Here is a 288,358-nt window from a genome sequence, read left to right as displayed (position 1 = left end):
AAAGACCTGGTAACTGGGAAATGGTTTTCTCAGCTGTGCTTGAGGTTTACAGAATGGGTGGAATATTTTGAGGCTGCTTTCTCTGTGAATGCAGGGTGGTGGTGGTGGTGGACTCTTGGGACCATGTGCACCACCATCATGTTTCTCTCTACTCTGGCTTTTGTACTGCGCCAGCATTTCTTCAGCCGAAGTAAGACGTAAGTTATTAATTTTTTGTTCATCTGAGTTGATGGTTTTTGTCTTTGTTTGGAGCAGCAGTCATGCAGTACAAGTACGTTAATTTTGGTATAATAAATCTGCTACATCTTAAACTCATGTTTACCTGCACTGGAGATTTGACTTTGGTTTGACTACTGAAAACACGACTGAAAAAAAATTAATTCTTGAAGGTACAACAGGTGACTGAAGAAGTATTTTGGCAATCAAACTCTGTATTTTAGGATTCATTTAATTAATTTTTTTTCAATTTAACAATGTTTTTTTTCTACTTGTGGAGCTTAATATCACTTAATATCATTTAAGTGGACCTGTTTATACCACTGCTGTAATCTGCAGTGTTATAATATTATATGCCCATCATGGTCAAAGTAAGTGCTTGAATGTTTGGAAGCAATCCCCAAACATTCAATTTCAGATATATATATATATATCCTGATCCTGTGGGACTCCCAGATACAGGCGGACAAAATGGTGGTGGCTAACCAACCGGACATAGTGGTGGTAGACAAACAGAAGAAGACGGCCGTAGTGATCGATGTAGCGGTTCCGAATGACAGCAATATCAGGAAGAAGGAACACGAGAAGTTGGAGAAATACCAAGGGCTCAGAGAAGAGCTCGAGAGGATGTGGAGGGTGAAGGTAACGGTGGTCCCCGTGGTAATCGGAGCACTAGGTGCGGTGACTCCCAAGCTAGGCGAGTGGCTCCAGCAGATCCCGGGAACAACATCGGAGATCTCTGTCCAGAAGAGCGCAGTCCTGGGAAAAGCTAAGATACTGCGCAGGACCCTCAAGCTCCCAGGCCTCTGGTAGAGGACCCGAGCTTGAAGGATAAACCGCCCGCAGGGGCGTGCTGGGTGTTTTTATATATATATATATATATATATATATATATATATTAGGGGTGCAACGATATTCGTATCGATATTGAACCGTTCGATACAGTGCTTTCGGTTCGGTACGCATATGTATCGAACAATACAAAATTAGTAATTTATTTTATCAACTTTCCTTCTGACGATGCTGTCTGTGTTGAGCGCTCAGTGAATCTGCGTTCGACTACTCCGCCTAGGGTCGACAGTGCAGCCTAGGCGGAGTAGTCCAACGCAGATTCACTGAGCGCTCAACACAGACAGCATCGTCAGAAGGAAGAGCGCAGGGCAAGCTAGCGAGACAGAAGTTAAGCTCTCCTTACAACATGGACCTCCCCCACCCTCATTCAGATCTGGCGTTTGGAATTATTTTGGTTTTCATGTGACGTATGAAACAATTTGCCGTGTTGTGGCGTTAAGGTCATTTCAACGAGATTAACCTGAAAGCACTAGTGGGAACACAACGAATATGACTGCACATTTACGCCGACATCATCCTAGTGCAAAGACAAGTGGAAGCAGAAAAAAAACAAGCAAGCATGCTACTAACTTTAGCCGAGTCATTTAGACAGCTGTTTAATATGCTGCTGAGAATATAGCCCAGAAGAAGCGGATAGTATAGCTTTTATTTTGGAAAGAGACATTTCTCTGTAATAAACTCTCTTTTCCAAAGATGAGTGATTCCTCAATCAGATACAGGGCTCGCAAAATTTTTTCCAGTCGGGCTACCAAAATCTCTCTCTGCCCTGCCCGTCGGGCTATCGCAGGAAGGAAAAATATGTCAATGCTTTTGCATTCTTTCGGAAATGTAGCTGGGTAATGATGTCATTGGCATCGGTGAGCCACTGTCAATATGTGACATATTGAAATCGCGTTTGAATTTGCGCTTGTTTTTTTGCTTTCACTTTGCAATCGCGCGAACTGTGTATAGAGAGCGACAGCACTGATCTGTGAGTGATGAAAATTTGCGCACCAATTCCTCTGACATCGTCTTATTAATTGTTAGCTTACTATGCAAACATGACAAGTGAAATCTCCCGCAGCTTAAACATGTGAGAGGTTGATCGCGCAGAGAATCGCTGAGCTTATGTGAGTACGTGTGTAAAAGCAGCAGGATTTATATTTGACTACGATGACCTGGATGACTGAGAACCTTCACAGACAGATATATATTTTAGTTCTGCTGAGCCAAATAAGACAGGTCAGGGTGAAGAAGTGACAGCCAAAGAAAAGCTTTCCACAAAACGGAGAAGTTATGACAAATCAGACTATAAGGCAAAAAGAAAGTGCAGCTTTATGGTTTCATGGACAAAAGAATTTCTGTGGCTGCAATATGACGAGCTAAATAACCAGGGGTGCACATAAGTGGTCCGCAGGTGCGCATTCGCTGTCAAAATAAAAAACACGCACAAGGGTTAGGGTTAAATTTAAAAACTGTACTTTTGAGTTATATATAATTATATATTTATAATTTTAATAAATGCCAAATTAAAAAGGCATGAACTTTTTTTTTGTATCGAAAAAATATCGAACCGTGACACCAAAGTATCGAACCGAACCGAACCGAGAATTTTGTGTATCGTTGCACCCCTAATATATATATATATATATATATATATATATATATATATATATATATATATATATATATATAATTATTATTATTATTATTATTATTATTATTATTATTATTATTATTATTTTTTTTTTTTTTTTTTACTCCTGGTTCAATATGATGTCAGAGTGAGTGGATATCCCCAATATGGTGATCTCAAGCACATGGCTTTATCTGTGAACACAACAGCTCTGCCCACCTGCTCTTCACACCTTTTTACAAGGGGAAGCCAATCATCAGTAAGTTGCCTTTGAGTGGGACGAGCTAACACAGCAGCAGCAAATGGAGAATGAACTGAAGAGGCTCACCAAGGTTCAGCAGTTTATAGAATGGAAGAATATAAACACAAAGCTGAGTGACAGCTTAATATACTGCCTTTAAAGTGATGCTCATTAACAGTCAAATTCATTCTTAAATGCTCCAGAAAATAATGTTTAATCGTTTATGCAAATGTAGAGTATAAGATTTTGTTCATGTATTCATTGTAGTCGTTAGTGGTATTTACACCAATTTTTTGTTGCCCTTTCACAGAGACAAAGGCATACACACACATATTTGTGATGCAGTTTTAATGACTGTAAGTGCGCATTTGCTGTCACTAACATGCTTCTTGGTTTAAATCCTGACTTCTGGTTTATTTTCAGCACTCTCTAGGAAACCATCCCTTCTAAGTAGTGATCTAATGGGAAAAAAAAAGCACAAAATGTCTTTACTCTCTGACCTTGCTCAACAATACAATCATAAGCATCATGCGACTTCTATGTGATCCCATATCTCAGAATCTTTGAGAATCAGGTAACTTTTTAAAAAGCAATGGAATATATTTTGCTTTCATCACCTGCCCTCGATGAGAAGGGGTCTTTTTTTAGGAATCATTGCTTCAGATGTGCTCATTCTCAGGTTGGCACATACTGATTTGTCCACACGGTTATGTATAATGTGGTGCGGCACCTCGGTTGAAGATTTATGCCTACTGCCAGAGTATGAGAAAGCACGGACAGCAACGTGAGTTCTTCTTGCCTTCAAATGTGCAGTCCCTGGGCTTGGTCTGTCTCTGTATCTTTACCTCATAATGATGTTCATCACTTACAGATGAACATAGCAATTATTTAGTGTGAACAACAGTTCAGTTTAGGACTTGTTCAGAGGTGACTGTGTGCTGGAAAACAAGCAATGATTACTGTGAAATGTTGTTGACTTTCACCATTAGTCAGCTTCATAGTGGTTTCTTTCACTGAAGGGAATTTCTGAGAACTGGATGCTATTTATAGCTAGAAAGAAGTAAAAGCTGACTGGAAATACCAAAATTATGGTGAGAGCTGCTAAAAGACTACTAACCAAAAGACTACAATTGCAAAGATAATCTCATCCATAATTCAGTAACACATTATGTATAGATTCAGGATCTATACATGATAGTTGTTGTTGTTGTTGTTGTTGTTGTTGTTGTTGTTTTTTTTTTTTTTTTTAAACTCTATATTAATGTATCTAGATCCATATATTTATTTGTCTGTATCTATATTTATCTAGACTTTCGGGTTTATCTAATTTTACTGAGCAGAATTTGCGTGTTTGGAGATGTTGGTTCAAGCATTTGAAATTACTGCCAATGAAAATTGGAAAATAAATAAAAATCTGTTTCTGCTAACTCCGCTATCATAGGCTAGCTAGCTCCAACCACAACTTTATTGACATTTGCACCATGAACACATCACAGTAATAGGAAGGAAGAAGGACGTGTTGAGACTTTAAGCTGTGGGATGTCATTATTCTCTTGAGACGGCATCTCCATGTCACCACTACAATCAATGCCAGGCTGCACATGAAAAATCACCTCATTTAACATTACCAGGCATTGACCTGCCAATCAGATTCAAGTTCTGTTAACTGGAAGTACCTGAATGTCATTTGGGGTTGTTCAGGCACGCTTTAATCACTGTGTTCTAGTTTAAGAGGGTTACTGCTGTGCTTCCCATCACCCTCAGTCACGTCAGATTGCTTTGCACTTCCTGAGCCTGGTTCTGCTTAAGATCTCTTCCTGTTAGAAATGAGTTTTTCCTCCCCACTGCTGTCATGTGCTTGCTCATATGGGGTTGCTGGGTATCTCTCTGTAAGACATATATTTTTTAAAAGTACCTTGAGCTCCCTTTTGTTGAGGACTGGTGCTACATATATTAAAACTGATCTGAAATGTGGCCTCCTGACTATTAACACCAGTCAGAGTTCTAAATACAGTCTCATAATAACGCAGATATTATCTCAAGTATGATATCTGAATAGGAGTTTAATATGAGCCTGTTAATATATCCTGTGATGGATTTAGGCCTTTTTCTGAGGAGCACTATTTTGCTCAGTAATTGCCTTGGATTTAAACTGTCAGTTTTCTCAGTAATGCCGGCACATCCAGTAATACGCATCCTTTTGTTCTGGCGTTAAATAAATACAGAACAAACACCCCAATTACACCGTACTCTATTTCCTGTGAGGTTAAATTGAATGTGGGTTAATGGAAAAGGTTTTCTAAGTTTTGAGAGCTGATTTTTAAATGAATTGGTAATTATATGAAACAAATTCACACAAGCTAAAAAATTCCTATGATACAATATTAAACATACTGCCACTGAGACGTGTATCGATCCATTTTCACACAAACATACCTATATCCAGAGTTTATGCACATTTCACATCATGCCAGTACCAAACCAAACTCCCTTTTGTAGAGTCTGTTTGATTTGTACATTTTCACACACTTTTAATTGAACCCATTATGCTAATTTACAAAAGAATATTTTTTGTTCTTGCACTCTACTAAACATTTGCAATAGTTGCAGTTCAAAATTATCTATATCTTGTTTCAAGGTGGTACACTGTTCCTTAGTCTTAAACAGACTGTTATCCCCCTGCTCTCTTATCATAAGCCAACTTTCTTCTGATTGGCTGCACCATGCAAACAGAAGGTTTTAACAGCAGGTGATAGAGCCTTATGGATTATTTTCTGGTTCTCTGATGCTTTGTTGATTATTATTATTATTATAAATCTATGTTTCAGTTATTCATGGTGAGGTATTAGTGCTTAGGTTGTCTCGTGCTTAGTATAGGTTTAGTTCAATGTCAAGTCTGCGTCTCTGTTTCTTGTTTCCTGTTTTATTGTGACGGTTTGTCTCATGTCAGCGTGTCTAGCTTTGCTCCCCCTGTCTCGTTAGCCCTAATCTCTCCCAGCTGTGTCTCCCTCCTTTTTCCCATCCTTGATGACTTCCTCAGTGTATTTAAGCCCCGTGTTTCTTTGTGTCAGTGTCGCGTCGTACCTTCAGAGTTGCCTGTGTTTCTGTGCTCAGTGTCATTGTTCAGTTCACGTTTTGTTCATCGCTAGCAATAAAGCGGAGGTTTTTCAGTTGCAATTCAGTCTCAGAGTCCTGCGTTTGGATCCTTGTCTCCGCCTGCCCGCACACCGAGCCCTGACAGAAACAGTGGACCGCCATGTCTAATACACATTTACTGTGATACTCAGTTGGTCAAAAACATTTTATTTAGAGCAATCTGAAGCCAGAGCTTTTAGCTCATAGAGAATATTTGTACTTTCATCCACCATAGTTACTATTATGTCACAGAAAATAAACAAAAGCATAATATGTTCACTTTGATCAGCTGTTTCTACCCAATGATCTGCAAAGAAGATTGAATCAAAGGGTTGGGAGCCTCAGCGTAAGATTGTTTCTCATAGAAGTTCATGTTGGAATTTGAGGTCTGCTTAGGGAAAATGAAGACAATGAGCCCAAAGTGTAAAGCCATCTTACCCTAACCCTAAGAATTATAGTTTTGCAGTATAATTCATTGTTATATTTAACCATTTTAGGCTTTTTGGGGACCATTTTCATCCGGGGTTGGGGGTTTTGGCACCGTAGACCTGATATGTGAAAATTTGATACTGGTTAGCCTGTAAAACATCCTTTGTATGGCATATAAGCCATATTATGATGGGTTATGTTATATCAGCATAATATATTCTCTGTGCTGTTCACATCAATAGCTCCTGCTCCTGCTGCTCCTTATCCGCTCGATCCAGCAGCATCATCACCCAAACCATATACAATGTTTTGGTGGTGCGAGCACATCTGAAGCAGCCTGTTTCCTGCTGTGGGAGAAGGGGGGGGAAAGTGATCTATGTTTTCTAAAACAATCCAAAGTTAGTTGTGAAAATTTCCTATGAAGACCCTAATAGCTGTTTTCCAAGTGTAATGCACTGATTTTGTCCTCGAAGGGATTGAACAGTCATCATTAGGGTGTTGAGCGTGTTTTCTGTGTGGTCTCTGAGCAATTCCTTCAGTTAACAACGCGTCTTTAAAAACTGCAGCAAAACCATGGTTGTTGTTCCAGAAACTTATTGTGCAGAGAAAATTACATCAAAGCGGGAACATTTCACTTCCCATTTAGGTTCGCATCATAAAAGATCCTTCTCATTATAAGAAAACAAACAAGTGCAAGCTGACCAGCAAAACAGAACTTTTTTTTTCTTCTTCCCAGAATGCTGATCTTATACCTCCATTATCTCATCACTTATCACCTTCACAAGTACTTTTTTCATTGCCGTATCCTCTCTCTGACCCCCCTGTCCCCCACTCTCCCACTCCCTCTTCCTTCACAGCTTTCCAAAAGGCTCGCGGGAGAAGGAGTCACCATCGGTGGAGAGCAAAGACACTGACAAGTGACACTCACTTAATGGACATCCAACTCAGGTAAGCATTAATGGATTTTGGTGCCACAGATCATTTCCATTAAATAATCACAGATAAAAGCTTCTGTTGTGGCATTTATCGGTGAACCCTTTTGTAAAACAACTTTTTGATGTAAGAAGCACAACTTCTTTTCAGAAAGTGCTGTTTTCCTGTTTTGTTTTGTTTTTCTCTCCGATTCACCTGCACCAGTAGTCTTAGTTTGCTCATATAGTTTTTACTACTTTTGATATTGTTCCTGGGCAGACATCTAATTAATGAGTTAAGGCTTGAATGGTGATTCTAAATTGGTTAATTTGAGAATGGTTGCCTTTCCCTCTGTGTTAGCCTTTATTTCAGCCACCAATTCATATTCATATTCCTGTCAAAAATATTTTGAGGAACATCCAGCTCCTATATTCAGTGCCCTGTTTGTTTAAATGTGTTTTATTTGTCCATAGCTTCCAGTATGAATAGTTTGAATGTTCAGACGCAATAGGAGCATGCTGGAAAGGTGAGACCTGCATTATTCTGCAAAACCCTCATACCGCACCCCAGCCTTCTCTAATGATCACAGCCCAAAGCCAGCTGAAGCATCTTCCATTATTTAGAAACGCTGCACTGAAAGGCAATCTATCATTAAAAGATGTGCATTCTCTCAGCTTTTGTTGGACTGATAATGGGACCGTAACAAGGCAGCACCTTATAACGTCCAAAAACAATGACTACCACCGACAGTTTGGCTCTGTGTTAACAGAGATCAGTTTCCAGACTCGTGTTACACTTTGTGAAAACTGTGTTGGCCCTTTGAGGAGCTGGTTGTGGTCAGTGCTGTGATCCAGCACACTGCGTGGAGGCGACATCATGGCTAAGAGAGGAGACAGCAGGGCAGCCGATGCATTGTTTCCAGGGCACTGGAGGGATCTGAGCGAGTGGAGCATAGAGAAGAGACAAAGCCACAGAGTAAGACTGTTTTTCCACAAGCTGTCCTGAGCATGTTCTAGTCTTGTTTTCTAGGTACAGAACAAACTGAGAGCATCTGCACATTGCTGACTACTGCCAGCACAGTCAATACTCAGTAATTTAGACGGCATGCTCTCTATTTTGGTCAATTCAATAACACACTGATTATCGATCAGAAGATCAGTCAGTGTCACTGCTCCTTTATTATGTCTGCAAATTATATGAATAATTTGCATATGGCTTTTCTCGTGCTGCTTCTTTCAAGGATACAGCAGTTAATGAATTTAAGGCTCATCATCACAAGTACTAATGCATTGAGCTTGTTAGTGTTTGTCAGATTGAACTGACTAAGCTAACCATTACAAACCATCATGAGACAGGTTAGTTTTACTAATATTTTTTACATTATACATGCTTCCCTTAGGCAATATTATTAGAAAACACTGTATACATTTTTATTGCTATGCAGATTTTACCCAGCGTTATCTATCTATTAAGCCCAATGACAAAAATCAACTAGTTAACCTAGAGGAATGTCTTAAAGAAATAAAGGCCTGGATGACTTCTAATTTCTAAATTTAGTTAAAATTTAGGTACGCAGTTTGTAGAAACTGGTGTATAACCAGATGCTTTTGTTATATGACGTTACCATGGCCACCGGTGAGGAATCTCGTAGTCATTTGTGATCAGGATATGTCCCTCAATGTGCACATTAAACAAATACGGAGAACTGCCTTCATTCATCTGCTCTGTACTGTTAAAATGGGAAGCATCCTGTCTCAGACTAAAGCTAAAAAGCTAGTTCATGCATTTATTACTTCCCGGATTATTGTAATTAATTTTTGTCATGTTGTTCCTTTAAGTTCCTTAAAAAGCTTTCAGCAGATCCAAAATGCCTCCACAAGAGTACTGACAAGGACTGGAAAGAGAGCATATTTCTTCCATAGAGGGTTCTCTTCATTTATTACCTGTTAAATCTACAATTTTAATTTTATTTTAAATCCTGAAAAATCTGGCTCTGTCATAACTTAAAGATCTTATAATACCTTACTATTCTACTTCATTAAAGCCTGCAGAAGGTTTCTTCCATGTTAGTTTTTTCTTCCTACTGTTGGCTAGTGCTTGCTCATAGGAGGGTGTTTGATTGTTGCATTTTATTTTTAATATTGAAGGGTCTTTATCTTGCAATATAAAGCACTTTGAGTCAACTGATGTTGTGAATTAGCACTTTATGAATAAAATTGAGGAGAATTTGATCTTACTGATGAGGCCTTGTTGCAGTAGTAATTCTGGTTAGTTACAACAGGAACTGCAGGTTCAGACATTCGGTTTGAGTGCTTGATGGACGAGAAAATGGCTGAATGCTCCAAATCAAAATATTGTAGTTCTGTGGATAGCAAACCCACCTGAACCAGTGAAGGAGAACAGGATAGTTTGGATGTATCCATAGATTAGGTATGCCATATCTGAAAAATAACTCGTAACAAAAACTGTTTCTCAGAATAAACGACTCTCTCATTTTCATCCTGGTAGTTTCCATCATTTATATTCCTTAAAATCTGCAAAGCTTGTGACTTTTTGGTAACTTGTTACTGTCCTTGATGAGTAAGGCATTACACAGGCCAACCTACTTGCTATAAAATTTTTTTTAAAGCCTTCCCTTCATGTACATTGGGTAAAAGCCAGACTTCAGAAATGTTTGTTTTCTACAGAACCAGTAAAAATGTGGGAGAAAAGAGTCTTTCAACACACATTCGTTCACTTGGTGATGAAGAATGGTGTCAATTATATCAGTACAAATCTGCCATAGGTGTTTAACTGGTGACATTTAAGGCCATAGCATATAATTCTCATCTTTTTCATACTCATCTATTCGTTCAGTTGGCCCATGTGCCCTTTTGGCATTGTTAGATTTAAAGACATCACTTCAAATAGGATAAAAATGTTTCACCATAGGTGAACACTCAGAATAACTGTGTACTGTTTTTCATGGACCCTTTCCTCCAAAAGCATAAAATGGACACAAAACATGTCCAGCCCTTACGTCATACTGGGCTCTTTTTGTGCCACTTTTTTCATTCGTATGAACGCCATTTCCGCTGTGTTGGGTGTAACATAGCCAAACTTGCCACCCGGTTTCGTTTTTGTAAAAAATTCAAATTTTCAGTCTGATTTTCTTACATCAGCCTAACACGGCTTAGCAGCAAAAATACTCACACTCATCACCCTAGGGACCGTTTTGTGCCCCATTGAAACCCATTATAAACGCTATTTTTCACGGCAAAAAAATTACGGTCAAATCGATCGTGATCGGTTATGTTTCCGTTTCCGTTTGCAGTACTGGCCTTAGAGTTGTAATTTTTTTATTTGTCCACCGGGTGGCGCCCTTGCTCCACATTTGACCCCGGGCTGGAAAACAGCGGGCTGCTTAAACAGGCCTGCGGGAAACGAAGCCTCATTTCCGGCGTGCAGCAGCGGCTTCGCCCGCTGATCGGGCGGGACCATTTTCGGCCCCTAGGACCGTTTGAGGGTGCAGTTTTTTTTTTTTTAATCGACAGGAAATGACGTATTTGTTGTGACGTGGTACCGGACGTGTGTGTTGGAAAAAGGGGTCCGACGCAACATGCCCCGGTCATCGTCGGGAGTTAACCCAGGAGGATGCACTGATTTCGGCCTAGAGGAGGAGCATTTGCCGCCTGGAGACCATTTTCTGGTCCTGAAAAAAAAAAAAAAAGGCGATCGAAATGAAGGTTGGTGCCAATCTTTAGTCCATCTAAAGGCCTAATTATAATAACAATCAAATATTACTTCAAATGTTGTTTTTTTTTAAATATTTCGTTTTGTTTTGGGGGGCTAAAAAAAACGGTGCGCTCATGTAATTAAACTGCGATTAAAAGGGTTAAAACCCCCGAAATATAATTAAAACTTTACATGGATAGTTCAGGGAGAAGTAGTTTTAAAAGACTGGATAATTTAAAGTGGAAAAAAATATGAATATATAATCTTTTTATAGCATTTTTCGGGCGTGGCAGAAAACGGTCCCTAGGGTGATGAACGTAAGTTTTTTAAAGGATGACGTGAGGGCCAGCAAATCACCTGACAGCAGGAGTCAAGTGCTCAAGATCGTCCTTTAAATGATGTCTTGTCTATACATGCTTATATATATGTTTACCAATACAGGATAAAACACTGCCTTACAATCAGGCAAGTTCTTAAAGCCCACCTACATTTTTTGTGTTTTTTGACTGAGCTGATATTAAAAAATGTACCAATTAAAGTATTAATTAGTTTGGTTAATGAAGCTGTGAACACAAGTAAATTACCTCACAGTGACCATGAAGCAGAACTGCACCATGCTGTGCTCACAGCAAATATTAAGAGAGACGAGGACGAATCAGCCCATCGGCACAGATCTGTCTCCAGCTGTGTGTGAACTTTTAATTTAAGTGGAAATTAAATACCTTAACCCCTTTCACCCGGGAGGCTGTGTCAATTATAAAAGCACCATTTTTCCCAAGTTGCCATGGGCGACTCATTCACTAAACTACTACCGATGACAAAGATTCTGCTTCAACGAATTGAGTACAGCTGCAGTGCTGACACATTGGTATTACAGACTCTAATTTATCCTTTTTATTTATAAAAGTCACTGGTCATGGCCGGTCTGAGTATTTCTGCTGGGTTTTTTGCACATATCCTTGTCTGGGGTTTGCAGAGAATGATCTGAAATTAGAAACTTTTCAGTTCTCAGGGTGAGAATACTTTGATGCAAGAAGTCAAAGGAGTAACCAGACTACTTCAAGCTAAAGACAACAGTAACTCATTAGAATCACAGTTTGCAGAAGAGCATCTCTGAACTTGCACAGCCTCACTAAAACTGGAACACTGTTAAAATGTTGGCTGGTCTAATGAGACTCAATTTCTGCTGCAACACTCAAATCGTAGGGTCGGAATTTGCCTTCAACAACATGAAAGCAGGGATCCATCCTGCCCTGTGTCAAAAGTTTAGGCTGGTGGTGTAATGTTTTGTGGCACACTTTGGGCCTCTTTGCACCAACTGGACATAAGTTATGCCTATCTGAGTGTTGTTGATGACCAGGTCCATCACTTTATGACAACAGTTGACTCATGGCTGCTTCCAGCAGGACAACGTATCAAATCACGAAGCTCAAATTCTCTCAAACTGGTTTCTTGAACATCACAATGAGCTTACTGCACTCAAATGGCCTCCACAGCCACCAGATCTGAGTTCAGCACAGCACCTTTGGGATGTGGTGAAACAGGAGTTTCACATCATGGATGTGCAGCCAACAAATCTGCAATGATTGTGTGATGTTGTCACGTCAACATGGACCAAAAACTCTGAATATTTCCAGCATCTTGTTGAGTCTGTGTTACAAAGAATTAACACCCCTCTGAAGGAAACAAAACAGGGTCCAGTCTGGTGTTATATATACTGTATAAAAGAATAGTAATGATGCATAAATCAGACTTTCTTCCTGATGACCAACTAAAACAACAATTACTTAAAAAAAATAACTAATGAGTAACTTTGTGTCCCTCGTTGTAAAGGTTTACTCCAAATCAATGAGACAAGAGACAAAAACCAGAAAACATTTGTAATTGCTGAAAAACTGTGCTTATGCTGGACCTCCTTACACACTTAACATGACCTTGAGACAAATGTAGAGCATCTTCAAACAGAAAACGTGTCCTGTAAAGTGAGGTATGTTGTTTAAATTGGTTACACTGAAGGCTGCCCTTTCCATCTAAACTGAAGCAGACCACCTGTGTGCATTAGAGGTGCAGTAAGGTTGCTGCCTCCCGGAGCCTCTTTAATATTTTATCAACCAAAATGTGAAAGCTCTCTGTATGCTCAGATCTGTGTCTGCTGTGATCAAAAGGCGCATGAGCCAATTTCGTTTGCAACATCTTTCTTTAAATGATGAAATACTTCATTTTGTTGCTTTCCCTGTGTCCCCTTTGACAACCCGCACCCACCTCCTGCTCCACACAGAGCTGGGTTTTAGATGTGGAAGCTGTGCTCAGGTCCATGGAAAGACAGCTGGTAAGTTGATCCAAGTCTGTTTTAATAAACGTTAATAGATATTACTATATAATAAATCTAAATCAAAATGGTAAACTCCTAAAAAATTTTAATTTAGGGCATCGTCTGAAGTTTTTCTTTCTTGCACGCTTTTCTCACTTTTGGTTCAAACCTCTCCGTGTGAAGTTTTGTTTGTTTGTTAGCTAAACTGGTGTTTCTAAACTGTTGGTAGGTGTGGATATAATTGTGAATGGATGGTAATAAACTCCAGAAAATGTAGGTGGAATTGGGTCAGGAGAAACTGCCCTGCAGCAGGAGGCATTTTACATCAGTTATATTCTGATTGCTGCCTCTCACTACAGTGTGTGGATTATTTGCATCGAGTGTGCATTCAGGCATCACGCAGGTTAGAGGCCATTTAATGACCAATCTATTCCAACTGCAGAGCCTATTTGTATTCCCACAGCACATCCATCGAGGCTGCAGTGCCAGTCGCGGTCACGGATGCATAAGAGAAGCAGTCTGAGCGAAACCAAGCCTGAAAATGTCCTTTAGTACACCAGCGGTCCCCAACCCCCGGGCCTCGGAACGGTACCGGGCCGCGAGAGTTGAGGCTCAGGTGTGAAATGTATGGTTTTCAGGGTTTTTAGCGTTATTTTGTTATCGTTAACTCTGTTTTCCTGGGTCTTTTCACGCGTGTTATGAATAAATCTTCCTTTTTTCGGTACTAGTTTTATTTTGTTGTATTTATCCACGACACATTAAAGGCCGGTCCGTGAAAATATTGTCGGGCATAAACTGGTCCGTGGCGCAAAAAAGGTTGGGGACCGCTGCATTACACTGTAAATGGACTGAATCTGTGAATCGAATTGGATATTTAGATCTGGATTTATTTGTGATATTTTCTTGAAAACTCCAAGACAACATCTCCCAACATTACAAATTCAGTTTCACATGTCTTTGTGAAAGGGGGCAGAATGTCACAGCTGTTAGTGCTGTCACTCTGCAGCAAGATGGTTCTTGCTTTTAGTGATGTGTCGGTCGCGAACGAAATGGCTCTTAGAGCCGGATCTTTGACGTGAACGACGCGAGCCGGCTCCTTATCGCGAGCCGTGGGGGTTTTTTTTCCCAAAAAAAGCAACAAAAAACCTGAAGAGCCAGTTCGGAGCTGAAAAGAGCCGGCTCTTTTTAGTGAGTCGAGCCATAAGAGCCGGTTCTCTAAAAAGAGCCGGAAATCCCATCACTACTTGTTTTGAACCTCCTGGTCAGATAGATGGAGACTCCAAATACATGTCCAAGGAAGTGTTTCTTAGGTTAGCTACTTTATTCCAAGTTGGCCTTAGGTATGGATGTTAGCAGCTGTTGAGCTGCTGAATAGGGGTGGGTTTTTATAATCGATTCATCGATTAAAATCGATTCTGGCTTGGATAACGTAAAATCGATTCATTAAAATCCTGAATCGATTTTTTAATATAAATTTATTTTGTCCGAAATGCCAGAATCTCTGGTGACATCTCACAAAATTTCAAGAACCACCAAACAGTAAATGAGAGCAGGTACAGGGATTCTGCACATAGACTTAAACACACAGCGCGACCCGCGGATCAGAATCAGTTAGATGTCGCCTTTCTCACAGTCGGGGCTGAAAGCCGACAGCTCGCTGATCCGGGTCCGCGCTTTGTGTTCACGCCCTTTATGCGCTGATTCTAAAGCTGTTAGTTTGATCTCTCTCCAAACAATATTGACCGAACCAGCAGCTAAAGAAGATCCAAACGCTTCACATAAACATCGTCATGAATTCACTCTTTTACTGTTTTGCTTCCATTGCGATGCGCAGCTCTCTCTCTCTCCCTCTCTCCCTCCCCCTCTCTCCCTCCCCCCCTCTCTCGAACAGTTTCGCTTTCTTCATTATTCGCTTGCTTGTTACGCACAAGTCTACTGTTGTTTACAGCGCTGTCAGCCGCTGTTTTTTTCCCTTTTACATTCTTCCGAAAAGAAAACCTCATTTCTGCTGTTCAATACTGAACAAATTTAAACTTTTTAATATTATTCAAAATGCAAAATGCTTAGCCGTGTCTCTAATAAAACCGCTGTAACGTCAGAGGTAATGTTCATTAATTAATGGTTTTCTTTCGTTTTTGATGTACTGCAGAATATTTTTATAAAATCCCAGGCCAGGAAAATCACCTTCATGTTTTTCTGTGTTTTATCCTCAGCTACTTTGACACAAAGGCATCTGCTGTGATGCTCACACCTTGGATAAAGTCTTGCGAGTGTCAGCTTCCTTTTTATAGATACAAAAATATGTAAATGTTCTGATCTGAATTATACTTCTGACTGTCAAAATTTCCCAGATTTAAATCGAATCGAATCGAATTAAATCAAATCGTGGATCGAATCGATTTGGGACCTTGTGAATCGGAATTGAATCGATTCTAGAAATCAGTGACGATACCCAGCCCTACTGCTGAATCTATCCCAAACCCCTAATATTACCATATATCTTGTGAGAAAAAGGATGGATCAGTGATAATAGAACTTGCTCTTATGTAGCGCTGTTCTACCTTACCGGATGTGGGGTATGTTTAACATTTACACTCCAATAAATGACGAGAAACTCAGGGGTCTTGCCCAAGGGTACTTTGGCATGTAGACTCATGGATTAAATCACCAAGATGACCTGCTCTACCTCCTGAATCACAGCCAGGAGGTAGAGCAGGTCAAGGACATCGTTCAGATTCTGGTTGACTTTATCACTTTGAAGTTGGGCAAACCTTCAGCTCTGGTAAATTTTCCAAAACTTTGAGTAACCTGCTAACAAACTGAACCAGTCATACAGTCTCCTCAGCAGAAGTAACGACTGTGTATTTTCAGTTGTGTTTAAATGTTTTTTTCAAATGTTGTATACCCTAATGTTGGCAGTGAAGCATCAAACTAAAGTTTCTTCTTTTTTTCCTCAGAATTCTCTTTTGGAGAAATGTCCTCAGTCGAAATGTGGAAACAGCCCAGTGGGTCCTCTATCTCCTTTAAGCCACAGCAGGTCTCGCTCCAGTCAACAAGCTGATCCGTAAAGTCAACTTTAGATGCTTTTCAACTTTCTGAGCAAAACAAATCCCATATTTTTGCCCCAAACAGTCACTTGGAGTAGACAGACTTTGAGCACTTCTTGTTGCCGGTTTTCCTTTATTCCAGCAACAAAGAGCCCACAGAAGTGTACGCTCTGTGCCACGAGCACCAAACCTGCTGTGATTGGCAGCTTTGTTGGAGGGGTTTTTTTTTGGCTTGCTAAAATCCCTGTGCAACAATCTCACCTCTTAAGTAGTTGTTTGACATTACAGGGAGGAAAGCAATTTCACACCCGGTTGTATCATTACTCAACTGTTCCATAAGCGATGAAAACCTGACGGTCTCTGGAATGACTGAAAAACTTTCTGTCATTACCGAGCTGCCAGACCAGAAATAAACAAGTGTTTTCTGTGATGTACACGCACAGTCTGCTGCATCTTTATTTGAAGGGAAATCCACACCCACACTCCCAGCAGCACAAAAAAATCAAAGCTCCCTGGCTTATTCGTTTCTATAATTGAGCCTTTTGCTCTGCACATGGATTCACAAGCATGTCGAATTACGAATAAATCATATAGCGTGACAATGGGCCCCCTATGCACAGGATCTTGGCAATTAATACTGTTTTTCATCTTTTTATGGGCTGCATCATTTCCCTTGCCGACAAATGAGATCTTATTTCCTGCCTGATTACATAAGTGATTGGATCCTTATTGATATTAAGGTTGTGCGCTGCCCCAGAGATACCAGTGTGCGTTTAATGATACGTTCCAGTGGGAGCGACAGACCGCTAAGTTATTTTCAAAAAGGGACCAAAACCGCCTCTGTGGCGGGAATATGGCCGACTGTTATGCATCTACTCTATTAAGAACTCCATTATTGTGAATATCCCTGTTTGTCACTCTGACAACTGTGTACAACAAATCCCTCCGGCTGAAGTACTCCACTGGCAGAAGCCCGGGGAACTAATGAGCCTAATATGTCCCCAGGAACGTCGCCTCGGCCAAGTGTGCACTCTAAATCCTCCTGTGTAATCAAGGCGGTGCAGGACATGGATATCTGCAGATAGTGGCAGTAGTACTTCCATATCTCACTGTTGTCTCCTGCCCTGATGAGTCTGTCTGACTCAAATTACTAGGTGAAAGCGGGGTTTTTGTGCTGCCGGTAACGTGGAGTAGCTCGGGTAATGACTATGGTCTTCCTGAACACTCTGGTAGACCATGGGAGATAATCTAATGAAGGGGAGAGAGCCATGGTTCATAATTGCCTGAGAGAGAAGCTGGAAGAAAGGTACACATGGAGACTCAAACCTGTTTTTCCTGCGCGCTCCAAACTCAGATGCTGCTGCAAAAGCAGGAGAGGAATCAAGAGATGCTGATGATAGTCGTGCATGTTAAGGACACAGAGCATTTAAGCAATCAGACCTGTTCAGAGTCGTTCTGCACTGATACTGTTTTAAGTGTTAATGTTTTAGCTGATTTTGAAATGGGATGTTACAGCCTGCTGCTGCAGACTCTTGGAGTTTGAGGTGAGGACCCAAACGCAGACAAAACGAGGTGTGGAAACAAACTTAAATTTGTGAACCTTTTTAGGTTTTACACTAAGACACAAAATAACGAAAAAAACAGAATGTAACCCAAACCTGTAACATAAACTGGGAAAACTACTAAGAACCTAAGAAACCATGAATCCTGGACACACAAGGAGAGGTGCGCAGACAACCTGATGATGAACACAGGGAAACTCACGCAATAAATGCACATGAGGGTGACGAGGGAAGTGGAAACACACGAGGAACGCAGCTGGGATGAATAGGCCTAATGACACAAGAGGAAGCAAAACTGAACACGAGATAAGAGACCATCAAAATAAAACAGGAATCGCGCAGACTAAGACACACAGACTTGACACTGGGACCGGGAAAGAACAGGAGAACATGGAAACGGAGGGAGATGAAGGGCTGGGGAGACATGACATGAAACATGGGAACAGAAAAGCGAGCGGAGACACGGAGGGAGACACAGACATAACGAACATATACATACACATCAACAAGAAAACATGGATCATAATTCTAATTAAACTTACAACCTAACCAGGTCTAAACTCTATGCAAACTGTAAACACTAGAAGTTAAACATTTCCCCAAAATAGCAAAAAGGGATCAAAAATACAAAATGCACTCAAAATGCTGAGTCAACGGCCCAGCACGCTGACATCGGAGAGGTTATAAAGACTGATGGTTGTGTTTCGTATTCACGTCGGTTGTCCTGTTTCACTAATTTGTGCCTCCTCCTGTGTGTGACCTGGAAATCAATCTCAGTACACCATGTTGTTAGACGTGTCTCAGCTCCTAAAAATACATCTGCAGGTCGGAGCAGAGCGGCGGCTTCGCTAGAAGAACGATAACGGAGGATACACACGTGTATCCTTTTACAGAAGGATTTTCTGTCGATTACTGTTTCTATGTATTTTTAATTTAATTAAAATTGTCCATAAATATAAAAAAGACATTAAAGGGTTGACTTAATGATGTGTTTCGGATAATTGTCCTGGCACATAACCTGACTGAGCTTGAACTTCAGGGCATGAGCTGATGGAGAGACGTCCTCCTTCAGGTCTTTCTGGTAGAGAGAATTGATGTTTCCATCAGTTACAGTAAGTCGTCCTGAAGCAGCAAAGCAACCCCAGACCATCACATTACCACCACCATGTTTGACTGTTGGTCTTTGTTGTTGTTGTTTTTTAAATGAAATGCTGTGTTAATTTATAACACGTGTAACAACACTCAAAACATCCAAAAAAGTTCATCCTTTGTCTCATCAGTCCACTGAATATTTTCTGAAAAGTCTTGAGGATCATCAAGATTGTCGAGATGTTCTTATCTTTCTCTCTTGCCAAATGTGAGACGAGTCTTGGTGTTCTTTTTGGTCAGCAGTGGTTTTCTCCTTGGATCTCCCATGGATGCTGTTTTTGCCCAGTCTCATGAACTCTGACCTTAACCAAGACAAGGAACAGAGTTCCTTAGACGTTGTTCTGGGTTCTGACCTCCTGGATCAGTCGTTGATCTCCTGTGAACATTCACCACTGTTCCAAGTTGTTTCCATTTGTGGATAATGGCTCTCACTTTGGTTCACTGGAGTCCCAAAGCCTTAAAAATGTCTTTGTAACCCTTTTCAGAATGATAGACGATAGATGTTTCTGTGGATCATGACATGCTCTGTTTATTTTTGAGATATTTTAGCCTGCTTCACTTTGTCAGACAGATTTTTATTTTGTGATTCAACAGGCCTGGCAGTAAGCCGGCCTAGGAATGGCCAGTGAAAGTGAACTCAGCCACAAAGAAATGTGGTTAATCGCAGTTATAATATTAATTAACTTTTTCCACAAAGGATAAACTTTGTCTTAAAAAAAATCCAATCAGCATTTAAAAACTGCATTTTACATTTAGTATGGTTATTCTTATCTAATATAAAAGTTTTTGGAAGATGTTATACGTGCAAGTGTGAAACATTTTCCACAGTTGTAACTTTAAAGCAAGGTGAGGAGGATCATTTTGTTAAATACCCCTTTTCCTCACCTCCTCTGCTCTGGGACTGCAATGTGAGGAGAGGAGTCATGGATGTGCAGTGGAAATGAGAAGGGGAGTGTGTCTATGGCTAACGTGTGGAGTGCAGCGGTTGAGATGCATTGTCCATAATATCGAGTAGTTTCTTAAACATCCTCCTATTCACCACAAGGTCAGACATCACAAAGATGGACTTTCACATCGATTCATCTGCTGCACAAAGAAGTTTAGTCTTAGACATGTTAGGCAGGACAAGTTTAGACACTTTTTTTCAAATAACAAGAACACGGCTGAGTGACAGTATCTAAACACCCAGCTCTATTTACCGTGGTCGAAAATGTTTGTATTTGGGAAGAATTCAACGGTTATGATGACGTTTTACTGGGAAACAAATGCAGTGACAGAAAGCAGTAGCTGTGCAAACCCACAGCAGGGCCTGGATGCTCCGGCTTCTTAACGTGACTTGTTAATTTTTCATGCGGGTGCTTACCTCCGGCAAACATGGCTGACGATGACCTCACTGCTCTTCATTTTCAATGGGTTCTCTAAAAACTGCATCTCATTGCTTCCTTAATAATAAAAAAAACCTCAAATTACAAGCCACCATTTCCTCTTTTTTGTGTTGTTGTTGTCGAGTGTCACAAGTCGAAGCAGGTGTCACATATTGCTACCATGGCAACATCAGTTTTTGGTCTTCAGTTAGCCTGAGAGTAAGGTGTCTATGAATTAATCGGTCTTTATTCTTGTGAGGCTGGCAAAATAACTGCAAATGTATGCAAAGAGGTATGCACCGAACGTTCGAACAGTTAAGAATGCAAACTGTAAGAAAAAGCAAAAAACCTTTGACATGTGGTGGATTACTGAATCAGTACATTACTTTTTTAGTGGGTTAAAAACTTTCTGGTTATTATTGACTGTTTGGTTGGTATAGGAGGCAAAATGAACGTGAATCTGCACTGGTATCAGGTGACAGTACCGCGAGGATGTGGCTGCAGTGGATAGATGCAGTTTTCACCTCACGTCCTCTTGTCCAGGCTGACCAAGGACATCGTTCATGCTTCTATTCAGATGATCCTAGGTTTTCCTTCTCTTTTTTTTTCTTTTTCAGTTCAGTTTTGAACCTCTGAGCTAAAGTCGCTAAACTTTACCAGGTGATAGAAAACACTCTAAACCCACAAAAGGGCAAAGAAGACAAAACTGGATCCAAGAGAGAGAGAGAAAAAGCAGTAGGAAGAATTTTTCTTGTATCAACTATTTTTCTTCCTCTGTAGCATTCGTCACTCTTCTACCAGTTTATTTATCCATTGTTGTGATTGGGCAGATACTGCTAATGTTGCCCCTTTAATGCAAACATGCAGGTGAATACCTGGGTTACCTTAACAATATGCTGATATCGCTCCGTGCGACTGTTATCCTGAGTACTGATGATAGGTTAAGTGAATCCAGATTTAAAAAAAAAAAGTTTGGGTATGTTGAACCTGTCAGAGGTCAGGGCCTTGATGAGTGAAGACAGAACATTGTCTATAGCTTGTTCATTGGAAATGAGACACAGGTGGAAACAATTTAATGCTGGTGAAACTAATGAGACATTAGAAAACTGTATCGTAACATACAGACTAAACAGGGGAACACATATATAGCAGGGGCAAAATAACAAACGTAACAAAACAAGGGGCCATGACATGAGTTTGACTGCTCGGTCTGCCTACAGTCACAGGTATAGGGAAAAAACATGGATGGGTTTAAGCAGAAAAAGTACTCCTTCGGTTTTAGAAAAAGCTCTTTCCGCAGTCTTACTGCATGCTAAGAAGCCTGCATCTCCAGTTGTCTTCACAGGGGCATTCTCAGTGATTATGTGCCATCGTAGAGGATAATCCACTGCAATCAAAATGATGTCCACACAGAATAAAAGAAGAATCTCAAATAAAACAGCAGTGCAATTTTTTTCTTGCTCACATTTGCTCCTGTAATCCTCACCTGATAACCAGCCACAGGTGGAGACTGTAAAATAAAAGTCTGATCAAATGTCATTCAGACACAATTAGCACAGAACAGCAGCAATAACCGCCCTTCAAACTCTCATCGAAACACCTGCATGCAAACACTCTTTCGCTGTTCCTCTGGGGTTGTATAGGTTGTGGTTTTGTCACAGGGGGGTTTGAGTGGGATGGAGAGGTTATGAGAATAGCATGATGTCTGCTCAACCAGCATGCTTTCTTCTCTCAGCACCACCGAGGTACCACTTCAGACCATGAGGGGCAATATACAGGAGAGCTACTTCCAAAGGGTCGCATCTAAGCATCATGAGAGCTGACCCTGTGGCAGGAGGAAGAGAGGTGACAGGGAACCACAGCAGTGGGCTGGCTGCCTCATACTCATCAAAGCCAGAAAAAAGCAATATAGCCTGTTAAAGACTCAGACCACGAACAAAACTTTGCAAGAAATAATGAAAAACATGTAGCCTATAACCCTTAATAATAGTTTAATGAAACTAACCAAAATCCCATAAACCACTGTCAAAGGCAGAGCTCCACACGACTGATTAAATCTACTTTTTGGAGCCCGTTTGTGGGATTTGCATCAGTAGTCGTGTTGAGGCTTGTGTCATAGATCATCCCAGTGGTTTCGGATGGTGTGAGGTCAGGGCTCTTCGTAAGCCACTCAGCTGTGTGTATGTGGGCATTGTCATGGTGACCTTCTTTAAACTGTGTCTAGAGAATATAACTATCTAAAAGCATTAAAATATTCTGTAGGCTAAAAATCTAAGGTTGAACACTGAAAATGGCGAAAATGTTTGCAGAGCTTCTGTCTTTGAATCACTCAGAATATCACCACAGTAAATGACTTTCTCAGAGCTATGGGAGTTTTCTCCTGCACCACGAAATCAGCGAATGCTTAGAAACAGGTAAATTTCCAAAAACATCAGGAGCGTGAGCTCTGATTCTGGAGACTCTGTCAGCAACGCACACACCACCCTAACCTGTGCCATAGGCAGTGTATGTCATGTGTGACAATCCATAAATTAAACATAAGTGAAAACCTAAGTCCACATATGACCCCAAATCTGATACAAAATGTGAATAAAAAAAAAAAAATCACGAGGCAGTTCACACTCTGGGCAGGATTTACTTTCAAGAGAATAGTTTGTATTTTGTGTGTATTTATTTTATTTGTCCTTTTAAAGAATAATTTTATAAGTTTGTAGTGCAGTAAAAACAAGTGCAATGTTTGGCTTTTATTATTTGCCCCGTTGGCAGATATGAAATATAAAAGTGAGGTCAGAGGTCAAATCTGACATGCCAATTATAATGCGATATTTATAATACCCATATACCATGCATTGCGGGCCAATACAAACAAAGGCATGAGAATTTTAGGCAAAGTTTTAAAAATAAAAGGCATTTTATGAAAGTTTGACCTTATTTGAACTTATAGAAGAAGTTAGAGGTCTAAGGTCAAACTTGCTATTTGATATAAAAAAAAAAATCAATCAAACACAAAACATAGGGAAAACAAAATAATCCTAATAAATCATAACTCGTCATGTTCAAAAAAGATTAGGAAGAAGCTTATTTAGCCCCACCCCTTTCTTCTGTTTCTACCACACTGAGATTTTCAAATCATTATATTCTGTTTTATTTACATTTTACACAGCCCAACTTTTTTGGAATTGGGATTGTATAAAATATAAGTAACTAAAAGAATAACGCACCACAGTTGGATTCATGTGTGCTCCCTATGGTTTGAAATATGAAGTAACTTTAATTGTTGTAATTTCAATGTGTTTGTCTGAAAAGGGTCTTTTGTAAATAAGACATTTAGTCTCAATGGGACAACTTGTATAAATAAAAGTTAGATAACATAAATATGCCCAGCTGTTCCTGGGGACAGGAAATATGATGGTGTGTCAATAATCTTTCCCTAAACTGAGCTGCTTGTAGGTTTCTAAACCACAAATTTCAAAGTGGAAAACATCAAGATACCAGCAGGAAGTCGACCACCACTGTCTCCTGGATCATAAACCTACAACTTACATCACCTCCACTCACTTAACCTACACTTGCGGATGCTGTAGGTGGCTAAAACTCTAAAATGATAGCTAATATTGATGCAGCAAGTGTTTCAAGGATGGGTGAAAAAGTGCACCTTGAGCAGAATGGTGAGGTTCGGTGGCAACTGACAATATTATGTAACACCTAAGAATGAGACTGGATTGCACATGGATGGCTTTAAAAGAAGAAGCCGAGGACAAAACTGGAAAATTAAAGAAAAAAAAAACAACAACAACCACAAGACACGATCGTGGCAAAGGAGCTGGAGAGAGCTGAGGTCAGACATACTTTCAAATAAGCTAAAAATAAATAAAAAACAGAATTTTGATCCATGACTGATTTTTTTTTTTTAGAAACATGAGCATAAATATGGCGTGCCTTTGATTTGTACACCTACAGCGGGACTGACGTAAGCTTTATGCTTTAATCTGAAGATTTGACTCCTGCCAGCCATCACATTTCGCCCTCTGCAGCCCACATCACATCTCAGTAAACACCCCCCCAGGGCTTGTCAGTAATGCCCACTGGCCAAGATATTCACTGAATCTGAAGAGCTCCCTCTGATAACCCCAGACAAATAGATTCAGTCATTTTGCAAGCCTGCATTTCACCCCTGAGACACAAAATGTATCAGTGCTTGGAGCATCATGCTAATCCAGCTGCCTCTGCTCAAATCTGCATGACCATGCTCCACTAATCAGGCCACGAGAATGGAGGTGACCCAATAAACCACGTCCACATTTAACAAGGAGTGATTCCCCCACTGCAGAGGAAGAGGCCTGGGCTTTCCCCCTGTCTGCTCCTCTTGGCATAACTTCAGTTCACCGAGTGACTCAGCCCTCTGGATGCCCCGTGGCAGCCGGGAGGCAGCTCAAGCTGAGCTAAACTCAATTTGTTGCTGGTTGTGTTGTAAGTCAAACAAACCTCTGAGAAGAAATAACACAAGCATCTCCCACATGAGAGCTACTTGATATATTTAAACCCATTAAAACATAAAATGGTATTAGAGAAACGAATTACTTGTCATTTTGACATAACAAATAGATTTAATTTGGACTTTGAGAGATTGCGAGAAGCATTGCTATTGTTTGACATTTTATTGAATAAGAAATAATAGAGTGCATCATTGGCTGATTAATTAGTCTATTATTAGTGCAGGCAAGCATAATGAAGCAGCAGCAGCGTTTCCACAGATTTAACGTTGAATTGTCAGCCAAACAGCAACAAACACTCACTGTTAGCGGACAATGAGAGCCTTTTTATTTGTGCAGTTAAGTGAAAACAATACATGTGTAAAACAATGAAAAGAAAAGTGGATGGTAGGACGGATGAGGTAACAATAATTAATCATAATCAAGACAAAGAGAAACAAGAAAGGAAAACAAGACAGCAAAACCAGTCAGACAGAGAGAGAAATTAAACTTTGCCGGTTTTAGCGTTGTGCAGGTTGTGCTGTCGCTGTCTGCTCGCTGCAGTTGCTTGTTGGTTTTCTGCCATGCTTGAGGGGAAAGCAGTGTCTGCCTGATCCACAACTGCGGTTCAGACTGAAGTATCAAAAACTGAGTTTATATATATATTTAATGATGTAATATGCACTCACCAGACATTAGATACTGTAAACCTTGCTGGTACCAGGTTGGACCCCCTTTTGCCTTCCTGACAGTGTCACACAGCTCCTCTTCCATGATGTGAATGTCCTGTTTCACCACATCTGGATAACCTTGGATGCTATGCTCAAGAAACCACTTTGAGAAGACTTGAACTTTGTGATATGGAGCAGCTGGAAAGAGCCATCAATAGGTGGGTACACTGTGGTCATAAAGGGATGGACATGGCCAATAGCAATATTCAGGTAGGCTCTGATGTTTAAAAGATGTTCATTTGGTACTTAGGGACCCAATGTGTGCTGAGAAAATATCCCCCACACGTCAAAGCACCACCAGCCTTAACCATTAATATAAGCAGTGTTGGGTAAGTTACTTTAAAATAGTAATTTAGTTACATTACTAGTTACTTCTCTCAAAAGTAACTCAGTTACTTCAAGTTACTCGTTACTTTCAAAGTAACTAGTTACTAGGGAAAGTAACTTTGGTTTTACTCAGAATTCTCTTGTTAATGTGTTGCTTCCATAACTTTGCCAGTCTTCTAGCTTGCTTACTTGCCACAAGTGCACTGTGCCACCTACCAATAGAAAGGAAAAGATAATGTGCACATTTCCACGAGAGAAATCCCACGCCTGGACCGTCATTGACTGCTGCCATGATTCTAGCCTACGTCACAGCGTCATGTGCGCCTTTTACATCCAACACAAAAACTGCAGTCGTGGTGCTTTCGATTGTACTCAGAACTCGGAAATTCTGCCTTCTGAATAGGAAGATGTAGGCAACACCAGACTGCAGATGAGCTGCATACAGGGCTGGACTGGGACAGAAAATCGTCCCGGGCATTTTTACTAGAGACCAGCCCACCATTATAGGAAAAATCATAAAGCCTTTGAATGAAAATAAACACTGTTGTGACAGTGATGTTCACTGTTTTGATGGTATATATGCATCAATCTATCAATCGTTTGTTGTAAGATTCAGATAATAATTTTTTTAAAAGCTAGACATTTTAAATGAGAATAAGAAAGAAAAGTATTTCTTTGTGCCCCCCATTCCCCGTTAATGCCCTATGTAACAGAGTTAATAATACATATGAAAAACATGCACTTACCTGTTCTTAATTATCATTTTAAGTGTGAATTTTATCTTTATTTTGAAAACCCAGAAACCGGATCTCACCCTAACGTTTAGAAGCTGCTAAGGCTTCCGCTCCTCACAGCGCGCGCTTGCACTGTGAGGGTAAGTCCGGTAATGAAAGGCTCTGGCATTTTTATGGTTTCTGGTGTGAATGTTGTTACATAAGTTATATATGTCGATGTATATAGGTTCATATTGATATTAGAAAGTTTCTGTGTAACTGAAACAAAGGCGGGTTGCTGTTAAATAGTGTTTCTGCCGTATTTATGCTCTTTGGCAGTTAGTCTTTGTCAGCCCCCTAGTGGTTGCTGCGCATAGCAGGAAATGTGTTTGGATTTACCGTTTTTCTGTGCTTTTTGTGATGTTGCTTTACATTGTAGGAGCTACAATTGCCGGTACCACCAGAAGACACCTGTTGAATGTGTTTTATGTCTTCTGCAGGTATGTGAGCTTGTTAACAGCCATTTTGTCTGTAAAGCACAAGCAAGTGAAGATGTAATGCGCTATTGTTAATTTGTCCACTAGAGGGAAATGTTTAGTCGGTGGTATTTATGTTTATCCTGTTATTTTGTTTTATACGATTGTGGAATGTATTTTATTAGTCATAAGATTTCTTTTGTATACAAGCTCAGTATGACAGACTGTAAAATGGGAGAAATTATTATTTTCCACCTTTTCTTTATTAAAAAGTTAATTGTAAGTCTGTTAAGACAGCGCGCGCTTGCACTGTGAGGGAGCTACAATTGCCGGTACCACCAGAAGACACCTGTTGAATGTGTTTTATGTCTTCTGCAGTAAACTGTGAAAAGCCAACCCTTCTGAGCGTCTGTGATTCTTGAAGAGCTGGAAGTGTTACACTGGTGCCGTGACCATTCGGATCTTCAGATCAGCTTGATGCTCATCGCCGTGGCTGCTGTTCTGCTCCCCTGCTGTTCACAAGTTGAATGTGGGTTGTTGTAACCAAGTGAGTTTAGACAAAAGAAAAACCCAAACAAGCGAAACCCCCCCCCCCAAAAAAAACAAACAAACAAAAAGGTGAGGGGTGTGACTGAAATAAGACAAGGGTGAAAGTGTCTGTGTTTTGATATACAACGTGTGGTTATACACTCAAATTATTTGGACATTATTATTATAATTTTTTTTTCTTTCCCTCGTTTTGCTACTGTTATACTGTTATTTTTCTTATTTTTATCTCTGGGTTTGTTTGTTTTTCTCTCCCTAACGGAGTGCACATGCAGTTATTATCTTAAGTGTGTGATTTGACGATGGATAAATTTGTCACTCCAGTACTACCTAAGGGTAGAGGTGCCGGACTAGTTCATGCAGTTGACGCCAGTAATGTCACACAGTTTGGTCCTGTGAGCAGTGACACTGGGCTAGGCCAAAGCCCGAGTTTTATTCCCATCGATAGGGGTGTGGGTGATATGCCCCAGGTTTCCACTCCAATTAGAGACAGTGATACTGTACACAGTTTTACTGACATGGTTGAGCAAATAGGAGCCCAGATTGGTGAATCCATTGTTACTAAACTGTTGTCAGCTGGCGTTGTGAACCTGATTGGTGACTCTAAGACTCAAACTGAGCAATGTAACAGTACCGCTCGAGATGTACCACATGTAACTGTCCATGTTAAGCCCAATAGGGAGCTTCAAATTTTTAGGGGTGATGGCACAGACAGATGTTCTGTTCAGGACTGGATTGACATGGCAACAACCTACCTGTGGAAGCAAGAGGTCCCCATTCATGGCCAGGCTGACGAAATTATTAGCCACTTAATGGGGAAGGCCAGAGATGTGGTCAGAGTGGCTCTTCGTAGTGACCCAGGTCTTGATGTCAAACAGAAACCTGATCTGGTCTTTGGTGTCCTTCGCCATTACTTCAGTGATTCTTCATCGTGCCTCCCTCTTGCTGACTTTTATGCAACGCTCCCTACCAGGGGTGAAAACCCGGTAGATTATTGGATAAGACTGAACAAGGCTGCTGAACTAGCCATAGAGGGGCTACGCAGACAGGGGCAGACAGCGACCCCTTTAACTCATGAAGTAGCATGTATGTTTGTGAAACATTGTCCTGACCCCGAGTTGTCTTATGTCTTCAAGTGCAAGCCTGTCCATGAGTGGACTGCTCGAGACGTACAACAAAGGATTGATGATTATCAAAGGGAGGTGAGTGCTAATGGTAGAGCCAGCGGCGCTGCACAGTTGAAGAGCTATAATTCTACGATCACCACCGTACACCCGAACGCCTCACCTGCAGCTGCTGTGCCGGAGGGACGCTCCCGAAGCTTCTCGCCCCCATCCTCAGGTTTTCAGGGGTTAGTGGACTCGTTCCCCTCCACCACTGCAACACGAGATCCCCTCGTCGGAAGTCTGAGTTTCTCCCCTTCGACTGCGGTGAGTCAAAATCTTCAACAGTCAGAGGAAAGGCTCATGGGTCAGATGGTGGATATGTTTCAGGCCATGATGGAGAGAATGCAGCACCACAACACTCAGACACCAAGGAGAGGGGCGTTTAATCAGTTCTCGCGAAATAGACGGAGGAGGGAGGATGCCTGCAAAGTCTGCAGTGATCCAAGACATACCACAGTATCACACTGCCTATCTGACAAACTGTGCTTTTCATGCTTTGCTCCTGGCCATGTTCGGTTGTCTTGCCCGGCTAGTACGTCTACCCAGGTCCAGCCGGAGGGAAACTAACCGACCTGTATTCGGTGGGAGGCAGTGCAGGTCTTACAGGAAACTCCCAAACTGCTGATACCTGTGATGCGGAGTCAGTGTATGAGGAGGCAAGACAAAAATGCAAAGATTCTGAAGTTATCTTCCAAAACGTTCACAAAGTCGGCAATAGTGACAGTCTTTTCTACACTCCCGTCACTTTCGGTGGGCTTTTGAAAATGGGTGGTATGCTGGACAGTGGATCCATGGCCTGCAGCATGAATGAAGCAGCCGAGGTGACTCTGCGTGAGTCTGGACTGATATCTGATCAAGATGTTATCAAAGTGGATGTGACCCTTGTTGGGTGTGGAGGACTACGTGTGAAGCCTAAGTATGCCCTCAATGTGGAAATGGAGGTGTATGGCTGCAGAATGATAGTTCCCATCCTGGTGGTTCAAGGGCAGCTTGATGACCTGATACTGGGGACGAACGTCATTAAGCACATATTACACCAGTCTAAACGTTGTGAGCCCTACTGGAACACGGTCTTCAGTAATTGCTCTAAGACCAACCTTGAGACTGAAAACTTTCTGTCTATGCTTTCTGGTTTGACCCCATGGAAAGATTCGGACGTCCCGGACAAAGTGGGCACGGTTAGGTGTAACTCAGCTGTGTCCCTTGAACCGGGTCGCGAATATCTGGTATGGGGAAAACTACCAAAGAACATCAATGTCTCCCCTGGCAGTACAGTGATGACAGAGCCCTCGTCATCCCGCTCAGCACCCAGAGGGATTTTGGTTGCTAGATTGGTTACTCCCTTGTGGGGTGATAGATGGGTCCCATTGAAACTGATCAATATGTCTGAGCAGCCTGTACATCTGCGACGTAACGCCAAACTAGCAGATGTGTACTCCTGTGTGGCGCTCGAGGACTTTGATGCTTCAGCGCTCCAGGAGACAACTCTGGCTAGCAGCCATCAGTCGGCCATGTCGCCACAAGTCACGCCCACCTCCATGACGGAGAAACTCAAACTTGTTGGGCTTGGTGATGTTGACATAGAGTCCTGTGAGACATCGGGACAGTGTAAAGAGAGGATGGCTGACCTGGTTTTGCAGTACGAGGATGTCTTTTCCCGCCATCATCTCGACTGTGGGGAAGCCAAAAACTTTGTGCATCGCATCCGCCTCTCAGATAACAGACCTTTCAGACTTCCCTACAGGCGTGTGCCCCCAAGCCAGTACCAGAAGCTGAGACAAGTGTTGACTGAGATGGAGGAGAGGGATATCATCAGGAAATCGACCAGTGAGTATGCATCACCATTGGTGCTCGTGTGGAAGAAGAATGGCGATCTACGCATTTGCAACGATTTCCGGTGGCTCAACAAGAGAACCCTGAAGGATGCCCATCCTCTTCCACATCAAGCAGATTGTCTGGCTGCTTTGGGGGGAAACAGCCTGTTCAGTACCATGGACTTGACATCTGGCTTCTACAACATGACGCTGCATGAAGATGATAGGAAATATTCTGCCTTCACCACGCCCATGGGTCTATATGAGTATAATCGGCTGCCGCAGGGTCTGTGCAACAGCCCTGCAAGCTTCATGCGCATGATGACCAGCATCTTTGGTGACCAGAATTATTTGAGCCTGTTGTGTTACCTGGACGATCTCCTGGTGTTTGCTCCAGACGAGGACACTGCCTTGCAGCGCCTGGAAATGGTGTTTGAGAGGCTGCGCGGGCATAACTTGAAGCTGGCCCCCAGAAAGTGCTTCTTCCTGAGGAAATCCGTGAAGTTCCTCGGTCACATCATCGATCAAAATGGGGTATCAACAGACCCATCCAAAGTCGAAGTTATCGCAAACATGAGGAGCGTGGACCTCATGGACACTGATGGAGTGACTCCTTCCCAACGAAAGGTCAGATCATTTTTGGGGATGATTAATTACTACCAACACTTTGTCCCCATGTACTCTGCTGTTGCCAGACCTCTGTTTGAGCTCCTGAGAGGTGCTGTGAAGAAGGGCAAGGGAACAACTAAGGTGAGGCGGCCATGCAGGAAGTTGAGTGCTTCGGATTGGACATCCAGAGAAGAGGAGGCTTTTGAGAAGCTCAAGAGCTTGATGTTAAATACAGTCGTTTTGGCTCACCCAGACTTCTCTCGCCCCTTCTTGCTTTCGACAGACGCATCACTGGATGGCATTGGAGCAGTGTTGGCTCAAATCCAGGACGGTGGAACCAAGCCCAGACCGATTGCTTTTGCCAGCAAATCCCTGTCTCAGTCTCAAAGAAACTATCCAGCACACAGGTTGGAGTTTCTGGCGTTAAAGTGGTCGGTCTGCGACAAGTTCAGTCATTGGCTCAAAGGTCACAAGTTCACCGTCTGGACTGATAACAACCCCTTGACCCACATTTTAACCAAGCCAAAGCTGGACTGTTGTGAGCAACGCTGGGTGGCTAAACTTGCAAGCTATGACTTTGACATTAAATATGTCCCAGGCCGTCAGAACATTGTGGCAGATGCCCTGAGCCGATTGCCTTTTGTGAAGGATAATGTAAGTGACAGACTGCTGGCTGAGAGATATGCAGACTTCCTTAATGAGGCAAAAGATGTTTCACATGCATCAATCCAGGGGGCGTTTCGGTGGTCCACCGACTGCAAGGTGAATGGTGGATCCGGTGGTGGAGCTTCCATCATGTCCCAAGGCACGCAGAGTCTGCATCCCTTGGTTCTGGCTGAAGATGCTGTCACAGCTGTTTTGCAGTCACATGTCGAGTGGGATGTCGGCCCAAGAGGGAGAGCAATAGAGGCTTTACATCACCTGCCACAGATGGTGTCCCCCGGTCTGGAGGCCTTACCTGCCCATTCAGAGAGAGAACTTAGGGACGCACAGCTGCAGGATGCAGTGCTTTCCCGCGTCGTCTTCTACGTTGAGAGACACAGGAGACCCTCGAGGAGAGAGCGGGTAGGGGACCTAATCCTTGTTAAAAGATACCTGAGCCACTGGGAGAAGCTGGTCCTCAACAACGGCGTGTTGTACAGAGTTTCCAGAGACCAGATATCAGGTAACAGACGACTGCAGTTCGTGGTTCCTGACTCGTTGAAGGCTGAGGTCCTCCGAGGAATCCATGATGATGCCGGTCACCAGGGCCAGTTCAGGAGTTTAGACCTGGCTAGAAAGAGATTTTTCTGGTTGAACCTTGGGCGTGATGTGAGAGACCATGTACGGGGATGCCAGCGCTGTGTAGTCAGTAAAACTATCGAACCGGAGGGACGTGCTCCTTTGGTCAGCGTGTCCTCGTCCAGACCGTTGGAGTTGGTCTGCATCGACTTTTGGTCGGCTGAGGCCTCACACAACAAGTCCGTCGACGTCTTGGTCATCACAGACCACTTCACTGGCTGGGCGCAGGCCTTCCCATGCAAGGACCAGTCGGCCAAACAGGTTGCAAGGCTTCTCTGGGACAGGTACTTCTGTGTGTTCGGGTTTCCGGAAAGGATACACAGCGACCAGGGTGCTAATTTTGAGAGCCAATTGATAAGTGAGCTCCTCAGGGTCTCTGGTGTGAAGAAGACACACACGACACCTTACCACCCGATGGGGAACGGCAGTGTGGAGCGCTTCAACCGGACTCTGGGTGGAATGATTCGTGCCCTACCACCAGACTCGAAAGTGGACTGGCCACGTCGGCTACAGACTCTGACGTTCATGTACAACTGCACCGCACATGAGACAACTGGATTCGCACCCTTTTACCTAATGTTTGGTCGCACGCCCCGGTTGCCTGTTGACATTCTGTTCCGCTCTGTCCTGAGCGATCCTGCTGTTACCTGTTATGACAGGTATGTGGTTTCCCTCAGGGAAGATGTGAAGGAAGCAATGGTCATTGCACGCACCCGAGCTACGCAGGAGAAGCGTCGTCACTCGCAACTCTATAACAGGAGAGTGAAGGGTTCCAGGATTGAGGTTGGTGACAGAGTCCTGGTTGCTAACAAGAAAGAGAGGGGAAAGAAGAAGGTTGCTGATCGGTGGGAGTCAACGGTCTACACCGTGATCAATGTGAACCATGATACTCACACTTTCAAGATCCGTGATTCTGTTTCCGGACGAGAGAGAGTGGTCCACCGGAATCTGCTGTTGGTGGCGAATTTCCTGCCCCTGGAGGATGATGCTGGAACCTCGGATCACGTCTCCTCTACGTGGGATGTAAACACGGCGCCTGAAGATGATGATGGGGCTGCGTCTGGGGAGGGGGATTTGAATGCCCCTGCTGTGAGCTGTGTTGGTGCTCATGGTAACCGCTCACCCAATGCCATGGGTGGGACAGCTGACCTGGAGGTTATCTCTGAACCTCTGGACCCTGGAGAGAGGACAGTTGCATGGGTGTCGCAGTTGACGGAGTCCAGCCGGTCTCAGGGAGATGTTACTGATGTTTCAAGCGTGGATTCAGTCTTGCCAGCCGCATCGGCCTTGTCTGTTGAAGTGAACTTTGACCAAACCGGTTCTAGCATGGCGTCCCAGGAGGTCAATATTGCTACGAGCTGTGGGGAGGGTGTACAAGTATGCTCTACTACACCTGACGTAGTGGTGGATGTAGTTGCTCCTGCCATTGCTGCTCAGTCCCCAATGGTTGACTATAGCCAAACCGGGAATGGTTCCCAGATCAGAACCAGACTTGGGCGACTTGTCAAACCTGTGAATAGACTGATCCAGACAATGTCAAATCAAGTCGTGGTTCGTGACAGGTTTGACGTGAAGTCAGTTTGTAAGTCCTTGATCCCGTCCTTCTCTAACTAAATGTTCTGTTTATATGCCTACCTGAATGATGGGATTTGTACTTGCTGTTATGTACTCTACATTTTTTTTTTTTCTCTTTCTGTTGAGCCATGGTACACACCTTGTAAGGGGTTATTAGTAGGGTGTATTTCGGGCACCCTGCTGCCAGTTGCTGGGTTGGGAGTTTGGCGCTGCTCCCACCCCACTTCATCCTTAGGGATACGTTTAGTTGGTGTTTGTGATTTTTGACCTCTGGTTGGTTGGTGCATACTAGTGTGGGTACCTGGGGCTCAAATTTGATAAAATTCAGTGGGGGTGAGTGTAACAGAGTTAATAATACATATGAAAAACATGCACTTACCTGTTCTTAATTATCATTTTAAGTGTGAATTTTATCATTTTTTTTAAAATTGTATTTTATTTTGAAAACCCAGAAACCGGATCTCACCCTAACGTTTAGAAGCTGCTAAGGCTTCCGCTCCTCACAGCGCGCGCTTGCACTGTGAGGGTAAGTCCGGTAATGAAAGGCTCTGGCATTTTTATGGTTTCTGGTGTGAATGTTGTTACATAAGTTATATATGTCGATGTATATAGGTTCATATTGATATTAGAAAGTTTCTGTGTAACTGAAACAAAGGCGGGTTGCTGTTAAATAGTGTTTCTGCCGTATTTATGCTCTTTGGCAGTTAGTCTTTGTCAGCCCCCTAGTGGTTGCTGCGCATAGCAGGAAATGTGTTTGGATTTACCGTTTTTCTGTGCTTTTTGTGATGTTGCTTTACATTGTAGGAGCTACAATTGCCGGTACCACCAGAAGACACCTGTTGAATGTGTTTTATGTCTTCTGCAGGTATGTGAGCTTGTTAACAGCCATTTTGTCTGTAAAGCACAAGCAAGTGAAGATGTAATGCGCTATTGTTAATTTGTCCACTAGAGGGAAATGTTTAGTCGGTGGTATTTATGTTTATCCTGTTATTTTGTTTTATACGATTGTGGAATGTATTTTATTAGTCATAAGATTTCTTTTGTATACAAGCTCAGTATGACAGACTGTAAAATGGGAGAAATTATTATTTTCCACCTTTTCTTTATTAAAAAGTTAATTGTAAGTCTGTTAAGACAGCGCGCGCTTGCACTGTGAGGGAGCTACAATTGCCGGTACCACCAGAAGACACCTGTTGAATGTGTTTTATGTCTTCTGCAGTAAACTGTGAAAAGCCAACCCTTCTGAGCGTCTGTGATTCTTGAAGAGCTGGAAGTGTTACACCTACATGCCCCCCTGGCAACACTTTGCTAGATCCGCCCCTGCACAGTTACCAGCTGTCAGCTACTTAGAAAAGGATCCTGGTGTTATTTGTCTCTCAGAAACAGTTCATAACTTCCCTTCAACTCATTCATGTCACCTAAAAGGTAAACCTGTTTCTCCATCACAGCTCTGATGATCCAGTAAGGACATCTCCTGGTTTCATCTTCATGTTTCCCTCTCACCAGATAACCAAACCATATCATGACCAGCAGCTTTTTTGCAGCTGTGGCTCCAGCAAACATCAGCTGACACTAGAAATTAATATTAAATAAATTCTAACAATAGCTGATCAAGCTTAAACGTGCTGCTGTTGTTTAGCGCGACATCCGCTGATTTCTGGAAACCAGCGGTGAGTGAGCGATAAACAAACAAGAGAGCCGATCAGCTGATCATTGATCAGTTTTCATGACTGAAGTAGAAACGGGAGAGGGAGGGGGGAGAATGAAAGAAGAAGAGGCGGCTGTGCAGCAAAGACACAGAATAACTCCAGCTTTGTGCCTTTTTCATTGTAGCTGAATTACGGGACAAACTGTTCCCTTTCACCTCAATAAGAAACGCGTAATATTTTCTCTGAATACCAGACGGGACGGTTGGCAACTCTAATAACTTATGAACAAAATAAAGTTCAACATCAGTAACTTCATAGCACCACCCAGCTGTATAGAAACTCCGTCATGCTAGCTAGCACGCAGTATGGAAAAAGTCAGAATAACGAAAATAAACTCCACCTAAACTTGGTTCATATCTGACCCAAAGAGACTGCAGGTCATAACTTCTTACCTGAAGTTCAGTTCACACTTGGCCCGGCGGCCGCCTCGGGTCTCTTTTCCTTCTGCGTCCCTTTTCCTTCATCCACCTGCTACTGCTGCTGCCTCCACCACCTGCTAATGTTACTGAATCTGTGGAAGCTCCGCGATAGCCACCACACGAAGTAACGAATAACGAGCCTATCTAAATCCCAGTAACGAGTAACGCGTTCCTGATTTTGGCATAATAACTAGTTACTGTGCTCGTTACCACAATAATAACGTAGTTACTGTAACGCGTTACTTAATAACGCGTTAGTCCCAACACTGAATATAAGGCAGGATGAAACCATCCTCTGCTAATTTCTGACTGTGCCATTTGAATGTTGCAGCAGAAAGACTCAAGACTGATCAGACCACGCAACATTTTTCCAAACTTCTACTGTTCAATTTTACTGAACCTGTGTAGCTTCGATTTCCTGTCCTTGGCTGACAGATGTGGTCTTCTGCTACTGGAGCCCATCTGCTTCGTTTGTTGGTTGGAACAAGGGATTATTTCATTTACAGTTGTGCTATCAGCTTGAAGCAGTCTGGCCATTCTCCTCTGACCTCTGACATTTCTCCCAGAGAACTGCCGCCCACTGGATATTTTCTCTTTGTTGGACCCCACCTTCATAAAGCCTAGAGATGGTTCAGTGGAAAAATCCCAGCAGATCAGCACATAAATATTCTGAAGTACGCAGAGTAGCTGATATGGCACCAGCAACCATACCACATTCAGAATCACTCAAGTCACCTTTTTTCTAAGTTTTGACCCTTTGTTTAGAACTTCAGCAGCTCATCTTGACCATGTCTCCTAATTGACTGGGCTAATGCAATATGATTAGCATAATTAGCATCTTCTATTTCTAATACAGTTTGAAACCATAAAATATGCATTATTTTTTGGTATAGCAGAAATATGTATCAGCACAGACAGACAAAGAGCTCAACCATGTACCCCAGTGTTGCAGCCATGTCATCTTGCATACTTGCTGACATTAGAATTTAAACACATGAAAAATTCCGAGAGGAGGGAAAAAAAACTGTCAATCTAATAATTAAAACACTTTAAAAGACTTCTGAAATCTCCCACGGTAAAAATGATCCTGCTGCTGCTCCACAGGCAGCGACAGAGTGCAACTGAGCATGTGCAGAGTAATTGTCACCACTCTACTTCGTTTCTATTAAGGGTGTCACAGCAGCCTCCACTGCAACTGCCCCCTTATGTTAACATGCTGGCATCAAAGCACAACAGAGTCCCTGCAGCTTCACTGAGCTGCTAACACTACACAGGCATATATATTTAACTTTCCATGAAGCACACAGCCAATGACAACTTTATTAGTTTTAAATGATACATTTCACAATGCGTGGGTGTACATTTCTCATGGTTATCACCATTAAACCTATGATTTCAGAGCTAGAAATATTTCATTGTTTGCCAGCAAGCGACAGCTTTACATAAGTCTTACATAATTATGGCATCTCCTTGACAAAGGGGAGGGTGGGCATCCGAAGAAACAGAGCAGAATTAAGGGGCAACTGAAGGAGAGTCAGGCAGACAGGCAAAACCTTTCTGCGAGCCATCAGTGCTAAGCGACCCAGACAGGGAATCTGTCATGTTGGATGCCAATGCAAACTAAATTCTGAGGTATATGACATTCCTTCCTCCCACTCAGTTATCTGTCACTGTGTTTGTGTGCGCGTCAAGGGTGTGGGGTGGTGGTAGGGCAGAGTAGCTCTCTGAGTTGCACGTTATATAAGCAATAATGAGGGTAATGTATTGACTGTATTGATATGCACTAAGCTGACATCTGCACCGAGTTGCCCTAACAACAGATAATGGCTGCTTATCAGTTATTAAGCTTGTGCCAATGGGTTCATGCTCAGGAGATGAAACCAGATGGTGTGGATAGCTAGTGATGGCAATTACATCAAACCAGGACACGTGGAAGCATACAGCGAAGACACGGTCGTGTTCATTGGCCTTTTTGAAAGGAAACCTCTCGAAACTATATGCTCAATCTCTTGTGGGAGTGACAGCAGTGTCTCACAAGTGGCATGAAAAACACCGTGTGCAGGGACGGCCCTCTTCCCCTCCTTCAATACCAAGCGGCAATAGTGCTCACAGCTGGAGAAGGCTGGAAGTGAGACTCTACTGTCTCCATTCACGGCTCCTGTGCCGCTCCTCAGCTGTGCCATTTTCAATCAATAGCTTTTAGGAAATAAGCATCTACCCTGCAGTTTGGATTGAAAAGGCTCTTTTGTTGTGAAGCCCAGAGTGTGAGTAATGATTTTGCGTTGTACGTTTTTCAGAGGCATTTTCTTTTCCCCTTGCAGTAAATTACATAATATGTTCATGTTCATAGTGAACCCTGAATGTCAGCAGAGAGGGAAAAAAAAATTATTCACAGCTAAAGCAGCAATAAAGGTGATGCCTGCCTATCTTCTGGTGTGAAGTGGATGAAAAGCTGTGCAATTTTAGCAGCACAAGACTTGCATGTGAATAAGATCATCTCATTTCCCCTCTGGCTCCAGGTGTTTACTGGGACCACTAACTCCCATCTGTATAGCTATATGTTTACCTCCTCCTCCTCCCACTCCCCTCCTTCCCTCTGTGGATGATGTGCCAGTGCCGGGAGCAAAATGTGAGAACGACTTTGATTTGACCAAGGAGAAATCAGGCAACTTCTTATTATCTTCTCATCTTTCTCCTGCAATAATAAGACATAACATATGTTGACAGAAATGTATTATAGCAGCGCCGATGAAAAAATACATTATGCACTGCACACTGAAAAGTAATAAACTCATGTACTGAAAGTGATCTTTTGCACAACAAATGCACCTCGTATGATGCATTTGTTGTGCACAACAAATGCATCATACGAGGTGCATTTGTTGTGTGGAAGGTAATCAGGTAAACCGCCAGTGCTAGAAAACATACCTGAAACAACTGCCTTTGAGGTTTCCAGATATCATTTGTGAAAAACGAAATAAAAAATATGTTCATTTGCACAGCTCAGAAATTTTGTTCAGTTTTTCATGTTGCTTGGTGATAGTCACATTTAAAAGTCTGTGTACTTTAAACTATCTTTTGTGGCCATCAACTGTCTTTTTCTAAGGCTAACACTGCCATCTGTTGGCCATCTGAAGCAGCTGCTGTATTCATATGATAAGAAAGATTGAATACAACATTTTTATTGTACCTGCAGAGATGAAAAGAAAGGAGACTAAAGATAATAATGCAAATTAATCCACAGGTGTTGCATTCAAGAAAGAAATGGCACCTGTTGAGCAGCCGTTCTTAAGGAAGGGAAACAGGACTGAAACTGGACTGAAAATTAGTGGAAACAAGTCTGATGGAAATATGAGGAGAAGGTCAACAGAGAGGCACCAGAGTGAGTGTCTACAGCCATCTGTAAAACTCTGTGGAGGCTGTGTTGAGTTTTTTTCTGGGCTTCATTTAAGCCGGTAGTGATGGAGATCTTGTTCAAATTGATGGAGTTATGAACACAAAAAAGTACCACCATGCAATATTACCTGGAAAGCGTCTGATTGGTGTACTCTTCAGCATGACCATGATCCCAAACACACTTACAAAACTGTGCAAACTCTGGTTTTTCTTTTCATGCTGCATTTCCATGCATGTTTGCACGTTTCAGTAAATACAGCTAAAATAGAAGCACACTTCTGTATATTTGCTACTAGCCTCATCAAGTAAAAGCCAAACGTTTAGAGTTCTTTATATTTTTTTAAATGGACAGCCTATCATTACACCAGCCATTATGCTGTAAATGAGAAGATAATGTAATCCCCAAATGACACAGTTCAAAACTTTTGGGTCTCTGGTACATGTTTATGCAATATTCTATTCTAATTCCTTTTTGTTACATTTTTATTTCATGCTCGTTTAACTATTCATGTTTTAGAATAGTTTGTTGCACTACTCTGCCTGGTTTACACTCAATGTCATTTACCCTTACCTGAATATTGTATATTGTATATTGCATAGCTTTTTTGCTAATTTGTATTGTATTTATTTAAATTTTTACTTTTTAATTATTTTATTTGCATTTTTTTAATCACTCTCTTATATTTAAATGTTCATTTGCTATTTCATCTAGGGTTTGAGAGTAACGAAATTTCTATTCTCTGTATGTCCTGTACATGTGGCAGAATTGACAAATAAAGTTGACTTTGACTTTGACTTTGACTTTTGTTGTTATACATGTATAACAAGAACTTTTCCAATTCATTAACACCGTGGGTCATTAAAAAGAATAAGTATAGTTAGTTGAGCTGTGACAGGCTGGCGACCAAAAGCGAACACATACAAAAGTGTGGACTCATAAAAGCACAAAGTATCTCTAACTACAGTAGAAAGAGAAGAGGAAGCCCATAGTACAAAACAGACAAACAAGTGCATCTCCAGTTAAAGAAACAGGTGACCTAACAAGTTCTCAGCCAAAAGCTTCAATACATAAAATACCCATCAAAGTGTCATGATTCTGGGATTTGAATCTGAGGTTTTATTCGTTTTAGAAATGTATGAATCCAAAAACAGAATTATTGTCTGTTTTTGGATTTCAGGGTGTCTTGTCCTTAATGTTGTTTATTGTGTAAGTGTGATTTCAAGCTTTTTCACTTGTATTCTCTTACTTTTATGTTCTGGGTGTTTTTTCTCTGTTAGCAGTTTGAGTTTATTCGTTCTTTCAGTCCTTCATCTGTTGCATTGAGGAAATCAATGACTGGTTGTGCCACAATTTTCTCCAGCTAAACAAAAACAAAACTGAGGTAATAGTCTTTGGCGCCAAAGAAAAACGATTACAGGTCACCAGAGAACTTCAATCTATACATCTAAAAACCACAAACCAGGCGAGAAATTTGGGTGTAGTGATGGATGCAGACCTAAACTTAGAAAAACACATTAAGACAATAACAAAGTCAGCTTACTATCACCTCAAGAATATATCAAGGATAAAAGATCTGATGTCTCAACAGGACCTGGAAAAACTAGTCCATGCATTCATCTTTAGTAGGCTTGATTACTGTAACAGCATCTTTACAGGTCTACCTAAAAAATCAGTCAGACAACTACAGCTCATTCAGAACTCTGCTGCTCGAGTCCTCACTAAGACCAAAAAAGTGGACCACATCAGTCCAGCTCTGAGGTCCTTACACTGGCTGCCTGTCCGTCAGAGGATAGACTTTAAAGTTCTGATGCTGGTCTATAAAGCTCTGAATGGTTTAGGACCAAAATACATCAATGACCTCCTGACCCAGTATGAACCTTCCAGATCCCTCAGGTCATCTGGATCCGGTCTTTTATCAGTTCCCAGAGTCAGAACCAGACACGGAGAAGCTGCATTCAGCTTTTATGCTCCTTATATCTGGAACAAACTCCCAGAAAGCCTCAGATCATCTGAAACACTCAGTTTATTTAAATCCAGGTTGAAGACTCACCTGTTCTCAGCTGCATTTGAATAAAGCACCAAATCCACACTTTAAGCTTAAATTTCAAAACTTACATTTAACTACTGATTTTATCTACTGTTCTGATTTTATCTGTTTTGATTTTATATACTGTTTGTTTGTTTGTTTGTTAATTAGTTAGTTAGTTTATTTGCTTGTTTTAATCAATTTTAAATCATGCTTTTTATTTGTTCTTGTTTCTAATGTCTCTGTAAAGCACTTTGAATCACCTTGTTGTTGAATTGTGCTATACAAATAAACTTGCCTTGCCTTGCCTTGCCTTGCCTTGTAGTCATCCATTCTGTAAAGTCTCTGTGAACACCTGTTTCAGTTTTTGTTTCTTATTTCCTGTTTTATTTTGGTAGTCGTGTATCTCCTGTGTTTTGCACTTATTTTTACTTCCTCTGTGCCGTTATCCTCATTAGTTTCACCTTTGTCTTGTTTCCTCAGCATCTCATTCTATTGATTAGCCCTCAGTGTGAGCGAGTGAGTGAGTGAGTGAGTGAGTGTCACAGTCATGTCATTCCCTTGTGGACTTTTACAAGCCGTCTCATCAAACTCACAGTTTGCTCACTTTTTGTTAATTCTACTTGTCTCCAGAGTCTTCTTTTGTGTCCTTGTCCTGTGAATGATGACTCAAAGTCAGCACTGATGAAATGGGTTCTGGATGCTGGACTTGTAACGTTGCAAAATGGGCCATATCTGAGATTGGAAAGAATTAAGCTAGTTAAAGAACACAGACACTGGAGAGAGGATCTTTGATAAAAGTTGGAGGTGTTTGGGTCAAAATGTGGAAAAACATAAACGGATACTGGACGAGTGCTGGACTCCATTTGATGAGGGTGATGGAGGAAATGTTTGGTGGTAAAGTGCGAGTTATGCACAGGATAAAATTGATCTTGAACAATAAAGTCTGTCATTCCATTTTGCAAACCTTTGCCAAAACACTGTGGCTGCCACTTTGTTGGAGACAGTTTTCTCAAACAACAGGACAATGACCCAAAGCACAGCTCCAAACTATGCAGGAACTATTTAGAGAAGAAGCAGTGAGCTGTTATTCTGTCATGCAGTGGCCTGTGCGGTCGCCGGATCACACACTGGTGGAGGCAAGCTACAGTAGTAGCCACAGCTGCCCTGGGGCAGACTGGCAAAAGCGAGGCTGCCATATCGTGCCATCGGCCCCTCTGGCCAACACCAGTAGGCGGTAGGGTAAAGTGTCTTGCCCAAGGACAATAAAAAAAAATACTATGATCGTAGCTTTTTCTTCATGTTGGGAATCCACTCTCAGGTTTTCTCTTAACGTTTTTACAAATGTGCATTCCCCAGAAGGTTTCAGTAGATCTATGGACTGCCTGCTTCTCACTGACCATAAAACAGACACAAAGACAGGCAGTTTAAAAGGGTGCAGCAGCAAAAGAGACAAATATTTCCCTTTTGAGTATGTAGAGCGCAGAAAACAAACAAACAAAAACAACAACAAATGAAACGATGTGTGTAAAGCATCACACACATCACGTGAGACCCACTTTCAACAGGTCTGTGGTCACAACAAAATTTTGCTTGGCCCAAATGGCCCCACAAGCGATTATCAGAAAAGGGCATCCTTAATCCACAATAATTATTCATCGTTTTTCTTAACAAGTGGTCTCAGATGAAATTAGACTCCTCCTCTCTGTTTCTGTTTTCCAGCCCACAAAGAGATATTTGAGCTAAACTCGTTTTTTTTAATCCATCCATTCATTTCCATTTCAGATAAGAAAACAAAGTGGGAATGCTGTTTAAACAGCGCCATGTTAGGTAAACCAAACACAGCATATCAGCACAAACACACACCAAGCACGGTGGTATAAAGGTAAGGATTTGGGCTTGTTTTGCATCCACGGGATCTGGACACCTTGCAGTCATGGAGATCATGAACTTATCTACATACTAAAGTATTCTACGGGTCAATTGTGAGGCCAAAACTGGGTCAGGTAAAGGAAACAATTGCAATCACAACAGCAAAATTACAACAGACTGGCTAAAATACCTCAAGGTGTTTAAATGGCCCAGTGAAAGTAAAGACTTTAATCTGACTGAAATGCTGTGGCAGGACCGTAAGAGAACTGTGCATGAATGAATGTCCGCAAACATCAATGAAATAAGCCAGGTTGTAAGAAAGATGTATTTTTTAAAATGTAGGTATTTTACAAGCTGCCACTTAAAGCAGTGATGTCCTTAACTATTTTATTGGCAAGCTATATGATGTTTATATTTATTTATTGTTTTGGGTTTTTTTTTACATCCTGGAAAGGTGTAAAATAAAGTAATAATACTATATATTAAAATTCAGTAGAAATACTATAAATGTTTTACAGTAACTTGATATAAAATTTGTAGACGATTTTTTACAGTGCACAGCCGCCTCCAAAGGAAACATAAAAAACATGTTAAACATTTCTCTATAGGTGTGTTCAGGACAAGTAAGTTGTGCAGGTAGTTTCTTTTTTAACTCTTAAGTTATTCTTCATGTGCTTGTTTAAAAACCTGCATTACTGAATGCCTCAGTGGTCAGTGGTTTTCTGCTGTGATGACAGTGATGACAGGCGCGCATCTGTTCTATGTTTGTGTTTTGTTCGTAATTGTTACTCAGTTCAGTTTTATTTGTTCAGGGACTTTTTTTTTTTTTTTTTAAATTTTACACAGTTACTCCACTCTCATAAACACTAGGGGGCAGCATACTGCGACTTTTGCAGCCGGAGAAAACTACTGCACAGCAAAGTTCAGTGAAAACTGAATATGAAGCCAGCGACAGACAAAGAAAAACACCGACAAATGTGGGGATGAATTAAAAATAAAAGCTGGATTTTGCGTAATACAAATCACATACAGCGGATGATGAGGGTATATCTGTAAATAAATAAATAAATGTGCATGTTTCACGGACCTGAATAAAGCTAAAGGAAAACAGGTTTTGATTTCACCAGGACTGTAAATGCCATTATCTATGAAATCGCATAAATAAAAACTCGGTAAACACAAAACAAAAAATATAAGGTTTTTGATTTAAGTCGATTAAGCAATGTTAAGTTGACTGATTCTCCTATAGCAGAAACTTGTTTTTAGCTGGCAATAAAGGAAAAAGAAATAACATTTTATTGGAATATCTTACTTTTTAGAGATATTTAATTGTTTTTTTCTTAATTAAACTTTCAGTCATCAATTAGTTATTTTATCTTTATCCTGTTAGTAGTTTGAAAATACTTTTAAAATTTGGATTTCATTTAGTCATATGATCCATGAAATACCAGAAATGGCTCCACAACAAAACAACAAACTTACATTTTTGTAGTGTTAAATAATTTTATTTATATTAATATTGTGACTGCGTGAAATATCTACGTTTTTATTTTCTGACTATAAGCCATTGACTAAACCCTGGCAATTCCTAAATAACTATAACTTGAAACCTTAGGCAGCGTCCCACAAGGAGCTGCAACGCTTTCAGTGTTGGGGCTCTTATTTTGAAATGTCACCGGATATGTAGCGTTTGATTCCGTCAGCCTTCACAGCGGTCCGGAGCAGCCTGTCAGTCCTCCGGTCTACTTTGCTCGCATCATTCACGTTAGCTATGTGACTGTGTGGCTGCTTCTTCTGCTTCCCGGATCCCCTCTGCGTCCCGGTCTCTCCGGTCCGGCGTCTGTTCAGGATGGATCAATGCAGAGCTAAACTGGAGTCCACCAGTCTGGTGAAGCTGTACGGGGAATTTACGGGGACCAGTAACCGAAAAGGCAGGTGTGCCGTCATCCTGACCGAGAAGGACCTCGTCGTCCAGAGGCTCACGTCGGCACCTGTCGGACGGAACAAGGTGGTGCTCAGTCTGAAGGACTGTGTCGGCTGCCGGGCTTACCGGGGAAATGACAGTGCGAATAAGGCAGCGTACTTAGTCGCCTACTTTTACCCGCTCAAACGGCGGTGGATGAGTTCCAAGGTATCGCGGCAGAGAGTGGAGCAGGGCTTTCGGCTCGCCTCGCTCCAGGACCCGCAAGCTAACCTGGAGGAGGCAGAGAAGTGGGCTCGCGCTGTCCGAGAGCGCTCTGCCCGGCAACAGTTCCCTAGAAACGGTGAGTGTTGGATAGCAACGACAGCGGAAAGTTTGCAGGTAGTGATAGAAGCAGGATCCCACGCTGCAATTACATTCATCTCTGAATGAGTATACCACTGTGATACTGAGGCAAATATGAGTTTCAGTCGTCACCAAATGACTGTTAACCCACACCTTTGCTCACTGGTGAAAGAGAAAGGTTAGTGAAACGAGAAAGGTGCCGCCTTTTTTATGTATATTTTATCAAAAAGTAGGCAGTTTGCGTATAAGCAAAATGCTAACATGTTAAAAGCTAGGCTTAATCTAAAATCAGTATGCTCAGTTGTCCTCGCCTCGTTTTGCTGATATAATTTAAAAAAAAAGACTAAAACAAGACACTTTTTAATATTTTATTCTCTTTTACTTCGTTTCTTCGTTTTGTAAGTGCAAAACATCGTGTAAGTCACCTTCTATTTCTATTTCTTCTATTTCAGTTAATTACCCCCCCCCCCCCCCCCCCCCCCCCACACACACACACACACACACACACACACTCACACTATTTAACCTACTTCAAAATCTATGTAGGTGTTGACCTACATCTTCTTTTAATCCAGCATATAAAGGCTTTTAGTGGCACACAGTGCACTGTGTTTAAAGGTAAGCTCAAACATATTTGTGGTCTGTAAAATGTTAAACAGTCCAAAAAGTTAGAAGTTTGCTGTCATATAAAAAAGAAAAGCGGTGCATCCTCACAAGCTGGAAGCTTTGACCTTAAAATGTTGAACATTTTTGAAAATTAATTGATTTAAAATTAATTTTACTCAGAGTAGCTTATTATCTTGTTACAGTCATACTGTGTTATTTATGGTCATGGATTGTAGTGGGAGGAGCTTTAACTGCTTTTACCCTATGATTAAAAAAGGTGATGAATCACTAAGTCTGTTCTTTGTTGTTGTTGTTTTTTTTTTTAAGACAATTACACAAATACCAGAAGCATGATTAAATATAAGGTGGCTTTTATTTCTGTTCAGTTTCTGTTAGATTGTTAAAGCCTTAAGTGGTTATTAAAAGCAATGCAATGTACCATTGATGAGTCATCACCTTAAAACTTCACCTTTGTCTTCCTTTTTTTAAAATGCATTTCTCACTTTTCAGGTTCTATGAAATTGTAAAGTACAATTGCACTTAATGTTTACTATACAGGGCCCACTGGTTTTTCTTTCTTGGCTTATTCTTGTATCACTAAATTTTTCCCCGAAGCACCACTGTTACTTAGCTGTTAGTATCCTTATTCATTTCCTATACCAAACAGGTTTCTTGGCACTTTGTCAGATCTCTCCCGAATACCTTTAAACTGCTCCTTGGATTAATAAAACAAAAGAGCCAGTCTAAACAGAGTCGTGTTTCAGGATCTTTTAAGAAACCTGAAAAAAACCACAAGGGATTATTGCTGCTATTGAGTTAAGGTCCAGTGAAGAGGTATGTCTTGTACAGAGTCCTTACTATCAGTTCTGCTTCATCATATTTAACCTCCTGCTTACATGGATAAAACAATTGTCCTGGTGTGTTATGGAGAGTCACTTTTCAGTTCAGTATTTTCAGCCTCCTGCAAACAAACCCACTTGACATAAAAACACACCTGAGAAACATGAGACAATATTGATTGCTTCTTTTGTTAACGTAATGCTGAGACGTATGATCATTCCAGTGGGAGCTATTCTATAACCCACGATTATACTAAAGATAAGTAAAGAAATTATTTGTCCTTAAAAAACAAAAATCCAAAACACTTTTTCCATTTTCTGTCATACATATTATTTCCTTCACACAGAGCACTGTGACCCAGTTAGCATTTTCCACAAAATTTATTTTTAACAAGACAAAATATACTGCAATTCTGCTCTGCCTGTCATTGCCAGAAGAGAAGAGAGTAGATTCTTAGTAGCTCTGGAAAGTTTCATTTGCTTTGAAATGTCTTGTAATATAAGTGCACGGGTTGTAATCCGATACAGTGACTGAATGAGTGTCCCAGGTTGGGACAGCAACCCAAATAAAAGAGGCTCAATGACTTCACCTGATCTAGCTCTGCCTCTCTTATTACTGGTTTATTCAGACCAATGCTTTGTTTTTGGCCTAGTTTTTGCTTCTCACGCTGTATACTACTGACTAATTTAACACATCAAGTGTCATTGTTGCAATGATGGTTGCTCAGTTTCAAGCAAAAGTAAAGAAAAGGAGATAAATCATTTTGAAGTTCCACTGAATGCTATTTCTTTTTGGTTGTAGTACTTGTAGTTTTTTTTTTTTTTTTCATGTTTGCATGAGGTGTTTTGTGAAACAATAGGTTTGATTTATAATATAATAATGATAATAATAATGATGATGATGATAATAATAACTTAGATCTGTATTGTGCCTTTCAAGAAACCTAAGGATGTTTTACATAATAATACAAAAGAGATGGGAAAAGCTTTGTTAGATAAAGAGTTTTTTGATAAAGATTAAATTTATCTCACATGTTTGTAAGAGGCGTTGATGTGTAAACCAGATAAAGAGTTGCTGAGTTTTTTCTAATCTCTTACACTTACCTTGACTACCAAATACATAGGTTTTACATAGTCAAAAACTTTCCTATTTTTGGAATTCTTCTTCTTTTATTGTTGTTGTTGTTATTGTTATTATTATTGTTCAGTAATTGTTCAGTAGCACCATCACCTCACAGCTGGGGCCTCTCTGTGTGGAGTTAGCATGGTCTCCACTTCTCCACAGTCCAAAGACATGCATGTTAGGTTAATTATTAGGATAATTGCGTGTTTGGTTTACTGTAAATTGGCCATAGGTGTGAGCGTGAATAAATCTGTGTTAGCCCTGTGACAGACTGGCAACCTGTCTCACAGGTGGGGTAGACTCCAGCTCCATTGAAGATGGATGAAGTTAAGATAACAAACACTGAATATTGTTCTTGATTCTTATACATTTTCCAGTTGATCTTGATTGCCTCTTTCCTTGGCTGTTTTTGCGTGCAGTTGGGATTCTCGGTCTGCGTCCATGGCCAGCTTTTCTGCTGCATTATGTATGCTTACTAGGGATATACTCCCTGCTGAGGTTAGATCTGGATGCTATGCTTTGGTTGCTACTGTTGGTTGCAAACTAGTTAGCTGGAGCTGTTACAGACTTACAGTATGTATATTCCTTTCTTACTTTCTGTGTGAGTTGGAAACTGTTCATTACACTGACAAGCAGTAAAAAATAGTATGCACGAAGTATTGTTTTTACATTCACACCACTTCAAATGTGGAAAAATAGACAGGTTGATTGTGGCAAACTGTGTTTATGCTATATATGATTTGCTGGGGTAATTTTTTAGTCAGTTGGTTTATTGGTACCTTATATTATAATAAATTGTTGATATTTTAATTTTAGTTGCTAGTTACTGATTTGGGGGTCTAGAAACATTGGAGTGAGGAAGTGTTCCTCTTATATTTGATAGTTGTAGTAATAATAAAAGATTAATGACTCCTCGATGAAATCACCTGAATGCTGATTTTCAATTATTGTCACCTGTCTGGGTTTTGTAGGATAAAGAATCAAATAGAGGTACTGAGAATAAAATATCAGCTGAAAATGAGTCTATTTCAGCGCTACCTGCTGATGTGTTAGATTTCTGAACATTTTCACAGTCAGTTGTGGTAATTTCAAACCTCATTGTAGCTGCAGGGTCTTTGGTATCTTTGGAACAGGCTAATATGATTGCAGCCTGAAAGGGTGTCTCCAGTTAGTTACTCATTGTGCCCGAGGCCTCATGAACCATACTAAATCATGTTCAGGAGCTCTGCATCCAAACCATTACTCTAAATGAGGTCAATGCAATCCTTTCTGACCTCTCCATCAGTATTGATGCTTGTGTCATTGGCTTAATGTCAGGTGTGCTCAAAGAGTTATTCAGAAAACATCTATTTTCTATACACTCATTTTCCTTGTGTTTGTTTCCTTGTGAGATAGCTTATATAGGCATATTTCATGTCTGCTCAACTTGTCCAGTATTGCTTCTCTGCTCTAATGGTTGACACTGAGTCAGCTGCACTTTAGATCACACATACTAGTTTGCATGATAATGATCATTTATCCAAACATCTGTTAGAGGCATGACTGAAACCACCACTTGGTGCTTTTTTTGTGGCTTAGAGAATTGGTTAGGTCACAGGCTGATCATGATACCGCTGTAATTATGCAATGAAATAGTCTGTCGTACTTATTCTCACTGTTGTATTCCAATTAAAGTATTTTCATTGAGAGACATTGAACACAGCGTTGCTTGCTCAGAAAAAGGAAGTGAACAATACATTGCAGGTCATTACCAGCTGTTGGTTAGCTCTGTGGTGTGATGATGTGAAACCTTTGAAAAAATGACACGAGGTGACAGATGAGTCAACAACTCGCCACGATGGCGCCAAAAAAGACTGATACATTCCTTCTTTGGAAATTACAACTGACACCTCAGCTGCATTACCTGTGTTTTTTTTCTTAATGGTATTGTCCTGAGGTTACAAACATAAAATTTGAATGAAAAGACTGAATTCACTTGTTGACAGCATTATGATCATAAGGAAGGCGATGGTATCAGACAGAGAGGTTACAAGTATTGATTAAACCCGACAGAATATATTGTCATCTCGCTCGAGCATGTGGTTGCTGATGTCAAATGATAATGAACTGCAGCACTGCAGTGCAGTGTATATAGTGGAAGTGTAATCAGCAGTTATTGTAATTCCATTTAATCTGTGAACGAAAATGTTACTGGTGGCTACACAAATTTCCAAAAATGGCATAAAAACCTGAAGATTGTGTGACACAACAACACACATCTATGAGAGCTTTAAAATTAGACAAAAATGATGAAACACAAAGAAATGACAATGAAAACAGGCTATTTCTCAGAAAAAATGGGCCCGTGAAAGAGAACAGTGTGCTATTCAAAAATGCTGCTTAAGGATACAAAAACCTTAGCTCAGCAAACTGACCCAATCAAATTACAGAGATCTCAACCAGGTGGTGTAGCTGTAGCCCTGTGGTTGCTCCAGTCTACATGCCCATGTATCTTGCGTTATATAAAAACAAGTTCATTTACCATTGCCATTTATATTAGCAGAGCAAATCATAATAATGGTAAACAGGGAAATTAAAGGGACAATAGCTAAACTCAAAGAAACTCTATTCCCCTCCGTATTGTCACAGCAGATGGTTCTGTCCATTTGTTTGGCATCTTTAGTGAGATTTTGCAGACATAAGTCACTTTGTTCACACAGGTTGAGAGACCTGTACGCAATCATTTAGTAACTATCAGTCATGAGGGGAAAAATGATCATTCCCCAACTGGCTGTGTGTAATTGGTGGAGGTTAATGGCAGTCTTTGGCAAAAGGATCGCTAAAGTCATGCATGACTGCGACTTGAACCACCAGCTACCACCAGTTGCTAGGAAAAAATATATATTCCAATTGGTTGGGAAAAACTTCCTTGTGTGTTTGGTCCCAAGTATATTGCTGTGGACATAGTTTGAATGGCTGTAACAGTATAATATAGTGTAGTGTGATAAAGGGTTTTGGAACAAATCGACCATATTAGCAAAACCAAACAAGCAAACTGTTTATTCACAGGGATGACTGAATGGGGCACATTGTAAACCTGAATAGTGTGTCCTTGAGGAACAAACAAAAAAATGAAAACGTGATGATACTAGATGGATGATAATATGGGAGCAGCTTGTTTTTCGTGATGTTGGTGGCTCAGTGTCAACTGTAGAATGATGTGCTGTTTGTGTAGAAAGAGACACTTTTTGCTTAGCATCATGCAGTCACTAAGATTGTCACTAGGATTTTGCACTAATTTGTAGAACAACAACATCAGCCATTGAATTTTTCTAACATTTAGTTTAGAGTTGCAGTCCTACCACTACTACATTTATTTTAATTAATTAATATAATATATATATTTTTTTAGTATGGGTTTTGTAGTCAGTCAACATCAGTGCAGAGTTGAACTCCAGGGCAGAGCGGTGTCATTGTTTGGCCTCTTGAGACAATGTCATTGTCACTTGTAGTTCCTCATTGTCTGGATGATTTTGCTTGTGTGTGTTTTTACCATCAGACGTTTTTGAATTTCAGCATCTGCTACAGCCATGACCCCAATTTCTAGTTTTCCTTTACAGCCTTCGTTATTTGGACGATAATTTAGGTATTGTGTGTATAGAACAAACAACACTGCTGTGACTGTTATTATTTATCTCTGTAACTGAAATCATGAGTAAGGGTTTTGTTCAGGTAGTACTGTAGTGATACACTGAAGGTAATGTTTTGAGTCACTACAGGGATAATGATTTGTGCTAATGCAGTGTAACTGAATATGAGTGTGAAACAATGCAAATGGCTCTGAAGGATCTTATCTGACGTTCTCGAGGGGACTGGCATGGCTTCTTTTAGCTGCAAAATCCAGGCCTCTCTCAGCCAGTCGATGCCGTTACTAACACGTTACCTCAGGCTGAGAAAGTTGAAGCTGGGACACTGGTTTTTGTCCTGCTGCAATAGTTTATAAGTGCAAAGTAGAGTTCTATGTTATATGAACAAGTGATCAATCTTTAGAAGCGACCATTTGTTCTTATTAGCAAACTCAATGTTTTTATTCTTGGACTGTACCAGAGATTCACATCTGTAAATAATGCTTATTTGTCTTAAACTGGGTCTTGGTGCTGCACTCCCGTTCAATCACTGTATGAAATAAGCAGTATTAACTCCTCTCCATTTAAGCCAGCTTTCTTCTAATTGGCTGCCCATTACAAACAGAAGGTTTGAACAGCAGGTGGGTGGAGCTGTGTATTTGAGATGACTGCATTAAGGAAAAGAGAAGAGTAGAAACCATCTGTCAGAAACCAAACGTTTAGAGGTATTTGACTACCAGGGAGTGCTCACAGGATACTTTTCATAGTTAAAATCACGTACAGCATTGTGCTACTGTAAAATCTTGAGTCACCTCTCATTTCTTTATGATTTGGTAGGAAAATGGGACATGGGTAGTAGTTTATTAAAATGTGCAAACATACATGGAATGACTGTATAAAAGGCAGAAACAGAGTTTGAACAATGCTAAGAAGCTTGAAAGTCTATATTTAGTATGATCACCTTTATTCTTCAACATAGTCTGAACTCTCTCACCCAAGCTTTCTTGTAAATTCTTAGTCAGTTTATCGTCATTTTTGGCAAGATCTGCAACACCACTTGCTGAAATGGAGGCTCAAACTCTGACAGAGGCTGGATCCATCGTTGTTGTTGTTGTTTTTTTTGGTTTTTTTTTACAATTGGCTGTAGACATTCACTGCTGTACTTCTCCTGCATACCAAAATTTTCAAATTTGGGTTCATTACATCATAAGACCTGTATTTTAAAAATACATATTTTAAAACGCAGATCTTTTTTATAATGTAGTAAATACGTACACAGTAAACACAAAGTACAAAAAGTGTGGGTGCATATGCAAACACAATAAGTACATTTGATAATTAGACACAAAAAAGAGCAGGTGCCATTATTTTACAAATACATGTATTTGTATTTCAAGAAATTTATGTTTTCATCTGATTTTTGCCTTTGTCAACTTTGGTTTGTCTATTGCAAGTCGTTTGAGAAAGTGCACTCATTTCTTTGACTTTTTTTTTTTTTTTTTTTTGGGATGGTCATATTTGAACTAAAAGTTATGTACTGTAACCAGTCTTTCCCCTAAATTAACCACTACCTTCTCCACCCTGTTTGTGGAGGGGAAGCATACCTAGACACACAGGCTAGGCAGGCTTTTTGGTGACACTAATTTAATGCATCATTTTCAAGCATGTCACCCCTAAATATGATGTTCTCAGCATAACCCTAACACCAAGTCTTAACCCTTAAAAAGGCATATTTGCATTACTTTATAGGAATGTAGTTACACGCGTTCTATGTTTGTCTTTGGTTTCCTGTGACAAATGAGTTCAGTCATTCATTCATTTTTAGATGAGCGGTTCTCGAGAAAGCTGCAGACTGCAGTCTGCCCATCCTGCACGTCTACGTTTTGAACAGATGCAGTCACACATCGAACACACACACACACACACACACACACATCGAACACGAACACACACACACACACACACACACACACACATTCAGCAAGTTTATCGTTATAGCTGTCCTATATTTAGAACAGTAACTCTGTGTTTTCTTGTATGTTTAATGGGCATCTGTAAATTGTAGCTACAAAAAATAAGATAAGTTACGCTCACTAAATAAGCTCTGCATTATTATTGTCGTAGCCACAGTCTCCACTGTAATTCATCCCAAAGATTATCTGTTCTTTTTGGCCAGCCAAATTCTTCCACATCAATCTCACTCATCCGTGTCTTTATGGACCTGGTGTGCAGTCATGTTGGAATAATGACAAATTGTTCAAATAAAGAGGGGAGCGTGAAATTGTCCAAATTGTTTTGATATGCTTAAGCATTCAGGTGCTTGACTTTATAAACCCGTGGCCATGGAAGCGATTTGAGCACCTGATTTAGATTGATGAGTGAATAGTTTGGGCAGTATAGTGCAGTTTTACTGTTCTTCAATCGTGGCATTTGTTTAGTCAGATTGAAGAAGTTCAGAACAACAACCCGGGTGTGGTTTTTCTCACATTTAGAAGCATGTTTAATTTAGGTTCACACTCTTCTGATGAATCGGTCGTGAACTGTCAGTAGTAATTAGGGCTGAACGATTATGGAAAATAATCTAATTGCGATTTTTTTTTTTGCCCCAATATTGCGATTGCGATGCGATATGCGATTATTTTTTTAAGGTATTTGTCTTCTGTATTATTAAACAAAGACAAGCAATACATCATATAGTATGGCCAATACTATATTACATTAATTTTAAACTGTTCTTTCCTGGAAGACAGACCTCTGTTATGATGACATGAGGTGATGCATGAATTGATGACTGACATTTTTATTTAACTTCTTCAATCACAACAGTATATTTGAACATACACAATAGTTTATTTTTAGCTTACAAACATCTGAGCATAAAGTGCTGACAAGGAACCCTGGTGTAAACATTAAAATGAAAGTCAGTGCAATGTGCAGATTGCAGAAATATACATAAAAAAAAAATCAGTGGCTTTACCACACTCAGTTTTTCGACATCTGTGAACTACTAGACAGTCATTCAATTAAAAAATAATATTAAATAAATAAAACTAATAAATAAAAAATACACACATCTTACTGATCTCTGCAGTCAGTAACATTACACATAAAGTGCAAACATAATAGCAATTGTATAAACACACACACAAACACGCCTTTAAAATTTAAAGGCGTGAAATTGGACGGTCTAGCCTGCTGATTAGCGTCACCGCTGTCTCGGTGGAGTTTAATAAACTCGGCCGTCTGCTTCTTGCTATCTAAAATATAACCAGACACTGGTGTAAATTCTCGACTGTCTCATACTTCTGTTTAATAAGTTTTCTGTTTGACGTTTAGTCAGCTGTGTGAAAACCAAGGAGGAACCCACCCGGGGGATTAATAAAGTTTTATTTTATCTAATCTAATAACTTTAATCTCAGCCAAACCGATTTACTCACGAACAAACAAAACACTGAAAAAAGCCCAACAATAACATTTTTAGGTTGTCTAAGTGACTTATATATTACGTTTAACCCGAGCAGCGAAACTCCGCGGTGATCTGAAAATGATGTGCCGGGAGTTGTGCCGTTCTCGGCCGCATCAGTAACCCTCGAGCTCCCGGCTAGCTGTCGAGCTGGTGGGTAGCAGACGCCTCTGAAAACGTCGAAGCACTTTTGCAAATATGGGATATCTTGATAAACCGAGCAGATATTTGATGTTTACACAACTACTTTCTCGCCTGAAAATATGTTAAAAGTTTATTTTGTGACCCAGAAAGATTAGTATGAGTAATTTTAAAACTTAGTAGCGGCCGCCATTGCTGGAAACTGGAGTTTGGCTGGGCCGCGCTATGAATTCTGGGATATGGTAGTAATTTGGACAGCCTTCGGCGCGTCGCTGTGACGTAATCGGTCTACAAATGCGGCCTCAGGAGGATGCAGCCCATGAATTTGGACATGTCCAGAGTATAATCGCAGCCTTTGCGGTTAGAAAATTGCACTTGATCATGTCGCGATATTATCGCAAATACGATATATCGTTCAGCCCTAGTAGTAATAACGCTTCTCAATTCTTGGAAGTGAACCTACATATTTTATTCATAGCAGGTTGTCTGTGTTGTACAGGATCAAAAGAGAAGTCTACAATAAGCAGAGCTTCATGAGTTCTCACTGCAGCGTTGGAGGCATTGGTGTGTGCAGTCAGACAGCAGTGGCAGCAGCAGTTTTCTCCCAGTGGACCTTACCCAACATACGCAGCAATAGAACTTGATGTGCTGTCTGTAGCTCGAGTTCAGTGTCTCGTTCTCTCACCGGAGCTCACTGTAGGTACTGAGGCTCGCTGCAGCTTTGTGTCCGTAATGCCCCTCTCTGTCTAACTATGAAAAAATGCAAACAGTACAATACATTTCAAAGAAACCCTGTGAGACTTGGATATAGATGCAGGAGCTGAATACAAAACAAGAAGATGACTCTCTGTACATTATAGCAGTGAGTGCAGAAAGTTTTCTGTGCTTCGCCAGATTTCTATTCTCAGAAAAGGCTTCTCAAGTCATTCTTTGATACGCCGACAGCAGCAACCACAGTCCATTCAGGCTACAGCAGAGCAGCTGCTACACCTAAGAGTAAGTCAGTCTTTCCTAGTTTAAAAAAAAAATGTGGTTATGGGTTTTTTTTAAGGTGGAAAACATTTACATTTCTTCCAAACAGCAGCAGTGTACACTTTTTCTTGTATATTGCTGCATTTTAGTTTTGTTTTTTGTGCTCTTGTCTTGTGACTTTACGTAAAAAAAAATAAAAAAAAATAAATAAATTTGAACTAAAGGCCAGTTTGGATAACGTTAAGTATCTTACTTGTTGGTTGTTTTCTAACCTCCCTTCCCCAATCTCACTCTAGGGCCTAAAATACACAGACAGACAGCTATTAAATCCTCTTTCTCCTTTCACAACCTTTCCATTTATCTCTTAGCTCAGGATACAGTAAGGGCAACTGCGTAATATACATGCAGGGTGATTTCAATTCAAACCTCAGTGTCGTAAACTCTCTGCCTTACTTAATATAGATTTACAGAAGGCTAACCACTGCCACCTCCTCCTGCTCCTCAGCCTTCCACACCCTTTGTGGTTCTGGCTCAGCAGAAATTTGCTTGTGAGCTTGAGGAGCTTCCACTCTTTGATTTACAAACCGCTTGAAGAGTTATCACCTCAGTGCAGCTAAGTGCTCCTGCAGTTAGCTCCAGTCAGACGAGATGTGGTTTCTTTAAAGGCAGAGCCTATGATTCAGTTTCAAAAGGAAAGTCTTAACCTAAAATATCACTTTAAAATATTCTGTCAGGGCCTTTAATGGACACTTTGTTTTCTGAAGCATGGTAAGTTTCATTTATTTAAATTGGTAAACACAGATGGTAAAGCTGAGTATACACTGTGCTGATGAAAGATGACTAGCGTGAAAGATACTGTTTGTCGTGGCTTCGAAACTCACACAGTCTCCTGTATGAGGTCGATCTTTCTACAAAAAGAATTTTAAACAATGGCAGAAATTTGGGATGATCAACTCACAATGTGACTGCCACTATGACCTACAGCTGCTAACCAGCCAATAGGAAAGCAGCAGCAAGCATGCAATAGTGTGATCAATGTCACAAAGACACAAACAATAACAAACTCAAATGGAATGTATTGTAGTAAAATATGCAAAACCAAGTGTTTGGAATTCCAACAAAGAAGAAAATCTAGTTTAGGTTTGGTATCGGAAGCTCGTCTGCACGATATGTCATTTAACACTTATCCAAAGTTAACTTTCTAAAGAAGACAAATAGTTGAGGAACTGTTCCCACGATGGAGCCCACAGTTCAGCTGGGATTATAAACCATACCATATACATGCAACAAACTCAATGTCCTAACAGTTTATTAGCTTATTATGCTCCACAGTTTGTCTTGTAATGAATTTATAGGATCCTAATAAGTATACTTAAAGGATTTTGCACGTTGATTTGACTGCAAAAACATAATTAATGGCAACATGGAAAATATGGTGATTTTTGCACCCTTTTCATTAAGGCTCTCATTTTGTTCAGTATTGAGATCACGTTTATTTATCATGACTATTTATTGATTTTAATGACATCTCATGTAAACAGAACACTGCTCTCACGTCTTCACATCTAAATTTTGTATTTAAAAAAATGGTCATCTTTATTCACATAGCTTCTTAGGTAGGTAGATGGATAGATATTTTGGCGAAGGTATGTGTTTGTTGGAAAACACATCTCTTGGGCAAATGGGTGCGATTGGTTGGCGGATTCAGTGCATCTTTGCGATCTGGATGGATACACGGATGCACTGCTCTGGTTTGCCAGTCAGTTGAGTCTGTTCACCTGCAGGTAGCGTTTTCAGTGGGAGAAACATTTTGTCACTCGTCCTTGTGATGACTTCAGTGACCAGAATAAACTTTCTGGGATTTCCTTACCTGGATGATTGAGCATGTATTTTCAAAACCTACACAGGCTTATTTTGATGGATGTCTGAGGTGATGGTAGTTGATTAATGGTAGCAACCACTTCATTGTTTTTCTTGGGCTTCATGCATTAATTACAGTGCAGTTTGTGGTATGTTTTCAGGTGGTTCTATCTAATCTGAAGTATTTCCAAACAAGCTTGTCAAGCCCTGTTGTTCTGTTTGTATATCTGTCTTTTAATTTGTTCTTACTTATCTAGACTAGTCCAGGAACAGCTGTGATTGTCACATTCTGATTTAGAAAACGCTTGAGTTTCTATTGCTTTGCGTTTCATGTAGAAGTAGGTGCATTTTAAATTTCGCTCCATCATGCTCATTTAATTGTGGGAAGCCAAAATCATGAATGAGATTAAAATTCAATTAGTTGTAGAACCCTAGAAACATTTCTCTCAGATGTAATCACTAAAGTGGCTTCCACTATTTATTTAATTTTTGTTTCACCTCATGTTTTTGGTAGGCTACGTTAAAATAAAAAACCCATTAGAGCGACATAAGAGAATTACTGATTTTGAAATAGTTTAACTCATTGAATCTGTCACATTGCGCAGAGCTGGAAGAGCACGTATTGTGTCAAATACAGTACGAAATAGATGTTAATCCAATAATCTCTTAAATGTGGAAACTGGATTCCTTCCTAATGGGTGTTGTCAAGGCTTAGAGTGCAAATCTGCACTGAGCAACAGGCAGAAGTGTGAGCACAGCCTGTGGTGTATCTGTCTTTCCTTCTACATGTTCTTTAGGTGAATTTTATGCAATAATATTAGCTACCAAAAAAGGTCATGTAATGTTGTCTGGGATTTCATAGACTCTTCTGTGGGTTAATTTAACACAAATATATGTAAATATATGTAGTTACCTATCTCTTAGTTTTGAATTATAATGTTTTTTTTTTACTTCTTGGCTAGTTGTAATCATTGTCTGAATCATGGTCATCTTTTCCTATATGTGAAACGGACATTAAGACTTAGAGCAAAATATAACCCGATGTCTCATCTCTCTCTTTAAATCCCCAGTTTTCACTGAGTTTTGACAGTTTGACTGGTCCCATCTGCAGATTTATGCTGGCCGAGATGCGGGCTCAGCAAAGCGTAATGAAAAGCTCGGAATTTTTCATCAAAAATTGCAACATTATAATTTCCTAATCACAGACGGTTGATGCTTTGTCATACTTCACTGCTGAAGGGGAACTGAGATACCGGAACTACTGACTGATGAGTGCAAGTCATCACTGTTAGTCAGACTGAGTCGTAGAGCAGTGATCACACTTCAAACAGAAACAGTGACCATGTAAGGTCATAGAAATAATGAAGATGCAGCTTGATGAATATCCCTGTGTCCCTTCCTAAATACAAACACTGAATTTATATAACTTCAATTAAAAAGAGTATTAAAAAGACTGGAGAAGTTTTCACAAAAAAATTGGAATAAGTGCATTTGAAGTTTACCATGAGACATTCATGTCTGTGTCTGGTTTATACAAGCAGATACAGCAGGAAAAAGAAAAAGGAAGCTGTCTGTTCTCACACTATATATGCACCCAGAAAGCTACTATAAGAAACCTTCCCAGAAAATGTGTTTTTTTTTTTTTTTTTTAATGTTTTTTCTTTTCTTTTTTTACTGCTCCTGGGTTTTCCCTTTCATTTAGGTTGTTATTTCCTGTGGCGAATAGCTCAGTAGTGATTATTCCATTAAGATCTGGAACGGTTCCAATGCTGTTGGTTTGAAGAGAGGAGATGAGACGTCCGTAATCACAGATCAAGTAAACGTAGTTGAGGCGCAGAGCATAGCTTTGTTGTTGGAAGTTTCCTGTCATTTTGTATCTTGATTGTTGTTTGTGAGGTTACTTTTTAATTTACACAGTTCCCTTAATCGCCTCATCCAAGATGCTGAGTTTCTTGTTTTCACCAATTTTCACCAATTGTGTGAAGATGTTCCAGTTTGACTTCTGCTGCAATTGTTATTTTTTTTTTTTTTATGCTTTATTTTTTTATGATAAATTGATTGGCATTTGCGTCAGCAGGGCTTTCATCAGGACTATACAGATCATCAGCAAATAAACAAACACGACGCTTATCTGCTGTCATAAAACTCCAACCAGTAGACTGTTTAGAAAAAAAAAAAAATATATATATATATTTGCTACAGTCTTTTGCATCTTATATTAGATGTTTTGGCTCAGTGCCATGTTGCTGCTGCAGCAGAGTTAATGATAGAGGAGGAAACCCAGAGCGTGGACAGACAGACGAGAAGATAGTGTCCTCTGGAATGTTTGTAGAAAAGCGCTATATAAATACAGGCCATTTACCATTTACCATTTAGAAGAGGAGGGGTGCCACACAGGAAGTGGCATAGGACTGGGTTTAGCCAGCAAGAACTGCTGTGTGGGTGTTGGGATGCACACACACACACACACACACACACACACACACACACACACACACACACACACACACACACACACACACACACAGACCAAGGTCAGGGCGTTCGGTGCCAGCTGTCGTGCAGCTGATTCATGAGGGCACTTTCTTGTCTTTCCCTCAGGAGTCCAGTCGCTATGATTTTGAGATTACTGCATCTGAATGATACAAGGAAATGTGACGTTAACGCTCTGCATTTATAAAAAGACATAACCAGCCTTTCTTGAATGCCAGTTTATAGACTAATGTGATTATTGTGTACCGTTACATACAGGTTTTACCTGCCATTACCGTTACCCGAAGGACCTTCTGCTAACCCGAAAAAGAAAAAAGAAAAGTGTAAATGTTTTTTTTTGTTTTTTTTTAATTTATATGCTCTCATTTTATATGAGCTCAGAGTGATAGGCTGATACGTTTTGCTTTCATTTAGTCACAATAGTTTCCCTCCCTGTATGTGTGTCTGCATATGTAAACCCTCTTCTCAGATACATGAAGCAGAGCCCAGTGAAGTGAAGATAACCTTAATTACTTTAGGTTATGTTACTGTGAAGGTAATAAAACAACGGAGAGAGTAAGAAAAAAGTATTCCTGTTTCCTGGATCCATCCATCCCACAAAGCATCAGCTCAGGGGAAACCCTGCACTTAATTGTGCACAGTTCACTTGTTCAGGCTCGGCCTTGGCCACTGGAGCGCCTTGAGGCGACTGTTGTTGTGATTTGGCGCTATATAAATTGAATTGAATTGAGTTGGAGCTTATTGTACCAATGCTTTGGTGGAATTGCAAGCATTATCTTGCAATTCCACCAAAATGTGGTGTGGCTCATTTCTGAAGTGACACAGAAACTGCTCTCACACCGGTCAGAGTAGTCCTGGGTGTATTTTCAGCAGAAGCCTCGTCAGTTTGCACAGAGAGGACGAGGAGTCAGCAGGTCAGAGGAAGGATAGAGAGTCTGGTCGATTAACAAAATAGAGGAACCTGTGCATGTATTCCTGGAATTACTACAATCAAGGACACGGGTATTGAGTAATACTTACCAGTTCTTCTGCTTTACTGAAATAAAAGGAAAAAATTGAATTCTTGGGAAAAATGAGAAGTAATTAAAATGAAATTGCATACTTGAAGTGAAAATATACAGAAAACCACGTCATATTACTTCTTAAATCAAGTCCCCAACCTCTCCTTAGTGTCTAGAGCACTGATGACCTTATACAGGAAAATAATAGTGGGGATAGTGTGGGTTGTCCTCTATTAATGGATAAAGTTTTATTTGTCACTAAAATACTTTAATATATTTAAAATTACTCACTTTGGGGATTCTGATTCATGTTGATTTATTATACTGTGATTTAAATGTAGCTGAGCATTGTGACACTTGTATTTTTCCTTTATTTGCTGTTCCCTTCTGAGTTATTCCAGCAAACTAATAATGAGATAACAAATGAGAATAAATTAAACAAGCAAATATACTCAGGTGTGTCTATTGGCTCTAAAGCACGAGCAAAGATCGAGCTTTGCACCACATAGTCCAGATTCCAGAATTACCGGTTTAATCCACAGATGCTGCAATATTACTTAGATAGTGCTAATAAAGTGGCAGCAGTGTGTATAAAGTTATGGCAATGGTTCAGTTCAGGATTACTGAAAAAAGACTTAACGCCTGAAGAGTTCACCTCAGGTCAAACTGTTAAGGTGCCGTAACGTGTAAACCTCTTTCCGACCGGTTTCTCTGCATTCCAGCGGTATCACTGTCAATTAGGTTTTTAACCAGTTAGACACACTCATCACTAAAGCATTTCAGTTGTTCAGCTGTCAGACGTGCTAGGATGAAAATCCAATCAACTGCAAGAATCAACTGTGAGAATTCTCAGGAATATCACTGTAGGGTTTTTGGATATTGAGTTGAAACAATATAGCATGACACCCAGACTTTTTTTATTGGATCACACTATTTTTAGAAGAGTTTATTCCCCCCCCTGTACCTGTTTGTAAAATGATCCCTTAGCTGCAGCTTGTCAAATGTAGCAGATAACTTCACCAGAGCTTTTTTTTTGCCTTTTATTTTAAATATTTCCCATCTGACCTCCAACAAAAACACACTGAAAGGGAGAGGAGGAATGAGATGGAAAATTCATGAAGTAGTTTGCTTATAGGTTTTGTGTGGGGAGGCAAGAAATGTTCTTTCTATAACTTTCTAAAACATTTGAGATATCACCATGATATCATCTTTCGTTTCTCTCTCAGAGCTCGTATCGTACTTTGCATATTAAGTAATAATTTTTCAGATAAAATGGACCTTTTAGGCTAATGTGTAATTTTTATATTAAAATGAGCACTTATTTACCTTATACTGGTAAATACAAAATCCAGTCAGTCAGTTCTTTCCCTTTAAGTCAGCGTTCCTTTAACTGGGCGCCCCTTCATAAGAACTGCAGGTGGATGCTGCTGCTCTGATTAGAGTCAGAGCTCTTCAAAAGGACGTCCCCTCTCACTTCCATCACGAGGATTCGAGTTTTAAAAACTGACTGAAAGAGCACTCTGAAAAGATTGCATTCAGGATTGCTGTACCTAATTAGTCCTCCTCAGAGGAACAGAAGGCCAGCAGCAGTTCTTCTCTGTTTTTTTTAAGCCCCCACACCCAGTCTTCTTCACTGTGTTAAAAAGATCACTGTGAGATCTTTGTAACCCTCTGATAACTGTTTCAATCCCTAATTTGCATCAACCCCGCAGTTAAAAATTTAGCAAAGAGCTCAGAGCTGTGCACATTCATCTTGAGATGCAAGCTGTGTCATTGGACTACGTTAGTGTGTGCCACTGACCTTTGTTTCTGCTTGCGTCCACAAATTTTTCTGTCAGGTCTGTGCACAAAGTCTCCTTATCAGTGGGTTCTTAAGTAAATGAGCTGTATTTCATAGCAGCTGCAGGTACATTACAGGTAATATCACAAAATTAAATTCAGATTAAATAAAGTACATTTATCACATTAAAAGAATGCACAAAATTTGCAAAAGATCAGCTGATGCAGAAAAAATACCAAAAACAGTGGGTCAACACATGCATGCATCAGCCAAAAATCAGTTCACATTAATGTGCAGAACATTCAAGGCTCTAGTTCATGCTGGAAGTGTTTCTGTGTATGGCCCATGTTTCTGTCGCTGAAGGCATTCATTATCATGACCTTTTATCCCGCTGGGTCTATGCAGGCGATTCAGGCTTGCACTCCATCGGTTCCTTCCTGTTGCGGTATTAATGAAATATTTTAGCAGTAACAATCGTTTTGCACCTCCATCCTCTCCTTTACACGAGGCCAAAGCTGGTTAGGAGAGATAAGGCTACTGTTTGTGCATGCATCTCCAAATATACCAGTGTGCAGATTCCCAGGTGTCCTGGCTTCTGGCTTTTCTTATGTAGGAACATTTAGTGCTGTGTCTTTTGTGTTTAATATTTTATGACATTTCAACAAAAACTACTTCCTTTCTTGGTACAATGTGTGTACCCTTACTGAAATGTCTAAATGCTAGGGGGTGACCTTATTATTAGCCAACTCAATGCAAATTTGCATTTCAGCTTGGCACAGTGGATGTAAACACATTACCCTGATTAACCTTGCATCGTGTGTGAATAAAAAAATAAAAATAAAACAAAAACTATTCATCTCTCCATCTCTGTTTTTTCATTTTATTCACAAGCATTTTTTTTATGGCACTACAGAACACATACATCATCCTGCCAGGCCGTCCTCCCACTGGTGCTGAAGGGGCACAAAACACTAAAGAAAACAAGGCGAGAATTATGATGGTCTATCAAAGATATAGTATAACACAGAGACGTGTGCAGTATGAAAAATATCCGATATAATATATAATATATATATTTTCTTTAAATCATTTCTCAAAGAAGCAGTCAAGTTTCAGTTTCCCAGTATACAATTTGTGGTGTATCTTCAAACCCGTCGTACTTATTCTGATCATATTTGTGGATTCCTTTAGTTACATTTTCTTTCCTCTGCATTGTAGGGGTGTTGATGAGCCAAATGTCCCGCCCGTGCCAGATGATGCTGCTGGTGAACCCACAGAGTGGGAAAGGACAAGCACTCACGCTGTACAACAACCACATCCAACGAATGCTGAATGAAGCCGGCATTAAACACACTCTGGTTATCACGGGTGAGTCGCAGGCACATATTCTACGCTCATTTTGGTTTGATTTTTAATAGATGTTTATTAAAAAGAACTTCACATGTGCACTTTGAGAGCAGAGCTGCAAACAAACAAAACAAATCAGTCAAGCTTTTTATTCCCAGAGAATTCAATAACTGTAACTAATTCATTCAAGTCTGAAAAAGACTTGAAAATGTAAATTAATATTCACTCTATTTTTGTCTGATTTACCCTCATTTGAAAAACGAGACAGACACTTGATTTGTGCCTGATGGATTGATGAGTATCTGACTTTTAAGATAAATTGGTAATATTTAATGAATCCATCCAAGGAGGAAAAAGTCCTTGAGTAAGATCTCTGTTTGCTCCACAGGACTGAAAGAAATCATCTATTATACATGAATCAAATCATCTTCTGGGATATTTGAATTGCTGGCTCAGTTGACTGAGTGCTTAATAAAATAACGGAATAAAAAGACACTGAATTGGGAACGTTTATGTGGTTAGCTTAAAGATTCACAGTCAGCTGGTGGCTTTCTGCACAGAGTTTACATGTTCTTCCTCCCACAGTTAAAAAGATGTTGTGTATGAGGATTATTGGCGAGTCTAAATTGGCGAGCTTTTTGTTCTTTTTGGTCAGCCGTGGCTTGGATGCCATCTTTGCCCAGATCGTTCTTGCTGTTGAATCATGAACTCTGACCTTAACCGAGGCAAGTGAGGCCTGCAGTTTTTAGATGTTGTCCTGGGTTCTTTTGTAACCTCCTGGATAAGTCATTGATGCGGGCATGCAGTCTTAGAGTAATTTTGGAAGGCCAGCCCCCCCGGGAAGGTTCATCACTGTTCCATTTGTGGATAATGGCTCTCACCATGGTTCGCTGGAGTCCCAAAGCCTTAGAAATTGCTTTGTAGACCTTTCCAGACTGATTCCAATGACTTTGTTTCTCAGCTGTTTCTTTGCATGATGTGTTGCTCTTTGTCAGATGTGTCGCTCTTTGAAGTGATTTCTTGAATCTGGCACTAATCAGACCTGAATTTGACTACTGAAAATGAATCAGCTTTCCTAAAAACTGCGTTAATCACAGTTAATTCCTGATTTAAGAGTGGCAAATACTTTTTCACAGCACTGTACAAGGGGGTTATCAGGTGTGGGTTTTGATGTTTATGGGCTGATAATATTATTTTATATGTTTGGACCACCTTCAGATCTGGTGGGTTTTTTAAAAGGAAGTTCCATTCTCTTCCCTTGACCCTGTGCCTCTTCTCCAGTGTGTCAGAACCGTTATTCTTTAGCTTAATTTTCAGTAAGTGGATAAAGTTACAGGGAGACACAGCTGGTGATTAGGCAGGTAGTGAGCAGCAATGATGTTGGTGTGGCCAGAAAAGTTACAGTGACACGCTAAATGTTCATCCTCAGCACCTTAAAGAAACTGCAGTGAATTGGAGGACTAATTCATGGAGCAAAACATAGTCAGTGTATTAAAAAAATGATAAGCAGATTTGTCTTGGCATCTCTTTTTAGCTGAGACGCTGAATTTATGCTTAGGCCTTAGACGTGGGTTTGATCATTTTAAAAGAGAAGTGGATGCTTAAAGTTTGTGGTGAAATCACATTGCGAGGGAACATTGCGAGTGGTCATAATAGGATTTCCAGGGAGGAATCTAAAAATAGCAGATGCACTGATATCGGTCCGGAGGAGGGTGAGTCAATGATCTTAAACAGGCCAGGTTTGTAATTTTTATGGATGTATTGCTGTAATATTTTAATCACACCTCATATTGTAGCAGTGCATACTTACAAGTCAACCTCCCACTAGCAGGATGAGTCAATGATGACACCAACCAACACACACAGCTCAGCAAAGGCCACACCTCCATTCATGGATCTGCTTTTCTTTCCCTCTCTCTGTCTCTCTATCTACTGCTGCCCAAATCCTCTTGTTTTCATGCTGCTGCCACCATTATGTTGACCAACTGCCTCTGAACCGTAAGCATGCTGTGCTGTTATGTAATAACTTTGTGTGCACACACTCAAATACACATATGGATAAAAACAGGTCCATCATAAACACACACACATTCACACAAAATCCCCTTTAGCTGTAATGTGCTTTGATATAATCTCACGGGCCCCAATTCTGACATGTTCACCGTTGACTCTGTAATCTACTCTGGATAGTAATGATCTTATAGTGCGTTGTTAGAAACTCATCTAAAACTGTATCATGGCAGACAGATAATTCATCAAATCAGTGGAGTTTTTTTTTTCTTTGAGTGTCTGTGTTTGTTCGTGAATCAGTGTCGTGTAGGTTAACAGGCAAAAAAAAGTGGTTTTCATCACAGTCGGCGGTGCACCAAGAAAGAAAGGAGGGCAGAGGGAGAACAAATCACAGTCAGGAAGAAAGAAGAAGAAATCCTCTTACGGTGCCGTGCAGAGAATGTCGAAAAGACAAAAGACTTTTTATGATTTCAGAGATGTACTTTTAGACAAGTTAATCCCGGAGAACGAATAAGAATAGATTAATCCTCAAATCTACATCTATGTAACAGCATGGCCACTGACAGGAGAACTTGATTACAACAGCGATGGACAATCTGATCAACTTCTGAAATAAATGTTTCTCTCTAATCTCTCTCAAATAGCCTAGAATTATGTCTCAGTACTAAATATCTCCACCAGGCATGTTCAGAGACCAGAGGTCAGGTGGTTAAAGACAAAACGTCATTAAACAGGGCAAAATAGTGTGTGAGCACGATCCCCAAATAGCACTGTGGGTAGTTTTACAGGTGATTTACAAACGTGATGCTTTCCTAACCAAGGTGTAGTCAGTCCAGTTTAAAGTGCAAAAAGTAGCACAAGCCTTTTTTCTGCTTTAAAGATCTGCATTCCTGTTGTAGTATCTGTACACTGGCATTCACAGTTTTTTGTGTACTTTGTGAACCTTTTATGATTTTTCTGCAGGTGAACGTAAAATCAGTGTTTTCAAACTCTGAACATACTTAATTTTGCACACTCAAGGTGGAACATCACAGTGAACGAGCAGTGACCGAAACTCATGTTTGAGTTACTTTAACTTTAAGTTCAAAGTAAGGGGGCACGATATGACCTCAATATTAGATCGTAATATCCCTTAAAGCCATCCTTTACGACCATGTAACCACGTCAGTAATACGGACTTACTGCTTGCCTTTCCTCTCATATGGAATGCAACTACTGACGCTCAGTTGAGTCATTTATTTACATTTGGTCCACACCTTACCTGTGCCTGACGTGTGATTCTTGCTCATTCCTGGGTGTGTCTCTTTGTTTGTCTGACATTTTTACATTATTCATATATTTATGCCTCTTTGCGATATGATATGGCACAGTCCTAGTTCAAAGATCACTGGAATACAACAACTGCTAATCTGCTGTTTTTTTGTTTTGTTTTTTTAAAAAAGAAAGAAAGAAAAACAGAAAAAGAGTGTTAACTAAGGTGCAGCGTCCGAGTCGAAAGATGAAACCAAAACAAAAGTGCCAAAAACTGCAGCTCCTCTTGTGGCAACTTGAGGCTGGTTTCAAAAGAGTCGATCACCACAGATTCCCATGTTAAAATATCCCACTCTGCTGCATTAAAAAGCATGATGACAGCCTGGTGCGAAATACTGTACTGGCCTCTGGACTCTGCTAAGCCTCATCCACTAGTTCCAGTCATTACATTAGAGCTCCTCCACTACCTGTGACTATTTTGTATTATTATGTTTTCCTGTCATTTGAGAAGGAATTAAAAAGTGGTCAATTTAAGTTGTTTATACCCATGTGTTAGCTCATTGCCTGTGAAAAATATGCTTTATAATGTGTTTTTTGGCACCCTTACTTTGTAACAGCATGTTTGTCTGCTCCTGTGTGTTCGTGGCATCTGTATGAAGCATACGGCTGGAAGCGTTTGTGGATGCTCTTGTAAGCGGATATTAACAAAAGTGGACAGAGTCATTATTGAATCTTGCTGTGTGGCAGCTGCGGGCACTGCCAGGGGTGGAGGATGGATGAAGGATGACTGCACTGCTGTGGGGGTCCAGTGTAGAGGAGAGAGTGTGTTGTTCTGTCTGTGGTTGTGTTCTTGTTAGTGCACATGTGAAGAAGGCCTGCTGATTCCTCACAGGCACTCTGAGATGACTGTCAGACAGTATTAATTAAACAATGTCATGCTTTTCTGCTCCGGCTCATAAACTCAATACAGACTACAAATATTTACCAGAAGAGATGGCTATTCCCTGAAACTGCTCTGTTGCTGTCTTTCTTGTTCAGTCTTTTGTTCTTTCATTTATGACAGCACTCGTCATGCTCTTTTGAAATCTGCTGTACATCTCGGAGCTCTTATTCTCTGTTGTGACCCACGTGAGGATGTTAAAACATTTATTGCATGAACACTAGAAGAAAGGGCAACGAGAGAGCAGGAATTTTCCTAGATCTCACAAAATGTTGAAAGGAAACTGTTTAAAAATCTATCGCAGCCTCCTGTTAAGCAGGAATCCAGGAAATCACACTGGAGCTGTGCAATAAAGCTGCACAAAGCGAGTGACATTTTGACAGCTGCTGTAGACAAGTAAAAGGCTCAAAATAGTAAGGAGACATTGATCTCAAATGCCAGAAATCCTGGGAGATAACACAGCATACCCGGGTACAAAATTGGCTGGGCAGTGATGCTTAAAGGGGAGTGCTGCCAATTTTACACATGAAGATACATATTACAGTGTTTGACAGTCCATATTTTGTGGCGACTCTCAGGAGGGACCAGAAATGAACCCTTTAAAGCCTGAACGATGAAATAACTGACAGAAAAGTAGTTTGTCTGACAAATTTAAAAATATTCATTTGCTTGTTTCTTCTTCTTTTTGGTCTTAAAAATGTCTTGTGCAATTTATTTAGGTTTTTACTGCTTTACTCATGTCTCCTAAACCACAACCAATCTAATATTATCAGACTGTTAATCTGGAATACTGAAATACTCTGAAAATCAGTTAAGAAAACTATACTTTGTCTATGTCGATACTTTATCCTCTATACTCTAGCGTTCATGGAGGCACTCATTTTTAGGCTTTGAGAGCTGCGTAGCCAGTGTAGATAACAATTGTGGGAATACTTGTTTGATATGGAGGTTTCCACTTAACCACCACATAGTTTGTGTTAAGCTGCAACTAACTTGTAAAGTTGGTCCACGGCTTTACTGTCACTGAGTCGAGGTACGTTTTCCTCGGACACACGGAGAAGAGGGCGGTGGTGTTTAAACTCCTGTTGGCTGATCTTGCTTGAGGCCGAACTGAGGGCGGGAAATGTCTGTCAGCCCATCTGTGTCTCCATGGATCTGCGATGAGATGTTTTTCTGTTACTGTTACTACAACCTCAGAAGTGCTGGGTCAGTGGAGTGAAAGCCAAGAATTAAACAGAGTGTGCGTGTGTGTGTGTGAGAGAGAGGGGGGGGGATATAATTTTTACAATTGTGTGTGTACAAACTTTGGGTGGCTTCACCGTCAGGCCGCTCCCGGCAGCTGAGAAAGCTGTCGCAGTGTTTAGTGTTTCCTGCTCTATACACACGCACGCGCGCACACACACACACACACACACACACACACACACACACACACACACACACACACACACACTCGGTATGTTGTGCTGTTTAACTGTCATCACCTGCTGTCATGTTGCTGGAGGAGTGCAGCTGCTTAAAGATTGCTGCGGGCAGGAAACGTAAAAAGCAAGGTGGAGGTTTATTAAGCTGCCTTTAGCTGGAAGATTAAGGTCGACAGGAGGACGAGGCTTTCTGTTACCTTACATGCACTTAAACCATCACAACAGAGGAATTTGATATGTGGAGAACTGTAATGTCATTTGTGAGGCTGTCATCTCAAGAAGAATGGCATTTAAGGAAGTGCACCCAAACAGGATTTGTTTATTTTCAAGTGACACTGTGCTCTTGCAGCTGTTCAAGCCCTTGCAGGAGCTGATGCTTCAGTGCCACAGATGGGCCGGTCAGTCAGCTGGTGGCAGGATTTTACTGTAAGCCAGTAGGCTGAGATTGATGATAAAGTCTTTATAAAAGTAAGTCTTACCACTTCTCAGCCATTATAGTAATGCCTGCAGGCCCATTTGTAAATGAATGTGGAGTCTCTCAACTCTAATTTCAATATTCAAAGGGACCTAAAAACTGCATATATCATATCACTGACCATCGGGTTTTAACAAACAATTGAAAAGTTTGTGGTTTGGTGACAGCATGCAGTGCAGAAAAGAAAATCACACAGGATGTTGACTTTTACTACAATGTTTTCTGTGAAACAGCATGTATTTGATTATGGGCTGGAATCTGTCTTCATCGTGATCCTCTCACAGTGGCCTGTAATCTTCTGTTGTAGCCATCTGCTGCCCTCGTTTTCACAGCTCTGCCAATCTGTGCCAATCAGTTCCAGAGTCAGTCAAATGTTGCTCAACATGAAATTGCAGTCGGTACATTGCTGTTAAGTACCTGTTCAAAGCTAGAAACACAAAAGTTCAACAGCACTTGATTTTGTCTCCTCTCCACTGCAGCAACTACTATAAAAACCATAACAAGCAGTTCCACCATCCCCTAATGGTTTGACCGATGTGAGGAGCTATCCTTCAGCCACACCGCAGTGTTGCTGCTCTGCAGCTTTGTTGCTGATTGGAGGCCTTTTAAACCTTTTCAGTGTTCAGACTCTGCGCAAATAACTAAATGTGATGTGACTGGACTGATGAGGAGGAATTGATCCCTTCATTCTGTGGGTTTCAGGGAAGAGGAAGTAGAAAGAAAGGAAGAAAAAAATAGATCCGTCACTAGAGAGAAGTGCATGTGTGTCTGTGTGCTGGGTTAATTAATGCATGGAATCTGCATGTATCTTTGCATTAAAATCAGAACTTTAGGCATTTTTACAGAAGTAACCCAGTATTGAATTACTTCATATTTCTTCATATTTCACGTTCTGCTATTTATGGTATGTAATGATCGGTTCTCAGAGCTGTGAAAATGTGGTCTGGTCCGAAAAGACACCAGGACCAAACTGGCTCGCAACGGCACTGGAGGCGTATTAGTGTATTAGCGCAACTAACAGGCTGCTGAATGAGAGCAGTGTCTGGTTTCTGTGTTCCTATTTAAAAAAACAAACAAACCCATCTTCAACAAAGCAGTGCGTGGTGGTATTAAAAAAAAAAAAAAGTTGTTCTTAATAGCTTCTTAATAGCTTTTGTAAGTATGAAATATAAGCACCATGTTGAATATGTAATACTAAATGTCTAAATACTTGATACTTTTAGTGGGGATACAGTGAGAAATCCAGTGATTCCATTATTTCAACAACCTAAAGTCCAACTTTACTGAAATGCTTCATCGTTACCTTAATTTTTTTTCTTATCTAATCAAATGAGAGAATGATTGCTGCTTTGTAAAGAAAAAATAAGAAATATGAAACACAGAAACACAAACCAGTGGTGCTGCTGTGTGTGTGAGTGTGTGTTTTACACCTCAGAGCACTTCTTCTGCCCTTTAACCTTGAAACTGTTGAGAAGGAGACTCTGACAGTGAAAGAGCGATACAGAGGATTCCTACAAGAGCAGACAAACGCGAATGGAATATTCAAAAACCTGATTAAGAAAACTCACGAGGCTTGTGCAATAAAATGTTCAGATGTGACACGCGTGTGTAGGGCTGTTCGATATAACGATATATATCGGATGACGATATAAAAACGTCTATGTTTTATTTTACGTTATCGTTTGTTTCGTGGTGTCGCAAAATAAACTTTTTACGGCAATATTTTTCCATCGTTAATTTCTTAAAGTTCTCTCTTTCTCTTATATTTTATATAACCACACTAAGGACGGACAAGCGCCTGTTTTTATGTGTTGTGGTTAGCAACAACGACGGTAAAACCATTGCGTGTCCGCTTGTTTATGTTCCACATAAACCTTTCACAATAAAGCTCAAGATCCTGTTGAGACTTTTCAAAATAAACTGAATCACGTGAAAGAGCAGATTATTTACGGATGAGAAGTAAAAAAAGAGCCGCCAGGTGCTAAAAAATAGACCTTAGACTCAAACGTTAGGACAGGCTTTTCCCCGCAGCACGCTGTGTAATATGTAATGTGGGCAATCGTGGCTCAAGAGTTGGGACTTCGCCTTGTAATCGGAAGGTTGCCGGTTTGAGCCCCGGCTTGGACAGTCCGGTCGTTGTGTCCTTGGGCAAGACACTTCACCCGTTGCCTACTGGTGGTGGTCAGAGGGCCCGGTGGCGCCAGTGTCCGGCAGCCTCGCCTCTGTCAGTGCGCCCCAGGGTGGCTGTGGCTACAATGTAGCTTGCCATCACCAGTGTGTGAATGTGTGTGTGAATGGGTGAATGACTGGATATGTAAAGCGCTTTGGGGTCCTTAGGGACTAGTAAAGCGCTATATAAATACAGGCCATTTACCATTTAATAAATACTCACAAAGAAAACGGTGGCCGTTACAACTTATGTCTAAAAATGTAAAGTTTCATACATTGGTTAAAACACTGGACTCCAGCTACATGACGCGCAGCTGGAAACACTTCCCGCAAGTCGAGCTGCCCGAGATTCACAGAATTTACAGAAAATGTTACATTTTTGTGATTTATATCGTTATCGGGACGATAGAATTCTTATATTGGGATATGAGATTTTGGTCATGTCGCACAGCCCTACACGTGTGACAGCCTTACAAACACAAAACCTTCTAAATACTCGTGGTTTTGATGTTGTGGTTTGTTGGTATGTCCACAATAATTAGTTTTTGGGGGGATTTGTCACCCTTTTTCTGAACTTTTGTACACGTGTACCTGCTTTGTACCCATCTGGATTTTTTTCTCTTCATTTTAAAGTCTAAGCTTTAATCATGAACACCAAAAAGTAGAAAAGTTTACTCCTGTACCTTCCAAGCAGCTGGCCCATTAGCGACAGACGCGCATCAGATTATTCATTCTCGGAGTAATTTGACAGAGTGCTCCTGAGTAATTTAGCTCTCTCAATCTAATTGGCGGTGTGACAGGCGCTTCATTTAAGAGCATATATCAACTTTCCCTCCCACGGTGATACTTTAATTTGGAATCTGAAGGGAAGGAAGACTAAAACTACAGGAGGAGCAGGGATCTACTCAGACTGCCTCAGATGTTCGTGTTTGTGTCATGTTGCTGTCTTTTGGCCGTCCTCGCACAGCTATGCTATTCAGCTGTAACACAAGTAGCTACACCTCTGAGGGCCAACCATGACCTTCCTCTGAGGAGGAATGAAGCTGACATTTTGAGAAGGTGTCCCCCTTTTCAGATTTCTCTTCCAGGAAAGACAAACCTGCATGAGTCAACATACTTTACATATTTTCTCTGTTTGTCTTGCAGAGCGGCAGAATCACGCTCGGGAGATGGTGAAAGAGGCCGACCTGTCGCAGTGGGACGCTTTAGTCATCATGTCAGGAGACGGACTTCTGTATGAGGTAAAGACACACACGTGCACTATGTTCATAACCAAAAACACCACCGTAATCTCAAAACCAATCCAGCTGGAATATATGAACTCAGCTGTTTATTTATTCAAATATACTTTTTATAAACTGTATGTATGACAGTCAAGTATGTTTCATTTGGCCAGATTCTATTAAAAATAATGTTTTACATCGTTTTATATTTACATAAAAGCAAATTATGTGAAATCAGCATTTTTGGGCATAAATGTTTTGATTGTATGGTCATTTTTTAAAGACATGGGCAATTTCTGACATTTATTAGACAAATAACTAAAAATGTAGCCTGCCAATCAAAAAAGAGCAGGCCAGTAGAAACAGCAGTCAGCTACTCAACCCACCAAATTCACCTCACAGTCATCCATCACACAGACAGTGTTAGGTTAAATGTACATAGGCTCTGCCTGGGTTATTTCGGTCTAAAATGGTTAAAATTGCATTCCTAAAAGGTAAAATGAGTGAGTACAATGGCGTAAACACACTAGTTTTCTATTCTCTCTGTGAGCACATGAATATTAGCACTCCACAGTACTACAAAAGATTGTGCTACCAGGCTGGATGCTGACTGTTGGAGCCTGACCAATACCGGACTTTTGGAGCTGATGACAATGACGTGTTAGAGTTGAAATGGGAAAAATCATGGGTTATTGTTTCTCCCCACCACAGTATTTCATACAATACTTGCTACATAGAATATATACATATGTACAATGCTAGAAATTTCAGCAACACAGTGTAGCATTGGTTAGCGTTGTCAGCCCACACAGAGGTTTCCTAGTTTGAACATTTCAGCCAGCAGGAGCTTTTCTGTGTTTTCTCCCCTGCCTGCATGGATTTTGTTCAGGTCTTTGGTTTCTTCCCACGGTCCAAAGACGTGCGTATTCGGTTGATTGGTGATTAATTTATGTTAACCCTGTGATAAACTGGCATCATGTCTCAGGTGTACCCTTCCTTTTCTCCTATGACAACTGGGATAGGCTCTAGGCCCCCACGACCCTGAATTGGACAAGCAGTTAAAAAAGTGTATGGATGGATTGGTGGTTGGAAACTTGCTGTGCAGATGCCATTCGACTCTGCTGCACTGCTGCATGCACTGCAGGTGTTTCTAAGAGTATCATAAACTGTTGATATGATATCAATATTTACAACCTGCATTACTGTACTTTCAGCAAAAAATACATTGTAAATGCAAGTAAACTATGGACAAAATTGGGCCACACTTTCTCTTGATATCTGAATGTAGCTGCTTTCATCAAACACCTTGTGAAAAGAATCATTCTAAAGAGCTCACTGAAGTCAAGCGTGTGACTGTAACAGGATACCGCTGCTGCAGCAAGTCAGTTTATGAAATTTCTTCCCTCCTAAATATTCTATGATCAGCTCTAAGTGCTATTATTGCAAAGTGGAAGTGTGTGGGGACCACAGAACCTCAGCCTTACAGTTCCAAACCTCCTCTTGCATTAACATCAGCGCAAAATCTTAATTGCATGGCTTTCCACGGTCACCAGCTCCTGCTGGTTTGATGTGCAGGTGGCCCCGTACTTTGGTCCATACAGTGTATATCTGTCACTGGCTAGCTGACACAGTAAATTTTTCAGGCCACCTTACTGAGGCTGTATTTTCTGTGTGCGTCAGGTGATAAATGGTCTGCTAGAGAGGCCAGATTGGGAGGAGGCCATCCGGACACCGCTGGGTATCCTTCCTGGTGGATCAGGCAACGCCTTGGCTGCATCCATACATCATTACTCTGGGTGAGGCACGCACACACATGCACAAATCAGTCATCAGCACTCTGTAGAAACCTCAAAACCTTGAACCTTTTTTTTTCCAGTTTTGGACTGTTGGATAGATAAAGTAAAACATCATCTTAAAAATAAAGATCTTTTGGTTTTGCAATTTTAAAATTACGCTAATAATTAATGAGCAGATTAATCTGTAGTAAAAAATGATTCGTTTCTCATGATGAACCCCTGGTGTAGAGCTCCACCGAAACCAGTCCAGCCAGTCTGTGAACATACCAGCCTGAGCCACACCATTACACGAGCAGCATGCACATACCTGTGGTTAAGTGATTTAAATCACATGCAGTGTGTAGTTTCAACCAAACAGTAGCTGTCATTAGTAATTACTTTCTTAGCAAGTGATTGTAGCAGGAGGAGGTCTGTCTATTTTTATTCTCACGTAAGAACAAAGATCTGCAGACAAGGACTCTGAATCGTGGCTCTGATCCCTTTAAGTGTGGTTCAGTGGGGCCTGTTGAACCTTCTGTTTCTCATCAGTCATATAACAACAGCTTTTTCTGTAAAATGTTGTGGACATGTTACAGAAATCAATAGGACGTATTTATGTGCAGCGTTGCTGTAGATACAGCATCTTTTGCACAGCTGAACCTCAGACACACATGGTCCTGACTCCTTTTGGTGCTTTTCGTTGTAAAATGCACTCCTCTCATCTGAATTAATTATTCATGACTCATTCAAATGGGTTATTGTTTGGAGATCATTCAGCCTGAACACAGGACAGAAAGAAGAAGTCAGAGGGACAGAAGATAAAGGAACTCGTTTACTCTATACATGCAGTGACATTTATTATAACACAAATACATACAAGCAGCTTATTCGCGTATCACACACTATCCCTGCAGTGACACAGTTTGGTCTGTAGTTAGTGGGAAACTCAAACACTCAGAACACAGTTGATGGGAGGAGTTTAAAAATCAGTTAACCACATATCACCTAATAATAAAGCTCTCCTCAGCTGATATCAGCATATGTATCAGACCACGTTTATCTGTAAATGTTCATGTAGCATAAACTGTTACTAACTACTGTCTAAAAAGAAAAAGACCAGTGGCGTTGTTTATGAAGTACAGTGTCATCGGTTTGAGTCTGAAACCTGCAGTACATCAGGGGTCAAGGACATCGTAATGATCCCTGAGGGCTACAATCAGCAGAAGTCACTCAACCATCAACCAAACAGTTAAATGCAATAAATATAACATCATAACACGGAAACATCTGGAATAAAATATTAACATCAGCACTCTGTAGCTGTTATTTAAAAGGTCAGTGGCAGCAGATGTTATGTTTTCCTTTTTTTAATTATCTGTGCAATAATAATGATGATGATGATGATGATGATGAGAAGAAGAAGCATACCTTGTTTTTTGTTGTATTTTTTTCCAGTTTGCAGTAAATACTGAACCATTTATTGGTTACATGACATAATTTACTCATTGCCTTCATATGCTGGGCCAGTGACTCCTAAATCATCTTCTTGATGTGTCAGGACTCTTTATGCACTCATACTTCCTTGTAATTACCAGAAGCATAAAACAGGACTGTCACTCTTAGCAGGGCACGATGCCAAATCATCACTTTGTGCGGCCGTTTCTGTTGCATCTTAACATGATGCTGCAGTCACATTAGAGAAAACAGTGGATGGACACTGGGGCACGTCCAAATTATTGCATTTGTGTGCAGTGAACGAAACAGTCTTGACAACAATCTTTTAAATGGTCAAGTCAAAGAAAGAACCAGGTATGGGCGACTCGCAGTCAGTTGCCATCTTCAAAGCAACTGGATTTGAAGATTTGAAACATGATTAACAAACACAGCCTTGATTTTATGTAGGAATATAACAAGAGTGCAACCAGTTGCAAACCAGTCGAGGCCCCAATTGCAAAGAGATGTTTTACAGACAAGTTGCACAAATCAACACAGACTGATTGATTGATTGCAACATGTTGCCCTCAGGGTGTTGCTGGTTAAGTTGACCAGTTGGTCACTGTAGCTACTTGCAGTTGGTCTCCAACAGCCATTGCCTACAATTGTTTCTTGGTTAAGGACTTGCATCTCTGTTTAAGTGGCTCGTGTCAGGTGTTCTCAGTTCTTCTTACTGGTATTTATTTCCACTAATAGGCAGCTCACACCACTGGAGAGTGTACGTGCCTAAATCATCCCTTCGTTTGGTACCAAAACATGTGACACGCAGTTAATTTTCTTACAGGTGGTTGGTTTGTTTCATAAAGATGTGGCTTCTTGGTCCATTTCTATACAAATTTGCGTCCCTCTATGTAAACAGCTTTTGAACTGTGGCTTCTATTTGTGTGTTTAGATATTCTGCTCTTTATACTCTAAAGTCACCATGTGGGAAATGGGGAAAAAAAGCTTGTTTAAGTGCTTTGAGGCGCTTCCTTTTCAAGCTGCTTCTTTTTTTGTAGGTCACATGAGCTTTATCTGAGCGCCTCGCTGTTTTATTTAATTAAATAATTTTTCACTCAAGTGTTGTTTTTTTCGGCGGGTGTTTTTTGTAGTCAAGCAGTTTTTTGTCCTGCTGTCTTGGATTTAAAAAAATAATAATGGGGGGGGATTCCAGACTGAATAAAAGTTAAAGTGAATATAGTCAAACTGAAGAAAACACCTCTCACTGGTGGTTTATTCTTTCATCTGCCAATCAGCTTCTCATCTCAAACAATAGTCTTCCAGTGAGAGCGGCAGCAACAATGGGAGGAAGGGACCAGATTCTGCATTGTTTACTCTCCTCTCACAGTCCCGGGGCATCCAGAAAATCTCTCCCTCTCTGTCCTGCAGTAGCCCTGGCCAGATTGTATTTGGTATTATTCCCAGCTGAATGTCGGGTTCACCGAGGCTACGTGGCTCAAACGAGCGACAGCTAGAATGTATTTGGTGTTATGCAAAACACTGGCAGTGTGCAGGTTTGCTGGCTGAGGGTCTAATTTGCTTCTGAGCAGGAGCTACAACGTCATCCAACCATCAATGGCAAGCCATACAGTTCTATATCGCTTGTCACAACGGTACCACCCCCACCACATCCGTCATCCCATCAGGAGAGCAACAGATTTATTGCCCACTCAGACAGGAATAACAAGGAAATGACAGAGAGCAAAGCCCACAGCGCCAGGCGCACCACTGATGCTGTGGACACATGACAGAAGACTCCGCGGAAGCGGCAGGCCCTGACAGGAGTCCTGGATGGGTGCAGCAAGGCTTCGCCGCTTAACTAACACCAGCAGCTTCAATATGTGTCTGTCACAGGCTGTAGTCTCCCAATGCTTCAAAGCTACCACCATTATTCCAGTTTGAAAGAGACCAACCACTTCAGTGAGCTACACTAACATTCAGACCTACTGACTGTAAATAAAAGATGGATAGATATGGAAAACGGCCCATTGGCTCCCTCTATCCATGACTTAATTTCACACTTTCCTGATGAGTTAGTTGTTGAATACAGTGGGATGTTTGTGTTGTAAAATGTGAATAAATATGTAAGTCAAAGTCTAAGAGGATAAAGCACATTTTTAGTGCAGTTGTACTTTTATCCTTCTTTTGGACTCTAATCTAATCTATTAGTTGTAATCAATGAGATTTTAAACTAGTGATTGAGAACCTAAAGCAATTAGAAAATGTTTACACAGGTCAAGTGATCCAGGAGGTCATTTTTATATGTTCTTATCCATGAGTGAGACCCACAAATAGACCTTGATGCATCATCAGTGAGCAGAAGAGTGTGTGTTATAGTTAATGTCACTGCATGTTTAATATAGGAGAGAAATTAGTGCATTGAAATGTGGACAATAAATGCAGTTTAACCTCGGTGTTCCTCAAGGCTGCATACTGGGACCCCCTCTGTTCTCATTCATGTTCCTGTCCACTTCACACACAGTGAATACGGCTGCGCACGACACCACAGAAACAGTAGTTCTCAGATTAAACTCAAGCGATGACTTATGTGCTAAACACCTTTAAGACACTTTGCTTTTCATCGGTGGACATCAGTCAAAGGAAGATGGCTGCCGTTCTTGAGCCTCCATCTGAAGCTTTTTTCTGTTAACACCGAGCTTCTCCTCCACATTGTTGCTGTGCACTTACTCTATACTTTAAGGTATTGTACAATGAAGAGCTACTTTTGGCTGGTTCCCTATTCACAAGGTAGGCAGGTAGCTCCACATGTTCTGTTTTTGGTTTTTTGACATCAGATGGCCTTTCTGGCGCAACCCCAAAGGGATTTGTGTCTCCTCCTGGGATCAAACCGGTGAGCTTTCTTTTGTTAGGTAAATCACTAAACTTAAGATCGTGTACCATGATTGGCCAAATATTTGACTATTCAATATTTGTTCGTTGGGTAGGCATTCAGTTTTTCATTTTGGGTATTTGAATCTCTCTTGTTAACCTGCTTTATTTCACCTCATTGTTGCTAACATGTTGCTAAATGTTTGACATTTTTATGCCACAAACAGCATCCTGCTGCTCTCTGATCGCGTCTTGCTCTTTCTTCTGACATTGACAGAACTATCTCTCTGAAAGTAAATGTTGCTGAAATCTGCACACAGTTGCACGCTGCTCACAAAGGTTTATTTCTTTGCTCTTTATTACCCCAAACAATCCAAGAGCACGTCTATAAATCATGTTGTGGTTCGGTGCTCTATAAATTGAATTAATACCTTTAACACATAAAACTGAGAGGCAAAGCAGGATGAGCTGGAAATCGCCTTATAATCAGATTATTTCTTGACCTTTTTACCAGAGCGTGATTATACAGTAACAGAGCTGTGAAAATGTAGATGAGTTTGTTTGGAAAGCTAGACTGATGAATAAATTCAGGATGTTGAATATGGAGATATCTGAGCTCCGCTGAGACGTCCATTCCTCGCTGTAATTGGCCGTTGGCTGTAACAGCCGGCAAATCTGTGGGTGCGTGTTAACGTGACCTTCCACCTCTGTATCCGTTCTCCCAGATGGGGTCGTCTTTGTTATCTGAAGGCCCACACTGTCCTTCGCCTACACCCCCACCCTCTGAGCTTTGTAGGGGCTCCACCTCTTCTCTCCCCCACCTCAGTGATTTCAGATAGCACAACAAGGTCACTGTTAGCCCTGTATTGTATAACGCCACTTTTTAAAGTTCACTTACAAAAACACAAGGATGCCTTGACCCACTTCCTAAAAATACAGAAGGAGCCTTTCTGTTATATTTTGGTGTCTTTATCTTGTGTTTGAAACCAGATTTTTTAACTGCCTCCTCCTGCCAGACTGATGAGGGGAAACTCTGTCTGCAGAGTCTCAAATGATTTGTTGTTGATATTTTATGAACTGAAACATAAATCAACACTGAAAATCAGCTTTAGTTTAGTTGAGGGTCTAGATATGTTTCCAGTTTGGATCAGACGCCTCTGCTTTACATTACAAAAGCCCGTCGCTCACATTTAAATAGATTTCATTGCAAATAATGATTAAATGGAACCAGAATGGAAGCTGTTCTGAGGTGGATGTTTCTCTTTTTATAAATAAAGCTTGGATTGTGGATCAGGAGGTAGAGCAGGTCATTTCGCAGTAAGTCTGTGGAGGAGATCTCCACCTCCACAGTTTGCATGTTGACGTGTCCTTGGGCAAAATGCTGAACCCTTAAACCTGCTCCCCTCCCATGTGACTGAGTGTGCAGCAGGAAATGCATAAATGTGCTTGTACAGAACAAAAAACACAAGGAGAATGTGGCCTGTAGAGGTGATTTCTAAATTAAGCTGTAGCAATAAAATAAATATAAGTGGTCTTTGGGTTTTTAAATGTCTAACTTGCATATTTACATGTCAACGTTTCAAAATCTTGTCGTATATTTACTTTAAGGCTGAATATTCTGATTATTTAATAATATGCACACTGCTTTCTTGATTAACTGATATATTGTTGTGAGTTGTTGTTTTTAAAAATCACATTTATCCAACAGCTGAAGATGTACAGTTAACAACGACATTAATTAATCACCACAATACATCCTAAATAATTTACTTGCAAATCACTTATAATTTATTCATGTGGTTGTTTCAGCCTAACTGTGGTCGTGTCTGAAAGCAGGAGCTGCCATGAAGTGTTTAGCTGCCATGAAGTGTTTAAATGTCCCCTCTCCTCCTGCAGAGCCTCTCCTGTGACCAGCGAGGAGCTCCTGGTCAGCTGTGGCTTCCTGCTCTGCAAAGGTCTGGTGTCCCACATGGATATGGTCTCCGTCCATCTCTGCTCCAGCCCCCGTCTCTTCTCCTTCCTGTCTCTGGCCTGGGGCTTTGTAGCGGACGTCGATATAGAGAGCGAGAAGTACCGTCACTTTGGCGCCGTCCGCTTCACCATTGGCACGCTGGTGCGGCTGGCCTCTCTCCGTGTCTATAAGGGCAGGCTGGCTTACCTGCCCGCCACCAAGGACCACAACAGCGAGGAGGCTTTGAGGAGTAACACAATGCTCTGCAAGGATCGGGTCCCCCCCGTGACACTACCTGCTGTAAGAGACTCCTCCTTCCACAACTCCTGCCACTCCAACAACTCCCTCAAAGTGAGGCGGGTGGAGAGCACGCCTTCCCGAAGCGTCACCAAAGCCCTCCCCGGCCCACACGATTCCCTGCTGCCACCTCTGGATCAGCCGCTGCCCGACGACTGGGTGGTGGTGCCGGAGGAAGACTTTGTCCTCATGCTGGCCATGTACCAATCCCACCTGGCGGAGGATCTCCTGGCGGCACCAGAGGCCACCCCGGACGACGGCGTCATTCATCTTTTTTACGTTAGAGCGGGGATATCGCCCACCGCGCTGCTGAGGCTGTTCCTAGCTATGGAGAAGGGTGCACATCTGACTACTAACTGCCAACATCTGGTGTACACTAAGGTGCGGGCGCTCAGGCTGGAGCCGTACTCGCCCAAAGGAATAATTACAGTAGACGGAGAGGTGGTGGAGTACGGCCCAGTACAGGCCGAGGTGCACAGAGGCCTGTCGAGGTTAATCACTGGATGAGACTGAACAATCTCGACTGCCCGCTTTCATCTCTGCTCTGTGACGGCGTTTAACAATAAATGTGTTTCACCTGTCGCATCAGGAGCTGTGCAGCTGCAGGAGCAAAGCAGCGGATTCAAGCCTCCTGATGTTATTACATTAAAATAAGCGGAGTGTTCAGTATTAGACAAATAATGAAACAAACTCCAAATAATGCCATCAATTACACTAAAAATGACTTTTTTTCAAGCTTAGGTTGATATTTTATTATTAAACATTCTTTTCACAATAAGAGATTTTAGCACAGATATTTTGACCTGTAAATCAACACAAACTGAGTCCGTTCAAAGTTGATGCAATTGGCTCATTTCAAGCTCCATACTAGAGTAACATCAGTGGCTCCACAGTGTAGTGGTTTACACGCCCCAGTTCTAATTCCAGGAAGAGACACAAATCTCTAAACTGACGGCAGTCCTGCCTCATTTGAGCTAAAACACAAACACATAAAGACCCACACGTTTCATCATCCATTCATCAAACGTTCAGCCTCCGGAGAACGAAAATCCATCACCATCTTTTTCCCGGCGTCTCGTTTCATCGCGGCTGCACGGACAGCGACGTTTGTCTGCGTCGCAGCAAACACATCAGCCAGAATTACAGCATCTTATGCAACGACGGGGGATTAGTTTTCTCTGGCCTTTACACTCCTCTGCAGTGCAGCGTGTTTGTGTCTGTTTGTGTGAGAGAGGCTGAAACTCGTAAATGAAAGCCTTTATGGACCTGACCTTCAGGAGGGAAGGTGCTCGTCTGTGTCACGGGCGACGCCAAGGCAGGAAAACGTCTGTTTCTTCATGGTATCTTAAAGTGAACCGCAGCTAAGCACATTGTATAAATAATCATTAGATATAAGTATTTATATTTAATTTATTTATATTTATTTTATCATGTATCAGAGCTTCGTGGGGCGCTCCTGCACCAGCGTTCCTGGTTTCTGATCAGAGGCCGTCACGTTGTTTCGCTCTCTGAAGAGTTTCTCATTGTTGCCTTAAACTCGTTAACTTGATCCTGTTTCTTAAAAGCACTAAAGGGTATTTCACACATTCAGTAGCGCCTCCCCAGTTCCCGATTTTTAAACCAGCCACGTTAACTTGTCCAAGCAGAATTGCGTTCAACATATCTTCATCCAGCCTAGAGGCTGTGTGGGCCTCAGCAAGTGAATCACACCAAAATTTAAGTAGAAGTCCTACTGGAACGTTGGGAAATTGAGTTTCAGCTGTGGAAGCTGCTGCCTGGCATCAGTGGATCCAGACTTGTCTGGGCGAGAGAGGTTCCCTGATTGCCAAATTTAATAGATTACAAATACGAATATGTATTCCATCGTTTAAGTGAATCACGGGTTAGAGTTGGGGTCACTGATGGCGACGGGTGAGAGTGAATGTAAAGAAGCAATCCACCTTAAAACACAGTAAACAAGCGGTCACACCCACAGAAATCTCACACAGCTTTGGCACCGTTTTCACGTTCATATTTCCCTCGTGACTCAGACTTTCTTTTGGCACGAGATTTTCATAAAGCGGCAGGAAAACATCAGAGGAGGAAAATTCGTTAGAGGTTTTGTTGACATAAACAGGGTGTGAAATCTGCGAGGCGATTGCTGCGCTTCCATCTTCACTTGCGACAGTTTTCAGTTTTTGTGTCTGTTTTTTTTGGTTTCGCAGGATGAAACCGCTCCAGTGAAAAATGTTCACAGGCACATTTTGTGTGGATGTGAATTCTGATTAAGCCCGATTTGTTTTTACACTCGCAACAAACAAAACTCCCTCAGCCGTGTCGTCGTGCTGCATGCCGGACCTTAAAAGCTGCAGAGCTCTTTGCCCGTTTAGAAAAACCACTACACCTCCAGCAAGTGTTTAAGTGCTCGCGGGTGGAGTTTCTCCCTCAAACAGCTGTGGCTCTGCTCCTCCTCACTTACGTGATGCTTCAGTTTGTATTTTTTTTTTCCTTGCCTCGCTCTCTGCCATCCCGTCATTCTCACCATAGCACCCATCATCTTCTTCTGCTTTCAGCCATCTATTTGTTGCTTTTGGTGCCACTGCAGAGCAGTCACAGCGCGCACACACAGTGGCAGATTTATCATCACCGAGGTGTCCTTAGCATTGAGCTTTAAATCACAGAAAAATGGCTGCAGATTTCAAAATGTTTGTGAACACTGAGGAGCCTTAAACAGGGGTTTTGGGTGGAGCTGGTTACACAGAGTGTGAGGGAGTGGACATGGAGGAGGAGAAGGGGGAGATATTGACTTGTTAAATGCTGCATGAGGTGGGCGGTGTTGTGTTCCTTCCCCCTCACCCCGGGAAATCATTGGGGAACATTAGTAGACTGTCCAGATGCAGTGAGTCAGAGGAGGACGTGTTTCACTTCAAGCTGAGCAGTAAAATGAGGGAGGGGAGAGGCGACGGTGATCTTTAAGTCCACATACGAAGGAAAGTTGTGGAGCTTCGATGTGCCTACAGAGTCGCAGTAAACATGCTGATGTTTCCATGTTTTATTCAACACGCCAACGACTGTTTGAATCTGCAAAGGCTCAATCGTTAGAGACCAAAATTTGTTCCCTCTTCCGTGTTTTTTGCACAATGTACGCTTGTTGCCAACGCCACGTTAAAGCCTTCGTGGGACGTCGAGGTTGTGCTTCCATAGTATAAGTGAATCACGGGCCCTAATTTAAGTTTGTGCAATCGTGCTGGAAACCTGCTCGGTCCAGCTGGGGGATGAAGCAGGATCAACCTGCTATGATGATGTTCAATTATCTGGAAATTTGACTAAATTTAGAAGAAAAATAAACCTGCTCTTAAGCAGCAGCAGGTTTTCTGCTCTGTCTGAAAAAGCAAACATTATGTAACATTTAATTTTTTTTTCTAATGCAGAGTCCATTAGAGCACTTACATCTTTTATTTTTAATTTTTTTTTCAGTGCAGTCAAATGTTTTATGTCCTGTGGTAGTGTGCCTTGATTGTGCTGCCCCCCGGTGGTTTAAGTGTGGCAGTGCAGTTAACTTGCTGCTTTTGGGTCAACTGAAGAAATGCTCATTTGTTTTTTTGGACACATTTAGAGACACCGATGAAAATATTTTATTATGAAAATTAAAAATATGCGAGAAATGGATTAGCTCTGACACGTGCTGACATCAAGTCTGCTGAATAATCTTATTGACCGATCTCTGATCTGTGCGGGGGAAACCATGGATATGGGCTCAAATTGTGGTCATAAATATTTTGTACTTATAAATCAGGATTTGTATGTGTAAAAAGAATTTGTGTTTGTGTAAAAAAGATTTGAAACTGTGAAACTCTGCACTCAAGTTTCAAGTTACAAGTACGAATTTTGACCCCATTTTTCTTCCTTTCATCTGATTGGCCAATGTCACGTCAATCACAAATTTAACAATCCAATCAGAGAACAGATGGGTTTGGCTGTCATACAAAGTATGTACAAAATATTTATGATCACAATTTGAGCCCATACATGGAGAGTCAGACCAGTTTTCCTCTGTAGGTCGATGTGACTGAAAATCCGAGTGATAGGGCGATGAAGGACCTGACAATTTGCTGTTTGTCTTTATCTGCTGCTTCTGAACCGCTGTCATCTTCTGTGTTTCAAAGTTTACGGTGAAGGGAAGACGAGTTGTTTTTATTTTATTTTATTTTTCAGTCATGCTGATTATTGAATGATTGATTCTTTATTCTAAGAGAGATCTATTTTTCCATTTAGATGAATGTAAGTTTTCTAAACTAATCAAATCACTCTACTGACGTGCTTTTGACTGAAACAAATAAATTGAATTATGACAAAAAAGACAAACTAGTGTTTGGTTTGTGAAACGCTGGCTGTGTCCTCCTCCTTCCTGCTGTCAGGATGAACTTCTCCAAAAATCAGATGTTCACTGAAAGGTTTGCCTGCACAGCTTATCTTATATGTAGGTCAGGGACACAGTAATTGCGTCTACGTGGCCTGAATACAAAGGAGGAAGATATCATCATCATCATCATCATCATCATCACCTGCACAAGGACAGAAAACTCAAAGGAGAAAAGTTTAAGTCATGACTGGGTCATGCATCCTGCATCTAGCCGCATCACAGGGTGATTTTGCAGGTTTACTCTCAGGTGTGTTACTGCTTCAAAACTACACCTGAAGACATAATCTATCACTGACAGGAAACCTGCAACGCAGTTCTTTAAGATTAAATGTTCAAGTTGCTTTACAATTTCTGACATTGGACCAAAATGAGTGGGTAGGTATGCAGCGCTGCAAACCTCTGATCTGGTGTGTTAATGAGGGATGTGTCCAACTCAAATCCACCCTAGGGAGGATTATTGAGGACAAATGTTCCACATTCAGGGCTTTTGATAAAAAGTTATATTAATCTTGAGTAAATATGATAATTAAATAGTTGTTGAAATTGTGGAGCTCATGTCTCCACTTTACCAAGATCTGGAAGAAGACCTGGACTGCCATCCTCAGATGAGAGGAAGCTGGTTTGGTTGTTCAGGAACAACCCAGGAGCCACTGAAGCTCAAGGAGTTATTAGAGGGTGCCAACCAAGAAAGAAGCCCCTACTCCAAAATCATCATCTTCAAGCTCGACTCGGCTGCCCACACAAGCCAAACGCCTTCAGGAGAAAAGACTGAGCTTTTTGGTTAGAGGAGTAAATGTGAGGCTTTCAAAGAACACTGTACCAGTTGTCAAGCATGGTGGTGGTAGAATCATGCTTTTGGGCCGTTTTGCTGCCTGTGGTACTGGTACATGACACAAAGTGGTGGAATAATAAAGAAAGACTACCCCTCCAAATTCTTCAGCTTCCCCTCAAATCAAGAGCTAGACAGTTGAAACGTGGACACAGATCTTCCAACACACTAATGATGCCGAACACACAATTATTATTATTTTTTTAAAGTAGATAAAGGCGGATACATTTTAGCCCTGGGTGGATTAGAGAAAATCCAACAAATTCAAACTAGCACACCTAATTCTTGTTTTTTAAAATGATTAAAGATGCTGTACAATCATCCCAACCCTAGAAAAAAGAACTCAAGAGCCCAAAATTATGACATTCATGCCCATGATGTTCATATGACAATCTCAGCTGATGGGCTGCAGGAAAATCAATTTGTTTTATTAAATTTTCTGCCTCTGCTGACTCGAAATCTCAGTTTCACAGATACGGATTTATTTTGGTTTAAACACCTGGAGACGCTGGCGCCTTCATTTTGACCTCGACCCGGTCTGAGAGCATTTCAGCTTCATCATCTGGAGGGAAAAACAAAAAAAAAACTACAACACAGCATCTCTCAATGTTTCAAACCATTCGTGTGTTTGAGGCAGTGTAGCTGAACTAGCCCCGAGGCTTTGCCATATTCATCTCTACAGCAGCCATAACTCTTTAATTCAACCCAATGAAAAGGGACCAATTTCTTAAACAGTCAGACCAGTGCATTCAACCACCAACTTCCTAATCACCTGTCCAAGTAGGATAACAGGTGAGGCTGGAGCTCATCCAAACAATGGACAAGAAGCAAAGTTCCCTCCGGACAGGTTGATAATCCAGCGTTAAGAAAACGATCATCCGTGCTCATGTGCCGCTCCGTACACCTGCATACTTTGTTTTTCTTTCCCGTTCACAGCTGCATCAGGGTTTGGATACACAGGTAATTGAACCTGTTCATTTCCAGCATGTCCTCCACTACAGCAGCAGGCTTGATTCACACTGGACCTTTTAGCTCCTCCCCCTTTAACCCAACTTTTTTCTGATTGACTGCAACTTGCAAACAGAAGGTTTGAACAGCAGGTGGGTGGAGCTTCTGTGCCTAAGATAATGATATTCAGGACCTCCCTTCTTTCTGACATCATACAGGTACAAAAAAAATAAAAAGTCACTGTAAGAGCTTGTATCTGACAGAGAAACAGGTTAAAAGTGGAGCAGGTCGCCTTTAATAACATTCATTCATTACCGAGTTTGTACTTTTCAGGTGATTTCCTTCTTATTATTTTTGTATCCGGCACAAATAAAGCCACAAAGCTTCTATGGTAATGCTTGCAAAGTTTAATACATCACTGTACAGTCGTCTTAAAGCAACAAAAGTAAACCATTAAAAAGATGAAACAATAAGTACAATACACACTCAGCATTTTGTACATACTCTACGCCCCGACTCATCACAACTCAAGTTTGTGTTAAATATATACTGTATGTATTCATATATTTCAATATAGTCATGATGTCTGTACAGAGGGAATCAGGCTACAAATTATAACTGAGTTCCTTTTTTTTGTTTGTTTTTTTAAATATTATATCAATAACAGGCCACTGTGGAAATGTAGACATCGTACAGTCAAGTCTTGTGTGTAGCCCATTCGAAAGGCTTAAAGCAACAATGTTACATGCTTTGGCTGTAAAACAAACCTCTCGCATTATTATTAATAATAATAATAATAATAATAATAATAATAATGGTTTCAATCTGAAGAATATACACACATACACAGAAAATTATACAAAGCGTCATGGGCTTGATATCCTGTCGGACTTTTATTTTGAGATCTAGAGATGGATTCACATTTTCTGTTAATGCTTCTGTTGATAAATGAGGACGAGGGCGAAAGATGAAGATGGCGGGAGTAATGTCACCTCCTGGTTCTCGGTGGAGCCGGGGAGGGAAACACGCTCCTCTTGAGATGTGCGACAATTTACGAACAGCAGCATGATGACAGGAGGTAAAAAAAAGAAAAAAAAAAAAAAAAAAAAAAAAAAAAGAAGAGGGAAACGATGCTAGAGGCAGCAGTAAAGGCAGTGAAATCATGAAAAAAGTAAAATCTGAGAAGAGGAAAACAAATCACGGATGCCTGATTTCCACATCTGATACAGGGGGAAGAAAAGTAAAAAAAAAGGGGGGGGGGGGGGGGTAAAAAAAAAAAAGGAAGACAATACAAAACAAAAAATACCCTCATGTTTATTCGTTTATTAATTATTATAAGTCTCTAAACGCAGCGGCTCTTGGCTTGTTGTTTCTATACTTTCATACTCTTCTGTTACTGCTTTCTCATCCACAAACACTTCTCAGCATCACAGATCAGCACAGGCAGCGCTATTAAAGCATCACAGGGCATGTCTGACCTGTCCAATAATAATAATTACTAATAATATTTAGTAGAATAAGAATAACGAATGCAATTCTTTCAAAAGTTGTAAACACAGAATGCAGATTTTCCTCAGGAAGCACGATTGGACCCAAAGGTTTGAGTTTCACAGCTTTGTGGAAACTTTGTAGCTAAAACCCCTTTTTTTTCTCCTTTCATCCAAATGTAAGATATTTACTGTAGAGGCGTCATCCCATTGGCCACTTGAATCAGAAAACTAACTAAAAATGAACAATTAGGCAGATTAATTATATCATCAACATTCATACTCGACTGCAGTTTACGTTCTGATCTAATTCAACTGGGCACGTGCAGTTTGGAGGGGGAACGAATCAGAACACGGCAGCGGTGGGAAGGGGAATGAGAGAAGGGAAAAAAACAAAAAACACTGGAGCAGGATTTTAGTGGTTTTTAATGCGTGTCCAGGCCTGCGTGGGTTAATGAGTAAAGCAAGACACAAGCAGCTCTGTACACAAGAGATCATTAAGAACAATTCAAGTAAGGCAACATGTTGACATGAGATGGCGGAATGGATGCCGTGTGGATTTTTTTTGTTGTCGTTTTTCATTGTTTAAGTTGTGTCATCTGCAGTGATGTGGGGTTGACTACAGTTCAGTGAGTAAAACCACCTGAAATGGATCAAAAGTTCGACGTTGGCGTACGAACCGCCTTGATAAATCCTCCGACTAAACTGCGCCACATACACTCGCCCGACTGGCCGCACCGCCTGCTCCTCTGCACGCACACCAAACAGCTCCAAACCTCCGGAGGTTGATTCGTATGTAAACTTTGCCACTCGATGTTCGCCGCGTGCTCCGGTGATGAGCGAAGGAAGATGCCAGCGAGCGTGTGGTGGTAGAAGTGGTCTGTGGTTGGCAGTTTTACTGACGTTCGGCCTGTTCTTCTGTGAAGATTCGCGTGAGTGTGTGAACAGAGAGAATTTGGCAGAAAGCGTAACAACCGGTGAGAAAAAGTGGTTTTATGCGCGTCGCCTCTCCCAAACTTGATTGTCCTTTCGTTCGTTCGCTCGTTGTAGTGCAGGATGGTACAGTGATAACATCAGTAGTGCTACAGATAGCTGCAGTCGACCCGTCGCTGACCGGGAGCTGGGCTGTGCAGTTTTTCCAGTGGTACCCAGTTACTTCTTCATCCGGCAAATCCCCCCCCCCCCCCCCCCCCCCCCATACGGCAGAGGATGCTGGAGGCTAGTGGGATCATGAGAGGGGGTGTAGGAGAGGACATGGCACTGATTCCTCATCTCACTCTTTTTTTTTTTTTCTTCTTTTTGCATCCACGCCACCACAGTTCTTACTGGCGCCACTTTTTTTCCCCCTTTTCTGTTTTTTTTTTTTTTTTTTTTTTAACCTGCGTCCATGAAAAGATGACAGTGTGTGAATGACGAGGCAGCTCCCTCAGGTGTGTGTGCAGGTGGGTGAGTCGCTCTTTATGCTTCGCACTCGTCTGCAGGGACACTGAAGGAAACAAAAACATGATCAAATCGTCGTCCCGAGCAGAGCCCGCTCACGCTCCCGATCAAAGGTGCGGCTCTCTTGCAATCGTGGTTCGATTATGGGGGCAAGAAAAGGCAGAATGTTGTGGAGTTCAGGGCAGCAGGAGCAGTAAAGACTAAGAAATGGAGGTAAAGGTTAAAAATGTGGGCAGTGCTGGGGGCTTAGTGCAGCTCTGGACAGGGGTACAGCAGACAGAAAGCTGTAGCCCCCCTCTCCCAGACAACAAGTAATGGATCCTCCTCGACGGCTTGAGGCGGATGAAAAGGTAGAAGAAGAGGAGGAAAAGGAGCAGGGAACAGTGCAGTGGCATACTGGGAAAGGATGAGGAGGCACTTACTTGTCCTCTGTGTGCTCGGGGATGCCTGCGGCTGCCAGCGCAGCTCGGTACTGCTGCAGCACGCCTCGGACGCTCTTCACGAATCCCTTTGAAAGCGGGAAGAGCGGGAAGCCGATGTCGGGGTAACCGCTGCCCTCCGGGAGGAAGCTTCGGTAGCTCTTTCTCCTTTTCTTTGGTCTCACCACTGGCTGGCTCCCCGAGGAGCCCGCCCCTCCTGCGCTCGCTGCGGCAGAACCCAACTCGGACGTCCCGGTGCGGCTTACGGAACCGGGCCCCGCAGCGCTGCCCCTGTTTTCACTGCCCAGAGAGCTGTTCCCCAGGTTGCTGTCGCAGTCTGAGTTGTTGCCCAGCTCCTGCTGAGAGGCTGCTGTGGTGGAGGGACTCAGTCCTGAATCCTCCAGCTCCTCCTCCATAATACTGGTGACGCCTGCTCCCGTGTATCCCTCCTCCCCCGCCTTACCGGGGCTGCTGTGGGCCACCGCCACGGGCCCCGATCCCAGGGCCAGCTGCTCATCCAGAGGCTCCACAGATGAAGGTCGGTCCTTGGAGTGCTGAGCCCTGGAGTACGGGTGTGCGGCCTGCCCTCGCTCCGCAGAGTCGTGCAGCTCCAGCCACGACTCCAGCCGGTGGACGAGCCGCCAGCCATTAGAAACAAAGTGCTCCTGGATCTCCTGCTTGAAGACCTCAATGGGATTCTGGAGGAGTTGCGTCATAGACTGCACCATCTTGATCAGAGCCATCTCATTGTAGCAGCGACTGTTCTCGTATCCCTCCTGGAGGCCTCGGTCACTGTCGAAGCCGGCCTCGTTGTAGTAAGGCTCATTGACGAGGATAAGGCCTGCAGGCACACATCGAATCAGGATTTGTGAAAAACAGAAAAATAGCTCAAGACTGTGAAATCTGCTAATTCAACTGCAACATTTGAAGCTAAAAGATATCCGAGATTTAAAACCTGGATTCTGTTAGTCTGGCAGGCTGCAGATGTTGTATGGACATGGTGTCATGTCTGTGTGTGAGGCAGATATATTTAGTTGAGTAACTTCTGAGCAAATGAAAACATGAATAAAACATTTTCAGCTGCAGAGAAGAGAAGCAGCAGTGTGTGTGTGTGTGTGTGCTTGGTATTACAGCAATCTGGGGACCTACATCAGTTTCATGTTCACATTGTGGGGACGTGTCTTCCTTGTGAGGACAATGTACTTTGTTAAGTTAGGAATGCAAGCTTTAGAGGTCAGAGTAAGTAAAGGTTAGACCAGGGTGAGAGAAAATCTGCAGGAAATGAAAGTGAGTCAGTGTGAGGTCCTCTGTAGTGATGGATGCACAATCTGTGTGTGTGGGTGTGTGATTGCACTAACCTTGTATCGAGATGAGGACTTGCAACAGGCTGGACTTGCTGGTCCATCTCTCAGTGCCCTGCAGATCACAGCAGCATTAAAACAGCTCAGCACTGACGTCTCTGACTAGTGAACAGTTCACTTAACGCTACAATAAGCTAAAGTAAAGTCGTCCCCAGATTACACTTTTCTCACATTAGATTACAATAAAACATCCAAAGGTACTGTGTATGTGCAGCCCGGACACTTTAAACCCCAAAACATTCAGCAGTTATACAATTCGTACTTTAGGTTCATATGTTGAGAGTTTAACTGTAACTATAACCTGGTTGGTTACAGTTACAGTGCTGTTTCTAAGTTAGTCCTCTATTCTTTTCATTAAAGGTGAAAGAAATGTGTGTTATTCTCCGTGTCTCCAGCTATCTTGTCTCCCTCTTCTCTTCCCTGAGCCTGGTTCTGTAGGAGGTTTCTTCCTGTTAAAAGGGAGTTTTTCCTTCCCCCTCTTGCCAAGAGTCATATATCCACCCTGAAATCCACACCACTCTAATCATCCATAGTGGTTGAATCAGCCACACTGAAGCAACAGTGGAAAAAAACAAAACAAAAAACCAACCTACTACAATCAGGAAAATCTGAAATGTGACACCTCGTACATCAGACACACCAGAAAGACTCTACTGACTGCCAAGTCCAATTAATTTAAAAGTTTAAACTGGTTTAACAAAAACACTTCAGGGTGATCAACTGAATCTTTCAGGCTGAAGTTTGGAGAAACACACTTCACTGATGTTGTTTATGATTGGGTGATGAAGAAGAGGGACAGATTGGTGAACACCGTACTGCAGTGACCTGATAAAAGTCCACTGAGAATACTCTGAATCATGTGCTCGGGCTACAAAGACCATCTTGAGGCTGTCCACACCTCCGGCACTCACCTTGCCTATCCAGGTGCCCAGCAGGCTGACGCAGACCTTGCCGTTGTCGTAGAGGTTGGGATTGAGGCGGCCGCTGCACTGGGACAGGTATCGAAACAGAGGCGGCACAGCTGGGTAGATGTTAGGCAGCTGGATGTCAAACAGGAACACACCGTCCTCGTAGGGCGTACGAGTCGGCCCTTTGATCAGAGCCGAGAACAGGTCCTGTGGTGGAGCGACAAAAGAAAAGTACAACATGTTTGATGTTGTAATCTAAAGGAGGTCGATGTTCAGGCGTCTGCAGGAGAATACGTATGAGATAGCAGAACAAAGTACAGCGCAGCAGACGTAAGAGTAAAGCCTGGCTGCTTCTACCTTTCATTCCCTGTAATTTTTTAAATATTTATTCTTTTATTAATACTTTTAAACCTCATGCTGGCATTTGGGTTTGAAAAAGGCCCATTAGTGATCATGAGGCTTTTAAGAACTAGCAATTTAATTTTATGCTGTCAAAACGACTTTTTCCAACTTAAAAATGTAAGTTGTGTAAAAGGAATGAAAATATTTTCTGCACATTTGTGGCCTTGAATCTCTGCTGAAGGCATTTTTTTAATACAGCGGAGAAAAACAAAGGCTTTTGAATTACTACATATCTACAAATGGTTGATTTCACCTAAATATGAAGGTGGTGGTAAATGTGTGTCCTTGTTTAGTGTCTTTTAGTAAATCTACAGATTTTCCAGCATTAAATGAAACCGTCCAAATTTGGAGCATATTACTAAAGAAGAATAATCTGTTTAATGATTGGGATCATTTCCTGCTCCATATTTTTACTCTTTGACTCCACTACACTAGCTTTGCATAACCTACAGTTCAAAATAATCCTCAGCTTTTACGCAACCTTCAACTCAGCTCTTCAATTAATCTACACTGTAAACAAGACAATTTAGCTCCTCCCCTTTTAAGCCTTCAGACACGCTCACAAACTTTCTGTTTCCGAGAAGAAACCAAAGGTGGAAAATCAGGAAAAGCAGAAAAGTTTAATTCTGAAAAATGACAATAAAAGCATGCACTGCTTTACTTTCCCGGCATTAATAACAGGAAACCCACCATGCGGTCCTCAAAGGTTTTGACCATGATGCCATCAGGCAGCGATGTCGCTAGCAGAGCCATTTCCTTCCTCACCGTGCTGAAGAACTTCTTCGCCTCCGCAGGCTGGAACTCCATTTTCTTAAACGAGTGAGTTTCTGTGAGAGACAGAAAGGAGGACGGCGACGAATGATGACTGAACACGACCACAGTAAGAAAGAAATCTACACAATTAACTGAGCATTCAGTACACAAAACGATGCGTTCACAGGTGCGACTGTGTTAGTGAAAACCATGCAGGGAAAAAATAAATCCTAAAGCAGCAGATCAGGCTGATGGTGATCTGACCCACTTCTGACACGACGTGTATATTTATTGTATTTGCCGTTCATCCTCTGTCCTCCTGAACGATCTGCAGGTCTCTACTGGACTTACAGGTTCAGCTACACCGATGATGTAAACCACCCGATTGTGCCCATAAACCATATAAAGCAAACATGGACTCAACATCTGTGTTTTGGCCGCAGCTGTGTTTGTGTTTTGGAGCCAAAATTGACCATATTTGGATGAGGGGGCGGGGTGTTTAGTTATCAGCTACGGCGAGTTTGGGAAACCATCCGCAGAGGCCATAACGGTTTTCCTGCAGGCTGTAAATAAACTTCTGTTGTCTCTATTTTTGAAGCCAGCTTAAAGGAAGTGCACTTTTTTAACATTTCAAGTTTACTTCATTTTTCAGCTCTGGAGAAAAACCAACAGCAACATCTCAGCGCATTTATGTGGTTTGTCAGTACTTTTTCTTTGTAAAGTTAACAGACAGAAATTCCTGCCTCAGACAGTCGAGCAAGGTTCAGTAAAGATCAAGACACTGGAAAAATAAAACCAAAGGAGATCTGGAGGAGGATAGATGGTGTAAAACAAAGACAACAAGCGTGGGGGGGGAAGAGAGTCACAGGTTACACATCTGAATGTCTTACCTGGTGCCCACTCTAGCACCGAGAACACCTCCCCCTTGGCACTGGTAAATGTCACACCGGGTTTGCCGCCGCTCTGCTGGCACAGTACCGGCGTGTCACTGAGAATCTCACTGGGCCACTCCTGCTGACCTACGGGTGTCTGCGCCTCCTGCTGGGGCTTTTCATCTCCAGCTCTCTCTGCCTGTAACGCAGCGACAGGTAAGACGCGGTCTAATGAGCGGAGATATCTAAACGAGGTAAGAGCAAAATGATTGTACACACCTGTTTAACACCCGCCTCCATCCCTGCTCCCACACTCCCCACTGCCTCCACCACAGCTTCCATCTTCTCCTCCTCCACGATGGCCACGTTGTCCAGAGTCTTCCTCAGGTTTTCCTGGAGCTTCTTGATATCGTCTAGGAAGCGTTTCTCCTTGGTCGGTTTTTCTTGGGTCGTCGGCGTCACCGAACTCGCCACGTTAGTCATGGAAGCGGGTTCGACGGAGGTCGGGGAGGTTGGGGAGCCACCGGTCCAGAGCTGCTCCACAGTCATATTCTTCAAGCTCTCCAGGATCTTCAGCGCCTCTTTCAACTCCCTGAAGCCCCGAGAGGCTCCATCCTTACCGGGTTTCTCCGCTCCGTTCACAGCTCCTCCTGCAGCGGTTCAGACACAAGCCGACAAAATGACCACAAAAGCAGTTTACAGCAAAAGACAGAAACTGTTTCTTTGATGCGAAAGCACCGTGTGATTTTGATTATTGACTGCATCAAATTTTTTTTATTGTTTTTGCTCCATTTGACTTATTTTTATTTTTTTATAAGGGGTTTAAATATACTGTTTTATATACACAAACTAGTCAAAATAAATGCAAATAAATCCATAAAATGTGGTCAACAAATTCCACCAAAATACCAGAAACGACGTCACATTATATATTTTTTAATATCTTCACTCTTTGCATGAAAAACATCCACGAGTCTTCAGTTTATAGGTTAATTTCATTTTTTTTTTAAACAGCCAGGTATCATAGTTTTTAGCATCCAGTATTCAAAAAAGAAGAAAATTTGAACATGTTGAGGGTTATTTTCAGATTAATAAACAAACATGCTGATCTAACAAGTATTTAAGGCAGCAGGACGGTGGATGAGTCATAGTGAACTACAACTAGAGGCGAGAAATATAATATAGGAAAATGCCATCAAGATAAATACTGAGATGTTTTGCAGAATTTTAGAGCAGCGTGTGACTGGAATACATAATACTTGCCTAAAGACATGAACTGCACTATAAAGTTTGATGGCAGATGTATCTGAGAGCTCATAAACCAACATCTGTTGGTTTCTTGTTTCTCTGTGGTTCGTCACATGGTCCATTTAATGGCTGACTGGTTACAGCTCCATCCAGCTGCAACCAGCAGCTTTTTTCTGCAGCTGTTGATGACAGCTGTCTGAAATAAGCTCGTAAGACCAGACTAATATTTTTTTTGTGTGGATGAAACTTCTTCCAATGAGTTCCTACCTCCACCAGAAGCAGGACTCGCCATAGACGCTTCGCCCTCCTCTCCTGAGACTCCTTTGGTGGGGCTGGTAACCCCGGCTTTGCTGCCCTCCTGCGGTGGGATGATGAATGTCGTGGAGCCAGTGGGCGTCGGGGTCGGCGTTGCAGTATCCGTGGCATCCGCGTTGTTCACGTGGCTGTCGTCCTCTGGGGTCAGACCGTTGTCTGTCTCCCAGCTGTCGCTCTCGTCCTCCCACTCCTCGGTCGACAGAACGCTGCTCGTTTCTTCCACCGAGTCGTAGTCCGTCTCCTCGATCTCCGATTCCACGTTGTAGAGGTGCTGCAAGAGCGATCGGGGGTCAGAAACAAACGTTTCACCTGCGATTACGCAGACATCACAATGAGCTTCAATTGCTTACCTGTGGCAGGACAATGGTCCTCGAATTGTCTGCCCACACCACCTCTACTTTGCTGCTTACATCCACCCTGTACACCTGACCGACTGACGTCTGAAAGGAGGCAAATATAGGGACGATTATCAGCAACAATACAATATGAAGACTAAGAGGGACAAAAGTGCAGCAGCTAGTGTGTGAAGTACTGCCTAAAAAGCCTTTTTAGGATTTGATATTGACTTTTCCCCACGGAGAGGTGCAAAAGAAGCAAACTGTTTCGAGGCTGGGAATCAGTAGAGGTTCACTCCATGTAAAAATCACCCAAATCTGAAAAGAAATTTCCACCTGACCTCCTCAGAATCAGCCGTTACGATTTTTCTGTATAACAACTTGATGAATGAAGCCCTGAAGGCCCTCACCTTACAAAGAAGGTGGGCTTAACATGTGGACTTGATTTGTCTGGATTTGAGTTCTCATAACCTTTACAGTCCAGGAAAAAGACACGCGTCATTTTCATGACTCTTAAAAAAAACAAAAAAAACAAAACAAAACTGAGTGTTTCGTGTGTTGGGCGGTCGGTCGCATCACTTTACCTCATTTTCACAGTCGTTCTGTCCGTTTTCCGAGTTCCATATTCTGATGACGATGTCGGTCGTGCGGAAGTGAAAGTCCGGATGATCAGCGATGTCGTAGACACTGACATCCTCCTCCAAACCGATGACCTAAACAACACAGAAACAAACGTTTATGGCCTGTTTCTCCTCGTACCTCTGTCGCCCACAAACATTCAAACATTAAAGCTTGTGATTTTCACAAGCTTTAAATCACAATCGCTGTTTTTCCTCCTGACTGACCTCCACGTCGTCACTGGTGGAGTTCAGTTTGATCCATTTCACCACACACGTTCTGCCTTTGTGATCGCCAGACTGGATCATGCCGTACACCCCGGGGTCCTGCAGCGCTTGGGCTGAGGTGAGCACACATGCATAGCTTAGAGATCAAAGTAAACTCTGTAAAACACAAATATCTGTACTTTTTGGATTCCCGTTTTAAAGAATATTATGATGTGAAGTTAACCTCTATGGATTCTACATAAAAACATTTTCATTTGCCGAATGGCACTACCGTACATGACTGTAACATCACCATTGTGATGTAAATCCCGGTGTATTCAGTCCATTTTACAGAGACGCTTTGGCACAGTTACAGAAAATGACCTACATACTGCAGGTACTAAGTGGCAGAGAGGCCCATACACAAAAATACCCACCAATCTGAGATCAAATCTGAGATAAAAGCTTTTCCTTACGTCGTTTATCTACTACAAAGTCGCCGGGGCAAAACTCGTGGCTGTCCAGGTGCTGGATGGGGTAGAGGTCGTTCGATCGGATCCCCTTCTCCACCCGGCCGTCCTTCCACATCACATCAGCCGTGGTATTCGTGGATACGACTTCCACTGCCACTCTGCAAAAAAAAAAAAAAAAAAAAAAAAAAAAAAAAAGAAGAAAAAGACAGCAGATGACTTTTATCCTGCTTCACTGCCATCCGTCTGGTCCTGCTGCATCCATTGTGATAACAGTGTGCAGTACAAAAGTGGAACACTCTTACACTTAACCTCAAATGCAGCGTGTGAGCAGAGTATGAGTGTGTCTGTGTGGTTGAGGAAATGACACCATTACTGAAAGACTTGACGAATCGAGTCGCAAACCCTTAGACAAATGAGAGCTGGATGGACAGACATGCAGTCAAAGCGAGAGATGGCAGGTCTTTCCGAGAAAGCAGCTGCAAATTTAACAGGAACAGGTGTCATTCCCACTCTTACAGACAACTCTAAAAACATAAACAGTGGACTGCTAACTCTGGTGACAAACAGAAGAAACTAGATGGAATTTACTCTCGTGTGCCGGCGTTTGTGATTTTAACCCACCGGTCTCCGGGCTTGAATTCGCGGGAGAACTTTGTCCTCTTCTTCTTGTGCTTCCTCTTCAGGTTGCGGATGGAGAGCGGGATGCTCTTCTTGCGGTTGGTTCCCAGACCGCCGCTCTGAGAGGAGGCTGTGGAGCTCGCTGATGACGTTAAAGAGCTGCAGCGAGGGAAACAAGTTCTTTATGCAAATGCAATTTTCTGTGTATTAAGCATGCAAAAACTCATTTTTCCCCTCAGTCAGGCTGTGCAGTATTAGGTTTACTGAGTGATGTCTTTGGTCTGAACTGTAATAAAATGATGAGAAACAAAGTGGGTCCAGTGTTGAACAATAAATTTATGCGCTCAACACATACAGGAAACATTTTAGACACAACTGTGCAACAGATCTGCAATAAATCCCACATTTATGAAGCTTTTAAGCTCCACGTGATGTTGAAGTCACATTTAGAGCAGTTTTTCCTGCTCAAATTTCCACTTTGGACTGTTTACTCACACGCGCATACAGCACTTTATTTTGTGCACTCTAAGCATTTAGTCTTCATGTCCATGACCAATTTAGAGTCACCAATTAACCCAACATGCATGTCCTGGGACCGTCTTTGGTTCGAGACACGATGATTCAGCTGAACTGTTACTTTCTCTAAACCAGGCTTTAGTCTCTCTGGTTTCCAACAAAACACATTTACATCCCTTTCAGTTTAATATAATACCGAGTTAAAATGTGTAGAGCTGTCCGATATCTCACTTTCCCCAGAATCTCACACTTACGCTGTGTTTTCATATCTTTGTGGGGACATAATTGACATAATGCTTTTTCTAGCCACTTAGCCTAAACCTACCCATAACCTTATTGCAACCCTGACACTGAAACCACATTTTGAGTCTCAAAATGCCTTCAAACTCGTGGGACCTGGATTTTGTCCCCATAAGGGCTGTTGGTCCCACAAGCATAGTAAACTTACAATTTTTGGTCCCCACAAAGATATGTAAACACACACACACACACACACACGACTGATTTTAATTAACAAGCAGCTCAGCTGTATTAATGATGTACACTGAACCTAAACATCTGCCGGGCATCTCAGCTGATTAATTACAATAAGCAGAATAATTAGCAGCAACTCTGACATAACAGAAAGCTGACTTTTTATTTCCTAATGCAAAAAAAACCCCCTCTGTAACCTCCGTAATCTAACTGAACCACTCACGAGGATCATCACAAATATATATTAAAAGCGTTTCCTACTGTCAACCTAATTCTCCTCCATTTAGTTTTAGACCAAAATGGTAAGCCCTCACTTATGTTTTCAAAAAAAAATTAAATATCACACGAATTAACTATGAATTTTAAAATTATTTACATCTACAAAGAAGCGGTTTGTATAGATGTTTGTTTTAAAAGCACAGAAATAAAAGATGAAAAAAAAAAAAAAAGACATCGTTGAGATTCTACCAAACCATAACACAGAATTCATTCAAACATGCCTTACATTATAAATGATACTTTTCTTATTATTAAAGGAAACTGACAAGGATTGTGTCAAGTTTTTAATTTCTTAAATTTGAATAAAAATGACTCAAAGCTATAATAAATTATATTAGAGCATTTTAGAATTGCTTATAGATAAATTAGACAGCATAAATGTTTTTGTAAAGGGTAATAACTAGGACCCTGACCTGGTGTCGTCGGTTTCCTCTGCAGCCTCGTCATCAGCGTCCTGCTCGCCGTGTTCAGCCGAGGCGTCGTTCTGCGAGTCCGGAGCGTTCTGAACGGGAACCGCGGGACCGTTGTTGTTGTTGGGATGATTCGAGTCGGTCTGTTCAGATCTGTGCTCGCCTACAGGGAGAAACAAAGTAAAAAAATAAATAAATTTAAAAAAGGATTATTTACATTCATCCAGTCAAAAGGAAAAATCATCAAAATTCTATTTGAGAAAGAATTTAATTAGCAACAAAGAAGTTATGGTTCTGTAAACCAGGTGAGGCTCTATAGTACAAAACCTGGTTATTTATATACGCTAGAATTGTATATAAGAGCCACTGGAAATAAACAATATAAGGAGGTGGGGAGATTATAGACTCAAGAATATTCTCCTTAAAAAAATGTTTTTTTAAATTAAAAGGGACTGAATCCTTCCACCTCTTAAAGTTCTCTGAATCTGATCTCTTTTTGATACATGCTGTATTACTGGGTGTGTGTTTTATGATCTTCTGGATGTTTTGGCACCTTGTAATTCGGCGTTCTCTGTCTTCTTCCCAGAATCCTTCTTGAACATCCTTTTCAACTGCGCACACGCACACACACACACACACACACACACACACACACACACACACACACACACACACACACACACACAAGCAGTGAGATAGAGCAAAGGCTTGAAGATGATCAAAGAGTGTTTTTAGGTGCTATCAGTCCTTCTAACACTGAGTGTTAACAAACATTCGAGAGCAACACTCTGAAAATACACCAGCATCAGAGATCGTCCCCGCTCTTGTGTAAAGCAGCTGGTTTAAGGTGCTAATGTGCTCCTCTGGGGAAAAAAATAGCTCTTTACAGAAGGAAACAACCAATTAAGAACACATGAAAAGACCAGTGCAAGTTTATCCACACCTTTCTGGCAACAGGGTCTTCAGGCAAAACAGGGGCGCCCTCAGGTCCATCACAGGTGATGCGTGTGGCATCACCTTTGGCCGGGAATACGTAGAGGGCCCTCTCTCCCAGCTGCCTCTGGGTGTGGTCGTAGTAGCCCAGACGCCTCACCCTAAATCCAAACGGGAGAATGACTTTAACTTAAAATCTAAACGATATCAATACACGATGCAAACTGCACCCAATAAGCAACGGTAACAAGAGCAGCTTGTGTACGGAGGCAGACGTAGCTGCAGTGGGCACGTGTGGATGAGTCACTGCACTGACCTGCAGAGGTTTTCCTGTGTGATGGTGGAGGCAGGCGGATAAACGCTGTCAGAACCTTTGGGCGAGTAGCTCTTGGTGATCCACGTCACTTTCAGCTCCACCACCTTCACCTGAAGGAAGCAAGATGACATCCAAGTGAGTGTTTACATTCATGAAGAAGTACATTTACACATAGACTCCAATTCATTAAAAACAACTGAACGTGTTAATTAAAAGAATATTGTTCCATCTGCCTGAATTCATCTCTCGAGTGATCGCTAGCTTTCGCTGTAAAAGTAAATAAACATTTTAATTACAAAAAAATCCCCAAAAGGCTTAAATTAAGATAAATAATTCACTTAATGGTTTTACTGTTTCTTCCCATTTTTTTAGAAAGGGCCCCAGGTGGTCCAACAGCTGTTGGTGTGATTAAAATCAAAGAGCATTTTCTTATTTTATACAGAAGGGAAGAATTCAAAATGTTCATCCAAAGATTTTAATTTAAATTCAGTCGCTTATTATTCAAAGGAGAAAAGTTTCAAGGCATAACAAACTTATATAATAACCAACGAACCCTAAACGAGTTGCTTTCCATCTCACATAATGTGGCTGCTGCATAAAAGAAAAGATTGCGTACCTCTTCTACCACCACCCTGAACTTGCACTTCCTGCTGAGCACAGGTTTGACCCCTGACAGCCACTGGACATTGGAGAAAACTTTGGCGGGACCAATCAGGACCTGTCCCGGGTAAAAGCCGTACGCCTCGTCAAAGAACAGACCCTGGATCCCAAAAACAACAAGAACGTCACAAAACCAAGAAGTGAGAGCGCAACATAACAAAGATACAAGTACATGTATGAAGCTTCATCAATGTAACTTTTATTAAACACACAATGCCAAGTACATTTTTAATTTGTTTTTCTTGAAGCTGCACAAAACCGTGAGGAAAGAAAAAAAGTCAGCAATGGGATGAATGATCTATACTTCATAATGATGCTCATCAGGGAAAGACTAAAACTTTGGGCCTCTGAAAGCGCAGACCCTCTCATCCTCATCATCTTTCCTGGAAATGCCAGCATTAGTACAGTGGGGCAAAAAAGTATTTAGTCAGCCACCGATTGTGCAAGTTCCCCCACCTAAAATGATGACAGAGGTCAGTAATTTGCACCAGAGGTACACTTCAACTGTGAGAGACAGAATGTGAAAAACAAAATCCATGAATCCACATGGTAGGATTTGTAAATAATTTATTCGTAAATCAGGGTGGAAAATAAGTATTTGGTCAATAACAAAAATACAACTCAGTACTTTGTAACATAACCTTTGTTGGCAATAACAGAGGTCAAATGTTTACTATAGGTCTTTACCAGGTTTGCACACACAGTAGCTGGTATTTTGGCCCATTCCTCCATGCAGATCTTCTCGAGAGCAGTGATGTTTTGGGGCTGTCGCCGAGCAACACGAACTTTCAACTCCCGCCACAGATTTTCTATGGGGTTGAGGTCTGGAGACTGGCTAGGCCACTCCAGGACTTTCAAATGCTTCTTACGGAGCCACTCCTTTGTTGCCCGGGCGGTGTGTTTTGGATCATTGTCATGTTGGAAGACCCAGCCTCGTTTCATCTTCAAAGTTCTCACTGATGGAAGGAGGTTTTGGCTCAAAATCTCACGATACATGGCCTCATTCATTCTGTCCTTAACACGGATCAGTCGTCCTGTCCCCTTGGCAGAAAAACAGCCCCATAGCATGATGTGTCCACCCCCATGCTTCACAGTAGGTATGGTGTTCTTGGGATGCAACTCAGTATTCTTCTTCCTCCAAACACGACGAGTTGAGTTTATACCAAAAAGTTCTACTTTGGTTTCATCTGACCACATGACATTCTCCCAATCCTCTGCTGTATCATCCATGTGCTCTCTGGCAAACTTCAGACGGGCCTGGACATGCACTGGCTTCAGCAGCGGAGCACGTCTGGCACTGTGGGATTTGATTCCCTGCCGTTGTAGTGTGTTACTGATGGTGACCTTTGTTACTTTGGTCCCAGCTCTCTGCAGGTCATTCACCAGGTCCCCCCGTGTGGTTCTGGGATCTTTGCTCACCGTTCTCATGATCATTTTGACCCCACGGGATGAGATCTTGCGTGGAGCCCCAGATCGAGGGAGATTATCAGTGGTCTTGTATGTCTTCCATTTTCTGATGATTGCTCCCACAGTTGATTTTTTCACACCAAGCTGCTTGCCTATTGTAGATTCACTCTTCCCAGTCTGGTGCAGGTCTACAATACTTTTCCTGGTGTCCTTCGAAAGCTCTTTGGTCTTGGCCATGGCGGAGTTTGGAGTCTGACTGTTTGAGGCTGTGGACAGGTGTCTTTTATACAGATGATGAGTTCAAACAGGTGCCATTCATACAGGTAACGAGTGGGGGACAGAAAAGCTTCTTACAGAAGACGTTACAGGTCTGTGAGAGCCAGAGATTTTCCTTGTTTGAGGTGACCAAATACTTATTTTCCACCCTAATTTATGAATAAATTCTTTACAAATCCTACCATGTGGATTCATGGATTTTGTTTTTCACATTCTGTCTCTCACAGTTGAAGTGTACCTCTGGTGCAAATTACTGACCTCTGTCATCATTTTAAGTGGGGGAACTTGCACAATCGGTGGCTGACTAAATACTTTTTTGCCCCACTGTATGTGCTGCTTTTATGTGTGCTTCTTTTATCTCAAACATAACCCTCCACAGAGCAGTTTGGACCTGCGGCACCTTCGTGTCAGGGTAAGCCCGGGATTAAATCTGAAGTTATCTACTAAGCCTAAAATTCTGCTCCATAGTACAGGCTCCTGGACACCTGAAGCTGAGGACTGATCCTCAAATAACAGCGAGCACCAGAAGAAATAAAATACAAAGACGGGAGCAGCACGAGTGGAGAGGGACAGCATTATCAGAGCATGTTCAAACTTAATTTTAACAATTTCACACACAAAAAAAAAATAAATGGTGAACAGACAGCTGTCACTTAAATTTCAGCCTCTGTGGGGGCTATGACCTCTGAGCAGCAGCCGGGACAACACACGAACAAAGCGAATGTACCTGAAGTGACAGATCAGAGCCGGTGGCTACGTACCGAATCACTGACGTGTGGACAGACATCATAAAGCTTGGCACCGTCTTCCACGCTCATGGAGCACCTGGAGGGAGCGAGACGAGACATTCACTGGATGTGGCACCGATCGACGTACGTTCACGCGATCCAACAGACCGTCACATGGTCACAGTACACACTGCCTGCACACGCACGCACGCTTGCTTTACCTGGCTCCATTGGACAGCTTGAGGATGATGTGATTGGTCAGGTCGTACACTTTCCCCAGCCAGAAGTCGTAGGCGATGTAGTCGCCGTACATGAAAGACTGAAAGCAACAACAGCAGGAGCACATCAGCTTCACACTGTGTCAGAGAATTAACTTATGAAGGGCTTTTGCTTCTCGACTCGACTACATTCTGCTCCTCGGTGTAACCTGACTGCTTAAGAGAAACTGAATATAGTAAATGTATCTAAAATCCAACAATATGAGGACAACTTTGGATAACAACATCCAATTACATCATTTTGTGTCCATCGTTTACTCAAACGTAACAAAAGGTGCATTTAATCCTCTTAATGACTGATGCCAGAAATGATCTTTAGAGTAGTTTCCATCCACATTTGTTGATATTCATCTGGGTTTTCCTGCACATACAAACATTTGTCTTCCACCAAAGATGTTCTGGCCTTTCAATAAAGGAAAAATCACTTTTAAAATGTGCTTTCAATCCCTTTAAATTTCCTTAAGATAGGGTTTAATTTACTCAACAATTACTCATAAAAACAAGAAAAACATTCTTTTAAATCAATGAAAACCTCTGGGCAGCTGTGGCATAAACCTTACATTGGTTAGTGGTCTTATAAGCTTGAAAAACACTGTATATTTGGACCAATCAGAGTTAAATGTATGGTCACCCCCTCAAAGGCACAGTTTGAGGTAACGAAATCTGATTTAAATGTCAAAGTATTAGAATTTATTTCTGCACTTCAGTGCTTAAATTTCTGCAATGTGCGCGGACGGTGACCTTTTTAAGAAGATCGCCTCGTTAGCACTTGTTGTGGGAAGTGAGTGACTCTCTGCTGTCCCTGTGAAGTGCAGCTGACAGGACAGCAGTGATTATGTTACTGAAATCAGCTGTAAGGTTTGTAGACGAATCCAACAGTCGGTAAAACAGCTACAGGAGTGCTGTGCACCGCATTTGATCTCAGAAAAGGAAATAAAGACTAAACCCATGCAGTGCTGTGAAAGCATCTGTGTGTGAGAGCAAAGGCTAGTTAGCAGCTATGAGCCAGACTCACACTGTGAGTTCCAGCTTAGCGTTTTCCATTCAGTTTAACATCAGTTTGTTTCCAGAGCTGGTTTGCTCCTGTCGGCCTGTTTAAAAATGTTTCCTTTTAATGCCGTTTCTATTCATGTGTGTGTTTTCTTATTAATATGTTACAGGTCCTATTAGGAAGATGCTTAGAACAGCAGAGATACTGGAGAGATACTCCACTCTAAGAAGGTCAAATGTCAAACTTTTGCACCACTGTTTCCATCAGGTCGGACGTGTGGATGAATCTGACTGAAGACTAAAACTAAACACACTTCCTGCATTTTTATTATAAAAAGATTTGTAGGTGCATAAAATGCTTTTAATAATAATAATAATAATAATAATAATAACAACACACACATACCGGTTAGTGTGAAAAAGAGCTTTTTTCTTACTCCTCAAATGCGGCTGATGTAAAACACATTTAAGGTGGTCGTGCATGCTTTATATCTTTATGTGTTACATAATTCAAAGGTGTGTAAACATCACGCGAGAGGTCTCAAACAGGACTTTTATTTCACTGGTCTCAGCATTTCCACTTTCACTGTTGTAAATAAATTCAGTCCGATTTCTACTTCCTGAGACTCGAGCTCTTGCTCTTTTTAATTTCTCCCAGCTAACTGGGATTAGTCAAACCTGGTAAGTATCGTTTCTGAAAGTAATTATTTTTAGTTTGTTATAGGCTTGCTTAAGAGCCTAACACAGCAGAGGCAAGTATAAAGTGCAGAAAAGCCAAAATGCAATGTCCCCATATGAAGCTACAGAGTCTCTAGAGGTCAATTTAGGAAAGTTGTTCTGACCAGGACCACCTTCCCTGTTATTAGAAGCCTTTGCTTGCAGTAAGAAAAGCAGTTAACTTGAGTAAAGTATAGATTATTTATATAGGACTGTTTAAGGCAAGAACGTGTCACTGAGTGCTTAAGTTGAATTCTCCTCACGTCAAACATCCACAAACGTTAAAAGAAAGCAAAGCAGAGAAACTAATTTAGCTTAAAGCAAAGCAGGGCAGAGGTTCTCACGCTGAACTGAATCTTAGTAAATTTGGTCTTTCGGCTCATCTTCTTACCCAGATGTGCTGCAGGTCTTTGCTGTTGACTGGATACAGAACGCAGTTGGTTCCAACTAATTTCACTGCACACTCGATGTTCATGTTGGTCACGGAGCCACACTGGTTATCCTGAAACACAACAGAGGCGCACATCAGCCTGTTAGCACCTCAGACCTTTTAGGAGTTTTTTGCATGCACAAGACCTCGCACTGTGAAGAAAACCTCAGAGCTTAATGTTTCATTTGTATTCAGACTGCGTGTTACACGAGGTAAGAGTCTCCTTTCAGTCCTCTACACGAGCAGACCTGCAGTAATATTCGGGTCATGCCTGATGCAGCAAATGAAACAGAGTGATGAACAGTGACGTGACTATCAGAGGGAAAACGAGAGAGCGGCGCAGACAGAGAGAAGGTGAAAGAGTTCCAAACAGGCGGAGGGCCGCACTCACATTAGAGTTGTTTCTTCGCACGAAGTCTCTGATGACGATCGATCGATCTTCAAGTTTTAACTGCAAGAGAAAGAGCAAACGGTTTGAGAAAATGGTGGCTAACGCAGCTGAGTGACTTCATGGTTAAGACATCTCAATGCTCACAGAAGCTGCTGAGTGTGTGACACTGAAATTGGATCATCATCTTCTTATAATAACCCTTACAGCAGAGGAGAACGCTGCACATCAATAACTCTAATGGAGCCTGGACACAGAGCTGGAAATTAACCAGCAATGAAATCTATTTGCACTCGGACCATAAGAGCGCTACTTATGCAATTTGTCACACGGGCATCCCGTCCTCACCCACACGACCACTCAGCAGAGCTGCAACGCCCTCTGAGAGCAGATAAACGACTCTGCTGTCCAAACAAAGAGACGCATTTCACTGAGCCGGCCAGCAGGAGTGTTTATTCAGCACCGGACGAGTCAGCAAACACAATTTCACTTTCAATTGCTAATCAAAACACTGAAATAAAAGAATACAGATCCAGTAAAACTGAAATGGTTTGTGGATAGTCTGAGGGGCGGACAAAGTCACAGCTTGCAGCGATCGGAGAGGGCAGAAAACAGAAGCTGTTGGACTAAACTTGGCATCGGATCAACTCTCAGAGGGAAACATTGTTCCTGTGAACTGAATTCTGCTGTGTCACGCCATGCCTGTGCGCAGGAATCCAGACTGAAAACAGGCCTGCAGTAAATTAATTAAAAAACTAAACAAAAACATGCCTGCTGTAATGAACAATGGCTGAGCAGCAGCTATAGAGAGTTTCAATGCTTTTTGGATGCCAACACACAGATGGTTTATAATTAATGCTTAGAGAACAACATTAAAAAACGATCAGCAGGTAAACGGCATAAAACGCACTCCTCATGTTCTACCAGGAGTGTGAGCTCCCCGTTATCAGACTGATTTACAGCCCGCGTCCAAATTCAGTTTCCATGATAGATATACACCTTCTCTGTTCACACATGGGTTTTTCTTTAGAGAGGATACGTTTTAAAACGTTTTTAAAAATCCATTAACTGCTGGCCTGATCTCCAAATATGACTAGATCATGTACACAAACTACATAAAGGATGTCAAATTAATTTGACATCATGGGCAACATGAGCTGAAGTGGCCTGGACTACTGAAGACTGCCCTTTCTGCCCATGTAAAGAAGTTTTGCTGCGTATTTAACCCCTGAGATGTCTTAATGATGTCTTCATTTCAACTGTACATCGCAGTTTTTCTCCTTGATAAAGGAATAGACCCTGCCCTTTACTGTGGATTTTATTTCACTTATATGGATATCTTGGTTTCTCCTTTAAAAAAAAAAAAAAAACCCAAAAAAACAAACAAACACCAAAAACAACTCCGGCTCACATCCTTGCTGTGCATTTCCTTCACCTTTAAACCACAGCATGCAGGACTTCATGGGTTCATACATGAAACAGATGAAACACCAGTGAACAGCTAGTTTAGTTCAAGGTCATACAGGGAGTGCAGAATTATTAGGCAAATGAGTATTTTGTCCACATCATCCTCTTCATGCATGTTGTCTTACTCCAAGCTGTGTAGCTCGAAAGCCTACTACCAATTAAGCATATTAGGTGATGTGCATCTCTGTAATGAGAAGGGGTGTGGTCTAATGACATCAACACCCTATATCAGGTGTGCATAATTATTAGGCAACGTCCTTTCCTTTAGCAAAATGGGTCAAAAGAAGGACTTGACAGGCTCAGAAAAGTCTAAAATAGTGAGATATCTTGCAGAGGGATGCAGCAGTCTCAAAATTGCAAAGCTTCTGAAGCGTGATCATCGAGCAATCAAGCGTTTCATTCAAAATAGTCAACAGGGTCGCAAGAAGCGTGTGGAAAAACCAAGGCGCAAAATAACTGCCCATGAACTGAGAAAAGTCAAGCGTGCAGCTGCCAAGATGCCACTTGCCACCAGTTTGGCCATATTTCAGAGCTGCAACATCACTGGAGTGCCCAAAAGCACAAGGTGTGCAATACTCAGAGACATGGCCAAGGTAAGAAAGGCTGAAAGACGACCACCACTGAACAAGACACACAAGCTGAAACGTCAAGACTGGGCCAAGAAATATCTCAACACTGGTTTTTCTAAGGTTTTATGGACTGATGAAATGAGAGTGAGTCTTGATGGGCCAGATGGATGGGCCCGTGGCTGGATTGGTAAAGGGCAGAGAGCTCCAGTCCGACTCAGACGCCAGCAAGGTGGAGGTGGAGTACTGGTTTGGGCTGGTATCATCAAAGATGAGCTTGTGGGGCCTTTTCGGGTTGAGGATGGAGTCAAGCTCGACTCCCAGTCCTACTGCCAGTTTCTGGAAGACACCTTCTTCAAGCAGTGGTACAGGAAGAAGTCTGCATCCTTCAAGAAAAACATGATTTTCATGCAGGACAATGCTCCATCACACGCGTCCAAGTACTCCACAGCGTGGCTGGCAAGACAGGGTATAAAAGAAGAAAAACTAATGACATGGCCACCTTGTTCACCTGATCTGAACCCCATTGAGAACCTGTGGTCCATCATCAAATGTGAGATTTACAAGGAGGGAAAACAGTACACCTCTCTGAACAGTGTCTGGGAGGCTGTGGTTGCTGCTGCACGCAATGTTGATGGTGAACAGATCAAAACACTGACAGAATCCATGGATGGCAGGCTTTTGAGTGTCCTTGCAAAGAAAGGTGGCTATATTGGTCGCTGATTTGTTTTTGTTTTGTTTTTGAATGTCAGAAATGTATATTTGTGAATGTGGAGATGTTATATTGGTTTCACTGGTAAAAATAAATAATTGAAATGGGTATATATTTGTTTTTTGTTAAGTTGCCTAATAATTATGCACAGTAATAGTCACCTGCACACACAGATATCCCCCTAAAATAGCTAAAACTAAAAACAAACTAAAAACTACTTCCAAAAACATTCAGCTTTGATATTAATGAGTTTTTTGGGTTCATTGAGAACATGGTTGTTGTTCAATAATAAAATTATTCCTCAAAAATACAACTTGCCTAATAATTCTGCACTCCCTGTATTTGTGCTTTTCATATGTATACCGCTTCCTTTAAGATACGATTCATTTATCCCAAACTTGGGAAATTCCTTTAATTTCTTATTTGACAGATACGGTAAAACGCTTTACTGCAGCGGTCTCCAACCTTTTTTGCACCACGGACCGGTTTATGCCCGACAATATTTTCATGGACCGGCCTTTAATGTGTCACGGAGAAATACAACAAAATAAAACTAGTACCGGTACCGAAAAAAAGAAGATTTATTCATAACACACGTGAAAAGACCCAGGAAAACCGAGTTAATGATCAAAACAATAACAAAATAACGCTGAAAACCGATAAAAACCCTGAAACTCATACATTTCACACCTGAGCCTCAACTCTCGCGACCCGGTACCAAACGACTCATGGACCGGTACCGGTCCGAGGCCCGGGGGTTGGGGACCGCTGCTTTACTGTACTTAAATGTTAAGTTTACTCTACTTTTAATCATTAAAAGTAGAATAATCACAATTAGAAGTATTTTTGTTACCTCCATAGTGCCAGTAGTTATGCTTGACTAAATGGTATAATGCTAGCTAACTCAGTTGTTGTTGGGCTGTTGATGCCTTTACATGGAACAAACTGCAAAAATAAACAAAAACAAAACTTTGAATCCCACGGAGGCAGGCGCTGTTCAGTTTGTGCATAAACACCACGCACTACACCCGAGAGGACAAAAACACCACCTGCTGTTACCAAAAATTCATCTACAAAAATACTGGCGGTGACCAGTAGTACCCTTTAGCCTCCTAGTAGAGACACCTACAGCATGAATTTCAAAATGCTACGTGACTGTGTTCTGAAGTTTTCACATTCATAAGATTTTTAGAAAACTTGACCTTTGACTTCTAACCTTGAGGTCAAGGTCACTGAGACTCAAACTTATTTGAGATTTTTAGTAGAGTCGAGGTGTCACATTCACAAACTTGTGAATGTGACACCTCGACTCTGTGATCTGTGATTGTGAATGTGACTTTGTGATCACATTCACAAGTTTGTGAATGTGATCATGTCGCTTGCGTGCCCGGCAGGGTCAAAACAATACCCCATCAGACTTTTATGGCTGAGGGGGGAAAACGTTCAGGGTCCAAAATCACCAAAATGTGCAAGAGCGAGGTTTTAATGCCTCAGATTGCTACATTAGGTGTTAAGAGTCCAGTCAGGGCAGAAACACAAAAGTGCACCAACGTGAGACTGTAAGACGTGGACCGTTGCTGAAGACACAGGACTCTAAATGGGGGAAGTGACCCAGAAGTAGCTCTTCAGATTCTCTAAATATGAAAAGAAGGTGTTTGAGTGCTTCTTTCATTCTCCTTTAGGACGAAATACACTGAACCACCCTTGAAAGGAACAAGGATAACACAGCCCCCACAAGGGGTTCATTACCTGGGACTTTCCATCAGTTCTAGACCCAAAGAAGCATCTTGAGAGGTGAAACATCTTCAAATAAACCTAAAAAAGCCTATTTGCCTTCTTTTAAACTCTAAAGATGACACACAATTCACAGAGACACACAAATAGTACAGCTCATGTAAATGTTAACCGAGCGTTATGAGAGATGAACTCTGAACGGTACACTGCTGTGATAAAAATCGGACTTTCATGAAGTCGTTCACCTGAATGAAGAAGCTCTAAACAACAACAATGAGCTGCGTGAAAATAAAAAAGTGAATTTCAGGCTTAAAGCAAATTCACTTTGCATTTGTTAGGTCCTCAGTTTGATCGCTGCCATCTTGTAGCCTCATTTTTTAATTTTACAGCCTTAATGAAAGGCGGGAGTTACCCTGGATAACGATAGGCATGGACAGGATGAGCAACTAATTTCAAGACAACCACCTCCTCTGTTCCTAGACAACTAAACCGTGTGTCCAAAAACATACAAGCGAGAAAAGTGACTGAATGAAATGAAGAAACACCAGCACTAAATACCACCACCCTCGCAACAGAGTTTAACATTCCTATGCAGCACTCAATCAGGTGCTGGCTCCCAAACTGGCACTCAGTGATGAAAACTTTGAAAACCCCTGCTGTAAAAAGGTGACCTGTGGGAGGGCCTATTTTCACTATAGGCGAGTGGAAAAGATGGCTTTACTGGCAGGAAGAGAAGTGGCAGCGAACCAAAAAACCAGAGTTTGGACAGACGCAGATGGAAGTAGAGGAGAGAGTAGAAATCGAATAAAATGAGAATAAGAAGAGCGAAAGTTGATCGTTAACTGAAACGGATGAACCAGAATTGGTTTGTAAAAATGCTGCAACTTCAGTGGTGTGGAACTGGTTTGGCTTTCGTCCGTCAGACACACAACAAAGCACTATTTTTGGTAGAGCATGCTAGCGGGCCGTCGTTATTGCAGTGTTTTTTTGAAAATACGGCACACTTAGATCAATCCTTTGATTTTTCTGAAAATTGACAGTGCCCCTTATAATCCCGTGTGCCTTGTATGAATTCTGGTTGTGTTTACTGACCTCGAAACGATTTATGTGGTACACGGCGCTTGAAAATCTGTCAAATGTTTTAGTGCGACTTTGCTAAGCTACGAACCCGGATTGTTGGAGCATTACGGCTATCGTAGGCAGGCGCCTCGCGGAGTGATACGTACTGTGCTTCAACATAATATTACCGTGTTGTGTGTGTATAACCTCTTTGTAAGTTTTGTGGATATTATACATGGTTATGCTGAGGATATGTCGGCCAATTGCCACTGGAAATGCCTTTTGGTTAAACTGTCAGCAACGAATTTGCATTTGCACTGTTGAATTTTTATATAACTTTAAACAAGCAGCTTTTTTAAAGTGCATTAAGTGCAAATACATTGATGGTTTTTTGTTTGCACTAATAAAGTTGAGTTGTAAAGAATTTTGTCTAGTGTCAATTATATCGTCAGTTATATCGTTATCGCAAATTTTCAAATGTATATCGTGATAAATATTTTGGGTCATATCGCCCTGCTCTAATGGGGATGGAGAAAAACAGGAATATATACTTATATCAGACTCATGTGTAGGTAAGCAGGTAATACTGCTATTATTAGAGCTGAAACAATCAGCTGATGAGCTGACTGATCAGAATACTAATCAACACAATCCATCCATTTAGTTTGTTAACTGCTTATCCACTTCAGGGTCATAGCGAGGCCAGACCCTGGACAGGTCGCCACTGTTGGGCTAACACAGAGAGAAGGCCACTCACACCTGCAGCCAGAGTCACTAATTAACAAAACATCACTCCTGTCTTTGGACTGAGAGGAAGCTCGAGTACCTGCAGAGAACCCACACATCTACAGGGAGAACAGGGAATACAGCCGGCTGACTAGAACCCAGGACCCCACAGGACCACTGTGCTGCCCAAATAAAATAAAAATGGGGGAAAAAAAAAAAAAGTAATACATTCCACAGTAAAGCATAGCAGCATGTTTTAATTGGCTGAAAGATAATTTCAGCCAATTAAAACAATAATTAGTTAAACGAGGAACTAAATGGTACCAGGCTTTCCCGGCTCCTAAACTTACTATACATGTGACAACGAGCTCAACTACATTATTATTTAGTATTATGCATCTCTCTTGACCTAAAGGAAAATTCAAGCATTTCAATAATGTTAAACGTTTCTGATAAGTGTGGACCTTCTGGGTCATTTTATGCCTGCACAGCAGAGATTCAGAAACAGGGCTAAACTCTGCATCAGGACAATCAGCACACAACTCTTCAATGTTTGGAAATACATTTTTCATTTTACTGCAAAGAGTTGGACTAGAAATGAGCACAGCAACAAGAAGGTGCTGGAGATAACAGTGAAGACTGTATGGCTGCAGTTTGTATGAGTAAAGATGCCCAAACATCCTGTTGAGGACAGTATGAAAAGCGCCTGCAAGCACGCACACACACACACACACACACACACACACACACACACACACACACACACACACACACACACACACACACAAGCTCTTCAGCTTTATCTTACACTGTAACCCAACTCCTCTGGTTTCTGGGAGAGGAGCCACTGAGTGTGTGTGTGACTGTGTGGAGGGGATATAATCGATGGGTCGCCATGTTCCCTTGTACTCGATTAAACATCAGCTTGTCATCTCCTCATTTCTCTGCAGCTCAGGATTAGAGCATGTACACACACCAACTTCTGTCCCTACTTATCTGAAGCTTTTAGCCAAGAGAAGAGCTTTTTTTGGACAGACCCACAAATGCAGCTCTTCTTCATTAATATTCTTTCAGTGCTTTGTGCTGCAGTGCGCTGCTGTAGTCAGAAACGCTGCGTTTAAAGCACAGGTACAGAAACATAACCACCGAGTGCGAACGCGCTGGTCAGGCAGCTGTTAAAAGTGTCCTGTTGGTATCAAAGTATAATCCACTTAACATGTGTAACTGTAATTTTAATCCACCGTACACCTTGTAACTGGATTATGTCATTTACACTCTGTTCCTTAATTCTGCTAGGGAGCTGCATGCCCCCGCGGTGGTAGCGACGACTCTCCAGGAAGAGGTGAAGTTGAGGAGGAGGGACGGCGCTGCCATCCCATCGAGCAACGCGTTACAAAAGTGATAAAGCAAAAACATTTTCCCCTCCTGATACTGTTATCTCTCAGCAGAGAGGATCGCCTGGGCTTACAGCTCTGGTAGAAGCTGCTTTAACCACCAATGAGCTACATGCACCCAGTTTTGTCTTACCCTTGATTTAACTGTATGTTTGTGTTCAGCATCAACACACATGAAACATTAGAAACCTAAACCTTCGAGTTCCTTTTTTTATTTAAAATGCGTGAGTTGTACTGATGTCTAAAAATACAAATGGTCACCATCTTACAGTCTACGTCTCTTACTGCCTAAATGAGTGATTTAGGCAGTAATTGAGGAACTAAAGGGAGATAAAAAATAAAAAACCATATATTACACCTTTTTTTGGCTGATCTTAAGTGCTCTTGTTTCATCCAGCAGTGTCTTGGTTGACCTTTGCATTACTTACTCTCTTTTACCATGTGTGTAAGAAAGAGAAAGACTTAAAGGGAGGTAGGGGAAGGGGCAAAACAGCGAGGACAGAGAAAGAGAAAAGACGAGGAGAATCATATACAGTAAACACTGGACAGCCTGGTATCCCCGCTCCAAGTATCTAGATTTTGTCTTCACAGTTATTTGAGCCATACCTGGCCTAGCCCCTTACCTTTCCTTGGAAAACCCTACATAGACCAAGCAACCCCTAACAACACAGCTACTGGGGCCAGTAGATGAGGTGTTTTGGGTGTGTCCTGGAGGGGATCTGGGGACAGAGCCAAAACACGATGGAAGGACTTTGTCTCTCAGAGAGCTTGGGATCGCATCAGTGTCCTGCAGGAAAGGTCAGGACGTCACTGCTCAGACTAACAGCAGAAACTGAAATCAGTGGAATCAGAGGAGTTTGTGTGTTATGTATCTGTGTGATAAATAGTGAAGCTAAATGAAAATAAAACTGAAGTTGTCATTTTTGGCAACTTCAATCACATCGATAGCACTCTGGGCCCCCTTTCCTCCTATTGTAAAACACATGTAAAAAACCTCGGTGTCTACATTGATGGTTCTTTTAAATTGAATAAGCAGGTGAGTGCAGTAGTTCAGTCCTGCTTCTTTCAGTTAAGACAGCTAGCCAAGGTAAAGCCATACCTCCCGGCTAACGTCTTTGAACGTGTTATTCACCTTTTCCTTACTTGCAGATTGGACTACTGCAATTCATTGTATTTTGGTCTAGACCAGGCCATCATCCATCGTCTTCAGATGGTCCAAAATGCTTTTAGCTTCTTTACACTGGCTTCCTGTCTCCTACAATTTAAACTTTTACTTTTTGTTTTTAAGTCACTTAACGCCCGAGCCCCTCCTTACCTGTCTGAGCTCCTCTCTGCTTATGCTCCAGGAAAAACCATGAGGTCTAGCTCAAAATTGATGCTGTCTATCCCACAGACTAATCTCAAATCTCGTGGTGATAGAGCCTTCTCCGTGGCAGGTCCCAGACTTTGGAATAGTCTCCCCCTAAATATTAGATCTGCACAAACACTTGAGCAATTTAAATCACAATCGCTGTTTGAAATGTGCTATATAAATAAACTTGACCTTGACCTTAAAATAAGTCAGAAGCCAAGTACTAATGAAAGGTCACAGCTACTAAACTAATGATGCAGAATTAAGATGATTCCAGTGCACAGTAGCTTGAAAAACAACATTATTAAACTTGGATGTTGATAGAAAAACGTGACCCTTGCAGAAATACTGATGTTCGCAAAAAAGTAAAAGACAACTTTTAAGTTTTAAGCACAATTTGCTCAGGTTTGTGAATTTACTCTCACATCTGATTTTTCTGCAGAGCAATCTGGTGAGCATTAATTTAGCACAAAAAACAAACAAACGAACAAAAAAAAAAAAAAAAAAAAAACCTTAAAGAAATCCTCCACATTAGCAGTGAAGCGATGATATCTCCTTAAGGAGCAGAAAGAGTTTGACAGCTTTAAGGTTTGTTTGGAGGTCAAATTAAAATGAGGCAGCGCTGTGACTTTGTGAAATCTGAATCTGAAAGCAGATGAAGGAGGAAGGTTCCTCCTCGTTACTCACATGATGCACACAACTCCTCGAGGCACCTTGAAATCAAAGCTGTGTCTCTGCACCACTGCTGCTGTGGTGATTTATGCATTTCTTCCAAAGCCACAGGTTCACACACACATGCGCACTAATTAAAACTGGACTTTGACACGCTGAGTGAATCGCATATCTCTTGACATTACCGGTAACACACACACACACACACACGCACACACACACGGCTGATTACCCTGCTACACCGATGGGTCACAGCAAAGCACTTGACTGTTGCTATGGCTCATATAGAGATGAGGAGGAGGGAGGCGGTATGATGAGGTGGTGGGCACAGACTCCGACAACAAAAAGGGAAAAAAATAAATAAATAAATAAAAAATGTTTGTGTGTGGTACTTGCCTCGGAAAAAAGAAGAGCAGCAACCTTGGTTGTCTCTTCATCCATGCTTTTAGGGCAGAAGTGGCCAGATTGATAACAAGAATCGATGGAGGCTTTGATTTTCCAGCCTGATTTGCACGAGTCATTATTCAGGTGCGGCACAAAGATGGAGAGGAAGATGGATGCTGCAGAGAACTGCAGCTTGGGGGCCACGCCTGCTCTCTGACAGACAGCTTTCTATACCGGGCTCACTTCTCCTTCACTCTGTTGTCCATACAAAGAAGACACCCGAGCCACAAACACGGGCGCATTCAGTAGTAACAGGTAACATTTCTCTCCACACACGGCTAACTTCACTGAATATGAAGCCAGAAGGTGAAATTCCACCCACAGATGCTGCTAAAAATCTGTGATAATGAAGGTGCGACGTAGCACAGCTACATCCTGCACCTCCGCCTTCAGCCACAGGCAAACTATGCTTCAGCTCAGTGGCGTTTGGGAGAAAAATCGAAAAAAGTAATTTGCAGTTTTGAAAGAAGAGACAAACAAACTGTAAAAGAGCAAGTGAGGCCTTCTGGGTTACGTGGATCCTGTGAGAACTGCGCTCTGGGTGGCTGCCGAGTTGTTTTTATGTGAATGACTTCAATGATTTGTAAGTGCACAAAGAGTTGGCTGAAACTGGTTTAAAAGCAGTGTGTTAGCATACTCAGTAACTGAGTAAGCCAAGTTCTACAATTCAGGTAATCTGTTGCAGAGCTACTATAGGTTCACATTTCATAGTTCCTGCTTGTTCTGAGCTAGATAGGTACAAGGTACAAGACTGTGTGAAGAACTACTTTTTTTTTTTTTTCCACAGTTAAAAACTGCTCATCCCAGAATGCATTGCAATTCTAGACATACGCAGACACTCACTCTGGATGAACTTCTTGAATTTGAACCTATTAATCATCCCGTTGTTGTATAATTTTTTTGTATATATTTTATCCTTGTTATCAATGTAGCACAGTGCTTCATGCTCTACAGCAATCACCACTCTCGCCATTTCTGAAGTTTACCGTTTATTAAGCTACCTGTCTTCACAGGTAGAAACATTTCCATGGTAACAGAGACTTCCACCAATCACAGATGTGGTTTCAATTTAGGACTGTGGGCACGGTAGTTCTTTTCCGCGACTTTTCCGGGGGGTGAGGGGGAGTCTGCTTTGGATGCTTAAAATATTATGGCTCGTAATCAGAATCCCTATGTGGAATCTCAATGGGATTATTACCTCACTGCATGCTGGACTATTTGTGAGCAGCAAGATTTCAGAAGTCCAGAAGAGGTATTAACTTTTCTCAATCATGTAGACATCCAAGTATCAAACAAACCAGATACACCAAAACCTCACGTAAAGGTTGGGATGACCATTGAGAAAGACTAAGCTCGTTCACATCAAACACGACGTGAACTAAAGAGGTGAACTGATGCAAATCCACATCCATGCAAGTTAAAAACGTTTCAGGTAAAGCCAGTACACTCAGATGCAAATGTACAGTAGGTCCGTCAGGACGATGTAAATTACATGTGCAAGCTAATTTAAAAAAAAAAAAAAAAAAATGTATTGAAAGTTTTATTTATTTGTGACTCAAAAATACTTAAATGACTTTGCTAAGCAGGTCGCCCTGATAATAACAGACCTACATGCACGGGCAGAGCTTCGCCCCATGCAGTAGCTGAATCAAAAGCTAAATTAGCTCATATATCAAAAGTTTTACAATTCAATCAAAAATTAAATGCATAAAAACACGAGCTGTGTTGTGAGTAGTTTCATGATGTTGAGCTGACTCATCACAGTCAGTCTTTGAGTGGTGCTGCAGTCTTTTCTCACTTGTTGCATTTAACAGTGCACCAACAGCATTTGTCCACTTTCAAAAACTGATCGTTAGTTTATATAATTTATTAATTAATTAGTAATTAATTAAGACTTCACAGTAGAATGGAACAATGTCAGACTCTGCACTGTGGGTCTGCTGAAGCTGATTATGGATAAAACTGAAACGTGTCCGTGTTGAGTTAATGTGAACAGCCTCTGGATCAGATATGTGTGGTGTAGAAGCGACTGATGTAACCGTCTCAAAGGAAGCAGGGTCATATAAAACATTTTAGATGTTGTTTGTAGCATCTTTTCAGAGCCTGATGGTTTATGTTCATAATTAGGGCTGAGCATTTAATCTGTTTTCACCTTCAATTACAACTTTGGTTCCCAATGACTTACAGATTACTGTGATCCCAATGATTTACTGATCATCAAACCTGTTGCCATAACAACAAGCCAATGTTTGTATACACTACGGTTTTGTGACTGTAACCATTGCGTTACACTGACAGTTTTCCTACCATTTTTGTGTCTTTTAAAAGCCAATTTCATTCTGTGCTGTTATAACAGTCACCAAATTCTATTTGTTTTTATCTTTCAGCAAAGACAAAGTACCTTAATCTTTGACACAGTTTGCCAGTTCTTCTGCCAAGCGCGTCTCTATTAAGCATCTAAACATAATGACACGATGAGTCAGCGTGGGATCACTGGTTTCATTTTCATCAACGCCACTGATTAAAATCTCATAGGACTCAGAAAAAACATTATGATAAATTTCCACTCATTTTACATTTATGTAAATATTTTGTGATGTCCTCCTAATGAAGTAGCCACAGACATAGCATTAGCTAATGTCCTGCTCCAACACGTTGTCTACTAATCAAAAGGTTGATAGTTTAATCCCCATGTCGAAGTATCCTTGGGTAAGATGCTGAACCCCGAGTTGCCCCTGATGCATCCATCAGAGTGTGGGTATGTGAATCTTAGGCTTGTATGAATGCATGCGATTGTGCGTGAATGAGGCTTATAATAACTTTGCGAATGTGTTAAAAGTTAAAACAGCTCTGCAGACATTAACTTGACAGCTGGCGTATGTAAAGGGGCTATGAAAAGAATTCTAATAATAACTGTTGTTACGTTTCGGTGTGTCAGTGTTTTGTTTTTGCATGACTTATGTATTTCCTGCTTTACTTTGAAAGTCTGTGTTATCTTAGTGTGTTCAGTTTACATTTTCCCTGTCTCGTCAGTTCTAATTTGCCCCAGCTGTGTTTCCCTCCTGTGGTCCATTTCCTGATTGCTCCCTCTATGTATTTAAACCCTGTGTTTCAGTGTGTCATGGTCGCGATCTCCCCCGTGTTGTAAATAGTTTGGTGTTTTGTTGTAAATAAATAGTCTGTTGTAAATAGTTGTGAATGGGTTTGTCAATACTTTCGTCATGGGATATTTTTGTTTTGGGATTTTGGTGGAGAGCCTTCGTGGTTTTATTTTCCTTATCTTTGTTTTTCTACGTTGCACCCCGGTTGCCTAGGCCGGGGTGTAACACTGTGATACACACCAACTAACTGCTAAACACTACACAGGCTGCTACTAATTCAGCACTAATTACAATACCGTTAGGAGACCCTTTGAACTTGTGTGGGTTGGTTTGTACACATTAAAGCCTCTCGCTCTCACACTAGTCTGAAGAACTGCTGTCACAGCTTTGTGATTGGCTGTCTGATGCTGCACAATGAGGTTCTCACATCAGACACTGATTCTGCAAGGATGGTGATCTTAAAATAAAGTAAATACAGTAATCCTGAGTTTATTTAAAAGTGATGAAGCAAAAAAACAAAACAAAACAAAAAACAGATCAATGATTAGTCTTTGCAGTTTTGTTTATAAGGCAATAAACTGCATCACCAATAAATCCTCACACCCTGATAACCCTTCTTGCTGCTGCAGGACAGCCTAGCTGAAGCCTATTGATTTGGACACAGGAAGGGTGCACGGCTCTATTAAAAACAGAGAAGGCACAAATCCTTTTACCGATGAAGACCACAGGGGATCGACAGAAGGACTAATAGCACAGTATCTATTATAGAGCAATCTCCTTGCTGTGTAATTTGAGAGATGAAACAAAAAAAAACCCAACAAGGAGCACTAAGAGCCGCAAGACAGCACTGTACTGTATATCAGCAGGGAAATGAGTAGCAAAAAGAAAAAGAAGAAAATGCAGTCACAAAAAGGTGGAGAATAGAAGATGGAGACAGGAAGAGGGTGGTGGAGGATACTCGAGAGTCAATCATTAAGACAAAGAAATGGATGTGGGGAAAAAGAAAAGAAAAAAACGTCAGGAGAGAAGATGCCGAAGGGGAGGAGGGCGCAAGGAGCTGGAGACAGGGTGTGACGGGGAGAAAATGAGGATGAGCTGTGAACGTGGTACAGACGAGAAAGCAGCCAGCCCAACAAGTGGGAGATCGAGACAAGTCCCAGGAGAGAGACAGAGAGTGAGGAAACCAGAAAAAGCAGGAGCCAGAAATAGACAAGAGTGCAGCAAAAACAGCAGATAGTAAAATGGAAATACAAAGGGGAAGAGCGAGCGGGAGAAAGTAGACTGTCTCCCCACTGGGCAGGACCAACACTGCAGAGGAAAACAGAGAGGATGGGAAGATGAAGGAGGGAGAGAGAGTGAGGAGGAAAGGAGGCTGGCTCCTTAAGCAAGGCAAGTCACCTCAGAGTGCAGCTATTCCTGTGTGTGTGTGTGTGTGTGTGTGTGTGTGTGTGTGTGTGTGTGTGTGTGTGTGTGTGTGTGTGTTCCATTATCCCATCCAGTCAGCACCACATTACATCAACAGTCTCTAACACGTCTCTGTCAGGACGCTGGCTACGGCTGTATGAAGGAAAAGAAATATCGATACAAAATTTAAACAAAAATAATAAAGAGCGAACAGGTCCAAAACATATTAAAAATGTAAAGAAACTAGTGTGGTAGTCTAAAAACTAGACTAAAATTACTCTGACTTTTATTACAAACCCTTGAAGTGGACCTTTGGTGTATATTTCCAGGGGGTTTCTTGGACTCAGTAAGAGTAGCTTTGCATGATTCACAAATCAAAATACTCCTCATTTGTCTTATTTTGAGCCTTTTAGAACAAACCCTTTTAGCTTCTCTGCCTTTACAGTCAGTCTCCATAATCAGCCCTCACTGATTGGCTGCCCCTAATGAAACAGAACGTTTGGTGGGTATGAGGACATCCACTCTTGACATCATACATATAAAAAAAAAAAAAAAGAATTTAAAAAGTCTGAGCTTTTAGCGCATAGTTGAACACGCACTAATAATTAAACTACTTCGTATCAATATGAGTAACCATACAAGTGAGGCTGAAATCAGAGAGAAGCACATTAGCTCTACCTTAAAAAAAATGAAAGAAATGAGTCACAATAACAAGCGCTGCAGTGAACATGACGTTATTCTGTCCATTTAACTGCGTCAGAGCATGTAAACACCAGATTATATGAAAATCACATCCCACAACAGCTGATTTTATTCAGAATGAAAAAGCTGTGAATGCAGCTGCTGTTAATGAGAAGGTGGAGAAGGTGGAGAAGGTGAAGGAGGTGGTGGGAGGTGGGGGAGATGAGGAGAACGCAGGGGAGCGAGAGAAATGAAGAAGGGTGGGATGGAGATAAAGACACGTTTGAAAAAAGAAAAAGAAAACAAAAAAAAAAACAACTCTCAGACACAACAGGCACCTTTTATCCTTTAAAATCATCAGAACTGATGATTTTATGTCTAAATGAACACTTTAGTCACTTTTCTGTAAAAGCTTGAACGACAAGTCTGACAAGTCGTGATGAGGAACACGCATGTTTCACTTTCAAGTTTGAACGCGGTGCTGACAACAGTGGAATTAATGCAGGGATTAAGGTTCCTGTCTGCGCTCGTCTCTCGTGCAAGCATGTCTGCTCACTGTAGACACGGCAGACAGGAAACAAAATTCATCTCCCGGGTTACAGTAAGAAAACCGTGACCTCATACATTACACATCAGTTGGTGTTCTATGCATCTGTTAACCAAGCAGCAGAGAAGGCTAACGTTAGCCCCACTCAAACTAATCTGAGATCAGACTTCAGTTAAAACCGAATGTAACCAACGGCTTAAACGGTTCTTTGATTTACACCATATTAGTACAGACAGTGTTTAACCTCATCCATTAGACTACTCAGGTTTGACTGTTTCATGACTTTAGACTAGTGAGCTAGTCTGATTTTACTCCCTGTCCTGGTCGTGGGCAGGTCTGAATACCTGCTGGACATCTAGTTTAACCAGCTCGGTCTGACAACATCTCAGTGAAAATGAAGTTTAATGTAGGCTGTGTCAGAATAAACTGGCACTGCACCAGAGCAATGTGTAACCAAATTCCCAACAGGCAACATGGACTTTAACCAGCAGGAACAGATGGCTGCTGGTGCCACGATTAGCCAAAGTCTGCAAATTAACACAGCACCAATGTTTACCCACATTTTAAAAGGTCGATTTAAAAAAAAACAAAAAACTAAATTGCCCAAACCCTCATACAGTCTGTAACAACTTGGATGTAGCTTAAATGGAAGGAGGATAACAGAGCAAGATGATCCACGAGGCCTGAAGTCTTCAGAGAGCACAGCAGATTCACAGCTTGTCCCGTCCATTTCACACTTTAACAACAAACTGGTTGCACTCTAAAAGCCATGACCCCCGAGGAGGAGGTCTAAAAGGTGAAAAAGAAAAACATCAGACATATCCTTCCTTTACCTGCTGAGCAGCTTCATCACAACCTACCTAGACATCCTCCATGTCTGTCTGCGTTTTCATGATTGCTCTGATGGATAAGACAACAAAGCAAAGTCACCGCGCATTTAGCAGCATTGTAGTCGTGTGCCGTCTAGAGCACCATCAAATGCTGTCAAATCAATAAACTATCACACACTCAGTACAGCATGAGCTGCACTCGCTGCTCGTGTGTTTATGGGTAATTGATGGTTGAAAACAGCAGCCGAGGAGTCCTCAAAGTTATTGCTTCGTGTCTATTTATTTTTGACGTTTCGACGCAATAGTACACGGACTGATTTGCATTTTATTTAAAACTGGTTAGAAGTTTTTCCCCATTTTCTTCCCCCTGTTATCATACAGTTAAGTTGTCTTTCCTTCAGCATGCACAGCACTTTGTTCATTTTAAAATGTGCTTGTGAATAAACGTAATAAACTTGAACTACTTTAGTGTAACAGTAACGCACAAAATGACAGTTTCAAAGAAAAAAAATGAGAAGTTTCTGATTTATTTTTCCCCGAACAATTCAAACAAGACAGCAAGTTGACTAAACATGATTTAATGTTGACGAGCAACATTTTCAGATTTTCTCCTGATCCAATAAAAATAGGTCTAAACACTGCATAACTGTTCTAGTCGTGAAGCTTGTGTTTTACCAGTCAGAAACCATCTCCAAGAAGACAAATAAATAACTTTAACCTGAACATTTTCTTGAGGGATGAACACAAAACAGATGTTTGCATCCACTATTCACAGACTTTTGCAGCTACCTGCTGCAGCATGTACAGTCAGCATTAAAGAAAAAGAACTTCATGCAATTTTAGGAGGATTGCTTCACTGTTCTTCGAGGAAGCGTACAGTACGGTGGCTGGTGCCCTGCCCCTCGTCTGTTTGTTTCCCTGCCTGGCACCTGCACAAACCATAACCAAGGCTCTGGGCTCCAAAGCTCCGTTGGGCGGGCCTTGGCAACAGCTTCGTGTCCCAGATTACGCCAACGTCTGCCAGCCTACCACGAGCACCTGCGGGAGGCTTCTGAGCAAACTCCACTGACGGATGCATACAGTCATCTGATGGGTATTAGTGCTGAGCAGTGTGCGACATCCGAGTAGCTGTTTTGACAATCGGCAACACTCAGGTGACCTTTAAAAGACATAAGACCACAGCTCTGAAGGACTTAATCAAATTCTACTGATCCTACTTTTTTAATTTTTAAAAACAAAAACGTTTGATTAAATCCAACTTGAATTGCGGCAGGTTAAACACAGAGGAACTGGCAGAATAAATGATTTAGGTTTTAAACAAGCTGAGCAGACTAAACAAGTGGAGATAAGCAATGTGATTAATATCATCCGCTCAGTCCAGACAGTAACTGTGTTTGCTGCTTTATCAACTAATCAAGCTTAATCAATAAGGACGACACACGCAGTCTGACACCACAGCGAAGTGAATGAACACTCAATTTTTCCTTTGTGTGTACTGTGATGTATTGCGCGATCATCCTGCAGTCAGACTGGACTTAAAATATTTGTGTAATCCAACACAGTGTCATTTTCGGCTATGTAAGAAACAAACAGGGAGGCATCCACACAAACCCCTTCCTGCAACCACAGGAGTCGTTGTCTGCTGGCCTGCTTAGGAAAAATGCAAATGTAAGACACTTTGCACCATCTCCACTTTTCAGACCCTTTAGTTAGAGCCATCCTTTATATACAGTCTATGAATGCAAGCCATGTTATCGTTAGATAACTGAGCTAAAAATGCACCACAAGTTTGGTAACTTGAATAAGCAGAGGTGAAGCCAAACACACACAGGCTGTCCATCGACCTGTCAGTCAGAGCAGCCACACCCCAGGAATAAAATTTCAAGCCTCTTCGTACAGCTGTTATAAAGTGATAGAACTGTGGTAAAGACTAGAACATGGACCCTCTCATTCAGACCTCCACCACTGGCGTCATTTTTAGCCACAAACATTACTGCTTGCTTGCCATGTAATGAGTGTTTGTATAATTTGTATCATTACATTGCTAATTCCCACCCCTAAAGCTAATCACACCTATTCTACTCGGTCAGATTACTCTGTGCATTTCTTGAAATACTGTCCTCGGTGATCGATTTACAGTCACTTTGTTTAGCCTCCACGTGTTTAACAGAAGAACCAGAAATAAAAAAAATAAAAATACAGCCCGACCTCGTGTTTTAAACGCATTTCAGCAGTAAGATGATCTCTTCAAGTGCTCGGCAGCGCTGCAGCTAAAATGCTTTTGAAGAGGCGAGGGCTCGATGGGACTAAAAGCAATGTATGTGATCATGACCAGAAGATGGATAAGAGGTGAAAGAAAACCGTGTGGTGCAGTGGCCCGAGTGTAAATCAGCAGTCAGCCCACACAGTGAAAGACATGTTTCTATTGTGTAGGTCAGCTGGGGGGGTTGACCACACTTGTGTAGCTGGATGGATGGGGGCAGGGTGGAGGGCCAGGTTGACAGATGGGAGTCACCCTGCGGTTACAGCATTCAGCTCTTCCTCCCACTTGAAATTTTGATGGATTTTCCCCCCATTTGCTGCAAACAAGAGCAATAAACCTGTTGTTCACACAAGAATTTAAACTAATTAAACTACAAGCCTGAGAGACAAACAGACTGATGGCTGCCATCACGGTTTCCATGCTAAGGATAGCATACAGTGAATATAACCCCCGCCCATGTAGGGGTGTTCATGATTTCCTAATAACAAAATAGTCATCTTATTATCAAAAAAACAAAACAAAAAACAAATAGCTTATGTAACTATGATTTCTCTTATACATTTGCATTTTCTTCCATCCAGCAACTAGTATGACGTAACACAAATCTGCTATAAACTAGCAGGAGTCAGATCAGCAGATCTTTTCCAGTGAGATCCAAAATTTTTAATTTTATTAATTACAAACTAAGCTCTACATTATCAGGCTTGAACCCATGCTAAACATGCTTGAATGTACTGTATGTTGGGATATGTACACTTATTCCTTTTCATGTACTTTGTTAAAAATTGCTATTCACTCAGGACCTGCACGATTTTTCAAAATTCCAGGTTTCACCAGACTGGCGTGTTTTAACAGCACCACATAGTGACTGTGGTACAGGAAAATTGGAGTTGTGGTACAAAACTGCAGAACTGTTCCCCCCGTAGACCAAACAGAAGAAACCTGCACAGACGGACTGCTACAGCTGCCAAAAGGTTCTGTGTGCAAGTCACAAGTCTACCAAAACTATTCAGTAATTTGAGAGCACTTTGAGTTGAAGGACAATCCAAAGAAAAGGTTCCCATATAAACGCAGCATCAAGCTTCCCTAAATAACTTGCTCAGCAGTGCCTTTAAAACAAACAGAAAAAAAGAAAAACCTTCCAGCACGATGAAAAGGCAAAAATAAATGCAGTAAGACCTGGAGTCTCCCTATTCACCGGGATTTATTTATGTCTATTGATCCAGAACTTCCTGTTTCAGTTGCAACATAACGATAATGGCTTAGCATAAGCGACAAAATGCTAATGTTTTATTTCCTCATTTCACCGTGGGGTCAAGCACTGCGAGCAGCCGAGTGGAATTTATTAATCACAAATCAGATCAGTCTGATTTGTATTCAGAGCAGTGAACCTTAATGAATGCATAATGCTGCTAACTCGAGGGCATTGTAACGGGCAAGAGCAGCGAAAGTGGGAGCTCATCATATGACAGCACGCCAAGAAAGCCCTGACAATTCAACTGACTCTGAGAGCAGAAGGTGGGATGAAACCATTCCCAGGGTACAGAAAAAGCCTGCACATTACCATAACAGCCACCTGGGACTAAACTGTCAGCATGTCTCATTTCCAGTCAACATTTTTATTTTTTTTAAAATTCACTTTCTCATGGTGTAATTCACTATTTCAGTGAGGTTGGTCTGAGCATGATGGGCTGATGTTAATTAATGACCCATGACAAAAATTCAGCACGCTGTCTGAAAGTGGAAGCAGACTCCATCGTATGAAGTTTTAGCGCCACGAAAAGGGAAATGCCATTTCCTTCCTCAGAGAGAACAATTCCACCTACCTGAATTAAAAGTCACCAAAGATCAGAAAGCACAAGTTTTGGTTGGTGCTCTTGGATGGATACATCATATCCATTGCTTACATTTCCCAGAGCTGCTGGACTGCAGTTTGTTGGAATTTCCTGCTGATTTTCAGATTCAAGCACGTTCCTGAACATCCCGGCTCTGTTTGAATGGTCAGGAGACCAAAAACTGTAATCGCCAGTAGAGTTTGTGTCTTCCGACATGTCCAGAGAGACGGTCTTGGCGGAAACACTCAAAAAGCACCACCTGGTGGTGGTGATGTGGTCAGGTATGTATAGTTGGTATATGGTGTCATAGGTTTGACAACACGGAAGATGAGGTCATCCATTATTTAAGTCAGTTATTGCTATTGTTATGTTTTAGGACATAGGGTATTTTCTGCACTATGAGGCACTTAAAATCCTTTAATTTTCCTTATGTATGAATTCTGGTTGTGCTTACTGACCTCGAACCGATTTTATGTGGTACAAAAATCTGTCAGCAAATGTTTTAGTGCGACTTTGGTAAGATAGGAAGCCGCACCGCTTGATGGATTGTCGGAGCTACCGTAATCAGGAGCCTCGCAGAGTAATCAGGGTCCAAAACTCCATCCGCTTCAGGACCTGAAGTCGAACGAACACTGCCGCATCTTTGAAAGTTAAAAACTGTCTAAATTCTTTCATCTGTAATAAAATGATCAGTGTTGCTGCTTTACCAGGTGTAACAATTAAGTTTAACATCCAGGCATCCATGAAAACAGAATTTATTAAATTTAACGGAGTTAAAAGTTAGCAGGAAGTTAGCTCGCTAGTTTCCACCTAAACATGATATACCATGTCCTGACAGAGATTTCTGAAAAAATTAAAACGTACAGCTCTGCTATCACTTCCAACATAAATGAAGACCGAAAACTAAACAGCAGTGGCTTTTTAGGGTTACTGAAGTTGGGCTAGCTGGTATATAATGATGTGCTACGTGATTACCAGCGTCACAGCTATGTTAGCATAACAAACACAGTGAAGCTAGAAGATGAACGCTAACTTTTTTCCACTCGATCCAATGGTTGGGGACAAATGCAATCGCATGGCAGGATGCTGTAAACTTCAGTCAGGAGAACAACTGAGATAATCCATCCACAATACGAGGTTAGTGATTAATATACTGCAACAACATGGGAATAGAGCAGCTGCGAGAGAATTCCACATTAATTAATCAATGGTACGGAAGTGGAGGAAGCAAGAAGAATGAGTTTCGTAAAGTTTGACTTATCTGACCATTTTGTTTCACTTAATGCCCCTTATAATCCTGTGCGCCTTATGGCCCGAAAAATACGGTACCGGTAATTTAACATCTGTGAGTGATACATAAACTGACAATCACATAAAAGTAATCATAAATTAAATCATATAACAACAGTTGTTTTTCTTGTGCAATTGAATGGTTTTATTGGCTTGACATTGCACAACAACTCAAAGTTTATGGCGTCGAGAGCTGCTAACGCTCTGACCGCGACAACCTCTTTAACATCAGCAGCACAGCTTCTCATATTGTCCCCACCCTTCACCATATTAGATATTGGGCAGGCTTAAAAGTAAACACGGATGTTCTCAGATGTTTAGCGCACCGCCAAATAGCTATTTAAATGTACACTGATGTCGCTGGTGCATTTTTAAATAAACAAAGTAACACCGAACATGTCGTACACGATGCATGTTCACACCACAAGCTCAGCAAGCTTGCCGTTTCATTTTCACTGTTCCTTCCTCGATGTGCGTTATACTAAAAATCAATGGGACCGTGTTGTAACGTCAGTCAGGAGGGTGACCACAAAGCCCAGATAGAGTTTTTAAAGAGTCTGCAACATGCAGATAAGCTCATAGTCGTTGATAGTTTTTTATATCAAAAGTAATACCAGTGGCGTACGAGGCTGCTCGATGGGGCACCACGCCTGCTGGCAGATCTTCATTAAACTGACCACTTTGTTTAATCTCATACTGTTTCTGGCAACACTACGTTTGTGTACATTTTAAATCTTTGCGAGGCTTCCTCGTTGTGCAAGCAGAGATTTTAGCATTTCAATCATTTTAACTTTGAACGGTTTCACTTTCATGCGCTAAAATGAAGCAACAAAGAAACTACATTAGACTGATCGCCTTGTATCATTTAGAGTTTGCACATAATGGTCGCAATGTCCAAAATCTTATTTCGCTGTGAAAATGTCTGCTTTATGAAACCCGAGAGTAACTCTAAGCATCACTTTTCTCTCCACTGATCGCTCCTGAGAGAAAACGTGAAGTGAAAATGAGGTGCAGCCTGCAGAAAAAAATAAATAAATAAAAAGTTGAAATTTTGTGCAAACAGCACCTTGAAGATGTGCAACTTTGCATACTGCAGGATGTGATCATGAATGATTGATTAGGATGTAAAACTGTACTCTCAGGATTTATGCAAAATGAGCTTGCTGAGACTGGGCGTGCAGATAAGCACAGGAGAAATCACGAATACGACACACAATGAAACCCATACATGTGCACATCGACACAGAGGACATGGTGCTGCGTAAACATCAGCGTCATTGTTTAAGGGGCGCGTCGTTCTGCCTTTGTTCTGACTGAGGTCTGAATGACACTCAGACCAGAACTTTTCTCATTTAACTGGAAAGACAAAGCAAGGCAGCGCTGGGCTCTAAAATAGGCTTCTTCTGGTCGCATCCTGTCTCTGAAATGAGTCTGTGTGAGCTTGTTCCAGGCCTGTCCTCCTTTAAACTCTGTGACCCTTTTCCACAAAGCCCAGGAGAACCCCAGAGAAGCTTAGAGGATGCACAGAACAACAGGTTTGCAAAGTCTGCACCTGCTAAAACGTCTTCATTATCTGGTGGTAAAATGGTAAAACTACACAAAGATGTACGCAGCAATTTACATGTCTAACTGAACTGAAGCTGACAAGAGGTTTTAGAAGGCTGAGACTGTAGTTTATACCGATGCAGGTTAGCGACTTTCTGTACCAACATCACATATGTGCTGTCCAGATTCGACTGAATTCAAGGTCTGATGCTGAAGCGCTCCACACTGCTGTTCCTCGAGGCTGGCTCCAAAATCCAGTCACTACAGACTTCCATGTTAAAATGTTCAAATGTACAGCATTAAAAAGCATGTTAACTGCCCAGGAGAAAAATGGTTTTAATCTCTGATTTTTTTTTATAATTCATCCAGGGTGGAGTGGGTGGAGACGAGTGTCGCAGGTGATTTGTGACAGAAGAATAGTGGCTAAAGCAAAAGGGAAGGTTTCAAAGATGGCTGTGAGGAGAGAAATAAAGGGAGTCAACCTGGAGGTGGCAGAGTTGAAGATGCTCAGAAGAAATAAGGCTATCAGAGGGACGGCTCTGGTTACGGTTTTGGAGAAGAGGTTAGAGAGGCAGGGCTGAGATGGTTGGACCATGTGCAGAGGAGGGATAGTGGATATATATGACAAAGGATGTTGAGGAGGTTTCATGGATGTAGTGAAGGAGGACATGCAGAGGGCTGATGAGACAGAAGAGGATGCTAGGGATAGAGTGTGATGGAGGCAGATGTGAAGACCCATATAGGGAGCAGCTGAAAGTAGAAGAAGAAAGGATGCTAGAGTTCAGGGCGTGGCCACTTAGACAAATACAGGCAGCAGCTGACTGCACCAGACAGTCAAAGTGTTACGGACCATTTAGATTCCTCTGGTCAATTTTTGTAGAGCTTAAAATCTGAGTGTCTGGCACTGTTACCAGCATTCATGCTTTTGTGTGGTACTCTGTTAATTATTATGAGTGAGAAAAAGGAAAAAAAAGAAAAAAATCAATACAGCATAGTGTCAGTGTATTTTTGCATTGTTATATTGTTTCGATACAGGGGCGCCAAATATGAATATTTCGTTAAATAAATACATTAAATACAAATACTTTGGGAATATTACGACCCAGGGGGTTCAACCTACCTGATGGGTGGCAATCTTTCTACAAGCTGTTGCAGTCTGATTTGGACTGACTGCAATCACTCAGAGAAATCGCCAGAGGTTTGCAAATATTTGCTGTCTACTTTATAAATGCAGACTTTAAACTTCAAAACAAATGAATGGCGTCCAGGAGTCTAAATCTATATTTCATACCTCAATAGCCTTCAGAATTTTAATCAATCACCTTGATATCTCAGTTAAAAGGTATTGATTCATATTGGTTGCACTCCACATAATCGCCCCAGTGTTGAACATACTGGTAGTATCAACAAACTACTGATCAACAATGACAGCTGAATTTTTAACATACAGGTTCACAGTGTCCAACCACCACCAACGAGTGATGTAATTAATTAAAGTTAAAATAATGTCAACTGTACTATTTGGGATGCAAGAGTCTAAATTCTTGGGTGCTGGTTTAGCTCATGGGTAAAGCACCTGACCCATATCAAATCTGCCTGAGGACATTTGCACAGTCTTCCCTGATCTTTGTACCCTTTTTGTACCCTCTTCACTTAACAGCCCCTCCCAAAAAATATAACCTACACTAGGTTTAGTGTCCTTAAGGATGATCTGAAACTATGAATAACCGAATCTCCAGGCGCTGATGCCCAGACAGGGTGCTGCACCAAAAAGCTCTTTGTGATTGCTGTGGTCACTCGTCCTTTGCAGAGAAGACTGACTTCTTTATTCGCCAAGTGGCAGTGAAACTGAAGAGTGCAACACTTGTGTGTTAATAGCTAATGTTTGCCTTCAAAGTAAAGAGTTACGCCTTTTGAAACATGGTGGTTTCAGCAGTAAGGTACAACTCTTACATTAAAGGTGAGCAGTGTAAATTTCACTAGTGCTCAATGGTTTGTTGGCAAATACGGGCAAGTTGACACCTTCCATGCAAACTACAGGTGACTGCAGCAACCACAAGGAGGTTATTGGCGCAGCATACAGTTTGCAAAAGACAGCAACCTCCAGCAACCACTCTCCATCCAGTCTCTAGGTCTGTGTGAACTAATGCAAAAAACTAATTCAAATCTTCTTGGTAATGTTCCCGACATTTGAAACGACAGAGAAAATACAAAGCACAGTAATCAACAAGATTTGGATTCAAATGACTAAAAGGACACTACAGAACCCCAAGGCATGGAGGTAGATCGAGCAGATAATTGGGTGGAAGCAATTATTGTTAGTGTTAGATATGTAAAACCCTGCTATAGAGGAGCATTAGAAATTATCAGCCATAGACTATAAATTCTCAGTTCAGCATATCTGCACTATCAAAATTATATTAAAATATTAAAATGACCAGCAGCCATAAAAAAAAAACTAAAAAAAAAAAACTGCAAAAATATGCTCACAATGATGCAAAAGAAGCAGCACGAGTTTGGTTTCAATGTTCTGAACTAATTAAGGTAAATAATAAACGCAATGAAAAGTAAATGTGCTCTAAAGAAATTAAAAATTTCAAATTAAATCCCTGCTGTTCAACTAACTCATTCATTGTGACTGAGCTGGAAAACATCTGCAGCTGATAGAGGGGACAGGGCAACGATTACAGCCTCGTTCTCCTGGTCTGACCTCGGTGCTTGGGATCAGGTTCAACTCAGATATGTATGTTTATATAATAATAAGAGATCTTCTATCACACACAAAGCTTGGTCTCAGGCCAGGTCACACCCAGCTGAGGATCTACACTGAGTCAAGGATGAGCTAATCAATAGGTGTAAGGTGTCTAAGCAGGGAGGTGCACCTGACAGGACCTGTGCAAGACCCTACCTGTCCGGTCAGTGGTGTGTGTGTGTGTTTGGTGTACTAGCAGCGAGCTGGCTGCAGTCAGGTGGATCAACCCTGCTCAACCTGCCGGGACCAGCTGAAATACATGAGGCTACGAGCTAAACTGCTAGCTAGCTTGTGTGCTTGAATGCTAGCCAATTAGCGAGCTAGGCTGCAGGTTTTAGTCTGATGGATCAGGTGAAGCTGATGACTGCTTGGGTAACAAGTCCGCCGATCACCCCCCTCTCCAAAAAACCACAACAGGCAGGTGAAACAAAGCAGTCCTGACGTCAGGCTGAGATAACCACCGACTGCCGGGGTAAACAGTAAGCACGTTAGCAGCTGTGTGGTACCTTTGTCTCCCTGATGTCCTGCTTCGCACCTTCGGGGTACCACTGGACGCGGACAAATCCCCTCCCGAGAGGCCGACTTGGGGTGTCCACGGCGCTCTCAGTGTCCGAACCGCACGGTACTCGTCCGCCTCCTCCACCGCCGCCGCCGTCTCCGCCTCTCCCTCCGCCATCGTCGAGGTCCGAGTCTGAGTTAAAATCCTCCTCGCCGTGGATCATCCGTACGAGGCCAAACCGGACTGAGCCGCGATATCGTCCGGAGACCAGGTCATGGGAGAAGAGCAGCCGCTGTGAGCCGTCCGCGGTGGGGGAGAGAGCCATGGAAGGAGGCTCGGAGCCCGGGCTGGCTACGGGAGAGGGGCCCGGTGTGGGTGATGATGCCGCTGCTGCTGCGTCTGTCTTGGCCGCTGCATCCGATGCTACGGGCTCCGCCATCGCCGCTGTTGTCAGGGAGCGATGCTGGAGCGCGAGGATGACGGTGGAATAAAAAAAACTGTAACCTGGAAGCAGCGAAGCGCACGTGTTTACGTAGCTACGCGGGCTACGTATGAAGCGCAGTGTGGCAGCGTCATCACGCAGTACCCGCTGTCACCACTGAGGGGCGCCGAGAGCCAGAAACAGGAGCCACCGAGAAAGACCGCAGGCTGTACGTAAAGTATGATTCGTAATCTGCTGATGGGAGACTCTCTAACTTACTCTAATTGTGTACATTTTTATTTTACGCCAATATTTTAATGGTTACATTTCGTTTTCTGCTGTAAATTACTAATATTTATTATTAGAAATTTCATCATATTTAGCTATGTTCCCTTTTAAATTATATTTTCCTAAGTAACGATAGTTAAAAAAGACATCTCTGTGTGTGTGTGTGTGTGTGTGTGTGTGTGTGTGTGTGTGTGTGTGTGTGTGTGTGTGTGTGTGTGTGTGTGTGTGAATGAGATCTATGATCCTTTGTGGATCTTACCTAAATGATTTAATATTGTTGCACAGTGAACGCTATACAAATAAACATGCAGCTCAGTTAACAATAAAAAAAGTTTTCCTTTATTTATTATTTAACATCTTTCCACAAATATACATCTGAAGTAGCCTGAGTTTATTAATTTTCAGTGCCCCATAATTAAACATCAGTTGTTTGCTTTAAGGATATATCTGTTTTGTTTTAGATTTGGTTTTTGTGGGGATTTTTATGATAATCTTCTCAGTTTCCAAGTTCTCAAAGACATTTACAAAGTAAACCCCATTAGTGTACAGGAGACAGAATATGTGACAGTTTAATCTGTTTTTAAAGGAACAGGTCTATAAATTTGTGAAGACTGAAAACCAGGAAATATTCTTGATGTGACTTGAATATTCCATCCTCTTCTACTTATCTGATTCAGGGTTACCTATCTCAGACAGATTGAGAGGCAGGGAATACTTTGAACAGGTTACTAGATTATCACAAGATTCACACGTAGAGAAAGACAACCATTGACACCTACAGCCACCAAATAACCCAACCCAGGCATGTCTTTGTGACGAAGACATTGTATCCAAAAACAAGCTACAAAAACACAGGGGGGAAAAAACACGGCATTAACAATATTTAAAACCGTCTCATACCTAAAGACACAGGAGAAAACACAGATAACAGATTATTTATATTTCCTTTGCTGAACAGCACTGTTGCGACTGTCTCAACATCTTCAGCACAGTTGCAGTTTTGCAAACAAGAACATGTAAAATTTGTCTTTTAGGAAGAACGTGGGGATAGAAGTGTTTAGTGTCAGAAAAGGAGGTGTCCCCATTACATTTATTACATCACCTGACCTATAAACATGAGCACAAAAGTCAACCACTGAAACTAATTTTTCTGTTCAGCACTGCAAATAAATAGCTTTCATTTGTTATCTTAATAAAAAGCTTTTTTTGTAAATTCAAGGATGACAACAATAATTATCGTTTCGCATTAAATAAGCACACTGGTGAATTTACTATTAGACAAACATAAGTCATTTTGCTAATCATCAGTATTGTTAATTTAGTGTAACTGTGGCATAAACCTCACATTTAGGTGGTGTTTTAATAAATTTGTTAAGCATTGTATATCCTGCTCTCGGTGTCAGTTTGCATTAATTTGTTGGGAAATGCCCTCTAAAAGCGATAAAATGCAGTAAATTATTTTATGATTTCATCTCATGAGGGTAAAAGTTTGTTTGGAGAGGATAAATTCTTCAGGGAGCTTAAAACCCCACCAGGTGACAAACAAGCTCCTACACATCCTGTAGCCTAATCCTCTTACAGAACTGGAAAAATAACCCATGGAAAAATCGTGAACTCTGCTTAAAGCGGCTATGGATAGACAAGTCTCCTTCAGAGAAATCACATGAAGAGTGGTAAGTCGAGCCCTTAAGTTGGTCCAGTTAAGAAACACGCAATCTCCTCAGTGTGACAATTAATCATCACTGACGTTCTGATGATTAACCAGCCAGAAAATAATTTTCCAAATATCTATACCTACGTTATTGTGTTTATTCCAACCAGTCCAACTTCCAACTTTATGAAACTTAAACCTGACTTTACAGCAGGCGAACACGAGTTTGGTGTAGGAACTAAGCAAATCCAAATCGGTTGGTCTGATGGAGGCAAGACGATTATCCCTCCTGTAAATATGTTTATGGTTCAGTTTACTCACGGGGAGTAAAGGGTTTATCCATACAGCTCACTTCAGGATTACAAACGGTATAAATACTGGAAGCGCTCCACTCTGTTCAGTCTGCGCCAGTTCTCGCTGTACAGTTACGCGCGGATCACGGACAGCCAGACAAGTTTCATCTCGTTGTTTAAAAAGAGACTGACACGAAATCAGACAGGAAATTGTCAGCGCAGCACTCTTAGTTTTCCTGCGAAACTTTCTGGGAATAATCAGGACTATGTCTGTGGTGAGCGCAGTGCCTTTCCTGAAGCCTCTCCCCATGCGCTCTCCGGTGCCTCAGGGCCGCCGCCACACGCTGCCGGCCAGCGAGTTCCGCTCCCTCAGCCCGGAAGATGCCATCAGTGTATTCGAGATTGAAAGAGAAGGTAAGCAGACTCTTTGAACTTACGTTACAGAGCAACGGTGCTTTTAAATACCTGCCTGAATTTCTTCAGAGGACGCGCGTATTTATGCAGATTTACGCACGCCAAGCGTCTTTTAAGAAAACTGCGGGGAGAGATTCTCAGCTAAAAACACAGATTTTATTTATGTTCTCCGACTGAATAGAAAGCTCTCTACAAACCTGAGCCATCACTGATTTTATTCACGGGCAGATTCTCTTCAGTTAACTGTCCTGTACACTTTCCTTGTGCTTAGCAGTCAGTACATTTGGGAACATTACGCTCAGCTTCTTTAACATCCTGCACAACTAATAAAACTGTCTGATTGTGGCAACCGTGACCCTTATCTTCTTCCTCCTCCTCCTCCTCCTCCTCCTCACACAGCTTTCATCTCTGTCTCCGGTGAGTGTCCTCTCCACCTGGACGAGGTGCGTCACTTCCTTACTCTGTGTCCTGAGCTGTCTCTTGGCTGGTTCGAGGAGGGACGGCTGGTGGCTTTTATCATCGGCTCACTGTGGGACCAGGAGAGGCTTACCACGGTAAGACGGAGCGGAAGACACCTGGACAGTGATTTATCTCCGGTTGAGAGTCGAGCAAAGATTCAACAGATTAAGAGAGGCGCTTCAAGTGCATAAAATTCAGTGTATGGTGATAAATCTTGCCGACATACGAGTTTAGTGCCAACCGAAGAGAGAACAACAATAATCATGGAAGCTGCCTGACAATTTCTTTTAAGCCTGCAGCTGTACGAGTTTTAAGTTTCCACCTAGCAGAAACAATAAAAAAAAAAATCAGATCTTAAATTTCTTCATGATGACGCAGTTATGCGAATCCAACCAAGAATGAAAGACTGTTTGCTATAAACATTTAATATTCGAGGACTGCAGGCTGGAGTCAACATGTAGCTGATATATTTTCAAAATATGCAGCTTTTAATCCCAAATACAATCATCATTATCATTCAAGAGTTTATTCACCATCTTTTAATTCTCATACTTTTCATTCAACTAAAAGTTATGATGATGAATCCTGCTGACGTCATTTTAACTCCAATATGAAATTATTTTTAATGAAACCAGAGTCATTTAAACTTGAGCCCTTCATTTAGCTTTAATTATTAAAGATGGTTTTTGGGGGTCTTTTAAGCTTTAAATATTTCTGTGGGTACCCAGCAGGATGTTTTACTTCTACTGACAGCTCTCCTCTTCCTCTCCAGGACGCCCTTACGCTACACAAGCCTCACGGGACCACCGTTCACATCCACGTTTTGGCCGTCCACCGGACCTTCCGCCAGCAGGGAAAAGGCTCCATCCTGATGTGGCGTTACCTGCAGTACCTCCGCTGCCTGCCCTACGTCCGCCGTGCCGTGCTCATGTGTGAGGACTTCTTGGTCCCCTTCTACCAGAAGTCAGGCTTTAAAATGCTAGGCCCCAGCAACATCACGGTGGGGCCCCTTAACTTCACAGAAATGTTCTACCCCGTGAGGGGCCACGCCTTCATGCGGCGCAACAGTGGCTGCTGAAGACACAGACTTGATGTGGATTCTCTATAGCTGTGAAAGGAGGTGAAGACCCCTGAGAAACGGGGTACAGGGAGCACGTGATGAGCGGTGCAGTGAGTGTTTGTGATCATCGCTGTCTGTGAGTGAAGCCTGTTTGTTTGGCAGGAAGTGACGTGTGAATTCTGACCCGGAGTCTGCAGAGAGCCAAAAACCGAGAGATGTCGACAGCAGTGGTTTGCAAAAGTGTCCTGAAAGCAAGATTTGATTTGCATTGTAGTGAGTTCGTTACACAAAAACCAAAATCCCAAATCTTTATTTTGATAAACGCTGGACATTTGTGTCCAACAGAACTGCTGCCTTCTTTATTTCTTTTATTTTTTTAAACAGTGAGGACACGTTTAAATAAAACTAATTCCTTTAGTAATTCTCCAATAATATGTAACAGCAGTTAAAATGACAAAGGAGGGATATCAGCAAGGCTAAATATTAACATTTAACTTCTATTAAGACTTCAGTGATCCCGTGACTGACCGTTTATAAATCGGACGTGTGGCACTTTAAAAGTCTGTCTTCTTTATGGTCTTGTCAACTTTTTCTTGTAGACAGCCTCCATTTTTGCCTCGGAGTCTTAAATCAAGACAAACTCATTTTTACACTGTTTTGTTCTAATAAAAATTTTATTTTCTAACCTCTCTGTCTTCATATGTTATTTACATTTTTAATTACTGCTGAACATGAAAGGGGGATGTTCATTTTGACATTTTTCTATTTTTCTGGGCTTGCTGAGGACCGAAGAAAACAGCAACCGAGGAAACATATCTGAAGCTTTCAGCCTTCAATAAATGTCAAACTCATTTTACGACAAAGGCCATATACAACCAAGTGACGACTGAAACTCCGCTTTGTCAGTGTAAAGATACTTAACTACACATTTAATCTCTGTGATATCTTAAACAACCGGAACTTTCTCTTATTTAATTGTTAATCTATTACTTAGTTGTAGTTTAAATGGCTGTGGGGGAGGTCTATCAGTAGAAAAAGATGTAAAATGTATAAAAATTACAGTTAAAAAAGGTCCAAAAATGTACACTCTCCTTCATATTTTCCAAAGCTGTCCTGCAGGCCGGATTGGAGTCTTTGCCAGGCCAATACTGTCCCCCTGCACTAATATATAAAAATAAAAAAATCAAGTGATCTCTATAAGTCTTCCTTTTCTCCACATCTACAGCAGTTCATCATATGATGGGTGTATTGCTGGGGAGTAAGTGCAGTCAGGTTTGGGAAAACATGAAATCAAACTACTCACAAACGTATTGTTGACAGTGTAATGTATTTTCACATGGTTGCTTCAATACACATAATTTCACATATAACAGTACCGTGAACATCTCCTCTAATTAATTTTAGCATTCCCCTTTTGTTCCAGTAAATAGGGGGGGGGGGTGACATTATTTGGTCCCGATGCACATGCAGCTGGCCGTACAGCTGCTGCATACAGACATGATGGTGGAAATGGCTTGTTGTGTTTCATGTTAAACATTCAGATGCGCACACGTCAAAAGGCACAGTAAAGGTTTCCTTAACAAAAAGAAGAAGAAGAAGAAAGAAGAGAGGTGGATGTCTTTGTTCACACTTTACCCGCCAAATGCACGAGGGCACGTCTGTAACTAAACTCACATAATCCTCCACACAACGGTCAATATTGTGGTTCTAACAGTCCGGGTCAACTCAAACAACAACCCCGAACAACAACAACACCCGTGATGGGGAATCAGTTTCACTTCAGGCTGTCGGGCCTCTGAAACATGTCGTTTCCAAATCTGCTTGTATGTGTGCAGAGAAGTTTGTCCAGGTTTGAAATCATTTCAGAACATTACCGAGTGAAAATGGAGAGGGCGACGCATTTTACGGTGCATTTCACCAACATTTCAGTACCTGGGCGAAACATGGAGGTGATCCCGTGAGTCTGACTGTTTCACAGAGTTGGAAATGTAGTACAAATCTTAATTTGATCTGAGAAAAGCAGCCCGTGAGATCACTGCTAAACAAATACCGTTTTCTTGTGTCCATTTTTTTTCACAGATTAAATTAAAAAACAAAACAAAAAACAAAACAAAAAACCCCCCCAAAAAAACATACAGTTTAGGCACCGCTGTGTTACCAGACACATACGATCAAATAGTGATTAAAAAGTAGAGCTCAAGTAAAAATTTGTTCGTGGCATTGGCATACGGAGAAGTGGCTGTAAAAAGATCATGCATACACGAGCTCATAAAAGCAGCATGACAACTTGCTTTGGTAGCTGAGGGTCAAAAAATGTCTCATTATTTACAAAGTTGATTACAAGCAGTATTCAAAGTATAACAAATGCCTCTGTTTAAGGCAACTAGGTGCTGTAGACTGAACCGTGCCTTAACTGCTGTTAGTACTTGGATCACATCATTAACTTTAGCATAACATTTCACTGCTCCGGAGACTATCGACATGCCAAGTGCATACGCGCAATGGGCAAATACAAAAACAAAAAAAAAAATACAGCAGCAGACGGCGTCTGTAGTGTTAATCCAGTGTTACCGAAAACAAGGAAGCATCTGAAATGGGCTACAAGATGCTTGATGACCCGCTGTGGTATCGTCGTCCACAGAGTTAAAGGGAAACGACTGTCAGACAGAGTCGTTCAAACCTCCTTCTTTGACTCGGCTTCTTTACTTCAACACGACTCTTCATATACACTGAAGGAGTCTCTCACTCCGTAGATCTTTTGGATCCATCAGCTCTTTGCAGTTTTAATGTCCTGAGTGCCTTTTCCTTTTTCAGTTAGCAAATTAACATTGCAGGTCGTACCAGACACAGAGGACTAAAAAAGGACTGGATATGTTTTATGGAAGGAGGAAAGTCACCTGACTTTTGAGGAGGAAGTGATCCAGTTCTGGTTGCATGGAGTTTGAGTAGAAAACAATAAAAAAATAAAAATAAAAAAAGAGAGAGAGATTTAAAAGTTCCCACCCAAATGACTGATCACATCATTGCTAGTAGGCCGTCAGCACAGGCAGTTTGATAATTTAGATGTCATCTGTGGCCTCCAGACTAGTTCACCACATGTTCGATGTCGTGGTCTATGTCGTATTTTTCACAAAACTTGTTTGTGATCGGTAAGCAGGTCAGATGCTCCAGCCAGTGCAAGTTAATTCGGCGAATATAAAACCAAACGATGAGGGAAGCGAACAGTCCAACGTAGGCCAATAGCGAGACGGCGATGAGGATACGTTTCCGGTACTTGTCGAATGTCCCGAAGGTGACGTAGGGCAAGAAGGCAAACGAGAGCAGCAGGCCGCTGAGGAAACCGAAGATGTGGGCGATGTTGTCGATCCACGGCAGAAGGCCGCACAGGAAAAGGAAGAGCATGATGCACGACAGTTTAGAAAAGGCTTTCCAGGGCTTCTCCAGCATCTGCCAACCCTGAAACAGCTCAACAAAGAGGCAAGCGAGGAGCCCAAACTGAGACCCCGCTGGACCCACCTGTCAGGAGAGAGAGAGAGAGAAAAAAAGCCAAGTTACACAGGAACTAAAGAGGATTCCTGCAGCATGCACGCTGCTTCACACAGTGTGCACAGAAAACCTAAACGCCTGACGCACTGGACCAACGCATGATAAGCATCAGGTGCTTTTAGTGTGTCCTGTTAGGGGGCAAACAGGATGTCAGGGTGACTCTAACTGCTCCACTTAATTGGCACATTACACAGGCTCACACATGGTGGTAGTAGTGGTGGTGATGGGTGGGAGAGGGGGGACAACTCCTGGAACAACTTTCCAGGAGTTGTCAGAACTGTAAAATTTAATTTATTTTTTAAAAAATAAAAACACATTTTAATAAGATGATTTGTCGAACTGTGTTATTTGCAGAGGAAACCATTAAAGTGAACTGTGTTTGTTTAAATGCGAACCAGGTCTCTGAATTAATCAGTGATTTAACAACAGCAAATAAAGTGCAACAACCAGTTAGCTCGCTGACAGACAGACCAGGCAGACGCGCCGTTTAGGCCCAGAGGAGCAAAGATTTAACCTGATTACCGAATCCTGGCAGCAAGTACCAGGATAGTATTTTAAGTAACAATTATTTAAATCGACTCATTATGAGTGACACTAAGAGGCTTAATGCAGTGTAAACTGTAGTTACTGCAAGTAAGGTAAGGATAAAAACTCACCAGCATCTCTCATAAATTATTCTTTAAAGCAAAGCAGACAGAGGTTCAGAGAAGTTTCTAAGCGACTCTCAGTGCATCCATACTGAAGCTTTCTAACCGTAATGCAGGTTTAGTTGTGCACAGATTATCTTATGTTAAAGATCCAGTTCTGGGGAAGATGTGCAGTATGAGCCCAGGGTCACGCAGTAAAGGTGAGCAGATTAAGGTGACGTCAAAGCTTGGCCTGGTGAGAGGCAGATGGCTAATCGGCAAAGACATTAAACACCCACAAACATTTTTAAAAAAAAGAAAAAAAAAGTGCACGGCAGTCCACCCACACACCCCACACACGCAGGCTGACACGCTCCTCACACGAGTCGTCGTCACTATTAAACCCCTCATTCAGAAGTAACCTGCTCACTGCTCTCAAACTGAATCAGAAGCTTTGTGTGTTCCCGTATGACTCTCTCATAATCACCTAAATGTTTTTGTACAAATAATCTAATGAATTATATTAAGAAGTGTTCTGACAGACAGACACTCCTCTCCAATTTCTCCTTGAAAGTAACGTATATAATCTCCAGGTATCCCTTTATATTTCTCCAGAAACCACTCTTCAAATTCTTTCACTCAAATACCAAGATAAAGAAGAAAACTCACCGACGTCTCACTGTCAACACGCTGACTTTTGCACTGTTTGGATTGTTTTTCCTGTTGTTTAAAGCTTTTAGGTTTCACATTCTCACAGTGTCAGGATTTAATTAATTCTAAAATGTCAAGTCTATTAAAGTCTCTGAGCGTGAACAGCTTTAATCTAACTGAAGGCAGGTAAATGTGTTGTAATAACTCCACAGTGAATTACTTCTATACTGTTAAGCAGCAGGACAGGAAGCACCTAAAACGGAGCCAAACAAAAGTTTAAAACTGAAACAAAAACTCAAGATAATATATAAACAGTGGACATAATATTAGTCAAGCTGACTCTATTTGTTACAGTAAAAGCAATAAAAACATCGTTTTAAAAAGTTATCCGTTTTAAAGACACCAAACCCCAAAACATGAAAGTCGGGTCGAGAACTGATTTTTTAAAGCATCCAACCTGAGCAGGTGCACCTCCTGAAGTATATCAAAGCCTTTTAATGTAACTTAAACTGCTTGAAGATGTTTTCTGGCTCCTAAGAAAAAAAATGTTGTGGTTGTAAATGTGAAAGGAGGAGGAAGGTATGGTCAGCATACTTTATGTTGTATGCAGCACTTTTACATTTAGCGTACCCTGCACTGGTGGTTAGCAAAGAGACGTTTGACTGACATTATCAAATAATAAATATTCATGCTTGCTCGTCTCTCGGCAGAGCTTAATGAACTGAAACTAAAGTTGTTCCTTCACAAATCCGTAGAGCTCCTTTACTTGTGAAAACTATTATTTCCAGCCACAGCTGCTGTTTGAGCCATTTTTGCTAAAGCCACAGGGGCTCCTTAATTCAACAGTAAAGGGATAATCCACTTAAATCGCCTCCTTAAGTGGCCTCACTGCATGTGCTTCCTCTGGTTATTCCTGGTGCGTGAAGACATGTGAGCTGGTCACTGATATTTAGAACTACAGTAATTGTCAGGTAAAAACAACTGGAGCTCGCTTATAAAATCAAGCCATCGTGTACGTAAATGTGTTACATGTTGGTCTCTTTATACATTAAAACTGTCCCCTCTATCAGTGAGGAACTGTTTCGTGTGTGTGTGTGTGTGTGTGTGTGTGTGTGTGTGTGTGTGTGTGTGTGTGTGTGTGTGTGTGTGTGTGTGTGGGCGCGCGCGTGTGTGTCTGTCTGTCTGTCAGGATGGACCTGTTCAGGAACGTGTGGACCAGGTCTGGTCTCTGCAACAATCGTCTTTGTTTAAAAGGAAAAACATGAAATCCCATTCACTAAGTACCACAGCAGTGGCCTTTGTTAACCCGCACAATGGCATTAGGCTAATCTCTTAAAGGGGAAACTGGACTATATAGATACATTCAGAAGAAAGCAGGCTTGCTGGTAAAAAGCCCCCCCCCCAACGTTTATTCATTTGTTGTTGGGGTTTGTTTTTGCAAAAATGACAATGAATCACTTAAAGTAGTGATCATAGTAGTGTTACTCTTTAAAAAAAAAAAAAGAAAAAAAGAAAAAGAGTGAAACACTACTGCTTCAGGCGAGATCTGCTTTCCTCCTTGTAAATATTTACGTATATGAAATTCAACCACATCGGCTGATTTAATCTAATATTTTCTGGTGAGTTTTTTTTTTTTTTTTTTTGTTGTTTTTTTACAAACAATAATGCAGACAAGGCAGACAACAAAGGAACAGCATCAACTATTTAGAGCCTTTTAAAACGACATACAGACATCAGTTAACATAGCATGTAGCTGCAGCTGATTCAGCAACTATTTTCTATCTCACACTTGATCTTGTGTGAGGATTGCCTCAACTTTCCTTCAGCACATCCAGCAGTACGGTTATATGCAACAGAACTGTGAATAACAGGTCACCTTTCTTTCTTTATCCCTGCACAGTCATAACTGATTACCCTGCTGGTTGCTGTGCTGTTACCGGTCACTGAAATGTTGGGAGCGCTGTGACACGTCTTTCTTGGATGCTTTACGCTCGGTTTGGTGGGGCTGCTGCTTTCGCAGTAAAGTTGTCTCATGTGCTGTTAACCCAAGTTCGGTTTCTCCAGGCACTTCCACAGTTAATACCACAAGTGTTTCCTGCACCCCTCTAAACCTCTAGACTAAGATGGTCAATTCTGCTCCAATAATCCCCAACAGGAGAAACCCTCGTCCAGTGAGTGAACTCAACTAAGCTGAGCTAAGCCACAGAGTTTAGACAGCAGGCACAGAAACTGCAATTCAAATAAGAATGTAACACAAAACTAACGAGAGCTGGAGCTCACACAGGTGACATTTAGACCTGAACTCAGATTATAGTGTAGCGAGAAATACATGAAGTGAAACAGCATGACGGTTTCTCCCTTTAGATAATTTAGGGGGTAAATGAGGAAGAAAGCACATAAGTATATACAATGTCTGATTTTACATCGCAGAAATTTGACAGTGTGAAAGTACCTGTGTGTGTCAAGTGTGAGTGCTTAATCAACAGAAGTACATCCAATCCTGTCAAAAGTCACTGCAACTAAGATATGTTGGTGTTTAGAACAAAGTGTGTGAAAAGCTGTTTTTTCTTTCTTCAGCATCGTGTCCAAGGACACACTGGCATGTGGGCTGGATCGAACCGCGAGCGATTTGCTCCTGAGCCCCAAGTCCCCCACATATACAGACTTAACAGATTAAACAGAGTTTCCTTATAGCGGATGCGACTGGAATATTCACTTACCAAGGACACTTAACTGAAGGTTTAACATAAACTTTCAGACAAATGAATTTAAAAAGCTTAAGTGCACAAAACTTCACATCCTGTGTGCCTTGAAACTTTCAGAGAAAAAAAAAAGTGTATTAATGTGTATTTACATATATGTGACGAACTCACCTCGGCTCTGTAGGGCAGGAAGAGGGCAGAGGCGAGGTTACCAGTGATCCCACTCAACATGTAAATGATGGAGATGCGAAGCCAACCTGCCAGCTTCTCCAGGTCCCTCAGTATGGTCATCTGGAACACTACGGACACCACGCAGTGTAAAAGCCTACACACACACACACACACACACACAAACAAAGGTTATCACTGGTAACTAAAACTCCTTTCCACCACTGCATTATCACAAATATGCATTTAGGATTTTTTTTTTTCCCCCATTAAGCTCCTTTGGCTTGTTTGCTCGCCTGCTTTTAAAGGGTTACATCTGAGGGAAATCCCTTGTGCCTGCCTGGTATTAGTATTACAGTTCTCATGTGAGCGAACGTCTCACGAGCACTGGGTCCTCAATTAGAAATGTTTCATTACTTTTGAATCCTCAAGGATGCTGACACAGTGAAACTGCATTAAGTAATCACTCATAGCAAATTAATGAAACAGTTCATTGACTGTGTAAAAGGCTTTGTCATGGCATATTACACAGTCTCACAATATATCATCAATGCTACATTCAGCTGAAATAGCTCATTCATAGATAGACGTGTCAGAAATTAAAAGATCTGTGCAACATAGCCATAAAACATGACCACAGGAAAAATAAATCTTTGTCTTAGGACGTTGCTGCAGGGGGAAGTGCGTACCCAGCATGTAGGAAGAGAGAGAGCCAGAGACGGTAGACTTGATCGGGAACGTCAGGATTAAGGAAGGGCAGCAAGCCGCACACATCATCCAGACAGTGGACCTGTGTAACAACACTGCAGTCAGAAACATACTAAAGAAAAAGACACACACACTCATCATCATGCACACACAATACCTGTGAGCAGAGGGTGGCTTCCTCGTGGAAGTAACCATGCATGAAAGTGCAATACTCTCTGGTTGCGATTTCACATCTACAAATAAATACATAAATAAATAAAATTTTATTTATTTATTTAAAACAGATGACCTCAGAGTAGCAAAGCGCTTTAGCAAACACATGTTTCGCACCTGCCCTTAGTTCCTATGCAGCAGGGCCGTCCTTTGATGTTACAGTCCATGTGTCTGTAGCCTGTGTGACTCCACTTCTTTGGATATGTACAGATCTGACAGCAGCACAGGTAAAACCAAAAAAAAAGGAAAAAAAAAGAAAAAGGAAAATTAATATAAAATGTGGTTCAGATGCAAGTGAACACAGAGTAGCAACAGAAAAATGAAGAATGAACGAGGCAGCGGTGGCCCCTCACCGGCCACGTGGTGATGTCATCCTTCCATAAATGAGGCTCTGCAGAGGCAGGCTCCTCACATATTCTGTTCACAACAAGAAAAGCATCAAAGTGGTGAAACGCTGCTGAGTCTTTAATGACACACTTTAATTAAGCTTCATATCCTCACCTGGGGTCCTGGTGACAGACAGAACCGGACGACCTACTGATGTTTTCCATTTGTTCATTGTCCCATTTAATAAAGGTGGCCAGCGTCTCCTGCATGAAGTTATTATACATTTATATTATTATAAATATTTAAGACACAGTTTTCTTTCTCATTTACCAAGCACAGCAAAGAAATGAAAAACGGATTATGTTTCTTTTTTACTGCACACCCAAAATCTGCATCTAAAGGGGAAAAGTTCAAGAGTACAGCAAAGACACTGTGAATGATTAGCACGAGCGTTTAAGTGATTATATGCTTAAAGATTATAAACTCATGTGCACAGGTATGTGTATATTATCACGTACAGAGCAGCCGGAGCTGAGGGTCTGCACACATCCGGAGTTGTCATTCTGAACGCAGCAGCCAGAATCTTTCTCGAGCTCTCTGGCCTTCTCGATCAGGCTGACGATTTGTGCATCCCGACGGATGCAGGGGGAGAATTTTGCCCCCAGGTGGATGAGGTCTTCCTAAAAATTGATGGAAATGATTTTAAAGATCAAAAAAAATGTGGTAACACACATGCTAAACACAGATTAAGATGATAAAGAAATAAACTGGTGCCTGTCTATCTTTTAAATACACAATTTTCCCCAAAGGTATTTACTCCTGTATCCAAATGTTGATGTTGGCTCTGTTCATCTGGACGTAGCGTTTTTAGTGGGGGAGACGTTTCATCACTCATCCAAGTGACTTTTTCAGTCTCAGCTGACTGCAGGTTCCCTCAACCTTATAAACAGCAAATTTGCACAATGACTGAACGTAGCACCACTGAGGGAACAATGGGCTGTGAGGTCAGTTCCTTGATCATTAATATGCAAATTGTCATGACCATTGATCAACAACCACTGATCAAATCCTGTTGATCAAAGACCACTGATCATTGATCAAGGACCACTGATCAAAGGCCATGAGTACCATTCACAGAAAGTTGGGAAATGGCTGCAATCACAGCATTGTAAGAAGGTGAAGATGCCCCCCTCCTCGATTCAGAGATGGTCTTTCCCTTTTTACGTAAATGGCCTCCTTGACTCAAACCTCCATAATGACATCTCTCACTTTCTCAACAAAATCCAAGGTGTTCTGGATGTGGTGTTCAGAGCTGTCTACAAGCGGGTTGAGGAGATCAAAGCCAGAAACTTTGAGATGTTATAGGTGACCGAGTTGATCATACAGACAATTAGTCTTAAAGGTAAACCCTGTTTATTTATCTTGGGTAAACCATACAGACTTTGTGTAGATTCGCCTGGGTAAAACCTGTGGTATGAGGTCCCGTCAATACCATTGTCTCATTCTAACTGCATCAGACAATCTATCACCCTCTTCCTGTAACCACTTCCTGGGTCTCGTTTCAGGGGTTTGTAAGTATTTACAAATTACATATCACGATGTCATAAGTCACTGGACACTGTGAACATCCACGGTCACCACTTCATGCATAATGGACCTTCCATGTATATGGACATGTGCAGGTATATATGTCTGTATATGTATACATATGTATATTTAGTGTGTACGTGTCTATAAATAGGAATAGCAGTGGTACAATAGCTATATCAAGCTATATAGTTTATGTCTTCCATATTTCCAACTATATCCATAATCACATACTGTGTATGCTACCATTGTATATAGTGTATTATCTTACTTTTTTTCATTGATTGCACTTATTTGTATTTTTGCATTTCCTTCTGATATCTGTACCTGAGCTGAGGTGACGCAATAATTTCCCCGTTGTGGGATCAATAAAGTCTTATCTTATCTTATTTTTGTCACTGAGCAGTGACAAAATTTTTCTCATGATATTCTTCCTTGCACTTATCCTTGTCTGTTGGAAGGATGATAATGTTATTGTCATTACTAAGAAAGGTCCATAAAGTCATGGATGAGCAAGTGTAGAAGAGACTGACTGTCTTAATCTCAACCCAAGTTCATAAGGGTGTGAAGGCAGACGAGTGGATACTTTTGGCAACATAGTGTATGTGCTCATGCATTCAAACATAGAAGTTCCGTTATTTTTCTTAATAAATTACTAAAACCGGTCAGCTCAGCCTCCATTTAAACAATTTACTCTCACAACTGAAACGATCAATTTTAAATGCAGAAAATAAATTGACATTTTTAGGCTTGTAACTTAATAAATGCAGTAAATCATCACTGATAAAACATGAAGTGAGAAAATAAAGTAAATGCACTGGAGGAGGGCAGAAGTGTCCCACCTGAAAACACAGCAAACCTAAACTTCACACCAAATGTGAGCTCCCTTTAGCTGTGCTAGTATCATACATTCTGGCTGTGTTCATTTTACCATATCGACCATTTTTGGGAGCTGTTCCCTTAGGTTTTGCACATCTAGACAAACATCCAAAGCCGTTCTAAGCACATTAATAATACAGCTAAACTTACAGAGCTTGGACCAATCCAGAAGTTCTGTTGTTGGACATACTTAACACTCTCATAAATGCCTTTGTTCTTCAGCACCTACAGAGGGCAGCAGAGCATCACAGTTTACAAATGAGTCTGATCAAGGACTTGTGAGTATTAGCTTGCACAGTAATACACATCTCTTTCTGTGAGTTTTAGGACACAAATACAGCTACTAAAAAGTTGGTAATATATTTACATTGAGTGTTCAAGAGCAAAAAAAGGAATTCTAATTTCAATACTGAGTTACACTACGAAATGTTAACCTTCAATTTTCACACTGATATGAAACCTGTCATGTCAAAAAGTATATTTTCTATTTTTAAATATTGCTCCAAATTAATCTGTGAGATATATACTTACCAGCTCAGTTGTCGAATGTTGTGCAAACCCAACAGGGGCAAACCCATACGTGCAGCAGGCCAGCAATGTGATAACGATGTGGACAAATGTAATCCAGTAGGTAAAGTAGGGTCTGAAATCATGCACACCACAAAACAGTGCTGTGAATCGAGTAACAGCTAAAACAAAGACTAACCAATAAATACTTTCAGCACTTTGTCAGCCTAATTAATTATCTCTCTCTGAATTGTGTTATGTTGATTTAAATCAAGCAAATAATTCACTTGTATATATGCACAGTGCTCATTCCCAACCTGTGGCTGTGGAAGTCGTCCAGCTGCTTCTGGACGTTGCTGCTAATGCTTCGTCGATACTGTCGGTTTAGCCATTTCCCCACAACTCCCAAACCATACTGACGTTTTTGCTTGTCAAACGCAAAGTGCTTCACTTGGGAGGCAATGCGACGTCCGCGACGTGGTTGAGCCATTTCGTGGAATAGTGTTGGCATTTTAGGAGCCTGTGATAAATCCTTACTGGGACTGAGAGGAAGACAGGTATGCAAGACAGAGAAAGAATTAGGGTTAAAAAGGAAAAAAAACAAAACACAATGTGTGCAATTCAGAGACTTTGGTTGAGTATTTATATTTACTCACAGGCTGGAAGGTTGCTCGCAGGGAGCAAAAGAGGCAGACAAGGGAGGCGACTCAAAGACATCATCGGCCATGGAATATAACTCATCACGGACATCACCCTGTACAGAGGTAATGCAGGACACAGAGGACAAAAAGAGAGGGCAGTAATTAACGTGTAGTCACATGTTATGTGTTGCTGTATGGGACACACAAACAGCGAGGAAGACAGGAGGACAAAAAAAGAAAAATACAGTCACAGAAAAAAATGGAGGCTGAGAGAAGAAGCAGGTAAACAATGACAATCGAATGAAAACATAGAATTTTGTCAAACAGAGTAAAAGCAAGGAAAGAAACTGCTGCAAAGATCCGGGTGCCAAACGGGTGGCTGCGAGAGCTGCTGCTGACCTTACTGAAGAAGAGCGACTCGAATGCATCTGCAGAATCCACAGTGTCCTCGTCCATCCAGCTGGGCCTGACAAAGCTCTTCCTGGGGAAACTGCGACCAGCCTGTGGGCCTGCCAAGCTGCTGCGACCCTGAACAACAAACACGCCACATGACATGCGGTTCTTCAAGTGCATAAAAAAGGAGAGATTTTAATGATGCTAATAATGATAAAAACAATAAATGCTGGCATTTACTGTCATTTTATTCAAAGGGATGGCTAAAAAGCATGCAAACACAGAGGAAACATTAAAGGCCGGGATTCGAACCAGTGCTCTTGCCACTCTGCTTTTCATTTCCACCCACCCTCAACAGGTTGGACGCAGCTCTGATGCTCATGCGCGCGACGGACTCTCGCTTTCGTTTGGGGAAGCGACTGTACCCGGAGCGCTGGCTGGTGAAGGAGATGAGTGAAGCGACGCCTGGTGTGACCGGACCCCCTTGAGCTGTTTGAGGTGTTCTTGGAGAGCGGCTGTCCAACTCATCCTGGCAGCGGAAGGCTCGCCCTCGTGCCAGGGGGTCCACAATCTAGCAGAAAGAGAGATTAGGGTCAGCCTGATAAAAATACTTCACTGTGACAGTCACGTGAATTTGAACTGGTAAGCATCTTTACATATTCCTACTGTGCCGACGTTGAAGAAGAAGCACTCTGTGGGTGAGCATGACAGGATCATATTTATAACTTACAAACTTCACAGTGCTGACACTGGGAGAGAGAGAACTGCTTTATGTGTTTGTGTAAACGTACATATATGTAGCAAAGAGGGAATGATGGTAGGTGTGTGTAGATGAGGACAGAGAACAAAAAGATGAACAAAATATTGGATGAGTGGAGCAGAACTGTCTGGCACAGACTGAAAGAGAGACATGATTCGTCTGCAGCACAGATGGTCCACGTCTGTAACTATGCAGCACTTTAATACAGTGTCTTCTTGAGAAATCTCTCCACTTCATCAAGTGAAAAAATGCAGGTGGAGAACAAAGAAAAAAAGTTGAGCTTCTTGGCAGTTTAGAAATGGAAAGTCTTAGTAGCTACACATGGAGCCTGCTGTGTGTCATTCTGTTTAGTTTCCTTCAGAACAAAAAGTTTTTCTTTTCTTACAAAAGTATCAGAATATTAAACAGAAAGTGCATCATGTTTCCTGGATGATGTTCTCCACTCAAGTTAAAATTACCGATAAGGTAGACATTTAAATAAAACTGTAGCATCCTAACAGTAGGATAAAACACTAAGTGACGCTGTCTTTGTATGACGGTATTATACCCTGGGCATCCTGTGGGCAGCTGGTGAATCCAGGCTCTGGTCGATGCTGGTGGCCGTCTCGGGCTCTCTGTACTGGGGCTTCAGCTTGCCATAGCGCTGGCTGCAGTGGCGCAGGCTCTTCCGGTGCCAGACCTGCTGATTAGTCTCACAGTCTTCGCCCACACCGAACCACTGGGCTGTACTCCTGGAGGGACAGAAAGATTGTTCAGCTAAAAGAAGATATTCACAAAAATGACCTGAAATGTTTAGCATATACCTATTCTTAAAAGCTACATAAACAAGAAATGAAACGAAACATCCGAGTCTTGTTTTTCACCTTATATGAAGAGAGTAGATACTACCACAAAAGAAAAAAATAAACAGTTACATTTTGACACCAAATTACACAATGCAGCTTTGTTCAAGCTGATGTAGCTTGGATAACTTTCATATAAGGGAAGTCAAAAGTCACGTACTGTGCACTCTTAAAGACATTAGTGCACTTTATTACCAAACATTAAATGTCTTGACGCTTGCTGCACGCTCAATGACTGGACTATTAGGACATGTAGTTGATAAATGGGAGTAATTAAATGACTGCAATTAGGATTAGGATTATGAAGAGGAGATTTCTGGATGAATGAATTGTGTGTGCTTGATAGTTTTAGGTGAATGAACTGCAGGGAACAACACCCAGACTTCTTTGAAATACACTTTAGGGGAGAATGCTTACATACATTTGATTTTTTTCTGTCTCCCAAAGCTACTTATGCCTCCACTGTAGGTGGAGTCACACTTGACTCTGAGACAAAAACAACAGCAGAAGCAGCAGCAGAGCTTACTTTCGGATGCTTTGTGAGAGCGATGTTTGTCTGCTAAACTTCTCCCGTCTTTCTCTTGCTGAAAATTCTCCATCTCTATGTCCATCGACGCTCTCTGACACAGAACCGGTCGCTTGAGCACTTGGGGTTTTTTTCAGGGATTGTCGTGGTGGCTGACCAGAAGAAAGGAAGCGAAGAAAATGTTGTCATCAGAAATCTTTGCTGCTATAAAATATATAAGCTATAAAAACTAAATAATATTGCCTGTGCAGGGGGAAAGCCTGTCAAACGATCAGGTTGCAAGTACCTTCATAATTAGGCCATGCTCAATCTCCTTCCAGAGGAGTGAGGACAAATGCCCTCTTTTACACCAGTGGCTCTTAAATGTTATTCAGTTCAATGCTCCAAAAATGTTTGTGCCCCACGTGACAATTTTTAACATCAACAATTTAAAAAGGCATTAAACTCCCCGTTTCTAGCTCCAATAACCCCCCCCCCCCCCCCCCCCAAAAAAAAACAAACAAACAAACAAAAAAAAAAAAAACAAAAAAAAAACACACACCTTCTGAAACAAAGCCTTGTTGAGCAGGCTCCAATGGTAACATTGACTGACTCCAATGACAAAAACGTATAAGACTTCCTCTGTAATCATTTTTTCTTAAGATCTAGTTGTTATTACTCTACTTAACTAAAATGCTTTTCATATGTAGTTTTTGTTTTCAGTTTTAGTTCAGAATAATAACACTGCCTCACACATCCTGATTAAGTATTAACTATGGCACATGATGCAGCAAATCAGTACCAAATTTAGGATGATCTAAAATTGTCTTTGTAATGGAAAAGCTAGTAGCATAAATACCTGCAGTGCAAAGCCACAGCACAAATTTACATGTTTATTACACTGCTTGCCTTTTAGAACAGTTTAAATGTGACATGCTCAGTTGAACTCTGAGCACCAACTAATTTGTGTAGCTAAAATGCCTTTGTTTGTGTTGCTAGCATGAGGCCCGCCGTTACAAATATATGGGCTACACAAACTGCCAGATAGTTGTGCCAACAGCCTGCTTGCGAGAGCAAGTGGCAATTACAGAGGCATCGAGGAACACTGTGCTGCTTTAATGTGTTGTAAACTCTTAAAAGTAAAGTACTGCCCATAATCGTTTATTTTCTTCTACTGTGCATCCTGAGTCAAATGATTATTACAAACCATTTATGAAGTAGTCCATCAGCCCATTAATCCATCCATTAATTTTCATAATCGCACAGTGAGTGAAACCGAAAATTGATCTGAACCTTCATGTGAGCTACCCACAAAATATCCAGACATGTTTTTTGGACCATGTTTATGAAGCAGATTGAGAGGAATGTGCTCTTTACTAACACAAAATGAATAAAAAGCCTTTCTTTGAAGAAATTTGTTCAGTAACAATCACAACACTCGGGCTTTTTTTGGCTCTGTTTTAATTCTGTGTTCATTGAGCTGATCTTTGCTTATCTCCGTTTAAATGAAGAACTTTGTGCTATACGCAGGAGTGAGTGATTCACAATGAGTTATTTTACAGGTCACTTTTTAGATTTCGCTACATTACATGTGATGTGAGAGAGTATGGAGCTTGACAGGCCACTAGTAGTAGTAGCACAAGAAAACAAAAGCTAAATAATGGTAGAGTAGAGAAGACATTTGTAAATATTTTCACACATTTTTCTGGGGAGAAAAAACAAGTTATTTTAAAATTGTATAATTGAGAGAAAAAAAACCCTTTTAAACCCTTTGACAACATAAAGAGTATATCAGTATTATGTTTGCCAGTCTGTGCTAATAAGAAAATCACCACACTTTGTGGGTAGTTTGCAGTATTGTAGACCATGTTAACCTAGTGCAGGACAGACTGTAGTGTCCGTGATCAACGTCAGCTCAGATGTAGTAGTCATCAATTTGGATTTCAGCCAGTAACGCTCTTCAGTATCACTTAGCAAATTACACTTTTACTTCGGTTTTTTAGTGGCTAGCCACCGGAAGGCATCCATGATAGTTCATTTAGCATGTACTAATATCTTGTAGAATTCATTGTGTTAAATCCACAGAGAGCAGCAAACTTCAGAGACAACAGAAGCACAGACCTGCTCATGAGTCAGTCTATATTTTCAGAGTTAGGGTCCATGTCAACCCTACGTGTTATGTGACAACACATTTAAATAACTGTTGCATGATACCAAGCAGTGAAGGACAGGGTCAGGTAAAAAAAAAAACACAACCAGCCTACCTGGGACATCACTGCTTCTGGTGGAGGGATGGCTATTACAAGGCTGGGTGGCTTCTTGCTCTTTAAACGACTATCTGTTCGGCCCTGGTACGGAGGAGGCTCCTCCCCTTCGTGTGATGCCATCCTGTCAGAGTGCTGGAGCTGAAAAAATCATGACAAAACAAAGTTTGTATTATTATTTGATAATCTGCATATATGCATGTCTACGGTGAGTCTCCATACATCAAACCTCCAGTAGGTGCAGAGATTTACTGGCAGGTTAAAACATAAATGGAAATACAGTGTAAGACAAACACGTTGAAGTCCGGACTCTGGGAGAGGCTAATCCATGACTGATACTGCTCCACTGTTTTTGTCTGTCCAGGTCTGCTTTTACTGCATTGGCAGTGTGTTTGGGATCATTGTCATGTTGAAAAATGAAGGTGTTCATAATTCCATCAATTTTGACAACATCCACAACACCACTGGCTGAAATGTAGCCACAAACCATGCCAGAGTATCCACCATGTTTTACAGATAGCTGCAGACATTAATGGTTAGCCTCTCTCCTTACCTCCTCAGCATATTCATTTTTTATGTTTGAATTATTCATAGGTCAGTGTTAAGTAGTGCAATTAAAAAAACAAACCCAGGTTGCTCCAAAAATAGTACAAGACTGGACTGACAATGAATGTAAAAGCAGCCAAAGTCCACAGAAAATCTCTGAAAACTTCAAGAAAGTCTGGGGAACACTTCAAAAATAAAAAATAAAATAAAAATAATTAGAAAGTCAGGCTCCTTGGAAGTAAAATATAAAATAATGAGGTGTGGCACAGTACTGTAGGCTTCAGTATTACGGTTCATAAATATAGTGATTAATGCTTACTTACAAAATGTTGTACTGAAATATATCGAAAGAATATTGAATGCTCTAGCAGAGTCTTTATTTAAACTGGATTTATGAGCATGCATAATATATATTTATTTATTTTTTTATTTTTTTCCCTCCCAGGTAAGGTCAAGAAGAAAAAGAAAGAAGAAGGACACATAAAGAAAGAGAATAAAAATGTCATATTTAGAAAATGAAATGCTTTTGTTTGCATTTATATCAGGTCTCTGCTGTGGCAGTGGACCTAATGCCTTCCTTCCTACAGCCAACAATAACCGAAAAAAGGAAACCATTACAGTCTATCCAAACAATCAGCCTCTAACAGCAACTGGCTCCCTTCCAGTTCCATCTGCTACTAAAAGGGGAAAAAAAACACTGCCAACTTTCTTTGCTTTTGCTTTCCTTGCTTTTTGATTCAAGGCAATTTCTTAAGTGATTCTTTAAGGCTTTGCACAGAAATTGTGCTGTATTAAGAAGAGAAACCTTCTCTTACATCAAAGTGTTCAGGTCACTTATGCTTATGTAATTTTAAAGGATGAGGAAAACAGGGCAGAATGATACATCTCCCGAGTGTTTCAATTACATGTATTTAGCCAAAACATCAAATAAAGCAATATATTTGTTTAAGTTTATAGTTATAAATATTCATTTTATTAGTAAAATCTCTTTGTAAGAAGGTGATACATGTGATACTACACTCAACAAAAATATAAACGCAACACCTTTGTTACTGCTCCCATTCCCCATGGGATGGACGTAGAGACCTAAAATTCATTCCAGATACACAATATAACCATCCCTCCCAAACAGTGGTCACAAATCAGTCCAAATGTGTGGTAGTGGGCACATCTGCTATATTGAGATAATCCATCCCACCTCACAGGTGTGCCACATCAGGATGCTGATCTGACATCATGAGTAGTGCACAGGTGTACCTCAGACTGCCCACAACAAAAGGCCACCCTGGAATGTGCAGTTTTGTCTCACAGCAAAATGCCACAGATGCCACAAGCAATGAGGGAGCGTGCAATTGGCATGCTGACAGCAGGAATGTCAACCAGATCTGTCGCCCGTGCATTGAATGTTCATTTCTCAACCATAAGCCGTCTCCACAGGCGTTTCAGAGAATATGGCAGCACATCCAACCGGCCTCACAACCGCAGACCTCGTGTAACCACACCAGCCCAGGACCTCCACATCCAGCAGGTTCACCTCCAAGATCGTCTGAGACCAGCCACCCAGACAGCTGCTGGAACAATTGGTTTGCACAACCAAACAATTTCTGCACAAACTGTCAGAAACCGTCTCAGGGACGCTCAACTGCATGCCCGTCGTCCTCATCGGGGTCTTGACCTGACTCCAGCTCGTCGCCGTAACAGACTTGTGTGGGCAAATGCTCACATCCGATGGCGTCTGGCACGTTGGAGAGGTGTGCGCTTCACGGATGAATCATGGTTCACATTGTTCAGGGCAGATGGCAGCTGAGAATGTCCCAGTTCTTGCATGGCCAGCATACTCACCGGACATGTCACCCATTGAGCATGTTCGGGATGTGCTTGACCGGCGTATACGACAGCGTGTACCAGTTCCCACGAATATCCAACAACCTTGCACAGCCATTGAAGTGGAGTGGACCAACATTCCACAGGCCACAATTGACAATCTGATAGACTCCATGCGACGATGTGTTGCACTGCATGAGGCAAATGGTGGTCGCACCAGATACTGACCGGTTCTGGGTCCCCAGACCCCCAATAGCGCAAAAAACTGCACATTCCAGGGTGGCCTTTTGTTGTGGGCAGTCTGAGGTACACCTGTGCACTACTCATGATGTCAGATCAGCATCCTGATGTGGCACACCTGTGAGGTGGGATGGATTATCTCAATATAGCAGATGTGCCCACTACCACACATTTGGACTGATTTGTGACCACTGTTTGGGAGGGATGGTTATATTGTGTATCTGGAATGAATTTTAGGTCTCTACGTCCATCCCATGGGGAATGGGAGCAAAAACAAAAGTGTTGCGTTTATATTTTTGTTGAGTGTATATCTTTTCTGGAAATATACAACATCATGAATGAGTTATTTATCAAAAACAACTGAATGCGAAAAAAGAAATGGAAATACAGCACTAGTGAAAAGTTTGGACAATTAAATACCTAAATATTTTAACTAAGTGATGCAAAAATGATGTAATTATGAGACCACAGGCAGCCCTGCTCATTGATTTTTAAACAGTTAGAGGGATAGCTCCACCACACAAGAAAATCAGTCATACTGTGACTCTGCTCAATAAGGAGACTCTAAAAGAATTAAAGATCTTTGACTTCGAATGAAAAAGCAGCTGATAAACAATGATGTCACATAACGGTGATCAATAGTCTCCGTTAATCATGATACATTCGAGGTGGTGAGTAATCGCTATTGTTTTCTCAGCTTATTTTATTGATTGAATGTAATAATGGTGATCTAATAGCTTAAGCTTCTCCTACTAATGCATGCATTAAAGAATAAAACAAATACCTGTATTTATATTTTTATAATGCAATTGCAATTTTGTCAGTTGTAAGAGCAGCACACACAGCTAAATAATTAGAAACTTGATATTTTCAAATCAATGCACTTTAGTTAATTTTCAAGTTCTAAAATGTCAATCTCAGTTTTATATGTAAAAACAAACAAAACAAACTACAATTAACACTTTTTTACAATTTAAATAATGTGAATTAAGACTAAGCAATAGCAATATAAAGTTTTCAATCATGCAGTGCTGTTTCTGCCAGTCTCAAAGTGAATCATTTCTGATTTCTGACTTTAGTTCAGACAAAAACAAACAAACGTGAAAGTCACTTTGAGCTGCCGCTTCAACCATTTACACTACTTACAGTTTCTGTTAATGTAAGCTGTGGAGATTATGTGCTTATATGGTAAATGGTAAATGGTAAATGGCCTGTATTTGTATAGCGCTTTTCTAGTCCCTAAGGACCCCAAAGCGCTTTACACAACCTGTCATCCACCCATTCACACACACATTCACACACTGGTGATGGCAAGCTACAATGTAGCCACAGCCACCCTGGGGCGCACTGACAGAGGCGAGGCTGCCGGACACTGGCGCCACCGGGCCCTCTGACCACCACCAGTAGGCAACGGGTGAAGTGTCTTGCCCAAGGACACAACGACCAAGACTGTCCAAGCCGGGGCTCGAACCGGCAACCTTCCGATTACAAGGCGAACTCCCAACTCTTGAGCCACGATCGCCTATCAATAAAGCTCCACACCACACTGTAGAAAAATACTCAAAGGACCAACAGGATGACTCCTTTTAATATCACTTTGTCTCACTGTCAGTGTTTACTAACAACAAATCGTATTTATTGAATTGCATTGCGCGGATGACACAAATGACATATCCTCAACTTCGTTAGCCAAGTTGATGGAACGGAGCTGGTGAAATAGGACTCATTATTGTCTACACAGGGACTGAATTATACCGTCAAACTTACTTATCTTTGTCTCCCTGTCTTTACAAATCTCAGTTAATGGTGTAGCAAGCAGCCAGTCTATTCCTGGAGCTCAGAGTGTTTCACATAGCATTACACAGTGCATTTCCAGAGAAATTCAAGGCATTGCAGACATAAAACACCACACTGAACATAATGTCATTTTGCTTGGCTTGGCCAAAACATCCATTATGTCATTATGGTGTTCAGAGCCCTGAATGCTGTCCTGGAGTTGTGGTTTATAAAATCAATGCGAGTCCCTGAGTGTCTGGGACAGGAACGGCTGCAACATGGAAACCTGACACCAGCTCGGCCTAGTTTCCACTACAGAGCTGAGGAATGGCTGCGCAGGGCTAACCATAGTGTAGGCAACACTTACTCTGTCCACATACAAACAAAAAACACCATTTCTAAAATACCTTTATGTTATTACGAGTGTACATTTCAACACGGATCTCAATTAGGTGTGCTAAATATTTGAAGCTTAGACAGAATGCCTGGTTCAGCCCTCCAGAGACAGAAGAGGTTACTGGCAATCCAGCCTCTGGTTCAGTAGAGTAGTGGGCAGGGGCTGGAAATCACTCAGATAATGAAATAGCTAGGAATTTAGCTAATGGATGGAGTACTCGGGTCTAACCAAGTTTATCAATGTATGCAGGCAGTTGTTAGGGTCCATACTAGAAAACATATGGGTACAGATTGTAGAAGGATAACAGCGACATATAAAGAATAGAAACACAAGAATTGTATTAATTTTTGCAATGTTTCCCCCCCACATACACTTTACTTGCTGCCAAGGTAATAATAACTGTTATCCAATTAATTTGTGTGTTTATTTTTACTCCATTTGTATTTTTTTAAATCTGAAACTATCACTCACCCTTCACACTCATTTTGAAAGCTCACTTGACAACATTTTTTGAACCCTGGACCTTTCACACAGAGAGAGCAGATTTACTTGAACTTCAATTATAATGATGTGTCTCTGTGATATAAAAATAGTGATATAAAAACAAACAAATACACAAAAAACCAAAATGAAAAAACGAAACAGAAACCAAGGATTTGTTTCCTAAGCGTCCTTTAAGCCACTTCAGTGGGACTTTAAGCCACGTCAGCCTTAGACTAGTCTAACTCTAATACAAGTATAATGCAATATCCACCACTTTATGTTGCAACTCTACATGCATTATTTTACAATTGAGCATCATTTTAAGCTAATTTAACAAAGATGTATTTTAGCTTCTGTTATGATAACAGAACATAACACAGCCGTGTCAATTGTTAAGAAATGTTGGTATGACAGCTGAAATCAACAGCAAGAAAAGGATCCTGGCATCCAACTTTTCAAGTTGGTCAAAATTTTTTTTTTTTTAAAGAAATTTGGAAAACAAAGAAAACAAGTCCGGATCCTGTTCAACAAAATGTCAAAAGGCATTCTTGTTTGTTCTTCTGTAACTTCATGCAAATGCAAACAGATTGCCAGCATGTTGTCATCAGTCTGAATGAGTCTTTGTCAATGAGCACAACTCGAGGGGACTTGACCCAACTGGCTGCCAGCTGGTTCTATTCTGCCTTTATTCCCATAGAAAAGGAAGGTTAATGAGCATGAAAGTAAAAGTCAAATGTGAAGATCTATCTATGAAGACTGTTTTGGAGGAAGGAAGGTTCAGGGTTTCAGTAGTCATCATCATGGGCTCATCGGATTAGAATGAGAATAAGCAGTCATCATTTGCAGGTTTTGTCGTTTTATTGTATAACAGGTAAAGGAAAGGAAGACACACATGGACTGCTCTCTCTCAGCTGCCGCCCCATGTGGGAGTGAAGAAAGAGTGAGGGGTAGGTGAGTGCAGTCCTTATATAACAAGTGACAGGTGAGTGCAATTAAGGCCAAGCACCACACCCAATCAAAGGTGAGGAAAAGAAACAAGGTGCATCTGGTGAAGTGAATGTGTTGAAAGGTGAGCCTTTACAACAGCCGCCCCCATATTTCTACTGAGAAATATGTTCAAAGGATCAGAGATGCTCCTTTTCACAAAGCGGGAGCAGAGGAATCAGACATGCTACAGGTCTAATATAGGTTCAGGGGGTCGACAATGCAGGCCAGACAGTTCAGGGGGCCGACCATGTAGCCAGCGGTGGCGGCAAAGCAGGTCCAAATGCCAACCGCATGGGATGCAGCGGCAGGCCCAGACCTGCAGACCGTTGGGCAGTTTTGCAGGTGCTGGGGGCAATATACGGGGCTTGGCAGAGGCAGGACCAGGTGATGCAAGAGCAGGCAGCGCCCTGACCACTGGCGGAATGGCAGCCACAGGCGGTGGAACTGGTGATAGTGGCACTGCCGGTGACGACATAGGTACTGCTGATGGTAGAGTATGATGTGGCTGAATGAATTCAGAGCCATCAGCGGACACAAGGATGTGCTGGAGCGGTTCTCCTGAACCTGAACTGGAAGATGTGAATAAACATTGGGCATGCGTGGAACTGCTCTGGGGTTGGAAGTCTGTGATTGGACCTTGGAGTGTCCATCCTAAGCGGGTTTTGACTGCTGCAGGAGATCCAAATGGTCCATGTCTAACTGGTGCAATAGGCGTAATAAGGTGGGTATGATCAGAGCCTATGAGCAGTAGTGGAGCTGCTTTGTTAATGAAGGTTAATGGGATACCTTGAAGATGCTTGTATCTCCGTTGAAGAGGGGATACGGGGTAGGTGTGGTCTGAAAGTGCTAAGTGACTTGTAGCGAAGGCATTATTAATTGTGTATGTTTTCTCTGGATGTGCGATGGGTGAGATCTGGAAACTTACACAAGAACCTTGAATGGTTTCAACTTCTTGATGGACAGTTCTGAGTGATAATTTTTCAGCTTTCCCGGTTAGGTGGAGATGCTTAGCTGCAGATGTCAGAAGCATGGTACGTTGGGAGCCATCGTCAAGTATTGCATATGTTTCCAGGGTTCTTTTGCCATTACGCAGGAGCACTTTCACAACCTTTAATAGTACACTAGGGCGATCGCTAGGTCTATCAAAGTACAGTGTCCTCACTACAGGATTAGTTTCAGTTCTAGGTCTCTGATTCACCTCACATAGGATCTGTAGATGTCTTTCCATGCAGGTGGCACATGCTTTCCTCAGATCACACTTCGCAGCCTGATGAGTTCTAGCACAACGCCAGCACCGTTTGTTTCTCTTTATCCACTTTATTTTCTCATCCTTTGTCTTGTTAATGAACTCAGGGCACTTGCTAATGTGGTGTTTAGGTGAGCAGCAATATGCACATCTAGCCTTAGTCATTATGATGGGTTGTGCTGCCTGTACAGGATCGGATGCATTTGTTCCATGTAATATTGTTGTGAGTGGAGAGGTGTACTTATGGGCAGGTCGTGGCTGGTTAAAGGATGAAACAGGACTGTCCTTTCTTGGTTGACACTTGCACTCTATTTGCAACCAGGATGAGAACAAAGGTAAGTCATACATCATATCTCCTTGTTCCCTGTAAATGTGCCGTTTGAAGCGACTGGAATGCTCTGCGGGCAACTTTTCAAGTAGGCGATCGACATGGGAGCCACAATTTAGTTCTGTCTGTCCTTGATCACCCATAGTGCTAAGCAAACCAACTAAAGCTTGCACACGAAGAGCAAAGTTATCCAGAGTCCGACCATCACCTGCTCTGATAGGAGGAAGCTCCAGTATATTCCGTAGCTCTTTCAATGCTAGCTGTCTTGGTTGCCCATAACGCTCATCAAGAGCTTTGATGGCTTGAGTGTATGGGTCAGGAGCATAGGAAAAGGAAATAGCTAACCGTTTAGCTTGGTCTACTTTCAGGTGATCAAGAAGGACATGATATTTGAAATGCTCTGTGTCATGAGGGTCAAGCAGGTTAGTAAGGGCCATTCGTAACAGCCTATACTGGATCTCATCTTCTCTGGTAAGGTCTGGGAAAGAAGGACCCTCAAGCTTATACACATGTGTTCTAGTGCTAACAGGGTGACTAGAACTAGCAGTGATGGGTACTGAAGGGTTTTGTGCATGCAAACCATCAGATGTAGCTGGTTGCTGCTGCCTTGGTTCCGGAATGCAGACGAGAGGTTGAGCGGGGTCTTCATCTAGAGGAACAGCAGGTTGAACACATGAAATCTGGTGGGGACCTTGCAGTGGCGTGGCCAGGAAATTAAAAGGAGTCTCATCTGGTGTCTGAAAAACTGGTCTAGGCAAACCACTTGAAGGAACTGCAGCATCTAATATTGTTGAATTAGGGAAAGGAGGGCTAGCAGCCAGAACTGCACCAGAGTGACGGCTAACCTGGGGGGGCTGAGAGGGTGATTGACATGTTGCTGGATCAATCACTGGGAACTGCTCATGTTGCTGATGTGTTTGGGGAATGGCTTGTAAACCGCAAACAGAGGATTTGCTCTCATCAGAGACAGTGTGAATTGAAGATCTGGAGGAACTGCGAGAATGGGGAGGAGATAACTGAATCATGAGTTGCCTAATCTCCCTCATTGTCATCAGGAGTTCCCTCATCACCTCATCTTGATTGGTGGGTAAAGGAGCAGGGGATGTCTCTGGTTGTCTTTCTGACTCTCCGACAGGATCCTGCGGCCCATGTGTGTCTTTGTCACTATGCTGGCATTCAGTTTGGCTCTCTGTCTCACATGTAGCTCTTCTAGCTCCAGGATACTGAACGTCATACTGCTGCAGGTAGGCAGGAGGTCGACTATCACGACTGGATCTTCTCAAACCTTCAGTCAATGGCTGCTTTGAATCCATGACGCTAACGCTACTCCGGCTCGGAGGACCATGTTTTGGAGGAAGGAAGGTTCAGGGTTTCAGTAGTCATCATCATGGGCTCATCGGATTAGAATGAGAATAAGCAGTCATCATTTGCAGGTTTTGTCGTTTTATTGTATAACAGGTAAAGGAAAGGAAGACACACATGGACTGCTCTCTCTCAGCTGCCGCCCCATGTGGGAGTGAAGAAAGAGTGAGGGGTAGGTGAGTGCAGTCCTTATATAACAAGTGACAGGTGAGTGCAATTAAGGCCAAGCACCACACCCAATCAAAGGTGAGGAAAAGAAACAAGGTGCATCTGGTGAAGTGAATGTGTTGAAAGGTGAGCCTTTACAACAAAGACATCAACCAATATGCCATTTTTGATGATTTATCAAAATTTATTTTAACTGGTGTATTACTAGAAACAGATTGGTTAACACCATGGTTATTGTGCTCTCTGCCTGTCAGAGAGCACCAGGAACGCTAACAAAGTCATATGAATGTGACCATGTGAGAAAAAAAAAGATCATATATGAAACTAATTTAGTCACGTTATGAAACCCTATGATCTTCTCTAGCTGTGTGAAAGCCTTTACCTCAACCAGAAGCAATGACATCAGAGCATATTTTCTAAAGCACCGAGAAGCCTCCCTTTCAAATCCATGTGCATTCCTTCTTTCATGTTGCAGATATGTTTCTATAAAAACTGAAACAGTGATACAAATCAAAAGCCAGCTGTTCAGGTTGGAACTGAATAAGAAACAAGTAAGATGTAAGATAAAACTGTTTGCTTCCACAGAACAACAAGAATAAACCACAAGAAAGACAACTGGAGGGGGAGTAGATTCGCTGAGGAAAGGACAATGACCACAATGACATAATCAGCAGTTTGTCACATGATATGGAAAGTACTGACACATCTTTGCCTCTCTAGGGTCTAATAATTCAATGCCTCACCTAACTGCTCCCTACTTGACCATTGACCAGCAGGGATGAATGTGCATGTGAGTGATGTCACATGGTCCTCTGAAGGGGTGTCATCATGGTTCAGTTTCCCCCAGTGTAAGGCCTGTCCTCCGCGTATTCTTGCTACACTGTCTAGTTTTAGCAACATGTATGGGCTGCAGACGCACACAAGGCACACTCTCTCTACCTGTTAAACCTCATTCACAGCATCTTAATGCATGTGCAATCATCCAGGTAAGTAAATCCCAAAAGGATGATTCTCTTCATCTGGACGTAGCGTTTTCAGTGGGAGAAACATTTTGTCAGTCATCCAAGTGACTTCTTCATTCTCAGCTGACTGCAGGTTTCCCCAACCTTATAAACACTACATTTGCACAATGACTGAACGTAGCCCACTGAGTAAACAATAGGCTGTGAGGTCAGTTTCTTGATCATTAATATGCAAATTGTCACGACCATTGATCAACATCCACTGATCAAACCCACTGATCTCATTCATGGTCCACATGAGGAAAGATGATGAGTTTCATTTTATGCCACACTCGCTTTGCACAGCAACTTAGCGATTCCACTGATCTCAGTGATCAACAATGGTCACCAATCAGCAATAGCTGGCAAGTCAAATTGATATTTAACCAGAGTTCCCCACCAATGATCAGAACAAACAAACAAAATCAAAAAAACTAAACAGAAACCAAGGATTGGTTTCCTAAGCGTCCAATGGGACTTTAAGCCACTTGACTCTTAGACTAGTCTAATACTAATAAGTCATACTGGTTATTACTTAAATAAATAAAAAATATAATTCATCATCTACCAATTTATGTTGCAACTCTATCAGTACTAGATTTATATTCATTTGAATTAACCTCACTATGGTTTCATGTTGACATCCATGGCACATATGCATGCAAAGACTCTTGCAACACAGAACTGTCTGGCCACACACGCAAGTTTATGTCATTACCTCTGCACTGAAAATGAAATGCATGAGTCATCTATTATCATGACCATCATAAGAAAACCGAAAGAGCCAGTATCTGTCTGTTATTCTGATTACAAATTAGACCTTAATAGAACTGGTGAAGGTGAAAGTGGGATGGAAGGCGAGCATTTTTTTAATATAGGAGGGGACTGAAAAATAACTACAGGACAAAAGACAGAAGTTAAGAGTCAGGTTAAATATTATTAATGAATGCCATTTTAGCTGCTCAGGCTATATCTGTCCACTTATAGTTACTATTACACAACGCTCTCACGTGGAGTCTACGTTCTCTCTCTGGAAGTGAGAAATAAACTCCCACTGTGTGCTCTCTCACCAGTGTTGTGTTTTCTGTATTTGGGCCATGCAGCATCCACCTCAGTCCCATTCTCTGACCTGGCAGCAATTCTGTAGTATCATTTACTGGAAATCGCACAGGGGGGTTGACAGGATGATCGGACTATGGCAAAGACCCAAAAACCTAGACTGCACTACTGGTACAGATAAGAGAGGGAGAAAGAGAGCAAACTGCTGACCTTCTAGTTAAGGCATTGCCCACGCTGGATCCAGTGTCTCAAATTACTATGCATCACAAAGGCTGTGGTTCCCACCACACTAAAGTCAGCCTCAGGAGATTTTCAGGTACTTCTTCCTGATTTTGAGGTTTGGAGGTGACCCAAAAGTCAAATCCGAAACCCATGCTTGCAAACCTGTTAGCATTCTCAATGTGCTGTAAGTAGGAGTTAGTTCAACTTCATCTGCTCCTGTGAGTCTATTGCTGTAATTTGGGAGCTCATCAGCTAGTCTGCTGACTTCGAATGGAATTATACTTGGTTTTGGATGTGCAACAGGACAGCTGTGCATAATAGTCCTTCCAATTACACTATTTCAAGTCTGCTCAAGTCTCCCTGAAAGATGCATGTGTGTGCATGCACTTACATCCCCTGATGACTGTGAACATATGGAAACACGTTTTAACAAGCTAATAAAAACCCAAATTATTGCAAGATGGAAAATGCAACATTGCTATTGCTCTCTATGAAGATTGTGTACTTATATAAAAATTATGTTTAGGTAACTGCACTTGGCCAACAAGAGGACAACAAAAGGGAAACATTAGTCTATGTATAATATAAAATATAAAACCACAAAAACAAAATATCTACTACGTGTTTTGGCAGCAACTCAGTGTGTATTTTTGGCATATCTGAAGCAGGGGAATGGTTGGAAAAACAAAATCGATTCTGTGTGCCTCCACAGCAGTAAAAACAATGTTCTTGGTGTTTACTGTGTGGAGAAAAAGCAGAAGCTTGCTGAACTGGGTTGACTTCAATGTTGCAAGTACCAAGCCCAGAATTTTTTTTCTACATTTCCATTTTAAGCATTCTAACCAGAGGAACTTAGTAGTAGTTGCACAAGCCTTACATTTGCTTCATGGATGCACATAGTGAGTACTGACAGCAGCAGGAGTTACCAGAGTGCCATGCCACTACATCCAATCAAGTAGTGGAGCTATGAGCTAAAGACAAATGTGAAATCTGAGTTGACTGCTGGCTCCTGACTGCAGACAGCTTGATAATGTTATCTGCACAATAGGCAGACTGTAATGAATATGTGTCATCACTGCTCAGATCGACTGTGCAAGGCATATATCATTTGACTGAATTGTATTCCACTCAAAGACTCAGCCTTGTGAGTTATTGGCCAATAAATCCTCCAAATGTCTCTGATCATACAGTTCAGTGATATCTACCAGGTGTGCAAAATGGTTTTAAAAGGCGTGTCATAGTCTCCATGTCCACAGGTCTGCTCAAGTCCATTTGGGTCCAAGAAACAAACAGAACAGAACAAAGATCGTAAAGCTTCATCCTGACCTCTATGTGTCTGATTTTTTATTTTATTTTTTTTTTTGCAACCATGTGGACTTGTGTGTAGAGATAATTCAATACAGACAATGCACCAGCAATTAAACCTGACTTTACTTGAATATAACAGGACTGATTACTCAGCCGCAGTAGCTGACTTTTGTTAAGTAAGGTAACCAAGCATAAGAGCATGGCAATAATCAGAAGACGGCTTTCAATCACCAATTCCTCCAAGTGTTCTTGGTTGCCCCCAGAATAAGGAATAAAGCACCGTATGAATGTGTGAATGTAGCCTGAACTAAAGAAGAATAGAACAGAATTCAACTTTATTGTCATTGCACATGCACAGGTACAGGGCAACGAAATGCAGTTTGCATCCATCCAGAAGTGCTTAGTGATATAGATATATTACAATATATATTAGCAATAATATAGATATGTAAGTATATTACAGAAATGGGTCTATTATGTTATAATGTACACGGTATGAAGTATGTTGTGAATATTCTATAACTATAAGTATGTACAGGCTGTAGTGAGTACAAGCTATGTACAGGATATGAACAGGATATAAATATGAAAAACTATACAGAATATGAAATAAATAACTTTACAGGAATCTGAGATATACAGCTATACAGAAATGGGAACTATGCAAGTTGTAAACAGTTGTAGGGTTAAAAATTATCGTATGTACAGAATGATTGTTTACACAGGGCTATACAGTAGTGCAGTTAAGGTAAGTGAGGGTGTGGATAATTTCTACAGAGGCTATATAAAGTGCTAGTGGTTGTGAGTGGTGGTTCACTCCATGTTATTATTGTGTGTTTGAGGGTACAGTTGTCCATTGTGTGTGTGTGTGTATGTTCAGTCCATGAGTTAACGTGGGTCAGATGTCAGGAGGCAGAGTTCAGGAGTCTGACAGCTGTGGGGAAGAAGCTGTTCCGGTACCTGGTGGTCTTAGTCCGGAGGCTCCTGTAGCGCCTCCCAGAGGGCAGGAGGGTGAAGAGTCCATGTGATGGGTGACTGGGGTCTCTGATGATTTTCCCAGCCCTTTTCAGACACCGCTTCCTGTAGATGTCTTTTATGGCAGGAAGTGGTGCTCCGGCGATGCGCTGGGCAGTTTTCACGACCCTCTGCAACGCCTTCCGGTCCGAGGCAGAGCAGTTCCCGTACCAGACTGTTATACAGTTGGTCAGGATGCTCTCGATGGTGCAGCGATAGAAGTTCACCAGGATGTCTGAGGACAGGTGGTTCTTCCTCAGAGTCCTCAAGAAGAAGAGGCGCTGGTGAGCCTTCTCGAAGGCTCGAAGTACTAACTATACTACTAGTCTTTTTCCCCATCTCTGCCTTCACTATATTTGGACTAATGGTGCTTACACGGCAAGTTCCAATTTAAGGCAGGAAAAACTCTAAGCACGATAGTGGAGGAGTGATTATTCTCAGAAAAGTATTTAACTTTTAGCTAACTTTTAACTCTTAAAAAAAAAAAATCTTGATAATAGCCTTGAGTGAGCCAGTGATCATGTCACATGGTTGAGCTTCCAACATGAGTTAAGACCTAAGATGCACAATTACGCTTTACTTTTTGTCATAAAGACTTGTGAATTTACTTCTCTGTTACTTCTATTATATAAAGACACTGTTTTTTTTTAAATTACAAACCCTACTCCAAAACTGCCTTATATGCTTTACATTGAGTCATTTTATGATTTGCACTTATATTGTCAAATTAGCATGCAGAAGAAACAGCTGCTGTTCCCAGCACTGACTTGGAGGCTAAATGAGGAACTAACCCACATTACTGCCTCATAAGTTCTTTTTTAACATCAAGCCTTACACATGCACGTAAAACTTGACAGGCACGCATGCAAAAAGCAATTCTACTGTTCTACTTAAACACATTTGTCTTCAGAATACTTGCAAATAAACAGGAGTGCACTGGTGCAAAACTGTTCCCTGAAATGTGAGCTCTTACAGTTTGCTAATGAACAGTCCTTAACCTCTGCAACATGCCACACACATCAGAAAAGAATAAATATGCATGGACACAAATCTAAAATCCATAATTTCACACATGCAAGAACTAAAAGGCTTAGAACAAGTGTGAATCATATTATGAGACATCGGTACAATGAGGAGTGAGAAATGAATAATAACGCAAACTGTAATTTATTTCATTATTAAGCTGAGAACAGCTTTGAGGGTTGAACTCAAAGAAGAAAAAAAGAAAAAAGTTCACACCCTCGCACAGACTACGTCTCACATCATCATTAAGAGCGTGGACAACTCTGCCAAGTGCCAATTTGTATGTGGGACTTGTCTACACCAACACTGCAAGCCTGGACTGTAACATTAACATTGTGTATTTATGCTGGCTGTAGCTCTAAATGAAAACAGGGTAAAAAAGATAATTACATGCCGATAGAAAACGACGCACACTACATCTGAATCTTATGTTATTACATTAGCTGATATGGTGCAATCAGACATCATCCAACATTTCTACATACACATTGACAGCGCAAAAGAACAACTGTTTGCCTGGTGGTAGCTGCAATTAGGCGTCGGGCTGGTTTGTTTCAGCACAATTTCATGTTTTTCATTGGTAAAAACCAGCAACTGGGGTTGTCATGACTGAGCTGAATAAAGTTAAGGCACAGGGTCTCTGTTGCCTTACTTAACAGAAGTATAAACATTTTTCTGTCATTTCTAGGCTTTTTTATTTATTTATTTTAGGTTTTAGCAAATTAAACCTCAATTTTAAAGTTTAGACATCTGGTGAATGTCCATTGGGGCATGGCCAAAACCTCTTTTGGGTTTAACCTGGGGTTCAGCATCTTGCCTAATGATAATTCAACACATGGACAGGAGGAGCCAAGGATCAATCCACTGATTGGTATATGACCCGCTTGACCACCTGAGCCATATGTGATGGCTCAGACAGAACAGTGTGTATGAAATCAGTTAACTAGAATATGTGGCTAGATAGTTAGAAAAACATTCATGTGCTGTCCAAGTGTTACCTCAGGCCTGGTGTCTAAACCAGACAATAATCTGACCGTCAAGAAATGGTACAGTGGTATATATATTCATCATCTGTTATTATTAGTATTATTTCATCAGGTCAGAACAGTTCTTCACTTCTCAGAAAGAGACTGACTCACTGGCTGACCTTTATCAGTCCAAACTTTGCCTTCTAATTCTCACATTTAATGGTTTCCATTCAACATTTTATGGCAAATACAGGGGTGTTATTACTTCAGCCCTTTAACTTCTGAAAGCTGAGGCAACTGGAAGGAGAAATGGGACAAAGTTTTGTCTGTTAAAGGTGCTGAACATCAACGGCAGCAGTCATATTCTTTACTCCACTCAGTTACACAATCAGCACATCTATACTGCTGGGCAGATGTATGCAAACATGACTCTAAACAACACGCTATTTGGGATTAGATTCCTAAATTCACAGCCACATATTTATATAGACTTGTTATAGTCTATATAGAGTGTTTTTAAATATTCTTCCAAACAATCAAGAATCCAAAGTAAAGGACTCATAAAAAAAAGAACATGCTGCTTATGAAAATATATTTCCATCCTATCTAGGCTTGTTAATGGAGGCTTTGTGTCTGGTCAAACAGAGATGGCAAAGAAACACCGTGCTGTAAACGAATGACTAGACACGATAACGAAAGGACTGTGAAAAAGACTCACAACAACCTGGCAAGCAGCCAGCAGCATACCTTAAAGCAGCGGTCTCCAACCCCCGGGCCTCGGACCGGTCCGTGAGTCGTTTGGTACCGGGCCGCGAGAGTTGAGGCTCAGGTGTGAAATGTATAGTTTTCAGGGTTTTTAATCGGTTTTCAGCGTTATTTTGTTATCGTTTTTATCGTTAACTCGGTTTTCCTGGGTCTTTTCACGTGTGTTATGAATAAATCTTTTTTTTCGGTACCGGTACTAGTTTTATTTTGTTGTATTTATCCGCGACACCTTAAAGGCCGGTCCGTGAAAATATTGTCGGGCATAAACCGGTCCGTGGCCCAAAAAAGGTTGGGGACCGCTGCCTTAAAGGTTTTATAATATGTGACAGCGTGAATATTAATATAGAAACAAACAACTACATGCTAGAAGGAATATAGTAGATTACAGCATCCTTAGCAAAGAATGAAGTCATAATCTTGCAGTGCATGCTGCAATCTATCCTCATCATTATCGAGTTTTGTTTATGTCCCGCAGCACGTACATGTCTGTGGATGGGAGAAGATATAAATGTAGCAAGAGAGTGACCTCCCAAACTCCACTGTTAAAGCCAGAATCCAGTCCAGAGTATTCAGTCATGTGGAATAAGACAGGGAAAAGTGCAGTCTGTGCAAAACCCTTAAAAAAAATTTAAATAAAAATAAATAATGTGGGAAAGAAAATTAAGTAGAACAAAATAAAAGGGACCTCAGTAAATCACTTAATGGAATGAAGACAAATAAAATAAGCTTACTAAATGTAACCAAAAAAGGAGAAGCACCGAAAGAGTCAGATGGCATTAAAGTGGCTCAGCATAGTGGATGGTGCACACCCAGTGCTTCTGAATGTCTAATAAATGCACCTGTCAAAATAAAAAGGAGTACTCTGCTTTAACAAAAACCTTTAATGTAATGTTAAAGCAGAGGACTCTTTTGAAGTGAGATTCTCTTGGCTTTTTTTTATAGAAGAGGTCTGATTGTTACTGTTGCTAGGTGTGTAGGGTTAAAACTCATCATGACTGAGCCGACAGTCATTATGCCAGCAGGCACAACAGTTGAGTGCTACTAAGGCGTAGGAGAGTGTGCGAGTTTCAGTGGTGTCTGTACGTCTCCAAAGAGTGAGAGCAACAATCAAAACTGCCCCCTCATTCTTCGCTTCCAACCACAATACCTCTTGATGATGACTGGCTCTAAACAAAACCTTAAATCTTTACTAATACCATTACATTTCTTTGGCTGACGATGATAGCACTTTGGTGGCTAAAACAGATCAATCGTTCCATTTCAGATCCATTAGAAGATGATAAGCACGTTTGAGAAGCACCTTGACTGTGACCTAACCCATCTAAAACACTGCACCTTTTCCAAGAGTCTTCATGCCCAAACTTGCATACCAGCAAGCTTTGCAATGCTGCAGCTACAGCCTTGGCCCACGCCATGAGTTCCTTACAATCCTTAACATGAATAGCTAATCTTACACAAAACAACACATGACACATGTGAATGTTGAAACGCGACACTCAGAAAACTGCTAGCGTAAGGCTTTTGCCAGATAAATTCCTCTCAGCTAGCCCAGCTTGCCTTTTTTTTTTAAAAAAAGCGAAACAGATGAAGCAGTCGCAAATCTGCTGCTGCAGTGCCAGAGACAGAATATGAGTGAGGACATTTTGTATCCCCTCCGAAACTGGCATGAAATGTGGAAGGAAATTAGCTTTTCAATGCCGCAATAAATATGCAAAGTGGACATGGACTCCTCTGCACTTTGAAGACTTCTACATTATCAACAAAAAGCTTTTTTGCAGATTTACGCGTCTTTGGATTTCAAAGCATTCCTAGAATGTTCCCATATTTTCAGATAAAATGTCATGCATTGTGGAATGAGGTTTGGCATGGAGAAAAAAAATCCCAGCATATGAGCCAGTAGCTTGATACTCCCGTAACTTAAGTGGGTGGGTTTTTTTTGTTTGTTTGGGTTTTTTTTTTTTTTTTAAAGGGGCTTACCATTTTCTGGGTGTGTTCTTAGCTGAAAACAGATAACATCATGGAAGACCCCCAAAAAACAAAAGGACAAGCTGAGGGCTTTCCATACTTACCACTATAAATGCATGGAAATGAATGGTATCTTTTCCAGCCTTTGTTGTTGAGAGAAAAAGAGGACTGTGGTTTGACAAATGGGGAAGTAACAAAAAATGAAAACTTAAACCTCTGAGCAGATGTATCTGACAATCACAGTTTCACATGAAAAGAAACCCCGTAAGGTTCAACGGAGGTAGAACCTAACAGCTTGTTTCCATCTAAAGACGATATCTCATTTTCTAACTGAACTATTTCTAAAAGTTAAAACTTCCGACACTGCTCAGTCACGCTAAAAGAAGAAGTTACTTTTCATTGCTCCCTTGTCACAAAGAAGTTAATTTGGCAGAGCTGGCAGAGTTTTTGTGTCTCTGGCTGAAACCAAACAGACAAAACTGAACCAAGAAAACTTTTGAGATTAGACCATCCACAACACGAGGACAGTTATTAAAATGCCACTGCGTAGTTTGGATTACTCGCTGTGGAAACAGGTTAAGGTTAGTTGGTTTGACAGTGATCCTTGTCTGAAGTGTTAAAACATGTTATTTTCAGGGCTGGAGTATATGCCACCCAACATAGGATCAATACGTCATCAATTAAGAACCTTTAAAATCAGTTTGACAAACAAGTAAAAGCAGAACACGCAGATAACGCATATCCCATAACGTCCAACAAAACTGTGTACTTTTTGAGAAGTAAAGCTAAGCAGATTAATGGCATGACTTCTGAAGGTAAAATAAACGAATTTGCTGACCTTTGACTTGTTAAACTTGAGCTTAGATCCTTTTGTGTTATTGCTGATTGATAAAAACGGGGACATGTGACATTTTTGGCTTTTTTCTGTGGGAGGCTGTCAAACAAGTAAGATGAACTTTCTGAATGAAACTAGGCTACAGTTTTCTTTTGTAAAGAGGTGACAAATGTGAAACTGGTGCAAACATCACATGACTCCAACCACACAGAAACAGCTGTTTGCTAGCCATTACATGGAAACACCGTGCCTTCTGTGCCTGTTTATGTGCCAGTGAATTTCCTCTTTTTTCTGAATTTCCTTCATGATTGCATAAAGTTAGTAGAAAGTTAATGTAATAAGCATATACCGCAATAATTCTCTTTTTATTTCATGTTGTACACAGAGATGCAGAGATAATACAGGTTTCAGTTTCATCCTGTGATGTCAGTGAGGCTGGGGTGAGCAATATAACATAATGATTTCATTACATGACTTTAAAGTCAAACTGTGTGATGATGTGATACTTATTGCAGTGATCATTTTGATCATATCACCCACCTCCCTCCCACATATCAGGGGTGGGTGACAATGACGCTACACTAAATTTCAATTTTAAAATTAGCTCCTGAAGTAACCGTGATGCTTCGAACTACTTGCAAACCATCATTAAACAAATATGCAGTAAGAGGCGGTGAAAGAGAAGACCTCCACTGAGTATAACTAAAGTATATCTGCAACACTTTTTTGTCTCGACATTAATCAACATGTGCTTGATATGTGTTTGCGTCTACACGGCTTTCTGCCTCCAACCAGTGAATCAGAGAAGGTTCAATGCTCTTTTTAGTAACAAAAACAGAGTAGACAACTCTCTACAAGAGCGATGTCAAACACGTAGCCCTCCAGAAGGTCCAGTTCAGCACCATGGATGGCTCTGCATTGTGTTCAGTCATTAATTATGTCATGTTTTTCAGTAAAACTGATATTTCTGTCGTAGTGTTGGTGCCTGGATTACTATAAAGAAGTAACAAAGTATTTTTGGATCTAGACACATTATTTGAAACATAAAGACATAAAATGCTATTGTTCTATATTTACAAATCCACTATATGTGAAGATTTTGTGCCTGTATAGCTCCACTGTGTACATATCATAGTAAAAATGTATTGACAGTAAATGAATGTGTCAAAACCTGAGATCTATTATTTAAAGCTGCCTCTTTTTTCCCCCCATTGATGTTCCTGTACTTCTTTACAATGTTCTCAAAGAAATTTAGAGGGATATGTTTCCTCCCCCCCCCCATATAGGTTATTAAATTATAGCTTTAGCCCACTTGAGATCACACTGAGCTTTGTGTGTCCTATGATAACCCAGGACTTAATTCCAGGAAGTAGGTTTAACAAACAACTCTGAATTTGTTAACCATAAGTTAATGGAAAACCCACGTTTTCTGTTCTAGAGAGTTAACTTAAACTCTGAGTTAGTAACCAAGGTAACAGACTCTGCGAACTAAATCTGCTCACTGGCAGATTTTTGTCAACATAGTCTAAGTTTCTCTCTGACTCCTCCCCTCCTGCTGCACCCGAATCAGCTGACTGACCCTCCGATTCATTTTCTCATTCGTAACGTTCTTTAAAATATTTAACTGATCGCTTTTACAATACTTCAGTTGTCAGTCTATATGGACAGAGAAAGCAATTACATAGCAGATTTATGATCAGCTCAGAATAAATTGCCTCCATGTTTCTAAGTATGTGACTCTATGGACAGTACTGCAGCTGTCAGCCAGTTTCCCTCCACTGTAAATATTTTTGGACTGTAACAATCACTCTTTAAAAACAACCTTATCTGTCAAAGCTTTAGAATAACTTACTGGTTAAGGATTATTTATTTGTTGTGCTGTTTTTGGTCACACGGATGGAAAAAAATGTTTGTCATACTCAAAGATGATTGATCTGTGATTAGCCTTTCTGAAAGTTCTCAAAGGTTCTCAAGTATATTCTTAAAAGGTTTTTTGAACATGCTTCCTGTAATACGACCCTGCTCTACAGTGCATAAGGAGGAAAACAAACAAAACACAGGAAGTCCTAAAAACTGTGGTTCCTTTAATGGGCACATCCAGCTGGCTCCAGAAGAGCGTCCCAAAAGACTCCCACATTAACATGTCCAACTGTACAGCATTAAAAACCATGCTTACTGCGAGGTATAAAGCCTGTTTTGGCCTCTACTGACAGTTTCCCACCTAAACACAAAACCATAGTGTTTTTTTTTTCTCTTTTAAACATGTCCAACTGAATGCTGGAGTTAAAGGTGTAGCCACTTTAAATGACAGGTGTCCCAACACAGGAAACTGAAGCTGGCTGCTGTCTGGCAGGCTTTGGGTCAACAAACTGAACCTCTGAGTGTTTGTGCAAACTGTCCAGAAAGTTTCTGCTTCTCTGTGCGTGAAATTGTAGAGTTTTGTTAGTCTGGCGGCAGCAGATTTGCAAGTCTGTGGTACAGTTAATAGATGCAGATTGCTAACCAAGCCCGCTAGCTAGAGGATACCGCAACATGCCACTATCTCTCCCAAATATGGTCACATGTGGCTTCAAAAGATTAACACAGCTTAATGCTGAGCCTTCAAAAAGACTCCAAACCAGTGTGCAACGTCTTTTATATACAGTCTTTGGTTTTAACTTTAAGTACACTGACACTTGAACGCAACTATTCCTACCTGTTGTGACTTGGTTAACTTCTAATCAGCATTTCAATAACTCACCGCCCTGCCTCTGTTTTGGTAAAAACTAACAAATGGAAACACACATTTTCAAAATCAGCAGTGACACACAAATGGTTTCACGTTAGTTGTGTCATACTTTCATGTGAAACCGTCCGTTCCTGTCATTCCGGGGAAACATGGTGTGTCAAACCCACCTCTTACCTTCCACCAAAAATAAATGGGAGGGGTGTAAGGCTTACGGCAAATTCAATTTTTCGGCACACGGCGACTACGATTAACTTTAGAGGGAGAACGAGAAAATCCAAGAGGATTAATTGCATTCATATGCACTTGTCCCAACAGGCAGAGCAACAAAGGGCTTGCCGAGGCGTGCTTTCAGCCGCTACTCTAACATTAGATGTAAACGACCGTTGGAAGCTAACGCCGACACTGAAAATGTCATTATTAGCAGTGCTGTTTGTTCCTGTTTAAACGCTTTGACTCATCTAGGATCGCATACAAAAAAACAGTAAATATTACAGCATTAGTACACCTTATACTGAGCTATTAGGTGCTTTCATATTAAAAGCGTATTAATAATGACCGTTGACCCCCGACCCTAAGTTAAGTTTTAGCGATTGCAGCGTCACAAAAACAAATAAAAGAGCTGTAGAGTGCTATTCCACTCACCTCCAGGAAGAAATGCCTAGATTATAATTCATTAGCAGAGAGAATATATCCGAAATGCAACGATACTGTGGGTTAGTGTCCAACAGCGTGTCACTACTTCCCTCTTTCTGCTTCCAACATCCTTGAAGAAACCAGGGGCGGAGCTAGGACCCCCCGACACGGGCCTGAAAGAACAGGAGCCCGAGAAGCAGGGGCGGTGTCAGTATATGTGTTCTTGTCAAAGTCTCCACATACACAAAAACTAACCGAAATAATACTGGTTCCTTAAAAATGGAAATTAGTTTTACTCCTTGTAACTTTGGTCAATGTACCAATTCTTTTGCATGTGTTTCTTGAGGCTGGGATGTTATGAAGTTCAGCCTGTGTCATAGTTTCTTTTCTGAACTTCTTAAATTTTGAAACATAGTCACATAGAGATGGAGAGGACATGCTAACTCCACACAGAAAAAAGCCCCAGTCAGATGGTGGATGTGAATTCATGACCTTCTTGTTGTGAGGCAACTATCTATGTAGCTGTCCCTAATGAAATGACAGCTTAAATAAGAGTTTTGATATTTACTGGTATAGAAAAAGGTATTCCCTCCTACAAAAAAGAAAAAATAGCTTCCATTTATGCTTATTGTATTTACTTTACAAGGGAGTTGGGATGATGTCATTCAAATCAAATACATTTTTCTTGTTCTTCACATGATTACTGCCAAACCATTAAACGTCACACTTTGTGTGTGTGCATATTTAATGTTTGTCCCATACAAACATACCTTTTAGCTTACATTTAGAGCTTGTTGTGATACAATCACCATTTGGTGGCAGAGGGTGACAAAGATCATTTACTTGATCAGAAATAAATATAGTGGTGCTCACATGCAGCCATGAATATCATAGTGTTTTGAAACCTGATGTGAGTAGCAAGGTTTAAATCAACTGAATTCTCAATAATCCTCCTAACTCTTAGACTGACCATTATTTACAAAATGAACTTCAAGGTTAATTTACATACATCGACCCCTGCAGGCCATTAAAAGAATACAGGTTTAATGTATTTCTGAATTAGCTTCACTTTTTATAACCAGAAAATACATCCATCTCTTACATGTGCATCATAATAATGGATGTTATAATATAGCTTATTATATAAATAGACATAAATCTATTTATCATAAAGTAAAAAATAATAAATAACTAAAGCTTTGAAATAAATATTTTGGAGTGCAATAGCACCCTAACCGTAGCCAAAATACCAAATAAGAAATACATAATAGTGGATACATAACAGTGGGCTACAAGCAGAATTTAGAAACACTTATAAAACTTTTAGTACATTAAAACTGTACTTCAGTAAAGTACTCAGAATAGAGTAATTGTAAAATTACATTATTACTGCAGCTGTCCATTGCCCCCTCACCACACTCATATGCATAGAGGTCATTTACTCCAACTCCTACACAAATATGCAGCATGCTTCATTGCACTGTCTGGTAGCTTATTCATTAGCAAACAAGCTGCTTATTCTACATTACAATCCTGTGATTTTAATAGCAATGTGTGTACATTACTTTGTACCTATTCAAAAATCAGTCTTAAGGAGTAGTGAACTACATTTTGCAGTAGTTGCTTTGTATTTGGACCAAAGTCATATTTGCATAGTAATTCAACAAGTTCAAAGACTAGTTTACTACTGAAATATTTCTCATTACTATGTAATTTGTTAACCATTAACAGATCAAGCTGTTGCCAATTTCAAAGTAGTAAGGAGTAATTCTGCAGCTGACGCACCTGCATTTCTGGATGTGTCTGATCAGTTTTATTTTATTATTTTGCAATTATGTTAAATTTTCGTTCGTGTAAACTGTAAATGTTTTTCCATGTAGGTTTGCAGTACTTCAGGTACTCGTGTAACATTGCCTACTATATAGCTCGAAAAACATTCCTTTCAACACTTAGGGAAAAATAATATATAGAAACCAAAAGATCAGTGTGAATACAGAATTTGCCTCTAAAGCAAAGTTAAGCTTCTTATTCTCCCAAAATATTTCTGCAAATACTTGCGAATATTCATTTAAAGGAACTCCAGGATTTTAGTGTCCAAACAGTTGGAAGTAAAAATAAGATACTGTTGGTCAAAGCCAGAAAATTCTGAACTGTATACATGTCACTCATTAATTTATTTCTCCAGATTTTTGTGGACTTTTTTGGTGGGTTTAAAAAACAAACAAACCCACACACAATGGTGATATTTCAGGTCATGTCTTTATTTGCCAACCATAAAAACTGTTCTTACTCATTGAAACATGTTTTTATTTTAGCTTTTAAAAAAGAAAAAAAAAACAAACCTCAAACAGCTTACTCTTATATAGTGATCATTGTGACCGTTTAACAAATCAAAATAGTTTTGTGAAAAAAACAAAACAAATGAAATGCAATTACTTGTGAGAATATTCTGAATTAGAGTCAAGAAGAAGAAAATAAAACTCCTCCCCACCCACAATGACTGCACAAATTAGAAGACCAGTGTTACGAACAACTTTGTCATCAGAACTTACAGCAGACCCAAACCATTAAATACAGGATCGAAACAGGAGTCATGTGATAACATTCTGAATTAATGGTCAGGCACATAATTATTATACAAATCATCATCGTCTACAGCGAGGTTTTAGATTTAAGCTCACTGCCCAACAAGTCATTTACCAAAAAAAAAAAAAAAAAAAAAAAGTAATTTTACTGCTTTGCAGCATCACTTAAACAATTGCACTCTGAGATAAAAGGAACATTTTAGTAAACAAATTCATTTAGATTTCTTAGATTGAAATATGTTAGAATAAATGAAAAAACAAAAAAAATCCATCCAGACCTTAACATAATCATGCTGAGCATTTACAGATACAGAGCCGATACTGTCAGAAACTGAAGCTTTGAGAATCCTAGCGTGCTGAACTTGATCTTCTCTCAGCCCCAAATTTTTTCCACCGTCTCAAATGTGCACACTGCCTCTCAGCTGTCCAGTGAGCTCAGCTCCTATTTATGGAGCACCAATACGGCGGACTTGCCATGTGACATAATGTTGGTCATTGTGTGGGAACAGATGCGGAATAAGAAATAAGAGAAGAGGCAGACAGATTCACCTTTTTGACTGAAATAAGACAACTGGAGGATTTAGGCAGTTAAAGGCTTGTGGGGACTACAGCTGGTGACGTGGGTTTACAGCAGACTGCAGCAGATGCTGTTAAAAACGGCCACATTTCTGGGGTACAGATGCTGAACATTTGATACTAAAACAAAATCACAGATTTCAAGTGAGCCATCAGTTAGCAGTGACTTTTACGATCATTTTATTACAATAAGTGACTGAAGAATCTCTCTTTATGAAAAAGTTTTTCAATCGAAAATTGTATCTGAAACAAACGGAAGTCTGCCATGTTATTGGTTGAATCTTGGTTGAATCACTGATGTGAAACTACTCCTTAAGCAGTACCATGATTGATAAATGTTATGGACAAACAAAAGCCTCTTCAAATAATTAAGAACAACAGTTTGTCACCCTGATTTTACCATTAGCCGATTGCCCACATTATGTAACAATCAGACATTCTGTACTTGCTAGAAGAGAGAGGGAGAAGAAAAAAGGAAATTTCAGGCATGCAGCAAAGAAATTGAGGGGGAAAAAAAACTGACCACAAATAATACTTTGCAGTAGATGTTCTGTTCAAAAGGCAGGTCAGTCTAAAATTGTAAATGTGTGATTGTTAGTGTTAAAGCTATTCTTCAGGTCTCTCAGTGGGCTCACTTTATCAATTTTCAGTCTTGGTTGCATTTCCATTTCCCTTCATAAGACACATCTACTCACTTTAAAATTCCCTTCTCTCACTCTCTACTATCTTATAGGGTTAGTTCGCCATCTACCATGGCCTTAAGAGGGCTAATATTTGAAATATACCAGCTGGTAGCTAGTAAAAAGCCTCATGGGATAGATTAGTACTGTTGAGCCTGCAGAGTCAAAGGGTCCGGCCAGGAGGTGAGGTTCATGGATCAGTTCACAGTTTGGACCGCAGAGGCTTCAGGTACTTGTGGAAAGATTCGTGTACCTGTAGGGAGGGGAAAAAAAAAAAGTTGCTGAAATAATGCATTGCATTGTACACAATGATCACACAAACAGGTTTAGTGTGAGGTTGGATTTGCCAACATCTTCATTTTCATATAAAACACACTCGAGTTCCACGCTGCTGATAAATGCAAAGAGCAGCTTAGCATTAACACTGTGACCATACAACCTCGTGGGCTCGACTGACCTCTGTAGCATTGAGGGGGGATTTGCGAGCCCACTCGAACATGTGCTCATAAACATTCCCATCGTATCGTCCCAGGACCGAATTCAGCTTCTTGTCGTGGATGTCAAAGGCATCCGCCAGGGCCACAGCGTTGGGCCTCAGCTGAGCCAGCAGCTCCTTGATTCGACTAGAAATCTGCATCACCTGAGGCACGCTCAGCAGTCCGGCCTAGAAAAAGAATTTGAGAAAAACAAAAAACAAAAAAACCAAACCCACAACACCAGCAGCTGTAGAAATTTGGATCTTAGATCAGACCAAGCTGAGCAGTAGAAAGAGCCTTGAAACAGCACTGTTGTGCTTATCTGCTGACCACACACATGATGATTTTGCTTACCTGTAGGAAGTCTCCAGAGTTCTTTGTGATGCCATACAGGGTGTAGAGCAGAGCCAGGGTTGACAGCACTGAGTGTACTGCAGTATCAGCAACCTCCCCAAGCTTGTCAGTAAAGAGTTTCACTACAACATAGTGACAGTGGGCCTGAACACAAGAGAGAGAGAGAAAAAAAAAAAAAAAGAATATACATATACACACATATATACATACATACACATACACGGGGCGATCGTGGCTCAGGAGTTGGGATTTCGCCTTGTAATCGGAAGGTTGCTGGTTCGAGCCCCGACTTGGACAGTCTCGGTCGTTGTGTCCTTGGGCAAGACACTTCACTCATTGCCTACTGGTGGTGGTCAGAGGGCCCGGTGGCGCCAGTGTCCGGCAGCCTCGCCTCTGTCAGTGCGCCCCAGGGTGGCTGTGGCTACAATGTAGCTGCCATCACCAGTGTGTGAATGTGTGTGTGAATGGGTGGATGACTGGATATGTAAAGCGCTTTGGGGTCCTTAGGGACTAGAAAAGCGCTATATAAATACAGGCCATTTACCATACACACACACACACACACACACACACACACACACACACACAAGAAACAGAAGAACCGAAGATACTGACTAGTAACAAACAACCTCCAACTTTAGGGCAATATTCAAAGGGTGACAGATGTTTTAGATATTCTTTTCAAGTAAAACCTTCCAAGGTTAGTCATAATTTATTCATAAAAAAGGACAATCAAGCAAAATTGAACTTACATTTGAGGCTCTGACCAGGTCAATGGCGCTGTTGTTCCAGGCATCCTCCTGACTCTTCCTGCGTTGCAGCTCCTGCTGGATGCTCTTCGCTGCCAGCTCCACTAGACTATAAACACAGAAACATAGCGTGCATTAAGCAACAAAGCCAGAATTACCTCCTTGTGGTTGTAGGTAAGCTGCAGTTTTCCATCCCAGTATGTCTAGACTAAAATGTGTACCGAATGCTCTTCAATGGATCAACATTAAAGATTAGCGCTGACCTACAGAGTTGCATACTGAATACAACTAAATGTGAGTACGATCAGTCTTCCCTTTTCGTTCACAATTATAGATCAAAGAGTGTTTCATGTCACACTAAAGTTGACTTTTAACCTTTTGTGATGGAAAACAAAAAAAGATGAGCCCCTCCTATGACAGTAACTAGTGTTTGCATAATAGACTTAATAGATAAATAGCAGGTTTACACCAAAGACTTGGAGGAAGATAGTACACTAGTTAACCTACAACATTCAAGCTTCAATGAATACATCTAAAAATTGGGCTTAGACAGGGATTATGAAGTCCTGGATTAAGGCAAGTAAGCTAAAAATGAGGTTTTATGCTGTGAAATAATGATTAAAAAAAACAAACAAACGTTTTTGTGGCATTGCTGATGTTATGACAGATACTGTAAGAGCGGTTTCTTCTTTGGTGGTAAACAAAACAAATGCAGGGGTACAAAGAGAGCATTTTACAACTTGGGGAGGCAGAGCAGCCACCAACCTTAAACACAAATTAACTGAATTAGTTTTAGTCCGAAACGATACAGTATGTGCGCCCTTTGGATGAAACGAGAAACTTCCAGGTGCCTCAAATAATCAGAAACACGTGGATTAAGATAAAAAGGGGAGATGAGAGAAGTTGCCTACGCTCCCTGACAAACACTGCTGAGTCCAAGTTAAACCTGCCTCCCTGATGGATTTATTTAATCTTCAATTTAGAGACGCTTTAATCCTCCCTCTTGCAATCGCCTTAGTTAGAGCAGGCAGAAATGTACGACTGAGCAAATGTCAGACTGTGCAAGTCCATTTTTAAGAAACACCAAACAAGCTTTTTAGTCTGGTTCTTGACTAAAGCCTCACCCCTCCCAAGCCTTACCTACCTGCCAACACAGAGTCAGTGTTTGACACCATAACACTCATTTAGTTTTTTCAGATATGTCAACTCCTCTTATGAAAAACTAGCCTTTTACTACTTTCTTTTCATCTGTTTAGTCCCAATACTTTAAGCATCATTTTCTTAATACTATTTAAAAACAAAAAAAAAACCAAAACACCCAATTATAAATGCATATTTGCCTTTTAACCCTCTGATGTTTAAAGTTGGACCACATTTTAAAAAAAAACCCACACTTCCACCACAGTTGACACTCCTTGCCGGACGGGTTTCGATAATGACAGCTGCATATCATGTCACATGCAGGGAATGACCAACAACTGCAGGTGTAAGTCAGACTTGCACTAGCAAACTGAACTATTAAAGAGATCAGTAGTGACGACTGCAAAACTTGTTTTTAAAAAGAAAATGCGGTGTATAACATTTAAGGAAGGACAACACTCAGTGGAAACCCATTCCTAAATATGAATGGGAATCAAAAAGCAACTTTGTCAGAGACCATCGTGATCATGGTTCTCAGTTGTGAAGTGGCAGCATGGAGAGGGCATATTTTACCACCCCGACTGCACTTTACTGTGTAGAAATGTTACTATACACAGTAAAATACACAGATTTCTTCTCTGTACACAGTTTAAAATTTTTTGTACACAACTTCTTTTATGGTTTTTCATTTTTCTAATATCTCCAATTGACTTTTCTTCCTGACTTCTTCCTTTTGCTGCTGGAGCGTGAATTTCCCCAGTGTGCAATCCAATGTTCAAGTTCCACCACCTTTTCTAATGTACGAACCCAGAAAACCTGTACAATTCTACTAGATATATAAATATTAAGGGCAAATAAAAGGAAACGGGTAATATTTCATGTAACAAGGTCATCATCTTTCCCACTGCTTTCTTACATGGCTGCTCGGAGTTTGTAGACCTCCGTCAGGCTAGTCAGGTCATTGATGTCAACCACTGTTGGCCTGGCAGCGACGGGCTGTGGCTGCACCCTCCGCACATCTGCTTCGTTCAGGTATGACACAATGCCGCTCAGCTGCTGGCCTGCCTTAGCCTGTTTGTAGCTCTTCACCAGGTATCTGCAGACACGAGTGCTCAGTTTAACAGTTAGATGCGCGAGATAGCTAGCAGCTGCGTTTCTATCAATTGAAAGCTTTACAGAAATATTTACTGTACCTATTAGAAATAAAAGTTAACATATCTTCATTTTTCAACTAACTGCATGTTTTAGTCATCGGTGTGAAGGTGAGTTTATGAACGGAGCTTATATGTTACACCACCAATACTGACACATAATTCAGCTTCAGTAGTTCTCTAATTTGTGGTGTTAAATGTCACTTTGCGTTACCTGGCAGTCTGCAGCATCATGACTGTATTCTCTCCTTCGTAGGTGCAGGTAGGGGTAAACTCAACATAAATGTCCGGCAAGGCACTGCTTCGAGAGTAACCGTGGCCACCACATGACATGCGGCACACCTCGATGGCTGAGGTCGCTTCCCATGAGGTGAAGGCCTTCAAACCCGCAGACAAGGCATGGAGCTGTGAATTAGAGAGCAAAGCAAGTGAAACAGATTAATTCATAGCTATGAATGAATTAAACTTAAGAAATGGGAACAAATATATGGTTCTGAGACAGGCTGGACTGAAAGTAAGTGGAAGAAAGAAAAAAAAAAAAAAAAAAAAAAAAAAAAAAAAAAAAGCAGTCTGTCCAAAGAAAGAGGACAGGCTACCATTCCACCAAAAACCAGCAACCGTGCCATCAAACAAAACCATATGCGACACAGATATGCTTCAGAAATGTCTGGTAATTGCTTTTCTAACATTTTGCTCAAAATTCCAAACAGATTTGGGTTTTTTTTGTTTTTTTTTAAATGTAAAGTGTAAAAATCTATTTAAAAAAAAAAAGAAAAAAGAAAGAAAGTGTTTTTAAATGTTATGTGATTAATCTGTCCATTGATCATCAGCACAATTCCTCACTTAATTCTCATTCTAGTACACCCCACCCAGCCCCCAACTTAATTTAGACCCTGACCACAGAAGTGGGATCAACAGAGTGGGTGAACTAGTCCCTGAGAAAAACTCCTGCAGTGGGAGAAGAAGGAGGAGGGGAAGGAAAGAAAAAAAAAAAAAAAGAAAGAAAGTGTTTTTAAATGTTATGTGATTAATCTGTCCATTGAGCAATTAAGCTTTGCTGCCCCACATGAGGATGGCTGGTCAGTACCTCAGGCATCTCGCTGAAGTCTCCCTGGTTGATGTCTTCAGTAATGCGGTGGTAGGTCTGCCTCATGTACTGGCCAACAAAAGTGAAGGCATAGGCTGTGGCCAGCAGAGGGAACAGCTTGTACTGCTGTGTCTGATAGTCGAGGATCTGAGGCTCTGGCTCTCTGTGCAATAGAAACACAAAACTATTATTATTTTTTTTCATGATTGAAACAGTGATGCAGACGAGTGAGACCACCGAGTTTAATGTCTCAGGTCTTTTTTTTATAGTCACCTATGCAAAAGTTGCAGATGTGTCAATCCTAGCTGTTTGCACTGCAGTATACTTCACATCACATACCGCTGGGATTCATTTTTCCTTTATGCTGATATTCGGGCAAACTAGGAACCACTAGTAGAGTGAAGTACTTTAAAGTACTAGTGTAACGTTCAGCCTGTTCACTTGATTTATTTCAGCTCAACTACAAATTTGTTTTTACTCACTACTTTTGAGTCATGAGATGTTTGTGCAAATGTTTGCATTGACAGCGATCAACTGTCCACTGACCCTGGCCGTATTTCAGACTGGTGACGCACGGCACTGTAGCGGATGGCAATGGTGGAGGACTTTGCAAGGGCTCGAGCTGACTCGGCGACAATCATGGAGCGGATGAACACCATGGTGCCGTAGGTCAGCTTAGTACTTGGTGGTTTCACATAGGTTCCATCTGGCTCCACCTGGTGGACAGAGTCATATTGAAGCCCCACTTGAAATGTATTTATTCTGTATCCATATAACCACCAACAACACCAAGTGTCAATGCATATTACCAAATTGAATAAGTATTTTTTGAGTAATTCTTGCAAGGCATTTGCAAATGTAATCCCAATGAGGACACAATTTCTGACACTCATCAGTTAAACCACCACTGTTAGCACAGATTGGCGCTTGATTATAAAATAATCTGCAAGGAGCAAAAGGACAAGAAATGGTTGAAACATGACCAATAACTGTGCATTATTGCAGTAACGGGGTATAATTTCAAGATCAGCAATTCCCTTCCCAAACATCACAAACAAAGAGCTGAGGTAAATTAATCCACTCATGGCGAATCACTGCTGTTAAAAAGACAAACTTTCATTTCACCTTGGCGTATTTCATCAGCATGTTTTCCCGTGGAATTCGTACGTTCTCCAATTTCAGGAAGCCGTTGTCAACTTCATTGAAGCCAAACTTGGGGCCAATGTCACCAACAACAATACCTGAGAGAGAAAGACAAACAAAGCTAGTAAGAGAAAAAGTGAGATGGACAGAAAGGATGATGAGGACTTACTTTACAAATATCACATTCAGAAAGTCATCACAGACTGTGGTTACCTGGCAGGGGTAAATGTGTGTTCATATCTCTGATGGGTACGATGAAAGCATGCAGACCATGGCAGTTTCCAAGAGTGTAAAGCTGTGCTAACACTATGGCATGGTTGGAGGTCTTCCCAACTAGAAAGAGAGGGTGAAATGGTTAAAAGCAAAACAAGAAAACCCCACAAACGCTATTCATGATGAAACCCCAGACCTAACGGAGTCAAAACACTTACGTCCTCCGGGCCACCACTTGATGGAGCTCACAGTGGGACTGTTCAAGACAAACTCTTGAGTGGCTGGATCATATGTGGCTGTGGTCTCCAGCCCTCTAAGGTGTGTGCCTGGAGTGATTCAATATGTCAAAGGCCACCAGACACACATGCAGAGAACACAGTTAAAAAGCAAAAGTAGTGCATCACAATGCTGGTTAGACATTAGCAGTCGATCTGATGATTTTTATGCAAAACTACTACTACTGTTAACAAACATGCCTAGACTAAAAATTACATTTACAGAACACAACTTTAGCATCAGAGATGGAAAAAAAAAATCTAAGTTTAAACTTATAATAAATTGACAGCACATTTGGCCCTTGAGACTTAAAATGGAGTATCCAGTATAAATTTACTTAAGTAAAATAGCTGAATCCACTTCTCTCCGAGAGAAGCTTGTAGGTGTTTGACAGATCTTAATTTTCAATCACAATTTTAAGATGATTCAGTTCTATGCTGTTTAAGCTGGATTTTACTGGTTTTTAGTTAAAGACATAACAGCCCATGCTGTTAAAGTATAGTAAAGATTATTAGTGAAGACAAGAAAACAAAACAAAAACACAAACCAGATAAGAAGAGCTACTGTGGAACAGGAGGGGTGGCCAGGGAGTAGAACAGCCAGTGAGAAACTACTCAATGTTTCTCTGTGTTTACATTTTTTTTTTAAAGTTCTGAAAGGAAAACTTTACACTTGTCCAGTGGCCCCGTGGACACAGATGTTATGTAAATGAATCATTAGTTTCAAGATTTTTTTTCTCTTTAACAAAGAAAACACTTCCACTGTTAGAGATATACTGGGTGCATTTACCATCATCTAATCTTAAAGTAGCACAGTGGTTTAACTCTTACTTTGTTTGCAGCAGTTCTCTAGTTGACTAAATTTACCTAAATTCCTTGAAGTGTCTTTAAATAAACCACTTGTACACCAGCGCATATTTTGGTTGGTGAATATACATATTTGAATAATAAACCAGTGTTGAATGCCATGTGTAAAATAAGCAGCACTAAGTTCTTTCTTACTTTAAATTGCAACCAACCTGACTCAATAGTTTGTGGGAATATCGACAATAAAATTAAAAATGGCATCGTGTTCCTAACTGGCCTACTCTGTTTCGGACTTCATTTTACCGTGGCCCATCTCAGTCTGAGCGTAGGTGCCGATGATCTTTAGGGTCCAGGCGGGCATGAAGAAACGGTCCATTTGCTCTGGGGTGGCCTGGTTGAGTAGTGTGGGCAGGAACATCCCGAGATGAAGATCCAGGGGCTCTGGCCTGTCAGGGTGCACACATCTTGGCCACGCAAGGCAGTGGGAAATGGGGAAAAAAGCAGGTTGTAATGTAGAAAGGGCGAGGAGAAGGGACGCAGATGGTGGAAATGATTATGAAGAGTTTAAGACAACGTTAGCAGAGATGAATGAGAAGATAATGATGCAGTTTTGTATCCACAGAAAGAATTATTTACAGGAATTGAAATAGTGATGCAAGAATAAAAGACATGTGCACAAGCAGCAGAGAAAGAGGTGACAAAGACAAATTAAAACAATTTGTCAGCATGACATGCATATTGGAATTGCTGATTTGATCATGTGGTGAGAATCTAACTTCAAACTTCATAAATGCCATTTTCCAAAAGTTTGTCTTTAGTAGCTGGATCTACACATTTACCCATACCACTGACAGGGATGACCAAGACTTGAACTTTAGCCTACTCTCAGTTTGGGTTGCTCAGTTGGCAACAACTCAAAGCCACCAAAAATGTTTAGGGGAGTTGAACGGATACATAGATGTAAACTGGACCTGCTTGTTACAACGCTGACAGAATGTATATTAATTAAGTCTAAAGAGATAACTGGTAGTGTTATTTATATGCTCGTTTTGAATATGATACTAGTCACATGTTGGGAAATCAAGTTGGGATGGGGCAGCCAAAGTGGAACATTTAATTATTAACATGACTTTGTAGTTACAAAAACAAAACAAAAAAGGATAGTGCTTTCTTTGGTCCTGAGATCATTTACAATGGACAAAAATTGTTTAATGATTTTTGGAACCCATGGTTAGAGTGTCCTGCAGGCTAAAGAGGAGAAGGAACATTAAACAGTCCAGTCATTGAAAGGATTCAGTGTGTCGTGAAAAAAAATAAACAAAACCAAACAAACAAAAAAAAAAAAACCCAAAACAAAACAGAAGCAGTTAGTTCCTAAACAAAGGAGCAAAAATGTGCCACCCCCAACTTTAATAAAATAGTGTAGCAGGCAGCAAATTCAAAATGAGCAACTGTTGCCAACACACAGTGCAGAGTTTTTATTTTTTTTTGCATCATTTTCAGTGAATATGGGGTCTAAATCGCAAATTCCAGCAGTCTGATATTAGGAATAGCCTCACAAGAGTGTTAAGGCACCCTTGACCACAACTAAGTGTTCTCTCTAACTGACCCAGTGTAGGCTCAAACCAAACTGAACTGGTGAGTGAATACAGGGGTAAATATTAAGTGCAGCTTTGTGACAGATTTACAAATTCAAAATAACATCCACCAGGCTTTTTAACAGAAAGCCACCAAACAATAGCTGCTTGGCCTACATTCTCTCTCACATAGATTTGCTAATTTCTCAGATTACAAAGAGACATTCAGAGGCCTCATTATGAACTCGTGAGCCACAAACTTCTGCAGCTTATAATGCTGCTTCTCTTACTCTTTCAAGACTTCATGAAAAAGACAACTGAACTAGTTTCATGTTTCTAGTTCCCATCATTTCAAATCCACAGGCCAAACAAAGACAGGCCATCTCTGATCAGTTATTCAGTCTTAATTGTTAAAATCATGCATAGAAAAGAGTGCAAATCAGGGGAGCAATCAAAATATACACAAGCTTCATAATCGGGGCATTATCAACATAGAAAGGGGAATGAAAGAGTCAGTGGGAAGGAAGTAGACTTAGAAACTGCTTATGGGAAAGTGTTGATGACATAAAACTAGTTTAATATTTAGGGTCTAAATGGGAACTTCTACTGAAGCTACGCTAATAGCATGGATAGATCTACATGTAGCGTCTTTTAGAAAAGCATGCAAACTGCAAACACAATCATAAGGACACACATGCAACTACTTTGGATTTTCTCAATATTTTGCTTCTGTCAAACACATACAAGAAATTAGAGTTATGGTTTTAAATGTTTTATTCTTTTGCTCAAATGTGACTGCTGATCATTTATCAGCAGAGGATGATAAAGTTTTGTCCAAGGGCCTTAATCAACATTCAGTAAGTTCAAAGCTAAGTCCAGGACTGACCGTGACCCATCTCAGTTTGGGCATAAGTGCCCATCACCCGGTAGGACTCTGCCAAAGGCAACCATTTCTTTTTTTGGTGATGGTCACATTGGCTGTGCAGGAATGGGATGAACATGGCAAAGTGTAGTCCCAAAGGCTCCTGATTGTTGCCTTTGACCATACTGGGTAAAGGGAAGTGTACACAAGTGTGGTTCAGAGAATGTTAACTCGCATATTAGACATGGATAATTTGATTACATCCAATTGGAAGTTTTCTACATACATCAAGTTTGGATCTGTCAAACACATACAAGAAATCAGAGGTATTCTTGGTGTTAAACACTTTTCCCATCCTGCTTAAAATGGCATTTTGCCTGGCCTTAGAGATCATTTATTAAACTTTTTTGGGGAAAAATAAAAATTGTAAATTTGAAGCGTTTCAACACAGAATCATTAAGTTTTGTCTAAGGAACTCCAGAAAAATTAAGTTAATTTGTGTCAAAAGCTAAATCCAAGACTGACCGTGACCCATCTCAGTTTGGGCATATGTGCCCACCACCTGGAAGGACTCTGTCAGAGGCAACCATTTCTTTTTTTGCTGAGAGTCACACTGGCTGTGCATGGTTGGAAGGAACACCCCAAAATGTATTCCCATAGCCTCAGGGATGTTGCCTTTGACCATACTGGGTGAATACAAGGTCAGATTTACCATCAACTCAAATGTTAGATGACTGCATTATTTTATGACATCAAGTTTATTTCCTATATAGTGATATTAAGTTTGGATCTGTCAAACATACAAGAAGAGAGAGACACTCTGTTCAACAGTTCCCAGTTTTGCTAAAATAAAACAACCCCAAAATAGTCTCGTCTTCCCCAAAATATAACTTAGATTAAACTCTCAAAAGTTGCAAATTTGAGGCATTTTAGCACAGCATCATGAAGTTGTGTCTAAGGGTCTTAAATAGTCAAGCCAATAAGTTTAAAGTAAATCCAAGAATGACTGTGACCAGTTTGGCCAGATTTTACCAAGTGGAGCAACCCCCCCCACACACACACAAAAAAAAAGCAAAAATGCAAGTGAAGAGATCTAATAGTACTCATTTTAAAACAAAGATGCATGGACTTTAATGTACAAAGTGTGCTAATTAGCCAGTCAAAAATAAATATACCCAATGAACCCAGTAAATAACCAAAACAGTGTGTGCATTAGGGCTGCCACAAACGATTATTTTGATAGTCGACTAGTCACCGATTATTTTTGCGATTAGTCGACTAATCAGATCATCATCCATTGGACGTAAAACGTACAGCTTATTGCACCAGCAGCATCTGCTCTTATATAACTATCATTAGCTTACAGCTTTAAGTGTTTAAGGTATGTGCTAACTAAAAATAAAGACAAGATGATAGTTTGTTTCAGTGAAGTTTAATAAACTCCTTGCTATCTAAAATATAACAGGACACTGGAGTATATTCTGGAGCATCTCACACTTCTGATAATCAGTTGTCTGCTTGACGTTTATTCAGCTGTGTAAAAACTAGAACTTTAATCTCAGCCAAACAGATTTACTCAGGAACAAATAAAATACTAAAAGAAAAAAAAAAAAAAAGCCAAACAATAACATTTTTAAGTTATCTAAGTGACTCATATGTTTAACCTGAGTAGCGAAAGACGGCGGTGGGTTTGAAAACGATTTGCCGGGAGTCCGGTGTTCTCACGGCTCTAGTTAGCCTAGCCCCCGGCTAGCTATCGAGCTAGTGGGTAACAGACGTCTCCAAAAACGTCGGAGCGCTTTTGAAAATACGTGGTGTCTTGATAAACTGAGCAGATATTTGAGGTTTCCACAGCTACATTCCCGCCTGAAAATATGTTAAACGTTTATTTTGTGACCCAGAAAGAATAAGAGTAATATTAAAACTAACTAGCTGCCGCCATTGTTGGAAACTGAGCTGGGCCGTGCTATGAATTCTGGGACACAGCTTCTTCTTCGGGGTTTAACGGCAGCTGGCATCCTTGTACATGCAGTGCTGCCATCTTCTGTTTCAATCCGTTATTACACTCTTAAATCCTACTACTTATTCCTGCGTCTTTTGTGATCTTACAAAGCTTCAAACGACGCGTCGACTATTAAATCAGTCGTCGACAATTTTGATAGTCGACGTAATCGTGACTAGTCGACTAATCGTGGCAGCCCTAGTGTGCATGGAAATGCAGATTTTAAACATGTGCTTCTCTACAAAAGCATTTAACAATTCAGATGAACTGGAGGCAGTGGAAGGAAAACCAATAGGGAATGTTTGGTTTTCTTTTTTTCTTTTTTCTTTTTAAAAATGGGGCAACCCTCTTAGAAATTGCTGGGGACTGTGTGCAGATAAATCTGTACGATCTCTAGACAGATCCAACAGCTCAAGTGAAATACATGACAAACTATTACAGCGATTGTGTAGATAATGAACAAAGAACTTTGCTTACAGTCAGATCCTGACCCATCTGCTTTTTTAATAAGTGGAAACATTTTTCCCTGTATGTTATGCAATGTTGCAAGCCAAAGCCCCATTAAAAGCTGTATTTTGGCAGACATTTCAGTACAGCATGCATTATGTGGTAGTGGGGAAATTTTAAAACATTTAAAAATTAAAACAAACAGGTAACGTGTCATGTTGCAGAGCTCTGTGTGTATGCACCTCTGAGAAAAAGGCACAGAGTTGCTCTTGTGCTCTTTGCAGTTTTCATTGTGGATCAATCTCTATGCAGAAATATGACATTCAACCTGAAACACTCCAAACCCATCTGCTCACTGTTCCTCATCAAAATATGACAATAGTCTTCAGTAATATGAGGACCAGAAGAATGTGGGGCTCAGCTCTAAACATGCAGGGTGAGAACTCAGTGACGAGCTACAGATCATTTGGGGATTTTTGACTGTTAATAAATCTGGTCATGTGTCTTGACAACTCAAAGGATTTGTATGAATATGTGCAGTTTACAGTGGAAGTAAAGCTGCACTGCATGGTAGAGCTTTGAAGAATTGAGTTTAAGTAAATGCACACAGCTCATGAAGAAAGCGCACGATACGTGGCAGATTGCTGCCCTCTAACACAATTTTAATCTTTTGCGAACTTTGCTCCAGCTGCTTTTGTTGTTGACTTAGTTGCCAAGACTGGTTTAAAAAAAAAATCTACTTGATTGGGTTCAATTTGGAGGGGGGAGGGGGGCTCTTAACCTCCTAGGACCTGGCGTCCACATATGTGAACATCACATTTTGGGTTATTTAGACCAAAATACTAAAATTTGCTCTACAAGGGCCTGATATCCACTTACGAGGACATTATACTGCTACTGTTCTATCGAAATTTTAAACAAATATCCTCATAAGTGGCTCTCATTTTTCTCAGAAACAAAAATTAGGTAAAACTTTTTTTATTTTTTTTTTAAGTAATTCTTTGTTTTTACATTCATCAGGTTCCAATCAGCCCAAATATCAAAGAGAAATTAAAAATGCATGCCGTGGAAGAGTTCGGGTCTTAGGAGGTTAATTAAGAAAACTATATTAGGGCCGTTCATGTAACATCTGTGACACTGTTTGAGATTATTGCTCGGGAACAAACATTGGTTTTCGTTGCTTTGCATATCGCACACGAGCTGACAGAGAAGGTGGGTGGATAATTTGATTACTGTCAAAGTACAGTCGGGGTGTAGTAACATTAACGTACACCACATACACGATACTTTACCTTTGAGCCTCACATCATTTGCTTCATAAGAACATTTCGTTAAGCCTTTTTATGAGTATACGCTGAAATGCACTGAGTGTGATAAGCCCCCCCTCCCCACTTATACTTCTACAGATGAACAGCATCTACACACAAACGAGTGGATTTAAACATTTGCAGGCTGTTGTTTAATAACAAACCCATTTACTTTAACAGTTGGCTTTATGAGCAGATTCCTCTACCACATACCTCTTATAGTGGTAGATCTCCTCTGGGTCAGCAATACCATACTCTCTGAGCTTCAGGATCATTTGGGCACTTTTTCTAACGGCTTGGTCATAGCGCTCACTGCGGGACAAGAAGTTTGGGTCTTCTTCCTTAAAGTCTGGGTCGCTGAAAACGAGTGACTCTACAGTGGAAATTCAAACATTCATGCATTAGTAAGGCAGCTACTAATTGAACAGGTATGGCACGCTGAAAAGGATGAATCCCACAAATACCTCAAGGACAAACACATAGTAAGCCTGTTTCACCAGAATTGAGTAGGACACAACCACTCAGCATCCTATAATAAACTGTAAAGAAGTCATTCGCTTAGCAGAATGGTTTTAGTGTCCCCCCCCCCCCCCATGTAAAAGACAGTAATTACATTTCTAAAAGAGGTCACATGGGAAGCTGGGATTGCTGCAAAGGTAACTCTACACATAAGCTGAGTTCAGTTCTGCTTAATATCAATAACTAATTCTTTCTCTTTATGAAGTTATTGGTGTGATTCTCCAGTCCCATGTGGCCCCTTGGGAAAATTAATTGTTCCCCCCTGTCCTGTGATCCCTGATGACACAAGAAACAGCTTCCGTTAGCTTGGCATTAGCAGTTTATCAGTTTACATGAGAGACACATTAACCTTTACTAAAAAAACACTGCAAATGCCCGTTTATTGATTTCCACAATGCCAAATTCCAGCTTGAATTTGGACATTGGAGTACCGGATGAAAGATTTCACTGTACATAAATATACCTCCATAGTAATCAGTATGCGCCTCAAGTTGTACGTGCTGAACTAACATTACACGGGACGTGTCAGCAGTTTGGGTTCATCTACCGCTGTCCACAATATAAAAAAAAAAAAAAAGAGAGAAAAAAAAAGAAGTGGGTTAAAGTGCATTGCTTCAGTACAGTGAAACGCATGAAACGTAATCATAAATATAAATGACACTAAAGCCGAATTTAGATTCGGATCGCATAAAAATCATTGTGGCACAGTCACCTTCAGAAATGCCACTTTAAACTAATAATTCTGAGACTGATATCTAAAACATATAAAAGTGTGTTGCACCCCGGACACTAAAAGTCACCTGCAGGTTATGAGAGCTGCTAACACCTTAGCTAACAGCCGATGGAAACACGGCTGTGCTAACATTAAACTTCTCTTACCTTCACGTGAGTGTTTTTTACTTAAATACAAGTACAGGTCCCATGATCGTATTAAATCAAAACAGTCAGCAGCACCAAACGCGTTAAAATAACATGTTTTGATCAAGGAAGACATTTACAATCTCACCAATTTCTCGCCTTCTTCTGGTCTTTTCTGGGCCACCGTCCAAAATAAAGGTCAGTTTTTCGACGTCAAACGTGGCATTTTTTCTTTCCTTAACGATATCAGGATTCATGGTTCCGTCTCAGACTGGAAACAATACTTACTACTTAAAACTATGAAGCCGACCCAGATCCTAAAACTCCTGCAAACTGACGGCTTCTCCTGAATCGGCCTCTTATCCACGCAGGCGCAGAGAGGCGGAGGTAAGCCACGTGACATGTAGCGCGGAAGTACCAAGTCGTCTTCAGTTAAACGACTCTTAAATTTTAATCATACAAACCAAACTTTTTTTTTTAAGAAATCGGGATGCTGCCCTTAGCTGCAGTTTTTCATTTCCCCTGGGAAATAAACTCTGGAAGCGTGGAGGAAGGACAATCAGTCAGAACATTTGGCAGGTGGGTTTTGTTTCAAACTAGAAAAAAATCTTCCGTGTGTGGTTAATGAGATCACGAACAGCCAGTTGTGACAAGCATAATATCTTGTATATACCTGATCTAATGTGGTCAGAGAGGACAGAATCAGACTTATATTAGTAGAGCTACGACTTTTGGTTGTATTTCAGTAAATTCGATATTTAATTTAAATTTTCTAAAGCATCTGTTTGTTGATTTAGCCCACACACCTTTATTCTTCCATAGGCATTAAGAGGGTAAGTAGCAACCAGATGCTGAGAATCAAATGCAGTTGAGCTATTGACCATGGGTAAAATGTGAACTTTTGACAGTTTTCTGGCTAGGAGCATTCAGATGTCTTTTAACATGGTGCCAAGGAGGAAAAATATCAACAATGATCTTTGATCATTAAAGCAATCTTCACTGCTTATCTGTCTGAGATGGATTACAAGACCAACCAATCTAAAGTCCATCGTTCAATAGTGAATTATTCACAAGTGGAAAAATATTCAAGACCGTTGACAGTCTTCCCAGAGGTCCATGCCCCATCAAATTCAACTAAAGGTCAGCCGTCTAATGGCTAGAGAAATAGAAAAAATGTTAGTTGTCAAAGTATCTTGAACTCTACAGGCTTCAGTTAGCCTATTAAATATTAAAGTTCATGATCATACTATTAGAAAACAAGACCAAAGCGGAGATATTAGACTATAATGAACAGCACCACATTTGGCAAATCAAATGCAGCATGTCAGCACGAACATTATGGGCCATAATTCCTCCACAATGATATTAGACACCGATAAAGTCATTTGTCAGAAAACGATTACTTCACGTTACTGTTGTTAAAGGTCAAACCACCTTCAAGTTACTGAATCATGAGGTGTACTTAGTTTTTCACTGCATGTGTTACAGTTAGAGACTTATTATACTTTCACAAATTAAGGCAATAGGATGCAGTACAAGTAAAAGGTGTTTGTAAGATAGTTAAAGTCTGAAAAACTGTTATTAAAACCATACAGTTTCTGAAAATTTCCTCTTAAAAATGAAAATCTTTGAAAATGAACTTTCTCTGCACTCTAGGATTTTTGCTGTCTTCACTGACTGGCAGCAGCACTGAGGGTGGTAGATGTTGACTCAGGCAGAAATGACTGTGTAACTGACATTAATGATTTCATAGCGCTTCTCTGCTCATACACCTTTATTTATCGTTATCCCCTATTCTCCTGTTTGTCACCTAAAACGTAAGTAATTTATAAAGTTTACTTTTATAATTAAAAAGTAAACATATGTCTGAACACAGACAGAACACAGACAGTGGAAAAATGTCAGTCCTAGTTTTACTGGATCTCAGTGCAGCATTTGATACAGTTGACCACAACATATTACTCAAACGACTGGAGAACTGGACAGGTCTTTCAGGAACTGTACTAAACTGGTTCAAAACATACTTAGAAAACAGGAAATACTTTGTATCAATAGGTAACTTCACATCCGAGCAGACAAGTATCACATGTGGAGTTCCCCAAGGTTCCATCTTGGGACCCCCTCTGTTTAACATTTACATGCTCCCACTGGCACAGATTATAAAGAACAACAAAATAAACTACCACAGCTATGCAGATGACACACAAATATATATCACAATGTCACCAGGAGACCGAGGCCCTGTACAGGCTCTTGGTAAATGCATTGAGGAAATTAATGACTGGTTGTGCCACAATTTTCTCCAACTAAACAAAAACAAAACTGAGGTAATAGTCTTTGGCGCCAAAGAAAAACGATTACAGGTCACCAGAGAACTTCAATCTATACATCTAAAAACCACAAACCAGGCGAGAAATTTGGGTGTAGTGATGGATGCAGACCTAAACTTAGAAAAACACATTAAGACAATAACAAAATCAGCTTACTATCACCTCAAGAATATATCAAGGATAAAAGATCTGATGTCTCAACAGGACCTGGAAAAACTAGTCCATGCATTCATTTTTAGTAGGCTTGATTACTGTAACAGCATCTTTACAGGTCTACCTAAAAAATCAGTCAGACAACTACAGCTCATTCAGAACTCTGCTGCTCGAGTCCTCACTAAGACCAAAAAAGTGGACCACATCAGTCCAACTCTGAGGTCTTTACACTGGCTGCCTGTCCGTCAGAGGATAGACTTTAAAGTTCTGATGCTGGTCTATAAAGCTCTGAATGGTTTAGGACCAAAATACATCAATGACCTCCTGACCCAGTATGAACCTTCCAGATCCCTCAGGTCATCTGGATCCGGTCTTTTATCAGTTCCCAGAGTCAGAACCAGACACGGAGAAGCTGCATTCAGCTTTTATGCTCCTTATATCTGGAACAAACTCCCAGAAAGCCTCAGATCAGCTGAAACACTCAGTTTATTTAAATCCAGGTTGAAGACGCACCTGTTCTCAGCTGCATTTGAATAAAGCACCAAATCCACACTTGTAAGCTTAAATTTCAAAACTTACACTAACTACTGATCTTATCTATTTCTGATTTTATCTGTTTTGATTTTATATACTGTTTTGTTTGTTTGTTTGTTTGTTTGTTTGTTTGTTTGTTTGTTTGTTTGTTTGTTTGTTTGTTTGTTTGTTAAGTGGGTTTAGAGCTCTGGGTAGCTCCCCAGCTGGGTCTAGACTGGGTCTAGAGAGTATTTTAAATTCAGGGAATTTAAAATAGAAAGTAGCTCGTCCACAGAAGGACTGGTAGCTCCCCTTACGATAAGGGTTCAGATCGCGCGAACAGGTGTGAAATGTGTGTGTTTAGTTAGTTAGTTTGTTTGCTTGTTTTAATCAATTTTAAATCATGCTTTTTATTTGTTTTTGTTTCTAATGTCTCTGTAAAGCACTTTGAATCACCTTGTTGTTGAATTGTGCTATACAAATAAATTTGCCTTGCCTTGCCTTGCCTCGCCTTATTACTATCAATTTAAAAAACAAATGGAGCAGATTAAACATACAGAAGCTACTGTGTTGTTCACACTTTATGGCCCCATTGGCTGTTCATTAAACCACTAAAACATACACAGATCAGCGATTATATCTTCTACATAGATTTAGACCGTACTGCCCTGTTTACACACTTTTTAAAAAAAAATATTGAAGGGTAGCTTTTGTGAACCGGTTGTGTAAATGATTATTTAAATTGTAAATCATACAAAGTTACTCTTGTATAGCTCAATAACTAAACCACGGATCTGGAAATGAACCAAATTCACTTTAAAATGTTTTACTCATTTTTTTTCAGACTTGTATGCTATCAGCCTGAGGAGTCCAGGGCTACGCTGTCAGCACAGCATGCTTCTAAAGAGCACCGTGTGGTTGTCCACACCTTGTTTGTGGAGCCCTTCAACCCCATAATTGGAGCCCAGTACACTGTGCTGGGTGAGATAGAAAATGATGAGAGTAAGAGAAATATTTCACACAGACAGACAGTGTGCAAAAATGTTGCAGGGGACTGTTCAGATGTTAATTTACCCTCACATAACTTAAAAATGGGAAACATTAAGCAAGTGTCAGTTTGTCCTGTGTGTGGTTGACCTGATGCCAGCTTTAAATGCTATGTTTGTTTGTTTGTGTTTGTTTTGGAGCGACCGTGGCTCAGGGGGTTGGGAAGTGTTGGGAAGCGTCTGTAACCGGAAGGTCACTGCTTCGATCCCCGGGCTCTCTGTCCTGGTCGTTGTGTCCTTGGGCAAGACACTTTACCCTTCCGCCTACAGGTGATGGCCAGAGGGGCCGATGGCGCGATATGGCAGCTTCGCTTCTGCCCCAGGGCAGCTGTGGCTACAACCGCAACTTGCCTCCACCAGTGTGTGAATGTGAGAGTGAATGAATAGTGGTATTGTAAAGCGCTTTGGGTGCCTTGAAAAGCGCTATATAAATCCAATCCATTATTATTATTTTGGGCAAATGTAAATTGCAGTTCAGTACCAGTGAAATTTCTTTGACTCTATTTAGCTTTATGCTGCCTTTTGAAAAATTTAATTCAGGGATGATGTTTTAGTGCTATCACCTGCCTGTGTTTGTAACTTCTTGTCCTACAGGAGTCGGTGCAATGGTCCGTGCCCGTGTGCTGAACTGTGTTGACGGTGTAAACATTGCCCTTCTGGAGAAAGCCATCACTGAACAAAGAAACTTCTTCACAGAGAGGGAGCGCAAACTGGGTGCACAACCTGCAGATGCAACATGATCAGGGACTTTATTCATGTGGTTTCTTTGGTCATCAGAGCTGCAGTGATGCCCCTTGCTGTGCTGTCTGAACAGTGAACTTAATAACTGTCTAAATTTGCGTAAAAGACACGGGTTCACTTCTGAGAGTTTAAATGACTGTCCTGATCTGGGATTTTTCTGCACTTGATCAAGGGATTGCTTTTAAACAGCTAAAGCCCCGCATTAGTGGGGCATTATTAGATTTTCTTGTAGGGTCATTAAAGAGTTACAAACAGATGGTTTGGGTTTATGGCTCATAAATATGTCACATTTTTAGTTTTGTCTGTGATTCTGAAGACTCAAGGTGATGATTCGGCATGGACACAGCTTTAAAGATATGAGCAAATATCCGTATGCATGTAATATGATAAAACTTCACTATATGTCCAAACATACTGGGCCATCAGGAGCAGCTTGGCCATGGAAACATCAGTGCCAGAAGAGGTTAGGATTCTGCAGCTGTTAAGCCAGCAGAGTTTTGGTGAATATTATGCATTGCACCTCAAGCTGGTGCCCCCTTTCTGTAACTGTGCGTTGTCTGCTACTTTGAGACTGAATTGCGTCCTAAAAACTTTGCAAACGTAATGTTGGGAAATCTCATCTGACTGTTAAAGTTTAGGTCAGGTTTATGTTGTCTGTCCCATTAATTTTATCAGCCAAGTGTGTTCTTAGCAGAAGTTAATATTAAGAAATGATCAGATGTAGAAATTTTTGTACAAATTGAAATAAAGGATTGTTTGAGTCATCAGTGGCTTCCTTTTAAGCCCCTTTTTGGAATCTATCATTTGCCTTAAATGTTTCATGAAAACAATTTTAATATTAGTCTAAGATCACCCAAGTAAATTTAAAAATACAGGTTTTATTGATTAATTTATTTAATATTTGATGATTTAATTTATTAAGGAAAAAAACTATCCAAACCTACGTGGCCCTATGTCAAAAACTAATCCCCCCACTTTTTAAGTCATGAATTAACCGTGATTGAAAACTTTTTGTTGGAAAGCTGGGTTCTAGTTCACTAACCATACCCAAGCCTGATCACTGTCAGGCAAGTAGAATAAAAAAACCCACTTAAATAGAACCTGTTTGATAAAGTGAAGCGGCCTAAAAGAACTCACAAAGCAACACATCATGCCACTGTCTAAAGAAATGGCTGAGAAACAAAGTTACTGACATCTATCAACCTGGAAATGGTTACAAAGATATATCTAAGGCAGTGTTTCCAGTGAACAACCCTGTGAGCCTTTATTCACAAATGGAGGAAACAGTGGTGATCCTTCCCAGGAGTGGCCAGCCAACCAAAATTACTCCAAGAACACATCATCGACTCATCCATGATTTCACAAAAGAACCCAGAACAACAGTTAAGGTCCGTGTTATTGATTCAACAACGGGAAAAATACAGGACAAAGATGGGAGAGTTCCAAGATGAAAACCACCGCTGAACAAAAATAACAGAGAGTCATTGCATATTTACCAAAAAAACATCTTACTGATACCCAAGACTTTGGGGGAAGTATTCTGTGGATTGATGAGATAAAAGATAAACTTGGTGGAAGGGTTGTGTCCTGTTGCATCTAGTTGTTTCATAAAAAGAACATCAACCCAACAGTCAAACATGGTGGTGGTAGTGTGATGGTCTGGGGCTCCCCTGCTGTTTCAGGACATGGACGATCAGTTCATTCACTGAAGCCCAAGCTCACTTGGACAACGACTAAGAGCACATCAGCAAGTCTACCTCTGAATATCTCAATAAGCAAATAAAAAAGAAGGTTTTGGACTGCCCAAGTCAAAGTCTTGTATTTAATCTTGTTGAGATACTTTGGCATGACCTCTATTACACGATTATATTATATTTTTCTAATATTAAAAGATGTTTGATGATCTGAAACATTTAAGTTTGACATATATAAAAAAAACTAAGAAATCAAGATGAAGTAAATACTTTTTCATAGCATTTTTCTTTACTTTAGAGACTGCACAGCATTGAAAATGAGAGTCCATACACTTTAACCATTATAATTTATTTTATTGATATTTGTTTCTTTATAAGGTATCAAACAAGATAAAATTCAATGAACAGTTTTGAAGAAAACCCAGGAGTAATACAGAATCAATTAATCTTGGCAAATACCATTGCACCATGTCCCAGTATCCCTAATAACACATTAATATTAAAGATAAACTTCATTTATACTGTTTTTAAATTAAACCAAAAAAGAAAAATCTGCCCACATCAAACATTTTTAGTAAACAAAAAACTCAGCAGCAGTTATTTTGGCTAGAGAGAAAGCTTTGCAGTAGAAGACTTTTCCTGAGTCAAAATGTCCATTATAAGTAATGTATGGATTTCATATAGAAAAGATGTCTCCAAAAAGTAAACATATCTAAAATCTTGCATATCTAGTCGAATTGTACACGGGACTATAACCAGACCCTTTGGAAGAGGCAGGCAGCATTGGTAAGCCTGTATTTGGGTCTTTCCTGCAGCGATTCAGAGCTTGCTTGTAGTTGATTTTCTCCTTTGTGATTGGGTCTATAATATCTTTGATGTAGGCGGACTCAGTTTCCAGGTCTCTCATTATTGTGTTGTCAATCATTCTGGACCCAACGGCATCCAAGATGCTAACTCTGTGACCGGTATCTGGATCGACCAGCCCTCCGGTCAGGTGCTGAGCCTCCATGAAGCGAATGGCAGTGTCCTTCGGCATCCAGCCTTTCTGAACAGCCTTTCCCACAGACAAACGCTCTTTGGTCACAGGGTCTTCAACTCCAGTGAAAGCCTTCTGTGCATTGAGCAGTCTCTGGATTTGACTATCCTCGATGAGGGCTCTGTTTGCTGCCTTGTGAACCGTGTATCTCCCTTTATTGCTGATGTCAATGATTCCTCCTGTTGATGCCTGAGCCTCCAGAAGTCTTTGGGCAGTTGTGGAATCAATTAGCTTACTCACGGTGGCATTGCGTATTGTGTAGCAGGTGTCAGTGTCTGTATCTATTATTCCAGCAACTGGGTAGGTTTCTTTGGCAGCAGATAGGTTAATAGGTGCTGAATTGAGTGATGTGGTGGATTTTGGGGTGATTGAATTGAACTGGGACTGCTTCTTGTTGTCACCAGCGACGAGCAAGGCAAATTCTGAGATGGGAATTTTTCCTTGTTTGTACTGTTGCAGATCATATTCTGTCAATCTTCCGTCCTTCAGCGCATCTTTGATGGAGTACTGCTTTCCACTCTTGCGATCCTGGAGTAAAGATATCTCCCCATCAGGTCCCAATGAAGTGATCTCCTCCCAGTCACACTCAAGCTCTTGCAAGTGAATGTACTGCGGACGATCAATCAAGCCCTGAAGGTAGGCATCATAAGGAGACATGTCTTTGCCGGTAACTGGGTCCAAAATTGTGATCTTTGTAGAGACATTGGTCTCTTTGGTTCTTGTTTCTGCACTCTCCTCTCTCTGTAGGTTCTGTATAAGCTCACGGATGATGCTATCTCGCTGATGGATCTTGTCTTTTTCGTCCAAGATATCCCTCTCCAAACGCATGACATCAGACTCCATCTTAATGCTTCTCTGTCTGCTCATCTGTGTTCTTTCACTCATCAGTCGGCTCTGCTGCTGGAAGGACAGGCTGATATCGTGCCTCTTGCCATCAAGGGATCTAAGTTCACGAGTGAGGTCTTCCTTCTCTCTCTGTAAGGCATCTCGGTTCATAATCAGGGTTGTCTCCTCTCTTGAAGTAGCAGATTTGCTGTTCATTAGGAAATGGATTTTGTCATTGAAACGTCTAAGTTCATCCTCGAGGTCTTGTCTGGCAAATTTACTTTGAGACACCTGTTCTCTCAGGCGATCCCTCTCAGCCTCAACTGCCTGGTCTTTTTCAACACGGACAACCTCTTTGTAGACTGTCCTCTCACTGGACTTCTCTTTCTGCAAGATTTCAAGCTTTATGTTGATGTTACGGATTTCTCTCTGCAGTCTCAGAATATCACTGGTTTCCTTGTCCATGTCTGACCGCAGACTGCTTGTCAGCCTCTCCAGTTTCGGGTCTCTCTCCACCTTGAGCACCTCCTCGACAACTATGTTTTCCTCAACAGGTGGTGGGGCATTTTCCAGCTGTGAGATACGCAGTTTAATCTCTCTGACTTCAGACTCAGCTTGAATCCTCTTTTGGCGTTCAACACTCTCTCTGAGGATCCTCTCTTTCTCTTCCACCTTTGTTCTTAACTGTTGTAGCTCCAGTTCAAACTGACGCCGGTTCGTTACTTCTTCATCCAGGTTCCTGCTAAGCCTTTCATGCTCGACCATTTGCCTTGGGTCTTTCTGCAAACGAACAACCTCTTGGAGAACCACCTTCTCTTCTGGTTTCTGTCTCTCCAACTGGATGTATTTATTTTTCAGGTCAAACACCATCTCTTCAATGGTGCGCCGAATCTGTGTCTCTTCCCGCACATTATTTCTCAAGCGGTCAAACTCTTTCTCTTGGAGTGGATCGGGCTCATACTTAATAACTTCTCTGGTGACAAGTTGGGTCTCTACCTTTGACTTTTCAGCCTTCCACTCATCTCTCTCTTGCCGGAGCATTCTCAGCTGGTCTTGGAGGGAGTCGTAATTGCTGTGTAAATTATGCACCTGGTCATTTAGCCTCTGAATTTCTCTCTCATTTTCGGGGCTTCTTTCCTCTTTAACCACCTCTTGGAAAACTTCTTTTGTTTCAATTCTTGGCTTCTCTGACTGAATGATGTTGAGTTCAGTTGTCACCTTGGTGAGCCCTCTTTCAAAGTCAGAGCGCTGCTTGCTGCAGTCTTGTATCTCTTTGCGGAGCCGCATTATCTCCACCTCTGTGTTTGGGTCTATCCTGTAGATCTCGTTAACAATTTCCTTCACCTCAACTCTGGGTTTCCATTCGTAAACTTCTCTGTAACGGTTGTGGAGCACCGTCAATTCATTGACCAGAGAGTTGTTTTCAATTCTCTCTTCCTCCAGGCTTGTTCGAATATTCTGGGATTCGTTGATTAGGTCTTGGTCTTGTTCAATCTTTTTGACTTCTTTAGTGATTATCTTAGGCGCAATGTTAGGAATCAGCCTCTCTAGTGCATTTATCTGACTCCTTGTTTGGAAGATGTCATCATTGAGGAGCTTGGTCCTTTTGCTCTCGTCAGAAATTTCTGTCTCAAATGTTCGCACTGCTCTCAGCATCTCTGGGTCTTTCTCCACTTTAACCACTTCCTTCTTAACCACCCTCTCTTTGATTGTTGGCCTCTTCTGCTGGAGAATTGTTACTTCTGTCTTCATCTGAATATGCTCCCCATCCCTCATCCGAATTTCTTCTCTCATCTTCGTTATTTGATCTCTCAGCTTAGCAGCCTCTGTATCCAGCTGGGGATCTTTCTCAAACTCTGTCACCTCTCTAGTCACCAGTTTTGGTGGAGCGCTCTTTACGGTTTCTGCCAGGGTGGTGACTTTTTTGTTTGTAACCTCAACCTCAGTTTGTATGGTGGTGCGCTTCATGATTTCCTCATGTAGCGTCTGCTGCAGAGCCCTCAGATCACTTTCCACTTTTGGGTCACGGTAGTACTTTAGTACTTCTTTCTCCTCGACACGTTCAACTCCACGGCGACTCTTCAAAGACAAAAACCTGTCTTTGAATGTTCTCAGGTTTGTCTCAGCATGAGTCCTCCTCTCCTTCTCCTCCTCCAGCTCTTTTACCAGACCATCTAACTCAAAAGCACTCCTTTCAGACCGCACTTGCTGCTGTGCCACTGCTTGAACTGTCTCTTCATTCTGCAGCAGGAAAAGCAAATTTATTCAAAGTAATATTATTTGCAATGTAGCTTTAGTTTTATGGAAAGCATAATCTAAATGCATACAAAAGATAATAAATTCATTCACTGTTTTCTTACTCGTGATATGAGATTCTTAGCCAGGCCCATCTGTTTTTGGCGCTGGGTGTTTTCAGCTTTTGTTTCAGCGTAGCGGTTCACCAGACTCTTTTCCTGTAATAAGCAAACCTCATGTCACCTCGATCTATAAATAAATGTGAGAAGTGTGTATCATGTTGAAAAACACACAGACATTACCTCTTTCTGAATAGCCTCAGACAGTGTGGGCATACGTGGTTTCTTCGGAACGGTGGCGCCGGCGTCCTCAAGCGTACTGTTGTACGTGTCAACGTTGGTCTCGTACTCCTGCAGAGACGTGAAGATTTAAAATCTTTGAATTGTTTCATGTCATTTGTTGCCTATTTCAAAATCTTTAAGTACGAGCCATGTCTGCTAATGTTAAAATTAAAATGTATTAATTTACTTTCTGTGTTGCCTAAAATGCATTTATGCATTCTATGCTTTTTTAACTTTCAACACATTTGTCTTTACACTGGATGCCCTTCCTGAGGGAAGTCCCATTAGCCCCAGGATTAGCATTTCCTCCCAGGGTTGTACCGCTACACCATGGTTCCATAAATTATTGTATTATATTATTTATTATAAGTTAGGAGTCTTACATTGAGGAGTTCCTGCAGGTCTTGAGAGAGGCTTGTCACCTTTTCCATGTCAGCTTCCTTCCGCGTCAGGTCGTCCATCACCCTCTGCAATGAGTAGGTATAGAAATATTAATCACCTAAAGTTACTGTCCTGTCATAATCATAGTGAATTTCTACAGGTTCATATTGAGAATAATGTTTATACATCCATAAATCAAAAAGACATTATGTGTGGAGTGGGTAGCCAGGTTGTTATTTTATTCTTATGTGATACTTAAAGGTAAATAATCAGAAGACAGTCTCACCTCTTGAGAGCTCTTCTTAGCAGCAATCTGAGACAGATCGTCATTGGGGCTTATCTTGTTTGTTGGCAGGTTGTCCAAGAATGAGTTCAGGGATTTACATGTGCTCTGGAACTCCTGGTTCTTTCCTGCAGTTTCGAGTAAGGTGCTTTCTCTGAGAGGAATATGAGAGGTATTAGGCACATTATGAGGTATTGGTGTATTAGGTACATTATGACAACAGAAACGCCTTATGTAATGAAACCTGTTTTACCTTTTAGTAGTGTAGTAGCACATTTTTATAGGTTATATATAGATGTATATAGATTTATAGATGAAGTACAGATGAACCCCATTGCAGGTTGCAAATACCCGATCTAATCGTAAAGGTACTTCTCACTTCCTTGTTGCTTGATTTCAGTGATTTAAAAGGCTGATGAGGGAAAACCACTGTAGTCTGTCTTTCTAATAAAGCTGAAGGGACTGAGATGATGTGTTCACAGTCTGACTCTCACCTCTCCTTCAGCTGGTTGGCAACATTGGTATAACGTGCTTGTAGCTGCTTGACCTCTGTTTTCTGGCGCTGGATGTCCGGGCAGTACTCCTGGTAGTCCTGCTGCAGAGAGCTGCACAGCTGCTCTGTGGTCTCCAGATCCTTGCTGAGCTTCTTCATGTCATTCTGAGCAGCTGCCACAGACTTTTGCTGGCTCTAAACACCACAAAGGAGATGTTCAATTCAAAGTGAACATTAGAGATATGCAAGAGAATTCAAATTTGTATGGTCAAGACTTCCTTACTTGAATTTCCTCAGCACGGGTTTCAATTGCTTTTGGGCCATTAGGGATCGGACCATCTTCACTCAGCCTTTTCTCAAAGCCGGAGACGAGACCATCCACCTTCTTGATCTGTTTCTCCAGGTTAAGTGAGGCATTTGCTCTGCAGAAAAGAAGATAAATAAACTACTAAATATACTAAGGTTATCTGTTATCTAGATCATCTACTCAAGTAACACAACTTAACAAAGATGGATAGAAGAATGAAAAACTGATTTAAGTTTTTAAAAATGTTGTTCCAAAATCAAACCCCGCCATAAAACAAGCTCTTACTTCTTATTGTAAAGGTCAGCAAGTGCAGCAAGGTTGTCAGACTTGTTGCTGGCAGCACTGAGTTTGAGCGGCAGTCCCGAAGAGGTCCCGTTGGGATCTTTAGCCAGCAGGGGCTGCATGCCAGCCTGTGCAGCCTGTTGCTGCTGCTGTAGAGCCTGTAGTGTCTGAGCAGTTTGCTGTAAAGAGCATCCATACAACCCTCCATTAAACATCAGATATAAGTATAATTCACAGCATAATCATTTCATGCTGACAGTCTGCAGGAGTGAAGAATCCCTTTATGCTGTATAGGGTATGAATGCATACACACACATACGAGGATAATAACAGCAAAATAATGGCTTTTATATGGTTTGTTTTAGTTTCTTGGTGTCACATGGTGAATGATATTTAGCTGGTGCTGATGTTAGTTTGTGTTTTTTCTCACCTCCTGCTCCTTCATCCTTTTGGCCAGATCACCAGCGGGATCACTGCGGCTCAGCGGGGCTCGCAGACGGCTCAGCATGCTCTCCTCAGCTTTGGCCAGGTCATTGTCCAGCTTGTCCAGCTGCTGAGAGAGGGCTGCTACTTTGGGGTCCATGGGGGCAGAAGACACTGGGGCTGAAGGAGGAAAAGGAGAGCTTTTTAAATGGTTGATCTCACTTTAGTTGTGGTTTAAAGATGCAGTGATTGCATATAATGAGGACACTTATGCATTTAATTAATTGACAACAACCTAACTGCTGGGCCCTGGAGATTTCTGATTTGTTATTCTTCAGGGAGTCGGCCAGAGCGGCTCTTCTCTTCTTGATGTCTGCAAGCTCCTGGCCCAAACTAATGAACAAAAAGAAAGGGGCGGAGTCAAAGAAAGGGCAGACGTCGGATGTGCCATTTGAGCTGTTTAATAATAAAGCTTGTCAGCACTTACAGGTCCACTTTATCAATGGCCTCTGAGTCAGGTGGTGGGATCTGGAAGCAAACTCCTGGGAATTTTTTAGTTTTTCCATCAGTGGAAATGACATTCCAGTTCGCAACGTCTGAGTTTGATTTTAAGGTGAACTTGTCTCCTCTTTGCAGAGAATCCTAAAAAAATAACGATTGATTCAGTCAGACAAGTCACTTTTCAAAGTTGTTGTTGTTTTTTACTGCAGCCACATGCAGTTAGAGTTTTACATTTAGACAAAAATTGTTCCCCACCGTGCCTGTTTCCCAGTCGCACAGGGACTCCACAGTGATGGCTCTGCTGGGGGTCGTACGTCGCAGTTTCAGTGGAGCGATGGTGGTGCTGCGTTTCCTCAGGTCAGCCAGCAGCTGTTCACATTTCTGCACATCTTTCTCCTCCGCCTGGTAGGAAAAACACGCAAAGATTAAAAAAAGATTCCAAACATATCTTTTCACATAATTTTTCTGCTGGGTTTAACAAACTTAGTGTAATATCCCACAAAATGAACCTCTGTTTCTTCCTGATTTCAGTACCGTGGCAATGAAAGACTGCTCTATAACACATCTCAATCAGTGGGTGGTGGCAAACCAGGTGTGTGAGCACCTTTAACTCATTTTATGTATTTGTTTTTGTTAGTTCTGGTGTATATTGGCAGGACTGTAAAGTTTCATGTGACCTGCCCAGCAAATTAACAGTTTTCCTTCAGTCTGCTGTGTTTACACCTTATATTTTCTCATATATATGTCCATTTACATATGAATAAATAAATAAACTTTGAGAATTATTCAATAAATATAACTCAAAGACTTTATAATTTCCCTTTTTAGGCTTCCACTGAACAGAATCAACTTTTGGAGACTTTCCCTGTTTTACTTTTGAACTTTGGAGTCTCCTTGTCTCCAGCTTTGCCTGCCCCAGTGCCTCATTTTCTATCCAAATCTCCTTCTCATTCACTTTTTTAAAATCCTCACTGCTAGCTTGAAAGAGGGGTGCAAGCTGAATTTCTTATGTGTGCTGAGTTGCAGTACTGGTGGCTGGACGTACCTCAAGCTGCAGCAGTTTCTCAGTTTTGCTCTTCTTGCTGAGAGTCTTGGGGTCCAGGGTGCTGTTGAGCTTGGTCAGCGACTCTGACAGCTGCTCGCTGTCATATTGGTACTGAAAAACGGAACAAAGCACACTTTTTGTTTTGTTTTGAGTTTATGCATAAAATCTGCAAATGGTGATGACAGAACAGGTTGCAAACTGAGCACTGCATTGCGATGAACTCTGTCTCACCCTTTTGAAATCCTCCACGCTGTCCAGGTGCGTCTCTTGACAGATGCAGAGATTGAGGAATTTCTGCCACTCATTTCGTACATCATCTCTTTGAGCCTGGAAATATAATGAAGGGAGTTGACATACCTTTAAACAGCATTCAGGATGAAAGAGTGAAGCTGATGTTGTTAACGGGCTTTTCAAGTACCTGTATTGTGTCGCTTGCGGGGTGCTTCATCTCAACAAGTCTCTCGCCTTCGTCCTGGAGTTTGTTCACCTCGGCCTCGTGGGACAGCAGACTGTTGTTCTTGAAATTCTAAATGAGATCAAATCAAAATTGATGTATTTATGTGTGAATTCATCCAGGTACAGAACCAAAACAACTTCTGTCACACTGGACAGGCCACACCTCGTGATTGGTGAGCCTTTCAATTCTATTTTTCATCTGACTTAAAAACGCATTAATCCTAACCTCATACTGCCTCCGAACGTCAGGAGGGTCCAACATGTGGTCACTCCAGTCTTGCTTTTTGATCTTATTCTGCTCTTCTGCCAGGAAGTTCAGCTCCTTGTTGCAGCTCTGCATGTACTCGTACAGGCTATTAAGGTAGTGACGGCGCCACTTGGAGTTGTCCTTAGGAGAAATAAATTAAAATGGAAAGACAAATGAGTACCCCTAAAATAAATTTTTATTCATTTATTCATGTATTAATTATTATTTCTTTCTTTCTTTCTTTTGATTTTTTTAATTTCTTTTAATTTTTTTTTACTTTTTTGGGGGAAATTTTAAGCAGAAATTTACATTTTTCATTTTTTCTCCAACAAAGAAAAAAACAAAAAATAGAAAAATTGCCTCAGAGCTTTTTACACTGCCAAAACCAAAAGTGAAATAAGACTTGTGTTTATCTTTGAACATTAAGTGACTGAAGCAACTCACCAATAAGTTGTTGTACTGTTTTTTCAGAGCGTCGTATTTCTCCTTAAAAAACAAGACAGCGAATGTGAGCGGCTGTTTGAAATGCTTTTTGCTTAATAAAGGACACAAGCTGCAATCAGTTTTAAGTAGAACACATCATGCAAGCATGTGTTCTTGTGTAATCATGCATGCAGACCTTGCTGCCAGCAGAAGCGAGGCAGAGCTGCGTGTTGTAGGCGTCAATCTCTTTGTGTACGATGTTGTGAGCAGCAATCTGCTTCTCCAGATCAGCCATACTAGGGCCAAACTGCTCCACATCCACCAGTTTCTGAAAGCACAGACACCAGAAGAAAGCAGTTCATGGAAATGTAGTGATGAGATATCAAAGGACAGGTCTGACAGGGTGAGGCCGGTAAATCAGTCAGCTCTGCTTGGGAGATTTATTACAGTACAGACAGGTGCAAAACGAAGAAACAAGTGCATTTAGATTACATTAGGATTAAAGGATACAGTTAATGTTATTTATTATTAAGCAATCCTGTGAAAGGGTGACTGCCATTTTCCCCACCCTGTAGTTCCTAATGGAGACTTAAATCTTTTTAAAAGACTGCAAATATTTAGTTTGATTTTTTTCAAAACACTTGATGTCGAGGGGGTTTGCAAAGTGGCTTGCAGGGAGAACAGCAAGGGTGGCCAGGTTAGTGCTAGCTAAAAAGGGAACTATAGATAGAATTACATAGAAATTACAGATTGCTGACATCATGTCAAAGGAGTCTGATTTCTCTACGATGCTCAAATAAGCAACAGTGCGACTCAAAGTTTGAACAGTTTTTGTTACAGAGCGTCTGACTACAGAGGAAAATACTTGTTGGTGGCAGCAGTTTTAAAACAGTTTTTTGTCCTTTTTGTTGACAATAAGAGCATTAATATTTAATAGAGTATGAAAGACTGACGTGGATGTTCAGACAGTGTAACAGTACTTACTTGCTTCTCACTTAAAACAGGCCCCCAGTCAATTAAGGGCATCCGCGACACATCATCAATCTGCTCGTAGATGTCTCTGTAGACGGTACAGTCCTTCAGCCAGCGCTCATGAAGATGAAGGACACTGGAGTCATCAAAGGGCAGAAAAGACACAAAGAAACAAACAACTGTGGTTAATGTGGAGCTCCAATGAGTTCAAAGTTAATGATATTAAACAGCTAAAATGTTTTAAAATCCTCAGTATGTTCTCAGAGGAGGGACCAGGTATACTGCAAATCTTCTGTGTTGTATTTATTCTGCATGAACTCACTCGCTCTCTATGTCTGTGGCTTGTGGATGTTTTAGGTTCTTGGCTTTGTCAACATCTATGAAGAGCTTCTTCAGCAGGCCCTCAGCTTCACCCAGCTCATCTGAGATCTCCCTCTGATGCTGGTACGGCAGCTCTTTCTTGTCATTTTCAAAATCCTGTCAAAGGCAGACAACAGATAAGGTGACGTTTTTACAAAGCAATGAGGGTAATCGTTCATAAAATTAGAGGTTTTGTTTTGTTCTTACCACAGCAAGCAGCTCCTCAGCCCTGAGGACGTTTTTCTCCACCAAGTCTGCATCTTTTTGCATCTGGGTGATCAGCAAGGCCAAGTCGGTGGCCTGTGACCTGCAGCAGACAACAAAGGTCAGAGGTTGAACAGCAGCACACATCATTTCAGGGATGATACAGAATTGGTAAGTATACGAGTACTCCCACGCAGAAGTTTTGAATAATTAACAGCTTGATTACAGTCAAACCTTATGGTGTGCATTTTTATGAGCACTCTCACTACCAACAAAGACTTATTTATATTTGTGGACAAACTTCACATCCCCAGGTCATCCTTTATATAAAAAAAATCTGCACAGTGAGGGTGTTTTTATTTTTATTTTTTCCATTCAGTGTTTTTTATTTTGCACAAACTGCACAGTTTCCAGATCTTTTAGGATGGAGTAGGATTTTTCCACCCTTCGCACCACACCCAAAACGTTCCTTAAATTCTACCCATTCTTGAACTTTGACTGTCACTCCCTCTGTCAGTGTTTGTGTTGATTGTGTCGCTGCTCAGAGTAAAGCAAAGCAATGACTAAGATTGTCAAAATGAGGAGGAGGAAGACATTCCATTGAGAGATTAGCTACACTCATGAAGGTGAAGTCTTTGGGATTGGAGACAAATATTGTATTTGTTTTATTTAAGAGGCTTTGTATCTACTGCCTGAATAAATCATGGGGTAGAGCTCAGTTAAAAGTTAAATTAGATTAAATCAAAGTTTTTGCAAACTGCAAACTGGGTTTTGGAGATATGTTTGTGTATAATTGGTTCAGAACACACAGCTCCTCAATGTGTGTGTGTGTTAAAAATAGACTTTTTAAAATCCAGGTTTTGCCTCATTAACTGAGATTTATGTATTTTACACAGCTGTATAAAACTGTATACCACCTCCACACACACACACACACACACACACACACACACACACACACACACACACACACACACACACACACACACACACACACACACACACACACACACACACATTCTAAATATGGCAACTTTCAACATATTACACTTTTGCTTTTGTTAGTAATGAAATGTGCGATACATTGCACAGCAGTCTCTGAAGTTTAAAAAATGTTGCTAAAATAGAGCTACAGTTCAAAAAATACAGATGAAAAAATCTTAGCAGCACAATTTTTTGGTGTATCTGTCAGTGTCAACATTAAGAAAAGAGATATGAGAAGCTGTCAGACTGGGCTGGACTGGGACAAAAAATCAGCCCAGGTATTTTGACTAGAGACCGGCCCACCAAGTATTATAGGAAAAACCATAAAGCCTTTGAATGAAAACAAACGCTGTTGTGACAGTGATGCACAGTCTTGTTGGTATATATGTATGATTTCTATGACGATGAGGGATGAGAGAAGAAGAGGAAGAATAAACACACAAATACACAGAATAACTCCAGCTTTGTGTCTTTTTTTCATTCTAGCTGAAGTATGGGACAAATCGCTTGCTTTTCACCTCAACATGGATGTATTGTAATTGGTCCAGCCCAGAGTCGATCACAACCATTGGACAATCCACCACCTTTCATTGTTTATACCGTTAACATAAAAACGAAAAATCACTATCTGCCCACCGGTAATAACCATGTTATTATAAAGAATAACATGGTTATATTAACCAGTGTAAGTAAGTTTACTTATGAAGCCCTTTTAACAGATAAGTAGTCACAAAGTGTTGCACATAAAATAGAGTAAAATAGATTTAAATGTGAAAAACATAATAAAAACAAGCTCAAAGATCAAGACAAAGAATAAACGAAATCAAGAAAATTAAACGATTTTAAACTGCTTTTTTAAAAGAGAGTCAGCGCTTTTGAAAACTGCTTATAGAGGAAATGACCAGTGGGCCGAGGATTCAGTCTGAGAAAGGTCACACTGATGCTGAAATTACACTTATGTGCAAAACGAAATCAAAGAATCTGGTTCTGCAGCTGCTGTCACAACGACTGCCCTGTTCCTGCTCACTCAGCAGGAGGGACAGGTATGCATTCCCACCTTTGCAGTCAAAGAAAAACCTGTTTAGTTACCATTGTTTATAGAAACAGTAGGTGCAGTGGGCTGTGGAAGAGATTTATCCTCTTTGCTCTAAAAAAACAAATGATCAAATAAATACATGAAAAAAAGAGTCTGTGATCATCAGACAGAGGAGCATGAGCCAAACATACCAAACACTCGCTATACTACGCATGGCGCCATTTTTCCAATAATTGCACTCAATTTGGATTTTTAAAGGTAAATTTTAAAAGTGGCTTTAATCTCTAGTTTGTCTTCTGTAATATACAGATCTTTATATTTTACTTTTTTACTTTCCTACATGTCGGATATTTAGTTCTGAGTTTGTCTTGATAAAGGTGAACTGTGTAGGGACTGAAATGAATAAAGGTCTGATTTCTGATCTCTTTTATTTAAAGCTGTCACCTTTGGTTTATTCACTTTATTCTTTTATTAATAGCAGATAAGAATTACTGGTCACACCCATACATTGATGTAGACACATACAGTATCTGCATCAAATGTGTGCTTTTTTTTTTTTTTTTTAATCAAGCAGCAGTGTGATATTCCTGTGCAGGAGTGGCTGTGCAGGGTTTTCCAGGAGTGTCTTGTAAGGTGATACTTTGAGTTTCTCATAAGGTGTTTTGGGGGAACTTTATGCTTTCCTCAGCATGAATCAAGTATTTGTGCGGGCTGCTTGTGTGGTCATGCTGAGCTTTTAGCCAATTTTAAAAAAATGGTTAAAGAAATCGTTAAACTGCTCTTCTTCAACAGTTGGTGGTTTTTAGTAAATTATTAAATGAATGACTGCTACAGAAAACACTACTATGAGACCAGTTTAAACTGGATTATCTGCATAATTTAGAAGGGCTTGCCTGCATTTTTTAGATGATAGTAAGATCTCACATCTTCTGCACAAACACCCTCATTTCCCCCTCAAGCTAAACTCATATTGTAAAAAAAAAGGTCTGATTTCATAGTAAAATTAGGTTCAAGAATTGTTATTTTACAACATGACCACTGGAGCAAAGAAATGGATGTTGAATGCCGAAATGAATCTGTGCTTTACAGTCAGCAGAGTCATTATTAAATCCCTGCGTAACCAGCGCTCTAATCTGTGATGTAACCAAAGGCACCAGCAGAACAAGATGAATGTCTGAGAGCCGCCCAGACTCAACACACACAAATACAAATTTTTCCATGACGTCTTTGGGCTTTTCGACTTCTTGGAGACTCAGCCTGACCCGAGCATTAGCTGCCACTTTTACCTTTATTTGTACCTTTATTTTAAAAACATTAAAAAACGTCCCAGTGCCATGTCTAATGCACAAATCCATACATCGCAGCTCTCCAGCTGTCCGTGTCATTTCCAACAAACACCCAGGAATCATCTTTGATTGCGATTCACAAATTTTTCTTAAACTAATAAATAAACAATTATCAGACAATAGAAATGACTGAATGAAATGAACAGCACTTCCTGTGCGTCACTCTGTAATGTACAGTTAAAAACCAACGCCCACATGAGAGGCAGAAACCAGCTGAGCAAAACGGACAACCCAGCCCTCATCACGCCTCAGCAGAGAGAAAATATGTCTGAAGCCGAGCCAAGGTGAAGGCACAAGCCGGACACCACCTGACGGTGAGATCACGTCAGCGGTCTTTTGTTACTCCCAGGAACAAAAAGGTGAAGTGGTCGGCTTTGCAGCTGAATGTGGGGCTCTTTCTATGAATAGAAACTGATCCTGAGGAAACCTGAAGAAAACCCATCCTCAATACTATCCATTATTTAAAAAGGTGATCATCCCACTTCGCCGCTTTGAATGCAGCGACTTAAATGGCGTTCTGATCTGTGATCCGGAGACTTTTGGCAGATTTGCCATGAGTTAGATTCAGTGGCTCTTCATGAGCCTTCTCTTTATATTTAGCACATGAAAATGACCTCACCCACATTATGCATCAAATGGAATTCATTTTTATTCGCAATCCTCTAAAGCAGGTTGCTGTCAGCTTTATGTAAATGTTTGAAACCTGTGCCACCTGACTGTCATATTTCCATATCTGATCTGAACAGCTGCCTAGCCTGATAGGACTCCCTACATCTTCAAGCAACAAAAGCTCTCCAATAATCATTTTGCACAGACAGAAAGTTTCTCTGTGAATGATTTTTTTTTCTCCAGTACAATAAAATTACTAATACAAATGATCTGACACCTGTCAAGGGTCTAACACCAATAAATTAGGTTTAGGGTAAATTTCTGCCTGATAATCAGGATGACAACATCTTTCAATTTCACTTTTAGTCGTAATTCCCTCATTTCACTCGTCCTCTTGCAGGACACCGATGCACATCGTGTTTACAAAGTAAACTTGACCCCTGGCTTGTATTTAGCTTTCGCTTTTTCCAAAAGATTAACTCTCACATAACTCAGCACTTGAAAGCAGTGAAGGAATTCCCTAGGAAAACATGCATTAAAACCTCCTTTAAACTTGTAATATAATAAACCACAAAACAGACGCACATAGAGAAAGAGGGCAGCAAGAACACACAGGAAACATGACACAGTTCTTGGCTTTAGAAGAACAGGAACAGGAGGAACATGACAGAGATACAGTGTCACCACACTCATACACGCATTCATAAAATCCACAGTGAATAACTCACTTGCTGATCTTCCCCGAGACCTTGAGTGTACCATTCTTAGTGTCCTTGGAGCTCTCCTTTTTCTTAAACATCTTGGCGGATGTCAAGCAGAGATCCTGAGTAAAAACTCTCACTCTCTCTCTGTCTCACTCCTTCTTCGTCTCTGACTCCCGCTCTCTCTGGTTCTTGTCAAACACACTGAAGTATACAAACACACACACACACTCATGTCACCACGGTGTTTAATGCCAGTGGCTCCTCCCAAACAGGTTAACAGGTGTGTCAACGCCCAAACATCCACCTTGCAGAGGACGACTGGACCGACCTGTTCTCTGCACTCTCCCTCTCTTCTTCCCTTCTTCAGGCCAGCCCTTCCTTTCATTGGGCCCCTGACACACTCTCCAAACTCGCACAGGTCTTTTAATTACCAACAAAGCAGGAATGCATAATTCAGAAAGGCAGAGGGAAACGCTCCATTCCTGCACTGTTCACTCGGCTCTGTGTGTCACACGCATTGTGAAGATTATATCCCTTGGGATAATTATAGAGCTGAAAAATGATCCAGTGCTACAAACCCAAAATGGTATTGAACTGCAAATCTGATTCCTTAAAGGGATAGGTGAGTTTTGTCACAAGGTTTCTCTCAAGGTTATTCGTATAAGAGGATACATAATATTAGGCAACTCGATTTCACGTTTACCCCAAAAAAGAAATAATAATTCTGGCCTTTCAAGACTTCAGTGAATAATACCAATAATATACCAGAATAATACCAGTCTGGTTTTAAAGGTAGCAGCACAGAAATTGGGCCTTACAGTCTTGTTTGCATAAACTGTAGATAAAAGATTGAAATGACCACTGCAACATCACCGTAAAGTCCTGCACACCTCAAAACCCTTAAAAATAGAGACCAAGATACTGAGCCGTTTGTAAGAGAAGCTGAACTGCCCTTTTAAAAGGTTTCTATATAAGTTGATTTCTTTTTTCCACCAGAGGAGTTGTCCACTGCTGGCCATTTGAAAAAGCACTGATGTATCCATATTTTACACATGTGATTCTTAATGATTGTTAATATTGGATCAAACAGCCCTAAAGTGTCTGATCTGGTCTGTCCTAGGTGATTACATAACTCACCCCCATTAGAGGTACGTTTTCTGAGCTGCTCTTGTCTTATTTAAAGTTTGTGTATCATATGGGGTCCCTCAGGGCTTAGTTTTGGATCCACTTCTGTTACATTTGTGGACTACATCATAAAGTCATACAGCAATTCATATTATAAATAAACTGAGGCTAAACAGTTATACTGTTTCTGCCAACAAACTCAGCGCAGCGCTGATATCAAATATCTATTGAAAGAATTTTTTTTTAAAACCGACATATATTCTAATAATAAACCCATGAGGCACCAGATTCCCCTTTATTGATACCTATGTTGGTGAAACCTTGTGAGCATGGCAAAACACACACACAACCACACATATATTTTCAAGGTTTTGCCATATGTGTAATCCACATTGTGTAAAGTGACGCATACGGCTAATGAATATTACATTTAATGTAGAATCAATATAGCATTATCCCCTTTTATTTATTTTATCCCATCTAATATATTTTTTATTTACTTATCCATATTTTTAAAAAGAATATATTATTTTTGTGTAATCTTTGCAATTTGTTTCCTTTTTTAATCGCATGTAAAATTTGCATTGTAAATACATTTTTACTTCTGAAGAAGGACAGTTACAGCTCTGAAATATCTGAAATATGTAGCACAGGAGGAGTTTTGGCACAACAGCTCACTGTTGATTGGTCTGAAAGGCATTTTTAAAATTACAATTTTTAACATTTTTTTTTCTCCCAGTGTAGATTAAATCTCTTTTTTGGACTGTCATTAATTGAATTTGGTTTTGTCATAATGACAAGTGGCTCAAGGTGCTTTTATTGTAAGGTAAAAACCCTATAATAATACAGAGAAAACCCCAACAGTCATATGACCCCTCTTTGAGCAAGTGCTTTGGCGACAGTGGCAAGGAAAAACGTTTAAACCTCTGGCAGAATCAGGCTCAGGGAGGCGGCCATGTCCTGTGACTGGTTGGGGTGAGGGGAGGAAGCCAGTATGAGGACATGCTGTGTGAAAAAGAAAATGTGCGATAATTATTAAAAGGTTATCCTCATTTCCAGCTCAATGTTTTTATTTTTGGACTGTTATTTTATTATGTTATTATTTGTCTTATCCCTGGACTGAAACTGGACCTCTAAAACAACCTGTTTTAAAACCTAAAGACGAGTTCACATCAGAGCTGTGTGCCCGAGATGATCCTCTCGGCCTGATATCTGTCTGAAACTGAGCATTTGGTTTACATGCTGACCTCATTGCTAATAACCTGCTTCATGTTATATATGAGCATCCATTATTCTAAATATATGTGTAACAGCTAATTGCTTTCAACCACACCTTCCTTTATTATAGTTACATTTTACTTGAGTATTAGAACATTAAAAATTTATATGGAAGACGTGTGTAGAAATAATTAGCAGCAGTAAAATAATCAAAGAAAGAAGTGATTCCATGTGTGAGTGATAAGTGGACGCAGAACAAATGGTCTTTATGTTATCCCATATTTCTCTACCTCTGTATCCTGTTAAGTCCCTAGGATCAGAGATAAAGGATATATTTATTATCCCGGAAAGAAATGTGCTGGAGAATAATCACACTACCATGAAGGAAACATAAACAGAGACTAAATACCTCATAGAAATCGCACTGACTTATTTAAAGGTGACATCTGCTGGGACAATTTCGTTTATAGGTTTCTGTCTTGCATGCTGGAAAACTCTATCTACTGCCAGACAATAGCAACTTGATGCATTAGTATATCCAAGAAATTTCTCTGCTACCATAACTAAAAAGAACACAGCATTCCCAATCTGAGAGCTCCAAATTAATGAGAATATTCAGGAGACGATAGTTTACACAGTGAGATCAATTTTTTTTTCCCCTTTCTGATTTTTCCTTTTTCTTCCTTGAGCCTTTTTTTCCTGAATTTATAACAAGGAAATTAAGTCGTTCTCATTTGGCTATGTCACCCTGACACCTCACTATTAAGCCTGAGTCAAAGCTTGGAGCAGACCTGTGCCACAAACACTGAGGGACACTGTGTACAGTCAACAGTGGAACATCCAAAGGGTCAGAAAGTAATTTACATAACACTTTCATATAGTGGTACATGCCATAAATCTACTGATTACAGGTTGCCCCATACACTGGAACGTTTAGTGTGCAGCATCTAAAGACGTGGAAGTTATTCCAGATCAGGGCGTCTCTCTGCTGCATAGCAACAATTGGAAATCACGAGAAAAAATGTAGCTAAGCAGCTTTCATTGCAACAGCGAGAGCACGCTGTGCTCATTGGTCCAGTCACACAACGTTTCTCTGTGGGTGGGTCTACGTGTCTGGAGTAACATACTTTTTCACTTGCTCACATATATTGTATATTGTGGTTGCACCCAGGTAACAAACTGTAGCAATACTTTCATCTTAAACCTCAAGTGAGCTGCTGAAAATGACGCATAGACAGGGGTCATTTTCCTCTATATCAGGGGTGGGGAACTCCAGGCCTCAAGGGCCGGCGTCCTGCAGGTTTTAGACGTGTCCTTGATCCAACGCAGCTGATTTAAATGGCTAAATTACCTCTTCAACCTGCCTTGAAGTTGTCTGGCAATGAACTAATCATTTGATACAGGTGTGTTTACCCAGGGTGATATCTGAAACCTGCAGGACACCGGCCTGAAGAGCATGACAACACTCGTGTTTATGTTTTACATTCAAGTTTTTATTGATTTTGTATGTTTTTTGAAAACATATACTTAAACCTGTATAAGATGGGAAAAAACAAAACAAACAAAAAACACAAGAAAAATGCTGGTGTGCACCCCTCCCCTTAAAACACTCATGTTTTTTAGTGACAAATGCCCCCTGAGCAGGGAGACAAATGTCTGCACCACAAATGCAAGACCTCGTGGAAAGCAATCATTAAGATTCTTCGGGATTAAAGGTCAGGCGTTTCTCCGGATGTCAAACCTGCAGTTCACACACATCCTGCAGCTCATTTTGAGCCACATTAATGTAGCAACTATGTATCTGTATACCTGTAAATTCCAAACAGCTGAACAGAGAAGAAACAACAAAGGCAGAGACACTGCAAGGGTGTGCCAGCCTCTTCATTCACCTTACACACAGCACAGCTGTCTGCTCATACTTTGATGGTTATTCTAAATTCTGGACCTCTCTTGGAGGAAAATGCGTAACACAGTAACACAGAATGTTGTTCAACAGTTTTAGCCTTTGGTTTTGTTCTGCAGATAAGCATTCATCTCCACCCCATAAAGGCTTAAATATTTTCAGTCTATTCTAAATAGTACACATTTCTGAAATACCACAGTAACAGTGCGCATGTGTAGGTTGGGGGGACTTTTTACCACGGAATATTCTTGGTTAGAAGATGGGGAGACCCCCCCACCCCAAAAAAAACCCAAAACCCACTAATGTCAGATCGAGGTTAATAAACACACCTATATCATTATTCTCACTTTTCAGTGCACAAACAAAGTAAAGCTAAACATTCACACCCTGCTCAGGCATCCAATGCACTCCCACACCCTAACACAGGAGCAACTGAACACACACACACACACACACACACACACACACACACACACACACCCCTCCATGCCTACTGTCCTCAGAACACGTCAGTTTAACAGCAGTTCTTTAGCAATCAAACTATGCCCGATCAAAATAAATACTGCCAAAAAGAAAAATGTGAATGAAGAATGACAAAAACAGCATTTGGTGCAAATATACTTTAATTACCAGGCTGGAAACTACATGAAATCATACGATCTCCTCATTTCATTACTCTCGTCACACACACACAAACGTTTCCAGCATCTACAGATTATAGCTATTTTGTTTTCCAGGCTAATCGAGGTAAAGTGCTGGAACTGTTCCAGCCCATCCATCTTACTTAGCGTAAAAACACATGAGTAGGGAAGAGGGGGGGTGAAGACAAAATTAAGCAACAAAAAAAAAGAAAAAAAGAAAAAAAAAGTTAAACATGTTAGTGAGACTGAAACTGTCCTTTCCTAGTGTTTCACCAAGTCTCACAGGCAAACCAGATCACATAAAGATCAGGGGTTTCAATACATCCCGACAAATATGTAAAACAGAAAATCCACAGACATGTCAAAGGTGATGAAAACATTTTTGTAGTCCTTCCCATGACAGACAGAGGTGTGGTGTTGGCAATGCGATGAATGAAAGGTTGCTAACAGCTCCTTCAGTGTCCTGATGTCTGCCACTGTCCTTTGTAGATAAATACACACCATTAAAAGCTTTACAGTAACAGATTACAGTCTCATGAGCTGAACCTGCCGTCAACAAGCAGGTACCATTTGAAAACATGTAGCAGAGGGACCTTTAAAGAGCTTTCTACTTCCAGCGAGACGACGCTATTGAAGCAGTTGGACCTTTGACAGGACGTCAAGTTTGAGGGCAAGAAAAATGCAACAAAGTACAAATAAACCAAGTAGCTAAAACTAAAGCAGGATAATACAACTGTCATGGAGGGAATCCCGCCATTATTATGACTGTAAATAAGCAGCCTCTTACTGCAGTGTGTGTTGTATGTGACTGCTTTAGTTCTAGCTGGTTAGTGGATCTAATGAACTGCCTGGTGAGTTTAGGCTCTAACTACCAAAGAAATAAAAACACTGGCCAATCCAGCTTCTTTTATTCAGAAAGGATCATTTCAAACTGTGACTCATAGCTTTGTCATTAGTCATGCTAGCCCTGTCCCAGTTTCCTGAATTCAGAGGCTGGGTTTCGAGAGGCTTTGGCGCAATGACATAGGACGACAGAGAAGAAAAAACAGAAAACCACAGACTGGAAAAATTTCTTCTTGCGATTATTAAAAGTACATCACGTCTGCAGATGAGGGACAGCCCTACACCTTTGACAGTGACAGCTTTGTTTGTTATGATGTGGTGCCCACCCACAGGGCACTTAGGAGGAACTGGATGTTGTACATGTTCGGATCCTCGCCGCTACTAAATCACAACCAAGTGGAACAACTAAAGGACTAAAGGTGTACTCACACTTGTCCTCGTGTGCCTGCACTCAGGCCTGAGTATGTTTCTGGAGGTTATGCTCTGAAGATTTTCTTCCAATTTTTCCTTAAACCCAAATTCAAACATCTCTCCACTCAGAGACACGTGCTACAGTTCACGTTATAGAGTTTAAAGTTAAAGACAGGCACACTTACAGTGAAACCTTGTTCTTTATTTACCACTGATTTATTGGTTAATAACTGAGATGTTGAAGCAGCGTTTCAGCTACGGACCCATGGCCACCTGTTTTCTTCTAACAGTTACACACCGGTCAAAACAACTGAACACTGGGAGGAGCAGCTCAGTGCGAGTACACTCTTAGGCACCTGAGCAAGCTGACATTTCTTGTCCCAACACAAGGTCTTGTGGCTGTACAGTGTTTATGAGGATTTTTATGCCGTCAAAGCAACAAGGGGCAAAGATTAAGAGGACAAACTTTAGTTTGTGATGACAGATGAAATCATACAGATGATTACAGTTTGGTCAGCTGTAGGTCTTGTAATTAATGTTGAGGCTGATGAGATCAAAACATATCTTTTTGATGGGCTAAGAAAAATGCAGAACAATCCATTTACAAAAGGAAAAAAAACACAATATGAAGGCGCATTTAAAACACAGGAGGGAAAAAATGTAATCTTTTACCGTGAGATTGACAGCTTGACTTCACTCATCAAAACCACGGCATATTAATGTCTTAAAAGTTGCCAACACCTCCATTGCTCAGTTTAAGGAGGGAGCCTGTATGCTGTGAAGCCATGCAGGCTGATACGATTACTGAAGCTGGATGTGGACTTGGGTCATAGTGCTACCATTTCATTAATCTTTCCGAGAAGACTATATTGACTCCGTCTTCCTCAGAACTGCCAACTCCAACCCCTCTGCACATAGGCACTAAAAATTAAACATAAAAGACAAACTGAAATGATTCTAACTAACAGCTGACCCAATTCTGGCTGGTTGCAGTAAACTCTGGGCCCTGTGGCTCTCACATGGAGGTTGAAGTGTGGGTTTAGGTTTAGCTGCCGAAGCCAAAAATGCCCTTGATGTAGCCAGTCAGACCGCCCTTGCCCTTCTGTTCCACCTTGTCATCCAGCGGTGGGAAGGCCACATGGTTAAGAGCAAGGTCAAAGAACAGAGGCTTGCAGGGGATTGGCTGGAAGTCGGGTGGGAACTGGACCAGACTGGGCTGTTTTCCGACGAGACTGGGGTCAAAGCGGAAGGTCTCCAGGTGGTCACAGAGGGGCTGCGTGAAAAAGAAGTGAGGAGATGAGAGCACTGGAATCATAGGGAACAGAAAGTTCAGCTAAATGAAGAAATAAAATAAAAAAGCAGCAGAAAATGGAGTGATGACAACCTCATCAAACTGCATTTCTTGTCATAAATGTTAAAATGGCAGATCACATCAAGCATGGACACAAATTAAAATGATGAGATTAGCATATGTGCAAATAATCCCTTGCTGCTCCAAACACTCATTTTCCAAAAAGAGGATATCCCTAATCTCAGCTCTGTCTGTTAGAGCACAAGCCCCGCCCTTTGTTCTTCAAATATTGTGTCTGTGATGGGCAACCAATCAGAAGAAAGCTGGCCTGACACGAGAGGAGCAGAAATTGCTTGCGTTAGGCCAAGGCCAGCATGACAGATAAGATTTCGAACTTTGACTCATGCAACTAAAGCTACTGCAGTGCAGACTGTGACAGATCCACTCAAACTTATTCCAGTTATTGAAATTCCTAAAAATTAAGTTTTATCACAAAAATAGATAAACGTTAAATGACATCATCAAAACCACTTTTCAAGTTTTTATGTTGCAGTTTGTTAGACGCAAATATACAAATTAAGCTTCACCTCGGCTCTTCAGGAGTAATATGACCGATAAGTAATTAATCCACAGAGCTCGTTTATTTTATTCGTACAGACACAAACGTGCAAGAACCATGTGTCTGTGTACGGCTGTAGTGTTGAGCAGCCTGAGGCTTCCTCCTCTTACCGTGTTGTCTTTCACCAGCTGCTGAGGAACTTCAACTATCTCGTCGGTGTCTGAAACACAAACACATCTCTTCAGGACTGTACAACAGAGAAGACGACTGCTGGTTTAACTGTTTAACAACTTCGAGGCTCGCACCTAAAATGGCAGCAGCTTGAAGTGAGTATTTTTCAGCGTTGACCTCAGCAATGAGCTCCTGGACATCGGGGAGATCCTGCAGAAATTCATGATGAATGTAAATTAACGTAGCGCAGTGATATTTTTGTTAAACTTTGATGTACCGTGTGTTCGGGTCTCATTGCATTTCCCTAACAAACAACATGGTTTGCTGCACAGTTACTTATACTAACTAAAAATCTAGCAATTTATTAGTGTTACTTAGAACAGATTAGCAGGCATCTGCATCTTTGTGATCCATAAAGCTTTTTACCATAAAGCTTTTTAATAACATCTATTTGTCTAAATATAATGTGTTGTAAATAACTAAAATGGCAACCTAGATAAAGATGAGGCTTTGAAAAGAGGCCTCCACAATGAGTAACGCCATGACTCATGTTTGAGGTGTGTGTGTGTTTGCTTGCATGTTAAACCAACCTTGAGGCTGTTGTTGAGGCTCTTGGCCTTAGATTGGACTTCCTTGGCATATTTCAGCACCCTTTCATACAACACCAGCGCCTCACTCCACTTCTTCACTAACACATAAGACTGGGCTATAAAGAAACACCTGCAGGAGGCCAAAGAAAGCAGCTCATTAACAACATGTGGGTTTATGAACTGCAGAAGCTTTCATGGAAATGTGAAATGGAACAAAGCTTAGAGATACTTTTCACATCAGGACGCAGGTGTATTTGCGATTGTAAATACGACACTTGTTGCACTGTTTGAATTTCAGCTGCATTGTTTGATGCAGAACATGTTGAAAACCAGGCACAAAAACACTGACCTGTAGGCCTTGTAGACCAGGGTCTTCAGGGACACCTCCTTTTGGAAGGCGTGGTCATCCTCCAGACCCTGCAGGGTGGAGAGCTCTGCCAGACTCTGGATAGTTGGAGGAGGTGGTGGTGGGGGAAAAAAACAAAACAAAAACAAAAAACAAAACAAAAACACAAGATGCACATCATGTAACTATGGTAACACAAACATCAGGCTGTACACCTAAGACCTTTGCTTTTTCAATAGAACCACACAACTTAGAGACAGAACTTGATAACAGGACATTCACCTGCAGGATGATGTCATACAGGCGGATGAGATCCTGTGGACGGGGCCCCCTCTTGTTCTCGTCGGCCTCGGGCTCCTTCAGTTTGGCCTGCAGAGTATGAGCCATGCTCTCATTCCTCTTCACCAGTGTACACAGCTTAATGTAGGTCAGGTAGCTGGGAGAGAAGAGCAGCAGTGATTATTCACTTACGGCGTGCGATCCCTTTAAACTCATCAGGTCTGTAAACCTCGGCTGAATCAACTGCAGACATCGTCAGGAACCATTAACATGCCTCACAGGCGCTCTGCAAGTTGAACCAGACTCACCCGACACGTGTTCAGCCTAATGATGCCCCGACCTGACAGGTTTATACATGTCTGTCTATCAAAAGATGTTAGAAGTTGCTAGTAATGTTTCCAAACAGCCAAATGTTCTCCGATTTCATCCTCCCAAAAGTGAGCATGTGTTTGTAATTTCACAATAAACTGAAGATCTGTGTGTTACAGTGTTGTCTGCATGAAGAGACGAGGAGGGGAATGATCAAAGTGTTATTGACTTACTGAGATAAGTGGTAAAGCATTTAGCTGCAGCTATAATCCTATGACTGACTAACTTAACAGAACCAGGAGTAAAATCGAAGTACATTTTTCTTCCTTTTTTACCTGTGCAGGTACTGCAGGTTGGACACCTTCCCAGTGTCACCATCAGAGCTCCTCTCTCGCTGTTTCTACAGTGATAAAAAAATTGATAGATTTACAAAAAGGAAAAAAAAAAAAAAAAAGCTCTTTAGTTGAACCTTCTAGTATTCCCAGTTTCAGGTATTTACAAGCTACATCTTCACCACCTCTCATTCTTGTCAACATCACAGCTTTTCATCCTGCTGAATCTTACCGCCTCAGTCTTGAGCTCCTCTTTCACTGCCTGGATGGTGTCTCTGCACTCGGCCAGCAGGGTCTCATACAGATGTTCTTTGGTTTCCTCATTAGCTGCCTGAATGACACAAACAGATCCAAAGATGAGGATAAAGGAAAAAAAATAAATGTAGAACTTACTGAATAGTAGAGAAGGAGGGAGACGGGCGTGTTTCACATTCTAAGCAGAGAAACGTCTCAGATCGTACCAGCACGGTCTTTACATTTTTTCATCATAGATTTAATGCAACTAAACGTCTAAGTTGGCAACAATGAGGAAAACCCAGGGGGTGAAGCCTATGTGTGAGGATGGCACATGCTGAAGATGAGATGATGTACAATAGATGACTCTGGAAAGTAAAAACAGAGTACCTATCAAAAATGCAGGTTCAGCAGTAACACGACACACTGAACGCACTGAAGCAGTTTTTCAGCCTCCAGTTTGGCTTCCATGTATCTCCTTACTTCGATTCAGCTCTCTGTACAGGTCAGCTAGGAACATACTTTAACACTTTCAGTTGCTTTTCTTCTGCTTTCTTGTAGCTACAAAGACTGCTTTCAGCTAAAAGAACACTCAATACTCTGAGGCCATCCTAGGCACACACAGGCAGAGCGGAGAAGGGGAGGAAGCAGTCGCGCCTCTTAACATGCAGACTGAAAGTGGAGATGTTCACAAATCCTTTTTATGCTTTTTGTAGAATAACTTCCAAGCAGATTTACGCAGCGATAGCAGCCATTTAACCAGACTGATGAGATTTGGCTGAAACTTGATCAGATCATAAAAGGTTTCTACCAGATTGTGCAGACGTATCTCATTTAAAACGCGATCAAGCAAACATTTGATGCATGTAACAGTTTTAGTACTTTGATACAAAGAGCAACAGTTAAAGCAGGAATGCGACTGACAAACTCGGGGAGAGACGCAGGTATGTGGCCCGGCAGGCTGCTGATGCATTCCTGCACATAACTCATCAGCAGTTAAGACACTGTATAGTTTCAGGGTTCAGGTCTTTAAGAATGACACGATTGTTCATCATCTAAGCCGTCTTTCATCACCACACTAATACAACAGGCCTGTGTTAAACTGAGATAGTCTCAGAAAGATGCAGGATGGGTTTTACTAACACTGGAAAAAAGCAAAGTGAGAGCAATAAAACAATTACAGAAGGACTGATCACTCATAAAAATATCAGTTTTAAGTATTTAAAAGATTTTGTGGATTACATTACTGTGTCTCTGTTGTTGCGAAAAGTTGAGAAAACACAGTAGAGGAATGTTACAAAACAATTCCTTGTGGTGGCAAACCTGATAACAGATTGTTCACAAGCCTTCTCTCTCCCACCCAGAAAGGTGATGCTGCTACGCGTTTCACACTTGTGCCAACACCCTAATAAGGCCTAGAACAGCCAGTTCTACCTGTTGAGCATTCTGTGCTGTTCGGCAGGAGGGCTGGATGGATACACTGGTTAGAGGAGGAAACAGCCCTTCAACTAGGGTTGACATTTGGCCCTACAGTGTCTCCTGTCCCCTGAGGCCACAAGCAGAAGAACAGGTGCACATTGTGAAGCTAAAGGTGCTAGAGCTGTGACACAATATAATGTGCATACTATGCAAAAATCCTTTAATTGTGACCAATAAGAAAAGCCAAATGTGATAAAAACTGCCAGCGCTGCAGTTCTTCTCCACACAGTCACTCACAGCCACCTTTAACCGCCTTTTATGCGACAGTCAGACCTAAAATGCTCCATCTGAAACTAAAATGAGCTGCTGGGTGTAGCCCTGCATTCATGTGCGAGGTGAAATGCGTAGAATGCAGTTGTGCGATGAGAGCAGCTGCATGCCTGAGACCTGAATGGCAATGGGTGTGACAGGTGTGTCTGCAGGGTGTGCTGAGTACTCGGGCACAAAACAGAAGTAATGAGCTGTGGCGACAGCGAGGGGACATGTGATACTATCAAGAACAGAGTGCCACCTACTGAGATTTTATGGAACTGCACTGAGTGCTCTCAGGGTTGTTTTATGGTTTTATTAAACCGTTTTAATGCTTGACGAGTACCCGACAGCCTCCAGCAGGATGAAAGATTATTTAGTTAAGAAGAGACTTTTATGCTTTTACTTATTTCCTCTCATATATTCACTTTTACTTAGAGCTGGGCGATAGAACGATAACGATATGTATCGCGATATAACTTTTACTCGATAGAGAAATTAAGCTATCGCGATAGACCTCGCCGCTCTTGTCCTCTTAAGAAAAAAAAAAAAAAAAAAAAAAGGTCAGCCGATCCAAATTCAGTAGCGCAGAACTGAACCAATCACAGCCGCAGCGTCACGTTGCGTGACTTGCTACGTACAGCACAAGTGCCAAGCCGCACGTGTGTTTGTTTGGGAAGCAGCCAGCGCATAATGGAGGAAATGAGTGTGCCGACTAGAAAAATCAACCGAGCGTGACCGAAGAGAAAACAGATGATGGTTCCAATGCCGGAGAGATTGTCGAACGGAAGAGCCATAGAAGTTCCGTAGTGTGAAGGTATTTCGGCTATTTCAAGTCTGACAAAAAACAGAGTAGCGTGCACTGTAAATTGTGCCGAAAGCAAGTCTGGAAATACAATAAACTGGTGCATGCGTCACACTGCGCCACGTTATTGTTTCGGTGAAATGAATTTCTACAGTACTGTTACTGTTAATTCTACTCTCTGCAGTGTTTAAATGCTTACATATACACACAGTTACTGTCCCTCCACACATACGACTCGGTTCTGCTTCTATGCCCCAGCTTTGTTTACTTTTTCCCACCGAGGCTTCTAGACTTCTGATTGGCCAACATTTCTGCACGGTTAGGAATTTAGCGCCACCTGCTGCTTTGGCATGTTCATAGCAGCGTTTTCCTTCATTTCTGCCTTTATGTGTGGACGGGATTCTTTTTTAAAACGGAAACGGAAAATCTCAGTTTTCAAAAATACCCGTGTACGCGTGGACGTAGCCTCAGTCTCTGACTGGAAGCGCTAATTCGTCATTTGGCTTTTGTCAGACTAAAGTAACTGTTAAAACTGTTTGAAAAGCTAAGCTATACAACAAGCAGAGATTGAGAATTTCCTTTTAGTTCTCAGTTTATTTGATATTGACAAAAGTTGGTCAGTTTTGTCTGTTCTTCTGTAAAACAAACTAAGATTTATTTTTAGAATTAATATTTTGTTTCTAAGTGGAATTGACAATTTAGTCTGTTTCATTTGTTCTATTTTGAAACTTAAACGCTTTAGCGGCTGCCTTTTGTGTAGTTTGCAATATTTGCCTTTATTTATCTGAAAAAGTCTCATGTTCCTTAAGTACATCTACCCTGTTGAACTTATTATGGGAAATAAATATTTAAAAACAAGCTGCTGATTATTTCACATTTTACTTGTGAGCAACGGCACATTTAAATCTTACAAATATAGTTATTTGGCTTATATCGTGATAGATATCGTTATCGCCTGAAATGAAAAAAACATATCGTGATATGAAAAAATCTCATATCGCCCAGCTCTACTTTTACTGTACCGGACAGTCACTGAAAACATGCAAAGGTTTTGGATATCGAGCTCATCTATATCAGGGATGTCAAACTCATTTTACATTGTGATCTGTTTACATACTTTGATCTTAAGCGAGGCGGACAAGTGAAACTCCCCTTGCTGTCATTGTAAACAAGTGGAACTACACATTGCATCAATGAGACATCTTAATAAAAGAAAAAGTGTTTTCAGTACATGATAAAGAAATGCCGCTGTAGTAAATTAAAGAATCTGTCAGCACGACTCTTTAGGCTTAAATTACAGAAAATTAATATGTAAAATTACAAAAAGTTATAAAACAAAGTGTTAATTCACAGAAATTTTAATTTTACTCTGAATTCACTGAAAAAGAACCATAGTTTCTTTTATTTCTCTTATAGATAGTGAAAGTAGTCATTTAATTGTTTTAACTATCACTTAATTGTGTTGTTTTAGTATGAATGGTCACATACGAGGTCTTAAACAGATGGAAAAGCTGCCAAACTTATGAAAATATAGTTAAAACACTTAAGACATTTTCCAAGTCAGTCCAACAGGTAAGACTGGAGTGTCTGTACCCAGGAATTATGTTTGTCACTACCTGATCTATATGCAATTAATCCTTATAAGCTTAAAACTCAAATCAAGGCCCAATTTAAGAATGAAAATATAGAAGTGGGCCTGAATTTGGAAGTGAAAACAAAAATAACAGGCTCGCCTTCTAAGGATATAAAAGGCATGTGGCAGCGGAGAATAAGAAACAAGGTTGAATTCATTACATTAAAACATTGGCATTTATAAGCAGTCTAAATGGGTCATATGAGCACACAGAATCAGTGTTGTGATACATACTGGGTAGTCTCTGATAGTAGCTCTGCATGAGGCAGTCAGGAAACATAAGGAGGGGTAGGGCTGCTCGATTATGGCAAAAATGATAATCACGATTATTTTCACTGAAATTGAGATCTCGATTATTTGACGATATTTATTTAACAATAACAATGTGTTGAATAATGACTTTAAAGATTGTCAAAAATAATATAAAATAGTGTGCAAATACTGATAACAGTGCAAATGTTTGCAATATAAAAAATAAATGAAAAATGTAAACATCTATGTTTAGTGAACTTTGCAGTGTTGCTCTGTGGTGCAGCTACGACACTGTAGCAAAGTTTACACACTGTGTCTACTTGATCCACGTCTGACTCCACGAACCCATAATGTTTCCACACCACTGAAGTTTTTTTTTACCTCTCTTTTCAACCAACGGCAGTCACTCTCCTCTCCAAATAACTTCTGCTTAGCTTTCCGAGCTTTCCGAGCTTCCCTCGGGTCCTCTTAATCAGCGGTCTCCAACCCCCGGGCCTCGGACCGGTACCGGTCCGTGAGTCGTTTGGTACCGGGCCGCGAGAGTTGAGGCTCAGGTGTGAAATGTATAGTTTTCAGGGTTTTTATCGGTTTTCAGCGTTATTTTGTTATCGTTTTTATCATTTACTCGGTTTTCCTGGGTCTTTTCACGTGTGTTATGAATAAGCCTTTTTTTCGGTACCGGTACTAGTTTTATTTTGTTGTATTTATCCGTGACACCTTAAAGGCCGGTCCATAAAAACATTGTCGGGCATAAACCGGTCCGTGGCGCAAAAAAGGGTTGGAGACCGCTGCTCTTAATTGTTGTGACACGTGTTCGAAATGCAGAGAGGTGCGCTTGATTTGCCACACGGAGAGTAAAGCATGAGGGAGGGGCTAATAATCGGCTCAGTCATTTTTAATGATTGTTGAAAGCCCAGATCGTAATCGTGATTAAAATTCGATTAAGTGAGCAGCCCTAGGGAGGGGTAATGACCAGTGATGAACACGATTATATTTGTACTACAGAAGGAATCTATTCACTTATTGTCTTTGAGTCAATGTCTCTGCAGTTGTTTCCATTGTTTGCAGCCCAAGAGACATAGAAAGGACAACCAACATTAGGAGGTGCAACAACATGCGTTTCCCACTGAGTTTGTTTATATGCTTAAAAAAGAAGGAATGTGTGAGAGGCTGACCTGAGCGATGGCGGCCTCGTTGTCTGCCAGACCCAACAGGAAGACGCGAGCCTTGTCAATCTTCACAGGCACCGTGCGTCCTCGCCACTCCACTTCACTCATAGTGGCCGCCTGCTTGGTTCGCGCCTGAGTAATCAGTGCCTTGAGGGAAACAAAACAAACCCTTCTGGATGTAGTACACGATTACACAGCTGTGTAATATTCTTGTTTGGTATGTGCTCCCCCCAGCAGTTTAATCATGAATTACAGACTGATTAACAAAAGTTTTACCCCTTCGTGTTTACCTCTAGTTTCTCAGCCATCATGCCACCTCCTCCACCAGTCAGCCTCATCTGCATCAGGTCATTGATGGCATTCTGATCACCTAAAATCAAATACAACCAGGGAGTGAGTGTGTGTTTGTCAGTGTGCAGAGGAAGGACTGAACTCAGGATCGGTGTTGTGCATCAACAATGACACTGAGAAGAACGACTACAGCAATGCTGACCAATATTGTAAGCGCAGTAGCGAATGTTGGGCGATATCTCGTCTACACGCTGGCGGTACAGAACTGCCAGGTCCTCAGTGAAGGCACTGGCCAGCTTCTCATAAATGGTCCTGACAAGACAAAAGTATTTATCAGTGGTTTAAAAAAAGTGAAAGAAAAACAAACAAGAAAACCTCCCATTATTAAAAGAAGAATTAAAAAACAAAAAACAGAGTGCAGTAATGTTAACGCTCACTTGCACTTGTTGAAAGCCTCCATGGCTTGTTTCCACTCCTGCAGCTCAAACTCCACCATTCCAGTCAGGTATGCAGTGTAGGCCTGAAATAACACCACAACACATGATGAGGAGCTCCTCTGTTCATTCCCTCACCACACTTCATCAACAGTAAAGGTGGGAATCACCAAGACTCTCCATGATATTATCACATTATTTCACTCATGATATATTATTGTGATTTAACATTTTTGTGATATCTGCAGTAGCAAGTACTACAATTTATCATCTTCTTTCAACTCCAAATTATGTCTCCAAAGTTACAGTTAAACTCATTTTTTTTCTTTTGTTGCAAAATAAGTACACAACACTGTCACTAAAGTTTGCTGTAGAAGTTGCCATAAGACAGAATCAGTCTGCTTTGAAACTGATATCAGTCTGCGATGGAACAGGGTCAAGTTGGCAGTTACATACATGGAAATCTGTTGTCTACGCAGACAGAAATGACCCTCTTTTCTACAAGAATATAGCCAGAATACAATCAGCTGGCAGCCAGTTTAGTTGAGTCCCCTCAAGTTGTGCTCACTGACACAGAGTCATTCAGACCGCTGACAATCTGTCTGCATTTATAGATTAGAGAAAGCAACTATTCACAATCCTCTGCCAATTTCCCTGAATAACTGCAGTCAATCCAAAGGCACACTGCAACTGTTTGCAGAAAGGCTGCCTCCTCCAACCTTTCAGCCCTCTTGTTCAAAGTATTCCAAAAGTATTTTATTGATTAAAATATCAATATTTGGTGTCCCTGTGTAGATAAAATATCGTCATGAAATATTCTGCACTGTTTTTCTAATTAACAGTGTTTGAAGTTCTCAAATCTTACAGTTGAAAGACAACAAATCGAAAAGTTAAAGTTATTCATCTCTGAGGCTGGGACCTCGCTGCACATCCACTTGTTATTCCACACACCTACACGGGTCAGTTAAGATGAATTTGACCTGTGTACCTGTGCCTCCAGTTTAGTTTTGGCGTCCACACGGGGGCTTTCGCAGAGCTTCTCCAGCTTCTCACTGTGCTTTGCAGCCTTACGTAGTCGTGACAGCAGGTGGAAGCGCTTACGTGGCTCTGTATTGGCCTCCTGCTTCAACTGCATGGCGTAGCTCCATGCACGCTCTGCTTCCATCAAAACCAGCAGAAGATACCTGAAAAAAGGTGGCATAGCTGTATAAACAGTTTGTTTTTTTATGTGAAAGCATCAAGCCGCTGAACTGTTCCACATCAAAGCAAAGTGATCTGTTTAAGTGTTTCAAACTGGAATTTCCTTAATGTAAAGGTTCCCAAACCAGCAGCCAGTTAACTACACGTGAATGACCAGTTAAAATTATCTAAGTCTAACCTGTTATCAGAAAGCATTTCCACAGTGACTTTCTTCCCAACAAACTTGTGTCGGTTTCCCATCTTGAAGCCAAGAGTCTTGCGGAGGCGCCGTAGCCTGCGGGAACAGTAGCCCCTGGAAACAGACAAGGATTTTTTTAATTCTACATTACAATAAATGAAATACAACATAGACAAAAAAAGTCACCACGAAACTTAATATGCAGGAAGATCAAAGAACATAAATTATCTATCACTATATCTTAAACTCCGCAAATATGAAAATGTGGCGAAGATAGGTGGACATCAAAAGCTTTGAGTTTAACTTTAATCCACACCTGTTCCATTTAACTGCATTAAACCATAAATCTGAGCCCAGCATTGTGAACAGAAGTCTCATGTCAGTGTCTTTACATTGGGTGGGAAAACTGCTGCACCACACACAAATCTCCACCCTGTAATGTATGACCTGAGCCAGCTCACCTGTATCTCTGGTAGTCTCCATGCCTGAGGCCGTGCTGCTGCTGGGATTCTTTGATGATTTGCAAGACTGAGATTAAACGTTAAGGTACAAACCTTATGTAACCATCACACACGTTACTCTGAGGGGCAGTTAACCATTTATTTTCAAGCATGAACGTTTCAGTTTTGATAGCAGTTATTGTATGCAAGCACCAAGACAGGCTGTTTTAACTATTGTAACCGCTAATGAAACTCAAAGATGACATCACATAATAGCTAGCAATCTTAAAATATGTCCTCAGACCCCCAAAATAAATTGTGAATACATAAAAATCCCCATTTACCACTGACAGCCTGCTTCAGTATGACACGTAGCCTAATAACCGCTAGCTTATCTTCCAACTGAGTTAGCTAAAAGCTAACGTTAGCTTAAGAGCGTGAAACATGCTCGCAGAGGGAAAACGTCAAAGAGCACGTGTCGTGTTCTTAAGGATACTTTCCAGTCCGAGTCCTCCATCCGGTAAGTTTTCTTTATTTTCTTCCATTAGGGAAACTTTAGCGTCGTTTTGCTTGTCTGCGGCCATCGCTTCACGCTAACAGCTAAGCGGCACACATACACACATGCCCAGTCAGAGGTGCAGCCAGGGACCAATGAGTGCGCAGGGAGGGGCAAAGGGGCAAACTTCGCGAGACTTTGCTGATGTGCCTCATGATTCAGTCGATTCATACGCCCCACCGCCCCCGGAACAACAAATAAACAAAAACAATCTAAATAAATTAAAAATAAAAAAACTTTTATTCTTCTTATTATCATTATCAATACAGCTACTGCTATTAATTATAATTAGAATAAATTATATCATCATAAAATTAAACCACCCCTCTTTGCCTTTAGCTTCCTCCCACAGAGCAAGTAACATTAATAATATTCAGAGGTTATAAAGGGATAGTCACCAATGTACTGACCAATTTATTTGTGTTTTATTATAGCAGTTTCAGTCCTCTGTACCTGTGTGGTATCATGCTGTATTTTAACTTTATATTTGAACTAAACTACAGTTTACTAATACGGTAAGACTATTTTCTTAACTGCTTGTTCCATTATTGTGAACAGTCTTTGAACCTTCAGGAAACAAGAATCAAAATTGCCATCAACAACCAGAAAAAACAATACAATATAAATATTAAAGAGGGATTCCATATCTTTTAATAGAAATGTAGAGACAAATCCAAAAGCTTCCTCCTCCGTGACCACTATGTAGCCACCAATTACGCACAGATAAATAAACCTGATATAACCATGTCAGTGCCTTGAATGTACTGCGAAGAGACTGTAGGATCAGTAAGAGCTGAGTTAGCAAAGTTAAGAATACAAACTCTTGGGGTACATGTATACACACAGTGGGTTCATGTGCACCTCTATCCCAAAAAGTCTCTTATTTTTGGACCGCTCTGAGGAAATATGTTTCACAAGCATATCCCTGACCATAATTTTGTTTTTAAAAGGAATGCAAACTCAGGCAGGTGTTCGAAAAAACAGCAGGGGCATTCAGATGTTGTCAGCTGCAGAAATGTATCTAAATAGAAAGTTTTTGATCTCCGAGATGTGCATGGTCTCTTTGATGGTTGTGTCTCTGCTGCGGACTTGAAGAAGGCCACTTTCCAACGTGTTCTCACCGATGATGATGGTGAAAAGAACGCCCATCTCATCGTATCTGCATTACATCCACACAGAAACACACAGGCACGAGTTTAAAGAAAGGTAACGTAATTCAATTTGCATTATGTGCTGATTTAACGGCATTTACTTGGCATTCAGCTGCTCCATTGATGTTGGCAGAGTTTCAAGATATCCAGGCCACACAGAGATCTTTGCTTCCAGGAACTCCTGCAGAAGGCCTTCACAAATCTGAAGAAATATATTTAAAACACTTTTAATGCAATTTGATGCAAGTCCACAGAAGGAACACATTCAATCAGATCCTTTTAAGGTGAAAAATGTGTATTTGCACAGAAAAACTCCACAAAGAAGAAGCATGCAACATGTACTTCATGTTATCATTACCTGCCTCAGCTCCACAGTGGCTCCTCTACCAATATTTAAAGCCACTTTAATGGGAACCAACACTGGATGCAGCTTCAGCACCTGAAATCAACAGTGCAACAAATCTCATAAATAAAAGTCATGCCACAAATAGGAAACCCGCTGACAGTTTTTCTGCACGTGCAGCGAGCTGTTAAGCACAATCACCTTTCTCTGGTGCAGCTTTTTCTTGCTCTCTTCTCTCTTCAGCTGCTGGAGTGAGTTGGACAGAAACGCCATCGCACCACGGTCCATGTTTGCGGTAACGGAGACGACATGAGGAATAGACCTTCGTCCATCTTGATGCTGAAAGAGGTCAGGTAAGAGAAATGACACTGCGTGTGATTAAACTGAAGAAAAGCAGCAACAGACGAGCAGCTGCCCGTGTTTCTTATGAGACCTGGTGGTTCTTCTTCCTAAAGCCGTTTAGTTCAACTGAGATTTCTGAAAGCCTCTATCAGCTGGGAGCTAAGGGAATTTTTGATATCAATTTGACTTCCTGTTTTAAGACATTGTCAGAGAACCAGAGCCTCTGCAATAGCAGCTTAGGAACATGACTGAATCTCAATCCCGACTTAAAGCACACTCTAAAAGAAGCAGACGGACCTGCAGTTTGGACCGGTCTCCTTTGTGTATGTGCAGCAGCTCGGCATCTCCTCGACTCCACAGTGTCTCCAGGACCTCCTGACCCCACGGGAAGTTGTAGATGATCCTCACACCGCGAGATGCCGCCTGTTCGAGCTCCTCCTGCTGGACTTCATTGCTGCTGAAGTCGGACGGGGAGAGGGCAAACTGGATAAACAGGACGAAACAAAGAGAAAAGCTGAGTTATTAATGTTTGTAGTTTATAAGGCTGGGAAAGTGTTCTTACAGGAAAATACATTTATGCACTGGTGCATCACACCGTTTTAAATTTGTCTGAGATGTTTCCCTCCTCAAAGACTCACTTTTCTCCACCACTTCAGCCTCTGTCGTGTCCAGTGGTCCAGCCACTGGGACGATGTGCGAGGAGAGCAAAACCACACTAGAGATGTTTGCGTGACCTCAGCTGAGCTGACAGAAAATAGAATATACAGTGTGTTAATATGACATACTTACCTCATAAGGTCTGAAAAAGGTTAATGTGAACTCATGAAATACTGTATTAATATTAAAAGTCTAGCTCAGATAAACAATATAAAGAAACAAAATCCCAGTGAAGTTTGTTTGAATTTTTATTTTTCATAAGTGTATCCACACAGACACTCACACAGGTAAGAAACAACAGACGAAGCCTCACCAACCAGAGCCTTCTGCAGGCTGGAAGCACAGACCCGTCTCAGCCAGACCAAACGGCAGCTTCCTGTTCACCAGCTCTAACGAGGGGACAAACTGCTCTAAGGCACCTGGAAACAAAACAACACGCGTGAACCATCAAGACTAATTTGAAAAAAATAATTATTTTTTAGTTTTACAACAATGTAAAAGACAGAGACATGTTAAACAGAAATGTTACTAGCTGAGTTTCTGAAGCTGATGAGCACTTTCACACAACACTGAAGTCCTGGCAGTATCCTTAACATGGTATTTCAGCTCTTGCCATCATCTTTCTTGCTTACTGAGTTTACTACAGTGTGAAAATAATATTCCAAGAACAGCTCGTTTCCATTCACCTTACTCAAACAAAAGTACCACAGTGTTGGCATCAAACTGGACAAACAAGTATCAAAAGTATTCATAAACCATTAAAAGAAATACATGGAAGATCATAAAAGCAATAACGTGAAACAGTTGGTATACACGGTGACTTTGCTTGTAGTTTATAAATCATCTGTGGTGTCATTACTTTACTGTGCATGTTTAATGCTAGCTCTCAGTATAGAAATAAAAACGTGTATGTTATGCTCTATTATCATCATTATTTATTACAGGTGTGTGAGGCAACTTACCTTGCAGTAAGTTTGTTCTCAAACTTGGGGACCTCTGCAGGAGCATGTGCACCTCCTCAGCGAGCCGCCCCTTGCTTAGCTGCTTCTGCCCAAGTCTCTGTTTCAGCTGTTCACATTCAACAATCCTCAGCTGGCCCTGTCCACCTGTAGGTGCTTCCCTGCTGCTGCTGCTGCTACTGCTGCTCAGGGTGTTAATCCCAAAAACCTGAGCTCCGGACCTAGTCACTGAATGCCACCACTGGTCCAGCAGGTTTCTCCTGAGCTCCATGCCCAGAGGTCCATAGCTGCAGCACAGCCCGCGCTGAAACAGCTCCACGTTAGCGTGACCAGGAGAAACGAAGAACCTGTCCACGCAGAGCTGCAATAACGTAGTGACCTGGTCCACAGTCTCAGTCTGGGATGTGCTGCAGCGTCTCCAGCTGTGCCGCTTCAGCGTCACAGTGAATGCACTTCTAGACAGGATGTTTCTTACACACCGAGTAAACATGATGAAGAACCCGCTTCAGAGAAAGTTTCATTAGCAAAGAACAAGCTTTAAATCCTGTAGATTTAAAATATTCGCTAAGTGTACGGTCCTAAGTGGCCGCATACCGCAGTGAAAAGATGAGTGCATACGGTGGTTTGAATAGTACATGTGAACTGGGCTCACTGTGTTAAATTCCCAATGAAAGCTAACTTTAGCGAACCTTGCTAAAAGCAGCGTCTACAAATACAGACGGCTGTCGGTGCATTTAAGAGTCGGACGGTTTCCCTGCTGTCACACATCTAATGTCCAATTAGCCGCTGCTCACACTTCACATCTCATGGGAGACACATATTTCAGCGTTAGCAACGTATCTGTTACATGTGGTGGGTGATCCGGAAATTAAATCCTTATATCCGGGTAAAGGAGACTTTCAAAATAAAATGGAAACATCTACATCCTTCACCGATTCAGTGATATGAGTGCTTTTCTGGCTCACAGATTAAACTTAATTCGGAAGTGAATGGAGGTGGTGATTGAGTCTGTATTCATTACTGTACAAAAACAAAAATAGCAGTTTAATTTAAATAGATTTTTTTAAAGTTCATTTATCTGATTATAGCGTACACTATGATTATAAAACTACAAAAAATGAAATTAAAAAAAGGGTACTTGTAAAAATTATAATATAGTTAATAGAAATGACTACACCTCTGATTTACCTTTAACCAATCCTTGACCTTTACTGTGAAATATTTAATATGTGTATTTCATTTGATTTCAGTTGAAAGTGCGTTGCATAGATGTCGCCAGGTGCTTGCTCATAGGGTGTCTTCTGAATATCTGAGGTTTCTCTGTATTATTTTGGGGTATTACCAGTTAAAATCATCAATTGCACCATAAAACTTTACTTTCCATAGACATTATTCTCTGCGATAATTAAATAATAATAATAATAATAATAATAATAATAATACACCCCCCCCCCCCCAAAAAAAAACAAACAAACAAAAAAGGCAGGTAGGGCCAGAATATTTTTGAAAGACTGCATCTCTCAGCTGGCTCGGGAACTCTTTGGTGTTCCCTAGAAAGAGCTGCAGGTTGGCAAAAGGTTTAAAGCTTTGCATTACGTGTTGTCCCAGTGACCCAGATAATCAACAGAAAAATGGATGGACACACGGGTGAAAATTGACAAAAAAAAACCCAAAACAGCAGAACAGAGCTCTGCCAGCTTCCCTGTAACACCACTTAGAGGTATCAAAATCTACCCCCCCAACCATCCAAAAAAAAAAAAAAAAAAAAAAAAAAAAAACCCACAAAAATCCCCAAAGAGAGAGAACACAGACACACAAGGTTACCATCTTTTCTTATTTTTATTGAAAAGGGCCACACGCACCCCTTTTATAGATGATCTCCATAACATCACTTTAGGCATACCACAAACTGAAAACACTGTATTACCTAGTAAAAATAAATTACTGAGGAATGTAACAAAAAAAACAAACAAACAAAACAAAAAACCAAAAATAGTCAAGGAAAAGTGCAGCAATCATGGTTGCACTATAGGAGACGTATTTATGACTCCATGTAATGCTCTGGGTTTACGGAATAATTCCAACCCTGCTGTAAGCAAAACAAAGTTAAACAGTACAAAGGATAATAATATTAATAATAATAATAATAGTAATGATCATCATACTGTAAGATTTCAGGACGAAACAAAAATCATGTTGGTTCCATTTATTGTGCATATATCATATCTACTGAGGGAAGGGTGGTGGCATGGTGTAGGGCACCATTGGTGGTGGTGGCGGCTGCTGCTGGGCCTGTGGGGGCGGCGGCTGGGAGTTGAATGGGAATGGTGGGTGGTTCATACCATTCTGAGTGGCCCTCTGCATACCCCCAAACTGAGGGGGACCCTGGAAGCTTTGGTTACCAAAGCCGCCCACCTGGTTTGTAGGAGCGCCAAAATTACCCTGTCCATTGCTGTTGCTGTAATTGCTGCTACCATAGTTACCACTAGAGTTACCACTATTGCCTCCATAGTTGCCACCATTTTGGGCCTTACTGCCACCAAAGGAGCTCTTCGGCCCACTGCCAAACCCTCTGTCGCTGTCCCTGTAGCTACTACCACTGAAGTTACTCCTCCCACCCCCAGAATACCTATCCCGGCGATCATCCTTGTAGCCACCTCTTCCCCCCCTTCCACGACCTGTGTGAGACAAAGGAGAGAGAAGGAAGGGTGGGTTAAAACACCGTGGCTGTGGCACCAAGACACAGAAACCAGCATCAGGGCTGCTATGAGATCGTAAAACCCCCCAAAACAATAACAAAAAAACAAAACAAACAAAACAAGTCACAATTCCCCTCCTTGAATCGCTACCTTATCGTGGTGGAGGGGTTTGTGTGTCCCAGGGATCCCAGGGGCTATGTTGTCTGGGGGCTTTTGCCCCCTGGTAGGGTCTCCCATGGCAAACTGGCCCTGGGTGAGGGACCAGACAAAGAGCGATTCATAAGACCCTTATGAAAAGGACACCGAGGGAACAGTTTACCCTGCCCGGGATAGGGTTACCGGGGCCCCGCCCTGGAGCCAGGCCCGGGGAGGGTGCCCGAGGGCGAGCGTCTGGTGGCCGGGCCTTAGTCCATGGGGCCCGGCCGGGCACAGCCCGAAGAGGAGACATGGGCCCATCCTCCCGCAGGCCCACCACCCGCAGGAGGCGCCATAGGGGTCGGGTGCATTGTGTGCCGGGTGGCGGCCAGGAGCGGAGGCCCTGGCGGAGTAACCCCTCTCTGGTGGGGAAGGAGCCTGAGTTAGTGCGTGAGGTTGAGAGGTACTGGCTAGATATAGTCGGGCTCACCTCTACGCATGGCTTGGGCTCTGGAACCAGTCTCCTGGAGAGGGGCTGGACTCTGTCTCAGTCTGGAGTTGCCCCTGGTGAGAGGCGGCGGGCTGGGGTGGGTATTCTAATATCCCCATGGCTTGCTGCCGGTACGTTGGGGTTTTTCCCGGTGGACGAGAGGGTTTGTTCCCTGCGCCTTAGGGTCGGGGAACGGGTCCTGACTGTCATCTGCGCTTATGCGCCGAGTGGCAGTTCAGAGTACCCAGCCTTCTTAGAGTCCCTGGGGGGGGGGGGGGTGCTGGAGGGTGCTCCACCTGGAGACTCTGTTGTCCTGCTGGGAGACTTCAATGCTCACGTGGGTAACGACAGCGAGACCTGGAGGGGCGTGATTGGGAGGAACGGCCTCCCTGATCTGAACCCGAGCCGTGCTTTGTTATTGGACTTCTGTGCTAATCACAGTTTGGCCATAACGAACACCCTGTTCGAACATAAGAGTGTCCATAAGTGCACGTGGCACCAGGACGCTCTAGGCCGTAGGTCGATGATCGATTTTGTAATCGTATCAGCAGACCTGCGACCATATGTTCTGGACACTCGGGTAAAGAGAGGGGCTGAGCTGGCAACTGATCACCACCTGGTGGTGAGTTGGATCAGGTGGCGGGGGAGGACGCTGGACAGACCTGGTGCACCTAAACGCGTAGTGAGGGTGTGCTGGGAACGTCTAGCAGAGGCCCCAGTCCGCGAGATCTTCAACGCACACCTCCGGCAGAGCTTCAACAGCATTCCGAGGGAGACTGGGGACATTGAGTCCGAATGGACCATGTTCAGCGTCTCCATTGCCGAAGCTGCTGCATTGAGCTGCGGCCGCAAGGTGGTTGGTGCCTGCCGTGGTGGTAATCCCCGAACCAAATGGTGGACACCAGAGGTGAAGGGAGCCACCAGGCTGAAGAAGGAGTCCTATCGGGCTTGGTTAGCCTGTGGGACTCCGGAGGCAGCCGACAGGTATCGACAGGCCAAGCGGAATGCGGCTTGGGCAGTGGCTGAAGCAAAAACTCGGGTGTGGGAGGAGTTTGGAGAGGCCATGGAAAAAGACTTTCGGACTGCCTCGAAGAGATTCTGGCAAACCGTCAGACGTCTCAGGAGGGGAAAGCGGTGCTCTACCTGCACTGTGTATAGTGCTGGCGGAGCGCTGCTGACGTCGACTGAGAAAATTGTCAGGCGGTGGAAGGAATACTTCGAGGACCTCCTTAATCCCACTGACACGTCTTCCGAGGAGGAAGCAGAGTCTGGGGATGAGGGGAATGACCCGCCAATTTCCGGGGGCGAGGTCACTGAGGCAGTTAAACAACTCCTTGGTGACAGAGCCCCTGGTGTTGATGAGGTCCGCCCCGAGTTCCTGAAGGCTCTGGACGTTGTAGGGCTGTCCTGGTTGACACGCCTCTGCAATGTTGCGTGGAGATCAGGGGCAGTACCTGTGGACTGGCAGACCGGGGTGGTGGTCCCCATCTTTAAGAAGGGGGACCGGAGGGTGTGTTCCAACTACAGGGGGATCACACTCCTCAGCCTCCCTGGGAAAGTCTATGCCAGGGTGCTGGAAAGGAGAGTTCGTCCGTTAGTCGAACCTCGGATACAGGAGGAACAATGCGGTTTTCGTCCTGGTCGCGGAACACTGGACCAGCTCTTTATCCTCTCCAGGATACTTGAGGGTGCATGGGAGTTTGCCCAACCAGTCTACATGTGTTTTGTGGACTTGGAGAAGGCATTCGACCGTGTCCCTCGGGGTGTCCTGTGGGAGGTGTTGCGGGAATATGGGGTGTCTGGCCCGTTGCTATGGGCCATTCGATCCCTATACAACCGTTGCAAGAGCTTGGTTCGCATTGCCGGCAATAAGTCGGACTCGTTCCCGGTGGGTGATGGGCTCCGCCAGGGCTGCCCTTTGTCTCCGGTTCTGTTCATAATTTTTATGGACAGAATTTCTAGGCGCAGCCAAGTGGCGGAGGGCTTTCGCTTTGGTGGCCTCAGAATCTCATCTCTGATTTTTGCAGATGATGTGGTTCTGTTGGCTTCATCGGGTGAGGGCCTCCAGCTCGCACTGGAACGGTTCGCAGCCGAGTGTGAAGCAGCGGGAATGAGGATCAGCACCTCCAAATCTGAGGCCATGGTTCTCAGCCGGAAAAGGGTGGAGTGCCCACTCCGGGTCGGGGGATGAGTTCCTGCCCCAAGTGGAGGAGTTCAAGTATCTCGGGGTCTTGTTCGCGAGTGATGGGAGAAGGGAGCCGGAGATCGACAGACGGATTGGGGCTGCAGCTGCAGTAATGCGGACGCTGCACCGGTCCGTCGTGGTGAAGAGGGAGCTGAGTGTAAAAGCGAAGCTCTCAATTTACCGGTCGATCTACATCCCTACCCTCACCTATGGCCACGAGCTGTGGGTAGTGACCGAAAGAACGAGATCGCGGATACAAGCGGCAGAAATGAGCTTCCTCCGAAGGGTGGCTGGCCTCTCCCTTAGAGATAGGGTGAGAAGTTCGGCCATCCGGGAGGGGCTCAGAGTAGAGCAGCTGCTGCTCCACATCGAAAGGAGCCAGCTGAGGTGGTTCGGGCATCTGACAAGGATGCCCCCTGGGCGCCTCCTGGGTGAGGTGTTCCAGGCATGTCCCACCGGGAGGAGGCCCCGGGGCAGACCCAGGACACGCTGGAGAGATTATATCTCTCGGCTGGCCTGGGAACGCCTTGGTATTCCCCCGGATAAGCTGGAGGAGGTGGCTGGGGAGAGGGAGGTCTGGGCCTCTTTGCTTAGGCTGCTGCCCCCGCGACCCGGCCCCGGATAAAGCGGATGAAGATGGATGGATGGATGGACAAGTCACAATTAAAAAGTACAATTACTTTATTAGATCTAAATATAAGGAAAAACACCTAATAACTGATAGAAGAACGAATTGCAAAGTTCAGTAAGGATAATAAAAATCTAGTGCTCTACTTTGAAGTCAGTTTATTTTCCCCCCAAAAAATCAGATTTGAACATTATAATAAGCAACATTTCATGGTTATTTTCCTTTCTTAATATCCATTCTTGGACTGTACTGGAGTAGCTACACCTGTATGCTGTATCAACATTTAAGGTGGAACTACTATGCTTTTCCTTGAATATAACACTTCTCTCTTATCCACAAACACACACACAAATTGTAGGTGCAGCCCCGTGACGGAAGGTGGGGTGAGAGAGAGAATGAGAGAAGTCAATTACAATCAATATATTAAAAATATGAAAAGAAAAAAACAAAAAACTTTCTAACCTTCAGTTGTATAACTGAGTTTTAAATGGCCAAATATGAAATAAAAATTATAATAATTACAATAAATATATTCTTGATCACCTATTTTTGATGCTGAAATGTCAAAAAGAACTAAAATGGAGACGTGCCAACCAGATGCTAGAGAGAAAACTTAAGGTGTTGGCGAAGCTGTCCCAGCGTATGCCTGAAATAACCATATTAGGCATATCCGTCTCTTGTATAGGTCCATGAACAACGAAAACTGAGTGTTTACAGCAGTCTAAACCATTTAACTTTTATTTAGAGACTAACTCCTGATACTTGGATCTCATTTTTTGGAAAAGACTAATTGGTTCACTTTAAATCGCCTCTCTAATAACATCACTGATCAATAACAAAAACTGAGTATCTACTCGTCAGTAAGTCTAGCTCACGTTTAAATCCTAATGTAAATAAGAATGATATTTTTACCTCCTCTGTCCTCTGCCATCTGGATCAGCTTGGGGTTAATGGCCTGGTTGGCCTCGCGGAGCACAGAGATCAGGTCACTGGCTTGTTTCATGTTGTTGGGGGTGAAGAAGGTGTAGGCTGTGCCCGTTTTTTGACTTCGGGCTGTGCGTCCAATGCGGTGGATATAATCCTCGGAAGAGTTAGGGTAGTCATAATTGATGACAAATTTCACATCCTCCACATCTGTGAAAGTGTTGCAGTGTGGCAAAACAAAACAAGGAGGCCACAAAAGATTTTGCACACCACAACAGCCAGATCAAAGGGAAAAATTAGCAACTGGGAAGGCTGGGGAAGAAAGGCGACTGTTAGCCTGTGGAGGAAACACGTTAAAACATCAGAATTGCGTACAAGTCTACTCCATGGGAATACTACTGTGGGAAGAGAGAAACGATGCACACTCCAGTTGCTTACCATAATCAAAAGACATGACTCTCCCTTTTGTTAACCAAGGGAGAAAAAAAAATGAATTTAAGTCTTACCATTAAGGAGTATGCATTCACTAGTCCTTTCCCAATGCAGCGAAATCCCCCACAAATTGTCAAGTGACATCCAGGAGCTTCTACGCAGTTGGGCCACGATATGCACTGGGGCCTCCTCGTGCCAATATAGGACCATTGAGTGGTACATTTTTGCATGTCCAGGCTTTTCCCAGTACACTCTCAAAAGAAACTTGTTATTAAAGGCCGCACTGCGCGTCTTGCCAAGACAAAATAGACCGAGTACTAATTTAAACAGGGGCCCGCTTCAAAAACCATGAAAAAGAGCCAAACATTGAACCCTGTGGGACCCCTGAGCGAACACAGAACAATTACCACCACCCCCACCCCCTTCATCAGTATCATCAAGGCAAGATCTTCCAAGAAGCCAGTGTTCACTTGAGAAAATGTCTCTTGTTGGCAGGTCTCGACATGACTATAAAACGCAGGCGAGGGAGGAACTTTGGTTTGAGCTGACTCTCTCTTTTTCCACTCACTAGATGCTCCCACTACCCCCTAAACACATGTGCCAGGTCTCCTCAATTTTCAGAGACATGATTTCAAACTGCTCTCTCCATTTTCAAGGAATCCAGCACTTTGACGGCAAAAGAAAACAACTGAAAGCTTTGACAAGCTCACACCCATGCTATGTGATACAAGCTCTGAAAGGTAACAATTGTTCCAAATCTCAAACAAGTGACTTGCAATACAGCGCTCTCTAACACAACAGCATGCAAGGCAAAAGTCACAGCATCAAGCATATCTCTGTTTTTTAACGTTTGAGTTGGAAACAGCTGGATGGCATTTGTCAGGTGAAATCCATGGACAGAGAACAGATGTGAGCGTTTTTCAACAACATATCAGAGACAAAGGCTTAGCCACACAGCCTTTTGAAGATCACTGGCACACAAGAGCTTTCACCTCTCTAGGCCCACTGGGTGGCAAGCCAGTTGAGCAATTCCAATATGTCATCCTGCTCCCTCTCGAGGCCTGGGACTGTCATGCCTAGCGCCTGCCACAAAGACTCCACCTTAAGGTGAGAAAAACTCAGAAAATGCATAGAAAAGTTAAAGAAAGCAAAAGCACTTTCTTTAAAATAAGTGTAACACTGATAATAAAGTAGTACTATTCAATGCCATACTGACCTAAGCCACGGGAGGCCACATCTGTTGCAATGAGAATTGGCGCTTTGCCATATCTGAATTCTGGAAGGAAAGGGACTAAATTGAGTAAAATATAGAGTAACAATGATTGTTTCAATATTAAAACCCAGATCCATTTTATTAACACAAAATCATATATCTTACCGTTAAGGACCCAGTCTCTCTCCTGTTGGCTCTTGTCTCCATGGATTCCCATTGCAGGCCACCTGTCTCACACACACACACGCACACACACACACAGTCAGCCTAGATTAGTCCACTGTCAGTCCACTGAGGAGCATGTGTTGCAGCAATCTTGAAATGCCTATAGGCTCTTACTTAGGCAGTTAATATGAACCTTTATCTAAAGTAACTTTAATTTTATGTGTTTCTGGGTCAAAACCTGCATGTATATTTACAGCAAATGTGACACATGTTGCTTCAAATATTTGCTGAACTTGACTGTAAATTAGGGCTGTTCGATATAACGATATATATCTGATGACGATATTAAAACGTCTATCGTTTCATTTTACGCTATCGTTTGTTTCGTGGTGTCGCAAAATAAACTCTTTACGGCAATATTTTTCCATCGTTTTGATGGTCACTGTAGTGGCTATATTAATTTCTTAAAGTTCTCTCTTTCTCTTATATTTAATATAACCACACTACAGACGGACAAGCGCTTGTTTTTATGCATTGTCGTTAGCAACAACGACGTTAAAACCATCGCGTGTCTGCTTGTTTATGTTCCACATAAACCTTTCACAATAAAGCTCAAGATCCTGTTGAGACTTTTCAAAACCTTAGACTCAAACATTAGAACAGGCTTTTTCCCGCAGCACGCCGTGTAATAAGTACTCACAAAGAAAACGGCGGCCGTTACAACCTATGTCTAAAAATGTAGTTTCATGCACTCGACTCCAGGTACGCGACGCCCAGCTGGAAACATTTCACGCAAGTCGAGCTGCCCAAGATTCACAGAATTTACAGAAAATGTTACATTTTTGTGATTTATATCGTTATCGGACGATAGATGTCTTAATATAGGGATATGAGATTTTGGTCATATCGCACAGCCCTACTGTAAATACGATTTTAAAAAAAATTAAGGATATGGACTCCTTACCCATCTCTCCTCATCCTCCTGGTGAGCTCATCACAACGTCTTTTGGTCTCCACAAAAATAATGGTCTTGTTCTCCTTTTCACTCATGATCTCTTCCAGCAAACGGATCAGTCTTACAGAGAGCAGACAACAGAGAAAGTCTACTCATTATTCATCTACTAGCTGAATAAAGTTCTCTACCAATTTAAAGCACGTAAATTTACGTTTTGTGTCTAAATGGTTAAAGTAAAATACTATGAAGATGGTATGAACACAACAGGATTAGAGCCATTTTAGATTTAATAAGACATTTTTCTTTATCTACAGTACATAATTAAATATAGAACATGGATTTTCATGTTTAAGCACTCGTTAAGGGTGGTATAAAGCATTTACTCACTTGTCCTCCTTCTCAAGGTCATTGCAAACATCAACTATCTGCAGGATGTTATGATTGGCACTGAGCTGCAGTGCTCCAATATTGATCTGGACATAGTCCTTCAGGAAGTCCTCGGCCAGCTGACGAACTTCCTTAGGCCAGGTGGCGCTCCACATCAGGGTCTGACGGTCTGGCTGGTAGAGAAAAACAAACAAACAAAAAAAAAAAACAAAAAAAAAAAAACAGAAAAAAATAAATTTTACCAACACAGGTTTACTTGATGTATTCTGGTTCAGTTCTAGGTCTTCATCAAATTTTTGAGGCCCTTGCCCTTAAAAGACTATGCAAATTACGTATCATAAGAAACCACTAAAATAGCTGCCATCTTTGTGGCATGAAAACCTGTTTTGACACAGATTCTTAGAAATATAATGTTAACTGTCTGCAAAGCAAAAGCAGAAACAACCTACCCGAATTTGGTCCACTATTTTGCGGATCTGAGGTTCAAACCCCATGTCCAGCATGCGGTCAGCTTCGTCCAGCACCAGATAGGTGCAACGACGCAAATTAGTCTTACCGCACTCCAGGAAATCAATGAGACGACCCGGAGTGGCGATGCAAATCTCAACACCTTAAACAAAAACCGAGAAAATAGCGTTTTTAAACTTAAAACCAATACAATTAAACTGTAATCCTTAAACAAAAACTTTAAAGAATATATACCTCTTTCAAGGTCCCTGATTTGGGGCCCTTTGGGCGCCCCGCCATAGATGCAGGTGCTCTTCAGACGGGAGGCCCTGCCATATTCAGCCGCCACTTGCTGCACCTGCTGGGCCAGCTCACGGGTTGGTGCCAGCACCAAGCACTAAAAAAACGATTTACATTCTTTTTAAGTCTGAACATTTCAGCTGTTCTTCCACATGACAACAAATATGGATGACACATGTTTATAGATTAAATATCAAAAAGTGTGGGTCTTGAAAGTACTGTAGATGGGCAGCAAAAAGTCATAAATGGAAGAAAATGTATTTTTTTTATTATTTTCTGTTTGAATTAAAATGTAAATATTTAATATAAATATTTTTTCATTTTAAAGTCAAACTTGTGCCTTGTCAATAGATGGAAAAAACTAAAAGACTGCAGAGGCTATGAGGATGTAAAAAGGCATCAAGATATATAAATGAATCACTGAAAACACAAAGGAGGAAAGATTTTCAGATTTCAAAATGGCAGTCAAAAGGATGGAATTGGCTGTTTTACACAGCAAGATTTGTATATTTACACAGACAACATGAATATATTTTTTACTTACAATAGGCCCATCTCCATGCTCCAAGAATGGCTGGTGTTGGATGTGCACAATTGCAGGCAGAAGGTACTAAAAAGGACGAAAAGGAGTGAATCTTGCAAGTAATGCAACTATTAACATAACAGTGTAACATCAGTGTTTTGAAAGAATAAAGAGTTGTCTGCCATATCTCCATAACATCAGTGCTGTGAATTTCTTACAAAAGACAGCAGTGTTAACATGGTTTTAACTAAGGGTGGGCGATATAAACAATATACGATAGAAACGATGTAAATTTGGCCAACGATAGAGATTTTGACTCCATCGCTCTATCGCATGTTGATGATGTCATCAAGCTGCGCCTGTTTTGGTCGAAACCATTATCATCTGCAAATTATGGCGGGCGACAGTCATAGCAAAGAGATAAAGCACTTTTGAAATATGGGGAAAGCCAAAAACTGCGCTTCCTCCACTTCCGTAACATTGATTCATTAATGTTGAATTCTCTCGCAGCTGTTCTATTCCCATATTGTTGCAGTATATTAATAACTAACCTCGTATTGTGGATGAATAATCTCAGTTGTTCTCCTGACTGAAGTTTGGCCCGTGTATAGCATCCTGCTATGCGATTGCATTTGTCCCTGACCACCAGAATCCCTCACGTTAACTTTTATCGAGTGGAAAAAAAGTTGGCGTTCATCCTCCAGCTTCACTGTGCTAATGTTATGCTAACATAGCTGTGTCGCTAGCAATCACGTAGCACAACATTATATACCAGTTAGTCCAACTTCAGTAACCCTGCAAACGCCACTGCTGTTTAGTTTTCTGTCTTCATTTATATTGGAAGTGGTAGCAGAGCTGTGCATTTTAATTAGTTTCAAAAATCTCTCAGTCAGAACATGCTATGTCATGTTTAGGTGTAAACTAGCGAGCTAACTTCCTGTTAACTTGTAACTCCTTTAAATTTAATAACTTCTGTTTTCATGGATGTTAAACTTAATTGTTACACCCGATAAAGCAGCAATGCTGATGATTTTATTAAAGATGAAAGAATTTAGACCGTTTTTAACTCTCAGTGTTCGTTTGACTTTGGGACCTGAAGGGGACGGAGTTTTGGATCCAGATTACTCCACGAAGCTCCTCACTACGGCAGCCGTATAGTGCAGCTTACCAAAGTTGTACTAAAACATTTTTTAACAAATTTCGGTTCGAGGTCAGTAAGCACAACCAGAATTCATACATAAGGCACACTCTCGATTTTTGAGAAAATTAAACGATTTTAAGTGTGCCTTATAGTGTGGAAAATATGTTATACAGAAGAAAAGAATATATCGCGAAATATATCGTTACTGCACCTGCTTCAAATTATACCGCAATATGCATTTTAGGCCATATCGCCCAGACCTAGTTTTAACTCAAAACATTTTGTCCAAAATGGATATTTTACAACTCATAGCATCTGGTCAGTCTCAACGGAGCCACTCTTAAACTTGTATACACTCACTGTTGTCACCTTAAAAAATATCAACAGTGTTATACACATTTTTTTTTTCAATTTTGCCTAGTGAGTGGTGCAGTAAGGTTACCTTGCCTTAAATGGCTGTACTAAATAATACAAAATGACAGAATAAAGAATTTATTATGTTTTTCTCTTTGGTGAATTTAGCCAATCATGCTGCAAAAAATTCTATACTGTATTATGTTTTCAAATGCTTTGGAAAGCAAAAGTAACCACATAGCACCATTAATTTTATTCCCCATCTTGGCTGAAATGGTTTTAAAAAAAAAAAAAAAAAAAAAAAAAAAAAAATCTAACTGTATAACACTTACTGCAAGGGTCTTCCCAGAGCCAGTCTGAGCGATTCCAACCATGTCTTTGCCACTCAGGGCTACGGGCCACCCCTGAGACTGGATTGGAGTTGGTTCAGTCCAATTTTGTTTGACAATTACATCCATAACGTAGCCTGAGGAAGCAAGACATGCAAGTTTAGTAGCTGCAAGTTGAAATATCAGCATAGGGTAATAGAGCAGGCAGGCAGTTCTTAATTATTTAAGCAGCATGAATTTGTACTCACTTGGAAATGCAGCTTCGTGGAACTTTACGATCGGTTTGGGGCAATCTCTGCCTTTAACCGTCACTTCTTTGCTTCTTCGGTACTGTTCGACCTCTTGCTGGAATTCCAAAAAGAAATAAAAAGACACAAGTTCACATTAAAGCAGCAATACCCACTGAAATCATGTATAATTTTAAGAGCTTTACATTTTATGGTTTTTTTTTCCTAGTTAAAAAAAAAAATAGAGAAAATTATGCAAAATCAGGCCTTACAAGTGGTCTGCGGGTGACATCTGGGTGCTCCTGGTAGAAGTTCTTTTGAAACTTGGGAAGCTCATCGAGGTTCCAGTGCTTCTTTCGCAGCCTCTCACCAGGGTTGCCGAACTTTCCAGGAGGAGGTCCACCCCTATTGCCTCCTCCACCACCACCAAAACGAGGAGGCCCACCGCCATATCTTCTTGTGAAAAAAAAAGAAAAAGAAAAAAAGATGCCACGTATAAAAAAAAAAAAGAAAAGAAAACAAAGTACCCTTTTGTTAAAATAACAATTAACTGCTCAGCCATTCCTATAGAAATATTCTTAAGGATGCAAAATTAAACACTGCAATTGTTTAAATAACTGCAGTCTAGACTTTTTCAGGTTGGCTTAAGCTATGAATGAAGTTAATCGCAGCATCACTGCTGAGGTTTTCGCCTGTTTGGTCAATTTCTTCAATCGCAGCGCTAGATGTATTTCCTGTCTCCACAGTTTTATAGCACTATAAGGAAACAGCCTTTGTAAAATAAATATAAAGGCATTTGTTACACAAAACACAATCTTTCTATTATATCCATTTTCCATGTATTTATTTACTGGAAGAAGAGGGTATTTGTGCCCACTTAGTTTGTAAAACTTAAATATTTACTTTACAGAAAATCAGCACCTGTGGAATTTCGGGAAAACGGAAAAGTGATATGATCGAAGATATGCTTTGTATTTTGTTTTTGAAAATAACAGCATTCACCAAAAAGTACCCATAGATGAAATAAATGACAGCAAAGAAATTCATTAAATGGAATAAATACAAGTTTAGGACCAAACATTTGTAGGTTGAATTTTTTCACTTTCACTTTCTTTTTTTTTTTTAGAGGTTTTAGCCAGAGCCAAAGAATACAAACTGGCACTGTGAAATACAAGTTATTTTTTTAAGCTCATTTTGGTATTTATGGTGTAATTTAGATTATTATAATATACTTTTTTAACTTAAATAATCAGACAGCGTAAAAACAAACAAACAAAGACAGACTTTTTGCCGAAGGAGATCACATACAGTGCTTTGGAAAAACAAACAAACTTTTCCAGATGCCACCTTACGATCTAATGATTGCACCTCTATTTAAACAAAATAAGATTTAGATCCCTTTTTTAAATACTTAATAATTGATTTTAAAAATTGGTATATGAACAATTCAGCTTTTTAAGTAGGGCATGGCAGAAATTTAAGAACTACACCCTTAACTGTCAATAAACTAATCTTTTAGACAGGCGTGGTCAGGACAACCAGAAACCAACAAACAACAAGAAGCTGTTATGTCAAATGCATACGTATAACAGGCTAATAATTACATATGAAATTTACTTTAAAAAAAAATTAGATAAAGCAGTTAAGATTGTCTCTCTCACATAAACCATTTAAAAAATATTTTAATTTTAAAGTCCTTTGGTTTAAAATGTGTTATGCAAATAAAACTTGAAACTGTAATTATCATCTTTATGAAACGATGGCTTTTACTTATGTATATATATATATATATATATATATATGTTTTTTATTTAGGAATATTTATTCATTGTAGCTTTCGTTTTTGATGAAACCTAGTACTGAATAGGCTAAAGCTCCAGGCTGCATCTTTTCAGTATATTCTATGTTCTTTCCGCTTAATTCAATCCTTTGCCGTTCTGCTTTTTTTTTTTCCTTTTTTTTTTTTTTTAAATAGGCATTTATTTAATTGTCATTTTCCGAGAAACTGCCTATAACTTGCCTTTTGCAGTAATTTCACAAGTACATTTAACCAAAACAAACGCTAAATAATGACAAAAAAATTGTAATTAAAATGTTTCATAAACAGTCCCACATTATATGTATATATTTAACTTTATGTTATTGTAGTATATGTATACAACACCAGGTTTACTAACATTAAAAACCCATATACAACTATGAATGCTGTACAGACTGAACAGGTTCAAACCGCTTATGCGGAGCCATCTTTGAATACCGCTTCCGCATAAACAATAACATGTCACATCACCGAGCCTGACGTGACCCGGTTAATACACGGTTAAACGGGGCTGTTATGAGGTTTCGTTTTGCCTCCGGTGACAGAAAACGACTCTTTAGTAATAAATTGGGCCTCAGCGACATAAATCTTGCACTCTCAAGAGAAGACACTTCTGCGTCACATGCTCCGGTAACGGGAAGGCTGACGTGCAAACGCCGACACGGAGCCGCCGTTCGCTGCCATTTTATCTCCAAACGGCAAGGAAATGGATTACATTACACTGACAGGGCGCCGCCCGCATAGAAACAAGCGTACATTCTAATACACGCCTTTACTTACTAACAGAAAGGCGACAATAAACCACGAAACCCTCGCAGTGACATTTGTTTTGATACGTAAGACAACGCTGCAGCCAACGGCCGAATGCTACACTTGGCATTTTTTGCTAATATTAAGGAAACCCACACTTACCCTCGGTCTCTGCCACGATCTCTGTCTGAAAAACCTGGCATTGTGTTGTAGACTGCAGTGAAAAAAATGGGATAAGAAGAAATATCAGCTGCCGGCCTATAAAACAGGCGAAAAAAATCTACGAGCTGAAAGCGCACCGGCGAAATAAAAAGAAAATGCCGGCAGACAAAAGTCTGTCTACCGAGACGGAAACGAGGTCAGACGGGACGGATAACATTTGTATCAATGCGCGTTTTTCATTCGTATTAGCTGTGGTACTATTTTATGTTCGCGTTCAGGACTGTGACGTTTATTTCTACAGTTGATACAAACCTGCTTTCTTTGCTTTCTTTCTATCTTTCCTTTATCCGCCCCGTTGACATCAGTAAAAGCATTATTCAAAAGCATTTTTCTGAGAAGTGTATGACAATTGAACAGTAGTGCAACTACCTCCTCCAAAGTGAATAAAGTAAAAAAAAAAAAAAAAAAAAAAATCTACACTCCTTCCAAAAAAACTAGACATCCTTTACATCCATTAGACCTAACGAAGATCCTGGCAATTGAGTATATACAGATGTTTATAATGCAAACCTTTAAAACGGTCCACATTCAAAAACAAGTCTGTGATCTCTTACTGGCATGATGTTTGGGTAACTGGAAATATGTTGTTTTCTAAAACTCTTTTGCCTGAATTCTTAGATACAGTGTGTTTATTTAATGGAATTTACATGGGATTTATCACGTGTATGTGTTTTGTTGGTGTGATGGGGCTCCAAGGTGTTTAGGATTTACATATTCCCAACATTGTGAGAGAAGGACAACAGCAAGAGTGAAAGGGAAAGTTTACAAGATGTGAGACCTGCTGTGATGTAGGGTTTGGAGAAGGTGGTACTAACTAAAAGATAGGTGACAGAGCTGAAGATGTTAAGATTTTTGTTGGGAGTGTGCAGAATGGGCTGAGTTGAAAATTAAAAAATTAAAAAGTACATCAGGGAACAGCTCAGGTTGAGCTGTTTGGAGACAAACGCGAGGAAAAGTTGAGATTCAACATTATGCACTCCACACTGTATATAAATGCCACTTGTTTTGCACATATTCAACTCTGTATATTTTATATATTTTATTATTATTATTATTATTATTATTATTATTATTATTATTATTATTATATTTTATTTTTTTACTATTTAATTTGTAAAAATGTGTACACACACACACACACACACACACACACACACACACACACACACACACACACGTAGGAAAATATTTAGTATACACATCCAGAAATGCATACACTATTATATATTGTACATATATTTATTAGTTTCAGGTTGGCCATTCTTGTACTTTGCTCGTTTGTGTTGTTGTGTTTGCACATCTCTGTTGCTTGTGGGGCTCGCACACAAGAATTTCACTCGCATGTGCTGTGCCAGTGTGCCTGCACATGTGATGTGACAATAAAAGTGATTTGATTTGATTTGATTTGATTTGAGATTGTTTGGATGTTGGAGGAGGGATAGTGGAACAAAGGATGATAATATGGAGCTAAAAGGGAGGAAGAAAAGAGGAAGACTACAGGGAAGGTTAATGGATGTGAATGAGGACATGCAGAGGGTTGTTGTAACAGAGGATGATAGGGATAAAGTTAAAGGGAGGCAGATAGTCAGCTGTGGCGACCCCTAAAGGGAGAAGCCGTAAGAAGAAGAAGAAGAAGAAGAAGAAGAAGAAGAAGAAGAAGAAGAAAGTGTGTACATGCCCAGAAACTGCAGATAAAAATTATTAACAAATTGAAAATGAAATTCTCCACACATCTTTTATTTCCACTTCATCTGTTTACTTGTGCCTGTTTCACTGAATATCCCCAAAACGACTTAACAGATTTCAGTGCCATTTTGTCAACAACAATGACAATACTTTTACAATTTTCTTTGTTAAAAATACCGATGTTTACCAAATGTATGGCAATTTAAAAGAAACATAACTCAGTAGAAACCTTGCCCACTTTACATTTTGTACACTTCATTGTACTCACTAAAATATCCCTGGGTTATCATGTGGAAATAACCAAATGCTGAGTTTCTTTGGTCATTGTGATACAGAATACTTGACATTACATTCTTAATCATTAAGCTATAGTTTTCCTCCAGATCTTCCTTTAATTGAACATGGCCAGTAGTGTGTAAATGTTAAAGTGGAATAAATTTCATAACTACCTGACAAAAAAACCATTATAACATTATCAATTTGATGGTTCATATCTTGAGCAGCGTGGCATGCCAGATGCATAACCTCATTTTTTGTTCTTTCCAGCAATATCCAGAGTAACAGCAAGTAAACATTTATTTGACAAATAATATTGCTAATTCACACAGTTCATTCACAATTAATCAGAGATATAAACATTATATGAAAAATGTTTATAAGCCACCGGTTAATGTACCTGCAGAAACAGAAAAATAAAATTATAACCCAGATATTTTTACCACAGGCAGTCGTATTTTTGACAACGATGAGTTGTTTATACGTCTTGCTTATTATAAATCTTTTTTTTACCTTGCAAATTTTGTATTTCTTGTACAATTACACAAGAACACTATCACTAAAATGACACGTGTGAATGATTAACATCTTCTTCATGTATATCATTACATCCTATTTTTTCTTTAAATGACACAACCTATGATAGCATATAAAAATATGACATTTTGATCTGATATTTGAAGCTGACACTGCACACAAGCTGATTTATACTTGATTATTTTTCAAAAGTTATCTTTGAATCAGTGTTAATATAATTGTACAACTATGTAAAATGCCATGTCATGTTAAAAATCAGTAATTCTGTCCAAATGTGTTTGAATGAGCATTTTTATATATACGTAGGCTACTGTTGTGTGGTCAGCAGTGCTGTTGCATCCATCCAGTAGCGGTTTTTGATACGGGCGACACGGGCGGTTGCCCGGGGCAGCATCGTGGTGGGGGCGGCATCACGGGCATCGGCAAAAAAAATAAAAATAAAAAAAATGCTCGTACTCATGCTGCCCCGACATCAGCCAGCGCATATTGGGAATGGCATAGGCACCGATCGGTTTTCTATCGCCCATTTCCTGTCCTGGGAGTAAGGGCGCCTGCTGCTTGCTGCACAGGGAGGAGAGGGCGGGGCGGCGGGGGATTCACTGGCTGGCTGAAGCAGCATCTAATAACCAACTCGCAAAATAAAAACAAAACAACAAACACGAATACACCAGACATCATGATGCAGACTTATAATTTGCACCGATGTTTTTTCGAAATTCTATACGCGAAAAGTGAGCGCGAGAGCCCTCGGTACTGCTGAAGTCAAAGTAAACTTTATTGTCATCTCCGCTACATACAGTCCAGTATATAGAGAGACGAGACGACGAGGCTCCAGTTACAGCAGTGCAAGTAAACAAACAATAAATATAAGAAAAGTAAGAAAATAAATATACACTTTAGGACCAGGGGTAAAGGGATCAATAACAATTTAAAATTTATAATTTACAGTTTGATGATTTAATGTCTCACACACAACCCGTGGAAAGGGGTTCATAATGTTGTAAATCCAAGCCCATTATGTATTCATGATTTGAATCCTGAGTTGTGTGAAATCCCAGAAATACACCTTAGACAAAGTGAATCTGTGAACTAAGGTGTAGGTGTGTTAGATTATGTTGTGGTGATCCTTGAGTTGGGGGATTTGTGTTCATACTGGAGTGCAAAATTAAAACCAATGTAAGATGGACAAGAAAAGTTCAAAGCCATCAGGTGCTCAGTTTAGAAAAAAGAGAAAAGAAGAGGAGGAGAAACGAACAAAAGATACAGGTAAGCAGATGTGTCATTGGATAATGGCAGGTCATCCTGAAACAATCAGAATCAGAATACTTTATTAATCCCTAAGGAAATAATGTGGATTACAGTTGCTCCAAGAAGAAATGGTAAAAATAATAACAGTAACAGACTAAACTCCAAACAATACATTATGTTACAGATTTTAATATTAATTAGTCATTGTCAATTGTTGATTTGTCCTGTTCTCATTGTATGACGAATTATGATGGCTGTTTGGTAGCCATTTGCATACAATGCATACTCTCTCTCTTGATATATGTGTGTGTGTGTGTGTGTGTGTGTGTGTGTGTGTGTGTGTGTGTGTGTGTGTGTGTGTGTGTGTGTGTGTGTGTGTGTGTTTCTCTGGTGATATTCAGTATGGTTCCGACAACAGTTTTATGTTAATGTATAATCCTTAATATGTTTTATGTGTGTGTGTGTGTGTGTGGGGGGGGGGGGGGGGGGGGGGGGGGGAGGGGGTGTTCGCCCGGGGCACCAAACAGGCTAGGACCACCACTGCATCCATCCATTCTCAGGTCCTTCTTTGATCACGGACATTTACACTGAGCCTTGGAATTTTCTACAGAGGGAGAGAGAAAAACATGAGTAAGGAAGTAGTTTCACAGTAAACACTCTGCTTTAAAAGTGTGTTTAATGGATGCTTTGGCTACCCAGTTTATTAAAATCTAAAATTTCAATCGATTACATTTTTAAAAACAAAAATATATTACATTATAACATTACGTTGCAATATAGTTTAAGTAAGCCAATTTTTGAAGTTCACATTTGAGCAAATTTGCCTTTTCAGCATGAATGATTAACTTGGTTAACCTTAAAGTGCCATGGCTTTGACAGCAAGACCAGAAGGAAACTTTACATTACTCAATTACTTTACTGAAGTACACTTTAACCAACAATATTTTGAATTTAAATATTGTACTCCAAGCAATATATTTTAAAGGTTTTGTTTCCATATACAGTGGGGCAAAAAAGTATTTAGTCAGCCACCGATTGTGCAAGTTCCCCCACCTAAAATGATGACAGAGGTCAGTAATTTGCACCAGAGGTACACTTCAACTGTGAGAGACAGAATGTGAAAAAAAAAATCCATGAATCCACATGGTAGGATTTGTAAAGAATTTATTCGTAAATCAGGGTGGAAAATAAGTATTTGGTCAATAACAAAAATACAACTCAATACTTTGTAACATAACCTTTGTTGGCAATAACAGAGGTCAAACGTTTACTATAGGTCTTTACCAGGTTTGCACACACAGTAGCTGGTATTTTGGCTCATTCCTCCATGCAGATCTTCTCGAGAGCAGTGATGTTTTGGGGCTGTCGCCGAGCAACACGGACTTTCAACTCCCGCCACAGATTTTCTATGGGGTTGAGGTCTGGAGACTGGCTAGGCCACTCCAGGACTTTCAAATGCTTCTTACGGAGCCACTCCTTTGTTGCCCGGGCGGTGTGTTTTGGATCATTGTCATGTTGGAAGACCCAGCCTCGTTTCATCTTCAAAGTTCTCACTGATGGAAGGAGGTTTTGGCTCAAAATCTCACGATACATGGCCCCATTCATTCTGTCCTTAACACGGATCAGTCGTCCTGTCCCCTTGGCAGAAAAACAGCCCCATAGCATGATGTTTCCACCCCCATGCTTCACAGTAGGTATGGTGTTCTTGGGATGCAACTCAGTATTCTTCTTCCTCCAAACACGACGAGTTGAGTTTATACCAAAAAGTTCTACTTTGGTTTCATCTGACCACATGACATTCTCCCAATCCTCTGCTGTATCATCCATGTGCTCTCTGGCAAACTTCAGACGGGCCTGGACATGCACTGGCTTCAGCAGCGGAACACGTCTGGCACTGCGGGATTTGATTCCCTGCCGTTGTAGTGTGTTACTGATGGTGACCTTTGTTACTTTGGTCCCAGCTCTCTGCAGGTCATTCACCAGGTCCCCCCGTGTGGTTCTGGGATCTTTGCTCACCGTTCTCATGATCATTTTGACCCCACGGGATGAGATCTTGCGTGGAGCCCCAGATCGTGGGAGATTATCAGTGGTCTTGTATGTCTTCCATTTTCTGATGATTGCTCCCACAGTTGATTTTTTCACACCAAGCTGCTTGCCTATTGTAGATTCACTCTTCCCAGTCTGGTGCAGGTCTACAATACTTTTCCTGGTGTCCTTCGAAAGCTCTTTGGTCTTGGCCATGGCGGAGTTTGGAGTCTGACTGTTTGAGGCTGTGGACAGGTGTCTTTTATACAGATGATGAGTTCAAACAGGTGCCATTCATACAGGTAACGAGTGGGGGACAGAAAAGCTTCTTACAGAAGACATTACAGGTCTGTGAGAGCCAGAGATTTTCCTTGTTTGAGGTGACCAAATACTTATTTTCCACCCTAATTTACGAATAAATTCTTTACAAATCCTACCATGTGAATTCATGGATTTTTTTTTTCACATTCTGTCTCTCACAGTTGAAGTGTACCTCTGGTGCAAATTACTGACCTCTGTCATCATTTTAGGTGGGGGAACTTGCACAATCGGTGGCTGACTAAATACTTTTTTGCCCCACTGTATTATAATATATTATGTCTTATTGTTATAGATAAAACTGCCCAGCCAAATTAATTAAAGTAAGTTATGTAAATAAATAAATATCTAAGACATTAATGTAATACATGCATTCCTTAATAAATATTTATTGTTTGCTAATATAATGTCTGTTTTAAATTAACTACAAGTTTAAAATTATTATGTCTAAAATTATTGATTAGAATATTATTTATTTATTTATTTAACTTGCATAAAGATAAAAAAAACAAGATAATTAGATGATGACCTCAAGCCTAATATGCTTTATCCTAATTTTGGAAAACTCATTAAAGCATTAATTTTCACTATAACTTAAACACTTATCTAACAAAACAATTTTCAGGTCTCTTACAACACCACTTAGACACAGACTTGAACCTGACAGTTTTCTACAGTGTGTCAATCCTGGCTTCCTGTGAGCACTATCTTCATTTATTTATTTATTCTTTTTTTTCTCTGCTTTCTTGGTCCCCCCTGTGCCACTCTTGGGAAATATCTCTACTTTTATATAAACATGTGAACAAAGAGAACTTGTTTGCTTGACTCATTGTCTCACTTATAAACACAGAAGTGAGTGTGCTGAAAAGGTTAATGTGGAACCTGAAATCGCCTGTGTAACAACACAACAAGGAACACTTTGCCTTATTTCCTAATTTCTGCGTAGATTAATGGCATCAGACATTCATACCAAATTTTTTTTAAACCTTCTGTCTTCTTTTTTTTTCCTTTTCAAATTTACATGTGCTATAGTTTACAGATTGTTATGTGAACTGTTTTTGTGGCTGTAAAAGCTAAAATATTTGTTTTAATAATACAGATTAAATCATAAATTAAGTAATGCATTTTTTTTTAAATGGAGCTCCTTGTGGGTAAATAAATTCTAGTAAATGTGTTTGGCACAACATCATATTCAGATCATCATCATCATCATTGCAAAAGCTGTCAGACTAAAAATATATATAAAATGTCTGTTTAGGGGATGATCCATTCTCAGATCCTGTTAACAGAAAAAAATCTTTCCAAATTGCTCATTGAAAGACAAATCGCAGAGGTAACAGTCTACTTACTACAGAAGTCCCGGCAGAAGCATTCTCTTTCATTTCTGAGATTTGCCAGTAACTGCAACAGCTTCTCACAGTTGTTTTTGTTGTTATTCACTGTTGTGAAAGTAAACAAATATGTAAATATTTATAATAAAAAAAAGCAGTACATATGTTCTATGATATAATTTGAAATTCTGTTATAATTTGTAAATTACATTTGGAAAACAAAACAGAAACTCACTTTGGACACCAATGCAGATGATCCCAACCAGGAGGAGAAGACACAACAAACCCAGAAACATTGAACAACTTCTGAAATGATTTCTCTTTCTGGTTTTCTCAGTGACTAAAGGTGTTTAACAAGAAAAATATAAAAGAAATAGACGAATAATTATAGATTCATAAAAGAAGCCTAAATTATAGTGCAGTACATCTAAACACATTTTTAGAGGTAACATTATTGCATTTGCTCTAGCAAATCAGCCAATAAATTAAATATGAAAATCTGGTAAATAGAATAGAAATGTGTGTGTTATTGTTATTCATACTTCTAATGAGCATACCTGTGTGCTGAACTCCTGTCGGTCCAGGGGTGTTTGGTGACGTACTCTCCACCCAGGGGTTATCATACACTCTCAGGCTTTCTGCACTTACATAGATGTCGACTATACTTTCCTTCTTCTTGTCAGAGGGAAAGTCTTTGATGCTGCCCGGGTTAGCGTACAATCCTTCCGACATTATTTTGTCAGGCTATGTTACATTAAACACACACCTGTTGCAGTTTTTTCTACTGTACTCTAAGTATTCAGAGTATTTTTGAAAAACTTGATATAACAGCAGTTGTGTCTGATTTTTCAAAAAAGAGGTAGGACACAAAACAAAAAGAGGAAGATCATAAAAATGGGAAGTCATAGATAATTACCATTTGGACACCCACTCATTCTTTTTAGAAACTGATCGGTGCTAAACTTTGCCATTTGATTTGTGGTTAAAATAATGTAGATAGAAGTAGATATTGTGTTCACAGTTCCTGACCGAGGCATTGTTTAAACAGAGAAGAGAAACAAGAAGTAGGCGAGGCTGAAACAAAGGAAGGGACTCTATAGCAGTGGGCACGATGACTTCTTCAATGTCAAATATACATATAAAACATATGAAAAATATAAAAAAAAAATGTCAATGAAATGGTAGACTTTTAAGTCTGGTCACGAATATCAACTTGCAGAAATTGTTTACTGACATCATGGTAAATGATAAATGGCCTGTATTTGTATAGTGCTTTACTAGTCCCTAAGGACCCCAAAGCACTTTACACATCCAGTCATCCACTCATTCACACACACATTCACACACTGGTGGTGACAAGCTACATTGTAGCCACAGCCACCCTGGGGCGCACTGACATCATATATCATGCAGCATTCTTCTACAGAAATGTCCTCCAGCTGCATGATGTCAGAAAACAATGGACAACAATGTGGACTAAATCCTAAAATATCAGTGGAAAACATTATAAAATGCTACGTCTGGGATTTTTAGTTATTAGTCAATAATTGCCTTTAAAACATTTTTTTTTAAATGTTTTTCTGAAATAAACACAAAGTCTTAAAAGTCTATACTTAAAAAAAGTCTTTTTATAGCACCTTTATGTGAGGGGACTGTTTTCAAAGAACATGTATAAACTGTATGTGTGTGTATTGTCTTTGATTCCCACATAAAAATTTGGTTTCTCTTTTAATGTAATGTATGATTCAGTTACTCCTCCAACATTAAGGCTGCCCCAGACAGCAAACAAACTTCAAAACTTTTAGAACACATGGCTCGCTTTTGGTAAATTCTCTGATTGGCTCAAAAATCACGAGGCGAACCTTTGCCTGAGTTTCTGCAGTCATGCTTTGATCTGACTGCAGCTTTAGGACAAATTTGAGCCAAACATTCATTATTATGTGTGTCTGCACATCTGTTTTCCACAAGTCTTTCTACTTACAGAGCCTAATTAGAGTTTCCTTTCCCTACTGCTTTTTCTCACACTCTTTCTGATAACTTGTTCTTCCCAGTCTAACACTTAATTTTCATCTGACTTCACGATTAATGAGGCAGCATAATGAATTCACAGCAGTGACAATAAAAAAGCGCCATGGCTGTTTCCAGCTGAAATAATCATCTCCTTAAACTTCTTAAAATATGCTCTGTGCAAAACATTGTGGGGAAAAAAAAACACATTCTACTGATAATGACTTACAGACTCAATTTACTTAAGAAATTAGACTGTAAAGTTTTTATATGATGTAGCATTTTTTGTATTAATGGTATAGATCACCACTGCTGCTGAGGAACAGAAAATGGGAACATAAAGCATAAAATTGTTGCATTCAAAAACATTTTCACATACAATAATAAAAATGGTTAACTAATGCCTATCAGTTGAATAAACTGAACCTCTTCTAAATGCTACTATAGTAATATAGGATTCAGTAACAGATATAACTAATTATTCAGTTATTTTAATTAGCATCTTTAGCCTGTGATAGCTCATAAAATTAACAAGAATTGATAAAAAAAAAAGATTTATCAGTTGGTTTGTTTATTTATTCATTTGTTGTCACTTATTGTATCACACAGCTATTTATACATGAAGAATGCAGACTGCAAACCCAAATGCTCAAAGTCATTAAATACATTACACCACAAGTAATTTGAACTTAATTTTAATAAAACACTCCTACAAACTCAATTTCTGAACTGCATATCAATAGTCTGATCCTTTGTTTCTCCAGACTGGATGCTGAAATATCAGTGAGCAGGACACCAAGCACCAGCTTATTTAGTTTTCAATCTCACATATGAAATTTCTTTGAAGATTGCATTGCAAATCATTCCAGTTTGAGTTTGGCTTTCCTTCACTAAGTTCAGCACAGTCTTCGTGTGATTCCCAATTATCCGGCTGTGTGTCTCTCCAGTATCTACAGATTAACAAACAGTTCAGTCAAAATTAAATTCACTTGATGTCAAGTAATAAACTTTCAGATATAAGTTATGATGGCACAAATGATTGTTTTATCGACAGAAAATGACGTTTAAAAACCCAGAAAGGTTTATTTCAATTGGAAATCAGATCTTAGATTCTTATTATTGCTCAGTTTCTTTTCTGAAGTTGCAACAGACCAGTTTTGTTAAGCATACAGCTGCTTTGGAGTGTGTTCACACCCCTTCAGCTTTTAAACACATACAATGACAACCCCTCTCGCTCAGTTGTTGGCATTTGCTCTTCCTCAGATCTCTGCTCTGTGTGCTGACAGACATCTTTGGACCAGTTCTTAGTGTGTCGCTTGCACTCTCAACATCTCTGCTCCGTGCACGCTCAACTCTCTCTGTACACCATTGTAAATGTGCCACAAAACCAACCAATCACAGACTTGGATGCAAAAATTCTCTTGGCTGTTTTGGTTTCCAATCAGCTCGCTAGCTACTGCATTCCGGAAACACTGTCCAAAGTGTAGCTAAATCCATGTTTTGGTCAGTATGTTTAATTATTTTATTTTAAAATATATATATATTTTTAAGACCGTTGTTGGTTTTAATCTAGTTTAAACCAAACCAGTCCATTGGATTTAGCTACATTCTGGACCGTGTTTCCAACTGAACGAGAGGGGCTGTCCTTGTGTGTGTATATGGATAATCGCAAACACTGAAATACATTTCTTGCATGCAGCAATTAATTTTGTTTGCTCAAATGAAACTTTTCTTCGCTAAAAATTATTTTCTCCTCAAAATGCAACATTTGTAATTTCAAAGTTTTTTTTAAAGTGCGCTGAGAATAGAGGCACAAAAATGATGCCATACTTTTGTACTAGACTGCGTCTATGACTGATATGTGCAGATAGAAGCAGAAGGCCATTAATATCATGAGGAACTGCACCTACACCTACCTACACGCCATGTCTGCCGTGGTACAATGGGACTTCTGCTTCTGAACCTCTGTGCACAGCATCTGCAAATCGGGGCTGTACGAAGTCACTTCATCTTTGCGCAAGACTGTAAGCTGTCATCTGTATGGAAGCCCGTTTTCCGCCACTAAAAAAAAAAAAAAAAAGATCCATAACTCGAAATTTCGAGTTATTTTCCTGAAATTTCGAGAAACCTGGAACTTTTGATCATTAAATGTCACCCCTTCTGTCTTCCTTGGGAATTCACCATAGTCATAGCCTGCACAGTCTACATTCTGCTTCACACAGACTTGGACACTGCCTTATGCGAGCTACACAAGGCTCTCAAACACTTCACCAGGATGTTGCACTCATTGTCATGGGAGATTGTAACAAAGTCAATCTCAGACGCACATTTTACAACCTTTACCAATACATCACCTGCCCTTCTCAGGGGCAGTAGTACACTGGACCACTGTTCTACTCCGTTTAAGTACTGTTACAGATCACAACCCCTGGCGGCATCTGGGAGTCAGGCCATTCCGCCATTTTCGTTATGCCTGTTTAAGAACAAAGGCTTAAGCAGGAAGTACCAGTCACAAGGGAGATCGCACACAGGACGGACCAATCCATAGCCACGCTGCGTGTTTGATGATGAGCTTTATGACTGGGACATGTTCCGGCAAAATTATGATGACATAGACATGTTTAAGGAAGCGGTTGTGGGATTAATTGGGAAGCTAGGGGTTGATACAGTAGAAAAAAACTATCATCTGAACATTTCCAAATTAGAGGCCATGGGGGGACAAAAACATCTGTGAGTTTCTGAGGCTGCACACTGCCACCTACAAAGCAGAGCTCGCCTCTTTTAATATGGATCAATACAAGGCTACATCATACATTGTGCACAGTGTGGTAAAAAAGGACAAGCCGAACTATGGGGGAAAAAAACAGTCTGACTCTAGGAGCCTATGGCAGGGACTGCGCACAATAACGGACTATAAACAACAAGCCTCTACAATGATGAATGCCGACACTTCACTGGTCCACCAGTGAAGACAAGGCGCTAATCCTCACAAGGCACACCGTGACGAAAGCTTTCAGTAAAGTGAACACCAGGAAGGCCACAGACTCAAGGCAACAGACTCAATGAGCAGCTAACACCGGTGTTCACAATCTCAGTGTGGCTCAAGCAGTGGTTCCCAGGTGCTTCAAACAGTCGGTGATTGTTCCTGTTCTAAAGAAATAACAGCTTGCTTGTCTCAGTGATTACCGCCCAGTAGCACTGACTTCATTTGTTATGAAGTGTTATGAGAGATTGGTCAAAGACTTCATCACTTCTTCACTTTCTGCCACCATTGATTCACTACAGTTTGCATAGTAGACCAATTGCTCCATGGACAATGCCATATCACACCTACTACACACAACCCTGTGCCATTTGGACTCTGGCAGGGGAAACTATGTTAAGATGCTATTCGTGGTCTACAGTTCTGCATTCAACACAATAATCTCCTCAAATCTTTTTACCAAGTTGAAGGGTCTAGATCTCAGCTCATCACTATGTCAGTGTATCCCCAACTTTCTCACAGACAGACCCAGCAGTGAGGCTGGGAAAACATGTCACTCCCTTTATCTCACTTAGCAATACCTCCATTGTCAAGTTAGCTGACACTGTGGTGGACCTGATTTTTGATAACATCGAGAAGGCCTATGTGGAGGAGATCAGGAACCTGGAGAACTGGTGCCAGAAGAATAACCTTCTCCTAAACATCAGCAAAACTAAGAAGCTGATTGTAGACTTCAGCACAAAGCAGGTGAGAAATTATGAGCCACTTTACATCAGTGACGTGTGTTGTGGAAGTTTTCCATTAAATAAAGCCTGCAGACGAGCAGTGAGCGGTAGCTAACATTCTTTAATCAAAACACACAAAGAACAGACAACCAAGCTTGTGGAGAGTGTTCATCTTTAATCTTCCCCACAATCTAAGCTCTCACATGCAAATGGCAACAACAATAATACAGAGGAAAGACCTTCTCCAGAGTGTCAAAGTACTTTGCATGGCAAAGTGAAACAGCATTAGGTGGTCATTTCCAGTCACGGTCATGGCTCCTGGTGTCTGTGCCATCTACAGAGTCATAATTCCAACGCTGATCTCCCTCTGCGCTGTCACCTTTGGAGCTTGGCACGCTCTCTTCATCCCTCGATTTCTGTTCCAACGCGGCTGTAGATTAGGAGCAGAGCAAGTCGTACACTCCTGTAGTCTTCCTCAACGTCAATGTAGAAACTTTTTCACTTTATTTTAAGATTTTGCTGTTCAAAATCTCCTCATGACAATCTTTCGGAAGCCCAGTGCCCACTTCTGCATAGCATTCCGTGTGTCACTTGTAAATAAAGCTCACTTGCAGTAAATCAGTGCCGGCACTTGCGTCCATCTCTCACCACTTCACATGACTGCTGCCGCAACTGTGACAAAAGGTTTGTCCACTACTTTTGATTTCTACCTGCAGGTGCTGAATTTGTAAAGCAGAGTTCTTGCAGAGCTGCTGTAATTCATCTGGGCCTGCTGTGTCTTTTCCTCCTGATGGGACTCATAACCCTGGTTTTGCTTTGTAAGTACAACAGAAATATAATTAGCATGCCAAAATCCTCACAGGCGATGCATGTATTTTATGATGATGTGTCCAACACAGTCACCCAAGGCAAATCTCAGTGGGAAATGGAGGCAGTGATGCTACACAAGCTTTACGACAACGTGACCAGCGAGAGTGACAGTTGCTGACTTGAGCAAATTCTCAAAAACTTATTCAAGACAAATTATGCATTCCCTCTGAGACCACAAAATGTGAAAATGCTTGACATAATACTTTTTAACATATACAGCTTTTAAATACATACAATGATATTTTTGTAAAACTGGATATGTTGTGTGCAGTGCCTTTTGTTTCTGTTTTACATGAAGTTTTTTGAATTTGTACCACTGATTGCTTCTTCAAAGCAATATTTTGAAAGGCTCATGATTGGGATTATATGGATCACAGTAAGACAAGATTAATCTCATTTTCTTAAACAGACTATAAACAAAACTGGGTGGCCTCTAATGGCAGTTTGTTCCAAGTTTCTTCGGAGCCGAAATCCTGGGAGGAAAGCCGACAAAACTGTCGTCAAAAAAGTGCAGACCTGATGATTATCAACAGGAACAGGTTTGTGTGTGTGTTCAAACATAATACAGATGTGTGTAGAACAAAGAATTAAACACTGAATGAAAACAACTGATACACTGATACATCACTTTAAGTTCTCTATGGTTACATTTTGTTTCTCTCTTTCTAAGAAAGAACTTTGTGAACCAGTTCAAGAAGAATTTGTGGATTGGACTGACTGACTCAGAGAGAGAGGGGACATGGAAATGGGTGGATGGGACTCAAACGTGCACAAGGTTGAAATAAAAATAAAATCTGTCTCTTGTCCATAAAGTATTTTTGTGTTATTGTGTACTTTAACAAAATTAATTGGGTTAATAGGTTACTGAAAACAAAAGACTGACTGAATTGTTGAGCTTAATTCTTATAATTTTATCTGTATTACAGCTTGTGATGTAGCATAACTTAAGCAGCAAGGAAGGTGATAAGTAAATAGCATTAGCAGACGATTGAAGTTCTTTTAAGTAGTGATGTGACGTTCTGTATCGAGGCTTCGAAGCTTGTGTCGAGTAATGGAGGGGGCGTTTCCGCGATGCGCGTATCGAGGCTTGCTTCATTTATGGGAGGAGCTGAAAATGATAACTTCCGAAGCCTCGCTGCCCGGCTGTACCACATGACTGGTTCATGACGTGGTTCGAACTTTGCCGCGAGATATGACAGCGATATAAACCCCTCAGACTTCATTCAAAATGTAGGTGTTTGATGGAGAGTTGCGGTTAGTGAGAGTTTGGAGGTTTATGAGAGTGAGGAGAGAAAGTCAGGAGAGAATGGAGCCAGCTAAGAAGAGGAGGATGTCCTCCCCTGTGTGGGAACATTTTGATCTTATTCCTCCCAACAAGGTATGTAAATTTCTACAGAAGATGTATTTTCATAATACTGATGGTGCGATACAATTTATGTTAAGCTGTATTTACTTTTGTACAAGGTGAAGTGTTTGCTATGTGCCAGGGAGCTGGGATATAACAACAACACCTCATCCATGCTTAGGCACTACAGAGCTTTGCATGAGAAAAGAAAACAATACTATACAAAATGAAAAACCCTCCATTTGGTTACACCCAGCGATGCAATCATTGACCTCATGACCCTGTATAAACAGGAAGTAGTGGGCGGCCCTCCCCATACACCTGTCTCCCATATAGGACCTGAATACACTGAGTATAACCAAAGCAACATAAAGAAACATAATTTACCAGACATGTGCCTGTAAACAGAAGAAAATTCAGATGATCTGATGGTATAGTGTTTGCTTTAAAACACATGCATGGATGCATAGCTGGACTGGCCATCAGGCATACCGGGCATTTGCCCGGTGGGCCGCTGGCGATTTTTTGTTTTTATGGGCCGATGGATTTTTTTTTTTTTTTTTTAGGAAGGGTATATATAATGAAAGGTGTTGGATTGGCCAATTGGTCATGATCGACTCTGGGCTGGACCAATTACAGCCGAGGAGGCCGAATGCACCCGCCCCCTTGTTTAGCAATCACGTGATTTTCGCGCATTGCATGCCGGGAACTCGTGGCAAAACAATCCAAGTACCGCATCAAATGCAAGCATTTGCAGCACCGCAAAACGTTCATTCTCCGGTTCCAATACCTTATTGTTTTTTCTTTGCCGCACAAAAAAGGAATGTACAAAACAAAAGGAGAACAATGCCGGTCCGTACAAAGACAGACTCGACGAAAAGACAAAGAAAAGATACGAGGAAAAAATCAAAGGTGTGAAAGGGTCAGACCCTTACGAGCACACAGAGTGGACAAAAGACGTTAGCGTGCTGCCCAACTTTCACCACGCTCATATTTATAATTACACGGTTCTTGGAGTGAGTGCACACACTCATGAAGTTTAGTAACTTCAGGTCACTGCAACAAGCCCAGGTACAGTTTACCGACGGATGGGTACAGGACCTTGAAATGCACCGTGTAGAACGAAAGACCATCGTACGAACAAAGGTAAGTTTACCAGTCTCACAAATCGTCGTCATAAATACACATTCGTTAACCGTTTATTAATAGGACCTTTGAGCTCAACGGTAATTAATTAGTAGTGGAAATAATTTCTGGTTCATTACAGAAATGTAGCAGTGACAATAATACTGTATGCTGTAATCGTACTGGACAATTAGTGATACAAAACAACTGTTTTATCCTGTGAATAAAAGTATATGTTTTTGTCAATGTACCATGGTAATAACAGAAGTGAAACGCAATATTGTGTCAGGACAATTTACTATTTATGCACAATAAACAAAGGAGCATAGCGCAACAATTTCTGTTCAGCGCCAGACTTGCTTGTAACCTATATCACCAATTATGTTAAGAAAAATGACGTATTAACGACTAAAAACTCTGACCTTTGTGGGAATGCTTGGAGCAGACTAACATGTGAGCTGGAGTGTTCTGAGACGTTATATTTGGTATATCCAGACCATCCGTCGGCTCTTACTTTGGAAACATGGCTTAAAACATTTCTCTTCAACGACGTAATCCGATTTAAAAAAAAAAACGATCGGCTTCCCGTGGCTGTCATGCGACCGGCTGTTGCAGTTGATAATACAACAGCTTCTTGCCATTTTTTGTGTTTCTTTTTATCGCTGTGTAACTGAGTTCAATTGAAAGCCTGCGTGCGCTAGTACCTCTTGCCAGAAGTTCCCAGAATCCTTTGCGGTTTTACCCCTGAATGACGTCACATTTTCAATCTTTATCCTGGTGGGCCGGTCTCTAGTCAAAATGCCCGGGCCGATTTTTTGTCCCAGTCCAGCCTTGCATGGATGTAAAGAATGTAACTACTGCTACCACAAACAAAACCCGGGATAGTGTGTGTTAAGAGAAGTTACACCAGCAATGTCTAAATTAAAGCATTATGGCTGACTGTAAAATAACAGAACACAAAATAACAATATTTGCAAGTGACAAATGGCAAATCAATTCCGTTCTAGCCACTTTGTCACACAGCTACTGGAATCAGGGGAATAAAGAGCCAAATGGTGGCACACAGCAAAATTGTGGAGAGATAAATAATTACAATGCAGAAGACAGCTGGAATGATCCACCATGTTCCAATAGACAATTCTGGATATGTGAGAAGAGAGTTTCTCCTTAACTTAACATCCACACCCAACAAATACTGAGATGAGATGACACATATGGAAAAGACATATCTCAATCTTATAAAGTTTGTATCTGTCTTGTGTGAAACTTGTATGAAAAGCATACAAGAGTGAAAACAGATTCATCCAATTAGGCTGTCAGTCGTCTGTCACTTTTTGCCAGCCAGGAAGGAGAAGCCAAACCCCAGGTAACTCAAACTAAGAAAGATGTATAAATATAACATAAAACAGAACTTTGACCTTGCAGTGTTAATATGTGTGCACACTAATGATGGCCAAATGAAGCTTTCTGAAGCACTGAAGCTTGTATTGAAAAACAGTTCACTACTCGAAGCTTTTCAACACAGTCCTCTCTGGTGACATCTGGTGGCCAAAAATATGAAGAGCAGCTTGAATCCACAAAATAAAACCAACTGCTTCATTATGATTGCCCACTCTACAGAGTGGAATTCTGTCTGATATTGGGCCGCCGTTGTGTTGCTTTGAACTTGTATTCTTTGGTGGTTAAAAAAATGTGGTTTATTTGTTTAATAAATAATTTTGACCAGTAAACTTTCCTTGTTCAAACATGCACTGGTGTGGTCTTTCTTTGCTTGTGACTTATTGATGTTGGTAAATACAATAAATGAAAAATACCACATTACATAAAATATACATATAATAATGTACAACACATTATGGAGTATTATTCTGCTTTGAGGTCCTGCCTCCATGCACTTATGCAATTAACCGCTACACGGGTATATTTATAAATAATATTATATTAGGGAAAATTTCCAAGACATATTTCTGACCTTGGGGTAGAATTGATTGTGAACTGGAAAGGGAAAATGCTTATGAACTTGCAAATTAAAAACATGATGCATTTAAAGTAGCCCTTTTTCATTTTTATTTAAGAAGAGAATTTGTTCTAGTGTGCGATGGCCGAACCTGTTCCTTTTCGTGGAGATAATTTCTCCTGCCCTAAGGGAAATCCCTTCACATGGCACAGAAGAGGCTGGAGTGCAGAGAAACTGGTAGAGATGCAGTTATACATTCTAACTGGACCCCACAAACTATCAGATAAAGAGAATAAATAAATTCAATTGCTGCACATTTGGCAGACTAACATTTTCAGATTAATTAAACAATAAAATATATATTTTTACAACATTACATATAAAGAGTCAAGTGGAAGTTTTTCTAAAGTTATTTAATGATATTTATATTATGGAAGCAGATTTTTGATATTTTACCTTTTTCCCGTTTTCAGATATAATAAACACGCACAAAACCAAAGCAAATGGCAAAGTAAACTAAAGTGAATTAACTGGTGGTGAGGTGTGGAGCTTACCACGTGTGGCTTGCCATCACTTGCATACTTCGATTGGCCCAATAGCAGCGAGACTAGTATGGGACCAACGTGTAATACAGTATTCAATATGAGCCAGTATCACAGAGTACAGGAATGTAATCGCTGCTGTGTCTATTCATGATGTGTGGATATGTCTAAAGTTCCGTATATTAACATTTACACTTTTCACTACATTTTCAACATGTTTTTTTAAAGGGATAATTTCGAGACTAGTAGCACTCCCAAATACTTAAATTCCTCAACATTAATTAGTTCTTGTGCACAAACAACCTTGTGCACAAGGTCCACAAGTTCCACTCATCCAACGTGTGAAACCTGCTGTGAGGACAATTAAAGTGTGGCCAGAGGGGACAGACGCAGTGCTCCAGGAAAGATTTAAAAACACAGACTGGAATACGTTCACCCACACAGACTTGGACCAGTACTGGATTACATCTCCAAAACCACAGACAGTGTCACCACCCAGAAACGGATCACCATGTACCCCAACCAGAAGCCTTGGATGAACCGGGATGTTTGTCTCCTCCTGAAGGCCCGCAACACCGCCTTTAGGTCAGGAGATGCACATGCCTACAGTACAGCCAGGGCTAATCTAAAGAAGGGCATCAAAAAAGCCAAACACCATTACAAAAAGAAGGTAGAAGAACACTTCTCCAACTCCAACCCCCGACGCATGTGGTAAGGACTCCAGACCATTACAGACTACAGGACCACCGACCCCTCCCCCACACCTTCTGATGCGGTGCTGAGCAGGATCAATGTCCACAAGGCTGCAAGTCCTGATGGCATCCCCGGGCGTGTTCTCAGAGTGCGTTCTGAGGAGCTTGCAGGAGTGCTGACAGACATATTCAACCTATCCTTAGCCCACGCTGTGGTACCGGCCTGCTTCAAATCCACCTCCATTGTCCCGATACCCAAAAACTCCAACCCATCTAGCCTCAATGACTACCGCCCAGTAGCACTCACCCCCATCATCACAAAGTGCTTAGAGCAGCTGGTCCTAGCACACTTCAAATCCTGTCTCTCTCCCCCCCCCCCCCCCCCCCCCCCCCCCGGGACCCCCACTTTATTGTGTCAATAAAACTTAATTGAAGTTTTGATGTTGATCAAGTGGCGCATTCACTGAAGCACCATTTTTTCCTTTGACAAGGCAACATAAAAAAAAAAGGAAGGAGACAATGAAAAATAACAAAACATAGTAAATAAAAGCTTACAGTACATTAAAAAAATACAGTAGTATACTTCCTGCAGTCCAAAAGGTTCAGACTTGTTCACAGTTTTTTTTCTTTTGTTTATGTTTGTGTTTGTTAACATGTGATTTAAACATTCTTGTATGGCAGGTTAGAGACTTCCAGCTCTGATTTTGAGTGAAATTTGTATTTCTTCCCTGCCAGTCCTGCCAGTGCTTAGACTTTTTATTGCTTTGGGTAGATTTACCAGAAATCTGTAACTCCCACATCAATGACAGTCACATTTTCTGACTAGAGACCTATATTTTTGTATCTAATTTGTGAAGGAAGAGGGGAAATTGATTGTGTAAGGAGAATTTGTTCGAACATAAGGAACAGATTCAGAAAGCTAGAGTAGTACAGTCTTGATTGCATTGCAACCAAAGCAACGCATGTATTTTCTAAAAAATTATCATGATGCAATAAAAACTTAAGTAGGGATTTTATGAAAACAGTAAAATGCATGAAAAAGCCGAATTATACAGTAGTAGCCCAGTGGTTTGAGAGCATTTCTGAGTTTGAATGGTGCTTCTAAGTGAAAGTATGTGGAAGCAGTTGAATTTCAAAAACAACAAAGTGTTGGTGGAATTCTGGAAGTTTTTAATTTCTATTCATCAATGGGAGCAGAAAAGCCACAAAAAAGCTGAATATTTTAAAAAGTATAAAAGTTAAATAGCAATAAATAGAAAGTATAGCTGGAGAGAAAAAAAGTAGAATAGTTAAAATAGAACAAAGTATGGAGAAGTAGTTAAAGGCCAAAAGACCTAAAAGGGGAACTTAAAGAAAAAGAAGAAGGATAAAAAATAGGAACAAAACAATAACATGCTTTACAGTATGCTTTACAGTGTGAATGCTTTACAGTATTCACAAAATAATCAGCTAGAAGACTTTAACGATGGGCAAGGGGACACTGAGACATATATTCACATGAAAATAATACGAAGCTAAAGGCCTAAACAATGTAGAACACATATTATAAATTCAGAAATAAATCATGAACCCAAAGAAACTCAATACACTGGCTCAAATAACCCAGGAACCACAACACAAAACTATGAGGAATGCTCTTTGTTTTGTGCATAAACAAACAATGTTGTGATGGTTTTCACAACTATGAGACCTTTAGCAGGCATTTAGGTACAAAGACAAAGCAACTGAACAAGTGTGTCAGATCTCATAAAGATTGTATTACAGTAATGTGATAAAATAATGTCACACAGGAAGTTTGGACTTTTTAAAAACACATTATAACATATACAATGTAATTTAATTATATATATAATGTAAAAGATGGCCTTCTCTACTGTTTCTATTCATACTACATGTATGATATATTATAAATTCTTTCAAGTCAACAAAGCGCTGCAGTGAGTGTTGTGTGCATATTCAAATGCAAAGACGAATGGAGTTATAACACAAACACAGTCTTGAGGCATGCCACCAGTCCTCTAATTTCCTGTTAAATAGAGAACTGCTTGTGTCAATATATTTTCACGTTCAGAGCAACTACAAACAACTTCAGAGACTCTCTCAAAACACTGATCTCCTCAGAGACTTAAAGACCCAACTGAACCTCCAGTCATGGCTGAAATCTATGAGAATACAGAGGAAGTATTAGGTTGTCACAGAAAGTACAGAAGTGAGCATAGAACTTCAGAAGACATTTATATGAATCAGGAAGCGATCCAAACTGTGCAACTTAAAACAACTGGACCTGCACCCCCAGGTAAAAAACATATCTATAAATATTACAATTACATGTTGCTGAAGTTTTGTCGACAAACAAAACTAAATCTAAAATTAAGAATTTTATATAAACTGTCTGAAGAAAACAAAAGACTAATTTCAGGAAATGCAATCTGCTGTAGTGTTACTGTAGTTGTGGATTTTTTGTTAGCTGTTAATTTTGATTGAGATAACAATAATAATTTAGTTTTGATTACCGTAATTGTCGGGCTATAAGCCGCTACTTTTTGCACAAGCTTTGAACCCTGCGGCTTTTAGTCAGGTGCGGCTTTTCTATGGATTGTCCATGATTTTTGTCACATTGTAAGACGATTTGTTTTGTTTGTTCCGCTGTTGTACGGCACTACGTTGCCTGGCGGAAGGATCGGGGTTCAAGAGTGGTATGTTAGTCACATGTCCGTCCGCCAGGCAACGTAGTGCCGTACGAACTAGCGCGAAAAACAAACTTCAAAGTAGCGCTACGCGTTCAGCGGGAGTCGTGGATGATGAGCGGCGATAAACTTGCGAAAAGCAAGTTATGCCCAACTCCACCGGTGGATTCTGACAGCGTGGAAAAGTGTGAAAACATCCACGATCACCAACGGATTTTGAAGGGCTGGACTGCTGCATGATGGAGAGGAGGACACCGCCACGGCCCTTCTGAGGGTGTTCAACTCTGACACTGACAACGAGGATTTCTTTGGTTTTGAAAGTGACAACGAAGGAGAGAAGCGGAGAGTGGATGACGAAGCGATCCTGAGCCTGTTTGTATCCGACACTGGAGGAGAGGACTTTGGTGGTTTTAGTGCGCAGGAAGAAGAGGAAGATGGTGAATGACTGACTTTTCTTCTTGTTAAAGCTGTGTCACTGCACCTGAGCATAAAAGGTAGTCCGAATCTATTTTTCTGGTATGCTATAGGTTACTGTTATGTACTACATGTGCAAATATGTACCCATAACTTGTTTTTCAAAATATTAATAAAAGTGATGTCTCCAAACAGCCATCTCTTTCCTGACAATTCCCTTTGTGCATATTCTCTTGCATATGATAAGTCAACATTGAAACACCTGCGGCTTTTAGTCAGGTGCGGCTAATGTATGTACAAAGCAGGATTTTCCCCTGATTTTAGCTTGTGCGGCTAATATTCAGGTGCGCTTTGTAGTCCGGGAAATACGGTAGTTTCTGTCATGGTCCTGGGTCTGTGACCCAGTGAGTTGAATTGTTTATTATTTATATCCCTGATGTTATGTTATGTTATGATGTGTGTGTTTCAGTTTTGGTATTTCTAGGTCCTGGGTTTTGACCTCTTTGCCCCTCATGTTATTCTGTTCTCCCTCTGTTCCAGTGTAGTCAGGTCTCTGTGTAAAGCCTGCGTCTCTGAGTCTGTGTCTTTGCATGTGTGAGTTTCCTGTTTTATTGTGAAGTCCCGTGTCTTATGTGAGTGTGTCTGGTTTTGTTCCCCTTGTCTCTGATTTCTCCCAGCTGTGTTTTCCTCCTGTCTCCTATTCCCTGATTACTCTACCGTGTATATAAGCCTTTTGTTTCCTTCTGCTTGTTGCTGTTCTGGCTGCGTTTTCTCCCCGTGTTCCTCTATGCGTTCATTCTTCATGTACCTCTACTCTCTGTCTCCTTGTGTTCAGGTTTGTTGTTTAGTTCTAAATTTTCCCAGTTTCCAACTATTTCTCAGTTCTGTTCTCGTGACCCTTGCCTTTTGTTGCATGTCCCTCTCCACAATAAAGCTCACTCACATCAGCAGTGCCTGCATCTTGGGTTCTCACTTATAACCCCACACGTCTGCCGTTGCAGCCACGACAGTTTCAGTGTTAATCGAAGTTTACACTGTTGCCGGTGTTTGCTTGTTTGGAAAGAGCTCAGAAGAGAAAATAATACAATACGAATACTTTGTAACTAACACTATTTGTGTCACTGACACCAAGACCCATTCTCAGATACTGATTTTAGGAGCAGAAATGATCACGTACTACTTTTTGATAAAAAAAAAAAGAGAAGAAATGAAACTGGTGTTATATTAAATTTGAGGATATGAACATTTTTCATTTTTAGACATAACAAATTTTGACTTCTACCTTCAGGTGCTGAATTTGTAAAGAAGAGTTTCTGCAGAGCTGCTGTGATTCTTCTGGGTCTGCTGTGTCTTTTCCTCTTCATTGGACTCATAACTTTAGTTTTTCTTTGTGAGTACAACAGAAGTTTAATTAGCATGCTAACATTCTCACAGGTGATGCATTTATTTAATGATTACGTGTCCAACACAGTCACCCAAGGCAAATCTCAGTGGGAAATGGAGACAGTGATACTACACAAGCTTTACGACAACGGGACCAGCGAGAGAAACCAGTTACAGACCAGTTACGACAACCTGAAAACTGAACAGAGCCAATTACAGACCAGTTACAACAACCTGAAAACTGAACAGAGCCAATTACAGACCAGTTACAACAACCTGAAAACTGAACAGAGCCAATTACAGACCAGTTACAACAACCTGAAAACTGAACAGAGCCAATTACAGACCCGTTACAACAACCTGGTTGAAGAGAAAGAACAGCTCCAGAAAAGATTTGACAACCTGACCACAAACAGTGACAATCTTCAGAGAAAGCTTCAAGGTAATTATTTCTTAATGCTCAATGGCCATTTAAAATTCAAGTTTTTTGTCACATACACAGTACAACATGTAGGGAAATGCTTGTGTCCGAGCTGGGACAGGCTGCACCATTCCAGGGCTTTGGTTTAGCAATGGGGGGGGTCTAGCTAGGACCCTTACTGGATACCGGGTGGGAATCAAACTTTCAAATCCCACTCTAAAGGTGTGTAGTCTTACCACTATACTATCCAGCTGCTTATTTGATCTCTAATAGCAATTTAACAGTGATTAAGGATCTTGGGGGGAGAGCAGCATAGTGATGTGTGGTTAGCACAACAATCCTGGGCTTGTGTGGAGTGTGTGGAGTTTGCAAGCAGAATGTATCTTGGGAAAGGCCTTTGAAGGGTAAAGTTGTAAATGTAAACTGAGGCTAATGTGAGTGAACATATGAATATTCTATACGTTCATATAAGCTTATTTAGACCGTTTATAGTGGGGCATTAACCTGCATTGACAAGAAACAACCTTCTGATGTTTAACTGGCTTCTCAGCTCCAAAAATAACTCTAGTGTTCTTCATGTTAATAGAAGACATGTTAATACTGTGGTTTTGGTTCAGAGTGTGTTATGCTACAAATTACTGTAACACCATCAAGGATTCAAAACGAGAAGTGGACAGAAGAGAAAAGTTGATTTCTCCCTAACTTAACTTTAATTAACTTTCTCAAGACAGTGACAGTTGCTGACTTGAGCAACATTACCAGACATAAATTATTAAATCCGAGAAGCACTCCCTCTGAGGTCACAAAAATTTAACATTTTTCAAATTTTTTTGTGTTTTGAATTTGTACCACTGATTTCTTCTCCAAAGCAATGGTTTTTAAAGGCTTATGACTGGAGTTGTATGGATGCTACCCGTCCCCCAGTAAACCCAAATTTTTATTCTGATTTTCTTAAACAGCTTATCAACAAAACTGGGCGGCATTCAATGGTAGTTTGTTTCAAGTTTCTTCAGAGAAGAAATCCTGGCAACAAAGCAGACAAGACTGTCTTCAAAAAGGTGCAGACCTGATGATTATTAACAGCCGAGGGGAACAGGTGTGTGTTCAATCACAATACACATGTGAATGAAACTGCATGAAAACAGAGGATACACTGATGAATCACTTTAAGTTCTGCATGTTTACATTTAGTTTTTCTCTTTCTCTTTCTTTCTAAAAAAAGAACTTTGTGAACCAGCTCAAGATGCGTTTGTGGATTGGACTGACTGACTCAGAGACAGAGGGGACATGGAAATGGGTGGATGGGACTCGCATGACCACAAGGTTGAAATACAAATTAAATTCCTTTCTTGTCCACAAAGTCTTCTTATGTCATTAAGTACATTAACTAACTTATTTTAACTAATATCATGTCACACAAAACCAAAGACTGACTGAATTGTTGAGTTTAACTTTTATAATTTTATTTGTATTTCAGCTACTGGAATAGTGGGGAACCAAATGGTGGCAGAAATGAAAACTGTGGAGAGATTAAAACTTACGACTCAGAAAAAAGCTGGAACGATGAATCATGTTCCAATGAAAAATTCTGGATATGTGAGAAGAGAGTTTCTCCATAACTTAACATCCACGCCCAAAAAATAATGCATAACACAGAGCCATGAGATTAACTCCTGAAATGAAGCAGAACAGAAAGCAGTGGACATTTACAGCGGGTAAAATAAGTATTGAACATGTCACCAATTTTCTGAGTAAACATATTTCTAAAGGTATTATTGAAATAAAATTCTCGCCATATGTCAGTAACAACCCATCCAATCCACACATGCAAGGAAATTAAACTACAGATGTCCATAAATTAATCCATGTTTGATAGCGAAAACTGACACAGGGAAAAAGTATTGAACACATGAAGAAGGTGCAAAAAGTCATGACACCAACTTAAAACTATCAGTAATAAGAAAGCAATCCTGCCACTTAATGCAAATTAATATCACCTGATTCAGTCCCAACTTATGGGCTATAAAAAGGTGATGATGATGATGATGATGATGATGAAGCCATTTATTTGCCACTTGCAGTTGCCTGCAGCAAGACTTGACCTCTCCCGATCATACATACAATACACAAACATCACGTTGGGTTGACAGGTCAGAACAGGTAGCGTAACGAAAAAACAATGAAATGTACAACACAATAGTGGAATGGAGGAGAGAAAAGGAGAACTCAGACTGAGCTCCTAGTGGGAGATCAGTATAAGAACAGAAAACAAACTCCTCAGCACAAAAAGCACATGAATCTTCACACCATAACACCATGAAAACACATCACAAGCAACAGAGGTGGCTGCATCGAGTGGGGGCAAGCTTTTGGCATATGGAGGGAGGAAGGGGGGTGAGTATATGTCTGTGTCTGTATACGTGTGTGTATGCATGTATATGTGTGTCCTGTGTTCAACTGAGACAGTGTCCCTTCACCCAGATGAGCGAAATTAAACTGTCGTACAGCCGACCCAGGTGGCCTTGAAGGGTGTAGTGTAAAGAGTCAAAAACACAGTCCCGTTATCAGGGAAAGCAGAGGCCTCGGGGGCCTTCAAGCAGCAACGTGGGTAGCCAGATGAGAGAAATGATGGTTGTTTGGGTTTAGTGCGAACGCGCTCCATCCAACTTTAAAGCCGATCTAAATGTCAGTCACTGGTCACCGGGTCTGTCAATTCCCCGTTGAGGAGCTGTGAGCTTCTCCAAGATCCATGTTGCGTTCAATAAGCACAGTCTGAGAACTCACAGCCCTTCCCATCACTTACATCATAGCGGCTAGCCTTGTGGGGTTTTCTTTCTTCAATCTTCGAAAAGCCAGGGCCAGCTCCGATCAGCAAGAACCCAGTTACCATGGTTCTGAATAGGTATAAATCTTCTATGTCCTCAATTGAAAGTCCCACCAGGCACAAACATCCCTCCGGTACAATCAGGTTGTGAAGAGCTACAGAAAGACCTGAAATTAGCTGATACAATTGTTTCAAAGAAAACAATAAGTGACACATTCAACTGCGATGACCTATATGGACGCTCAGCAGTGGCGGTCCTAGCCTGTTTGGCGCCCCGGGCAAACGTTCCTCTGGCGCTCTGGCGCTCACTTTTTGTGTATAGAATTTCGAAAAAACATCAGTGCAAATTATAAGTCTGTATTATAATGTCTGGTGTTTTCATGTT

General features: G+C 41.0%; 11 protein-coding genes and 1 long non-coding RNA gene across 19 annotated transcripts in view; 5 read left to right on the top strand and 7 right to left on the bottom strand.

Annotated features, from left to right (window-relative positions):
- Nucleotides 1–8,251: 8,251 nt before the first annotated feature.
- On the top strand, nt 8,252–16,749 carry LOC308395744. Its single transcript, XR_013971447.1, has 3 exons — nt 8,252–8,375; nt 13,393–13,443; nt 16,383–16,749. It is a non-coding gene; the product is annotated as an uncharacterized lncRNA (long non-coding RNA).
- Nucleotides 16,750–45,409: 28,660 nt separating this feature from the next.
- Nucleotides 45,410–87,319, top strand: LOC308395585 (sphingosine kinase 1-like). Its single transcript, XM_080880502.1, has 5 exons — nt 45,410–45,944; nt 65,048–65,197; nt 74,592–74,686; nt 76,349–76,464; nt 82,642–87,319. Exons 1-5 carry the CDS (start codon nt 45,530–45,532, stop codon nt 83,498–83,500), a joined length of 1,635 nt encoding a protein of 544 aa, XP_080736628.1. The 5' UTR covers nt 45,410–45,529; the 3' UTR covers nt 83,501–87,319.
- A 4,522-nt stretch (nt 87,320–91,841) lies between these two features.
- ube2o (ubiquitin-conjugating enzyme E2O) lies at nt 91,842–137,344 on the bottom strand. The gene is made up of 23 exons (XM_080880455.1): nt 136,309–137,344; nt 109,433–109,492; nt 109,003–109,113; nt 106,848–106,945; nt 106,660–106,723; nt 104,172–104,315; nt 103,556–103,665; nt 103,250–103,400; nt 102,860–102,917; nt 102,310–102,469; nt 100,631–100,786; nt 100,013–100,167; nt 99,558–99,670; nt 99,297–99,425; nt 98,728–98,817; nt 98,330–98,648; nt 97,094–97,464; nt 96,833–97,013; nt 95,880–96,016; nt 94,791–94,994; nt 93,877–93,934; nt 92,522–93,359; nt 91,842–92,145 (listed from the first exon to the last, which is right to left on the bottom strand). Exons 1-23 carry the CDS (start codon nt 136,738–136,740, stop codon nt 92,118–92,120), a joined length of 4,167 nt encoding a protein of 1,388 aa, XP_080736581.1. The 5' UTR covers nt 136,741–137,344; the 3' UTR covers nt 91,842–92,117.
- On the top strand, nt 136,762–143,566 carry aanat1 (arylalkylamine N-acetyltransferase 1; the record flags this gene model as incomplete). 2 transcript variants are annotated; one of them, XM_080880457.1, is made up of 4 exons in its annotated part: nt 136,762–136,951; nt 139,240–139,368; nt 139,768–139,922; nt 140,600–143,566. In XM_080880457.1, the coding sequence occupies 4 exons, from the start codon at nt 136,762–136,764 to the stop codon at nt 140,903–140,905; spliced, it is 780 nt and encodes a 259-aa protein (XP_080736583.1). In that variant the 3' UTR covers nt 140,906–143,566. The 2 variants fall into 2 exon arrangements, with proteins under 2 accessions (XP_080736583.1, XP_080736584.1); XM_080880458.1 differs by lacking the exon at nt 139,240–139,368.
- A 136-nt stretch (nt 143,567–143,702) lies between these two features.
- LOC308395558 (inactive rhomboid protein 2-like) lies at nt 143,703–181,228 on the bottom strand. Its single transcript, XM_080880456.1, has 18 exons — nt 181,094–181,228; nt 158,207–158,347; nt 155,964–156,115; nt 155,143–155,326; nt 154,185–154,406; nt 153,842–153,970; nt 153,458–153,555; nt 153,119–153,343; nt 152,826–152,937; nt 152,445–152,519; nt 150,347–150,508; nt 150,003–150,091; nt 149,855–149,918; nt 149,619–149,713; nt 149,446–149,521; nt 149,270–149,370; nt 148,584–148,737; nt 143,703–144,403 (listed from the first exon to the last, which is right to left on the bottom strand). The coding sequence occupies exons 2-18, from the start codon at nt 158,327–158,329 to the stop codon at nt 143,972–143,974; spliced, it is 2,493 nt and encodes an 830-aa protein (XP_080736582.1). The 5' UTR covers nt 158,330–158,347; nt 181,094–181,228; the 3' UTR covers nt 143,703–143,971.
- Nucleotides 181,229–183,321: 2,093 nt separating this feature from the next.
- On the bottom strand, nt 183,322–200,262 carry acox1 (acyl-CoA oxidase 1, palmitoyl). 4 transcript variants are annotated; one of them, XM_080879986.1, is made up of 14 exons: nt 200,041–200,262; nt 198,729–198,888; nt 194,784–194,944; nt 191,457–191,564; nt 191,239–191,358; nt 191,008–191,123; nt 190,429–190,598; nt 189,883–190,045; nt 189,010–189,200; nt 188,561–188,740; nt 186,508–186,613; nt 185,756–185,899; nt 185,383–185,589; nt 183,322–185,178 (listed from the first exon to the last, which is right to left on the bottom strand). In XM_080879986.1, the coding sequence occupies exons 1-14, from the start codon at nt 200,147–200,149 to the stop codon at nt 185,128–185,130; spliced, it is 1,986 nt and encodes a 661-aa protein (XP_080736112.1). In that variant the 5' UTR covers nt 200,150–200,262; the 3' UTR covers nt 183,322–185,127. The 4 variants fall into 4 exon arrangements, with proteins under 4 accessions (XP_080736112.1, XP_080736111.1, XP_080736114.1 ...); XM_080879985.1 differs by lacking the exon at nt 194,784–194,944 and adding an exon at nt 192,624–192,784; XM_080879988.1 differs by lacking the exon at nt 194,784–194,944 and having other exon boundaries at nt 200,041–200,194.
- Nucleotides 200,263–200,281: 19 nt separating this feature from the next.
- ten1 (TEN1 subunit of CST complex) lies at nt 200,282–205,439 on the top strand. 2 transcript variants are annotated; one of them, XM_080879990.1, is made up of 3 exons: nt 200,282–200,471; nt 203,733–203,869; nt 204,529–205,439. In XM_080879990.1, exons 1-3 carry the CDS (start codon nt 200,383–200,385, stop codon nt 204,672–204,674), a joined length of 372 nt encoding a protein of 123 aa, XP_080736116.1. In that variant the 5' UTR covers nt 200,282–200,382; the 3' UTR covers nt 204,675–205,439. The 2 variants fall into 2 exon arrangements, with proteins under 2 accessions (XP_080736116.1, XP_080736115.1); XM_080879989.1 differs by having other exon boundaries at nt 203,733–203,890.
- Nucleotides 205,440–206,702: 1,263 nt separating this feature from the next.
- Nucleotides 206,703–222,090, bottom strand: evpla (envoplakin a). Its single transcript, XM_080879984.1, has 22 exons — nt 221,887–222,090; nt 217,187–217,286; nt 216,942–217,096; nt 216,632–216,755; nt 215,844–215,975; nt 215,669–215,710; nt 215,204–215,365; nt 214,940–215,047; nt 214,753–214,848; nt 214,522–214,632; nt 213,732–213,878; nt 213,463–213,617; nt 213,271–213,368; nt 212,983–213,155; nt 212,556–212,731; nt 212,247–212,385; nt 211,965–212,158; nt 211,474–211,624; nt 211,190–211,273; nt 210,768–210,875; nt 210,591–210,683; nt 206,703–210,471 (listed from the first exon to the last, which is right to left on the bottom strand). The coding sequence occupies exons 1-22, from the start codon at nt 221,955–221,957 to the stop codon at nt 207,082–207,084; spliced, it is 6,009 nt and encodes a 2,002-aa protein (XP_080736110.1). The 5' UTR covers nt 221,958–222,090; the 3' UTR covers nt 206,703–207,081.
- Nucleotides 222,091–226,806: 4,716 nt separating this feature from the next.
- On the bottom strand, nt 226,807–240,899 carry srp68 (signal recognition particle 68). The gene is made up of 16 exons (XM_080879158.1): nt 240,741–240,899; nt 240,266–240,332; nt 239,805–239,918; nt 239,415–239,610; nt 238,430–238,512; nt 238,195–238,304; nt 237,992–238,071; nt 237,708–237,848; nt 232,113–232,211; nt 231,884–231,948; nt 231,243–231,396; nt 230,964–231,058; nt 230,615–230,744; nt 230,159–230,234; nt 230,024–230,073; nt 226,807–229,276 (listed from the first exon to the last, which is right to left on the bottom strand). Exons 1-16 carry the CDS (start codon nt 240,826–240,828, stop codon nt 229,049–229,051), a joined length of 1,776 nt encoding a protein of 591 aa, XP_080735284.1. The 5' UTR covers nt 240,829–240,899; the 3' UTR covers nt 226,807–229,048.
- A 167-nt stretch (nt 240,900–241,066) lies between these two features.
- Nucleotides 241,067–245,125, bottom strand: polg2 (polymerase (DNA directed), gamma 2, accessory subunit). 2 transcript variants are annotated; one of them, XM_080879160.1, is made up of 8 exons: nt 244,256–245,125; nt 243,611–243,712; nt 243,275–243,375; nt 242,934–243,119; nt 242,496–242,633; nt 242,310–242,390; nt 242,053–242,153; nt 241,067–241,959 (listed from the first exon to the last, which is right to left on the bottom strand). In XM_080879160.1, the coding sequence occupies exons 1-8, from the start codon at nt 244,740–244,742 to the stop codon at nt 241,794–241,796; spliced, it is 1,362 nt and encodes a 453-aa protein (XP_080735286.1). In that variant the 5' UTR covers nt 244,743–245,125; the 3' UTR covers nt 241,067–241,793. The 2 variants fall into 2 exon arrangements, with proteins under 2 accessions (XP_080735286.1, XP_080735285.1); XM_080879159.1 differs by having other exon boundaries at nt 241,069–241,959; nt 243,275–243,380; nt 243,607–243,712.
- Nucleotides 245,126–246,072: 947 nt separating this feature from the next.
- LOC308394709 (putative ATP-dependent RNA helicase DDX5) lies at nt 246,073–260,732 on the bottom strand. Of its 2 annotated transcripts, none has more exons than XM_080879156.1 (13): nt 260,518–260,732; nt 258,059–258,242; nt 257,808–257,904; nt 257,563–257,696; nt 255,757–255,822; nt 255,168–255,309; nt 254,915–255,075; nt 254,466–254,638; nt 254,088–254,198; nt 253,124–253,185; nt 252,962–253,021; nt 251,302–251,523; nt 246,073–246,930 (listed from the first exon to the last, which is right to left on the bottom strand). In XM_080879156.1, exons 1-13 carry the CDS (start codon nt 260,556–260,558, stop codon nt 246,479–246,481), a joined length of 1,905 nt encoding a protein of 634 aa, XP_080735282.1. In that variant the 5' UTR covers nt 260,559–260,732; the 3' UTR covers nt 246,073–246,478. The 2 variants fall into 2 exon arrangements, with proteins under 2 accessions (XP_080735282.1, XP_080735283.1); XM_080879157.1 differs by having other exon boundaries at nt 258,059–258,239; nt 260,518–260,731.
- Nucleotides 260,733–271,897: 11,165 nt separating this feature from the next.
- The window catches only part of LOC308396002 (uncharacterized protein), a gene marked incomplete at its 5' end in the record, with an annotated part of 18,708 nt that continues 2,247 nt past the window's right edge, over nt 271,898–288,358 (top strand). The window contains 9 exons of the mRNA XM_080881062.1: nt 271,898–271,942; nt 273,511–273,735; nt 282,366–282,445; nt 283,154–283,368; nt 284,634–284,735; nt 284,817–285,170; nt 286,109–286,245; nt 286,372–286,472; nt 286,627–288,358. The exon at nt 286,627–288,358 is cut by the window's right edge and continues 2,247 nt beyond it. Coding sequence (XP_080737188.1) covers nt 271,898–271,942; nt 273,511–273,735; nt 282,366–282,445; nt 283,154–283,368; nt 284,634–284,735; nt 284,817–285,170; nt 286,109–286,245; nt 286,372–286,472; nt 286,627–286,768 — 1,401 coding nt within the window. The 3' untranslated portion in view covers nt 286,769–288,358. The remainder of the gene's footprint in view (nt 271,943–273,510; nt 273,736–282,365; nt 282,446–283,153; nt 283,369–284,633; nt 284,736–284,816; nt 285,171–286,108; nt 286,246–286,371; nt 286,473–286,626) is intronic.

The sequence above is a fragment of the Rhamphochromis sp. 'chilingali' genome, assembly GCF_963969265.1.
Source record: "Rhamphochromis sp. 'chilingali' genome assembly, chromosome: 4".
NCBI classification, from domain to species: Eukaryota; Metazoa; Chordata; class Actinopteri; order Cichliformes; family Cichlidae; genus Rhamphochromis; species Rhamphochromis sp. 'chilingali'.
The sequence above is the reverse complement of the archived record's forward strand: the minus strand, read 5'-3'. Positions and strand labels throughout refer to the sequence as shown.

What these genes read in the sequence shown, in the direction of transcription:
- LOC308395585 (XM_080880502.1), top strand. Translation starts at nt 45,530, where the DNA reads ATGGATCAATGCAGAGCTAAACTGGAGTCCACCAGTCTGGTGAAGCTG. An exon ending in ACACACTCTGGTTATCACGG is followed by an intron (nt 65,198 to 74,591) that starts GTGAGTCGCAGG and finishes TTTGTCTTGCAG; the next exon opens with AGCGGCAGAATCACGCTCGG. An exon ending in TCCATACATCATTACTCTGG is followed by an intron (nt 76,465 to 82,641) that starts GTGAGGCACGCA and finishes CTCCTCCTGCAG; the next exon opens with AGCCTCTCCTGTGACCAGCG.
- ube2o (XM_080880455.1), bottom strand. Translation starts at nt 136,740, where the DNA reads ATGGCGGAGCCCGTAGCATCGGATGCAGCGGCCAAGACAGACGCAGCA. An exon ending in AGGACATCAGGGAGACAAAG is followed by an intron (nt 109,493 to 136,308) that starts GTACCACACAGC and finishes TTTCTCTTGCAG; the next exon opens with TTAAAACTTGAAGATCGATC. An exon ending in AAGCTGTCCAATGGAGCCAG is followed by an intron (nt 106,724 to 106,847) that starts GTAAAGCAAGCG and finishes CGCTCCCTCCAG; the next exon opens with GTGCTCCATGAGCGTGGAAG.
- LOC308395558 (XM_080880456.1), bottom strand. Translation starts at nt 158,329, where the DNA reads ATGGCATCACACGAAGGGGAGGAGCCTCCTCCGTACCAGGGCCGAACA. An exon ending in GACGACTTCCACAGCCACAG is followed by an intron (nt 152,938 to 153,118) that starts GTTGGGAATGAG and finishes GCATGATTTCAG; the next exon opens with ACCCTACTTTACCTACTGGA. An exon ending in GTCTGTCACCAGGACCCCAG is followed by an intron (nt 149,919 to 150,002) that starts GTGAGGATATGA and finishes TGTTGTGAACAG; the next exon opens with AATATGTGAGGAGCCTGCCT.
- acox1 (XM_080879986.1), bottom strand. Translation starts at nt 200,149, where the DNA reads ATGAATCCTGATATCGTTAAGGAAAGAAAAAATGCCACGTTTGACGTC. An exon ending in CAGAAGAAGGCGAGAAATTG is followed by an intron (nt 198,889 to 200,040) that starts GTGAGATTGTAA and finishes TTTCCACTGTAG; the next exon opens with AGTCACTCGTTTTCAGCGAC. An exon ending in GAGATCTACCACTATAAGAG is followed by an intron (nt 194,945 to 198,728) that starts GTATGTGGTAGA and finishes CCCTTTACCCAG; the next exon opens with TATGGTCAAAGGCAACAATC.
- ten1 (XM_080879989.1), top strand. Translation starts at nt 200,383, where the DNA reads ATGCTGCCCTTAGCTGCAGTTTTTCATTTCCCCTGGGAAATAAACTCT. An exon ending in TCAGTCAGAACATTTGGCAG is followed by an intron (nt 200,472 to 203,732) that starts GTGGGTTTTGTT and finishes ATTTTTTTTCAG; the next exon opens with ACTTGTATGCTATCAGCCTG. An exon ending in TGAGATAGAAAATGATGAGA is followed by an intron (nt 203,891 to 204,528) that starts GTAAGAGAAATA and finishes CTTGTCCTACAG; the next exon opens with GAGTCGGTGCAATGGTCCGT.
- evpla (XM_080879984.1), bottom strand. Translation starts at nt 221,957, where the DNA reads ATGTTTAAGAAAAAGGAGAGCTCCAAGGACACTAAGAATGGTACACTC. An exon ending in AAAGGATGAAGGAGCAGGAG is followed by an intron (nt 212,732 to 212,982) that starts GTGAGAAAAAAC and finishes TGCTCTTTACAG; the next exon opens with CAAACTGCTCAGACACTACA. An exon ending in CCCGTGCTGAGGAAATTCAA is followed by an intron (nt 212,159 to 212,246) that starts GTAAGGAAGTCT and finishes TGTGGTGTTTAG; the next exon opens with AGCCAGCAAAAGTCTGTGGC.
- srp68 (XM_080879158.1), bottom strand. Translation starts at nt 240,828, where the DNA reads ATGGCCGCAGACAAGCAAAACGACGCTAAAGTTTCCCTAATGGAAGAA. An exon ending in GGAGACTACCAGAGATACAG is followed by an intron (nt 239,919 to 240,265) that starts GTGAGCTGGCTC and finishes GTCTGTTTCCAG; the next exon opens with GGGCTACTGTTCCCGCAGGC. An exon ending in AGCTGGTGAAAGACAACACG is followed by an intron (nt 229,277 to 230,023) that starts GTAAGAGGAGGA and finishes TTTTTCACGCAG; the next exon opens with CCCCTCTGTGACCACCTGGA.
- polg2 (XM_080879159.1), bottom strand. Translation starts at nt 244,742, where the DNA reads ATGTTTACTCGGTGTGTAAGAAACATCCTGTCTAGAAGTGCATTCACT. An exon ending in GGCTGAAGTGGTGGAGAAAA is followed by an intron (nt 243,120 to 243,274) that starts GTGAGTCTTTGA and finishes CTGTTTATCCAG; the next exon opens with TTTGCCCTCTCCCCGTCCGA. An exon ending in ATGGAGCAGCTGAATGCCAA is followed by an intron (nt 241,960 to 242,052) that starts GTAAATGCCGTT and finishes GATGTAATGCAG; the next exon opens with ATACGATGAGATGGGCGTTC.
- LOC308394709 (XM_080879156.1), bottom strand. Translation starts at nt 260,558, where the DNA reads ATGCCAGGTTTTTCAGACAGAGATCGTGGCAGAGACCGAGG. An exon ending in ATGTCACCCGCAGACCACTT is followed by an intron (nt 257,905 to 258,058) that starts GTAAGGCCTGAT and finishes TTGGAATTCCAG; the next exon opens with CAAGAGGTCGAACAGTACCG. An exon ending in AGCATGGAGATGGGCCTATT is followed by an intron (nt 255,310 to 255,756) that starts GTAAGTAAAAAA and finishes TCGTTTTTTTAG; the next exon opens with TGCTTGGTGCTGGCACCAAC.